The sequence below is a fragment of the Primulina tabacum genome, chromosome 5 (genome assembly GCF_025594145.1).
Source record: "Primulina tabacum isolate GXHZ01 chromosome 5, ASM2559414v2, whole genome shotgun sequence".
Classification (NCBI taxonomy): Eukaryota; Viridiplantae; Streptophyta; class Magnoliopsida; order Lamiales; family Gesneriaceae; genus Primulina; species Primulina tabacum.
Genome location: NC_134554.1, coordinates 1,386,727 through 1,666,650, shown reverse-complemented (window position 1 = coordinate 1,666,650; position 279,924 = coordinate 1,386,727). Strand labels below are relative to the sequence as shown.

At 33.9% G+C, this 279,924-nt stretch overlaps 38 protein-coding genes, 2 long non-coding RNA genes, 1 other non-coding gene and 3 pseudogenes across 65 annotated transcripts; 24 read left to right on the top strand and 20 right to left on the bottom strand.

The window, feature by feature from the left end:
- Positions 1–3,466: 3,466 nt before the first annotated feature.
- Positions 3,467–7,729, top strand: LOC142545322 (homeobox protein BEL1 homolog). The gene is made up of 5 exons (XM_075652437.1): positions 3,467–4,039; positions 4,457–5,346; positions 5,632–6,014; positions 6,552–6,612; positions 6,963–7,729. Exons 2-5 carry the CDS (start codon positions 4,558–4,560, stop codon positions 7,590–7,592), a joined length of 1,863 nt encoding a protein of 620 aa, XP_075508552.1. The 5' UTR covers positions 3,467–4,039; positions 4,457–4,557; the 3' UTR covers positions 7,593–7,729.
- A 3,582-nt stretch (positions 7,730–11,311) lies between these two features.
- LOC142545320 (golgin candidate 6-like) lies at positions 11,312–18,916 on the top strand. 3 transcript variants are annotated; one of them, XM_075652435.1, is made up of 20 exons: positions 11,312–11,379; positions 11,553–11,611; positions 11,842–11,894; positions 11,986–12,113; positions 12,211–12,263; positions 13,270–13,416; positions 13,483–13,556; positions 13,640–13,709; positions 13,787–13,840; positions 14,252–14,347; positions 14,585–14,635; positions 14,737–14,823; positions 14,941–15,054; positions 15,137–15,208; positions 15,570–15,755; positions 16,048–16,151; positions 16,233–16,281; positions 16,696–16,761; positions 16,969–17,736; positions 18,111–18,916. In XM_075652435.1, the coding sequence occupies exons 2-20, from the start codon at positions 11,588–11,590 to the stop codon at positions 18,663–18,665; spliced, it is 2,751 nt and encodes a 916-aa protein (XP_075508550.1). In that variant the 5' UTR covers positions 11,312–11,379; positions 11,553–11,587; the 3' UTR covers positions 18,666–18,916. The 3 variants fall into 3 exon arrangements, with proteins under 3 accessions (XP_075508550.1, XP_075508549.1, XP_075508551.1); XM_075652434.1 differs by having other exon boundaries at positions 11,314–11,379; positions 11,545–11,611; XM_075652436.1 differs by having other exon boundaries at positions 11,357–11,472; positions 11,545–11,611.
- Positions 18,917–22,668: 3,752 nt separating this feature from the next.
- On the top strand, positions 22,669–23,806 carry LOC142544542 (protein SPIRAL1-like 5). The gene is made up of 2 exons (XM_075651583.1): positions 22,669–23,102; positions 23,206–23,806. The coding sequence occupies exons 1-2, from the start codon at positions 22,860–22,862 to the stop codon at positions 23,293–23,295; spliced, it is 333 nt and encodes a 110-aa protein (XP_075507698.1). The 5' UTR covers positions 22,669–22,859; the 3' UTR covers positions 23,296–23,806.
- A 5,624-nt stretch (positions 23,807–29,430) lies between these two features.
- On the top strand, positions 29,431–32,468 carry LOC142545319 (putative polygalacturonase). Its single transcript, XM_075652433.1, has 6 exons — positions 29,431–29,533; positions 29,635–29,970; positions 30,917–31,037; positions 31,140–31,314; positions 31,412–31,482; positions 31,578–32,468. The coding sequence occupies exons 1-6, from the start codon at positions 29,501–29,503 to the stop codon at positions 32,312–32,314; spliced, it is 1,473 nt and encodes a 490-aa protein (XP_075508548.1). The 5' UTR covers positions 29,431–29,500; the 3' UTR covers positions 32,315–32,468.
- Positions 32,469–34,733: 2,265 nt separating this feature from the next.
- Positions 34,734–36,232, top strand: LOC142545318 (heavy metal-associated isoprenylated plant protein 39-like). Its single transcript, XM_075652432.1, has 3 exons — positions 34,734–34,981; positions 35,382–35,457; positions 35,737–36,232. Exons 1-3 carry the CDS (start codon positions 34,973–34,975, stop codon positions 36,060–36,062), a joined length of 411 nt encoding a protein of 136 aa, XP_075508547.1. The 5' UTR covers positions 34,734–34,972; the 3' UTR covers positions 36,063–36,232.
- Positions 36,233–37,327: 1,095 nt separating this feature from the next.
- Positions 37,328–39,943, bottom strand: LOC142545317 (1-aminocyclopropane-1-carboxylate synthase-like). The gene is made up of 4 exons (XM_075652431.1): positions 39,637–39,943; positions 39,392–39,523; positions 39,136–39,296; positions 37,328–38,630 (listed from the first exon to the last, which is right to left on the bottom strand). Exons 1-4 carry the CDS (start codon positions 39,805–39,807, stop codon positions 37,628–37,630), a joined length of 1,467 nt encoding a protein of 488 aa, XP_075508546.1. The 5' UTR covers positions 39,808–39,943; the 3' UTR covers positions 37,328–37,627.
- Positions 39,944–41,375: 1,432 nt separating this feature from the next.
- Positions 41,376–42,518, bottom strand: LOC142544541 (2-C-methyl-D-erythritol 2,4-cyclodiphosphate synthase, chloroplastic-like). Its single transcript, XM_075651582.1, has 2 exons — positions 42,358–42,518; positions 41,376–41,760 (listed from the first exon to the last, which is right to left on the bottom strand). Exons 1-2 carry the CDS (start codon positions 42,490–42,492, stop codon positions 41,524–41,526), a joined length of 372 nt encoding a protein of 123 aa, XP_075507697.1. The 5' UTR covers positions 42,493–42,518; the 3' UTR covers positions 41,376–41,523.
- Positions 42,519–43,316: 798 nt separating this feature from the next.
- LOC142545096 (gibberellin-regulated protein 5-like) lies at positions 43,317–43,853 on the top strand. The gene is made up of 3 exons (XM_075652070.1): positions 43,317–43,397; positions 43,474–43,564; positions 43,657–43,853. Exons 1-3 carry the CDS (start codon positions 43,317–43,319, stop codon positions 43,836–43,838), a joined length of 354 nt encoding a protein of 117 aa, XP_075508185.1. The 3' UTR covers positions 43,839–43,853.
- A 3,224-nt stretch (positions 43,854–47,077) lies between these two features.
- On the top strand, positions 47,078–51,286 carry LOC142545316 (G-patch domain-containing protein 1-like; annotated as a pseudogene).
- Positions 51,287–52,476: 1,190 nt separating this feature from the next.
- On the top strand, positions 52,477–57,395 carry LOC142545315 (putative WRKY transcription factor 43). Its single transcript, XM_075652430.1, has 2 exons — positions 52,477–53,278; positions 56,756–57,395. Exons 1-2 carry the CDS (start codon positions 52,902–52,904, stop codon positions 56,931–56,933), a joined length of 555 nt encoding a protein of 184 aa, XP_075508545.1. The 5' UTR covers positions 52,477–52,901; the 3' UTR covers positions 56,934–57,395.
- A 353-nt stretch (positions 57,396–57,748) lies between these two features.
- LOC142545314 (uncharacterized) lies at positions 57,749–67,098 on the bottom strand. Its single transcript, XM_075652428.1, has 16 exons — positions 66,829–67,098; positions 65,362–65,434; positions 65,021–65,086; positions 64,112–64,177; positions 63,933–64,015; positions 62,952–63,003; positions 62,792–62,863; positions 62,218–62,285; positions 62,067–62,115; positions 61,896–61,980; positions 61,705–61,803; positions 61,469–61,520; positions 60,889–60,940; positions 59,928–60,044; positions 59,006–59,848; positions 57,749–58,697 (listed from the first exon to the last, which is right to left on the bottom strand). The coding sequence occupies exons 1-16, from the start codon at positions 67,077–67,079 to the stop codon at positions 58,104–58,106; spliced, it is 2,622 nt and encodes an 873-aa protein (XP_075508543.1). The 5' UTR covers positions 67,080–67,098; the 3' UTR covers positions 57,749–58,103.
- A 4,266-nt stretch (positions 67,099–71,364) lies between these two features.
- On the bottom strand, positions 71,365–72,532 carry LOC142544539 (protein LURP-one-related 17-like). Its single transcript, XM_075651581.1, is given in 3 exon segments — positions 71,365–71,919; positions 72,199–72,315; positions 72,317–72,532. Coding segments are annotated over 3 exon segments (666 nt in total). The 5' UTR covers positions 72,485–72,532; the 3' UTR covers positions 71,365–71,538.
- Positions 72,533–80,020: 7,488 nt separating this feature from the next.
- Positions 80,021–90,533, bottom strand: LOC142545313 (uncharacterized). 3 transcript variants are annotated; one of them, XM_075652425.1, is made up of 17 exons: positions 89,881–90,533; positions 88,415–88,536; positions 88,234–88,322; positions 88,102–88,137; positions 87,852–87,945; positions 87,450–87,492; positions 87,268–87,365; positions 86,312–86,376; positions 85,701–86,197; positions 85,528–85,615; positions 85,330–85,431; positions 81,919–82,487; positions 81,559–81,697; positions 81,412–81,480; positions 81,208–81,327; positions 80,386–80,510; positions 80,021–80,306 (listed from the first exon to the last, which is right to left on the bottom strand). In XM_075652425.1, the coding sequence occupies exons 1-16, from the start codon at positions 90,099–90,101 to the stop codon at positions 80,397–80,399; spliced, it is 2,466 nt and encodes an 821-aa protein (XP_075508540.1). In that variant the 5' UTR covers positions 90,102–90,533; the 3' UTR covers positions 80,021–80,306; positions 80,386–80,396. The 3 variants fall into 3 exon arrangements, with proteins under 3 accessions (XP_075508540.1, XP_075508541.1, XP_075508542.1); XM_075652426.1 differs by having other exon boundaries at positions 80,021–80,294; XM_075652427.1 differs by lacking the exons at positions 88,415–88,536; positions 89,881–90,533 and having other exon boundaries at positions 80,021–80,510; positions 87,852–87,934.
- Positions 90,534–91,546: 1,013 nt separating this feature from the next.
- LOC142545312 (uncharacterized) lies at positions 91,547–95,286 on the bottom strand. Its single transcript, XM_075652424.1, has 4 exons — positions 94,897–95,286; positions 93,630–93,779; positions 93,355–93,426; positions 91,547–92,591 (listed from the first exon to the last, which is right to left on the bottom strand). Exons 1-4 carry the CDS (start codon positions 95,107–95,109, stop codon positions 91,920–91,922), a joined length of 1,107 nt encoding a protein of 368 aa, XP_075508539.1. The 5' UTR covers positions 95,110–95,286; the 3' UTR covers positions 91,547–91,919.
- Positions 95,287–96,107: 821 nt separating this feature from the next.
- On the bottom strand, positions 96,108–99,753 carry LOC142545311 (uncharacterized). Of its 2 annotated transcripts, XM_075652423.1 has the most exons (3): positions 99,542–99,753; positions 99,016–99,141; positions 96,108–98,657 (listed from the first exon to the last, which is right to left on the bottom strand). In XM_075652423.1, the coding sequence occupies exon 3, from the start codon at positions 98,380–98,382 to the stop codon at positions 96,400–96,402; it is 1,983 nt and encodes a 660-aa protein (XP_075508538.1). In that variant the 5' UTR covers positions 98,383–98,657; positions 99,016–99,141; positions 99,542–99,753; the 3' UTR covers positions 96,108–96,399. The 2 variants fall into 2 exon arrangements, with proteins under 2 accessions (XP_075508538.1, XP_075508537.1); XM_075652422.1 differs by lacking the exon at positions 99,016–99,141.
- Positions 99,754–102,179: 2,426 nt separating this feature from the next.
- On the bottom strand, positions 102,180–102,914 carry LOC142544538 (disease resistance response protein 206-like). The gene has a single exon (XM_075651580.1). It carries the CDS (start codon positions 102,853–102,855, stop codon positions 102,283–102,285), a length of 573 nt encoding a protein of 190 aa, XP_075507695.1. The 5' UTR covers positions 102,856–102,914; the 3' UTR covers positions 102,180–102,282.
- Positions 102,915–110,305: 7,391 nt separating this feature from the next.
- LOC142545310 (hydroxyproline O-galactosyltransferase HPGT1-like) lies at positions 110,306–113,842 on the top strand (annotated as a pseudogene).
- Positions 113,843–117,854: 4,012 nt separating this feature from the next.
- On the top strand, positions 117,855–120,896 carry LOC142545309 (putative inactive receptor kinase At4g23740). The gene is made up of 2 exons (XM_075652420.1): positions 117,855–119,577; positions 119,990–120,896. Exons 1-2 carry the CDS (start codon positions 118,332–118,334, stop codon positions 120,637–120,639), a joined length of 1,896 nt encoding a protein of 631 aa, XP_075508535.1. The 5' UTR covers positions 117,855–118,331; the 3' UTR covers positions 120,640–120,896.
- A 3,566-nt stretch (positions 120,897–124,462) lies between these two features.
- Positions 124,463–127,759, top strand: LOC142545308 (uncharacterized). Its single transcript, XM_075652419.1, has 7 exons — positions 124,463–125,234; positions 126,004–126,082; positions 126,207–126,331; positions 126,578–126,658; positions 126,742–126,816; positions 127,074–127,127; positions 127,345–127,759. The coding sequence occupies exons 1-7, from the start codon at positions 125,136–125,138 to the stop codon at positions 127,576–127,578; spliced, it is 747 nt and encodes a 248-aa protein (XP_075508534.1). The 5' UTR covers positions 124,463–125,135; the 3' UTR covers positions 127,579–127,759.
- A 2,266-nt stretch (positions 127,760–130,025) lies between these two features.
- On the top strand, positions 130,026–131,787 carry LOC142545307 (ethylene-responsive transcription factor CRF1-like). Its single transcript, XM_075652418.1, has one exon. It carries the CDS (start codon positions 130,529–130,531, stop codon positions 131,564–131,566), a length of 1,038 nt encoding a protein of 345 aa, XP_075508533.1. The 5' UTR covers positions 130,026–130,528; the 3' UTR covers positions 131,567–131,787.
- A 5,969-nt stretch (positions 131,788–137,756) lies between these two features.
- LOC142544537 (uncharacterized) lies at positions 137,757–139,642 on the bottom strand. The gene is made up of 2 exons (XR_012820058.1): positions 139,519–139,642; positions 137,757–138,002 (listed from the first exon to the last, which is right to left on the bottom strand). It is a non-coding gene; the product is annotated as an uncharacterized LOC142544537 (long non-coding RNA).
- A 525-nt stretch (positions 139,643–140,167) lies between these two features.
- On the bottom strand, positions 140,168–144,506 carry LOC142545306 (uncharacterized). Its single transcript, XM_075652417.1, is given in 8 exon segments — positions 140,168–140,525; positions 140,894–140,927; positions 140,930–141,088; positions 141,172–141,361; positions 141,616–141,834; positions 141,960–142,104; positions 143,011–143,076; positions 143,187–144,506. Coding segments are annotated over 8 exon segments (2,085 nt in total). The 5' UTR covers positions 144,344–144,506; the 3' UTR covers positions 140,168–140,410.
- Positions 144,507–147,951: 3,445 nt separating this feature from the next.
- On the top strand, positions 147,952–153,814 carry LOC142545095 (uncharacterized). Its single transcript, XM_075652069.1, is given in 6 exon segments — positions 147,952–147,998; positions 149,431–149,573; positions 149,759–149,895; positions 149,897–151,663; positions 151,665–152,708; positions 152,710–153,814. Coding segments are annotated over 6 exon segments (4,026 nt in total). The 3' UTR covers positions 153,598–153,814.
- A 2,704-nt stretch (positions 153,815–156,518) lies between these two features.
- LOC142545305 (uncharacterized) lies at positions 156,519–161,838 on the top strand. Its single transcript, XM_075652416.1, has 5 exons — positions 156,519–157,252; positions 157,665–159,963; positions 160,599–160,659; positions 160,808–161,028; positions 161,529–161,838. The coding sequence occupies exons 1-5, from the start codon at positions 157,117–157,119 to the stop codon at positions 161,581–161,583; spliced, it is 2,772 nt and encodes a 923-aa protein (XP_075508531.1). The 5' UTR covers positions 156,519–157,116; the 3' UTR covers positions 161,584–161,838.
- A 1,649-nt stretch (positions 161,839–163,487) lies between these two features.
- Positions 163,488–165,359, bottom strand: LOC142545304 (putative WRKY transcription factor 53). Its single transcript, XM_075652415.1, has 3 exons — positions 164,737–165,359; positions 164,519–164,647; positions 163,488–164,255 (listed from the first exon to the last, which is right to left on the bottom strand). The coding sequence occupies exons 1-3, from the start codon at positions 165,063–165,065 to the stop codon at positions 163,601–163,603; spliced, it is 1,113 nt and encodes a 370-aa protein (XP_075508530.1). The 5' UTR covers positions 165,066–165,359; the 3' UTR covers positions 163,488–163,600.
- A 2,175-nt stretch (positions 165,360–167,534) lies between these two features.
- On the bottom strand, positions 167,535–168,459 carry LOC142545303 (uncharacterized). The gene is made up of 2 exons (XR_012820249.1): positions 167,852–168,459; positions 167,535–167,753 (listed from the first exon to the last, which is right to left on the bottom strand). It is a non-coding gene; the product is annotated as an uncharacterized LOC142545303 (long non-coding RNA).
- Positions 168,460–168,631: 172 nt separating this feature from the next.
- On the bottom strand, positions 168,632–171,669 carry LOC142545302 (uncharacterized). The gene is made up of 6 exons (XM_075652413.1): positions 171,284–171,669; positions 170,855–170,916; positions 170,276–170,411; positions 170,136–170,208; positions 169,307–169,372; positions 168,632–169,035 (listed from the first exon to the last, which is right to left on the bottom strand). The coding sequence occupies exons 1-6, from the start codon at positions 171,637–171,639 to the stop codon at positions 168,829–168,831; spliced, it is 900 nt and encodes a 299-aa protein (XP_075508528.1). The 5' UTR covers positions 171,640–171,669; the 3' UTR covers positions 168,632–168,828.
- A 13,337-nt stretch (positions 171,670–185,006) lies between these two features.
- LOC142544536 (putative inactive receptor kinase At5g58300) lies at positions 185,007–186,698 on the bottom strand. Its single transcript, XM_075651579.1, has 2 exons — positions 185,984–186,698; positions 185,007–185,615 (listed from the first exon to the last, which is right to left on the bottom strand). The coding sequence occupies exons 1-2, from the start codon at positions 186,498–186,500 to the stop codon at positions 185,074–185,076; spliced, it is 1,059 nt and encodes a 352-aa protein (XP_075507694.1). The 5' UTR covers positions 186,501–186,698; the 3' UTR covers positions 185,007–185,073.
- Positions 186,699–188,694: 1,996 nt separating this feature from the next.
- Positions 188,695–193,214, bottom strand: LOC142545301 (putative polygalacturonase). Of its 8 annotated transcripts, XM_075652406.1 has the most exons (8): positions 193,196–193,213; positions 192,960–193,092; positions 192,792–192,838; positions 192,108–192,501; positions 190,195–190,315; positions 189,894–190,068; positions 189,599–189,669; positions 188,695–189,469 (listed from the first exon to the last, which is right to left on the bottom strand). In XM_075652406.1, exons 2-8 carry the CDS (start codon positions 192,975–192,977, stop codon positions 188,829–188,831), a joined length of 1,467 nt encoding a protein of 488 aa, XP_075508521.1. In that variant the 5' UTR covers positions 192,978–193,092; positions 193,196–193,213; the 3' UTR covers positions 188,695–188,828. The 8 variants fall into 8 exon arrangements, with proteins under 8 accessions (XP_075508521.1, XP_075508522.1, XP_075508520.1 ...); XM_075652407.1 differs by having other exon boundaries at positions 192,108–192,838; positions 192,981–193,092; positions 193,196–193,214; XM_075652405.1 differs by lacking the exon at positions 193,196–193,213 and having other exon boundaries at positions 192,960–193,187.
- Positions 193,215–196,999: 3,785 nt separating this feature from the next.
- On the bottom strand, positions 197,000–198,770 carry LOC142545094 (putative protein phosphatase 2C 8). Its single transcript, XM_075652068.1, has 3 exons — positions 198,054–198,770; positions 197,650–197,755; positions 197,000–197,277 (listed from the first exon to the last, which is right to left on the bottom strand). The coding sequence occupies exons 1-3, from the start codon at positions 198,768–198,770 to the stop codon at positions 197,000–197,002; spliced, it is 1,101 nt and encodes a 366-aa protein (XP_075508183.1).
- Positions 198,771–206,501: 7,731 nt separating this feature from the next.
- Positions 206,502–207,413, bottom strand: LOC142545300 (NAD(P)H-quinone oxidoreductase subunit S, chloroplastic). Its single transcript, XM_075652403.1, has one exon. It carries the CDS (start codon positions 207,329–207,331, stop codon positions 206,630–206,632), a length of 702 nt encoding a protein of 233 aa, XP_075508518.1. The 5' UTR covers positions 207,332–207,413; the 3' UTR covers positions 206,502–206,629.
- Positions 207,414–208,394: 981 nt separating this feature from the next.
- Positions 208,395–208,467, top strand: TRNAA-CGC (transfer RNA alanine (anticodon CGC)). Its single transcript has one exon. It is a non-coding gene; the product is annotated as a tRNA-Ala (tRNA).
- Positions 208,468–210,487: 2,020 nt separating this feature from the next.
- On the top strand, positions 210,488–214,852 carry LOC142545299 (UDP-glucose 4-epimerase GEPI48-like). The gene is made up of 9 exons (XM_075652402.1): positions 210,488–210,801; positions 211,292–211,341; positions 212,365–212,500; positions 212,610–212,711; positions 213,002–213,229; positions 213,524–213,602; positions 213,995–214,077; positions 214,259–214,350; positions 214,482–214,852. Exons 1-9 carry the CDS (start codon positions 210,619–210,621, stop codon positions 214,567–214,569), a joined length of 1,041 nt encoding a protein of 346 aa, XP_075508517.1. The 5' UTR covers positions 210,488–210,618; the 3' UTR covers positions 214,570–214,852.
- Positions 214,853–215,635: 783 nt separating this feature from the next.
- On the top strand, positions 215,636–218,088 carry LOC142545297 (GDSL esterase/lipase At4g10955-like). 4 transcript variants are annotated; one of them, XM_075652398.1, is made up of 3 exons: positions 215,636–215,767; positions 216,074–216,879; positions 217,039–218,088. In XM_075652398.1, the coding sequence occupies exons 2-3, from the start codon at positions 216,779–216,781 to the stop codon at positions 218,003–218,005; spliced, it is 1,068 nt and encodes a 355-aa protein (XP_075508513.1). In that variant the 5' UTR covers positions 215,636–215,767; positions 216,074–216,778; the 3' UTR covers positions 218,006–218,088. The 4 variants fall into 4 exon arrangements, with proteins under 4 accessions (XP_075508513.1, XP_075508516.1, XP_075508514.1 ...); XM_075652401.1 differs by having other exon boundaries at positions 215,637–215,767; positions 216,776–216,879; XM_075652399.1 differs by having other exon boundaries at positions 215,643–215,767; positions 216,699–216,879.
- Positions 218,089–219,729: 1,641 nt separating this feature from the next.
- On the top strand, positions 219,730–222,109 carry LOC142545296 (F-box protein SKIP8-like). Its single transcript, XM_075652397.1, has 3 exons — positions 219,730–220,389; positions 220,980–221,176; positions 221,789–222,109. Exons 1-3 carry the CDS (start codon positions 219,976–219,978, stop codon positions 222,045–222,047), a joined length of 870 nt encoding a protein of 289 aa, XP_075508512.1. The 5' UTR covers positions 219,730–219,975; the 3' UTR covers positions 222,048–222,109.
- A 910-nt stretch (positions 222,110–223,019) lies between these two features.
- Positions 223,020–224,153, bottom strand: LOC142545093 (putative protein phosphatase 2C 80). The gene is made up of 3 exons (XM_075652067.1): positions 224,026–224,153; positions 223,758–223,908; positions 223,020–223,478 (listed from the first exon to the last, which is right to left on the bottom strand). Exon 3 carries the CDS (start codon positions 223,467–223,469, stop codon positions 223,020–223,022), a length of 450 nt encoding a protein of 149 aa, XP_075508182.1. The 5' UTR covers positions 223,470–223,478; positions 223,758–223,908; positions 224,026–224,153.
- Positions 224,154–226,256: 2,103 nt separating this feature from the next.
- Positions 226,257–227,503, top strand: LOC142545295 (uncharacterized). The gene has a single exon (XM_075652396.1). It carries the CDS (start codon positions 226,316–226,318, stop codon positions 227,396–227,398), a length of 1,083 nt encoding a protein of 360 aa, XP_075508511.1. The 5' UTR covers positions 226,257–226,315; the 3' UTR covers positions 227,399–227,503.
- A 10,797-nt stretch (positions 227,504–238,300) lies between these two features.
- LOC142545294 (3-oxoacyl-[acyl-carrier-protein] synthase I, chloroplastic-like) lies at positions 238,301–241,745 on the top strand. Its single transcript, XM_075652394.1, has 8 exons — positions 238,301–238,910; positions 239,226–239,581; positions 239,721–240,152; positions 240,323–240,496; positions 240,574–240,687; positions 240,849–240,950; positions 241,041–241,107; positions 241,366–241,745. Exons 1-8 carry the CDS (start codon positions 238,739–238,741, stop codon positions 241,431–241,433), a joined length of 1,485 nt encoding a protein of 494 aa, XP_075508509.1. The 5' UTR covers positions 238,301–238,738; the 3' UTR covers positions 241,434–241,745.
- A 1,036-nt stretch (positions 241,746–242,781) lies between these two features.
- On the top strand, positions 242,782–245,242 carry LOC142545292 (26S proteasome non-ATPase regulatory subunit 8 homolog A-like; annotated as a pseudogene).
- Positions 245,243–245,382: 140 nt separating this feature from the next.
- On the bottom strand, positions 245,383–251,851 carry LOC142545291 (bZIP transcription factor 16-like). 4 transcript variants are annotated; one of them, XM_075652392.1, is made up of 13 exons: positions 251,509–251,851; positions 250,987–251,080; positions 250,833–250,886; positions 250,676–250,750; positions 249,549–249,626; positions 249,398–249,457; positions 249,140–249,306; positions 248,583–248,637; positions 247,690–247,726; positions 247,317–247,600; positions 247,124–247,201; positions 246,911–247,036; positions 245,383–246,630 (listed from the first exon to the last, which is right to left on the bottom strand). In XM_075652392.1, the coding sequence occupies exons 2-13, from the start codon at positions 251,056–251,058 to the stop codon at positions 246,553–246,555; spliced, it is 1,164 nt and encodes a 387-aa protein (XP_075508507.1). In that variant the 5' UTR covers positions 251,059–251,080; positions 251,509–251,851; the 3' UTR covers positions 245,383–246,552. The 4 variants fall into 4 exon arrangements, with proteins under 4 accessions (XP_075508507.1, XP_075508505.1, XP_075508508.1 ...); XM_075652390.1 differs by having other exon boundaries at positions 251,518–251,851; XM_075652393.1 differs by having other exon boundaries at positions 251,524–251,851.
- A 3,973-nt stretch (positions 251,852–255,824) lies between these two features.
- On the top strand, positions 255,825–260,313 carry LOC142545290 (protein IWS1 homolog 1-like). The gene is given in 11 exon segments (XM_075652388.1): positions 255,825–256,136; positions 256,138–256,314; positions 257,134–257,250; positions 258,042–258,262; positions 258,350–258,479; positions 258,559–258,621; positions 258,719–258,796; positions 259,108–259,196; positions 259,288–259,336; positions 259,441–259,602; positions 260,044–260,313. Coding segments are annotated over 11 exon segments (1,497 nt in total). The 3' UTR covers positions 260,143–260,313.
- A 452-nt stretch (positions 260,314–260,765) lies between these two features.
- Positions 260,766–264,131, bottom strand: LOC142545289 (vacuolar protein sorting-associated protein 25-like). Of its 3 annotated transcripts, none has more exons than XM_075652385.1 (6): positions 263,983–264,131; positions 262,591–262,730; positions 261,628–261,681; positions 261,453–261,541; positions 261,295–261,370; positions 260,766–261,161 (listed from the first exon to the last, which is right to left on the bottom strand). In XM_075652385.1, exons 1-6 carry the CDS (start codon positions 264,039–264,041, stop codon positions 261,040–261,042), a joined length of 540 nt encoding a protein of 179 aa, XP_075508500.1. In that variant the 5' UTR covers positions 264,042–264,131; the 3' UTR covers positions 260,766–261,039. The 3 variants fall into 3 exon arrangements, with proteins under 3 accessions (XP_075508500.1, XP_075508501.1, XP_075508502.1); XM_075652386.1 differs by lacking the exon at positions 263,983–264,131 and adding an exon at positions 263,712–263,941; XM_075652387.1 differs by lacking the exon at positions 263,983–264,131 and adding an exon at positions 263,670–263,689.
- Positions 264,132–266,164: 2,033 nt separating this feature from the next.
- On the top strand, positions 266,165–273,606 carry LOC142545287 (extra-large guanine nucleotide-binding protein 3-like). Of its 5 annotated transcripts, none has more exons than XM_075652381.1 (9): positions 266,165–266,328; positions 267,069–268,115; positions 268,205–268,342; positions 268,946–269,050; positions 269,137–269,316; positions 270,339–270,504; positions 271,949–272,196; positions 272,287–272,459; positions 272,744–273,606. In XM_075652381.1, exons 2-9 carry the CDS (start codon positions 267,147–267,149, stop codon positions 273,342–273,344), a joined length of 2,580 nt encoding a protein of 859 aa, XP_075508496.1. In that variant the 5' UTR covers positions 266,165–266,328; positions 267,069–267,146; the 3' UTR covers positions 273,345–273,606. The 5 variants fall into 5 exon arrangements, with proteins under 5 accessions (XP_075508496.1, XP_075508497.1, XP_075508498.1 ...); XM_075652382.1 differs by having other exon boundaries at positions 266,165–266,407; XM_075652383.1 differs by having other exon boundaries at positions 266,165–266,467.
- Positions 273,607–275,004: 1,398 nt separating this feature from the next.
- Positions 275,005–277,764, top strand: LOC142545092 (uncharacterized). Its single transcript, XM_075652066.1, has 3 exons — positions 275,005–275,595; positions 275,773–275,940; positions 276,040–277,764. Exons 1-3 carry the CDS (start codon positions 275,005–275,007, stop codon positions 277,762–277,764), a joined length of 2,484 nt encoding a protein of 827 aa, XP_075508181.1.
- The last annotated feature ends 2,160 nt before the right edge of the window (positions 277,765–279,924 follow it).

Sequence of the window (279,924 nt, the reverse complement as noted above, 5' to 3'; positions counted from 1 at the left end):
GTCTACTGAACTTTGAAGGTCGAGATTTGATTTCGACTATTAACATCAGTTGAGATCGCTGTTTTTCAAAAGAAAAAAAATTTATGAAGTATTTATTCACTCTTTCTACACTTCCACCGATTCCGAAATAATTTTCTTTGGATGTTGGCCAATTCTTAGATAAGTCGAACATAGGCTGCATTTGGATCAAATAATTTCTTTGACAATATGAATAATCACATTAAATTGAAAGAATATGCTGAATTTGAAATTATTTTGATAACATTTTGCCACATAAAAACAATATAGTTGAAATTCACGATTTCAAATAAATAATTGAAAATAACACTCAAGTTATTGTGAGATCTAGCTTGATCTGCTTTTTATGAGATGACATATTGAATTTTAAAAAATTCCATGCAGATACTATAATAAATTTAAAGGAGTAGAAAATTAGAAGTCAACTTAATATATACTATCTATAATTACATATTTATTAAAACAGTGGCTTCTATAAAAATTCAATTGATTTCATAGAACTTTAATGAACAATATAATTATAGTCTCACTACATATAAAGCAAGATGACCTTATTGCTGAAACATAATTAAAAAAAAAAAAAAAAACTCAGTCCTATTTTAAAGGGGGGAAATATTGGTAATTAATTTTCAATTTATTTCAAATAATTCATCACTTTTAAAATTTATTTTAATACACTATAAAATTTTTATTATTAATTTAGGATTGTAAAATATTATTTTACACAAACAACGCGTGTGCTATGTGCTAACATGCGAGTTTATAGGTAATTAGAGAAGGATAAGATTTTGAATTTAAACGAAGCATAATGACAAGAATGATTCATATATACTTCATACACATAAGGCAAAAGCTTGTATGAGACGGTCTTACGGATCGTATTTTGTAAGACGGATATCTTATTTGGGTCATCCATGAAAAAATATTACTTTTTATGCTAAGAGTATTACTTTTTATTGTGAATATCAGTAGGGTTGACCCGTCTCACAGATAAAGATTCGTGAGACCGTCTCACAAGAGAACTACTTCATACATAATTAGGTCGAACTAATTAATTTGTGGCTAAGACTCCTGTGAAACAGACTTTATGGTCTTTAAACTATTTATTCAAATGATAATATTTCAAAGTAATTAATGTATATTAGAATTGGAAATTTAGAATTTAAAAAGTCATAAATCTGGAAAATAAATATCCGTGGGACAGACTGTTGACGTGAGACCAAATCATTAAAATAAAAAATATCGTAATTTCTTTTATTCGTTCAAGCTAAATATTTTAATAAGAATTAAAATATTTTCACAAGCTCTATTATTTAAGTATATGAAAACATGCTTTGTGAAAGTTACTTGGATTAAATTAAATTACACTTTTTTCATACCAAATTAGATGTCATATCGTTAAAATTAATTACTAAAATCAAATTTTAACCTAATAACTTACATTTTTAACATATGATATTCAAATTCAAGCTTGATCGATGCTCGAAAAATCGATTTTTCTCGAACTTAAAGTTATTCCAGAAACAACTCTTTAACAAATTCAAACTCTTTTTAAAAAAAATTGAAGATGGGTACATACGTGTGTGTGTGTATATATATATATATATATATATATATGATATGATATTCAAATTCAAGCTTGATCGATGCTCGAAAAATCGATTTTTCTCGAACTTAAAGTTATTCCAGAAACAACTCTTTAACAAATTCAAACTCCTTTTTAAAAAAATTGAAGATGGGTACATACGTGGTTGGCAAGCTGTTTACGAACATGAGGTCGTAATTAATATATTGTCCGAATCTAGACTTCCAAATATATAGCATTCACATGCTCTATGTAACCTGAAATCGATCACATTTTATATTTCATAAGTAGAAATCATTGGAATTCATTATTCGATTCCCATTGGTCCAATTTAACTTTATTACACTTACCAAAAGCTGAGTTTAATTACCATTGGTCGCAGTTATTTGAGGGACATTTATATAATTATTATATTATGGTTTCGGAATTTAATTTTTGTTCATAGGCACGTAGAATTTGGTGGTTGGGGGGGGGGGGGGGGGGGGGTCGCTTTTCGTGATATTTCATTTGCATAAATAAATACACAAATTAAAGGACCACTCTGCGGTATATTTAAAAGGCAGTATAGGCATCTGTTTAACCAAACTGGCTACACATATGCAAGTTTCGATGAATTGCTCAAAAATGTATGTTGTTATTTGACTATTCACGGTTTTTTGTCTCGCCCACAAAAAATCCCATTTTAAATTAATTTATTATTACATAAATATATAATATAGTTCATAAATTAATTTAATGTATACAGTTTAGTTTTTTTGAAAGAAATTAAATTTTTTTTGTTAAAAAAGAATGTATAAACCTTTTCATTTGCTTGATAATAACGACCGGTGCCTGAGTGCTTATTGTCCACGTAGTATAAAGTTACCAAGCATAAAAAGACAAAGCTTTTTCGGGCTGACATCATCACACCTAATTCACACATTCATGTACACACACACACGCGTATATCAAATTTTCCACTCACACACAGACACCCATGTGTGTGTGTGTGTGTGTGTGTGTGTGGGGTAGGGCACGTAGGAGAGGAGAGAAATGGTAGGCGACGGAGAAAGCTTTGGTTTGCAGGACCACCTCCCCTTTGCAAGACAAAATTTTAAAAAAAGTTGTGTATGAATTCAACTTCTAAAAGAGGCCCACGCACGTGAATTGCGCGTGGTCGCACCACCACTATTCTCTCCATAGTCCCCCCTATGACATATTCTCTTTTATATATATACATATATCGAAATTTATTTATTTTTACAATGTAAAAATTATTTGTATGTAAATGCGATTAGGCAGACTGATGAGTTTTAATTTGGAATCCGTCTAATTAAAACTCATTTATCATTTCTAGTTAAATGTTGAGCCAACGCCAAACCCTAATTGTACGTTAATTATATTTATTGGGTTTTAATGTAGAACATGCACGGTTTGAAGGCGCACGCTTGCTTAATCTATGATTTTTTTAAAAAAAATATATTACTATTTTCATGCAAAAAGTTTTTAAATGTCTTTTTTTTTTAATCGAAGGGCGACTATAAATATATACGTGCTATTTTAAAATCGCTTAATTGATACATACAAGTGCTTTAGAGAGAAAAATACAGTCGAAGGATAACTATACACGGTCTGGGACCGATTTACGGGAAAACTCCCTATTGCATTAACAAGGATTATATTTATGTATAATTTAGTCAAATCAGAACATAAATAATCGTAGAAGTCGAGAAATTAATTAAAAGATATTAAAAGGAAAGAAAGAAATAAGATGGTCCCAATTTAAGAGGACGAGGAAGAGGAAAGAAAAGAAAAAAAGAGGAGAAAAGATTGGTGGAAGGCTTTAATAGAATGGTTTTAATTAGAATGAGTTGGGGTAGATTGGACCACTCATCCATCACGCCCCTCACAGGCCCTATTACAGGGAACATTTTGCACAACACAATATTGGCATCTAATTCCCATTATTATTATTTTTCTTATATCTTTCTCTTCTTCATCTTCTTATCTTTCTGGCACCTAAAAATTTTCTTTACTGTTGTATTGAATTTTGATCAGATTATTAGCTAGCCCCACCCCACCAGTCACAGCAATAACCCATATCTGAAAAAGCCTGCTGCGTCTATAGTTTAGCTTCAGTTCTGGGGATTCGTATCGCACCTTTCAAAGAAACTTGACCTATCGTGCATGATAACGCTTTTTACCTGATAATTTGACCTCTTCGAATATATAGTCTGGTTTTCGCTGAAAGCCTGATTCTTGTGTTATTTTTTTAAATCAGAGGTATTTAAATAAGAAAGGGTGGATTAGGGGGTTAGTTTATTAAATAAACTTGTGGGAACTCTATTTTGTATTTTATGTGTGTGTGTATATATATATATATATATATATATATATTGACCCACTATTTTCTTTAAGAGAGAGGGGAAAAGAAATCATACGGGAGGATGAATTAATGTAAGTATGAGTTTTCTTTTTCCATCTGTGATGTTCAGAGAGATGTGTGTGTTTTTTTTCTTATTCTGTTTGGTTTCAAGGCTTGGCCTTTCTAGCTGGGTTATTAAGCGTACATCTCTGATAAAAGAAGAACAAAAGCGAGGCCCATTTGTTTGCTTTGCTTTGCTTCTCACCCACCATTATCTATATCTTTTTCTCTCTTCTTTAAAGTTGTTTATTATTGTTACACCACACAAGATTCACCCCCCACCACCTCCATATATGGTTACCCTAAACATATGAACATAGTATGCTCTTCCATTTATAGAAATCTTACTGTTTCCAAACACAAAAGTATGTGTGTACTCAAGCTTTCTTGATCTTTCGGTTAGACTCTTGTTTTCTTATTAGTGGGTTGGATCTTGATTGGTTTTTCAGATGACTCAAGTGGAGTTTTTAAGGGCCTGAATCAAGAGTTTTGAAGAATAAAAGAAAGGGAAGATCACCAAGATCTTCATATACAGTAATATAGCTTTTGTATGGCTGGTTCGTCAACTGGATATTGCTATTCTGATTCATCTTCAAGTGGGAACCCAAATATGCAGACTCCTCAACATGTAATGAGCCAGTTGCAGACTTTTGAGTCCAATTCAGAGATCTACAATTTAACTGCAGGAATGGAGATGATAGGGTTTCCTTCGAAGAATCTGCCCCAAGAAAATAGCAGCTCGTTTTTGTGGAAAGGGTTCTTCAACAAGCCTGGAAACCACACCAGTTCATCTTCTTCGAAAGTGATAAACGAGCCCAGCTCAAGTGAATTTTACCAGCATGATTTAGCTGGGATTTCTGATATAACAATGAATATTCCACCAGATTCTTACCACCAGAACAGATTGATGGTAGATGATTCAAATTTGAGATGTGTTTTTCCTTGTGAAGGTAATGAAAGGCCAAGCCAAGGTCTTTCACTTTCTTTGAGTTCATCTAATCCTTCCACTATCGGGATTCAATCTTTTGAACTCAGACAACAAGATGATCTGAGATTTGGCCCGTCAAGTTCTAGGTCGGTTAACGTTCAGAACCAGTCAGATTCGATGCCAGGGTTGGTCCATTTTGGGCATTCGAAGTTCATGGGGCCGGCTCAGGAGCTTCTGAATGAGTTTTGTAATCTTGAGACAAAGCAAAATGATGAAAATTCAAAGAAAAAGTTGCAGAAAAATGGCGATTTTCATGATGATGAAAGTGTCATTAAAAGCCAATCACTTTACTCTCTTGACCTTTTGGAGTTGCAGAAAAGAAAAGCCAAGTTGCTTCATATGCTGGAAGAGGTATATCTGTGTATATCTTTCTTTAAAGATTTTTTTTTTCAATTTTTTTGCAATATTTGATAACTGATATTTAAATCTGAACTAACTACGTGAATGGAGACTCTCTTTCATTAATGCCCACATGGTGACAAATCCGGAGTTCCATTTAATTGTAGAACCATCCACTCTTGTTCAGCTTTCCGGCCTTTATCTCTGGTGTAAAGTAACCTTAAACTTCAAGAAAAGTTGCAACTTTGGCCTCTTTGCTATGATTTGTTTTTACACTTTTTCCTGTTTTATGTATAGGTGGATAAAAGGTATGAGCACTACTGTGATCAGATGAAGGCTGTGGTATCATCTTTCGAATCTGTAGCCGGAAATGGCGCTGCCACGGTGTACTCGGCCTTGGCCTCAAGGGCTATGTCGAGGCACTTTAGATGCTTAAGAGATGGAATTGTGAGCCAAATTAAGGCCACAAAAAAGGCAATGGGAGACAAAGATACTGCCGCTCCAGGAACTAGCAAAGGAGAAACACCAAGATTACGATTTATTGATCAATCTTTGAGGCAACATCGGCAATTCCAACAAATGAGCATGATGGAAAGTCATCCATGGAGACCGCAACGAGGCCTACCCGAAAGATCGGTTTCTGTTCTCCGTGCTTGGCTTTTCGAGCACTTCCTTCACCCGTAATTTACTCTTCTTTAACAAATTCAAATTTAAGATCGTGAATTGTAAAAGTTAGTACTACAGTTAATCCTGTTATATATGCGTAACTGTTCCATACAGATTCTCGAACAGAAAGAAAACATCCCACTTTCTGTTTTAGAATTCTCAGGTTCTTGTTTCTTGTTTCAAATCATTAGTTTGCAGACGCAAGCCGGTGCATGGTTAATTTGTTATTTTCTATTCACCACCATTAAGAATATTCCATCACTTCATTTTTGTATTAGTGTACATAGGTAGCTCCGATGTCCATGTATTTCTTCTTTGTTTTTATGGAATTTTCTTGGATCTTTCTGTTATAGTTTGTGGATTTGATTCTACCTCAACCTCCATAGGACCCCATCTCCCCCTCTCACTCTCATCCACTCATGTTTTTCATATCTTTCTTCTCAAAAGTAAACAAGTGCAAACTCACATGCCATGAAAGAAATATGTCATCAAATGTATCGAAATTAATTTCATGGATGCTAGCTAAGCTGATTTTTCTTGAAATTTTGCAGGTATCCAAGTGATGTAGATAAACATATTTTAGCCCGCCAAACAGGCCTTTCAAGAAGCCAGGCAAGTCCCTTTTTAACCTAAAGTTATTTTATTAAATCTATGAATTTATTTATACGTACAATCAACTAAACGTATCTTCATTAAATAAAGCACCAAGATTAAATTATCCAATGAAGATTATTTTATTTAATTATTTTTTTGTCATTACACTAGGACTCATTACAAACCTTATTTTTCAAATAATCACCAAGCGACATGAAAGATGTAGCCGCTATACTCTCCTCCATATACTAATCGATTTTCCAGAAGATGCCTTATTATATAAAACTTTCTAAATATTCAGATCTTTGATAAATGATAAATATTAATTCAGAAAATTTTCAAAAATTACTAATTTTGTCTTACTGCAGGTTTCAAATTGGTTCATCAATGCAAGAGTGAGGCTATGGAAACCCATGGTGGAGGAAATGTACTTAGAAGAGCTGAAAGAGCGAGATGGAGTGGGAGCTTTAGAGGTTACAAATCTTGATGAAAACGAAAGGCTGCAGAATCAAAATCTTTCCATAAACGAAAATGATCAAAAGCCAACACAGGATCAATTAGTACGAATCGATTCGGAATGTCTATCTTCCATAATCAACAATCCTGAGAAAAACAACGGCAAAAAGAACAGAACCCTCCGAAACGAACTGCAAAACCAGGCTTTCGGCAGAGTAGCGGGAGACTCATATGGTGCCATGGAACTTGACTTCTCATCATCATACACTCACCATGCAGCAGCCACCGGCTCTTATGTCGAGAACGCCTGTGTTCCCAGCTACGCAGCTGGCGGAGGCGGGGTGTCCTTGACATTGGGATTGCAGCAACATGGTGGGGTGAGTTTATCATTCTCCCCGACGTCCCAAAATTCGATCTTTTACCCTAGAGATCACATGGAAGATTGCCAAACTGTCCAGTACTCACTTTTGGATAGCGAGAGCCAGACGTTGCCGTACAGGAATTTGATGGGTGCACAGTTGCTGCATGATTTGGCTGGATAAGTTTTCTTTTTCCAGAAAATTTTAGAAAAGGGATAAAAAAAATCAAGAAAGTTTGTATTTTGTCGGTGAAGTTATTTTTGCCGAGTGTTTCAAGAACATGTGGTATACATAAAATATTGGGTTATATAGGTTAATGATATTTATGTGCAATTTGGTGTTCGCCATAAATGAATTAATCTGCTTGAGTTTCTTGCATTTTTTCATGGATTATACCGCTTTTTTCATTCATTTAATTGTGAATTTCGTTAAATCTACCATATTGAATCTAATAAAAACCTTTTTAGTCACAAAAATTGGGTTTAGTTCAACTTCCCTTGAGGACAATATTACTCTCACGATAAATCAAAAGATCATCATTGTGCTAAAAAAAAAAAATTATGTGGAGTCAAGCATGAACCCTCATATTTTAATCAATGATAGTGGTTGCTTTTGCAACGAAAGATAATACCTACACTGAAGCATTTCGTAATTAACCCAAAAATTATACGGGTCAATGTAAGAATATCTTTTTGTTCTTTTAATTGCTCTCTAATCTTGATGGAAACTTCTGTGGTTCTAATGTTCCAAATTTGTTGGGGCCATTATTAAGATTTTTTTTTGTTATTTTAGCTACGATTACATGAAAATTGCAAAGGATATCGACCCTCGATTTCGGGTTAGGACTTCTCATCTTACAAGTTACAAAAAATCATGATAATCTCATCATTGTGGTCCTCTACTTTCTTCCAAAGAATTTTATTGCTTTTCAAGAGTCAACAATGGGATAGTTTTTGCTACCATGAACTTTAATTTCTCCAAGAGATATGGTCTTTCTTAACTTATTTTACAAAATGTTGAATGAAAAGTTTATAAAAACAATCAGGAGGACCATTTTCTATTTTTTTTTTAAATTGTGAATTCAGCTCCTTTTGTTACTATTTTTTTAATGAAATTGTGTTTAATTTGATCATTAAGGAGATTGGTCCAAAAATATTGATAATAATAAATAACAAAAATGGGCTTAAAATATCAGATTAATTGTAAAAAAAAATTTTTTTTAATGTTTTCCACGCAACTCCTCTCCGGATGCCTACTTGAGGATAATTAAAGCTCAATAATGCGTTAATCATCAAATTTTCAGGGATCCCTACTAATTAGACCGTTAAGCGACTTCTCGTTGGCTAAAGATAATTGAAAACGATGCCAAATTTTGATATTTCAACCACCCTAATATATAGTCTATTTAGCTTAATTAATGGAATAACAAGTCATATATTATAATTTATATCAAATTTCATCCTATGTTTCGAACTGTATAAGATCGTGCTGAAAATCGATTTAGCTTTTAGCTAAGATCAGCTTTAGCTAAATCAGGTGGAACTGAAAAAATTAATTGAGTAAAGGTGTTTTTAGCTGTGTCAAACATTTATTCGTTATACATGAAAAACACGATATTTTGGGGAACACAAAAAATCTTACGAGATCGTCTCACGAGTCAATTTAGTGAGATAGAAATTCAACCTGGCTTGATCTATGAAAAAAATATTAATTTTTATGTTAAAAGTGTTATTAATTTTATATGGATTAGTTCAACCCTTGTCATTGATTTAAATATTTGAGACCGTCTTGTTCGATCAATTTTATTTATATGGGCTTATATGTGAATAATTATGTGTTGTGTGTTATCTATTAAGTTAAGCCCAAATTAAAGTGATCAACTAAGGTTTTGAATTATTGAGCTTTAGTGTATCTAATAGGTTGTGAGCCTTTAATGTGTAGAGATATAAGTGTAATTTCTGTTTTTATGATGAGCTAAAACAAAAATATCAGAAGATAATGATAAACATTATCTATATATATAAGTCATGGTCCCCAGATCTCGCGTTATCACGTTCCTATTCTATCTTTTATTAAGAAAATAGTTTTGAAAAGAAATTAAAGGATTCTATCAAGAAAAGAGCGCGTAGATTTGGAAGATCAAGACAGGTTTTAAAGAATTCAGAAATATGGCTTCAGGTACGCTTTCACTTAAGTTTTTCAGTCAAATTATTAATGATTTAGCATGATTAATTCTGTGTTTTATGGATTTTCCCCAACACGTCTGACATAAGACTTACTTTTTGTAAATACTTTCCCAGGTTTCTTTTTTAAAAAGAAAAAATTCCTGAACAAAAGACTTTTAGTTTCTTCTTTAAAAATCATGGACCATATCCTTTAATTTTTGATTGCTCGCTCGAGGGGATAGAAGATAACAATATAGGTTTAAAGGTCATGCTGAAGGGGACAAATGTATTAATGGGGTGTCCTATTGATGTGTTTACATTATTTATTCAATTGCCCAACACGTGATAAATAAGCACTGACGTTTTATTTATGATTTTCATAAACAAATTTTCCACTAAATACCCAAAAATCAAGGTTTCTCTTTTTTTTTTTCTTTTGGATTGTTTCCTTATAATTTATTACCTTTTCTTGCACTTTAAAATTTGTTTTTAATCCACTATATATATATATATATATATATTTTTTTTTACAATCTTAGTTATTTTTTGATATGACACAAATCTGGCTTGACGACGCTCCATTGAGGAAAAGATTAAAATTTTAAATACAGAATCGAAACTGAAATTTATGAATATCGACTATCAAAATTTAAAAAAAAAACAACAATAATAATAACCTAATGAAAATTTTCCCAAACTACTCGAGAGTCCCTAATCTACTCACGCCATAAGAGCTTGCATGTGCATATATCACACGCTATTTAATTCTGCAAAGCAATTCGTGGCTTGCTTGCCAGTTGCCTCAATTACACGAGTGGGGGAATACGGGTAGTTGAAAGGATAAAAATCATTGACTTGTTGGGCTGTACATGGGCCACATTAATATCTACTCGAGCCCACTTAGGGTACTGGCCCATGCATCCCACTCCAATTATTGATTTTTTTAATTTATCCGTCAACATAGAATATTAGAGGAGATTAATTAATTTCATTCGTCAAATGTTTCTGTTAAATATAACCAGCATATAGCTGCGTTTTGGATAATAATTTGTGTTATTTATCATCCTGGGTTGCTTCCCGAAATTTGCCGTGGAAACTTCGTTGATATCGATATTATGTAATTTTAAATTTCATACTTATAAACTAATTTTTTTTTTCTTATAATATATGGCATTTGCATCCCAAATGTTAAAGTCGAAAAAATTGTTGATGCAGTGACATAAACATTTTTTCGTTGTCAAATGTTGATGCCTGTGGGCTGATGCCAAAGGAAACGGGCTCGGTAAATTATCCGAATCTTGAATCGAGTATCGGGCTCATCATTGTCAATTTAAAATGAGTTTGGGCCAATCGATGACCCAAATAAGTCCAATAAGCTTAACAGAGGAAGTCCAAACAAAAAACTCTATCTGCGGATTATGTACAATTCGAATTTTTACTTTTAATCGAATTTTAGTTTTTAATGAAGTTTTTATCTTTAAATTAAAATATAGGAATAAGTCAGTAAAAGATATTATATTATTGAAAATTTTCTTCCAATCTCTTTTTTTCCCCTAAAAAATAGGGATTAAGCTCTCTTGGCATTTAGTATCTGAAAATCCAAAAAAAAATTTATGATATGATTTTCAAAACTACAATTACTTTATTTATAAGATAAGATAAAATAAAAATAAGAGTTAAGGTACTGATTTGATATTAATGACGAAATAAAGGTACCAAATATTAACATAAATATGACACAAATCCGAAATGTTGACCCATCCTTGGAGTTCAAATTAACCTGACCATCGTCGATCCCCTTCCAGGTAACGATGACAAATACTCTCTTTAGGGCATTGATTCAACCCTAAATCTGTGTGTTTCTTCGATCCTTGCTGGATTTGTTGATATGAGGATCGGTTACACTCAAATTTGAAGCTTGGAATTCTGTTGGCTTTTTGATGCATTATCCGATACTCTGTTGTTCATAGCATTGCAGTAATTCGAGTTGTCTGATTGTTTTGGTGCAAAAGGATGGATTTAGTATCCAAGTACCAGGTAATTTTCAGTTTTGCGAATTTATTTGGCTTAGGTTTTTTTTTTAATTGGATCTCAAGCTTTTAATTTTAGTTATTGCTTAGAAGCTCATATTTTGCGGAGTCCAGTTGGAATGCATGTCCATGGTTTCGTGACATTTTGAGTTCTTCTTTTTAGTATGTCTGCTTCCCCCCCTGTCCATGTGTATTATGTATTGAAAGTATCATTGATTTGAATTAATTTCGATTCAGGGTGTTGTTGGGCGGGTTTTTGGAAATGACAGTTCCAGTTCAAATGACGATAGGTAATATTTCATGCTTTGACTTTTAAGCGTTCTATAAGGTACTTAGGCTGATATTTATTGATAATCTTATTCATGCCCCATATATTGATAGTTATGTTGAGCGCTTGCTTGACCGCATTAGCAATGGTGTCCTGGCTGAGGACAGAAGGAATGCCATGTCTGAACTTCAATCAGTTGTGGCGGAGAGTCGTGCTGCACAGTTAGCTTTTGGAGCAATGGGTGGGTTCATCCATTTTCATCAGATGAGCTTGTGTTTTATACTTCTGATTTCATCTAGTGTGATGTGATTTATTCCTTCGGCTCAATTTTGTTGCAGGCTTTCCTGTAATGTTGAGTGTTTTAAAGGAGGAGCGCGATGATGTAGAAATGGTTGGAAGCTTCGGTCATCTTAATTTTCGTTTGTTTCCCAAATTTAATGTTATCATTTTAACTTCTGATATTGGTGTGACGAGTTTCCATTTGTAATCTTTGTCTAGGCATTTTGGCTGATGTAGTTGTTGTAGTAAGTAATTTATAGTGAAAGAATTTTCAATTTTTTTCACATGAACTGTGTTCTAAAAAGCGGTAGGCTTGCGGCCACCCACCGCCTACTAACTAGGTGCTTACCCGGCCACCCCATGCGCCTAGGTGGTTTTTTTACCTATATATTTAATTTTTTTTGTTTATTTCTGTAGTTATTTAGTTATTCTTATATATCGGATTCAAACTCAAAATCAATGGCGCTATCTAAGTGGTTTTTCTTTTTTACCTAAGTATATAATTTTTTTTGTTTATCTCCGTATTTCTCCAAAAGTTCATCAATATCGGATTCAATCTCAAAATCAATGACATATTCTTTTTTTTATACGATACGAATTGATTGAAAAATACGTCGAACAATTCTTTTAAAAATTGGGATGGTGAGCAACCGTCCAACGCCTAGGCGGCGGCTAGACAGTCCTAGGCGGCCTTTTAGAGCACTGCATCTACTAGTTCATGAGTTACAGTTCGTGTGTTTCAAATTAAAGAGAATTTTCTAATCCAGGTTTGATCAGCAATATGTTGCACTTGTTTAAATATTACACTTCCCCCAACCATGTTGCAATTTTATATTTTTGATACAGCAATAGTTTCTCTGGGTTCAAAGTGGTATCATGTTCTGTGGTAGCATTGTTATCATATAACCTTAAATGATTACAACTGTTTTTCATGCCTCGTGTCTCATGAGCCAGAGTTTCAGAAGTAGATACACGCCAATGTGTGTGCATGCAAAACATTAATTGCTACAAACTGCAGCTATTACTATAGAATTGATTGTGACTGACACAGTGTTGTTGCCTATCAATGATCTCTCATTATTTCCGTTGATACTTTATGTTTTCATTGATATGGTCAGGTTCGAGGGGCTCTAGAAACTCTTGTAAGTGCCTTAAGTCCTGTTGAACATGCAAGAGTATCGAAGAATGAGGTTGAGCCTGCTTTGTTGAACAGTGATCTGTTATCTAGAGAAGTAGAAAGCATTTCTCTTCTTCTGAGTCTATTGGTAAGGTTTACAAAAAAAGCATGTTCTTGTATCACATATTTATTCATTTTATCAGTACCTTTGCAGTCCGAGGAGGATTTCTACGTGCGATATTATACACTGCAATTATTGACAGCACTTCTAACCAATTCTCCGAACAGGTAAAACTGTGTTTATATTCTTTAAATACTATGTATACTCCTCTTAGGAAAATTAAATAGTAGGTCATTGGAGTTATTTGCAGTCTTCAGGAAGCTATTCTCACGATTCCACGTGGTGTAGCTCGGCTTATGGACATGCTCATGGATCGTGAGGTATCTATCTGAACTAGTTAGATATTTCTGATTAACATCTTTCATAATGTTCTCCAGTTGACAGATCTTATTTTTAGGTTATACGGAATGAAGCATTATTGCTTCTTACATATTTGACTCGGGAAGCTCAGGTGATTGTATCCCTTTGAAAAACCATTTGAAATCCTTTTCACGTACTTCCTTGTTTCTCCAATTTTATGAAGGATTTCTGGTGGGATGTTTATGACAGAACCAAAAAGCATTTATTTCCATTACTTTAAAGAGTTTGTTATGCTAATGTCCCAGTTGATTGTGTACATGTCCAGACAGTTGCCATGGCCCATGTGAAATAATAACTTGAATGCATTAAACACAAAGAGTGGTATGCCACGAGATCAAATAAATCATATGTTTACATTTTGGATAAGATACTAGGATAAATGAAAAAATAAATTTAGACTTTGTTTGTGCCTTAGTGGGATAAAGAAAATACATGGATGAAAGATCGACAGATAATTCTATTTTATTTTTTTCTGGCTATTTATCGAGTTTTTACTATTCAGGAAATTCAAAAAATTGTGGTCTTTGAAGGTGCATTTGAGAAGATTTTTAGCATCATTAAAGAGGAAGGAGGTTCTGAAGGTGGTGTTGTTGTGCAGGTGATGTACGATTGAGACTCTGATCATGTCATGGCTCTCTCATTTAACAAATTTAAGGATTTTTGGATGTTAAGCTTGTTGTATACTGTATTCCATACTTGTTTATTTAATTTTCTTCGAAGAATGTGGTTTCATTTGTCACCCTCCTATCTGACGTGATTGGTGTACATAATTCTATCTACCTTAGGTTATATTCTTTTCATGTTAAAATATTTTCTGCATTTTGATGACAAACAGGACTGTCTCGAATTGTTGAACAATCTCCTTCGAAATAATGCCTCAAATCAGGTTGAGCTCATTATTACTTGTTTATCGTTTTGTTTCTCAATAAATGCAAAAATTTAGATCAGTGTCTTAAATGTTTCAAAGTTGATTGGAATATGGCATAGGTGTTGCTTAGGGAGACAATGGGCTTTGACTCTTTGATCTCAATTTTGAAGCTCAGAGGAAGCACCTATAAGTTCACACAACAGAAGGTAAAACAAAAATGTGCTAGAAGTTCTTTTATTTGTGCAATATTAGGATTTAGTTTCTCTCTAACATGTGATCTTTTTCTAAATTTTTTCCATTTTTGAACAACTGGTTGTCAGTAGACGATAAATCTTGTTAGTGTGTTGGACACTATTAATTTATTCCTACTTGGAAATCAAGAAGCTGATCCTGGAAAAGACACTGACAGGATGGCCAATAAAACTGTTTTGGTTCAGGTTCATAATAATTTCAAAGTTTATATAAAAAATTTACATTCCTATTGTATTATTTTCTCACAAACAACTTTAATGACTGTAGAAGAAGGTGTTGGATCATCTTTTGATGTTGGGAGTTGAGAGTCAATGGGCCCCTGTTGCTGTTCGTTGTATGGTAAGATAACTGTTCCACAATAATGCATTTCTTTCTGATACTTTATTCATACACTTTTGAGCATTTCTGTTTCTGTCTCTCCCAAATACTTTAGAAAAATAAGTCATTTTCTATCATTGGCAAATAAGGAAAATATACCTTGATGTAAACTATTGTTCGGAAAAAAACTTTGCTTGTGTTTGGTTAACTTGAGGGTTGAGTAGACAAACATGCTCATTAATTGGTCAAATTACAGTACCATTTTCATTTTCAATGTGCAAATGTGGTGCTTTTCTTTCTTCGTAAAATCTTGTCAAGTTTATCATATTTTATTTTCTCTAAAGTTTCTGATGTTCTCAGTTGAATCTGTAACTTTTTTCAGGCACTCAGATGTATTGGTGACCTAGTTATCAATCACCCTAAGAATCGTGATGCCCTTGCAAGTAAAGTACTTGGAGAGGAGCCACAAGTTGAGCCTGCCCTAAATTCTATTCTCCGGATTATTTTGAGAACTTCTAGCATGCAAGAGTTCATGGCAGCTGACTCTGTTTTTAAGAGCTTTTGTGAGGTTTGTATGTCTAGCACTAGCCTTATTTGGAGAGGAATATTTTATGTTTGAGCAAGTGCAACAAGTGTATTCTAGATTGTTCCATGCTGCGAATTGGAATTTTGTTCCGTGAATAAACTGTGCATATGTCCAGTAGTATGTGCATGTGCATTTCTCATTTTTTTGTTTTTTCTTACAATGTATTCACATTCTGTGATACAACAATTTTGGAACGATTCATTTTGTTTTATTGTGTCTTCTGATGTTTCCGTTGCAATTCTTTCTGTTTTATGATCTGCCAACTCTGGAACAGAAAAATCCCGACGGTCAAACAATGTTGGCTTCCACTTTAATTCCTCAACCTCACTCAATGATCCATGCTCCTCTAGAGGAGGATGTCAATATGTCATTTGGGAGGTGATTTAGTTTCAGGTCTTTTGCTCATTCCCACCCCTGCAATCCGAATTTAAATACTTTTAAAATTTTGTTTCTATGCAGCATGCTGCTCCATGGTCTGACATTGAGCGAGGGTGATGGCGATCTTGAGGTAATGCCATATATTTAATAAATGATATATCTTTCAGTTTTTGAGTTTTTTGTCTCCAGAAATCCGCAATAATTTTGTCTATTTAGAAGGATTAGATGACCTCTTCCATCTTTATAATCATTTTGAATTAATGTTTTTGATCAAGAAATATCCGATTTAGTCTGGATATTTTGGGGTATTAAAATCGTTGATGAATCCGAAAAATGAGAAGGGGGAGCTCTGCTGTGGCACCTTGTATTTGTATTGTCATGTTCTGGTCTTACTCTTGAAATTTCTGAAAATTTTGATTTGGTTTTGGTTAGTTTATGTTTATACATGGGGCCCAATTATTTTTGGCTTGCTCTAGCTTTACCATCTCGATTATGTCGAACTATTTTCTGGTCAGAATTTTATTAGTTTGTTGTTCTTGTGCAGACTTGCTGTAGGGCAGCCAGTGTTCTTTCTCATATTTTGAAGGATAACGTCCATTGCAAGGAGAGGGTATGCAATTCATTTCCATGTCTAGATTCTTTTTAATGAGTTATTCTTCCTGGTAAGCAAACCACTGTTTCAAATGCAAGCTTAGCAGAATTGAGAATGCTATTTGAAAAATTCATTCACAATACTTGTTGAGCATTCCTCCTTACTCGTACCTGGAAGTCTAGAATATGTTATTTTACTTAAATGATGACGTGGAAGTTGCTGCAGGTCCTTCAAATTGACCTTGAGGCACCTACGCCTTCACTGGGAGGCCCAGAGCCTTTGATGCACCGTCTGGTGAAGTACCTGGCCCTTGCCTCTTCCATGAAGAGTAAAGATGGAAAAGCCAGCACATCCGGGTCTATATATGTCCAGCCAATTCTATTAAAACTTCTGGTTATTTGGCTGTCTGATTGTCAACGTGCTGTTCAGTGTTTCCTTGATTCTCGACCGCATCTCACGTACTTGCTTGAGTTAATTTCAAATCCAACCGCGACTATATGTGTAAAGGGATTGGCTGCTGCGCTCATTGGAGAGTGTGTAATATACAATAAAATCACGGAGAGTGGAAGGGATGCTTTCAGTATTGTTGATACCATAAGTCAGAAAAACGGGCTTACATCTTTCTTTCTGAAGTTTGATGAAATGCAGAAGAGCTTGCTTTTTACATCCGCAAAGCCAGCTCTGCCCCGCAAACCACTGACAAGATCTACTGCTGCCAGTATGTCTGATTTTGAAGATGTTGACGAGAGGGAGGCTACAGATCAGAAAAATGAGAACCATCCCATGCTTGGGATGGTGCTCGATTCTCAATTTGTTTTCTTTGTGAAGGAATTAGAGGCAAAGATTAGAGAACAAATTGTAGAAATCTATAGTCACCCGAAGAGCCAGGTGGCAGTGATACCAGCAGAACTGGAACAGAGCAGTGGAGAAAGTGATGGTGACTACATCCAACGCCTAAAAAGATTTATGGAGAAGCAGTGCCTCGAGATACAGGTACTTTTCGCCTTGATGTTTAGATTTTTTGTTATTGAAGGCAGTATAGGTGGGATCCAGCGTGGCGCAAGCAGTGACGACGAAGTAGAAATAAAAAAAATTCAAATTTGATAGAATAAAATTTTGTTACGATGCACGCTCCATTGTACACCAAATCTCTTCTACCTCTGATTACATATACGCTCCTAGTTCAGTGGATTCTCTGTTTTCAAAATTTTTTTTATGTATTCCTAGCTTGCACAATATATCGATTCAAGACGCTTATGACAACGGTCTGGTCAGTTAAATCTCGTCTCCCTGGTTGAGAAGGTATCAAAGCCCCTTATTTCCTGGTGACCTAACTTTCTTACTTGGTTATTTTCGCCTGTGTGAAGGATCTTTTGAGTCGGAATTCTATTCTGGCTGAGGACCTGGCAAAGACAGGTGGCAATGTTTCATCCCAGATTGAGCATAAAACAAGTGGTGGCGTAGAAAGACTTCAGATTGACACTCTCCGCCGGGAGCTTCAAGAGTCTTTTCAACGACTAGAAACCCTCAAAGCGGAGAAAGCCAGAATTGAAGCCGAGTCCTCGAAACACCGAAATTTAGCAAGTAAAATGGAATCTGATCTTAAAAGCTTGTCTGATGCGTACAATAGCCTGGAGCAGGCAAACTTTCAACTAGAACGCGAAGTAAAAGCGCTGAAGAGTGGTGGAGCAGTGCCTGTCCCAGATGTTGAGGCAATAAAGGCAGAAGCGAGGGACGAAGCTCAAAAGGAGAGCGAAGCTGAACTTAATGATTTGCTCGTCTGTCTTGGGCAAGAGCAGAGCAAAGTGGAAAAACTTAGCGCACGCCTCCTAGAGTTGGGGGAGAATGTAGATAAATTGTTGGAAGGAATTGGAGATGATATGGGACTCCAAGATGACGACGAGGAAGATGAAGAAGATTGATTTTTGCGGTTATTTTTCATGTTCATACGTTAACTCAAACTTTATCTCGATTCTTGGAACAGTTGGATCGATCATTGTGTATTTCTTGTTTATTGTACAGTGCTGGATAATATCTATGGTCTCGGATAAAATGAAGTTGATAATCTCTTGCCAAGGCCGAAGGTTCTGTAAAGCCAAAATTGCCATGTTTGACATAAACGTATTTTTTTTTTCGGAATCAGTTTTTATACATTTTCCGGTGGGCGGAACTCAATCAACCTTCTTCAAGTCTTCGAAATTATTGAAGAATTTGAACTCATTGAGACAATGTACGCAGACAACTGAAGCCATCCCAAAACTATATGAAAACGCTATTTATTATGTTTTATTCTATTTCCACAAATTATATTTTATAACTTAAAAATAACCAGCAATCAGTAAAAGAAAATGATAAATATTTGACATGATATGACAAGATATTATATATAATAAAAACATTTTTTTGAAAAAAAATAAGTCAAATATATATTAGATTATAAATTAACGAATCCAACCTTTAGTACAAATGGAGCCCTAAATTGTTTTTGTTTGGTACGTGACGAGTAAAACATGCCATCATATCAAGTTTAAAGAGTCAATTAAAACAGCATTTCACCATATAAAGTTTGATTGATAGCACAATGATTTTGGCCGTGAGGCGTTGGTGCTAACAGGAAATTATCGAACTAGCAGGGAGTAGGCCTTGTACTACTTCACATTTGATCTAAAGCTATAATAATTAATAACAGATATTCAATAGCAATGATATGGCATGTCATTTAGGTAGTCAGACCTTAGCCAGTGGTAAGATCGTTTCAAGTCTATGTTTTCTTCTTGTCTATTAGTTTTATTTCTTACTACTAATTGTTTTCATTCAATTTATTCTTGCATGATCTTACGTTGAGAGACAAACATCATAGTACTTATTGTATATTCAAATAATTTATCTATACATCTTGCATGTATAATATGTGTGTGCAGTTTTAGTAATTAAAAAAATTATATCATGACATCATGATAGTTTTAAGTGACACTTAGCTTTAATAACATATTATATATAGTAAAAAAAAGTAATCATATAATTAGATAGTAAGTATAAATGATATTTTTAAATTATTAATCATTGTATGCCCTATAATTATGGTTGCCAAGAACCTAATTATGTTCGATCATATCCCTCCTTTTAGTCATCAAACTTGGGAATCCATAAAAATCCAAGTTGGAAAGTGTTTTCCTGCGTCACACACACTACATGTCATCACTACTATTATTTCATCAAGAAAAATCTACCCCCACTTATCCAATATCTTGAACACGACATAAAAGTTTAAGTCACCAATATTTAATGATTGCCTTTTAAATCTTTAATTCCCTTCAAGAGGACACATAATTAAATCTATTTGAACAACTATCGAATTCAAAATTTTAAATACAAGTTTCGTTTTCTATTTCGATCACAACAATTTCTCTAAAGAATATAACCATCAAATTTATGACAATAAAAAAATATATATAATAGCCTTCTGGTGGCTACAAATTAAAATATTCAGGCATACCGAGAGCGTATTTCGATCATCGGTGCTAAAATATTATAGGCCTGAGACCAAGATTCTGGATTGTGTGACTATTACAACCCCCACGAGCATATAATTCAACTTTAGTACTAAAAAAATAAGTAATATTGCACGAACATTTTGATTAGTTTAAAAACGTTATTCGGCTCTCAACATAAAATATTGTGTGCCCAATTCTCAGTATATGTAACCGATGAGCGCAATTTATTCATATCAACAGGCTGTTCATGCATGTGTGAAAATGGATACTCTTAGCCCTACAAGCTCCCTTCCAACCGAGCTTTGATAGTTCATATTGCGTACTTCACTTTATTTTTCTTGAAGATTCTCAATAAACTATGATTGCAATTCAAAATTTCTTTAAGTAATGCATTAGTTTGCTCATTCAATCCCCACTATTTTACATCTTTTTTTTTTGCTCTTCAAGATACTTGGTTAGCAAAAGTTACGTATGTCACCAAGAAATTATTAATATTCAAACATTTTCCTCCGGTTTGGATTTCTGAATTCAATTCTTGTAACTTTATTATAGTCACATGGAAGAAATTGCAATTTTAGTCTTGTCAATTGAGCTTTTTGTGTCTTATTCATGTAAATTTGCTTATTTTAAAATGTTTATTCTAGAGATTTTTTGAAAATAGGTAAGAAGAAAAAATATGGAGTGTTTGAAGATAAAATAATAAAATCAATACAAACTAAAGTTTGAGTGTTTGGTATCAAAATTGCTTTCAAGCTTTTCTTTTTTTGGTAAAAGTACAATAATATCCTTAGCATCCATTTGTCGTTTTTAATTAAGTAGGACTGAGCACTTCGCTTTACCAAAAGTTATAGCTAGTGGTCACAGTGCAACTCAAAATTTTAATTGCATAACAGTTCAAGTATCATGTTTCGATTGATATATCCGACAGAGACAATTATTGCACCTAATAATCTCACTTTCAATAATTACACTCTTTGCAATCAATGAGAATCGAACACGTAACTTTGGATTCGATTCCAATTGTAGGACCGGACGCTTGTCGCTTTACTAAAAGATATAACTAGTGGTAATAGTGCAACTCAAATCTTTTAAACCGTATAGTAGTTCAAACACCACATTTTGATTGCTTTATCCAGCAATGACAATTATTGCACACAACAATTTATCTAAATTTTAGTACTTAGACCATCAACAACATATTTATATAATTATTATTACATTTTTAATATTTTATATCAAAATTAATTTATCTTTTTATAACATGAATGCTTAACAATTTATATAAAAGTTAATAATTTTTTTATAACAAATGAATTTTTTTTATAAATGCATAAAATATAAAAAATATGGAAATTTAAATTATAAAAAATGATTTTTAAAATATAAAATAAGCTTGTAATAAATATGTTTTTAAATTTTATAAATTTTATTTAAAACTTTTAAAATTTTTTAAAAAATCTCCAAAAATATTTATAAAAATTGAGAGTAATTGTGGAATATGATACATTTTTAAAGATTCAAATGTCAAATTGTAACTTTAAACCATTAACAAAGAAACATAAACGGAAAAAAATATATCAATCATGCTTCTAGCTTTTGATTAAAAATTTAAAAGTTAAAGCAGAAACTGGTTTTCACGGACATCCCAAAACACTTTTACAGAGAATTCAGAAAGTACTTCATAGAAGTTCTCTCAAACACTCTCTAAGTATCCACATTTGCTTTATGAAAAAAATTCACACAAGTTAATAGATGCTATTGATCATGTAACTTAATTATAAGCTTTATAATCCTTTTTCGCAACAGATATAAGAAAGGAGATAATGAATTTAATTATTTTAATTAGGGAATTTTTTTTGTCATGTATGTTTAACGTCTTTTTGCGATTTTAGTCATCTATATTTGTCTCAAATTTCAGTCTTATTCTTTTATCTTTATTTTTTTAGACAATTTTAATCATTTTTCCGATGTAGCGCTGATTCGACGCCATTGAAACTCAAATACGGTACTGATTTGTATAATACAACATAAGCACTTCCGATTAAAAATGACCAAAATTGAGAAAAATTGAAAAATACAAGACTAATATTGAAATTTGATAACATAGATGACCAAAATCGTAGAACGAAAAACACACAAAAAATAGATAACCTATGCTCCGATTTTGCCTTTCATATTCTAGAATCAAATGCACCCTTATATTATGGAAAAGAAAATATAATAAATGAAAATTTCAAACATAATATTTGATAGAAAAAATTATTCCAACATATATAATTAAATTTATAAAAACATTAAGTACATTTAAAAAGTATATTTTTTTATATTAAAATCTAATGTACATGTGTTTCAAATAAACTATTTTTTATAGATAGATATATATGAAATGCATCGGATGCTCTTAAAAACATACCAAATACTTTAATGTTCAAGTTAACTGTGCAAAACAATGAACGACGACCAATCTTGTACGGCCAACATTAATTCCAACGCACAGAATAAACTCTCCCATCTCATCTTCAATTATTATTTATAAATATAGGCTCGGTTCCCCAGTTCTCCTCCTCCCGCTTAATCATATATATTCCAAGAAGATTTATTTCATTAATACAGAAATCAATTATGAAAAGAGGTGGAAGCTATGGAGGTGGGCAGAGTTCTCTGGGCTATCTCTTTGGTACGGATGACAAAAAGAAAAATGATGTGGCGCCGCCATCTCCGGGGGCTGTTTTGCCACCTTATGGGATTGATGTAGAAGTCGAAAAGCCTCAAGAAAATCTTGCATCCCCATCTTCTCAGAACAAAGCTAATATATCCAACAACTATCCTAGGGTTCAGGGCCAAAATTCAGGAAACTTCATCACTGTAAGTACATAGATAGTTTTAAAGATCGAACACTATTTAATTATATTTACTTTTTTTAAAATCCCATTTCGTTTTTTTTTTTTTCATATTTGTGCAATTATAGGGTCGTCCATCAACAAAGGTCAAATCTGCTCCAGGTGGAGATTCATCTTTAGGGTATCTGTTTGGAGACAAGTCCGGAAATATGGTGTAAAGGATTCAACATCTGTTAATCCTTTGTTTTACCCAAGATCAAACAAGGGTGTATTGACATGTACGTGTTTCTTTGATGTCATGAATAATGCACACTCTGTCCCCAGGATTAATAAATATGTGAGACTTGATTTCTGACAGAAGGTAATTCTGTGAAATTTAGGTTAGGGTTTGTAGGGTTTGGCGTGTGTTGGTTGTTCAAAGTGTGAATTTTCCCTTTTTTCCTTTTCAAATGTGGTAAAATTAATGTTTTCAAATGTTATGATAGTATGTTCCACAATTGGCAGTCCAAATTACTTCATATATGTGTGTATATATATATATATATATATATATATATATAGGTTTGGAGGTAGCTTGCTTTGGAGGAATACAATAAATTAAAGTGCATGTAAAATCTGTCATTAAGCGAGAGTTGTGTTGGTTGTGTTTACATCATATGTAAAAGTTGTAATGATATATGCACAACTAGACTTGTTTTTCTTTAAATAATTTCTCGTTTTTGAATGTTTTTCTAATGCTTATAATCCTTCATATAAATTGGACTTTACAACTTGATTGAATATATGAATGCCATATAATATGCAGCACCAAGTACTGCACGAGATATGAAATAGCTTAACTTAATTTTTTGAATGAACTGCTAACAATGATTGCCACATGAAGCGCTAATGGTATCCGAACTGGATTCTAATTTTTTTTGCTTGAATTATACAAATGTTACCAAGGAACTGACGATCTGCTCATTCCTTGCTTGGTACTTTCTCCAGTAGGTATGAAGTATAGTCCGAATACGAGTTGAAGGTCGGTTTTATGATCACCGAGATAATATTGTTAATCCAACTCATATTTTGTTGAGGGACCGAGCGCTAGTCAAGAATAATTTGGAAAGGAAGTCGAATATACGAAATATATTCATTAACATACAGTGATGTATAGAAAGTTCTGTGATTTAGAGTGTCATGTTATACACACACGCATTCATATAGTTTAAGATCAATTGAGGTGGCAAAGTGATTCACATGGATATAAAAAGTGGAATCATCTTGGCTATGGAGTTTTGAGGAAATTAGAGCTCATAATGATCAGGAAAGATACGAGAATAAGTAGGTAAGAGGTTGAAAATAATATTTATATATTGTGCTCCAATCGAGCATTACATGTTTAAGAAATTAGAAGAATTTTATAGCACTTATATACCCAAACAAAAGAGAACGTATCCACTTGCATTATGGAAGCATTAGGATACTTCAGCTTCAACGGACATTTCCAGATATATTATTCAAAAGAACCGAACAGGTACTGGCTAGCTAGAGGAGTGAGGACCACCACCCTCTCTTTCAGGAGTTTAACTTTAAGTTTCGGTGGCTCGAGAGACCTACATTGGGATATATTCGAGCAAGACTGATGTAGATTAAGCTAAGGGGCGATCCAGCAGAGGCAAGTAGGGGTGATCTCACCTCTCAAGTAGAAAGGAGTCAGAAGTTAATGTATAATTTTTCTAACTATATATTGTTTTCTTCCTAAGTCCAGATTATTGTTTCTGATCATTTTATGAGCTCTATCATTCAATTATTTTCCACAAGAATGCAAAGAAAAGGAACATTTTTAATATTTTAGTTTACTAAATTAAGAAATTCATTTTTGAAGCCATGTTTTCTTATAGCTAGTGAATTTTGAAAGTTTGGAAACATTGTGTCTATAAAAAGTCACAACTAGCAAAGGGAAACAAGCAATTCCTTTGTTAAGAATAATTAAATCAATAGATTTATTTATTAATTTTTTTAAAAGATATATTTAAATTCTCGTTCTCTCAATGCACAAGTTTTTAGTACGTTTTAGCTAGTCATATTTGAGTTTTTTTTTCTATGTTATGTTTATTCTCATTAAAAACAGAAGCAATGTGGGAAAATGGTATTTGAAAAAAAAGAAAAAAAGAAAAAAAAGGAGTGTTTTAGAGAATAGAATTAGTTATTCTATCTTTTACATATTTAATTATTAATACATAACAATTCCTAATATGTAAATGTGACGTATTCACTCATTACCAAGTTGTTGTTGTTATTATTATTATTATTATTATTATTTAAGTTCCTACAATAATATATACTAGTAAAAGATGTATACATGTTGCATGTGTTATTTTATTTTTAGTTTGATCATATAATACTAAACAATTAACACGAAATTATTTTTAATTTAGAAGAATTGTTCGATTTAAAAGAGAAATTTTATTTAGATTTTGTAATATATAAAATATAGAGTGACTAATGATGAGAAAATTCCATAATATGACTAAACGAAGAGAAAATTCCATAATTTTTGTTAACATTAATTTTATTTTGAAAATATTCTACACATTTACACACACACATCATCATCATCATCATTTTACATACACATCATCATCATCATCATCATCATCATTTTGTGTAGAATATTTTCAAAATAAAATGTGTGTAAGATTTAGGGAAAAAGTGGCACAACATTACCTCCTACATGTTTGCTCTTTTGTATGCATTGTGGGATTACTATATATACGCACTACAACGGAAAGTGTGACACCAAACATAAATATTTATAGTGCACATATAAAATATAAAAAGTATTTTAAAATTTTGTGCAGGATACCAGGTCAAGTGCTCCCTAAAAGTACCAAGTAATTTAGGTTTTACTCATTTGTAATGGAATCTTTTTTATTTATCTTTTCATGGCGATGAAACACACAACATCTACTTTTGTGTATACATTGTGTAAATTTTCGAGCTGACATAGTAGTATGTACATCACACTAGTCATGTTAAATTGTATTGAACAAACTATGTGTGACATGCTTGCTCGAGAAAGTGATTATATGAAATTCAAACTCATGATCATTGTTGAAACGATTAACTACTCCAACAACTATGACTCATGTTTGTTCTTATTGAAATCTTAATTGTAAGAATAGTTGATGTATATCATACTTGCAAATGTTTACTTAGGCGTGTATATATACATTGATTACATTAATTTATATATGTGTGTGTACGTGTGTGATGTCATATAATCATTATTTTATTTTTTGATTAGAGTAGGTCTCTTGTGAGACGGTCTCACGAATCTTTATCTGTGAGACGTATCAACCCTACCAATATTCACAATAAAAAAAGTAATACTATTAGTACAAAAAGTAATAATTTTTCATGAATGATCCAAATAAGATATTTGTCTCACAAAAATACAACATGTGAAACCATCTCACATAAGTTTTTGCCTTAGTTTTTTTATATCAACCAAACACGTACATCATCCATTAAGTTAATAAATAAACAGTGTGTTTGTCGGGCCGCTAATTATTGTAAGTATCTTATCATGGAGCTGTTATGTGTCTATTTTTGAAAAACTTTATTTGATTTTGCTACAATTAAATTAATACGCACTTTAATATGACGTCCAAGGAATCTCTTTAATTATTCTTTTTTTCGTTTTGGGCAGTGGAACAAAATGTAATTATGTACTCACCTTTTTTAGTTTTAAAAAATTACTTTTTAAAACGATCGCTTGAGAATTTTTTTTTTTTTTTTTTTTTTACACTTCAGAGAATGAGATTCGAATGTTAAAAGTTATGTTATTTCATATTTTTTTTATAATTTTAAATAAAACAACATAATGTAGAAAAGAAATCAGTTAATTCGACCATTAAACTGAGAAAATTGAGAAGAGGCTTCATTTAGGTATGAGATATTGTAGCTTTAGTTACTGATTAAATTGTAATAATAATAAATTTCAATTGTTCTTCCCTATAGGCCCAAATAATGCAGTATCTGGCCCAATATAACAAATGTTCTGTGTCTGTATGGGCTAATTGGTTTAAACGAAGGCCCAATTAACAACACACTCACATTTGCCAGTGAACCAACATTCATTAACAATATGATTTCTTGTATAAAAAATTCAAGAACATTAACAAACAATAATTTTATATCACAAGAACTTATAAACCGGAGACCGATCGAAATATATAAATTCAGTACGTACAAGTACATGTTGGTTAGATTCGAGTTGAGCGATTTTTTATCGGATTAATTTTATATTGAAAACAAAAAAATTTATTGTTAACAAATGTTCCAATTAAAGAAAATTAAAAGTATAAGTTTTGATTTTTACTATATGGAAAAAAACATTACTCCTTATTTATTTTTGGTGTTTATATTGTTTTTACAATAAAGGATAATTTTATTATCATTCGTAGGCAATAATTATTATGGTGCATGGTCCCCCGTTGGTGACCATCCACTAGTGCACAAATCCACCCGTGAGTGCTCTGATTGGTGGGAGTCTGAATTTGTAATTTGTGGCGTGTGACAAATTAAAGAACGAGTCACGGGATATATTATATATTTATCTAATTGGGAACCAAAAAGCAAATTCTATTTACATGTTCCTCCAAGCCCTCATTGCATCACTTGACAACTATATAAAATACTTATATTTGGAAAAAAGACAATGTTTTATCGGAAAAAAAATTTAAATTTTGAGTTATGTGAAGTTTATATTTTGAATTAATTAATTTTATGACAGGAATGTTTGGTTATTTGGATTGGGGTTGGACCCATTTTTCTTGTTAAACACCTGCTTAGGACAATAAATGTTATCTTTACTTACTAGTGGCCAGAGTGATGCAAAAATAACAAGAGTCAAAAACTGTGTGAGACGGTCTCATCATATTTTATGAGACGAATCTCTTATTTGGGTCATTCACGAAAAAATATTACTTTTTTATGCTAAGAGTATTACTTTTTATTGTGAATATCGGTATGGTTGACCGGTCTCATAGATAAAGATTCGTGAGACCGTCTCACAATAGATCTACTCATAATAACAATAGAAACTTTTTCCCGGGCATGGTATAAAACCTAACACATTTCTGTGCCGAACCAAACTCCACAAAAAAATTATTAAAGGAAAAAAAATGGAACATTTGAAGGTCCTTGAAAACTTTTAAAGAATAAGAGGATAAAAAGATATTAAATTTGTGAATTCTGTTTTAATTATTTTTAATTATTTTTAAAATTTTAAAATTCCCTTTTATTTTATTTTTCCTTTCAAGTTCATCCTTCATAAGTTGGGTTTTCTCGTATCATTTTTCTTAAAGCTAATAAAAATTGACACTTCATTCAATTTTGGAGTCTAAGGCACATTTTCTTCATCTCTCTCTTAAAGTTTAAAAATGATGAATATTAGTTCAAATTGCACTTTAGATACTTTTCCTAGCTTCCATACTCTTTTTTTGCTTGTTAACGAGTTTTGAGTGAATTTTACTCCCAGACAGCGGTCGGCAACATGACCTCGATACTTAGTCTGATTTCATTAAGCATTCTGATAACGCAACCAATCGTAAGATCATCAAATATAATTATGTATAGTCACGCCTTTTTTTTATTATTTGTAAGAATCAAATCTTTTGCGTACCACGAGGCAGTAATTTCAACTAACCATCCACAAACGAGATAATTCGTTTGCATAAATTTTAATCTAATGATTAAAATAATAAATAATTTACGTTATGTTGTTAAGTTGAAACCAGTTACTGAGAAAGTAGAAAACGTGAATAGGGCTGAAACTGTTTCTTGCACTTCTCTTTACTTTACCCATCTCTTTTCGTTGCATCCACATGTTTTGCCCATCCAAGAATTCTCTTACATGGACATTTTACCCATCTCATGTTACAATATATATTATTAAAAACTAATTATGCCATATTTTAGTTTTTATTCACTTTTTACATTTCCTTTCTCATATTATTACGTTTTAGGTAACAAATTATATTTTTATTTATTATTACGTTCTAGGTGACAAATTATACTCTTTTTTTTTTTTTTTTTGTATTTGTATATTTAGATGAATAGTGATTTTAAGGATTAATTGTACCGATTTTTCTTTCTGTGAAAAGTTTTGATATCTATGAAGTTTGATATCTAATTTTTAAGAACACATGGTCTAAAATATTATTAATTTTCGATTGAGCGTTTTTTTTAAGATTTTTAGATCGTGCTTTTAATCACAATATTTGCTATTTATATATTTTAATATCACATTTCTGCAAATATATATATATATATATATATGTATGTATGTATATATATATATATGTATGTATGTATGTCTTTTGGAGGATGCCTATATAATCGCACGTCTTCTCGACAATATTGCCAACAGTTAACATGGAGTTTCCAAGAACTCTAACGAGCTTTAAGGTGAATTCTTCTTTTTTCTCATTAAAATTTCTCTGATGAATTCAACTGTGTCCGTATGAATTCCCATTTCAGCATTCCAATTTTGATGTACTCCTCATCAGGTAATTCAAGCAATCTTTGTTCTTGCTGCCACTATTCTGGTGAGATCAAACTTGGTGAACGGTCGAGATCTTCATCGGCGGTGGGATGACTTCAAGTATCGCACACTAAGTTGCAGGGCTCACAGTGTTTCGTTAACAGACTTCGGAGGTGTGGGAGATGGAACGACGTCGAATACGAAGGCTTTTGGGGCTGCCGTTGATTATCTCAGCCAGTTCGAATCGGACGGCGGCTCGATGCTGTTCGTTCCTCCGGGGAAATGGTTGACCGGAAGTTTCAATATCACCAGCCATTTCACCCTTTTTCTGCACAAAGACGCTGTTCTTCTTGCATCCCAGGTTTGATTTGCAGGGCTCACAGTGTTTCTTCTTCCTATCTTGTTTTCTCCGGCATATTCTCGGTTGCATTTTGCTTTATTTACAAAAAATAAATTAAGAAAAGAACTACAATATGTTCAATAATTTTCAAAATTCAAAGATAGATGTCAAAATGATCGTGTCACCACGTACCAAAAACATGAATTTATATATATATATATATGTATATATATATGTATATATAAAGATTAGTTTTAATCACATTGCTAATGGGTCATTTAAATGCATATTAATTTAATAAATATTCACCGTAAGAAGCATGATCGCAGTATCATCTTATCGCCTCGAAAAGCTGGTCAATGAAATGATTTGATTTACAAAGTCAAATATTAGGATCTATATGGTTTAAAAACTAACTAATGTGTGACGTTCGTTAGAACAGGAAAAACTAATTAATTCCTATGTCAAAGTTCTAATGTTTTTAACTGATACATCAAACACGAAAAGAAATTCATTCATAACAAGATTCTGAGTCAAACTGCTCCTATAGTTTCTGTCATCCAACGTCTTCCCTCACAAGCTTCCAGATGTATTGCGCAGCTCTCTAATCGGATGGCTAATCAAGTAGGACACGTACTAACTTTTTTTGGTTTGTCGCATATGGTTCGGAGTGACTTTAGTGAGTCTTCTCCTCTCTTTTTTGTGTTCTGTTGTAAAACAAGACTTGGGTTGCTAACTTAATATATTATGATTTCCTAAAAAAAAATCTGAGTCGAACTTAGCTTGGAACAGGCCACAAACGTGACAGTACGTTAAATTTGCTTTATATTGTTTAAACTAAATTTCAAGGCATGGGTAGCACAACCAAAGGAAGCAAAAGAGAATTCTACTGCACTGCACGATAAGGAATAGTGTTTTTAATAAGTGATCAATATCCTCAATTTTCATCCAATATGAATTAACGTAGGATGAAAGTGAATGGACTGTGATAGAAGCCCTCCCATCCTATGGTCACGGACGCGACACCCCAGGCGGAAGATACATCAGTCTCATCTTTGGTATCAACCTAACTGACGTAGTAATAACAGGCAAGAGTCTAAATCCAAGACAGTCTTCTAAAATAGACTGAATATATAGTTAAGACGGCCAAATTTTGAACTGTGACACGAGGTTTTCGATCCCATTCGCAGGCGATAATGGCACCATTGATGGGCAAGGTCAATCTTGGTGGGACAAATTCCACAAGGGAGAACTGCAATACACAAGGCCCTATCTTATTGAGATCATGTATTCGGATAATATCATGATATCGAACCTGACGTTGGTTAACTCGCCTTCGTGGAACGTTCATCCTGTATATAGCACGTACGAAAAATAAACGCTTTTTGACTTTCTTGAATATGATGCTCTTGCTAAACATGAATTGATGAAGAAAAATAAATTTCTTGTTCGAAAATTGCAGCAATATTATAATCCAAGGCATCACAATTCTCGCGCCTGTCAATTCTCCAAACACCGATGGTATCAATCCAGGTTTGTGATTAGAGCAAACTCAAAGTGCGTCCCTTGCAATGAAATACGCTAACAAAACGAGTTTTGATGTATATAGTTTGTGCTGAATACTTCAGATTCTTGCACAAATACTCGGATCGAGGACTGTTACATCGTGTCTGGGGACGACTGTGTTGCAGTAAAGAGCGGTTGGGATGAGTATGGGATAGCTTTTGGTATGCCAACAAAACAACTAGTCATTCGAAGACTCACCTGCATTTCTCCAACCAGTGCTGTGATTGCATTAGGCAGTGAAATGTCTGGTGGAATTCAGGATGTTCGGGCAGAAGACATTCTTGCCGTAAATTCCGAATCGGGAGTTAGGATCAAGACAGCAATCGGCAGAGGTGGATATGTTAAGGACATATACGTACGAGGAATGACGATGAAAACCATGAAATGGGCGTTCTGGATGACTGGGAACTATGGCTCCCACGCAGACAACAACTATGACCCGAATGCACTTCCTGTGATTCAGAACATCAATTACCGGGACATGGTGGCCGAAAATGTGACTATGGCTGCAAGGTTAGAGGGGATTCCAGGCGATCCATTCACAGGAATTTGTATATCTAATGTTACGATTCAGTTGGCGACAAATGCGAAAAAAGTTCAATGGAACTGCACGAATGTTGAAGGAGTTTCGAATGGTGTCGTTCCCCAGCCTTGTGATAAGCTACCAGATCAAGGGAAGGAGTATGTTTCATCCTGTGATTTTCCGATGGACGACTTGCCTATTGATAATCTTGAAGTTCGATCATGTTGTTACAGACGTAAGAAAAAGTTAGATGGTCATGTAATTAGACGTGTGTGATCGGAATAGTTACGATTTCAGGCTATTGAGACAAATTGCATTTATCTGGGGTCTAAGATGAAGATTGTACGTGTAAGTCACCCTCCGCTTGATTATTGGAGTAGCCTTGAGCCCATCAAATCTCTTTGGATAAAGTGAAAGAAATCTTGAAGAAGTGTTTGTTTTACAAATATCCTGCTTCATCATAACGACAATCTTTTAAATAAATATTTAAAATTTAACTGAACACCCCATTACATATATTCGGGTTTATTATGACAATCCAACAACCTGTAGTGGCAGCCCACTCCAATACAGAGCAACTCCAGCGTCCGATGACTCACTTCCGCTCTCACTCGGTCTACCGCTGCCATTATCTACTCTTCAACCTCCATCGCTACAGAATTCCAAATTCAATAACTAAATCCACTATTATCATAAATTCCCAGTATTCCAGTGGCTAAGATCCTTTTTCTCTTCTTCATTTTCTCATAGCTAGTCTTTTTTTAAAATATCATTTGCTTCTTTTCCTCTTTATGTTTTTAACACGTTCTGTGTCGAGTTGGGAGTGAGTTTGTATATAAGGCTACATGATGGATTTCTCCCGTGATACCCCATAGGAGCCCGGGTCATGGATGACCCGGGAAACTAAATGGATAGCCCAAATCAATTCAATATGCAGACTACTTTCTTCAGCAACCGGGCGTGGGGATGCCCGTGATATTTTCTCTTCAAGCAATCAGGAGCCCGGGCTTCCGTGCAATCCTCCAGGAACTTTTACCCGAGCTATCTCGAAAAATGCACCACCTCGAGTGCATCAGTATGAGCTACCTTATGCTTGGCAATCATTTTTGTCAGAACGACATGAGTTTGGCGTGTCAGAGAAGTCATCAGAAGTAGGGTATGGACAGCCGTCTTACCATACTTAACAGGTGCACACTGAAATCAAGGTAATCATGGGATTTCCTCCTCAGGTATACTTCTCATTTACGGATTCTGGAATATTGAACTTTCAAGCACTCACGAATATCACCACGTATACAATCATTTTACTCTTCCTCACCTGCTGACTTAAGCATCAGTGTGGCTCCGGCGCCCATTCACAAGTTCATCTTCTTGTCTGCAGGTCACAGTCGATGTCATATTACATAGATATACCTTTATCACATATATATTTCCTTGCTCATTTCCATAAACACAACACTTATATCATAATCTGATAGATTGTCCCGACTTTGCTCACCTGATTTACCCGGATTACATCATCCAATAACAAGAGTAGATGTGAAATGTTTACTAGTAAAATGGATCAAACAGCAGTGTAAGATGCATGAAAAACTATTTCATTTGCAGGAAACCTGGAAGGAATTTTTCTTGGAGTGGAAGTCCTGAGATATAATTTCTTTAGTATAGCCGACTTTTGTTGACCGTAGATATTAATTGGTTCAGAAGATTTAAACCGTGGATTGTGAAAGAAATATCTATAATCAATTTTTTTTTAGAGGTTTTAAACAATATCAATATGCCTTCCGATAAATTCAAAGAGAAGTGGTCGCCATCACCAACAAGAGAAGCATATCGTGCTAGATCCTTCTATGGATTCTTTATTATTGTCATTATTTATCAATAATTTGAGGATTTATATTACTATTTACTAGTGCTTCTCGAAAACACCCAAAGCCACAATAAACATTTATTTATTGCTTCAATATTTATTATAGGACAAATTAACTATTTAAATCATCAATCAATTGTAAAAAGCAGCCTCATATGAAGTCATCAACAGATGCAAAGAATCTTCCCCCACCAAACCGCCAATTGTTTTTCTAATGTTTAATGAAAAGAAAATACAATGATTATTAAATAACGAGCAGGTCGTTTGTGAGACGATATCGCGAATCTTTATCTGTTATATGGGTCAACTCTATCGATATTCATAAAATACGACCTGCGAGATCGTTTCGTACAAGTTTTTGTTTTAAATAATATAATACAATTGTTATGTGACAAAAGAGAATTATTAGTTATGAAATATGTGTTGCCGTGTTGGTGTGAGATTTCGGAGCATTGAATGAACATTTATGATAACTAATTTGGTTGATTTTTTGACCCTCCGGAGAGAATTAAACGATGTTGGTCGTCCATTATAATTATCGTATTCACAAAGCTATGATTTTAGGAAGAAATTGTCGCGTACGTGTATCCTGTTTCCTTTTTTTTTAAACCATTCAAGTCCAAGGATTATTTTGATCTGTCAATCTAATACAAAACTAAATTTACATTTATCATCTCCTACTTTAACTAAACTATATAAAAAAGACTAACAATCTTAAAAGAAGGAGAAAAACTTCTTCTTTCTGTGAATCATTTTTCCAGAAACCAAAAATTACATAACACATGTCCAATCATTGGCTTAAATTCTTCCCCACAACCGAATAATAATATAAACGCAAAAGTCTTCTAGTCAAACTCTTTGATTCTCGATGGTAGACTCGATCCATTTGATACTCAGTTAGACTCGGACTTTTCAGTACGCTAAATGCGTGTTTGCAATTCCGATCTCTTTAAATACGTACTAATCCCCCAAGAAATTTCTCAGTAATTTCTACAACAAACACACATAGTTTCTCTCAAATTTCTTCACAACGAGTTCTCCAGATATTTCTCAACCAGACTAAGATGGCTATGGTGATAATTTCCTACCCTTTTGTTTTTCACTTACTAATAATTTAATATCTATTTTGTATGGATGATATCTTGCATATTTTATTCTTGGAAATTACTTGGATATTCATCCATGATCGTCTTAATTTCATATAAAAGTCCCCGCCGGTTCTCTTATGTTGGTGTTTTTTGAATTCTCAGTTTCAAAATTTGTGAGGTATTCTTGAAAGTAGATTAAAATCCTAGTTCTTTAATTACCTTTTACGGCTTTGATTATTTTTTGAAATATATATCCTTTTCACTTTGATGGTCTCTCTAAATGAATCAGATATTTCATAATATCGAACTGATGTAGTTAAATTTTGGGAATTTGGCAGGTTTTTTCACAGTACTTGATTAACTTTTTTCGATTATTCTCCTGCAGAAAGTGGTGTTGACGTTAGAACTTCAGGATGGCAAAGATAAACAGAAGGCCATGAAGGCAGTTTCTAGTCTCCCTGGTATGTACATACATATATGAGTGTGTATCTATATTCTTCATCTCCCACTCAATTTAAATTCTACTGTATTTTCGAGGTCCAAAAGTATATTTTAAAAGTTTATACATTAATTCAAAGATCAGTAACACCAATATCTTTCTTGAACCATCGTATCTTGGTTTGTTTTGATAAATCCACTTGTCAATATCGAAGACAGTTATTTTTATCAAATACTTCTTGGAATCCAAATATTTCGGCCCGAAGGCAATTCCGTGAAGAATTATGATTATTATTTCGCAGGACTTGAATCTGTCTCCATAAACATGAAGGACAAGAAACTAACGGTGGTTGGAGACATTGATCCAGTTCAAGTGGTGGCCAAATTAAGAAAATCTTGGCACACTGAAATAGTGACAGTGGGGCCAGCTAAAGAACCAGAGAAGAAGAAAGACAGTAAAGACAGCGGGAAGAAAGATGATCCTAAAAATGAAGAAGAAAAGAAAATGGCCGAGTTAATGAAGCAATATATGAATTTTAATAATAATAATTATGGTTATCCTTATTATGCACCACAACATATATACTATAGCGCAGAAGAAAACCCAAACTCCTGTGTTATTTGTTAGTTTTCATTTGTGAATTTGCTTAAAAACGAAAATAATGGATATATAGAATGATGTGTAATAAAATTCTCAGTTTTCGAATGTCACATATTGTAGAGTGCGAATAAATTTGAGGAAATTGTAGAAATGGTTTTTGTTTGAAATGTGTGAAAAGGTTTTTGCGGTGTCGATTACATTTGGTGTTGTGACAATTTATCAGTCTTTTGTTTAGGGAATTTATCAGTCAGTCTTATCCAATCTGAACAGTGTAATATCCAACTTGCAATTACAATATTTAAACACAGATTTACTATTTAATAGATCTCATGAAAAATTTATTATTTATTATGTTAAAAATATTATTTAAGGTTTTGATCACTTTGTATCCAATTAATTAATTTACTAATCTGTAATTTCAATAAATTTAAGAATTGGGATCGAGTAAAACTAAATTGAGTATATCGAAAAAATAAGAAAATAATAATTCGGGTGACGCTAAAGGAAATTAATTTGGTTTCTTTCTTTCAAATACGAATAAAATAAATAAATAAAATTACACGTCATTATCCTAGTGACGTGTGACACGGTGCTGCCGTGTTTATTTTAATGATACATATATATTATAATAAGTACAAGTTGCACGATTTATTTATAAAATCAATTATTAAGATATTTTCAATTCAGCGGACGGTTTGGTCTCTGCTCTATTTTGTTTACACGGCTCGCGTGCTTGTACAGCAAATTTGTTTTTATTAAGTATTTTTGGTTAAAAAATATAAAAAGTTGGAAATAGGGGCAATCAAGAAAATAAGTTGAAAAGCAAATCGGGGGTCGGCTTAACACTCTCCTTTAATCTAATAGATTTAGTTGGTTTTTTATTCCATCCATTGTTTTATATTTCAAAAGTCAAGTCTATCTTAGCTCCACAAGGATCATTGGTCGAATAAATGATTTTTTTTTTTTAAAAAAAGATTTAAAAAAGTAAAATAATGTGATGTAATTATTACTGCCAAAATAGCTTCTTTTTTCTCTTGAAGAAATGCATGGCTTTTACGAAGCCGGAAACATCTCGTATTATTACACGATAAACAAAATCAATCAGGCCAATTTTAAAAAATACTTAATATGGCAAGAGTGAGCCTAATATTTCTCATTTTAATAACGTTTGGTTCTGAATGCTTTGTTGGTGAAAATGGTAAAGATTGATTATCCGCCAATTCCGTAAAAAAAAAATCGATCAATTTACTTTTTCCATCGGATACAAATCAAAACGTTAAATAAGAGGAAAATAGCTGCTGCAGGTGAAGATTTAGCTATAAGTTTCTGATGAAAACATTTATAAGCTTAGATTACAACAATAGTAATGCCTATCCAATGAAAGAGAAGGGGTGGGAAAGTACAAATACAACACACACACATATATTTATGCCCACGTGTATGTGAGCTGAATCCCATTTTAAGCCAATTCTGGCGTGTGCAAAATGGGTTTTAAAAGAATTGATTTTTTCTAGGAAAAAAATGCCTAAACTACCTTGTTTTATTGATGTCTATGTTACTGAACAATTAATGTGGCAGAAGATCTGTGCTGCTCAAGTCCTGGCTCGAACTAGAGGCGAAGACATAGGCGAGTGAGGAGACATCTTGTGAGGAGCCATCAAACGTTCATCCAATCTCCTAAAAGATAAGCTGATTTCAAGCTCACTTCCCCGACATTGTTTCCTAGTATTATTTGCCTCGGTTCCCTTGCTTTGTATCACAAATTTAAGTATTCTATTCATTGCAACCATCATGGTTTCATCATCCATGTTTGCAAAACAAACTCGAAACCATCCGGGCTCGGAGCAGTGGAATGATGCACCGGGCGAAACGTTGATCTTGACTTCATTGATTATCACTCTCCAGAGGTCCATTTCTGCCTCAAAAGTCTGTTCTTTAAGCAGCCTTCTTAAGTCCATCCAGCAAAAAAGCCCGGAATTTCCTTTCAAACTTCTGATTCCAACTTTAGCTAGTTTTCCGCATAACGAATCATGCCTCGTGGCTAATCTCTTTGAGCTTTCTTTGAGGAATCTTTCCACAAAGGCGTCATCTGACAGCATAGAAGCTATCAGGTGCTGTGTCTGAGTAGAAACGAGCCCAAAACTCGACATTTTTCTTGCACAATCTGTGACCGCATCGTTGTATGAGTATATGATACCGACCCTGAATCCAGGGAAACCGAGATCCTTAGACAAACTGTAGACAATATGGATAAGATCCAGATTGCAGCTTGCTATGTTTTCTTGGACTATCTCGGCTACGCTGATAAAACCAGGCTGGCTGAAGACTGTTGCGGAGTAAATTTCGTCACAAATTAAGTGTATTTTCTTCTCCTTGGTGAAGTTTAACGAGTCTGTTAAGGTTTCCCTGTCTAGTACTGTGCCTAAAGGGTTTGATGGATTGTTTAGAAGTAAACCCTTTATCTTGATGCTCGATTCTTGAGCTTTTTGGTACGCGGTTTCTAAGGCGATTCGGGTGATCTTGAAATTGTTGGAGCTGTCGCAGACGACGGGAAATAGTTGTATTCGTGTTCGCCATGTTAGATCTCGATCGTTTCTGCATGATGTTGATGAATTTGTTAAAGAGTAGAGTAACATGATATGGAAATCTATCATCTTTAGGTCTAAATGCAAAGAATCTTGAAGTTCAGTTCATTTTTCACGATTTTGAATATTTGCAAAAATCAGTTCACATCTGTTGGACGGAAAAGCAAAAAAAAAAATAAAATATCAATTTAGGAGAGGGGACCAAGTGTACCAACTTTAAAAATAAGAGTAATCACTAAAAATATATTAAATCGGGAGTCCCTTTCACTCAAGTGCATGTTAATTTACATCCTTATCCCATTGAAATTCGTGTCCTTGTCATTTATTGGAAAGTAAACTTGAGGGTCTGTATTATAAAAACATTGAGTAGCTATCATGCTTCCTCCACTAATTTGGTCCATAAATGTGCAAGTGGGAACATTCTTGATTTTTATTACAATTGATTACTAAAATTTATCCATCACTTTTTTTAGCAACGTAAATTTATCCTGGAAATAAACTAAATTCATACATACCCTGGATAGTAAGGTGTTGGCACCAAGAATGCATCACCAGGATCCGCCAAGCAGAAAGCCAATGTTTCTTGAGCTCCTGTTGCACCTCCACTCATCACAATACGGTCTGCATCGAATCGGACTCGATCTCCTCTCACTTTCTCCATGAATCTTGCCACAGCCTGCAAATCCATCCATTCAAATTTATATTATCCGTAGATTTAATGATAATATTGTCAAAAAATCAAATAAGAATGGGCTTGCTTGTATTACGTACATTTCTGAATTCTGGTAAGCCGTGATAATCTTGAAATATTGCAATATCCTTAAATTCATCTACACCTTCTGCAGTGCAAATTGAAGCCCTTGGGTTGTTCATAACCCATTCTTGGATCAAATCAAATGAAAGCTACAAGAAAAAGAACAAATAAATTATGATACAAATAGACTAAAATTTAATATTCTTGCAGATAATGCAGAAAGAAAGATATTTCCTTTTCTGAAAAAAAAAAAAAAAATTACCTGGTTTTCTGCTAATCCCATTTGAATAACCCCATTTTGGTTCTCGGTCGGATGATAAGGATTCATATCATAAGCCTTCCAGCCGTCGAAAAACGCCGAGTTTTCACCGTGCCCGTCATTGGTGGCAATCTTGGATAAGCATTGTTGTTGATTTTTCAACATACTCTCCATTATTTTCAGATCCAAAAACTTCAATTACGAAGTTGGGGAAAGTTGTACAAATGAATAACGAATAAAATAACTAAAGAATGAATGAATTTGTTAGTTGTTACTGAGTTGTTTGAGAAATATATGTTTTCTATGATGTGGAATGGGCTCATATTTATAGTATATATCGTGCCATAATTTGTTCTTCGAATGCGAAGCTTCCTATGAAGAACACATCACAATTTTAAATCTTAAATGAATAATTAGAACCCTAAACTGGAAACATTTTGGCGGCTTTGAATTTACTTTATAGTCATAAACCATGTTTTGATTATTGTTTAATATATAATTTGACTGCTAAGAAGTCAAAGTAAAATTTGAATTTTGAAAACTAATAATACGTACATTGAATTGCCTGAATTTTTTTTTAATATGCTGAGTAATCAAATAATTTAACAGTTATACAGCATATAATGCAGCAAAGTTGTAATTATTTTGTGACAAAATGAGTAAATAATTTAATGGATTTATAAGACTAAACTATTTTGGAAATAAATATTATTTAATTTATCGTTAAAATAATAAAAAGTGAAGTAGTGTTATTTAAGTAACAGGTTAACTGAAAATATAAATTTGTAAATTGATAAAAAAGAAATAATATATTAATGTTCCAAAATTTTGTGTAGTTCCAAAATTTTGTGTAGTTCCAAAATAACACGTAGCCAAGTAGAGTTGAAAAGTCACCTTCAAAACATAATTAAAAAATTAAATTCGTAATAAATTGTTTTGTTTTCGGACATAAAAATGAAGAATATGGTCAGTCAAACATTTGGTCCGACTTCGACCTCGAATTCTACTTCCGACTTCTTGGGTGAATTTTTTTTTTTTTTTTTAAAAAATTTTTGATTCTCGTACGGACACCATAAGTCGGGCTCCACGTGGATCTGCTTGTAATCTGTAACCATTTCGGAAGATTTTTTAATAATGAATAAGTTTTCACGATTTTTTCTGAATTTATAAATTAGAATGACCTTTTTTTCTTAACCAAGTGTTTGAGATTTTCATCATAAACTCCAAACTCGTAAAATATATAGGAAAAGAAAAGGCATGTGGAAAATGAATAAATCATATATTGACTTAATTATTTTGAAAGGAATTATTATTGAATATGAATATTTATTTTTGAGAGTGAATATTAGTATATCACACACGTCAAAAATAATTGAGATCCAAAAAAAAAAAAAAAAAAAAACCACACGTAAGGTGGCTCATATCGGCACCTAGACTAGACTAGACTATATTATTGACCTGACCATTCGGCCAACAAATGACATTTAATTCATTTTCTTTGTTCAACATGGCGCTCCTCGCCCTTTCTTTTCTTTTGGGATTAATTTATAATTATAATATAATTTATTAATTGCTTTATTTAATTTTTATTTTGAGATGAGTTCGTTTAATTGGAGAAGTAAAAAAACTCCTAAAATATTTTTATTAAACAACATAAGTTCTTTTAAAAAAAACTTGGGAAAAAAACATATGTGTATTTACTGTGAATGATCATACAAAAACACAATTTAAGAAAAAATTGATATTTTAAGCAATTGTGTAATTTCTGGGAGAAGAGCAAGGACGTATGAGAAAGCTCATCGAATGTACAAAATTCATACACTTCAGGGAGAGCATATTACCGATTAAAAAAAAATTTAAAAAAAGAAGAAGAAGAAGAAGATTAGTGTATTATTTCCTCATACGTAGAACCACTGTGTGGAAACCGATGCTTCTATTCTTCTCAAGACTATCAACTTTCTTGTGGGTGGTTTTTGCTTTGAGTTTGACAACAGAAGGATCCGAACGGAGTAGATGGCGCAAATTGGCTCGAACAGCCTCCTTGTGAGGACTAGCTTTTGGCCTTTGCAGAATCAAAGAGGCATCCAAGTTACCAAGTTCATAACCCGCCTCGTGCATTAGTCGAACCTAGCAAGAACCAAATTCACAGGGAAAATTAGATTTCAAAACCATCTTTCCTTAAATTAAAACACCAGTACACCTACTATGCAATGGAGAGGTTTTGCCAGTAAAAAGCTTGTCGAAAATGTAGTAGTGAATCACTAGGTAAAGTCATTTTCTTGATCCATGATGTGCAAAAATACTGAGAGACAATCGATTTTATGAAATGATCATGATAATTAATCTGAAAGACATTAACCACGAGTATGTGTATGTGGGATGTTGTTTATACAGGCGTCCACTCCAAGATAATGTTTTTTGCGAAAATTAAAACGGCAACTAGCTAATAGATAATACTCCTTTAAAAAAATGGACATTATTGTGATGTTGCATACGCTAAAACCAAAAAAGTTGTCAAAGATTAATCTTTGTTTCTAGTGTAAAATCTATACGAAAATCTGAAACATCGAATATACACAACCATCACCCATCACATTTTGGGAAATAAGAAAAATCAAACGCATTTTTGTTTTCAGAAAACAAAGACATTCACTAAATGACTAAAAACATAACCAAACGTTGCCACTTATTTCAATAATGACAAAGGAGAGACAGAGTACTCACGGCCTCCTCAACGAAAACAGAAGAAGATGCTGCCCCTTTCCAGTTAGGATCAGTGTCGGGAAAGATCTGTCCGATATCTGGAAGACCCAATGCCCCCAATATCGCATCAACAACACAATGCAGTACGAGAAGCATATCTACATCAATGATAACTTTTGCAACAGTAGTTACAGGAATTCAGTAGATGTGATTAGAATTGAGACTAAAATGTGATAAAAAAAACTTAATAAAATAGTACAGAAATATAGATATATATGTATATATATATAATTATTTTTTGTGGTTATTTAATTTTTTTTATAAAATTAAGAACGTCTATATTCAAAATATTTTTGATTATTTGGTTATACTTTGTAAATTGTAAGTGAAATAAAAAACAATGATGCAACTATTAATCATATTAAATATATCTGTAGCTTATTTAGATAATGTGTAAATTTTTTTATTTTGAAAATTGGATTGCATATGGTAGTTATGGAGTAAATGATAAGTTTTATATGAAAAATATTGTTTCTGAGATGAATACAATGTAAAATTCAATCGTTGAGAGTATGAGGTATGACACCAATACATGATCATATAAATAATTGGTGTAAAAAAATAAATCAATAATTAATTGTTCTTTTGTTTTCGAAAAGTATTTGACATAAAAGAACAAGCACAAGTCGAATTTATTATACTTTGCTTTAAACTATACATATAAATTGATTTGCCATGCATATTAACTAATATCGCAGAAAATCAAAAAAAAATAAAAAATACTTAAGTGTCCTTTCCATAGCAAAAAAACTAGGAATTTCATAAATCCAAATGCTTACCAAACATTTATTATATCAATGATTAACATAAATGACTAATCAACCTTTTTTCCTCTATATAATCATGCATTTGCTCCTCAAACTAAAATACACTAATTACACTATCACAAGTTGAAGCGGCCAAAAAAAGAAAAAAGGAAAATGGCTTCCGCCTCAACATCTCATTTCATGTTACTTCTCATCATTTGTGTTTCTACCTCATCAATAATTGGAACTGCACAGGCAAGTAAAACTTTATTCAACCCACTAAAATAAATCCAATAAAGATTTTTAAATTTATGATATTTGACAATGTTAGGCTGATGGAGGAGAATCAAAATCCACTCTTCCATTTTCCCTTAGTTCTCCGGCAGCAAATCAAAAAGTGACATGTCCAGTGCCTCAAAATCGTGAGTTCCTACAAAATTTCGGTTGACCTTCTTTTTTTATGTTTTTCATATTAAAAAAATTTTCAACTTATTTGAATGTAAAAAAATTTCAGGATGTGGAAGTGAATGCGAGCGTCGATGTTCGGCAACATCACATAAGAAGCCATGCTTGTTTTTCTGTAACAAATGTTGCAACACGTGCCTCTGCGTGCCGCCGGGAACTTACGGAAACAAAGAATGTTGTCCTTGTTACAACAATTGGAAAACAAAAGAGGGTAAACCAAAATGCCCTTGAAGCTTTCCAAGAGTGGTTTTTGTTCTCAGAATTTGATTTAAAACCATAATAAAAAAAAAAATGTACCAGGCTTGGGATACAGTTGTCAATAATAAATAAATCGACTCTGTCATTCTCTATTTGTCCTTGCTTTATTATTGATATCTTTGAAAAAAAATTCGAAATAACACAACTATTTTTATATTAATATCGATAAAATCACGAGTTATTTTATAATTTATTTATTGGATCGTGAACAACTGAGTGACAGATTTTTAATGAGATGTCATACTATAATTTGAAATTATTATATTTAAATAGGGTCATGCGATATTAATTTAAAACGTTTTTTAGCATGCTAAATAATTTAATGAGTATTAGCTCCTTCAAAATGGTAAGCTAATTAATATTTATAAAATGGTTTTTTGCATTCACATTAATATCCGTATTTAATGAATTTTGATACACATCTTCCGTGCATGTTATGATTTTACATTTGATAAAGAAGTAAGTGACAAAAACAACGAAGATGAATGTAAAAATCCCTTTGTAATTGTGGGAACATGTAATAATGTTATGGAATCAAACACGTAACGAGGGTTGACATATTTTTTAAATCAATCAATCGCACCATTTTATAGTTGAATTATAATCTTTTATCAAAAATTACAATTAAAAGAGCAAAATTTTCAATTAAAATAATTTTTTTACTGGAATTATTTAATAATATGAGTTTTCATTGTCTTATATTTTAAAATCAATAGATATAATTTTGTCGGATAATTTTTTTATTCTTACGTAAATAATAGAACAATATAAAAAAATGAATAAAAATCAACGATTATCATTAAAAAAAAATTCTAATAATTTATCTGTAATAAATTATTAGAATTTGAAAAGGATAAAAATTTAATATGTTTAACATGTCAGAAAATAAAGAAGATTGTGGGAGTTGGGAAGAGAATTTAATAAAAATTAAGTATTTGATCGAAAGATGCTTAACTAAAAAAAATTTAATATATTAATTTCAATTTAGAGTAGAGATTTAACTACGACGATGTTCCAAATGCACTTTAAAAAATGATCCAGTCAAAACATCCCCTTGTTAATTTTTGGTTGCTAAGTAATAAAAAGTCAAATTAAGAAAGAAGTTTTTTGTACAATTAAAATCTAAATTCTTGTCCAATCAAAAAATTCCAATAATTAAGTATCTTCAAATTTCTTGAAAAGATAGTCATTGATAAGATATGAAAATGCATACGTGCATCCGACAAAAAATAGGTAAAAAAATTATATTAGTAATAAGTGTTTTAGTATTAAAAATAAAAGTAGTATACATTTAAATTATTTTTCAAATGGATTTTCGCTATATTTTAGCAATTGAATTCGACGATGAGCATGTATATTTTAATCTGCTAGATTTACTTATTTGTGAACAGAGAGAATAATTTAATTTAAAGAATCAGTTTTTTTAGCCTTTAAAATTAATATTCTATTCAAATTTTTAATTTGTTGATAATTGGTCACAAATAAATTATACTTTCACGTTTAGAAAATAAATTTTATAATAGCAATGATTTTTTTTAATTCTACTTTTAAATTATTTTACTGATGGCTTGAGAATAAATATATATATACATATATTTATCTTACATAATTATATCTATTAGACTTAAAAGTTTGGACAATCAAAATTCATTTTATTAAATAACTGCTTCAACAATTTATTTTATTTAATAAGTTTTCCCCTTCATTTTGATATGTGGGAAAATATTTCAATAGAAAAATTTAAAAAAAAAAGCTACAAAATGACTGATTTAATTTGATTTGAGAGTGGAATGTGGCAAAAAATTAATTTAGAAGTGGAGTGTGACAAAATTGTTACTGAAGGGTGCAAGTTGCTAAACACCGAATTAGTTGTTGCATAAAGTCGATCATCGTAATTTACTTGGCAAAAACTTGCGTGAGACGGTCTCACGAGTCGTATTTTGTGAGACATATTTCTTATTTGGGTTATCCGTTAAAAAATATTAATTTTTATGCTAAGAGTATTACTTTTTATTGTGAATATCGGTAGGATTGACCCGTCTCACAGATAAAGATTCGTGAGACCGTCTCACAAAAGACCTATTTAATTTACTTACAAAAGCCTTCTTTCCTAAAAATAAAAATGGAGTATTTCATTAATCTAAATGCTTATGTTAATAATTAACTTAAATGACCAATCAACATCTTCCTCCATTGCTAAAACACATTATTCACAAGTTGAAGTGGAATAATTAATAAAAACACTTTTTTTAAAAAAAATTTACGCCGCGACTTCCCATTTCATGTTATTTTTCGTGTATGTTTCCGCCTTGTCGATAATTGGAATTTCACAGGTAGTTAACTAAAACTTTAATACATTCACAAGCATGTCAAGTCATCAGTAAATTAATATATTTATTTCTATGATTGACATTGTAAGGTTAAAATACTATTAATATTTAAGATAAGGTATTTGAAAATAAAAGATGATTTCATACAATTTTCTATAAGATGTCATTCACTGTCTCGATTTTTACAAAAACGCGCTTGTAGGTGTTGCTGTATAAATCTGCATTTTATGCGATTTTTTTTTTAAAATCGGATGTTTTATTTAAAAATAAAATTAAAAGCTCATCACTTTTAATCTAATTTATGTTATCAGAACATTTCAAATACATTAGTCTCATACTATCATGTTTGTTATATTTTTTAAAAAAAATATGTAATTCGTCTACTGCTGATGCTTTTTATTTCAAATCTATATTATTTTATTAAATTTGAGATACTTAAAATAAATAACTTTTATTGTCGTGATCTATTTTATTATTATTATTATTATATATTTATATTCTAAAATTCAAATGCAATTCACTGTAGTTCAGTGAATATAATCTTTATTGCATAAACATCAAATTACAGATTTAATTTATATTCATGTTTTTTTATTTATTTTTAAAATTCATATATCAAAATTCATAGTGTAATTTTTAATATTTTTATAATTATATTTTGAATTTTATTTAGATATAATCTAAATAAATTGTAAAAGCTATACAAATATACGACACGTGTATCGTGCACAAATACAAATTAATTCTAACCTTAACTGCCGCAATGATAAATTTTATGCCAATTAAAGAGATTTGAGATTATTTTTTTCTCTTCAAAAAAACTAAAAGAAAAGAATAAGTCCGTTATTATTTGTTTTTGAAGAAAAAATAAGTCCATTATCAGCCGTTGATAACCGGAAAAAGCCAAATCGTGACCGTAGGTGTAATTCCTCCATCAAATTGCAAATTTCTAGGGTTTCCAGTTAAATCCTTCTGCTTCCCGATGCTACCTGCCTACCTCCCCGTCTCTTTCCCTCACCGTCTCTCGATCCTTCAGTTGTTGCAGCAAAGATATTTAGGGAGGGAGGGAGAGAGTGGGGATTCGATTGTCTTTGGATTCTAAAATCATGGCGACTCCTGAAGTTCCTCTCCGCTACGTTGGGGTTGATCGAAGGTCCGCTGCCTTCCGCCTGATGAAACAAATGGTATGACCTATTTAGCCGGCATTACTCTTCATTTTTTATCGTGTGTGTTCATTATGATACAGATCGTTTTTGTTTGAAATCATCTGCCTTCATGCCTCGGTTCGGGGCTGAAATTTTTTACGTCCCTCAAGTCGGGATTTTTAGTTCTACCTAATGTGGATGTATGCTTTTTAGTTGCTGATCATTGTACAAATTGGTGACGCACGTATTAATAATATTTTGCATTTTACTCCAATCTTAAGCATGGTTCGCTGTCGCGGTCGCGGAGATCGGAACGGTAGCAAACGGATGCTACCGTTCCTGTTACAATGAAATTTCGCGGAACGGTGGCTGAACGGATATTTAAAAAAATATTATAAATATATAAAAATTAAAAATTTTGGAAAATATTTAGAAATATAAAAATTAAAATAAATATTATTTAAATAGATTATTTGATGTAAATAAAAAATTTAATTTGGCGACGATTTTATCCAAACAATGCATGTGCTCAAAATTGCATTATTTGTACTACAAAGCAAAGATACGACGTGCAATAGGACCTACAATTGCATTATTTGTACTAGAAATCAAAGATACGTGCATTATTAAATCCGTCGCTGATTCGAATTTGCGACGGTTTTATGAAAAACGTCGCTAAATTTAGCGACAGTTTTTATTCAACCGTCGCCGATTTTACTTTGGCGACGGTTGCCGATTTTACTTTGGTGACGGGTACATAAAACCGTCACTAGTAGCGACATTTCAAAACAAAACCGTCGCGAATTGCGTTCCGGTTCCATTCCACCGTTATATCCCTGCTTTCGGTATATGAAACGCCGATACAAGCCATCAACCTACACACCCCGGAACCTCGTCAAGGTTGCTGACGTTCCGGCCGTTCCGTTCCCGTTTTGGCGAACCATATTCTTGTGCATTTCAGGATTTATCGTTTTTGTCCTTTTCAGTTTGATGAAAGGATAATGGGCGAGCCATAGTTCATTAAGAAATTTTTAATCAGTTACATGATTGAACGTTATTGTGAAAATGAGCTTTTTCATGTAATTTTTCCTGTATAAATTGAGGTAGAAGCAAAAAAATCGACACTTTCTTCATTCGGGTCTTGTTTTTTTAATATTTTTTCTAAAAGCGAGTCCAACTCCCACACCAGTTCTATTTAGCAAAAACATTTGTTTTGAAAAATTGCCATTTTAGTTGAGTTTGCTTTTGTTATTTTTTGTGATAAAAACGTTTTTTTTCCCTGGATAATTCAATTGCAGTGGCAATGTTGATGTGTAGGTCTCAAAGATTATGACTGTTCTTATGTTTTGGTTTGACCCATCAACTGCATGTGCAGGGATGGGAAGAAGGAGAAGGACTGGGGAAAGAAAAGCAAGGGATCAAAGGTTATGTCAAAGTGAAGGACAAGCAAGATACTTTAGGTTGCCATCTTTGTTATAATGTTTTGATTTTATGTGCTAGGTATGTAAATTTATTGATTTGAATTGAGATTTTAATTCCACTGTCATTTTTTAATCACATAGGCATAGGCTCGGAACAACCAAATGCGTGGGCATTTGACACAACTCAATTTTATAATATCCTCAATAAACTGAAAGTCGTAATGTCTTGTCTTTTTAAATAAGGTTTTTTTGCATTATTACGATTACCTTATTTAACTGCCTATATGTCGTATAATTTCTCAGCAAGCGGTTGATGTCAACTTGGATGAAGGTACTAAGGAAGAACTAAAAATTGTAATGCATTTTAGCCCATGTTATGGTATATAGATCCTCACTTTCTACTTCACATGACAGCCGACGAAAAGGATGAAGTGAAATCTGCCTCAAAGTCCGTCCCATCTAACAACAATCAAGAGATGGTTGCTAAGGTTACTCGGCCACAAGGCAGGTCAGTTTATTTTGAAAACGGATGCTTTCCTTCTCATGCTTGTGTAATAATGGTCATACTGCTTTCAAGATGTGCCAGATATAAGAAAAGAGAGAAGGGGAAACTTGTTCAAGGATATTCTTCACAGGATCTTGAAGGAATTCTTGTAAGTTTTGTTTGAGATGCATTCTCTGTAATTTTGTTTTATGGGATTGTTGCCAAAGCAAGGATAAGCCTGTTTCATTTTTTTTTTTTTTTTTACTTTGTTACCTTTTTGGATATATCTCTCTTATTGCTAAGCCTTGTGTTTTGCCATCAAAATTTTTACCAAGTTTCTTTGTGGTAGTCATCAGAAGTTCCTTTGGAGGTAAGATGGGTCTCTCGATTCCTATTGCAATTGCAATGCATTGCTTTTTCTACTCATCACCTTTGGTATAGCTTGATGGCATCATTCGTCAGGTGAACAGAGCAAAGTCTCCCCAAATTAATTGCAATGTCTTGGATGAAGTGAAGTCAATTGAAAATCACTTGCCTGAGCCTGAAATTGACGGGAAGTTCTTAATCCATGCGGAATCCATCAAAGCTTGTATACTGAAGAAGATTCTCAAAATTAATTTTTTTTGGACTTCTTCTTGTGGAGCACTGCCGTTTTGTGCATGGATTCACCGCGTGGTTTTTGTTTCACCGATATCTACTTCATTGTTCTTTTCGAACATTTGTGTCTGATTCCGTTGCTTAATATTGATGGTTACTAGCTTAGAAGGATCATGATACTCTCAGCCACTGTTGTTTTTTTCCTCTTTTTATTCCTATGCAGCTCTCAATCATTTGCTTGTACAATTTACTAAATTATTGTTACTAATCATCACACAGGAAAAGTTCTAGATGTTCCCCCTGAATGGTGAGGAACCAATTTGGAATCGTTGCTGGAGGTTTGCTAGGTGCTGAATCATTAAGAAGAAACTCCCCCCCAACAGGTGGTAACAAAAATCCAGATGCGAGGACTACATCGAAGATGATCAAGAAAATCTATACAAACTTGTGAAGGTTTGGATTAGTGGTGTTCAATCCATATATTCTAATGAGTTCACTTCTTATATACTTCAATAATAATGACATCCTTTTTTTAAATATGAAGTTTTCTTCTTACAATTTTAACAGCCTAGCTGTGTGTTTTCAGGACAAAGCCACATCTGGAAAACAAGGACTGGGTATCAAGGAACCTGTGCAAAGAAAGTTGCCGGGTGCTACTTTCAGGGGAAAAAGACAAATTTTGATGATAGTGATGCCGAGGATTCATCTAATCTGGATTCTCCAATTAAAAGGAAACTTGATGAAAATTCGGAGGTTGAAATGGGTGTTGAATCGAAGAAAAAAATTGAAAAACTCTGTAGGCGTATTCTTCAGCAGGTCCTTGCTCCAGATATTTTAGAGTCAATTTTGAATTAGCTCAGTTTTCTTTTGCTCAGTCTTTATTTCCTACAGGTGCCCGAAGAGTCCTTAAAACTGAGACAGCTCAAGAAACTTATTGATGAACACTCGCCTTCTACATTCTCCAACATTTCCTCAGAAGAGGCGTTTTCTTCCTTAAAACATGAGGTATTACTCTGTTATATTGCTTAGAATTGTAGTTCTCCCTGATTACAATTCTGAAACTTGGTGCTATTGGTTTACATCTCTACTGCAGCTCAGTAACAGTGATAGATTCTCTATAAAGGGAAACAGTGTCTTTCATTCGAAAAGAAACTGAAAATTTTGTTCCGGGATTCGGTTTAACCTGCAACCATGTGTACATCACCACTATCGTTGATGGTAGAATGAGATAAATAAATGTTTGCTTCTTATGCAGAAATTGGCGCTGCTCGCAGAGGTATGTAATATCTGTAATTTGATATGGAATTCACATTGGAGAAGAGTCAAATAGATTTTCAAAATATAGGGTTAGTAAAATTTTGGCAGTGGATTCAAGTTTTTCTATATTATTATTCCATATGTTAATAGATTTTCTATTGTGATAATATGTCAGCACTTCCTCGAACCGTTTCTTTTTGAAAAAAATTAGGGCATTGTACCGTATTTTTATCTGCCATTATACTTTTTTAAAACCTCTAGACATCTAGACTTTTCATTCGTCGATGTATTTACAATTGTTTTTCGTCCAGTGTTTCGAAAAGTACTATCCAAGAACATACCATCAGTAATTGAATATGAAATTTTGACATTGATCCGATTCTTCACCCAGAAGGGATTTATAAAACAAGAATGTTTCAACTCCATAGAGCTTCGAATCTGCTCAGTTTATCGGGAACATCATTAATTAAAATCAATCATCCTTATCCTAATTACAAAGAAAATGATGTATTAATGTAGTAAAATCAATATCCCAATTACGAAGGAAAATACGTAAATTAGTGAAGGCCAATACTCTGTGTAAATTTGTTGTTGGATGGTAGATTGTGCTGCCAAATTGGACGAGTAAACAGAGACTTGACAAGAACAAAGGAACTAGATTGTGCTGCCAAATTCGTTTAATCTACACTATTTAAGTGGCAAAAGAATTAAATACGATGAAAACAAATATATGTATAAATTTCTAATAAAACAAATATTAATATGAATATATGTAAACATGTATATGTTTTCATACCGATTAAGAAAGTTCTTAGGAATGTAAATTTTACAAAAAAAAATTATTCGTATTTTACCCTTATTTAATGAAGTTTTAATAAGAGAAAAGAATTGTTGTAAAGCAAATTAAATAGGAGTAGATTGAGAAAAGAGAAGAAAATAATATTAAATATGAAAACCGAACTACATAATTTAGACGGATGAACAAAGAAATTCAACCTAAATTCAACCATGTTTAGTCCTACGAGTTTTCAAAATTGCAGTTTTAGTCCTCTAAATTTATGCTAATTATCGTTTTAGAATATATGCAAGTAGCTAAAGAATGATCTCAATTAATCAACGTCACCTTCCTTTAATTAAGATGCTTAAAAATGTCCCATTATTTTATCGAAAAGAGTTATACATGTTACATGTATAAACTGGGTTACACATTAAGTTACAAAATGCATCTGAAATTACAAAATTATCTCATTGAAAACATTTTTCCAAATAAAATGTAGAAATTTTTTATAGTTTCAAATATATTTTGTAACTCAATTTATATATATAACTTTTTCCTTTGGAAACAACCTCGAACAATATACCTTTGGTCTCCATTTCAAGAAAACTCTAGGGTAGATGTCCAACAAATTAAAATACTACTTCTTACCCATATTACTTTGACCAAATTATAATTTCACATTACTCGCAGAACCTCAAAGTTTTGGCACAATAACATTCATTATTCATTACATTCAGGGGGTTGAACAGATCAAATTATTTAGGTGATGGTGGTTGGCTTTCTCTAGGATTACAAGCTAAGCCAAATTCTAGCCTTGCTTTCTCTACTGTAATATAACATTTTATTTATAGATTCTTTTGGAAAATGTATTTTTGGAGTTAAATAAAAGGTAAGCCTGGTGTCTTCATTTTCTTTGTTTGTCCCACCAAACCTTATGTATCTTGTATAGAACTCCGAAAACTAAAATCCCTTCGCTCATGCAATCAATCCTTCAGGATTATTAGCACACCCTCATCTCGATTGCATGGAAGGTGAAAATAACTCATACTTTACACCATCTTTATTTCCAATTCAAGAATCAATGAATATCAATCCACCTTCCATATTAGACCAATCCATGCAAAATGACCCTCCATTTCTTTCCTCTCAAAATGATCACAATATTGATAATTTCGGTAACATTATTATGCTGGAGCAAAACCCAGTTTCTTCGGTTTCTAGGGTCAGGGAAGGGGAGGTTATTGTAAGAAGAAACACAGGGAAATGTGGCAGGAAAAGGAGGTACAAAAATATTCCAGCAAGGGTTGAATTTCATACGAGGAGTTCAGAGGACATTCTTGATGATGGATACAAGTGGAGAAAATATGGACAGAAATCTGTCAAGAATAGCATCCATCCAAGGTAAGTTTCATATTTCCGATCCATCTTTAATTAATACGAAAGTTTCGTTGATCTTTATAAACACACATTTAACATATGGAATGTAAGTGAAAATTTTGAGAAAGTTATCAAAATGAGCCATATAAACACACACAAATGTGAAGAGAATGCAAGCAAAACGCTATTTGGACGCCTAATCAGCAAAATATAGCTACCAAAATTCAAGAATTCTTCTATTCCATGCTAAGATACATAATATAAAATTTAATTGATAAATAAAATATTATAATAAGTTTTTGCAAACTTCAAACTTATGGTCACACAAAAATATATTTTAGCACCCCCATAGGCTGTCTGCAGATAATGCATGCTTCTCTATGCTTGCTTGCGATCGCTGTCCGCAGAAAATCCTGTTAGAGTAAGTAAAAGAATGGAAATTTCCTTTTAAAACAAAAAAAAATCTAAATTAATCACGCTAATGGACATGAAATTTTCCAAAAAACTTTAAATAAAAAAAACACACACACACACAAACACACACATTAAAAAAACATATATATAAGAAATTTAGTAAAATAGAATAATTTTAAAATGATTGTTTAAATCCCATTGAAGGTTGTTTGCCTCCATTTGAAGGTCGAATATGTTCCTTTAATTTGTGTGTGCATAGGTTGCGGTTTACACTCATAAATTGCCGCGTATAACATATACAAGTTTATTGGTACAACTATTACTTTTAAAATCTGAAACTAAATAATTAGTAATACAATTAATTTTAAATAAATAAATTAGATAACAATAGATTAAATTTAAATCAGGTATTGATAATAATGTGTAGAGAGATAAAGAGATAATTTAATGATAGATTACGAGTGATTTATAATATAAATGAACAAATTTAAGCAATTTACCATCATAAATTTTGTTATAATTTTATATAAAATAAATGAAAAGCAATACAACTAAAATATTCATCCATCAATTTTCTTTCACATCAAAGTTGATCTGGTCATGATTTAGTTATATATTTTCTAAGTTGTGGTTGGTTTATTTGATGGAAAAAAATATTTATTGAATATATTTAGTTTTAAAACCAAAAAAAATCTATTTTTTTAAAGAGAATATATTATTTAATATAATTCTTTATATAAAAAATTTGCGTTCAATAGTAATAACAATTTTATCACTACTGTACTTAAAGTACACGCACAACCTAAAATATTTTTTCCTAGACTAAATTATTTATAAAAATATACTAATTTATTTTCAAGAAGTTCAATTCCAGTAAATTAATTATGGACACAAATTGAACAAATTTTACTGGAAGAAAACAAAAATATTTACATTAAACGAGTTTTCTGAAGAGGATTTATTTTTTTTAGGATTTGAATAAAAATATCATTGTTTTTAAGAATAAACTTATATGAATATCGATAGATATTATAAACTTTCGACTACAATGGTGAAGACCATCTTAATAATAAAAAAAGAAGGAAATATCACAAAAAATTTAATAGAAGAAAGTATCCAAACAAACCCAAGCAACATAGGTTGACCGAAAAAATTCATTTCTTTTTAAAAAAAAAATCATTTTAATAATTTTTTATGGCAAAAAAATGTATATTATAAACCAATTTAATGGAATAATATGTTTCATTTAAATTTTTTCAATTTATTATTATTTATAGATAATGTAATTTTTTCCTAAAAAAACTTATGGGAATACTATAATGTACTTAAATTTATCAGTTTTTTAAATTTTGTATTTATTTTTTTACCTTAAATCTATAAAAGTAAAAAATATATAGAAAATATATTATTTTTCAGTGGTTGATTCACTTTCTTGAATTTATTTTTAACTCGTGATTTTTTTAATTTTAAGTTTATTAAATATTTGAAAATACTCTAAAACATTTACATGATGATGTTGCATAAAATAATGACGCAAGATTTTAACGGGTAATAATATCTATGTTGAGGATATGAGCGACGATAGAAAAATATAAAACTCATATATAAGGGATAAGAGACAACACCATCAGAAAGACATGTACATCTCCGGACTTATGGGCCTAAAAGCCCGATCCATTAGCACCCAAGTAGGTGCACTCTGCGCTGCCACGAGTATAATGAAATAAAATTGTGTAACAACTATAACTTTTAACTTAGTGGTAAGTGTTTGATCCTAACAGTTGATATCAGAACGAGATCACGATTTCAAGTCTCTTAGGGCCAGTTTGGTTAATGTGATAGGATAAATGATGGATTGATAAATTAATGATAAATTGAATGATAATTAAAATACCAAAATTTTTATTATTGTGTTTGGTGTAAATGACTACGAAAATGGGATAAATTATATGATGTTTGGTGTGTTTGATAAATAATTTTATAGATATTGAATATCTGCTGAAATACCTAATTTGCCCTTAATTAAATCTACATTTGTAAAAAAAAAAAAAAATTCTATCTTCAAGTTGGAATCCCGAAAGGTTAATAAAGTAATTTTTTTGTTTTGTCATATAAACCGTACAAATTGAGATTATTAATATTTGGGCTTGTAAGGGATGAATTGTCCCCAATCTACAGGGTTTTGTAACGGGCCCATTGTTATCTCTCTCTCCCAAAAACCATCCAAACATGTGATTAAACTATAATCTTAGTTCAATCCTTCGTACCAAACAGGCCCTTAAGAAACATATTTATATCCTTTTAGTAAGGGAATGTTGGATTAATCTTTCACGAGTGAAAATAGTATTAGGATGGATGAGCTACTGACGTTGCTCTGTTTGATTTGGTTGATTAGATGAATCGTAAAAAAGTAAGTCGGATTTTAACGGATAATATTGTCTCTGCTAAGGACAAGACCGACGGTAGGGAAAATGGATGACTGATATCTTAGAACTCGAGACAACACCAGCAGATAAACACTCACTTCTCCGAACTCATGGACCTAACAGCCCGACTCATTAACACCCAAATAAATACACTCTACATTGCCACAAAATATAAAAAAATAAGGTTAAAATTACATCTTGACTAACATTTATAACTTTTATTTAAAATGGTAAATAATATGAATTTAAAGCAATTTTAATGATATAAAGATATTTTAAATTTTTAATCAAATTGATTTGAAGACAACACTTTTTATTACATAAAAAAATTCATATGAAATCCATGGAGCGGGATTTTTGGTAATTGCCTTTTAGAAACAACATAGTTTCCCCAAATTCAACCAAAATTAATTAAACTCAAATTTCAATAACCATAAACAATACAATATTGCTTAAACGGTGACTTATAATCTCATAGGGGTGAGGCTTTAGCCTGGGAACCTTTTCGAAACTCGAGCCAACAGTACGAAACTTGCACACATTCACAAACGAGGGAGAGAGGCAACACATCAACTAATTTACTTTGCACATGCTGACTCGGTAATTGCTAATCCAAAAAAAATAACTTTGAATCTTTCTTGTTTTGCGGATGGTGACAAAGGAGTTATTACCGGTGCACACATCATACATGCAATGTGAAGAAGCAAATACAGAGGCTTTCAAAAGACACCAGCATTGTCGTCACGACCTACGAAGGAATTCACAATCATCCTTGCGAAAAACTAATGGAAACATTGACCCCAATTCTCAGGCAGCTCCAATTTCTATCAAGATTCTGAAAACTTGTCCGGGTTTTGGGATTTTGACCTTGCTGCCTGTTGTTTCCGCTGGTACTGCTCCACTGGATGACATACATGATGCCAAAGCTATATTGTATAGAACTGTAAAACAACAAAGCTACAACGTTTCTTACGCATATCTCCATTCTCCGCTACCAATTTGAGATAGATATGGACATGAAGTGTTAAACTAGAATTGTGCACAACGGTATCACCTTGATTGCTATGGCACCATTCATGTTACACAATGTGTGGACTATGCTTAGTGCATTGCTGTGGAACACAGATACGGAATTTTCTTGTTTTACGTACATGGATGAACGACACTTGTATATTAATTATTAAACCATCATTTACCATGAAATACGAGAAGGGCAGATCATTTTGATAAAATAAAAGTGAATTAAGGGATCTAGCTTGCAACCATAAAATCATATAAATTATCCCAAACATGTATAGGGAGATTAACATCAAGTAAAACGAAAGGAGTTTTGGTACGGAACACTAATATGCATATGTCATTTTGAAATCATTTCAATATCTTACAACCACCGATCATCATATATACTTTTTATTGGTAGTGTTGGTATTTATTTTAAATACGGACATAAATGTAACTGAAATAAATCTTATGTATACGTCAATGTCGTTAGATCGTGTAATTCTTGTATGAAGTTCACAGGTATATAACAAACAAAACGTCATATATAAATACTAATAATTTGAAAATAACGGAAATGAGGAAATCAATTTCTCCTTCCTTTGAACGTCTACGGAGCAGTGTTTTTAATGTTGAATTAACTGACGAGAGAGAAGAACAAAAAATATCATTGAAATCATATGGCTAATGGCAACTATTTTAAACATCTAATATATCCAACCCTATATATGTCCACCTACAGACAACTTTTTACAAATTAAATACAGAAACATCGTGGAATCCTACTTACAAAGCTGCAAAACAGCCAAAAATTACGAGGGGCATGGGAATTAGTGCAAAAACCAGTTCCAAGAAACATTCACATTCGACTCACAACTTATGCAGCCACCACTAGTTGAGTGAAGAATATAATGCATCCCGGTTGATCCATCTAGAACAAGCCCGAATTTCCACCATAGATAGCTGGTCTTGCCAAAGGATAGTATGGTTTTGGATGAACCTGACCACTTTCAGCCATGAAAGGTTGTAGTAGCAGGGGGAGGATTATTCAGGAGTGAGTTCACGTCAGAGATACGTTGAGCAGCTTGCTGGCTAGGTCCAATAATGTACTCATTCAATGCATCAGTGAAAGCTTGCCCAGAAAGAGCTCCACGCATCCGTCCAGCTGGACGCCTGTTCTGATTAGCTGGATTGGTAACATTATCCCCTACTAATGGAGTCGAACTTGTTCCAGAGTTCATTGAAACCGTGGGTGCTGCTAAAGTTCTTAATGGATCAAGACCCATCAGCGTTGCTCGGTTTGCGGCTGCAATCAAATTAGCTTGTTGACTATTCATCAAGACATTTGCGTGGTCAATCCTGTCTTGTAAACCTCCCATGTGGGCTGAAGGACGGGAGAACTGGATACCAGGTCGCAGCACAGGTGACTGATTTCGACCATGGGAATGACTCGGTGCTTGAGGCATCCTTGGGTTCACCATCTGACTTAATATTTGGCGTCCATCTGTGCCTCGGTATGCATTTGGGACCCGATTTGGGGCATGCTGAGTAACATCCTGATGAGTTAATCTAACAGAAACTGGTGAGCCTTGTTGCCAATAATTCTGGAAGAGAGGGAAATGGTGAGTGCAAGACCGTGTATAAGATTCATGTATATGTTACAGAGTGTATTACCAAGAAATAGAAACATGTCATGCTTGATCTTTTACTGAATATTGTCAAGTCATAGGAAGAACATAACTTCGCTAGATAGTAAAAACAAGACACAAACAGAGAACCAAGGAAGAAGTGAACGAGGTTGGGCGCTGGCCGTCCCCCCCACCCTCCCCTAATGTAGTCTGACAATTTCGAAAATTTGTATGTAATTTTCCTAAAAGGGGAAAAACCAGCTAGTAGAAGAGTAACGGTTCACCTGTATAACAGGGTACTGATTCAACGATGATGGAGGCAAATGAAGTAGATTCAATCTAGTTGTTGAGTTGGTATTTGTAGATGCAGTAGAGTAAGCTTGATAAGCTGCTGAGAGGCCATTCTGCGTAAATGTATTCACACTATCTGTAGAGGTTTGTTGAAGGACAGGAGCCGTGGTATGAGGGGCCTGAACTGCAATTGGGGTTCTGGATACTTGTCTCGATACTGATGGGAACCTTCCATACTCGTTAATGATTGTTGGGTTTCCAAATTGATACTGCTGAGGCAGCAAAGTATTTTGGAAAGAAGTGTGGCTTTGTGGGACGGAGGTGTTAGCAAGAGCATTACCAGCAAACGTGCATACTCTGTGTGGAGCAGTAATAGGAATCTCAGGTAAACCAGCATGTGCTGCAATATGATTCGAAGTGGAAGCATAAGCACCAAGATTCTGTGCATTCGACGTGAAATCTGGCAAACTTGGCACAAAGGTTGACATAAAAATTCTAAACCATGATTCATCCTCAGCACGAGCATTGCTTTGATTCTCATCGTTTGTGTTTGTCCTGTAAGGGTCAACTACCAATGTCTGCGTCGTTGAGGAAAGCTTCCGGTCTTCAGTTTCATTTGGGGTAACATCCATTGAATCATTCTGAGTAAGATCGACTATATCAACAGGAACATTTATTAAGTCATCAGATTCAGTTTGTGGAGACTCATTCTGTCCAGATTTAGAGGTCTTATCCTCTGACGTGTGAGTATTATCATCAGTTTCCATGACAACATTCCATGAACCATCTGAAGCGAATATTACATCGGTGACATTTGCTCCAACCTCTTTCAAGATCTGAACACAATCCAACCACGTCAAGATAAATGAAGGGGAGAATTTAGTATAAAGTGGCTCGTGCAAATGAGTCCCTTGCCTTGACCATTTTTTGGTCTATCCGAAGATCAGTGAAGCAGACATGCTGATTACAACACGGGCAGCGCCAGGAGGGTCTTCTTGAGTTGATATCCACATAGTTGTCAAAATCGAAACACTGGAATGAAAAGAAAAAAAAGTAAGACGTCAACAAACTATGAACGGATTATATAGAATGAAGACATGGTATGAGTGTTCTCTATAAGCGGGTAAATCTATGTTACACCGGGAGATTTACTTTCGATTTTTGTTTTGGATAAAATAATCGATCGATCATCTCACTTGAAAACAAAAATGTGAAGTCCATCGATATTTTTTATTTTACAACTACAATCATCTTATACAAACACAGCGGGAGTATAACTTCTAGTGTAGCATAGACTCTGCCTCTGGAAGCATAACAGGGAAAGCTGTTATGAATCTGATTTAGATTTCCTTGTATAATAGGCTGAAGTGATGGATTTAAACTTTACTCGTCTGCTAATAGCCACGTATAACATCTAAGAATTTAAAGTTACATTTGCACCTGATAACATTCTCTAGTTTTAACTGAGGAAATCGATTTTATAACTGGCGGAGCAGTAAATTATAGACAAATATACATTATTTATCTGGAATCTAACAAAATTCATGCAGTAGCGTAAAGCAAGACCACCATAAAACTCAAATAAATATCCACGTGTACGTGTGTGTGTGTGTGTGGGTTGGGGGGGTGGGGGTGGGGGGGAGGCGGGGTGTTGCATTTGTAACAGATTGGTTAATACTCAAGTAAATATCCAATACCACGACACAATGGGATTAGGATAAACAATTTTTTGCATTAAACATAAACATGAGCAAAAGAAACTAACTACAAACAATAAGGTATTCTGTACCACTTGATAATAATTAATACGTACAACTTCACAACTTTATTTTTCAGAAGCATCAACTTTTTCTAAACACGGGGTGCTTGGAAGTACCTGAATATGTTTGCATGAATGTCCTTTGACAGGAGTTCCGACATTCCTGCGGCTATATTAGTTTAAGGACATAGAATGAACAAATCAGTAGAACATGCAAAACTGAATTTTTAACAGGAGTTCCGACATGCCCGCGGCTATATTAATTTAAGGACATAGAATAAACAAATCAGCAGAACATGCAAAACTAAATTTGAAAAATGCGGGATCAAAAATCCATATACATAAAAAATAGAAAAACTAATGACGTCAAAAAAATGTAAGAAATACCAGAGCAAGAGATACAAAAGTATAGGAATTGAAGAGGTAATCAGATAATAGATTCCAGAAAACTTCTTCTGGATTTGCAAATTATACATCTCCAGTAATGGTTTTATAGCTACGTGGTCAAGAAACAGGTAGTCACACTGTCACCGAGATCAAATTTTATTTGCATTGGAAGAACAATCAACCAGCACAAAATATAAGAGACACAATGGCGTATGAAAATTTAATTGATAATGGTGTTCTCGAGTAATCAAAGCACAAATGGAGAAGAAAGAACAAAAAAATTAGTTTCAACACGTATATTAAATATTACCTAATGGGACAGCTTAGTGATATTCGTGATGCCCCCTCAATGATTTCAGAATCTACATTATAGAAAATAAGTTAAAATATCAATAAGATCATGTCCAGTTTTTGGTGGGTTCAGTCCAGATTATCAAGGAACAAAAGCTTTCCAAGAGCTTGTTATCCCAAAATAGTTGATCTTTCCAGTAAAACAATGAAAAAGAAATGTGAATCAGTTAGTAGTAAGTTTATTCTAAGTGGCACCTGAATCCACAATTGGAGGAGCATGCTCATAATCTAGAAGGGAATTTGTATCAAGCTGTGGCACCTCACTCATGCAAGCAACTGCTATAAGATAATTTCCTACACAACAATCAGCATTTAGTAAGAATAAATGGAACATCTAACAATAAAACCAGGTATTGTATTACAAGGAAACCCTAAGCTAACTATACCATTAAATTCACCCACAGCCTGGAGAACATTCAACCCATATGTTAGTAAATGAGTCAGAACAGTTGGATTTTGAGGCCCTGTATCCTATGAAAGACAAATCATGCGTACAACCAAAATAATTACTTTTTCAAAAGGTGAATTCTTTTCAAATATATTAATCCACATCAAACCATGTAAAGATTAGTTCTCCTTTCCACTCCATGCCCGTTCACGAGAAAACTGCAGAAGAAAATGCACAGCAAATTTCATAAATAATGCAATGTAGAGATACATTCAAAGTGCGTTCCAATGTAAAAAGAAAAAGAAAAAATAACTGCGTACTTCACTTTAGAGGGGCTAATGAGGCATGCAGATGTCTCAATACTATCCATTTGTCCAACAAGTAATCGCTGCAGGAAAAATGAATTATCATAATTCAACAAGTAATTAATCTAAAAGTCCCTCATCCACAGAGGGTGGAATAGTGCAATCTAAATCAAGATAATGAGAACCACTATATCCACAAAGAAGCATATAGACCTTATGCAAATATTTACTATTTGTCACAACAGAAGCTACAATCGGTAATTATCATCCAGACTCCAGACAATCGAAGAACATGACATTGGAAGACAACATGCAAGTAAGTCAGAAATCACTGTAGTAGTCCTAAACAATTAATGCAACATAATCAGTACTTAAGTGATCAACTCTTATAGATGTATAGCAAGTTAGTATGAATCTCATGAATTAGACCAGCAGATCCTGACCTAACTTGAGAAACACGACAAAGCACTGAAATATACTAAAAGAAGCAGTCACTGCAAGCTTGGCCACCCCTGTTGTGACTAGTTATCAAAGTCATAACCCATATTCTGCAAAACTATATGTTAAGATCATGATTGGACGTGCTTACTATTTTTTCTCCGGGAACTGTCTTCGAATTCTCTGAAATCTGAAAGTCCCTCACATAAGCATCAAATCCAGGCTACAATCCAACCGAAATGCACCAATACAATCAGCAATCATACTTATGAGAGATCAATCTTGATTAAAGGAGAGGAGAGAGTAACTACCTTGACTTCAATGTAGAAAAACAGATGACCAATTTTCATTCTTGGATAGAATCTGCACATATACACACACAACCAATACTGTTTTAGATGCAATCTGAATTTCGATAATAATCAATCAGAAACTATACAAAAGGTGGAAACATTAACACCATTGACATGCACCAAATGCTTTAGTTCACATGTAAATACACATAAATCTCTGTCACATGTCACCCCTTCTACGATCTGCGTAACTGGATTTACTTAATCCAGTAAACGACTGAACTCAAAAATCTGGTTAAGTAGAAAAGTCACAGAACCTTTATTCATAGTCTATCAGGTGTAATTTATAGCTCTGGTTGGAAGTTCAGTAATATGGCATAATTGAGTCTCTGTTGCAGAATCATCTATCTAGGATTCACTTTGCCTTTTGATGACTTGCGTTACTTATTTCTCCTTCTCATTGCTTGCAAACTCCAGGGTGTTGTCACCATTTTTTCTTTTTTCTTGTTTTGAGTGTGTTCAACACTAGGTATGTAGATACGATATTTTAAGTACGAAATAATTCTATGAAGTAATACCAACTAAGAAACAAAACAACTAATGACATTCATACTAAGAGTATGTTGGCATCAAGTATGTAAGGACACGAGTATAGCCTTCTATTACATCTTAGGGAAAGCCAAGTAGATAACTCGTACTATGGCAGTTGAGAAATTCATTATTTTGTGTCAGATTGACTGACCCCCTTTTTCCTTCACCTCAACCTTTCATTTCTACGAAGCAAAGAAGAAGTTCCACCCCATCCCCCCATTCCTCCAGACCAATAACCACCACCACTCACCGTGACTCATGAGCACAGTTGGAAGCTTACAGCTAGTAAATCCTTTGAAACTTCAAAACCAGTTTGAACTGGAAAGCTATCGTCTAAATGTGATTTTTCACAACTTCAGCAAATGATTAGTCACAACGAAACCAAAAGTAATTGTAATGAGTATTTACCTTGACATGATTGAGGTAATAACTGAATTAGAACTGCTAGGCTCGGTGTTAAAATTGGACATGGTACAAAAATCGCTTGCAATCTATATGTGCAGATAGAAAAATCAACAAAAATGAGGGCATTGTGAACCTGTCAACTAGAAAAAGTTTTCCACGGACTGTAAATATTGTTAACTAACCTCCATTGCCAGATTACTCAATTCTTCAGAATCTCTATCAGAAAACCACCCAGTTTGACAAGCATTCTACCAAATAATTCGTAGTTCAAGAGAACAGGACATGTAAGAGGATATTATTCTCCATGAAATCAAGTAAACTACTTCAAAAATATTTTCTATTGCTTGAACATTGAAACATCTCGTAAAAAAGTTAATATTTATAATAGCAAAGAGTCAAGGTCGAAAATATCACATAGGAAACTTGCATGCACATGTGAGAGTTTAGACCCTAGACATAAATACAACAAGCTTCATCAATTCCAGAAATGACTAAATTACAATTAAAATGAGAAGTATGAATATTCTTGTTTTTGTGTGGTGAGAGGAGACCAGTCCAAATTATTCTAAGTAAGGTCAAAAAACAATTTTCTTCATAGTTATATCTAGGTTGAGGAATTCAGTCATCCACTTCGGATTAGTCTCTTAAGTGCTCCTAAAGAAAATTTATATTTATACAAACAGAATTCATTCCATGACTTTATAATTGACAGCATCACCAGCTATCCTTGTTCTTCATGTGCATAGCACAATCACCATTTGAACATTATGCAAAATTCAAACCAGAATCATTAAAACTAATCTAGTAGTGGCACTTATATAACTATCCATCTAGAAAGACAGTCATTAACTCTTATGAAGACCGCTCATTATCAATGACATTGAATAAAACCTCAAGCTCATCCATTAAACTACATAATATGAGACATAATAGTTTGCACCTGCAGAGAGTCCCAAAAATGAAAGATAAATATCAAACAAGCTAAGCTTCTCACTAGTATGAAGCTCTTCACAAACCAAAAAAAAAAGAGAAGAACACACACTGAATCATGAAAATAGCAGGACAACCAAAATTGGAAGATACAAACTCACCTTAACAGAAATCATCAGGACCATGATCACTGTTTGCACGAGGGTATCATGTTTCCATAGGCACACCTACCAAACACATAATAAGTGAATTCAGTAAATTATTGTCTCCGGTCTCCACACATATTTAAGCAAAAATTTGTCCCACATTCACACACAAGGTATAGACCGCAAAAAATGTGAGAAAATCAAGCACGTACAAGCCAGATGCAACAAAACAAGGCCTTCTGCATACAGTCATAACCATGCATGTTCGCCAAAACCAAACAAAATGATAACACGAATCTATGAAAACTACAAAAAATCAGCTATATGGAAAAAAATGAAAAATATTAAACCATCACCTTCTTTAATAGTGAAGGCAGCTCCAGGGCTCTGTTTGGAACTTCATGGTTTAACAAGGCAACATCAATTTGTCTGTATTTTCCGAAAAGAAAAAAGAAAAGAGGACTGTTATCCCAATCACATACAAACCATAGCTGAGAAATCAAACAAGTAAATCATAGTCAGGGATTTTAATATATTCATATAGGAATGAGAACTAGCAACATGAACTAGAGATTTGTGATTGACGTTCCTTCCTCTTCAGATTTCCCTCATAGAAAAAACACTCGTATACTTTCACCAAGATGAACAAATTTATTAAACAATGTTACCAAACAAGTATGATTGTATATTGCTTCCTTGTACAAAATTGGAAGAGTTGCAAACCACCAGAGGAACTACATGCAAAAAATTACACGAAAGCTTCACTTACTTAACAAAAAGCATACCTAAATCCAAATCATAAATGAAACAAAATGTGGGGTTTTAAGATATCAATCATGCAAATGATCCAGATTCCGGACTTAAAATGACCCTATCAGTCGAGGCTAAGAAATTATTTATGAAAAAATATGTATTCTTAAGTCAAATTCCTACATATTGATTAATGTATTCTAACATTTTCCCGCGGTTTATACTTAAAAATTTTGATAATAAAATGAACCAATACATTCCCGAAACCAAAAGCCATTAAAATCATGCTTACCTTCGCTATACCTTTTTATTACGTATCACGCACAAGCTCATGGCAAGAAGCCATACAACAGCAAAGAAAGATTTACAAGGGAAAAGCAAAAGAATGGTGGACAACTAAGAGTTATCACATGCAACTATGTGTTGCCTTAACGAAGAACACGGACCAGAGTCGGGCAAAACTAAGAAAATTCAAGTCTCTTGGTCAACTTAAGAGTAAGAACCCGACAAAAAATCTAGCGAATACAATCTAGTGACACAGAGACTATTGAAACCACCAAACCAAATTCCAACTTATCACAACATATACAGAACATAGAAGCAGTTCACCAAACAATCCAAAAAGAATCAGAAAACAAAAATTAAAGCCAAAGGAAGTGTATTGACAACTTCCATACATACGCGCAGGGGCGGAGAGACAGTGCTAGCCCGGGTGGTCCAAAAATTTAAAGAATTTTAGAGTTTAAAATTATAGCCCGAATAGAATCGGATTCCTGGTTCCGCCGCTGCACAGCGTCTAACTGAATTTGTTACTTGTATTATCCAATAACGCCAAATTCCAAGACCAACTAAACATAAACTAAACTACACAGTTCAAACGTTAAAATAATAATAAAAACGTCAGTGTTCAGGGCATCTGTGATCACGATACACATTACAAGCACGTATGCCAAGTACGGAGGGATGTCAAGGTGTGGTAAAAAAAACTATCGCTGTGATTCACAGACTCGCAGCTTGACAACAGAAATATCCATATAGACTACAGTGGAAAAGAACAAAATCGAAAATATTGCCTGGACAGGGAAAGGCAGAGGCTAAACAACTCAGCGGAGCGTACGTGGCCGCGAACTTGAAGAGACAGGCCATCAATAATCTCCGAAATGCAGGCGGAGTTCATCCCTGGAGAAGGGACTGAGCCGTTTCTTGGCCCCATTCCACTAAATCCGCCATTCAATTCTGCGCCGGGAAGCCCCGCCAGCGTCGCCGCCATTATACTGTTTCCCGTCAGAGTTTCCGTCCTGGAACTTGAAAAGAGGGAAGTCATCAAATTAATCTACTTCATATTCCAGAGTCCAAACTGATGCTTGTCGGTCTCAATTCTGTTTTCTTTAAAATAAATAAATAAATATAAATTTACCATTTTAGATTCAAAAAAAAAGGGGGGCGCTAATTTTTGCACTGAAATAGCGCCCCCTTGAATCGCATCAAAAAATATATATTTTTTACTTATTTTTTAATAATAATAAATAATTAACGAATGTTTAATTTGATAAATAATAATCTAAATGAATTTACAAATATATAATGTATATTGAAGTTATTTTTAAAATATTTAATTAATTAAATAATAATGTAAATTATTAATATAATAATATAATTTCTAATTGAACATTCGAAAGCATAAACTTAACTGTGATTATATTATTAAATTCGTAAACATATGTCTAATTCTTTAAACATTAATCATTGTATCAACTCATGATTATATTAGGATCGACCGTTTATTTTTAAGTAGTAGGTATGTTGTTGGATTAATATTCATAAGATGGGTCATCGGTTCATAATTAGGGTGAAAAATAATATTTTGATATAAAATGTAATATCTTTTCATGGTTTGAATTAGATAGGAGATTTCTCTCACCAAATTGAGATTGTCTTCTATGAGTTTTTGTGATTTTAAGCTAAAATTAATAATCGTTATTAAGGTGTATGTGGCAACACAGAACCTCATACTAAGTAACGTGTGGTCATAAGGATGTAAATAAACCAAACCGTTTACGAGCTATTCGAAACTCGGTTCAATAAAAAGCTCGTTTGAGTTCGTTTGTTAATCATATCAAGCCAAACTCAAGCTCAATTTTGAGCTCCAAAATTTAATCAAACCAAGCTTAAGCCTAAAGATATTCGGCTCGTGAGCTCGCAAACATATTTGATAATAGGCTCTCGAGCTCGAGCTCGGCTCGTTTAGGTGGCTCGTAAGCTTGAGCTTGATTCATTTGTTGAGTTGATAAATAAAAATATTAGTATTAATATCAATGGAATGAATTGAACACAGGACAAACAAAAATATTAGTACTAATGTTATTATGAACTTTGCAGGATATTTGACTTGTTGTTGTTGGAGATGATTTTGTAATTCTTGATTTTAATGGATTTTTTGGCGTCCTCCCTACTTTCTCACCGGACTTAGTTAAAGTATAAAAGGGTGAAATTAGTTCATTGTTATTTATATGGTGATGTCAGTGTATGATAAATATTCTAGATGCATTATTTTGGAATGTTCAATAATATATTGATTTATGTTTTTTTAGTTCTTATTAGTGTCGTTTGGTTATTTATGAATGAATTTATATTTTTATGTCTGATTTAAAATTAGTTTATATATATATATTTAATTTTTAACAAGCACGAATCAAGCTCAAACTCGAGCTCAATTCTATGCTTTACGAGCTCGAAAATGAGTCAAGCTCAAGCCAGGCTTGTTAAACATGCAAAACGAGCTATTAATGAATCAAGCTCGAGTCTAGCTTGATTAACATGCTAAACAAGCTTTTAACGAGTCGAGCTTTTCCCAAGCTTGAAAATTTCAAGACAAACCAAGCTCGAGCCTGATAATAAAAGCTCGAATCGAGCTCGACCTCAAACAATCTTAAACGAGCCAAGCTCAAGCCTGATACTATTTGATTTGGTTTGGATCGTTTACATCCCTATGGACATGAAAAAGTTACACAAACTTAGGTATAATACGTCGGTTTGTTAGGCTCATGAGTATGACTAAACAACTGGTGGACCACTTATTTCTGTAAGCGTTTGTTCACAATTTTTTCGTAATTGTATCTATGCTCCAAATCATAAACCAGTTAATGTTCTATAGAAACTCAAATACGAAGTGTTTCGGTATCTTGGAGCACTAAAACAATATTAATTATTTGATTACAAAAAAATTTTCAATAATTTAATTTTGTTAAAAAATTTATTAATTTATTATTATAAAAAAATAAAGCATATGATATTGCAAGAATTGTTGATTTTGAAATATATGCTTATAATATGATTATTCGAGATTTGAAAGATCTATTTGAAGATAATTTTATAATGATTTGACATATTTTTGAAGATATCATCTCAAATATATGAAAATATTTTTAAAAATATGATATCAAATCAAAATATGGTGCAAGATTGCTTGGTTGAAATTTTAATTCATGAAATCTTAGATTATAAACCCTTAGAAGATCTATCTAATCAAGTAGAGAAGGATGTAGAGAAATATTTTTATTTGATTACATAAATTAATAATCAAGTATGAGGATTTTCGAATATAAGGATGAAGGTCGTTCTTAAATAATCCTGCTTATATCCAATCTGAATATGTGATTAAATTAATATATATATATATATATATATATATATATATATATACTATTATATTAATTATAATATATTTTGTTGAATGATTGATTGATGACAAAAACTTATGTGAGACGGTCTCACGGGTTGTATTTTGTGAGACGAATCTCTTATTTGGGTCATCCATGAAAAAATATTACTTTTTATACTAAGAGTATTACTTTTTATTGTGAATATCGTATGATTGACCTGTCTCACAGATAAAGATCAGTGAAATTATCTTACAAAAGACATACTCTTTATTTATATAAGTTAGATTGAATGATGAAAATTTATAGTTGATGTCATTTTTGTAAATAACAATGTTAGGATAAATTGTTTACGTTATTTTGTTATTTCTTCTATAATTTTTAATTTGTTAATTTTTATATTTAACTTTTTTCTTATCGTTTTCAACAATTTAGTAAATATTCATAACTTACTCAAAAATACTTCAAATTTGAGAAATTGCAATTATATGTGGTGATATAATATTTGAGTAGAGTATGAAAATCTAATCATCCGACCTATATGATAATGGAATTGAAAACCTGATAGGAAGGTGGATGAGAATGAATATAATAAATGTATATGGGGATGAAGGTTTACCTAAACACAACTCTACAAAAGTTTTGACAATCGCGTGTTTATTATTGTCTTGATTTGAAAGATGAATAATTCTCTAATTTATCTTTTTTTTTTTATATTATCCTAAATTTATCTTAGGAGATTGAGATAAGATTTTATGGTGTTTAACTTTGTAAGGATATATATCTTATCTCATGGTATATTTGAATAACATATGAATCTTACATTGTCACATCATACATTATGATGTGAAAGCACTAGTTGAGGTGCACGACATTTGGTTATGTGTCGCGACAACAAGGTTTTGACAACATCATTATATCATTATCATTTTGAGAGTTTATGTCACACCCAAGACCCATGTTAGTTGACATCGACATTGTTACAAGCGCACAATTGAAAACAACAAGCCTCATAGTACATTATAAACCAAAAATCAGTTTATTACTCACGGTCAATCGTAAAATTGTCTTTAAAGCGTGAATTCTTAAAACGATAAAAATATGTGGAAGCGTTTACGACGTAAATTAAATTAAAACTTAAAAAATAAAAACTAAATTAACCTTTTTGTTTCGCCCATCACCAGTCCCAAAACTGGTCGTGTTATTATTTATCTATCTGATTTTCAAACTTATCTGAGAGAGAGAATAAGGGGTGCGTGATATGATCGTCACTCAGTAAGTGGGAGCTGTTCGAGCATATACATAACAAATACATACGATTTTTTTTAAAAAAAAACAGTATATCATGCATATCATATCATCAGCATAAACATAGACAAATCTTGGACTAGACACATAGATTCTCCTCTACTTTACTAAGTTTTACTGATATTAATCCATAATTTTTACTTTTCCAAGTGGGGATGCCATATAAAAGTTACATATCACTGGTAAGAGCCATAAACTTATCGTATTTGAGATTCTCACTCATTTCCAATTGAATCCTCAAAGTGCTAAATAAAAGATAATCGTATCACAAGAATGAACAAGAAGAATGAGAAGAATGGTCGACCGAAACTTTCGAAAACGAAAAAATGCATATCTGAAATTATATTTTTAAAAGAAACTCACTTATCTTACATCTTGAAAAAACGTGAAGTACAATTGTTTATTGGTTTGGCAGATTTCATTTTTTGTCATGTTAATCAATTCACGGTCTAATTAGTATAATAAGTTGTAATTTGCTTTTTCCAAATTTTTAGTCATTTTCCACATGAATTGCTGATATGGAGTTGAGAATTGATAACAACGCACGAAAATCTCTGACGTGATACCGAATATCAATGATGCGTCTAATAGCACGTCACCACTTCGATGAAAAAAATATTTAATATAACTACAAAATAAAAATGTGCAAATAAATTATTGGACAAAAATATTATTCTCTCAATCCAAGACCAAGACTATCGCATCTGAATGGGGTGTTTTAGATTTCATATTTATTTAATGAAAAACCACAAGTTATGCTTGTGTGCTTCAATGTGTATGAATATGCCCATTGAAAAGAGAAAACCCCCAAGAAAATCAAGAAAACATTTGATCAAGTAGTGATACAACAGCCATAGCAACCCCCGAATCCAACCCGGGCCTAACGCTCAAGACAAAAACTTCTAAACCAAAAGACACGCCTCCCGCCACATCGTGTTTCCTCTTGATCTCCGCAACGACCCTTCTGGATTCTTCCAGAATCTTGCACATGCGATATTTGTACGTCCCCTCGATTGTGTATACACGTTTCTTGTCGTATATCCCATCATAAACGTATGCAAGAACTTTCGAATCTGTTTCCAAAATGTTCATGTTTTTCTTCACGTAGAAGATAGGTTTACTCGATGAGCTGTTGCGAGATTTGCCCACTTCGCCATCATAGACTAGCCAGCTATTGCAATCCACCAGCCTCAGATTCTGCAAATTAATCAAATCAAATCAAAATACATAGTCAGATTCGTTTGAAATTACTAGCTAGAATTGGAAAATTGAGTTGATATCTCTTGAATTCAAAATCATTTTTCTCTAAAATTAATTCCAGGGCTTCATATGATTGATTCTCTCAGGCTGATCACCCACAATATTCCGACATAAATTTTCTTAAGTAAATAAGATAAAATCGCAAACCAATGGCCATAATATATTTATATTGGGTTTCAAAATTTTGAACTAAATATCAAGAAAATTTATATTTACCCGGCGACGACAAATGGTGAAAATGGGGTTGCCGGTGCCATCCATGAGTACAATTTGGTCGGAACATCCTCTGTAATTATCGACCCTGTACACTAAATTACCGTCGGATCCAATCACAGGTGAATCCGTTGCAATTGAAAACAAGCGATTTCCTCCAAACCGTTAGAGAAATTGTGCAGTCTTCAGTATCATAATTACTCTCATGATTATGATCCTTCGTCCCTTCTTCTAATTGTTCTGGACATTGGTGGACTGTTCTCGATAAAGATTTCAAGAAGCGAAGCATTTTTCTGTGGTTCTCCTCTGATTTTTCTTCAATAGTTTGAAGGGTAAGTTTTCCTGTTTTACTCGCAAGTGTTTGGATATTTATTGGCCAAGACTCCAGTCCATGCACTGTATTCTGGGGCCACGAAGTCAAATTTTTTTTATAAAATAAATAGAAAAGGATTGGAAGAAACCAGAAAATTAAATTGTTTTAATAATATATTAGTAACATTTTGGCTCTGTTTTACTGACACGTAGGAAGGTCTTTTAAAATAAAGGCACGTCATCCTTTCAGATTTTGAAAGTGTTCATTTTTTACGACATTATGCATGCATGCTACGTATATTTCACCTTTTTACTTGCATACGAGTATTTTACTATGTTGTTGATCAATTAAGCACACACATTCAACCTATTAAAAATCAAAGTTTTTTCTTCCTCAATATTGTCATTGATCATCATCAACAAAAAAGTACTGTTTTTTTTAAAGGAAAACAAAATTTCACTAACACAACAGCAAATCTTGCTTTAATTACGTACAGTCATTCTAATAATCAACGGAATTGCTTCCTTGTATAAAATATCCCCTTCCATTAAAGCAAGCTCGTGGGCGACAAAAAAGATATTGTTTTGAAAATTTAAAACTCCACGCAAATAATTTTCTAAAAAGTAACTGAAGAAAATAGCTAGTCATGGTAAAATAATAGATAAAATTGCTTTTTCGAGTTCATATGTTCTTTTATTTTCTATTTTAGTCATATATGATATTAAATTTCAATCTTAGTCAAGTAATTTAAATTATTGACAATTTTAGTTATTTTTTTTATCGAAAGTGGTGTAGATGTAATCCTGCTCATGTCAACATCATGTCACATTATCGTCACAACAGTGTTGCATAAGTATTACGCCGAAAAATGACTAAAATTACAACAAAAATAAAGATAATTAACTAAAATTGAAATTTGATATCATAAAAGAGAATGAACAATGATAGATTTTGAGCGAAAAAATGCAATAATATCCACCTCACAATTAACTCATCATAAGTTTACCTAACAGCAGGTAAGAAAAAAGGGGGAACTAAGGTTATTAAGTTCCTAGCGAGTTGATACTAGAGAAGGGAAACACTATTGTTATCAACACACACACACACACATATATTAGCATATATCTTTTTTCAACATAAAAACTCCTATAAAATGATTTTTCATTCCGACTCGATTCATGAAAAAAATATTACTTTTTTTATGACAAAAATATTATTTTTCATTGTAAATATAGATCAGGTCAAACCGTCTCTCCGGATACTTAATACTTTCTCAAATATATTTAAGTACTGATATTAACTAATTAATCCAAAATCATATGTTATGTTGATAAAATATTGATTTATCAGAATATTACGTAAAAATATATTTATATATCCGTAGAATACATTGAACACCAATAGCTTTCTTTTGAAAATATTTGGTTCATCAATGATAGAGACAAAAACTTGTGTGAGAAAGTCTCACGAGTCGTATTTTGTGAGACAGATCTCTTATTTGGGTCATTCATGAAAAATTAGTACTTTTTATGCTAAGAGTATAACTTTATTGTGAATATCGGTAGGGTTGACTCGTCTCACAAGAGACATACTCCAATGTAGAACATGATTAGTGTAATTTTATTATCATATAGTAATATTTAAGACGCTGATGCATCAAAAGAATCTTTAACACAATATATAGGGATTTGGATCCTCTTCTGTGTCGAAAACACATCATTTGGTGATGTGCATTTTTTTACACGAGATGATCACGTGATCATCTTGTGGACATCACGTCATATGAAATATATTTTAAAAGTTGCCAGATTAAACGCGATAATCATCTCGTTAAAAAATACACATCACTTGGTGCTGTGTTTTCAACACAGTAGAAGATCCAAATCGAATATATAGCTAAGATCCACCTCCACCGTTTCGGTTTTCCCCTTATGAAAAAATGACATATTTAAACTTGAAAATCTGCTTATTTTTTTGTTGCAAAATTAATGTAGGTTTTATTTTATCGAAAAATTTCATAAGTTCACTAATATGTATTTATTAGGTCATTAGTAAAGTTAATATATCAATATGCTATTTAACAAGAAGTTGATGTACCAAATTTTTTTTTACTCTTGTATCATTTATAGTTAAAGTTTATAATTTTATCAATTTTAAATTAGAATTCCTATACATAAATATTAATTGTTAAATAAAAAAAAGAAAGAAAATTCAAATCTACAGGAATAACTTAGAGTTAGGAGAGAGAGAATAAAAAAACAAAAAACAAATCAACCAGTACATGATGAGCATAGATTCCCCTGTCGTTGAGTTTACAATTCAATCGCTTCTTGTTAAGCTTAAAAATTAACAAGTTTCGATTGTGCTATTGCGGATAATTTTACATCATACATAACGTGGACCAGTGAACGGATTTAAACTTGTTACATTAAGCATTTGTCATTAGATTAAAAAATATAGTTATTAATCAAGATACAATTTTATTTTTTTATTTTTATTTTTGTCAACACAAAATGCATCTGCTTGGGTTCTTGTAAGTCGGGCTATTAAGCTCATGAATCTGAAGAAGTGCATATCTATCTGTTGGTGTTGTCTTAAATTCATTAGATATCATTCTTACCTTATTTACTGTCGACCTTGTCCCCAACATAAACCGTATTAACCGTTAAGATCTAGCGTCACTATTTTCTGGCTCACCTAGTAAACCAGATCAAGCGACACAACATCAACAATTTGATGCACAAGAACTTACGAGGATGTCACTCATCTAGTACTACTCTCACTCATGCACGTATAACCCAATACTATCCCCCAAGAAGTATAGAAAAATGCCTCTTGGAAGATGACTCATGACCTCGCTCTGATATCAATTGTTAAGATCAAACGCTTATCATTAGACAAAAAACTATGACTGTTAGCCAATGTGCAACTTTATTTCTTTATACTCGTGGTAGTACTGAGTGCATTACTTGAGTGCTAATGGGTCGGGTTGTTAGACTTATCAGTCCAAGGAGCTACATATCTATATGTTGGTGCTGTCTCATAAATCTTAAAGTCTTACAAAACCCTACCACCGAACATGTCCCCAACTAAGACAATATTACCCGTTAAAAAACTGATGTCATTCTTTTATGATCTCCCCTAACCAACCAGATCAAGCGACAACGTCAACAGTTTGACGCACACTAACTTCTCAATTCACATTCGTTCCATTACTACTATCAATTATGCATGCTTAACCTAAAAAATTGAAAATAATTATATTTAGATGTACCAAAACCAGAATTTTGTGTTCATGTTAAGATTCCAGAAGTGATCTAAGTACAAAAACCCGGGTAGAGAGATGGCACTTGTTGATAAAACAGTTAATTGAGATGGAGGAAACCATTTAAGCATAAAGCCACAATGTTTGTTTTTCCAAAACACATTAATAAACGGTAGATAGTGAATAGTTATTGTACCAGTTATAAAATGTTGTCTCTAAATATATAAAATACGTAAGTAAATAATTTATTTCGAATATTACGCAATCCTTCTCTATTAATTTATTTTTTTCCACCTGAAGTGATCCACTAAAGTTTTATAAGTCTACCTTGTAACCGGCGTCAATATACGGAATCTATTACCGAGAAATTTATTTGACTGATCATTGAAGAGCATGAGTGATATTAAATGAGCGTAAAAAACTGGAGTAGTCGTAATTATAAATTACCCAACAAAAATTGCCGTTTTACGATCCAACTTTTACACGTTAATGGCTAACAATGGCAATTAGGAGACGATTATGTTATTACCCTACAAAGTGTGGTGTACTATACTACTGCAGACTTTTTAATTTTTAAGATGAAAATGTAATTCCAAAAATGGAAACCTAACACGGCTAAATTAATTATTTTGATTAACCAACCACGACTCGATCCTTCTGAGTTTCTACTATTTAACCATTAAGTTAAATTTTTTTTATGGTAATAGTTTGATGACACAATTGCTTTTATATATATATATATATATATATATATATATATATATATATATAACATAGGGCCAACGAATTTAGCATCCAACAGCTGACATGACATCGAAATGGGCACATATTTCCAACAAAATCTTTTCAGAGTTTGGCTGGTCAATCACAACTCTCCGAACAAAAACTTTATTCCAATTCTTGCATGGACACGCGTACCGTGGTAATATTATACTTAATTTGACTCACTTTCCTTTTTTGGGAACTATACACATGCAAAATTGAATACATGGAATTAATTCATCACTCTGTCGATCACCCAATTAAATTGGTATTTCTTAACATGCTTCTGTAATAATTTTCATGTTTTTCGCCAGATACTAAATTTCATGTTTATTTCATAAAATCCAATCAAGAAAATGAAAAGAAAAAATTAAACATGGAGCGTGGATGGATGTGTGCATAGAGATGGATAAGGATGTAATTGTGATGTGAACACGGAAGATATCTCAATCATGTGTAGAGACAGATACACGTCGATCTGATGAACCGACCCACGTGAATTAATGATGCGCCAACAGCTAAGAATTAGACCAAACGTTACAATTATTTACCAAAGGGTCAAAGTTTCAAACCAATGTTTCACGAATGTTACATTCAAAGTAGTCGTACAATGAAAACGTGTCACGAATTTCAAGTAGTTAATCATGATGGATCTGAACATGTAAAAATTCTCAATTAATTATTCTAGTTTAAGATGTCATCCTCTACCTATTTAAAAAAAATAAAAAATTTGTGTTAGACGATCACACGAGTTGTATTTTGTAAGACGGACGTCTTATTTAGGTCATCCATGAAAAAATATTACTTTTTGTGCTAAGAGTATTATTTTTTATTGTAAATATTGGTATGATTGACTCGTCTCACAGATAAAGATTCGTGACACCAAAACAATAATATTGTGCTACACAATTGCTTCCATATGAAGATTTTATGAAAGTAGTGCGACATTTCAAAGAAATAATAATAATTTAATGTCTGATAAATGAAAGTGATACATTGAACAAGTTCGAGGTCCCCCAAGGCCAACGATGATAATAATTCCTCGAGAAAAATAAAGACTTCAGGCTCTTCCATTTATGATGCTCAACGTCATTGTCCTGTTATTTTCATCTACATGTTCCTTGACCAGAAAGTTGTCGACAATCTTGAATTCAGACTGATCTCTGGAAGACAAAACTGTGTAACAAAAAGAGGAAAAATGATAATGAGCACAATAAAACAAACGTGAAAGGACCCCTAAACCAGGCTCTTAATGATTCTTTTAACTTTTTACCCTTTTCATTTTTTGCCCGTATGTATTGTTCCCACTTCTCAAGATAGATTACTCTTGTCATGAATCATATGTAATGATCAATTAATTACACACGTACAGACAGCTAATCTGAGATCAACTCACAGCAACTTCCCACCATTTTTTGCTACCAGGAAGCCGGCGCTATTTAAAGTAACTAATTTTGTATCTGTTGAGACAAAAATGCATAAAACATGGTACAAATTACACCACACTTTCTGAAGTTTTGCCTGATCCTGTGTTCTAAATATTTACCTTTTGGAAATGAATATGTTCTCCTCAGGATTCTGAAGCTCAGAAGGAAATACTTACCTCAGCTAAATCTAGCACAGGTCTGGACCCCTTGCTTGCAATGTGCAAATTATGAGCCAGAAGCTAGTTTAACCACGAGTTGTGCAATTTGTCTACAGAGTCTTCACTCTGAAAGTAACCTCTATGTAATATAAATCTTTTTAAATGCTAACAACGGATCTAAAGGGGCGTACCCATGGTCATTTCTTCACTTTCTACTGTCACTACAGGAGATGAGACTAGGATGTTTTAAGGTCAGATCTGGGCAACAACTAGGAGCGGAATTAATAGTTGAGGTTCTTGAATTTATCAAGGTGAATCACGTTACTTCAGCTGGATTAGACCAGCCAAAACCATATTCATTTAAATTTGAATTCACTCAACATGGTCATGATATAGAGCAGCGGCTTTTAGAAACTCAACGGCCAAACTTTATGTCTACCAGAAACGTGGGGGAATTAGACCAGAACAATAATACCTGTAGCTCAAGATTCAGAGAAAGGGGCAATGCCAAAGAAAGCAAATAGGAAACGAAATGCTACCAGTTTCCGCATTGGCTACGAGGTTCTTAAACAACATTTTGGGAAGAGACTTGAAGATGTGGCTGAAGAGCTATGTATTAACTAAATTTGGATTACTTGTCTTTTTAGACCCGGCTGCGTTCCTATATTCGCAGTTGGCAAATCGACATTAAAGTGTGCACGTAGAGACTGGCATCCATAGATGTGGATGGCCGTCTCGAGAAAAACAAGAAGAGCCCATTCCTATTTGAAGCAACAAACACTACACTCTGTTCAAGGCAAGGGTTCATTTCCCAGTTTGCCTGTGCGCCAAAACTTGGAAAACATTGATTATTTTACAATGCTCCGTCCGGAGACCAAAGCACTGATTATAAATGCAAAATTTGAGGACGATGGACAGTGGATTTTATTAACTTGTGATGAAGATTTGCAGCTGGGATTGATGACTTTGGCATCAGCAGGTAAAACTCCTATCCAAGTGCAGGTTCAATCGATCTGCGCTTGAACTCTTTGTGCTTCTTATTTCGGCGCCGTCGTATAGAGATGGAATAAAATTCTAGGACAAATTCATCGGATCAAGAGTTTTCGTTGGCCATCCTTTTTTTTTTAATAGAGTCAAGATGGGCAATTGATTATAAATAAAGATGGGGATGCGACTCAATTTCTTTGAAAAACTGACAAATGTAAGATTACTTAATTTCTGTTTCCTTGAGCTTTAAAACATACGCGACATATTATTGTCCACGCTTATTTATGTTCATAGCACAATTAATACCAAAGCTTGGGAAACCTGCAATGGTTATTTCACAATAGATTTCAATTTTCTTTATAAAGAACTAAATATTTCCAATAAATTCGCCTCGTACCACAACACCAACAGTACAAAAATTGAGAAAATTTATTACGATAATTCTATTTAGCTTTCTAATCAATTGATAATTACGCTAGTTACGGTTGACCTATGAGCTAAAACGCCAGAGAATTTGATTTCTCCTCGAGAATTTTACCAAGTTAACATTATTTTTTGGATGTTTCTCTAAACAATTTAATATCGTGCAAGTGATTGTCAATTCTTCGTTGCGCACAATTCTATAAAATACAGGATATATCAATGAAACGAGTACAATAATTTAGTTAAGCCTGAGTCAAGAAGGTTATAATCACGTTGTTAATTTGTAATAAGGAACAAACCCAATAATTTAGCCCATAACTAAAGTTTTACCTATTGAATTTCCAGTAGAGTAAGTTGCATTTTAGACTCCAATTTCAAATGTTGATTTTGGTCACTCAAAAATTGATGTAGGAATAATTCACAATACTGTGGATCAACCATTAGTTGAGTGCAATGAACAAACAGACAATAATCATCGTAAAAGAATATATATAGAAGCAAAATTGTAAATTCAGAAAAACCAGCCATTGATATTTCAAAGTTTCTGCTGTACTTGATATTTCATATTCTGCCGTCAGTATCTTCATATCATCTATATGTCGTCCATGCGGCACTTGAGTATATGAAACACACACAAACATTTGGTACACAGTTTGTAGCACTCATTTGCAAAAACATAATTTACAGGTGGAAGTGCAAATGGGCTACTTATTTCAGAAGTAATCCACATTGGGACTCGAACAACGTGCTTTCCAGGATTTACACTGTCATGGCACCTTCATAATCATACCCAAAAAGACTTCCAGAAAAACATAACACAATATCCATTCACGTGTAGCAGTGTGGAAATCGTACCTGGTCACGTATTACAGGAAGTAGGATAGTTGTTCCTTTTTCCTCGAACCACCTTCACCATAGCATTCGTTCCATTGCTTCAATTCATTCATTATAGAGCCCTCAGCTGCAAAACTAGCAGCAACCTGTGGCAATATGGATAGAGTTCGTCACACACGAAAAACAAATTGGACGCAGTGTCTCTTATCATCTTCATCAAGATGTCTGGAGATTGGAATAGATGCTTCCTATCAATGGTTTACGACGTTCCAAACCTCAAATTATTAGTGGCAAACACAAATATAAACTAAATAAATAAACTAGAATTCTAGTATGTACAGAACAATCTAAAGGGAGATCTATCTTCGCAAAATTCAACAACTTATGTGCACAATATAATTTTTTTTTGGAGCTTTCCACTTTTCATACACTATCCACAACAATGATAAGACTATCAATATAATCCTATCACAAATCTTGGGTGATTGACGACAGGAGAATGAATGGCTGTCAGTAGTAATGTTAGGACCAACAAATGAAATTAATGGAAATTAATTACAAAGATACAACTTATGTGGCAATTTCTATCAGATTGATGAGGAAAAAACTGAGGCGCCAAGTTCTGCCATGACGCACTTTCTTGAACTCCACAATAGGCAACGCGCAACCAAGTTTTTCAAATTCGCTTTACTGATGGGTCTCAAATTTGGCACCATCAACATTGGCAGGTGCACGTGCAGCAATGAAAGCCGTGTTTGGTATAACATGTTTGATGGGGCTTTTTTTCAAATTTTACACGACATGGTAAAAGTTCTTTTAAGGGAAAACTTAGAACTACCATACCTGATTTTTGGCTTCCTTAAAATCTTCCATGTTCAGTGGCCTGATATTGATTGCTCTTTCCTTCTTATCATATCTAGTAGAAACATCTTCACTTCCCCCCTCAGCTATACTCTTCTTTTTCTGTCAAGTAAAAAGCATTCGAAAAGTTGTGAAAAGACTGAAACCAATTCATAACGAATAGCTTTCAATAAGTAAACATCTTACCTGAGCTTTTAGCCTCTCCTGGTGTATTAACTCTCGTACTGGTCGATACGCAGCAGTAATGCACAAGTTCTATTTAATCAACATTTTGTCAGACATTGAAAAGATACAATTAATCTATACAGTAAAATCAAAAGCAGCTCAAGAAACCTTCAAATCACTTCCGGTGTAACCTTCTGTCATTCTTGCAAGTTCTTTTAAGTCTAATCCTTCATCCACTCTCTCTTTCGTCAATAATGTCTTTAAGATCTTTTCTCTGTTCTCCACAGAGGGTAAACCAACCATAATTCTGTAATAAGAGCAACAAAATTCTCAAATAAATGTGCAATAATATAAGAAAAACCTAATACCTGTGTATTGGCACTCATAAAGGTTGAGTATCTTAAATTACAAAAACGGATATTAAAAGATTTGAAACCAAAACAAAAAAACTGGAACCTTGACCCCGTATTTTCTTCTAACCCAGTAAATTTTTTAAACAATGATTAATTTTGAAATATAGGTATGTACCTTCTCTCAAAGCGTCTAATGATTGCTTCATCAAGATCAAATGGCCTGTTTGTTGCGGCAAGTACTAGTATTCTTTCACCAGGTTTTGACAATAATCCATCCCAGTGAGTCATGAACTCATTCTTTATCTTCCGCATGGCTTCATGCTCCCCGGCTCTATTTCGCTGTCCAAGCATACTGTCAACTTCATCAATGAATATTATTGTTGGTGCGACCTTGGCTGCAAGAGTAAATAAGGCTCGAACATTCTTCTCATCTTCACCGAACCACTTAGATGTGATAGTAGACATAGAAACATTAATGAAACTAGCTCCGGCTTCATTAGCTATTGCCTTGGCCATCATAGTCTTCCCTGTGCCAGGTGGTCCAAAAAGCAATATCCCTCGGCATGGCTTCAGAAGGCCTCCTTCAAAAAGGTCCGGTCGTCGAAGAGGAAGCATCACTAGTTCCTGGAGAGATTCTTTGATCTCGTCTAGAGCACCTATGTCCGCAAATGTCACCCCAATTTCATTTGCTGGTATGACTTCTGGCCTTATACGCTTCTCGAATTCATTGTCTGGAGGATCTTCCTGGTGGAATATAATAAAGAATGTGCTGCATGTGAGAGAGAGAGGGAGACTATGCAAAATTTGCATTTACATATGGTTGACATAATTCAAGCCAAATTCCCAGTATTCAAATCTATATTTATATACCTATAATAGTGTGGATACTTGAAAAAAATTTCAATTGTGAATTACCCTTCACATGTTTTCTTATTTTCGTTATCAAGAAACATATGTGGTAATTTCACTTAGTCTATTAATTAATAATTAATACTAATTAACCACATTTTATGGTTATTTAAAAAGTGTGGATCATTGATTTATTTTCCAATCCAATCCAATTGTGAAAAACCACAAATGTCCTTATTAATAAAAATCCAAAAACTCATCAAGGATATATATGTAAAATTCTAACAAATTGTTAATGAATTATCACTACAATTACATTGATTGTAGTAATTATATCATTTCAAGAATAAAATGTAACTCCTAATTAATTTTCTCAAATAATTCATCTTTATACTATCTTTAAATGTTTTATATTATTAGTTTTCTCTCTACATCATATCTTATTGTTTTAATGCAAATTTGTAATTATATTTTTAGTGCATTTTCTAATTAAGTAATAAATTATAGTGTCACAAGAAGAAATATGAAAAAATTAATTATATATGCAATAAGTAGAATAACATGATAAGTATATAATAATATGAAGTTTAATACTAACACATTTTTTGGTTTTTAACTAAGAATTGAAAATAAAGAGTATAATAAATTATTTAGGAGAATTTTTATCAATAAATATGAATGTTAATATATTAATAATACATAAAATATGAATATTTTAGAAGAATTCAGACAATTTAGCTATAATAAGAAATTTAAAGATTTTAATAACACTTTTTTTAAAAAATTATATATCAAACAAATTTATACATTTGGTAGCATTTGCTAAAAATGTTTAAGATTTACATAATAAGAGTTTAAAAGGTAAACTCGACCATGGTTTTCAGGAACACTGAAACTAAAATCAGAACTAATATTTCTTGACTTTAGTTCCAAAATCAGCTATCATAATATATAAATTTAAGGCATAACTGTTAAACAATTAATTTCACTGTCTCGCATATTGTATAACTATTTTATTTAATATTTAAAAATGGATGATAATAGCAATTTTTTTAAAAAAATATATGTCAGAAAAATTTACAAATTCAATACACAAAATTTGGCAGTATGCGATTTTTTGATTTATAATTTAAAATTTTTATATATGTTTTTTTTAATTACTTATGAAATTTTTAAAAAAAATTAAAAAATCTACAATCAAGCGGGTGACAGAAATATTGCATATAATTTGACTACGATACAACTCTAAAAATCAAAAACAAATTATTTCAATGTTCAATACTGCGACCTATTTTATATTATTTTTTTTTTTTTTGAGAAGAGACAAATAGTTTGAAATATTCAATGTACATACATATATAAGTACTAAACACATACAAATACATTATATATATATATATATATAACACAATGCTGATATAAAATAAATTATCTATGATATAAAACTAAAAACAAAAGGTAAAAAGTTCTGTAGGAAGTTAAATATTTTTAAATTAAACATTATGAGTTATAGTTTACTATTAATATTGATATTTCATTAGTTTTGATAATATTTTGATGAGACGAAAGTTATTTTTTACTATAAAAAATAATATATGATACAATCCTTATAATAAATATAAATTATAACGATTATTTATTAACATCTGTCCAAGTATTAGATCTTTTACATATGATATTTTAACATCTTTATTTATTTTGAAATCAAACTAACTAATTCAGCAAATACAACAAAATAGCAATTTTTTATGCAAGTTTATTTATTTGGTTATATTTCAAATTTTTATGTGAAAATCATACTAGTAGTTTAAAATTTATATTTAATAATTATTCTATGAGTTTATTAGATTTTATTTGATATTTGCCATATAATCTTATTTAAATGTGTATTTCATTACATATGTTAATTTATTTATTATTTTAAAATTATATTTAACAAGAATTTAATAATCATCGATGTAGTTTATAAAAGATAGATTCTGGATAAAATATTATTTATCTATGATATAAAATTCTAAAAACAAAAGTAAAAAAATTATGTAGGTGTTTAAATATTATTTAAATTAAATATTATGAGTTATATTTTACTATCAATATTATTATTTCATTAGTTTTGATATTGTTTTGATCAGTTAGTCGTGATATTTTAAATTGATAATTTTTTATCATTAGTGTGCTTAATTTATGTAAATTATGATTTATGTATTGATAAATTCCACAATTTGATTGATTTTTAGTTTATTACGTTTTATACGTGGTGTTTGGATATATTTTTACGAAAAATTGTTTCAGTTCATTTGTTCTATATATTATGCTAATTATAATTTATTATATATCATAAAATTAACAATTTGAAATTTAATTTGGCAAAAAGTTCAAAAAAAAATTATATAAGTACTTAATTAATTTATTCGTCTATTTAACAAGAGATTAAACTCAAATAAATAACAAAATGATTCAAATTATTTTTTTAGAAAATCTAATTTTTTAATTTTAACATATAATTGTTATTTACGTGCATCGCAAGTGCTTCACGCTAGTATAGATAAAATTAGGGCTGCCATCAGGCATATTAAGATGCTGCCTTTTACAAGTATCATTAAATGTTTAAAACGACCCTTGTTTTGCAGAATACAATATCAGCAAAAAAAAAAAGGAATAAATTAAACGATATTTGTAGCTTCAGAAGGAACCTCCTAAATCACATGAATACATGGAACTGAATGAAATGCCTTACTGGAGTTTTTGAAGTTGGTTGGTCTTCACTCTTGTTTTCATGTTCAGTAGTTTTGCTTGTTGTTTCTAGCCTTGATCTTACAGCTTCACCATCTGAAGTACCCTACGATTTTGGGCCCCTCGTGATCAACTAAAAATATTCCATCTGATCTGTGATATAAACACTGCTAACACTAGCTATGAATTCAAAATAACCAACCTTCGATGTTTCAGCTTGGGCTTCAAGCTTTATTGCATTATTTCCAGAAGATTTACCTTCCTGAAATATACTCAATCCATGGGACAAACTAATTGAAAGGCAAAAAAATAAGTCAGGGCATTTTCACTAGGTTATAAACTTTAAGGTACAGAATTAAGAGGAAAACAGTCCACCTTGCGGATGATATAACAAGTTTCCCGTTTCTGTATCCAAGTTCCTTGGTATTCATCAGATGGTAAGAAATAGCTGACACCACAATTTCTTCGATAAAATTACTAAGAACTAGTGTGTCAGCCAAACATATAGAACCCAGGTCATCGCAGTCTAGGTCATTTGCAGAGAGCACCTCAATAATGTGATTCCTGTTGTCCTGATACTGAATCATCTTCATATCCTCCTCCAGCTGAGAATTCCAGCTTACAAGACGATTTTCATCTTTTGGGGGTCTAATTTCAATGTTGTATGAGAAAACGGAGGATACCTTCTCATCTACTAATCTATAATCATTTTCGGGGGCAACAATATTTGAACCTAGGATGAGAATGGATCCAGACAATTTCTTCAACATTTTCTGGAACAAGATAAAAACTCTCTGCGATTTGCATAGAAGTTTCTCGACATCCCTAAGATAAAGGACAATCGGACTGACTTTTGATACTTTAATCAGAACCTGTCAGATCACCACTAAATTGTAACTACAGAACCTTCTCAAGTCCGATTGCTAGCAAGGTATTAAACTGACCATTGTAACTTCGGAAGTTTATCTGAAATAAGAAACTTTTACCTTGTAAAGTGTCTGTATGAAAAGCTTATCATCAAAACACCAGCTGCTTGTACGCTTGAGTGGAGCTGAAAAGAAAAAAGAAAAATGTAAGGCAAAAGAGAGCTTGAAATATCAAACATGAACCATACAAAGCAATTCTCAACCAAGCATTTTAGGACACACCCAAATACTCATTCCTTCAGACATTTTCACTAGAACTTACGTTAAGACACATGAATACCTCAGATTAGGGAATAGGGAGGTGCTGATGGCTAAATCAGCACCTGATATTAAAAACAGTGTTAGTAAAGAAAAACAAAAGAGACCCACATAAAGTGATTTTTGAAGGTGAAGGGTGTTTATTAATTGCTCCATAAATCAATGATATTTCCACAGGAGAATTTAGCAGCTGTAGACAATACTTACATCCCAAAGTTGCATATTTTAAGATGATCTATATTCTTCAAATATTAGATTTCTAAAAGAACTGATCTCACAAATCACAATCGATCTATTTCCACAATTGTAAGAGGAAAGATTCAAATGTCGGCCTGATTGAAATCGACTAACTTCAGTAGCACTAATACCCTGATGGATGCAATGCATGCTTGTAAAGTTTTTTTAAGGAAAAGCCAAAAAAATGGTAAAATGAGAAAAATACAAAAGATAAAGATACATAACAATTTTGAAAATTACATTTTTGTAAACATACAGCAATCAAAAGGCAATAGATGTACATTTTCGTAAAATAAATAACAATCAAAGGGCAAAAAAAGGGAGGTTGGCCATACCGACCATTAAAACTTTCACAACAGAACACCTTAGACACCTATTAAATATACACTCTTAAATTGTTATTTGTTACAGCATGTTGGGTTTTACGAATTAAGATTTCGGTCCAAAAGTTTTATCTTGGTGAAATTTGTTCCTAGACAAAGAAATCATGATCTGTTATCATCCTTCAAAATCATTAAGACCTGAAGTCGTAGGTGCACTGGTTGAACCAATGTTGTTCAAGTTTGCTGAGGCGGAGAAATTTCTTCGAAGCTTTGCAGCAGTCGAGCCTTCGTGTCCACTGCATAAACAGAAGCATGTTAACTAATGTAACTTACACAACTAGTAGAACTTAATAATTTGTACTAAAGCATATATCACGCACTTTGATCCAAGATCAAGTCCACTGCTTTGCCTGCGTAGTTTGCCTGAAAGGGAATAGAATTATTGATTGAAAATGGAAAACAGTAACTAAACGCACGAGGAAAAGTGGAATTGAGAGAAACATATACAATATTTGCAACAAATTATAACACTTTCCCTTTAAAAGATAAGTGTTTTAGTAGTTAATAAGATGCCGGGATGCCATCTCGATTGAGAATTTATTTATTTTGAAGAACTTAAAATGCTGGGGGAAATAAAGTTTTCCTTGATGCAGGGAATAGTGCCTCTACTTCGCATATATCATCAGCAAAAAGGTGATATAGAACATGCATCGTACTTGAAATATGTTGGATGCATTTGGGATATTTTAAACACATATATTTGGCATAATAATGCAACATACCTGTATCTTCCTCGGCCTGTTGAAGAATTGAAAACGACCCAAATAATTCAGATATTCTTTCCAATGTTGTTTCGGATATAGACCTTTTAAAAGACTACAACAGAGGTGTTAGCAGAAGGGAAAATGTAAATTTTTATGCTCAATTTGCGACTAAAGCCTGGAAGCCAGTTTTATTTCCATCCTGAAAGTGGAAAATAACTGTTGTACTGATATTGGACCAGCGGTGATGGAATATTTTCAACGAACTTACATCTTTTGCATTAGGATTCCCGTACTTGCCCTGAATCTGTAAAACCAACAAATAATTGATCAATGGACATAAAATCTAAGATGATGCCTACACGTCATCAGAAGTGAAAACTCAAATTGTTCCTCAACTTACCTTTAAAGAAAAATCAGTTACATCTAGCAACAGCAACTTGGCTTCAAAATACCGAGCTAATGCTTTAGCAAGCATTTGCTGATACAGTTCTTAACAACATGGAGGAGGCAGTCACATAAGTCCAACAACATGTACCAGAAAAGGGATGATGAAAATCTTTAAGAACAATTTAAGAGCTTACCAGCAGGTCCAGAAAGCAGTATTGTTTGACTTGCAGGAGATAGATTCCGTGTGTGCTTGGCGAAGTCACCTTTCTTCAAATGAACAAAAGCTGCACTAGTCAATAAGACCCTTGTTTGTTCACTGCGATCATAAAAAGGCAAAACTATCTTAGGACGCTCGAATTTCAATATTAAAATGAGATAAGATGCTTAAATCATAAAAAAAAAATTATCTATAAAAAGAGAAGAACTAAATTTAATGAATACCGAAAATTTCAGATCAAAGAGACGTAACAGACGTTAGACTTGGGACACTATATCTGCCATACAATAGCATATCATGTTTCCTTTAGACTTTTGTCTCATTAAATTAAGACAAAAGGAAGCATTCAATAAAGAACTACAGATACCAAAGGTGACAACCTTTCAAATTGCTGTGGCTACGAGCAGCAGAGAGTTTCTATAAATGCTAAGTTGGTCCAGCACAAGAAAACAGACTCTGGGTATGGTCTCACTCTCACTAGAATTGTGACTAATCACGACTCAAATTTTCGTCACTTTGTTCAATCTCACAAAATTTTTCGTCTTTTATCATTTTCTCTTAATCTCAAAGAAAACAAGGTAGAGAGTTCAAGTGAATCGAACGAACACATATTAAAAATAAGAAACCATTTCTTTCATGCTGGTTATCCAAATACCAAAGGTTGAGCCTTCACAAAAATAGCTTCCATTCTAATAAATGGTAAAACGGATTGGATTAAAAGATACATCTAACTGCATTTACGCAGAGCCAATCTGGAATCAAGGATGTTCTAGGTTCGAAACAGAAGGTAGAGTTTTGTTGGGTGGTGGAAATTTAACCATTGATTGACGAACAAGAGTACATCCCAAAGAAGTAAGGCAGCATGATTGTGATATGAGTAATAACCATGCAGGCCATGTCCTTACATAACATGCTTTATGTTGATATTTGCCACAACCCAGCATTATATAATTCGGCACAGTATAAACGAGGGCAGGCACCAAAGATCAGGAATTTGATTTGCTTTTTTGTGTTGAATTTGATTTGATTTTCTTCTGGACACAAGTAAACAAAGTTCACAGCTAAAATACATGGAAAATGCAGTAGAAATTAGCTCTTCGTTGCCAAAAACCCGTTTCTTGGAAAGCACTTGATGAGGAGAAACACTACAAAATCCAGCCATAGTGCCAGAATACGAAGCGATGGCCATAAACAGTTATGGACATAATTTCATAAGAATCTATTTTCAGAGTACACAGACCGTGGCTTCCATTTCGTGTCAATTGAAATAGAAAGGATAAAAAGTAGTTCACATGTTTGTATTTATGTCAGAATAACAAACAAACAAACAAACAAACAAAAAAAGCAAATCAAATTCGGTTACTTAATCAGTGTTCTCATTTTTCCGGCTGAAACATGATTGGGAAAATGTAAACATAAAGGACAGCGATCTACTAAATCAACCTTAGGTAGTACGGAAACTGATCGAAGGTGACATTGCTATCTCTTCCGTCAACGATGAGACTTAACATCTCCTGCTCCATTACATGCGGCGTAACACCGGCAGACGTCGAAGCCCCACCGGCCCATCTGCTGACGGTTTCAGATCCCGAAGCCAAACCAATACCCACTCCTACTCCTATACCCACTCCCAAAGCCGAGATTAACATATGTTTCGATTCCATTTCTCAGAAACTCTCACGCTCCACAAAATTTCAAACAAGACCAAAAAACCAGCGCCAGAAAAAAAAATTCACCGAGCAATTCTTTCCACGTCTTGCACTAAAAAAGGGTCGCGTAAATGTGAACTTATATTTCCTCGTAGGAATAACCAATTAACGATGGTGAACGTGAATTAAAACACGGCAAGCAGGCGACGCCGTTTTACAACTCATTCATTTGGCGGTGTAAGCGTGATTAGACGGCGGAGAGGGACAGTTGAATCAGAGCACCGGTGGTGGCGAAGGCGGTGGTTATACATTAATCAACGGTTTCTCCCCCCTTTATCAGGCTTTCTGAAACTAAAGGGCCGGGTGTTTGGGACCCACTACAGAGTGTGACGTGAAACCTTCGAACGGCTAGGATTTGCACCGAGTTGCCATAGTCGTAATACGATGACACGTTGATTTATTCTCCGCAGCCAGTCAGCTTATAGGTTTAATTGGCGTGAAAATTAAAGTTTGCCTGAGCACGTTTAACTCGATTGAAATAATAATTTGATTATTAATTTTTTTTTAATTAGGATATGAAATAGTATTTAATAAATAATAATAATAATTTTACATAAATTATAATTTTGAATCATTAAAAAAATGATATTTCATTTAATCGTTTGATTAATCTAAGATAAATAAATTCAATTAGATTAAAAATTAAAATTCAAGGAGACGGTTTTCAAATTTATAATGAATGGACAAATTGAGTTGGTAATGCTTGGACACCTATCTAAGTGACGGGTCGGCTCCCCAATGGTGGGTTGTTTTACTCTTATACACCGGCGACTCCTTAATAAAATTCTCGTACGCTTTGAAAGTTTTCTGGAAATCTGGGTATAGTCTTATATTATATATGGTGTTTTACTTTTTATTTATGGATAGTCTATGGGTTTTAAAAAATATATAAAGTACGACCGTTGCTTTGATGACGGGTGGCGTGGCAAAAGAATGGATAAATTATGCACCAGATGGCTGCCTCAGAAGGATGGACGTGGTACAAAATCAATGCATAAACTCCACTGTTTCATGGTCTTGTGCGCCGCGCTTGCACAGCCAATCAGTCTGGATATCTATTTTTGGTGCTGTGTCCGCGCACCATCTTGCGTTCCTTCGTCTTTTTCGGTTTTAATTAATGATAGTTTGTGAACCAACCAAAAATCCATGATTTCTGCTACGTGGGTTGCAGCAACTTGCATGCCGCGTCACCAATTTATTTATTTTCCCCTACACTTGCTTAGCAGTGAGAAAGAAGCAGGTTTTGATCAATTATCGACGTTTTATTATAATTTCAGTAAAATATGTTATAATCGAATACTAAATGTTTACATAATTGACTTCTATTTCGGAATTGGGTTATAAGAATTTAAACAGTCCTTGATTACTATCATATTTTTGAGCTACTATTTCAATGACAATTTACGGTACAAGTTCCTGCTTTTCTCCATTAATAATCTCGTTTCTTCAGCCACAGAGAAAAGCAATGAAACAATATAACAGATGCAGTCACTACGCTGATGAATAGAGATTAGAGTCTTTTCCAAATAATCTTCTGGCTCGACCCTTCACCGAGCCTTAATATAAATGGTCGATTATCTCGACTGAATCCATCCAACTTCGGGTATCTTGTTCATGATCGTTTGCAAACGAGCCCGTATAATTTGAAGAGAGCCGTAGCCCAATAATCGCCTCCATAACGGATTGATTATCTGTTCTCCATCTTTTCTCAAGGATCCCAGGCGAAAGACCATATAGAGTATAGATTAGCATATGAAACAAAAAACAGTTCTTTCATTTCATTAAATCCAGGAATACAAAGCCATTCCACAGACTGTGCAAGAGCATGGAGGGTAATAGATTTCTTGACCTCGTATAAGTTACACCCATCACAACCCCGAGAAATATCAGTGGCAACATTCTTTGTACGTTAAAATGTGCCAGAGCAAAGGCTGCTGAACTGACTAAAACGGAGCACCACACTGGCATGTATTTAGTCAAGGAAGGTAGAAGAAAGCCTCGGAATACGATTTCTTCCCAGAGAGGAGCACACACGACAAGTACTAGTGCATAAAGAGCCATTGCAATTGGATCACGTGCCATTATAGACTGCTCGACACTAGAGAGAGTGAGGGGTGTGGAAGGCAGAACTGGTGGTAATAGATCGAGGTTGAACTGAGAGAGACGGTTCACTAATGGGAACATGGAACACCCAAGCAAAACATCAAATATCCATTTTCCTTTAAGGGTAAATCTAAACCACTCCGATGAGAGGGGACGGAATCGAGACAAAGAGCGGTAAAGGATTAAAATTCCAGCTAGGCCTTCGGTTACGTCTGTTAGAAGGCTGAACAAAGCTTGCCCTCTGAAGGTCAGTGATTCTCTGCTGAAGCCCGTAATATGTGCAGCAAATGGAATCATCCACGAACCAATGAACCAGAATGACATAATCCAGAGGAGTGTAACCTGCATCACCAGAAAGTTTCACTACATTGTTCCATTCTAAACAGAACACTATCCTAAATACATATTAAATTATGAATCCCACTATTACTGATTTGGCGTCAATTTGCAATTATACTATTCAACGCTGAAGCAACCTTGGCTGCTGAGGAGACAAAAGTAATCATACAAGAATCCAATAGCATCTCTGTCGAACCATACTCTAGTAAGAGAGTTTGTGAAGAAGCAAGCTTCAATCAATCATTGTTCACTGCAATTTATTGTATCAAATAAAATTTTATAGAGCAAAATTCTAGGCAGAGGCTAACAAACTTTGTAAGAGAGTGCCCTAAAATAATTAGGTTCGTCAAAAGACAGTTATTCTTTGAATCAGTTGACAACCTTAATGAAAATCCAAGTACCAAAGTTAGCTGTCTCAATTCATACTTGTGCAATCGATGGAAAAGAATAAAGATCCAGATATTACAACAGATAAAGTTTCTAATCAAATGGAAAAATCACAAATTTATTGCGGAATACCAAATTAATTGTATCTTATACGCAGCCAACTAGTTCTTGCAAATAAAACTCAAGCAACAAACCACAGTGTATATCTGGAGCATCGTGTTCTCCCAGGAGAACTCAAATATTACAATACCCAAAGCTGATTTTTTTATACTAAAACTTGGATATATGATGTACCCTCTTGCAGCCAGGCAATGGCAAAGCAATAGACAACTGTCATTTTTCAAACATGACATTATCACAAGTGGGAAAAGGATCTTACTTGAAGGATGGTCTCTGCAGTCCATGGTACAGTCCACCGTCTCCCAATCACCTTTAACAGTGCATCTACAGCCTGCAAAAGAAAAACAATGGGTCACACCCTTACTGTGTTTTTCATTTTCCTTGATATGCTCAAACAGCCATTTGTTTACTCTAGAACAATGAGAAACGGCAAGTCATATTATGCAAGTTCTCATGGTCCATGGTAAATAAGCAGCAACAGGAACAAGATAGCAAACCTCAGGAACAGCCAAACAAAGGAAAGATATTACTTACCTCTCTAAGATTTGTTGCCCAATTTCTTTTTTCAATATTTGGTTTGCTAATTTCTGACTTCTCAGACTCGTGTGGGATTTTCTCGCCCGAATCAGGGTTTGGGGAGCCAGATAAAAATTCTTCATGCCGAAAGCATGAGATTTTCCACTTCTACATACAAAATAACCAATTCATCAAAACACTGTATGAAAAGGTCCGTGATATTCTTCATACTTGAGAATCGCAATGTAGCATACAACGATACTTACGCCAAACGAAAAATATAAAAATTATGATAACCAAGTGATGCACATTAAGAAAGATTGTAAGTTTAAAGTAATTATAAGCTCCAAGAAAGATGCTGACCCTTTTAGTCAACCTGGAAGAATGGTTTTTCTCTATCTCAAAACATATACTATATTAATGCAGATAGGCCTACGACAATTATATTTGATCAACCACTGGATTTTTAGAGCTAATATTAATCCAGATTTTCATAAATAAAACAATAATGAACTAAAACCAGCTCTAAGTGCATTCTTATTCATAATCACAAATCATAAACACATGCATACACTAGCATTTTGATGATCATGTGCGTGATTTCATCAGATGTCCACATTGGCTCCACAATGAAATGTGGAATGACTATTAAACTTAAGAGATTCTCCTATTTAGAAAGCTGTCTTTTGAAATTTGGATTCTTCTTTTGAGTTAAGGCTTAACATTGGTGCTCTTGTTGAGAGTAGATGGAGCAGAAATTTCGACCCAAGAAAGGGTTATCATTTGATCAGTACCGGTAATATGAAACTGTCTTCAAATAATGGGATAGATTAAGATGAGCGCACCAAAACAAATAGCAATAGCTCAGTGGAAAGCCATCCAGAATAAGCTCGGTGGATGCCACCCTAATCCAGGGGTGGAAAATGTTACATATCCCATATTCTTTACAATAAACTGTTGATAAATGCAGAGTGACTAGTAGCTTGTGCTCTCATGGATTAAATGCAATTCTTACGGCTAAGTCAATTAAATAGAAAATTCAGGAAACTAAACGAATTCAAGGCACTTAAAGCTATCCATTAATAATAATACTAATAATAATAAAATTCAGTAAATATAGAAGTACATAAATAAATACGTAGTTGGCTATAAAATCTCAGCTCATATCCATACTTAACTTTCCGATTTCACACATCTGAAATCAACCACGCGCACATAAATCCTCCGGCAAACAAAAATTTCTAAACACAATAAAGCAAAGGTTACATCTTCACAAATAATTCACCTTGGTTGGGAACCTGCGATTAGGTTCAGACACAGGAAAGCTCCACGAGTGAGGAAAAGCCGATTTGGCGGCGAATTTCAAAGCTCTACATCTATGGCTCGAAGTTGAAAGTACGGGGCTTTGCGGCAGATATTGGTAGCTCAGCATCAGATTGCACTCGGGCTGGCGATTAATATCCCTAAATTTCGGGGCTGATGAATTGATTGCAACCATCGATTCTGTGCATTTTACACATGAGGAAACCCTATTTTGATTCAATTCCGTTTTGGGTTCTGTGTCGGCGTTTTAATGGTGCCCACGACATTTTCTTTCGAGAGTTGAAGAAGAGAGAGAACCTGTCTTACTCTTTTGGATCAATGGTTAGGACTTGGAGGGAGATAGACGCAGAATTTTTCTTACGGATCATATATTTATTTATTTTTTAAAAAGAATATATTTATTTTTTTATAAATTTATATTTACAGATTGGAATAATTTTTCATCTCCAACAAGCTTTGTATTATCATTTTGTCATCCAAAAAAACTAATTTTAATTAAAAAATTATTTAAAAATTGAAAAATATAGGTAAATATATATATAAAAAACTTTTATTAGGATATGTCAGTTATAGTTTAGATAAAATTTTATTAAAACATGTTTTCACGATATTTTTTAAAAAATAAAAAGGAATGAATAACTTTGTAATTTGAGAAAATGGGATTATACTTTCAATAAAATTATATTGCATGTTAGTCAATAAATAGATATGAAGGACAATTTTGTAAATAAACGTACAAGACTTTCTGTTTACACCCAAATATAATTCAAATAAACTAATCCCAATTCTACTCAAGGACGTATAGATTAATACCCTCATATATATATATCTTCAAAATATCCGAAATAAGCTCACAAGAGATTGTCTGAATGTTAAAATAAGTGAACACTTGATTAATCATCAGAAGTACAAATTATTTCTTGAACAAACTTGTCGTACAAAATTCGTTCAGAATTCTTTATATAACTAATGCAATTTGCTAGCTATCGAGATAATCCGATAATTTAACTCATACAACACCAAAATATGAGATAATCCGATAATTTATACCGTACACACCAAAATATGACTGCTACGAATTTTCACCTCATTTAAAAAAAAATTCAACACATCAGATCGTCATTTTCGGAGTATTCATGCTTTATAGGTTACAAAAAGGGGCAAGATTCCAGATTCAAGCCTCAATAAAATGAAAAACTACATTAGAATGAGATAAAACTCACAAGGCACTAAATTTATATTTACAACTGAAATCAAGACCGAAATATTTACATAAATAGAACATAAGTGGCCACACTTGCAAAGATTCAATACCCTAGTTTTATATCGAGGTTCTAAAAGTATCAAACTAAGGAGAGGTGAACTATTCACTCAAACCACTTGCAAGCAATAGCAGTCAAGAACACAAGCCTAGATAATACCAGTGCTTCAAAGAAGAACTAGAATATTATACGTAAGAACCATCTTATATCCAATTCTGAGGAGTCGTGAAAGATTTTTTGGGCTCTGATGGACCAGCCATATCTCTGCTACTAGTGATGTTGTAACCAGCGCTGCCGGCTAGTACTGCCATAAGATTTCCTCCATGGACCCTTCCTTCTGGCACTCTTCTTGGTGATAGATTGCCTCCATCTGGCAGAGAAATTTGCTGGAGATGTAAATGACTCAAACTGCCCGGGGGAGTCACAATGCTGTTCTCCATCTTCGTGAGATCAAAGCTTATGTCTTCAATGGTAAATATGTGTTTCATCTTACCAGGTAAGGTGGTTCTTATAGTTGCACCGCCATGAACTCTTTTATCTTGAACCAAGGCACCATGAGACGTGCACAGACCAGATTTTCCACGAGCAAATGAGTTGCAAGGACCATCACTGTTGCCGAATTCGGAACCAGTGTGTCCCCAAGAGCACCTCTTCCCTCCACCATGGGCCTTGCAGAAATCAGTGCTGCCCTGAGCACTTTTTCCACAACCTTCAAATACGCATCTCTTGCCTCCACCATGACGTACACAGAAATCAGTACGCCCCCTGGCACTCTTTGTACACTCTGGAACAGCACACCTCTTGCCACCACCATGTGCTACACAAAAATAGGTCCCACCATGCACACTCTTTGGGCAGACCCCACCTCCTTCGAATGAGCATCGCTTCCCTCCCCCGTGGCCCTTGCAGAACGGGGTGCTTCCTTCTGCACCCTTGTTACAACAAGGAAAAGTGCAGCGCTTTCCCCCACCATGAGCTTTGCAAAACATGGTGCTTCCTTGAGCTCCTTTTCCACAGTTGGGATACTGGCATCGTCGACCACCTCCATGAGAGATGCAAAGACCAGAAAGGCCTTCGGCACTCTTACTACAATTCTCTCTCTGGCATCTCTTGCCACCACCATGCCGAATGCACAATCCAGATTTACCTCTGGCAGCCCGTGTGCAATCCTCATGATTGCAGCGCCGGCCACCACCATGGGCAATGCAAAAATCAGTTCGTCCTTCTGCACTCTTTGTACATCCTAAAAATTCACATCGTCGACCACCACCATGAGCCTTGCAGAATGCTGTTCGACCTTCAGCACCTTTGCTGCATCCAGGACGCAGACACCTACGACCGCCACCATGAGCAATACAAAGGCCAGAAGCCCCTCTTGCTCCCTTCAGGCACCCCTGAAACTGGCACTGTTTAGCATTATAATTACGTTGTAGTTGTGAGTGTGTTGTCCCGGAAGAACAGGTGACTGAGCTTAGTGGTGCAGTTAAACTTGAGGAGAGATCAGAAGAATTTTTTGTCGATTTGATTTTTCCCATATGCTGATTGAGAAAGTAAGTGTTTCCGAAGTTCTGTGGACAAAAAGAACTTCCTGGTGATCCTTCTTCATCTGTCCTCAAAGCTGCTCCATAAACAGTAGCCATCTTTGTTCCATTTTTTTGTGCAGGGGAGATTGGATGAAAGGGGGTTGTAATTTCAGACACAGAAAACCCACTGGAAAGGCTCAACTGCAGATCAACCTTAGGCCACACATCAATTGATTTATAATTAGAGTTGGCTGATTTTGAAAGGTCTGGTGATTTTTCCCCGCCAAGATAAAGAGTGAAGTCCAGTTCTAGATCCATAGAGGACTCTTCTTCTGTTTCTTTGGCCGATGACATTGAGGTGCATACGGTTGAAGTACTCCTTTTACTGTCCGAAGAGCTTGACGAATGGCCAAGGCGGAGATCCAGTGAAGACTCAAGTTTGTGATCAATGGGCCCATCTATTGAGCTCCATTTCCGTTTGACTCCCTTAGGAAGAAATGAAAATGAACTTGCAAATCCAGGTGCATCAAATCTCAAGGTTGTGTCAGCAGAATACATAAATTCAGTTCCAGCTCCTCCAATTTGGATTGAATTGTACAGGTTTGTGAAAGCATTTGCAGCAGGGTTAGCAGCAAAACCCAGATCATGAAATCGGGAATCCATGATCAAATAGCTACAGATGCAACAATCTTATCTAAACAGCAACTCAATTCTAAAGAAAGTGTCCCGGCTTCAGGGTTTTATAAATAAATTATCAACAAAAGTAGGGTTAAATGTCTCAGAATGAGTTCACTACTCCCCCACTCACAAATCCTGAAGTATCACGGCGGTCCATTGGTTGTATAAGGTAACGGGAAGCTATTGCAATTAGCAGCAGTAACTCATGATAATATTTTCTCTAGCTCAAGTCTTTCAAAACAATCCGGTAGACTGCCATCCTGTGACAGAATCACATTATCAATGAGACACTGCGGAAATATGATAGATGTGCAGTAACATTTAGTATAGATATGTTGATTAAATACCCTAAATTAGGTCTTAAAAATTTGCATGAGCCTTTCAAAGCAAATTTTCCCACGTCTCCAACGTTAGAAGGTGATGAATGCAGTCTTTCTCAAGTGAAATCAAGTTTCCACTTCCAAAATGTACATTGGCACACAAACGAAAATGAAACGTAACATGTTACCCTCAAGGCAGTAATTTCAAGATATTATCACGCAAAGGAAAAAATGCATTCAAAGTTTAGTTTTAACCTCACATTAATCGTTAGACAGAATACCTAAATCATAACCTAACTTGAACAAACTCCTGAATCGCCACATCATTCTGCTTTATGATATTTACATCCCTAACATTTAGGAACTAAGAAGCAAGGCAAGCAAGTCAGTTGACTCCGACATACATGATATGTAACTTTTATCCCTACAAACATGAACTACCAAACATCAGAAGCTTCCCGATAGGAATATAAATTCAGCTAACCAATAAAATTCAACCGATCTACCAATTAACAGACATATCTCTCCAATACTAAATTCAAAACCATAAAAACATTTGCTCCTTGTAAGCAATCAAAAGGAAAAAAATTGGCCACGTGTTAACAGTCATCGATCTTTGAATTAAACTCGAGGAGCAACAGAAATAATTCATAACATATCAATAATAGGAAATAATAACAATGATAACAATGATAACAGAAGCTAAGAAATCAAAATCCAAAACAAAATTAAGAACTCAATACAAAAAAAAAAAAAACTCAAAATACAAAATTTACAAAAACAGTAAGTTGTAAAAATTCAAAATCGATCCGGAAAAGTCTTACCCCTTGGATTGGATAAATTATTCGTCTTTGGATGATTCGGGAAGTTATAGCAAGACTTATTCCGATACTCCATAGATAAAGAAAGCTAAAACTAGGGTTTCGATCGGTCGCGCCGGCGTCATGCGAAGGGATAATTTTCTTTTAGGGATGAGAATCAACAGTACTTTTTTTTTATTTGAGAGAGAAAATTGAATGCGAATATGACCATAGCATCACATCTTTATTTTATTCATCAAAAAATATCTTAGCGCGGTGCGTGACACGCACTATCTATGTAATGTAAAACTTGGAAAAAATAAATAAAAAATAAAAGTAGGTTTTTTAAGAAAATAAAAAACAAAAGTTTAACAATTTTTAAAATTAAAATGGTAAGATAAGTAGTAAAAAGGTATTTTTGAAATTATAAAAAAAATATCTCCAAAAAAATAAAAATTAGTTAGTCTTGTAATTTCACTTTAATTAATAAATAATTTAAATTTAAATTTTTTTATTAAAAAAACTAGGATATGTTCTGCGGGACCCAATAAATGTTCTCAGCTTCCATTCCATATTCATACCGGATTGAACCTTCCCGTGTTTTTAGTACACAAACATCCATCCACACTCGACCACACCAACTTCTCTTACCCTGTAAAATTCCGAACATGGGCAGAAATAATTATTAAAATTTTAATTATTATTTTTAAGCTGTTTTTTGTTAAAATCATTCCATACACTTTTATTCGCAACAGTATATTTTATGTGAATTAACGGATTTATAATAGTATTTTAATTGTTGAAAATTAGCTGTTTAATGTAACATATGAATAATTTATGTTTGTAATAAATTGAACTAACTGAACATATTAAATTAATTTGATAAAAATATTATTTATATTTTTCAATTAAATTAAACAGAAGTAACTTAAATATGAGTTTAAGAAAAACATCAAACTAACTTTTTTAAGCCAAAAACTAATAATAATTTTTTCAGGCAAAAACTTGTGTGAGACGGTCTCACAAGTCGTATTTTGTGAGACAGATCTCTTATTTAAATCATTATGAACAAATATTAATTTTTATGCTAAGAGTATTATTTTTTATTGTGAATATCGGTAGGGTTGACCCGTTTCACAGATAAAGGTTCGTGGGACCGTATCACAAGAGAACTACTCATTTTTTTAATCTTGATTACAAGCTCTCACTGTATAGTTTAGCTTTTGATTCTTAGATTTCTAAAAATGATTTAAAAAGTATAGGTGTTGACTAAAAATAATGGTCAATTTATCAAATAATATAATATTCTTTTCAAAAGAAAGTTCTCCATCATAGACATAAACAGGCAAGTACTAAATCCCAAACCCAGTCCAACTCGCTTTGGGTTGTTGGTTAGCGGGTCTGCATGTTATTTTTTATAAAAAAAAAATTTGTAGAAAAAAATGCTGAGAAAATAAAAATAAACTTTAGTCAAATAGTTCAAATAATACTTAAAAACATTGTAATAAGAAATTAATAATGCATAAAGTTAAATATTTAAACAAAATTGAGAACTGAAATGGTTGATTCGTTATAGTCCATGATAAAAACAACATAATCTAATGGACATGATATCTAAAAGTAACGACAAAAATTTGCAAAAAAGGATTAAAATTCAAACACCACAATGAAAGCTACAAACACGAAATATTTGTTTCGAAATAATCCAAGAAACAAAAGATTTTACGGGGCTAAGCTAACAACTACGGATGGCTACGGTGAGTTCTTGGAGTCGGCCTGTCCATGCCGAAAAGAACTCTTGATTGGTGCCGATTGGGGCAAGCTTCAAACGGTAAGGAAAGCTGCTAAGAAGAAGGAATGTGAATGGGCATTGAGAAAAGTGAAAAATAAAACCCTAGCCCGCAACTCAAGCGGGCTCAACCCCTTTGACCCTCTTCAAATGACTTGATATTTCATCTACCCAGCTCACACAATTTCTATAACGAGACGGGCCAAGCCGGCGAACTCGGTCTAATTTGTCAACCCTACCCACCAGACATCAGCTCGAAGAATGAAAAAAATATCTAGATCGATATGGCTATTGTTTTTGCATAATATAAAATATAATATTTTTGTGCACATGTTTGGATAAGAATTTTTTGATAAATAATTATTAAAGTTTTTTATTTGTTATTATTTTTGTAATTTATGGTACATCATGACTGCAAGGTGGTTGTTTTAATTCTAAAAAAAATGGTTATTTTAGATCTTTGCTCTATCATAATATAGAATAATTTATAGATATAATTGAATATGTGATGAATTTTACATGATATGATGATATTAAATTTACTCCAAAAAATTTCAAAGCTAGTGCTTAAAATATAATACTGCCATTCATATAACATCAAATATTTTCAAATCTAAAAAATAACACCTTAAATTTAGAACCATCACTACTTAAATACATCAAAATGCTAGAAGATATAACATTAAATATGTTCAAACTCTAAATAAATTATACCTTAATTTTAGAACCGTCCAGAGTGATCGACAACTACTAATCAGGTCCATATAAATTAACATAAATTTTAAATTTTCGTAAGTTTAGTTTATATATAAAAAATTCTAAATATATAAATAATATTTAGATCATCCATAGTGATCTTCAAGACACATTCTCTAAGGATAAAAATTTTCATTTAATTTCGGAATTTCATAAAACAAAACAAGAAACCATGTTAAAGCATATATATATATATATATGTTTTTGCTTATCATCTTTTTTACCAACATTCAAAGAGATTAATATCAACACGAAGCCTAAAATACACTTCTCCTTCAAACGCATCGGTACTCAGTGTCGCTACACCTCTCGTCATGAAGAAATCACCGGTCCCACCAATGACCGAAATGTCCCTTGTCTTGTTCATCAACGGATCGGCACCGGCAAAATTTATGGTTCCCTTGTGATCAGTCGAGTTGAAAACGAAAGAAAACCCTAGCCATGCAGTGAATACATCCTTCTTATCGTATAAATAGAATCCCTGGGCCCGACCAACTGGAGGAGAGTGGAGATTATTATCTAATGTGATCGGATCGTCGAAAACAACCATGTTTCCGAAATGATTCTGGCCCGCTAAAATGGTGGTGTTCCCCCAAGCTGGTGCCCCTACAATGGCTGCTGTTGCATTATTGGAGTTTTGCCCATTGTATAGTATGTCGTGGAAGTAGAAAACCAGTTTCCTGCATGGTTGGTGGTGGTGCCGCTGGGTGGGCCGGTTTCTTGCAGCTGTGAAACTGAAGAGCAGGAAGAAAATGACCGTGAGACTCAGGTTTATGTGTACAAGTTCAGCCATGGATATGGTGTGGCTGTGGTGGGGGTTTTGGGTTGGAGAGAATATTAAGATATAATGAATATTGATTGGCTTAAAGCAGGATATATATGGTTACATTGTAGGTCAAATTTCTCTGTTCACTAGGGGTTTTTTGGGGTGTAATTAATTATTAAAATGTGTTACTAAACTCGTGATGCTTGACTTTGAAGGCAACTTTGGACGACTAAATTGCTTGAAAAGTTCAAAAACAATTATTAATATTTTGTACGGAATCTCAAATCTTGTAGTTTAAGAGTTATCGCCCCATCATTGCATTCCATATTTGTTGCATATAATTGATTAGGTACCCAAATCCATTACCTGTGCTTAACCTGGTGGTTGCTTAGGATTAGTTCAAAGTCGACATTTAAAAATCAAGGGGAATATAGCGAAATCCGTCGTCTAAGTTTGTTTGCGTTGGATTTGCGCGTTTTTTGCTGTCAGAATCGGGTGTACGAAAATATCAAACGTGAAAGTTATCATGGTTCTTATGTCATAAATTTAGCTATTTTGATCAATATTAAAAAGAAAAAGAAAAAAAGAAGAAGAGATGACACCATTAAATTTAAGGTTATATAACTCTATTGATACAAGTACAACCACCACCGCGCATTCAGAAAGCGATGTATTAGCTCATTGGGGCCGGGGTGTGAAACACTATGTTTTACCCGAAATATGCATTTGTAAATGTGCTGATAGTGCCTCGAGTCCACTTGCAACATCGTATGGTGTTCGATCGAGCAAAGCCAGATTTTTAAGTGAACTAAATGGATATGAAAGACGTTAATTTAAAGATTTATGGATTATAGTATGAAATTTAGTTATTTAAAAATTTGTAAAAAAATTGAATAAATATCCTTTTATTTAATCAAGGTTTCGTTACTATAAATTAATCAAGCTTCTTATTTCACAATGTCAATACTTTAATTTAGTGACCATACATAAATTAATTCTCAAACCTAATTTTAATTTCCTAGATGGATCCACTAGTTTTGTTGATGAAAGATTCTGATTTAGTTGTGCCTACTCATGTCAAATCTTCACCAACCATTTTTCGATGGACGAAGTTATCCACTTACTAAACTATTTCCTCCCCGAAAAAATATATAAGATTATTAAGAGAAAATTGCATATCGTTTATATATATATATTTTTTTTCAATTTTGGTCATATATATTCTAATTTTAATAATTTAAATCATTTTTTATATGATGTGTCACTATACACATCAAAGTCAAAGTAGCACTACTTTGAAAAAAAGAAATAAATTTCCAAAAATGAATATTGCAGATAAGACTGGAATCTAACATTAATATAAATTATCAAAATCGCATAAAGATAAATATATAATACCAAAATTGCAGTTTTTCCGATTATTAACTAGGAAGTCCTATTGGATTTATTGTGCGGTAAAGAAAATAAGCAACAGGATTTACTCATTCCCGACAAAATACATAAATAAAAATTTAATATAATATGAAAAAGGTCTAAGAAATTATTCCAGAACCCGCTCATTGAAACTTTATATATGGATAACAGTATTTTTTTTTCAAGATTATTCTTGATTATTTGGATAACAGTATTTTTTTCAAGATTATTCCAAAAAAACAGAAATTGAGTCCATGGTATCTTAATCCCGAAATTATTGTATCGAATTAAAACTTTATCAAATGATAAATTCCTATCTTTATATCGTTCTATAAATTAGGCATCCAATCCCATATCATCTGAAATTTGTTCTCCCTTTCCATTGAGCTACTACAACAAGAAAACATACACTACAAAGACCAAAAAATTTAAAATTATAAGTGACTTAGCTTAAGAGCAGGTAAGTAGAGGAAATATATGTGAAAAATATTGATTTTTTAGTGTTATATTCATCTATATGGACATTAGAGTCAATCAATCCACTTTCAACAAATGCAGGTCATTTGCTAATCAATCCCCCTTTCGATGTATATATAACACAAAAACTGAAAAATTATGTTGTAATTTGATGTGTTTTGATCAGGAAAATTACATTTTTAATGCTTTAATTTGCATATTTTTTATACTTAATTATATTATCAATCAATTCATCATGACTTTAGTCTACTAACATACACTTTTTTCCACTTTAGTTTTTCTACCAGAGTGATGACGTGACATCAGACATGTTAACAATTTTCAGTAGCTCGTCATCATTTTTGTGTCATGTCAGCATTCTGACGAAAATGATTAAAATCGAAGTAAATATAAATTAGTAGACTAAGATCGTAAACTGATCGATAACATAACCAATAATAAAAAATCTATAAGTTAAATGATCAAAAATACGATTTTCTTTGGTTATTTAGTAGTCAAATTTTTACTTTAAACTAAAAAGTTGGTCTTTTTTCTTGGAGCCTACTGATCGTTTGGTAATCGTTGATGTCGTTCAAAAACTGCTGATATCTATTATGATATCGGATACTGCTAGCATGATTAGTGAGAAATTGAGATAAAAAAAAATCCCCAACTTAAGATCAAATTTTAACTACTTCAAGATCAAAAGTTAAAACATGAAAAGTTGCATTACCATTTTTGGGAATGTACAGTGTTTGGTTTAAAATATTTACGTTTTAAAGAAATTAGTTGTCATTGACGACTCCATTCCCGGTGATCTGCTGTTGCAACAAATAATGACTGACAACTAAGAAGAGACCCCCGCCTGCATCTACCAGAAGAAACGAAACGTGAGACTATCAAGAAATCATTATCTGAGATGGATTTCACTTCACGGGATAAAAGAAATTATCATAAAGCCATCCATCTGCTCACGAAATAGATCGAACTAGCTGGACTCGTGTACTGGATCGATGCGGAGTCAGATCCAAAAATCGTGGAGGGTAAAAAATCATTAAAAATAGAAAATGTTATTAAATTATTTAGGATTTCACCCCCACCTCAGGGTTTTTCGGTGCAATATAAATCTACGTATCCTTCTTTTTATTTTTATTTTTATTTTATTATTTGGATTAAAAAAAACTGTGCAGATTTGAAAGAATAGCTAGATCTAAATTGTCGTGGATCCAGGTCAGAAGGCGCAGTGGAAACGATGAGGAGATATCGGTAATTGCACCGACCAGAAGACGTGCCTGGGAACTTGTTGCTACCAATGAGCTACAGGGCCCAAGATGCCCACTGTCGTTCACAATTTTGTACTCGAGTTCTTGATTTTCAAAAAACCCTAAACTCAGTGGATGAATTAATGGAATCCTCGTTATTTTCTGCACAAATAAATCAAGGGGTTTTTTTTTTTTTAATGACTAAGCATAATAAAAGGGCAAAAAAATTGTAATTAAACTTCTATTATGAGTATATATATGTGCAAGGTTGCAAGGATCCATCCATATTTTTTTATTTTTTTTGCTGAAATTTGTAAACATTAATTTTAAACTCGAGACCTCGTCCCAAATATGATATTTTTAAGTCACATGAGTTATACTGGATCCATAAATTTAGTGAAACTAAGGAGGCATTATATATTTTAAAAATTAATCTTATACTTGTTTTAATGTAACTGTAACTAAAATTATGTTTTTGTAATTAATATCGATAACTTCGCCTCCAACCCTACTTATGGCCATAAACCATACACTTAAACCCGAAGGTAGACCCAGTGAGATTACCGGTCAATAGGAAAAATTGAAATTTGAATCTATATGTTCTTTGCTTCACGTTTGCAGCGCGACGATCTATGTCTGCCTTCCTCGCCGGTTTGTTTCAACCTACCCGTGCAGGCTGCACGGGCAATGAACGGCTCGGATCACTCCACATGAGTGATCCGGGCCCACCTCCATGTAAAAAAAAAAAAAAAAATTGGCTCGAAAAAATCTGAGTCGTTGGATCGACCCCTGCAGGCAGTGCCCGCAGGGATAGGGTCGACCGAACCTTCTTCGCCCGAATTCTTCGATCTGGATCTGCGGAACCCTAGCTAATTATATTTAATTTTTATGGACGGGAGATTTGGAATGAATATATATCTTTCAAGCAATAGCCAAAAAATAAAAGCAGAGAAGTAAAAATATAGTAAAATGCAATGCAGTAAAGTAAAAATATAATAAAAACACATTTAGAAAGAAATGGAAATTAAAGGGAGCTCCCTTCAGTCCAAGAACAGGAAGCTTAAGATCCAGCTTGACTCCCGCTTCATTCACTCAGTTACCGAGTGAGTTAGTTACTCGGCATTCGAATGAATGAGTCGGCAGCAAATTGAACCCCACGGAATCCCACGTATGGACTAAAGAAAGCTCACTTTGGATCGAATTAATTATCTCTTCAGTAGAAGAAAACATATAATTGAACATTTAAGGACTGAACTTGTGGTATGGATCTAGATGGAATATCGAAGTGGCTAGCAACTGAGAAAACTAGTTAAAATGCAGGATGAAGAAGGGTTGTTTTGGGAAACTTTGTAAGAAGCTCACGAAATCTAAGGTGAAACACTGGCTTTTATAGCTAAAGAAGGTTGGGGAAGATATATTATTAATTGTAGTTTTGTTATCAGTGGCGATAAGAAATGTGAAAGGGAAGAGATTCATATTCTTCACTATTATTAGTATTTACTCCAATTTAAGTCCGTCAGTACCTTTTTCTTGAATTAAATTAAATAAATTGACATATATTGTTCGTTTAATACTGCCCTAAAATGTTTAGCCAACAGTGACGATGCCAAAGATCTCCTCCGACACACACACACACACACATACATATATATCTCTGGCACCGTCATCGCGGCGAGTAGGGTTTAAAATATAGACAGTCGAATGCAAAAAAATAAAATAAAATTGTAAAGATCTGCAAACCTTTTTAAAATAAGAAACTCATCTGTACTAATAGCATATATAATTGGTAAAGAAAAATAGTTAATTTGAAAAAATTGTACCAAAAATTACAAGTTTGATAATATATATCCGGTCCATGTGATTTTTCTAAGTTTGTACATTCATTGCTTTACTTTTTTGAAAATGCTCCTCTTAATTAATATCCAAGAAATATTATATTCATACAATGAGTTATGTTAATTTAATTAAAATTATATTTTACTCGATATTCTCATCTTGTAACGAGAAATCATAATTTTGAGAAATACTGAAATTAATAAAATGACTAATAGAAATTTGATTTTTTATATATGTATAGAGGTAATTCTTTGTTTTATTAAAATATCAAGAGCATGGGTGAAAAAAATATCGAATTTTCGGTATATCGAAATTACCGTACAGAAAAATGTCGAATTTACCGAATATTCAGTATACCGAAGATTTCGGTACGGTACGGTAATAATACCGAATTTTTCGATACGATAACAGTATGTAATTTGAAAATTTCGATATATACCGGAATATCGAAATATCGAAAAAATATATAAAATTTTAAAATATATAATAATTTAAAACAATAAATTTATTAAATTTTAAAAATGTAAATAGAAAACGGTACATACTGATACCGTATCGAAATCTAGATATACCATACAATTTCGGTATAATAGATATGCTATTTATATTTACCGAAATTTCGATATGCCGAAATTTTTCGAAATTTCTGTACCATATCGATATAAATTTGCTTACGCCGTATTGTATCAAAAACTACATACCGTATATCGTACACCTCTAATCAAGAGTAGGGCAAACAAGTGTGATCCAGACATCCTGTGCATTTCCCTTACATCATTAATGCACATCACGTGCGTAAGTTGAGTAAAAGTCGATAAAAATTATATTTTATTATTTTAAAAATTCATAATTAAAATCCAGTTGAGTACAAAGCATATTATTAATTAAAGCAATTACGAAAGTACAATTGTATCTCTAAATAAATTAGTTCAAACAATGATTTATGCTGTTAGTTTCCATAACTGGAAAGCACTTCTTCAGACATGAGACGACATCACATTTTGAGTGTCCATTTTATAAATAATATAATTCTGCAAACAAAACATTTAGGTCGATGTAATACATAATTTTATCTTATATATTATTACAACGTAACTCTTTTTATTCAAGAACACCTAAGTATTCTTTTGTGTACCGCACTGTACGTGTATATAATGAATCGTTTGAAGTTGAGTATAAGTTGTTCAAGAAAAATTAATATCAATAGATTATTATTAGGGAATTGTTGAGAATACCGCATTTTGAGAATTGAATGGCAAAGAATATAATCAATAATATTCTGAAAAATAAATTTTGATTGAACAAGTGTAGCCAGGGCTCCATTTAGCGAGCGATCATCATCTTAATTAAGTATAATCTTGAAAGATGAACCTCATCTCTCAAGTTCTAAAGTAGTAGCTGTCGCATCTTACACAAAATAAAAAAAGACAATTAAATTCTTTATGTCGGATTATAATAATTGTTTCTTTTGTCTTTTGAATCGACATGAAATTACGACACGATGTTTGTTTTATATTTATCGGGAATAATTCATTCGATCTCAAGAAAGATTAATAAGCTAAATTTGTGACTAAATCGATCGAAACTTTATTCGACGTTGGTCCTAAATTAAGAGCATGAAGGGACATCACTTAACATTTTTTACTATTCAAGAATCAATTATAAATTTAACGTTGATAAAGGTTTAATTAATAATCACCCAAATTTAGCAATATTTAATGAGGATCAAACTTGAACGTACATTTAGAAAGCATTATATGTCTTTCCATTATCCTTGATTTATATTCTTCCAACCTTTATTAGTTAACAATGATTAAATCCCCATAAATACCTTCAACGAAGAATTAATAATACAAGTTATTCGAAATAAAATCCGACTTTAACGCATATAATTTTTTTATGAAAGTTGACTTTCGACAGCAAATTAATAATAATGATTATTCGATGCAAAATGTGCTTTTTCCATTTTCTATAAAATTCTTATTCAGTGGCAAGACGAAAAAATCGCCACACACTATAGCTATAAATTAAAGAACAAGCTAGATATATCTCATTTAATTTATGTGTACTAAATTATTAGTTTGAAGTCGAAGTAACAAAACTCAAACCATCGTGACAATACTTTTTTTAATGAATTTTCCTCTCCTAAACTAAATTATTGTGTTTAGATTGATAGATTTCAGTTTAATAATTGATTGAGTCAATTAGATTAAATAAACATTATTTTCTATTGAACAGAGAAAAAATTAGTCCGTGAATAGTTTTAAATATGTAATTGATTTATATATGTTTGTAGAGTTTGTGGGCCACTCCGAGATAAAATCACAATTGTTTTGGGCTTTAACCCAAAGAACGCATTATGTTTTGGGTCGACCTGGCTTAACCAAAAATTGTTTCGGTCGGTGAATAAACACCCAACTCATTATCCAAGTTTGTTCCTCCACATCCCCCGCCACCTTCTTTTTCAGCGAACATGAGTGTACAGTGAACAGCGACTGGCAGATTTCCATGTAAAAGTGATATACATATGTATATGTTCCTCCACCGTAAATATTATTTTTCTTGAAAACATGAACAAATTGAAGGTACCTTACAAATTTAAATCAAATACTAATGGATTTGAAGACATAATTTGAGATGCAGAGAGTTCGAGGGACAATTTAATCCCTTGTAAGTAAAATCAGATTTAATTCATCGACACCTTCGCAAACCCAGTTACAGAATCTTCTCTTCTGTTTGTTGCGACGGTTCTTTAAAGCTCAATTCACGCAACAAAAGCTCCTAACTTGCCGAACAAAAGTGAAAACAGGGGACAAGAAATCGCCAACTTAGTGCTGCCGATCTTAGGGGGCGGCGCCGTTGAGGGTGGGATGAGTGGCCGGGGATCGAACCACCGGTTATCCTATTCGGTGTCATTCTTCGGGAGTCGAATTTCCTTCTTAATGCTCTACATGTTTGCGACTATGGCAGCATTATATGTGGCCGGACGGTCAGTACTTTATTCGAACCCTCTGATTTGCATTGTTTTTATGATGCTCCAATCTTTTGTGGTTTATGTGATGTCTTAGGTTGTGGCAGGATGCGGAGAGCAGGGTTTACTTGATTAACGAGCTTGATAGAAGAACTCGCCTGGTAAATTACGTGCTTTTGCTGTAATTTTAGAATGCCCAATTAATTTACTGGGTCTTCTTCCGTGCTCTAGCCCGCAATACCCTAGATCTTACAATCGAATTTAGTACAGAGACGCGAGCTTGAGTTTTTTATAGCCAAGTTTATATTTTCAGCAGTATAAACTGAGGGCGAGATTGCATTAATAATACCACTAACTGATGCTAACGCAGATAAATAAGAAGATAAACAGCATAATCAAATACTATACTTACGGAAAATGGAGACGCATTTTTGTATGCCAGTGTTTGATTTGTTATCATTTGATGCTGAGGTGTCAAAGGATGATTGAAAGAGAATTTCGCATTTAGAAGCAATATTTGTGTCAGGCTTATCCAAACTCTTTGATTCAGTGCGAAGCTATAGATGACTTCGTAATTCTTATGCATGAGGAAGGGCTTACGATTGGCGTATCGAGTGTGGTTATTTTCCCTTAATTTTGTTTAATTTTTTTTACATGTAACCTATCCTATTGCAAACGGTTTACAAGAGATCTGATGACTCAACTAGCTTTTTACTTTGATCCCGTTTTTGCTCCTATATGCTTTCGATACTGCATGAACCGTTTGTTGATTAGGTGACTTTTTCAGCGAAAAATTGATGATATCCTTTTGTATTTCTATGCCAGGGACAATCTTCTGCTTCTGTGGATGACACGTTAAAAATAATTTCTTGCAGGTAATTTCATTTTATATGTTTACTGTATGTTTTTATGGATACATTTGCATCAGTAAAATGGATTTGTTTGTCAGGGAAAAGCAGAAGATATTAGGATGCTCTTCATGCGGAGCTGGAGAAAGCTAGGCAGAAAGGATTTGTGCCTAAGCATCTCTCAGAAAACAGCGGAAATAACGCAAAGAAAAAGCTTTTGGCTGTGATAGGGGTTGTTACAACTTTTGGACACAAGAACAACAGAGATGCAATTCGTAAGGCCTGGATGCATACTGGTGAGTCATATCATATGGCCTAAAATATGGATCTTTTTCTGGTATAAATCACTGGATAAATGAGTCCATGTCACCTTGATGGCCATTAATCTGCTTCTTATCTCTCTCAAGAATTTTGCTTAGGGGGGCATGTTCAACTGGGGTGGGGTTGAAGGGGGCGTGGTCTCCCTGTCAAATGAAAAGAATGTAATTAATGTATATATGTTCTAGAAATTAAAGCACCCACCCCTGAATTACATTGAGTTGGCCACCATCCCCAGAATTTTGGGTTCCATCCCTTCTGACATGATTAAAACATTCATACGACACCTTTACCAAAATCCTGTTGTTATATGTATAAGTTTTTATTCTGCAAAGTTGCTTCATGAGATTTGATAATTCAAAATTTATTCAATTCAGGTGCTGCTCTGAAGATAATGGAGGAAGAAGAAGGCATTGTCATTAAGATTTGTGTTAGGAAGGAGGTCCATATGATGCTGATTAAAAATTGTGTAAGGGTTCCTCAGGCTGCTGAATTTGATTGGTTTTACTCATCAATGAAGTTCCAATCACGGAGATAATTCAGACAGGGAGATCGACAATGAAAATAGACAGACAGATGACTTCATTATTCATGTATGTTTGAGTTTCCCATATGTAATTTTAATTGGTTATGTTAATTGGATTGAAAGTTAATGGCTTTCAATTTCTTCCATATTTTTATTCTCTCTCAGCGGTGGCGTCCCTGGTCCTGCATTTGTGTTGCGTGAATGGCCGTTGATGAAGCTCCATCTGTCACATGCAAGTGAAGCATTTCTTTTTCATGTCTTTTAGGAAGTTTCCTCTCTCAATTTCCATGCCTCGCCTATTTGTTGGATTGATCTTGTTTTTCCTTTCACTATTCCCTTTTTTTTTTTTCCATTTCTATTTCTCGTACATTTATAGCTAATCTCAATATAACTGGTATGCATTTCTTTTCCCCTCTCTCTTTTAGATGACTCTAACTCATAATGTCTGCATGTGGCAGCTGTGCCCCTTTGTCCTGTCTGTGTGTAACTATATAGCGTTCAATTAGAAAATCTTTTTTAGAAAGAAAATATGATGTTTGATCGAGCTTTTGGAAACTGAAATTAAGAAGCCAAAGGTTGTAGCTTTTAGTATTTTAGCTTGAGCTTCTTTTTTAAAAATAAAATATACTTTCTTAACTGTATATACATCAATATAAAACCACTTAAGCTTTCGCTTATAATATCATATGAAAATGTCTTGTATAATTAAGTGCTTTTTTACACTAAACGCTCCGTATACGTGTATTGGATCACACAATTATTTAATAGAGATTTTATTTCGATGTTTGAAGGCATAGAAATTGTTTAAATATTTGATTCTTTCTTGTCAGGACAATCATGTGAAATCTCCTGATGAGAAAGCAAAGAAGACGAAGTCATTCCTCGCTCATGCCGTGGAGCACTGGGATGCTGAGTTTTATGCTAAGATCAATGATGATGTTTATATCGATATTGGTATTGTTCATTGACCTGTGAACTTCCCAGGTTTTTGCTTATCGCTTTATGTTTTTGGAAACATCCGGCAAATTAATAAACTCAACTTGTATTTTCCAGCGTATGATTTTGGCCTGACTGATAACGTTGTCAAGATGATCGAGAGATTGAAACTTTTCGTCGATGACTGCTTCGAGATTTCATTGTTCAACCGCAAAATATGGACCTTAAAACATCTAACTATTTTTTCCATATCTTACTCTTTAAAGGAGGAGAAGGTTGCTGTATTGATTTTGCAGAAGACAAGCGACTGCATATGTTTTTTAAAGTGAGAGTTGAACCTTAAAAGGTGTATAATATTTGAACTTTTAGTGTAGAGCTTCTTGTATAGTGTTAAACTCTAATTAAAAAAAAAAAAAAAACTCTCATTTTTTAGTGTTAAACTATAATCTTCTTAATATATCGATTGAATATTTATTTTCCCTACTAATGTCAGGTGAATTTTTGTCATGTGACATGTCTTTGGGTATGACCAAACATCTACCAAGAGCATATCAATAAATTTAATTATTATGGTAGAAATTATTTTCATGAAAAGTTGAAGGATCTCTACAATAATAATTTATGTTGTATTGCCCTTGTCCTTGTCCCTTGATCATTCAGTGAATTCCTACATAGATACTCTTGGTCAACGCCTTTGAAAGCTAGCAAGCTCAATTGATTTGTATGCCCACACTTTGTTGGTATATTCCTCCCTATTTTCTTGTCAAAATCATCAAGCAACCTAATCTTAAAGAAACCTTCGTATAAATTTATCAAGAACAAATAAGAAAAACCAAATTTGTCAATATGGGAGGTTTGATCCAAATGACACTTGCTAGACACCAACACATGGCTTGTGTTCGTTACATGGTTGAGCTCCTCTCGTTTCCAATCTAAAAATAAAGAATACCCGATAAAGTAAAATGATTCGACGGACATGAATATTGCCTTAAAAGAGCGTACAAAGAAGATGATACAAAGGACTTTGTTATGAAGCATAATAATAAAAGGCATAGTTCCAACCACCACTTCCTCTTAGGTATGTACGCTACCAAATGAATTGTTGCAAATAAAGAGGAGTCTTTGTTTTCTCTGAGATTTGCCCAATATTTGCCAAACTCAAATGCTTGCTTGGCTGGATCCCCAAACACGAATCATTTGGAGGCTCAGGCTTTTTTCGAAATCGAGTGATATTTATTTAAAAAATCAGGTATGAAATTCTTAGAAAAATGGGATCAAACTATGAAAGCAGCCATTTTTAAGAGCTCCATTAATTAGCTTTGCTTGATTGATGGCCTTGTAAGCCGAGAAGATACGAACGAAGCAATGTGACACCTTTTCAAACTTCAAGGTGGTGGCTTTCTTGCTGGTCGCAATTGGGAGCACCTTTTTCTTCTCATGCACACATCTCTTTCTTGTTTTCATACAATTGGGAAGATTGATTTCATTACATATAATAGATTATTTATTTAATTTGCTATATATTGTGCAATATAATAAAGAACAATCCAAACATGGAATTGGTAACGATTGCAAATTCCAATCGTTAAATTCTGCTGGCCTTGTCGGATCACTATCTCAAGATAATCTCATTAATTGCAAATTATAATATGATGATTTTTAAACATAATGATCTCCAGACTCTTGGTTGAAGTTAAAATCGATGACAACTTATGAGTCAAGAAATTGCATTTTTTTTTTAAAAAAAAAAGAAGAAGAAAGAAAACAAGTGGTTTAATGAGAGAAAATAAAACCCTTCTCAAGTCATTCATAAGGCTACAATAAATATTTAAATTACTAAAATCTTTATTTGATTTACCAATTATATCGTATTATTCACCTAATACACTTTTCATTTTTAAAATATTTAAAATCTTTATTTAATTTGATTTACCAATTATATCGTATTATTCAACTAATACACTAGTTTTCATTTTTTAAAAAAAAAAATCAAACATATTTCATTCTTAAGTTATAAAAAAACTCAGGCACGTCACCATATGAGGAGGATATATCTTATTTTTAAAACACAAATTTAAAATAAAATTAATTTAGTGTTTTTTGCTTTTGAATTTTTATTAATTAACGCTAGTTACTATTACTACGTTTTCAAAGGAACATTAATGGCGGATTTTTTTTAAAACTAATTTAATTTTAAAAATAAAAATTCAAAAATAATTTTAAAAAAAAATTTGCAAAACTACTGCAATCCGCGTTTGGTAAGCGCGGATGGTACTCACGCGCTCCTACGAAATATTTTAGCGACGAAATATATATCAAAACCGTCGCTAAAATTGAATCAGCGACGGTTTAAAAACCTTCGCTAAAATTGAATCAGCGACGGTTAAGAATCCGTCGTTAATTTTAGCGACGGTTGAAATGGAATCAGCGACGGTTTCTAAACCCAGCGACGGTTTCTAAACCAACCGGCGCTAAATCCTACAGGGTATCTTGAATATCTAACAATAACAATCGCATCTGCCTGACTGATGGGAGAGCCGCACGCTGCGGATAATTGTATTAACGGCGTGCCGCGGATAATAGTATTAACAGCGTGCACATGTACACCGCGGATAATCTTGAACTTTCAACGGCTTGCATCTTTGCAGCGTGCAATGTGCGCTGCGGAAAGATAATTTGTGCGCTGCGAAAAGCCATTTTTGTTGTAGTGAAGACAGAGAAAAAAACAGACAAAAAATTCATCAAGAAATAAGTTTTTCATGGCTTATCAACCAAAAGAGGCTGCGCATCTGATGATGTCAATATTGAAATGATCATGGAACCAAAATTGGTGCTTCCTGGGACTGTGGAGAAGTCGTAAGACTAGGATATCTCAATTGAATGTTGTTCATTTTCCTCAACATCATTCATTATGTGGTCGAATGTCATGTACAAGATGTTGTGAACCAACATTAAGCAAATTTGTACACCGTTTTGGCATTTTATATTTCACAAAATACTATACATTTTACTAGAATATTTTTAGTTTACTTTTTTCAAATAATATCACTTATATTGAATTTAAAAAATACATTAGAAAGATACGATATTGTGAAATTAAATGACCTCTAGACTTATTCAATCTCAAAGCCCAATGCAATTCCTCTAGACTTGTGAGACGGTCTCACGAATATTTATCTCTGAGACGGTCTCACGAATATTTATCTGTGAGACGGGTCAACCATACCGATATTCACAATAAAAAGTAATACTCTTAGCATAAAAAGTAATACTAAGAGTATTACTTTTTAATGGATGACCTAAATAAGAGATCCGTCTCACAAAATACGATCCGTGAGACCGTCTCATACAAATTTTTGTCCAAAAATAATGCAGGCAATTGGTTGACAAACTATTAATCATATTTATATTTCGTATATATACAAATAGAACTAAAAATTAAAATTTACAATAAAAGAGGTCCTTTGAAACTTGAGAAGTCCTCCATCCGGTTCACAAACCGACGATAATATTAAATCAGAAATTGAATCAGCGACGGTTTGATATATATTCCGTCGCTAAAATATTCCGTCGCGGACACTCCTACGTGGAGCAAAGTCTGCGCTTGGTAAGCGTGGACGTTGCTCCCGGATTGTAGTGGTTTTGCAATTTTTTTTTTAAATTATTTTTGAAAATTTTTTTAAAATTAAATTAATTTAAAAAAAAAACCGAACAATGGCATGATTGCAATCGGGACTTTTATGTCCACCATTATAATTCTCAGCCCTTGGGAATGTCGACGGGACATGCATTGGCAGTGCATGAATAAGTGAGAGGTACCGCATTTAAAGTCAAGGGTCAATTCCTTTCATTTCATTCCATTGTTCATTGTGCACTACACATTGTTAAATTATTTTTAGAAAAATAATAATAATTAAAGATTAGAACAATAATCTACAGTAATCTTGTAATCGAACAAAATTACAGCGAAGATCCAACTTTCATCAAATTCAAATTAAATTTTTTTTGGGTGTCTGACATAATTAGTTTTGTTTAGAATTATTTGGAAACAGACTGGATTTGAGCATTTTCAATCAATTATATATATATTTTCCTTTTTAACAGTGATTGAATTCCAACACTTTTTTTTTGGGAAATTTGCATTTGAAAGTTGTAGCTAGGTTTGATTCTTGTCAAATCTTGGAAGTAGACTAGTCATCGTGAGTTCAATTAATTATATAAAAAATTTCAATACTCTGAATATCTCATATAATATGCATCTATATTTTTTCAAAAAGAAAATTATCTAAGAAACTCAGATTTTTAAGTCCTAAAAAACCATGAAAAGGTCACAAGCTAATCGATTGAGATGTTCGATTTTTTTTATTTTTTATTTTTTGATTTCCTATTCTAGGGGGAGGGAGGTCTCGATCTTAGGACCAATTACAAAGAGAAAGGTGAGCTTACCAAAAGGCGAACAGCCCAAGCACAGATGTTCGAATTTATTAGTTATGATGAATGCTCCATCCTGTACAAGAATAGTACAGGCACTTAAGCCTCAAGCTCTTCTTTCTCTCTATTCACCATTTGTCAGACAAATAGTAGTTTTTTCCAGTTCAAGAGCTATTGCCACTCAAACCAATACCAAAAGCACAAAGAACAAAAAGAAAAGTGTTCTGCTTCTGACTCGTATGTTCTCCTTCAAAATCTCACCTTTTGACCCAAATCACTACATTTCAAACTCTCCCAGCTCCGATTCCTAAACCCATTTCCAGAACCTTGCTCATACTTTTTAAAGATACCGTTCTTTTTACTCCTGCACACACAGGCATAAATATTTGTCTCCCAGCTTTTGTTTCAGCTCCTTGTACCAATTTAAACTATGAAAAGATGGGTTCTTTAGTTTTAAGAACAGTTTAAACATTTCTTGGAGCCAAGGAAGAACCAAAAACAGTAAAATGGCGAAACATCCATTTTTTGTGGGAATCTTGTTCTTGTTTTTACTGGTGGAATTCAGTTTTTCTGGAGTACTTGTTCATAGTGACGAGCGAGCTTTGCTTGATTTTGTAAACAAGCTGCCGCATTTCCATTTCTTGAACTGGAATGAAGAGCTTCCAGTGTGCAAGAACTGGACCGGAATCACTTGCAGTGAAGATGGCACTCGAGTGATATCGGTAAGATTGCCTGGGGTTGGGTTTCAAGGCCCAATTCCAAGGAATACTTTGAGCCGCTTAACCGCGTTGCAGATCTTGAGTCTCAGATCCAATGGCATTAATGGTTCTTTCCCCACGGATTTCGGTAACCTCAAAAATTTGAGTTTCCTTTATCTTCAGTACAATAATTTCTCAGGTCCCTTGCCTCTGGCTTTCTCTGTTTGGAGTAACTTAACATTTGTTGACTTGTCAAATAATGGGTTTAATGAGAGTATTCCTAGTTCACTTTCGAGTTTGAGTCAGCTCACTGCTTTGAATCTTGCTAACAACTCACTTTCTGGTGAGATTCCTGAGCTCCCTTTGCCAAATTTGCAGTTGCTGAATTTGTCACAGAATAATCTTGTTGGTAGTGTGCCTGAATCACTTCATAGGTTCCCAAAATCCTCATTTTTTGGTAATAATGATTCTTTATTGGAGTATAACGTCACTAGTCCCCCTCTTGTTCTGCCTCCTCGTGATCTAAATCCAAATCCAAAATTTAAAAATGGTGGGAAATTGAGTGAAAGAGCTTTGCTTGGAATTGTAATAGCTGCTTCTGTTCTTGGGATTCTTGGTTTTGGTTTTGTGTTACTTGTTTGCTTACTTAGGAGAAAATCTGCGGATAGTTTCCCTGGGAAATTGGAAAAAGGGGATATGTCCCCTGAAAAGGCAATTTCTCGTAACCGAGAAACGAGCAATAAGATGGCTTTCTTTGAGGGATGCAATTATGCATTTGACTTGGAAGATTTGTTGAGGGCTTCTGCTGAAGTTTTGGGGAAAGGTACATTTGGGACTGCATATAAGGCGATACTAGAGGACGCAACAATGGTGGTGGTGAAGAGGTTGAAAGATATAAACGTCGGAAAGAGGGAATTCGAGCAACAGATGGAGGTTATCGGAAGCATCAAGCATGAGAATGTGACTGAGTTGAGGGCTTACTATTTCTCGAAAGATGAAAAACTTATGGTCTATGATTATTATTGTCAGGGAAGTGTGGCTTCAATGTTATATGGTATAACCTTTAATCCGATCTTGGTACTTGATTTTGTTTGTCCTGCATGGTTCATATGTTTTAATAGTAGGAATTTCCTTTTTTCTCAAGTGAGATCGTTATCGGTTTGGAAACTGTATAGTCAGAAATAGATGTACGTACACACTACACATGCACATATGTACTTATATATTGGAAGTTTATGTGATTTTGTTATTAGCTAGGATCAATTTACTGCCTTTTTTTTATCCAGATATATAATGGGTTTAGGCCTTCATATGTGAACAACGTAAATTCTATGTTGTGGTGCATGTTCGTTTCACCATGTCTCTTCAACTTCAAAATATAACACATATATACTGGAAAGTTAGCATATGCTTGTCGATCAATGAATATAATTGCGGCAACTTTTGATTTTCATCCATACATGCAGGAAAACAAGGGGAAGATCGTAGCCCTCTAGATTGGGAAACTCGACTAAAGATAGCCATTGGTGCATCGAGAGGCATTGCTCGTATCCATAGAGAAAATTGGGGCAAGCTAGTTCATGGAAACGTCAAATCATCGAACATATTTCTAAATCCTCGAAAATTCGGATGTGTGTCAGATCTTGGCCTATCAGCGATAACAGCGTCATTAGCTCCAACACTTGCTCGTGCGGCTGGCTATCGTGCGCCGGAGGTTACAGACACTCGTAAAGCAACACAACCCTCTGATGTGTATAGTTTTGGTGTGATGCTACTTGAGTTACTAACTGGGAAACCTCCTATCCACACGACTAACGGTGATGAGATGGTTCAGTTGGTTCGATGGGTGCACTCGGTTGTTCGAGAAGAATGGACTGCAGAGGTGTTCGATGTGGAATTGCTGAGGTATCCAAATATTGAAGAAGATTTAGTAGAGATGTTGCAGATAGCGATGGCCTGCGTGGTGAGAATGCCGGATCAGAGGCCCAAAATGGTGGAAATAGTCAAAATGATCGAAAATATACGACAAATGGATCCTATGAACCCTTCGTCTTCTGAGACCAAATCTGAAAATACGACGAGGTTGGCACCCCCGTCACCTCCACCCGGTTTTTGAGACGAACAACCTCCACCCCCACCTGTTCACCAGTTCGGTGGACGAAGATCGCGATTGTAGACTTATTTTGGCATGATCCAGGTCAAGAAAAGGTTGGAATGGGTTAAAGGTATGTGTTTTTTTATTAAATGAAACATACTCTTGTGATATTCTTGAATCTTAATCTTTTTTGTTTTGTTTTTTTGCTTTTCAATTGCACATGCATATGTATTGTCTATTTCTTCGTGATCTGATCAACTGTGTCGCTTTTACCACTAGTAAGTTTTTCTTTTTTTTTTCTTCTTCTTCTCGAAGGCACTACTAAGTATTTTATTATGTACGTTTCTGTCTCAAATTTTTTACTCGGGATACTTTTATTTTATGGAAACGAAAATAGACTCATGCAGATGTACATTCTGTTGGAAAATGCATTCTATATGTAAAGGTAAAAACTTGTGTGAGACGGTCTCACGGGTCGTATTTTGTGAGACGATCTCTTATTTGAGCCATCCATGAAAAAATATTACTTTTCATGTTAAGAGTATTACTTTTTGTTGTGAATATCGATAGGGTTGACTCGTCTCACAGATGAAGATTTGTCCGTCTCACAAGAGACATACTCATATGTAAATTGAGGGTTATACAAATATTATCTCTGAGATTACAAAATTATCTCAAATGTTTTTTCGGAAGAGTTTTTTGAAATAAAATTTATAAATAATTTTGTAATTTCAAAATTAACTACTAATCTTGAATGTACATGTAACATTGTTCTCTCGTCTGTTTCATCTTCCCCTTGATTAATTTGATTTTTGTTTAATGTTTTTTTTTAAGATTTTGTTTTAATCCGTTGACGTGAACTTAAAACCAAACATTTCTTAAGCTCTGTGCCCAGTGTGTTTTCGCCACTCATTTTAGCCTGTTTGTACAACTATTTATCGGGTGTGACTGTGGCTCACATAGATATGTAAACGAACCAAACCGTTTATAAGTTATTCGAACCTCGATTCAATAAAAGCTCGTTTGAGCTCGTTTAACGAGGCTCGTTAAGATAAACAAATCAAACTCAAGTTTTACAGTATTCGGTTCGTTAGCTCGTGAATATGTTCGTTGGTAAGTTCATTAGTAATCTTTTAAATGAAAAAATAATAGTTTTGATATTTGATTTATTGATTTTGCATATTATTTATGAAATATATAGAAAAATCTATTAAATTTATTTATTATAATAAATTTATAAATTTTAATAAGAATAATATATTTTTCTCTAATTATATAATTTACTTTTTAATTAATTTAATGAAAATTTAAATGTATAATTCATATTTATTAAATTTGTTTAGGCTTGATAAAGGCTTGAATAAGCTCGTGAGCCATGCATATATTCGTTAAATAAAGCTCGAGTTCGATTCGATTATAAACGAACCAAGCTCAAACATTCAAGATTTCGACTCGGCTCGACTCGACTCGATTACATCCTCAGGCTGAGGCCTGCAAGTGCCACTTATTTTCTTGAATCTCCAATCTTTATTTGCTCGTGCCACACCAACAAGGATCCAGAACCAATAGCCAATAAATGCCCGGAGACAATATGTTCAACAACGAAATTTTTTACAAATAAATAATGAGTTAAAAAAATGATTTAAAACTATATTCTTATAAGTTGGTATTAACAAAATAAATTTCACCAAAAAACTATATTTTGTTTAGCTACTAAAATATAATCATTTTTAAAATAAATAATTATTAATTTGATCTTAACCAAAAAAAATTCCTTGAATTATATTACTTGATTTTAAATAAAGTTGATAAATGATATTTTAGTAAGAAAAATCATTCATTTTGATATTTTCGCTTTTTATTATGAAAATTAGTAGAAGGAGTTCACAAAAAAAAATAAAAAATTAGGGTTTGTTTGTACAATTTTGTTGGGTTTATAGAAATGTCGTAGGCATCTAAGATGCACAATCGTAATTCACCATATTATATTACCAACAAAACATATACAATGAACTACATATACTCCAAAATGATCCAAATACGAAACGGCAAAATATTAAATAATACTTTATTATTATTATTATTATTATTATTATTATTATTAATTTTTTTATATTCCCCACCAATTAGGAAAAAAGAAAAAGAAAAAAGAATTTAATATATTTCTGAAGAATGGAAACAAAGGATTCAACCATCAGATTAGTCTGTCGTGTTATTGTGAAGAATGGAAACAAAGGATTCAACATCAGATTCAGTGACTTTAATCTAAATTATTCAGACATATATCAATTCCAAAGTCTTCTACTGTCTATTTTTATTTTAGTTTTATCCGAAAATAAGCAACATCAATGGATAATGAGAGTCTATAATTAATTTATTTATTTTAAAAGGCCGTTTATTAATTTTATGAGTTAAACTAATTGAGTACAAAATAATATTAAAAATAATAAAAATAAAAGAATTGGACTGAAGAATTAATGGGCTTGTCGCATCCTTCAACGAAACAATATTTAACAACATAAAAGATCAAAATAAATATTTAGGATAAACGATCATATTCGAAAAGCAATTAAAAATATTAGTACTAATTGAATTATAACTATTGCTACCATATCCATATTTTATTTGTGGATGAATTATTTTATTTTATATTATTTTAATTTTTAATATACAACAATTTTAAGCATGGGACGCATACTAATTTTGGTTACAAGTTAACCAATTTTAAATATTTTGCATGGTTTCCACGCTGCATGACTCACTATTCTGTTAATTTGTTTAGCGCAAATATATTATTCTTTGTTGATGAAATAATTGTAAATGGAAACGGTGGCGGCTTTTTTGTCTGATACGGAGTCCAATAAAAGATCGGCCCGGCCCAGACAACCGTTAAGCATAACTTGGAATTACTGCTCTACCCCGCTCGTGCTTATTTCTTTTGCATTACTTTCGTTCTCTGTCGTTTCATCCGACGGAGGGAGTAGGTCTGTTGTGAGACGATTTCACGAATTTTTATCCGTGAGACGAGTCAACCCTACCGATATTCACAGTAAAAAGTAATATTTTTAGCATAAAAAGTAATAATTTTTCATATATGACCTAAATAAGATATATGTCTCATAAAATACGACTCGTGAAGCCGTCTCACACAAGTTTTTGTCCGACTCGGGATGCTTAAAAACTCTCAAGTATTTTTAGCCGTTGTTATTTAAAAACTCATTTGATAGAATTTCTATGTATATTCTTTAAAAAAATTTACTGATTTACTTTGTTGTTATTTTTATCGTGATCACTGCCCTAGGCAAACTCATCGAAATGATAATTTTATTTCCGTGTCTTCAAGCTAACATCGTGAGATAAAGAAACATTAAAAAAATATGTATAAAATCGTTAAAATGATAATTTTAACTCTACTGAATACATAAATAGATTCAAAACTAATTAATAAGAGCAAGATGATTCAAAATTCAAATGCGTCCTTAGCAAAAAAAAAAAAAAAAAACTCGATAAATATATGCTCTAAACAAACAAATCTTTTAAATTAGTTTCAAGTCAAGTCGAGGCATAATCCGATAAAGCTAGTTAAGTAAATTCCAAACACAAACTCTCATGCAACAATGCGTTATGTTGTGGTCTTTTCTCTTTAATGTATGGTAGCTCAATTGCCAACCACTAGATATGATGAATTCAACCTACACCAAAGGGAAAAAATTGGGAGTCATAATGTTAAGTTCCTGACTTGTGGAATTTGTCTTTCCCTACAAGCTTGCTATTGTCGGAGGAGATAAAACTAAACGCACAGCTTGCTATTCCTCTTTTTTATTTTCCTTCTTTCTAACATTCTCTTCACTTGTTTATTATTTCTTGAGTTCAGAATCAATACCAAAATCGAACTACTCGGAATCCTGAGGAATTCATCTTTTCGGTCTTCTCTTTCCCGTTAACTTCTTTTTTTTTTTTCCAAGTGTGTTTAGTATTTGACGGTTGTTTCCGGATTAAGCTCTAGGTTAGTTACTGGAAGCTTCAAGATGCACCCTTTTAGAATTCTGAAATTAAATTTAGAAATTACTTTATCAATCTTCTCTATTCACTGTGACTCTTCTTTCATGTTTCATTTGTTTCTAACGAAGCAGCCATATAAGGTTATTTCATGATGATTAAACGTTTTTTATGTTCAACTTCTAAGTTTTTTCCAGCAGGAATTGCTGTTATTTTGCTGTTCGGAGAAATTATTTTCATCTGTGTTGAGTGGGTTTTCAGGAGAGCTGCTTATTCTATTAGACCTCTATAGTAGCCTCTTCAGAGTGTAATAGCAAATAAAATTTACTTATTTTGTGAAAAAAAATTCGGTCGCACGGTTCAAATGTAGATTTGGAACTCGTACATCCGTCAATGAATCAGATTCTTCCAAGAAAGCATAGAAGCTGGTTTAGAATAATGTGATGGTTTAGACCACCTCTATTCCACAGGTTTTGTAAGCAATACAGTTCAATCTAGATTTATATATATATATATATATGCCAAGCCCAACTACACCGCCATCCAGGGTTCATTCTTTCGTACGAAGTTGGTGGAAGCGCTATCCAATGGCTATTACGCACAAATCGGAATCTCCGGTACGCCAAATTCCTTTTCTGCATGAGGAATTTATTGTTTGATTTTCACAATGTGCTTTCTATTCGATAAAATTTTTGTAACGAATAGCTCGATTCAATGTTTTGATTTTTCAAGTGGTTTGCGTTTCCAATATCGCATATATTTTCAGTTTCTTTGATCAAATCTGATAAGATGCAATAAAGTTTGGTCGTGATAGTCGATGTGATATGGAATTGCTTATATGTGATTGAGTTGTTTTGCTGATAATTTTGTACTGTTATATGTTTGAAGCAAGAAGGTATAACAATACTTTATTCAGTAACTCACTGTAAAAGAGTTTCTGCAGTCAATTGCTTCTATTCTTAATAAGTTCGTGAGAATGTCAGTAGTTGTTTGTTAGAATAATGCATTATTACGAGACTGTAGAAATAAGCATTCTCAGAAGTAACTTCTTTTGTTGTGCGCTCAGAGCTCTCAAATTAACTCTTTTTAGGTTGTCAAACTGTATGTATGAATTTCGGTATCTAGACCTGCTGTTTCATAAAATGATTTCCTTCTCTCTTTAAATAGTCATGGTTATCTATGTATGCTAGCTTGAGCTATCTTACATGTCCTTAAGGAACATAAAAGTGATAATTAGAAGATGAGATTTGTGGCCAGAGCTGATATGTCCTTAAGTATTATTCTCTTGCATGTATGAAAAATTGTTGCTCTATTTCTTCCAGTGTAATGCAAAAAATGTTAGAAAATGCTTGTTTATCTTAACTTTGTTTGAATAAAAATATTTAGGTAGGAGGAAGTAAACATTCATGTGGTGAAGTTGTGGATACCGTTTCATGTGGATCCCTCAATCTGAGGGAACCTAATGGTAAATGTAGCTGCTTTTTCAACAATGATGTGCTCATGTTAGCTGTTGTGCAAAAGATTTTTGTTAGAAATATAGTTGCTGACTTGAAAACTTCTTCACTTACATTCCAAGTTAAATCTTCCAGGTGCTTCAACTGGACATCCTGAAATCAATAAAGGCATTTCTGGGGTTGTAAAAAGGTTCAAGCTGAGGAGAAGTCAAACCAATAACCATGCGTCAGACAGCCTTTCTGATATTGATGATGCTGAGGTATATGCTTCATTAATTCATACCCATCCATTTTGGTTACGTTCTACCACTTTAGTTAAATGTATGCATCCATTTTTACAATTGCTCATGTTCAAGTGCATTTTGTTTCTTTGATAAATTCTTCTTTTATATCTAAGCGCCTTTTTAAAGTTTCTTTCCAATAAATCATTAAATTCAAGTTCTATTGATGCCTATTTTTGGATCACTGTCAGCATTTGACTGGTCCTTACATTTAATGTTGTTTAGATTAGTAGATATCTCAACGCCAAGGAGGAGATGCTTTATAAAAGGATGTTATGGGAAGCTATCAATGGAAAATATGTAAATGTAATTTCTCATTCCTTCTTCTCTGCTTCTATTCTTTTTCGTTGCCAATTTAGACATCTGATAAATTTCTCCCAAAGAAACAGGAGAAGGCAGCTGAAAGAAAGAAAGGTGCCCCACTCAAGAAAGCTGCTATAACCATGGAAAAAGTGAAGTCAACAGTTAGTTTATGCTTAACGATGATATTTTTCATAGTTTGGAGCTCCATTCTATGATTGCTCTGTAATTCATGATAAATGCTCTATGAATAAAAAAAAATGGAGTCTAAAGAAGTTGCAATCTTATGATATATTCATGGAATTAGTGGTATTAAATATCATGATGCTTATATATTTTTACTTGGATTGCAGTGGATTGTGGATTGTGTTTTTTGCCAGTTTTTATTATGTTACGAGTATGACAGAATTCTTTTCTTCAGAGGCGAAGTTCAAGAATTAACTATGAAGCTTTGAAAATTCTAACTGAAGAATTGGTAAGCATGCTTTTTTATTTTCAAGATAGTCTTCAATCGCCAAGTAATTCTGGTAATGCATTACTTTATTTATTTAATTTGTATACCAGTAAAGCTCGTCGGCATGTCTATGAGTTTTAAACAAAGAATGGACATGCAACATGCTTGAGTAAACATATCGTTGGACGTTTAAAAAAAGGAACGATCATTTACTCATACACAACTGATAAAATTGTAGGAACACGGTTCCAAGGCATCTCAATCTCAGATCATCACTGGAGATTCTTGTGCTCTTAGAAGTGACCACACGCCAAGCCTCGAAATGAATGGATCTAATGAAAGTAATGGCAGTGGTTTCCAGCCAGAGATGAGTTACGACGAAGAGAATGAAACATCTGCCCCTCATAGTGGTGATTTCTATGGTCAATATGGAGATGAACATGACACTGGTGATTTTTATAATCGATATTGAGATGAAAATCACAGCGACGATTATTTTTTGTTCGATTAGGATGAAGTCTTTTGGATAAATTAGTTGGACTGGAGGTACCATTAGGCATTCGATTTAATTGTTGATATGCTATGGGTGAGTAGCTATCATGCACGAATTCTACTAGAATGGTGTACTCGTTATCATAATTTGTCAGATACGTCCTGCATAAATATGAATTCCACATTTGAATATATTAAATTGTTGATTTCAATTTTATATAAAATTATTGTTATACCATAAATTATTAATTTTTTCAAAAATTTAAATTGTTCTTGATATAATGTCATTATATATTTTTAAAATTAATAATGATATATAACTCAAAATTTTGTATTGATATATTTAGTATTTGCAAATAGTTAAGAAATATTATGAAATTTTCTTTTATAAAATTGTTGTGTTGGGATTGAATGTTTAGTTATTTGTGGTGTTGCTGTAATTATAAGCACAAAGTTCAATCCTTAGATCATTCATTACCTTCACAAATTTGAAGATGAAATCTAATAATTATATTTGTCAAGGTCCACACATTTAACTGTGGGGTTCTTGTAACATTTTTTTAGGTCTCTTTTCAATTTTTGAATCTAATTCTTGGAGCTAGAGTCATTTATAATTCCGATTAACATGAAAGTTTTGTTACTTTATCAGCTCCTCTGATTTTTTTGTTATGTGTTGATATTTACTCAAAGTAAAGATATTGAAACTTGATGAACTAGCATATCTTTTCTGTGATTGTGAGTTGAATTAAAGTTCTATGACAAGATCGAACTTAAGCATCAGGCTGGAATTCAAATGGTATTTTGATTATTAAAGTATATTGGGATACTCTTCAAAATTAAGATGAATAAATTAGGCTTTTTGAAAATTTATGAAGTTGTGGTGTCTATGGATTGTTGAGAAATAGTTGGACTTTGCTCTGGATTTCAGAGACGCTAGAAAGAGATATGTTTTCAACTTAAACAACCTTTTCTTTTGTGTTTTGTATCTTTTTTTTTCGAAAATCATCTTTGTACAACCATAGAAAATATTCATGTTATTTCTCACAGTTAGGGAACAGGTCCTAAAAAAACCTTATATATCATATGTAAAACTATCCAATTTCATCGTGAAATGAATTTAATATTCTTTGCTCCTTTGATTGTAGAACATGCTTTGTAAGGCTATTCTTGCATTTCTCTCTCTTTAAAAAAATATAGCAAAAAAAAATTTTAAAAGGAAAAATCACAGGAGAACGTAGGTGAAGAAGGTTGTTTACGCGATCGACGTGATAGTGGTGGTTTTTTTGGATCGACTCAATCGTTTGTAAGGCTTGGTGTTGTTGAATGTGTTGTGATTGGCTGGGGATTGAAGTTGTGCTTTCTACTTGATTTTTTGGAATTTTTAGAATGTTTTATTTGTTTGATTGATTGTTGTGGGTTTGTGGTGATGTTTTTTTTTATATTTTTTCTGTCACTGTTCTACGTTTGTGATAATGCTCTGGTTTTGAAATTATCACTAAGCTTTGATTATGTGTGACTGATAGGAAGGCAAAACTGTATTGTTCTTGGTGAAAGTTTTTGGCAAAAAAATTGTTTTTGTTGGGGAAATTTCCTTTTGTGTGTATGAAATCATATTGAGTGATCCGTATCTATCTCCCATATCAATAATACTAAAGATAGTTACTATGCTGATTGTTTTAGATTAGCTGCGAACCTGGGCAAACACCTCAAGAATTGAGGTGACGATACCTAGTTATACATGATAGCATTAAAATGGACTAGCTAAATCTTAGGATCAGTTAATAGGTTTAAGTCATTTTGACACGTCCAATTTACGGTACCTCGTCCTCGATAAATCACAAACAAGAAATATTATAATGAAAATTTAAATAAACAAATATACCAACATATTGTGTTTGTACTATGTTAATTTAAGATTCAATCTATGAATTTATAATAACTATCTTAATTCATTAACTTGTTTTGTTTTAAAATTTGATTTCTCTGCTTATAAAATGTGCGGTCTGGGTAGAATGGTAAATCGTACACCAATAAAATTTGGTTCCATTTTTTATTTAAAAATATTAATATTTTCAATTGGTTGTTATATATTATTTTGTATAAAAAAAACACAAAAGCTGAAAACTTGAAATAAACTTTTTAAAAATTTTAAAAGAAGGAATATCTCAAATCTTATTATTGGACAGCTAAGTTATAAAAAACAATTTCAATTGTTTGTCCAGACGATCAATTCTCAAATGTACCCCTTGAATTACATGGGTCCCATCACAGCAGGACGTGTCAAAATCCTAGGCGGCCATCTAATGCGGCGGCTGGCTTTAAAATTATCCCACCTCCAAGTGTTTTAATTATTTTGATTAAGCGTAACTGAAAAATGTCATTTTTTTTCCAGAAAGACAAAAAAATACCGTTCATTTAATTAATTTTCGAATGCACGATATCCTATAAAATAGTAGCTTCATCTCCAAATTTTCGGTCGAAAAAAAGATAGAAGGAACCACACACGCATCTGGTACTCCACTCTTTCTCTGGCTCAAGGCCTTCCTCTTTCTTTAAAAAACCACGCTCACCCAACTTCCTGCACTTTTTTGGATAAATTTCCAAGAAGAAAAGGCCCGAGGAATCCAAGTTTCCGTCTGGGTTTTACTAAAAAATATCCAAGAAAAAGTTACTACCAATTTGATTCCTTTTCCTTCAGAAAATCACTTTTTCTCTCCATTTTACGTCCGCCCGGAACTACTGTTTCTTATCTTTTGTATTCGTTTTATAGATTACTATCTCGTGCTGCGCTTTAGTGTTGCTCTTTTTCTTTATTCCCAAAGAAAGAATCTCTCAGCACTCTCTCCTTTTTCAACTGTTCACGCTCTCATTCCTTTTCCGGCTCATTTGAATGCTAGCCCGAGACTGGGAAATAGAAATCTTCAAACAGTATGATGCGTAAAGAGATAGAGAAGACCATGTTGTCTGGGACTGGTAGAATCAAGTACAGCGAGCATATAAACCAAACGACAGCTGTCAGGCCGCCGGAATATTCAATTCCCGGAGGAAGGAAGCCTGCAGCTTTCCCCGCAACTGTGAGATTTTTAGTTACCGACGCGGACGCTACGGACTCCTCTAGTGACGAAGAAGAGGGTTGCTCTGTTAAACGCCAGAGAATTAGAAAATTCATCGACGAGGTCAGAATCCAGCCTTCTTTTAGAGATAATAGAAGCAAGAACGGAAACGTCAAAGGTAACGAAGTTCTGAAGAGCAAAGGGTCGGAGGCTGCTGCTACCCTGAAGCAGAAGAAGAGAGGTGGACGGAAAAATGACAGACAGGCGGCGAAGTTGGGGAATGGTTGGAAGTTCCGCGGTGTGCGGCAGAGGCCGTGGGGAAAATGGGCGGCGGAGATTCGAGATCCCCTGCGACGAGTACGCCTATGGCTAGGCACCTACGACACTGCAGAGGAAGCTGCCATGGTGTACGACCACGCAGCAATCCAGCTGCGTGGACCTGACGCGCTCACCAACTTCTCCACTGCAACAGTGCTGGACAACAAAACAAGATCAGGGTACAACTCCTGCGAGGAATCGCACAACAATGCGCGGTCGCCGAAATCAGTCCTCCGCTTCGTATACGCCGCTGACTCTCAAGCCGAGGCTGAACCCGAAGCCGATATCGAAGCTGAATCGTCTTCAGCAAACGGCACCGTTTCCATTAAAGAGAATGACGAGGATTTGCCCATTTTTCCGCGTGAGGATGGTATGTTCAGCGGGTTCGAGAACCCGGTCCCGGTGCCCGATTTGTTCGATCAAACGGGCCTATCGGGTGACATTTTCGGAGCGGATTTCGACAGCTGCGGTGAGATGTTTATCGGGTCGAGTTATGATTTCAGACTGGAGTTCGGATTATGGCCCACTGGGGAAGCGGATGATTATTTTCAAGACTTTGGGGATATATTCGGGTCGGATCCTCTCGTTGCCCTCTGATGATATTTATAGTATCTAAATAAAAAATGGTAGTAGAAAGTCAGCAATTATATGGCCGATATTTCAGCAAAATTTATTAATTTATTAGTAGTAATTCAGATATATATTGGCAATTGATTTGATGGAGAAATTATTATAAAATTTACATGAATCAATTTAAAATGCGCCAAGTATGAATATGATCACGTGAATTGTAAAGTTTTGAATTAGGTGAAACAATGGAATGGAATGATTTCTTCCTACTACCACAGTGCTATATTAAATCTATCCAATCAGATTTGGTAGCGACCTAAATCCTGTCGCATTATTTGTCACTCATTATTAACTTCGAAGTTTCTATACACATCTAGGATCCGTTATATAACTTATATTATTTTTAAAATGAAATAAAATAGACATCTAATTATCTATAAAAGACCAAAACACAAATAATTTTGTTTAAAATATATTTTATTTTTTCTTATATTTTCAGGGGGCAAAAAAAAAAGAGAGCAAATTTTCGTCTGTACATATTACATCTGATTCAAATATGATGCACGAGGAAACGTAAGATCTAAATTCTGGAGGATTCAATTGCTAAGCGTTTATTCGGTACAATTTTAGTTATGCGGTTGACATTATTCATTCGGTTTGCTTAGGTTGGATTAATATTATTTATGACAAAATTATATCGGGATAATTTATTTTATATTCATTTGTTGTTTTACCACTGTTTATATTAGAATTTTATCCGTATTTGTTTCTTGTTGAGTTCTCGAAGTCTAAAGACAAAAAAAATTCACATTCAAGATGTCATGAATCGAACATTCTTCGCTTAAAAAATTTAACACAATACTATTATAAATCTACAAACACAAGCAAATTTAAATGTCAATTAATTGAACCAACACTGTCTTGTATTTACTTGATTTTATATATGTAAGTTTGAAATTAGATAATTCATGATAAGCAAAAAATATATCCCAAAATATTAGGAAATAGAATATGATATCCTAGCAAAGAAATGAACCATAGACGTCGTCTTTGACGACATTTTCCTTCGGAACATGCACAAACAAAGGATGGAGGCTCAGTAATTTCTGCGGGTGAGATAATACTAATTGAGACAATTGGTCGTGTGCTTCGTCGTCTCTTGGCTAAATTTAGTATTCACAAAATTCCACTTTGTCATGTAATTAGGAAACCAGTTTTCCATCCACCTGAACCAAGGAAATCATTTATTACCAAGAAAAAAAAAAAGGGAAGGAGAGTCTTATTTTAGAATGTGTGTTAGCTAATTAATATGATTCGCACGACTGTTATAGCTTTCCGGGGCTAAAGAAACAAAGGGTTGAGTTGAGTAGATTTCCGAGCTCGGCTTCGGTGCCGATCGGACTGAGATATGTCGGATCAACAATAATTTTTCATGTATGGAGATGAGTTGGGATATTTTACGGCTCTAATTATCTTTGTCCTCGATTTACCCTAATTTTGGACAAGTTGTGAAGCACCGTAGGAGGGACGTGTAGGAAAGCAACGTATCATAATGGGTAATTAGGTTGCAGGATCGGAATTTTTCGAAAGTTCGATAAACGAAAGTACGCAAAAAGTTAATAGAGTAATATCTCTGTAGCACTTTTAGAGGAATTTTATGGTGTATACATATTTTTCATTTTTGGATAGTTTTTAGTCAATTTATCGTCTCAGTCTCAGTGTACTTTTGTAATTTTGTTTTCAATTTAAGTCATTTTCCGGTACTTTGTGTTTTTGCTTTACGCCATTTTCATCAAAACGCTGAGACGAAAAATGTTGATGTGGCGTCAAATATAACTGATATGTCTGATTTCATGTCAAGAATGCGAATGAGAAATACTAAAATTGAAAAATAAACATGTAAGCAAGTAGACTAAAATCTTGAATAGACTAATAACAATTTCATAATAAAAAAATGTGCAAGTTATTAGATCAAAATTGTAGTAGAAGACTCTTGAAAATAAGATATTTGCAAGTAGTTGTTTATTTTTACTGGGATCAAATTTCAGACAGTTTGGAGTGGTGGTTGTGGTCCTAGGATGTGCTGCGAGAATTCAGAAATGACATAGATTTGGACGAACTAGGGTTTGTTGAAGCTTTCATAAAATCTAAGCTCATACCATATTTATTATGTTCTTACATGCCAAAATATCGGACAAAACGTCGAAGAAATGCATTCATTACGCTTGGCTTGATGTATTTCTGTAAACAAGGATGTGAATTGCCAAAAAAATCCAGCAGCCCCTTGTCTTCCTACTCTTTGAATGATGGGCTGTTCAGGCGTCACGATATTCTCAATTAAATCTTATTATCTTATCCAGATTAACTTAATTTATTCGACATTTTTCATTTTACCCGCGGTTTTAAATTTCTCAATTTTTGTTCATTTTCTGATGTAGTTATATCATGTCGGTATAGATCCTATGATCGATTGATTCCTTCGATTCCACTTTGCGAAATATTAATTCTCAGTCCAAACAAGTATATTCATTTTGTTAAGTTCAAACCCAGGAAAAAAAAATCTTTGATATATATACATACATCTCGAGATTTTATTGGTTAGCAAAGGGGATGAAGCAAATATTTATATAATATTATATAATAAGGTTTTGATATTTAAAATTCGACATCAACCAGTCACACTCAAACATGACAATCATTAAGCAAACGTGTCCCGTTTTAAATCCTTTTCTAAAGTCGTCAGTATCAAAATTATTGTGGTTTCGGAATTTTTTTTAAAAAAAAATTATTTTTTAAAACAGAATTATCGAGAAAAAAAAAGGTTTCTAAATATCTTGAGAACTCATCGCTTTTGGAAGGTCGACAATGTAGAGGGACAGTTATAAATTAATCGTAAATAAAAAAATTTGAGAATTCAAACCTAAAAAAATTATCGTATGTGATAGCGAAATTAAACTAATTAATTACTAACTTCTTAAAAAAGATTAATATTGCCTTTGGCAATCCATTAATTATGGGGGCAGAGGAGTTTGGATGGTTCGAGACTTCGAAATCTCGCCCTTTCTTTCTCTCTAAAGACAGATTTCAAAGGACAGCAAATGGTCCTCACTCACCTCTTTTTGCTAAAGCTACAATTTTATTTCAAATTAGAAATCCATTTTGGATAAGGAAAGGGCTTAATCCAGGATTGAGATAATTTTCGATCACAAAAACTCATGTCAGACGGTCTCACAAGCATTTTATATTATTGTGTATAAATTAAGGATTCGATTTCCAAAATTACAAACAAATATAGTTATGTATTTATATAATAAATTTTTTTTCTGAACAAAAATACACGTAATTATATCTCCCCAGTATATGTGCAAAGTACAAGGAAAAAAATATAATTTCACTATATCTATATGACATGCGTCTAATTATATATATACAGTCGACCAGCTCGTAGGAGGCGAAAAGAAAGAAGTCCAACATAATTAAGTCCATAATTAGAAATAACCCAAAGGTGACGATGTTTGACCTAATCTCTGTGATATTTTCTTGACCATTATACGATAGGACACGTCGCAGGCAGTGCGATTAGGAATTTAGGGTCCCAAAAGGTCAATGTCTCGAGCAGACACGATAGTGATGGAGCGAATGGTCATAATAGATCTATTGGGCCCAATATCCCACACCCCCCTCCCCGATTTTGCTTACTTGTCTAAATACACTGAATGCAACTTGTCCATAATAATCATCCTCCAATCACCAAAATCCTTTTTTTTAATATAAAAATGAAACAATTTAATAAAATTAATTTAAAATATTGTTTTTTGAATATACATCATATATGTATAAATCGAAAGTTTACATTTTAATCTAGAAGAAAAAAGACCAGACAAAAATTCTCATGAAATTGTGTTACCGATCGATCTTATGAGACAAATATCTGATTCGATCCGATCTATAAAAAAAAAATATGAATTTTTATTATAAATGAAACGACTACCAAAAAGACCACGAGTCTTTGTATATATGTAGTGACTGTTAATATATATGGTTATTGTGTACACATAATGACAGACATTAAATATTTTTCCTGCGGTGGCAGACAAATTTAATGTGCTCACGTCTCGGCTCTTTGCTAGTTGTGGGCTATACACAAACATGTTGGCGTTTTAACAGTCACGAGTGTATGGAAACAATATTAGTATAATATCATCACGAGTCTTACTGAATTTTGTCTCGTGCATTTTCAAAAATATACTTTTTTATAACATTGATTTATAGCATCTATCGATTCTTAACTAATTATTGACGTCATTTAACGTGAAAGATGAAATATTAGTTGATTATATATATTTGTTTTCTTTTAACGTATGAGAAAATTTTATAAAAGATTACGGAAGTAATTTATTATATTGACTTATCATTCATATGTTATACATCATTCATTGTTTCTTCGTATGAACCAAACGATGCCTTCATATTTAGTAACAAATAGAAAGTGAGAGATTGGCTTTAAATAATTCAAATAGCTGAAGATTTAACATACAATATTTTTATTTACGTGAAAAGCCTTTAGATACAAATGATACACAACATATTCGCAGTCCATTTGGGAGCACATCTGTGAGTATTTTGGGCTGCCATTTATGCTTTTTCTGTTCCTTCTGAAAGAGAAAAAATTTCAAGGCCCGTTTCAGTGGTATTTTTTAAAAATTAAATCTGATAAGATATAATCCTTTCAAATTGGATTTGCTTAATCTCGGGATCGATTCAAATTATGCTATCGGATTAAGATTCGAATCATACGAATAAAATAATAATATACTTTCGTGGTGTAAGAAAACATAAATATTTGTTTGGTTTGGGAAGAAAGACATACGAGGATTGAATCAACTTGATTAATAGATTTATCAGGTCGATTTTTCATATTAACACTCCTTCGAGCGAGCATATAATCATACAGGACTTGACCAATGTGGTTTATATGATTAGCGTGTTTTGCAATCTATTACGTTATCCTAGAGTTTATTCGGTACGCTCTAAAGAGTAACGGATGCGGGTTTCTATTTCATAAAAAGTATATTAAAAAAAAAAAGTGATACCAAGATACTATAACAAAAAAATTCGATATTTTATACCGTTTTGGAATTAAGCTTCTTGATTTTATCGCTATAAATACATATTATTTTCACCAAAAAATAAGGACGTACATTGGAAATTGGTCAATGGTGTGGATGGCTTATCACAAAGCAACCCCCCAAAGCTGCCGTAAGGAGAAGAGCGATGTGGTATTCAGGCATGGTTTGGGTTGAAATTAACATTTCATATTTTACAAGGGCCAGTGGGATAATTATTTCTCTAAGAGTAAAAAGCTTATGCAAATTTAATATGATGTAAAACATGGTCACAATGTGCTTAAGAAAGAAGATTTGCTTCTCTTTTAAACTTGTTCTCTTGCTATTACCTCGAAACGTATTTGCCTTCTGTTTTAATTAGAAATGAAAGAATTTTTTTAATAAATAAATTATTGCTATCGAGTCTTCATTTTTTTAAAAAAAAAAATTTGATATACGTTTAAATTGGACGCATTTAAGGCTAATTTTATAGAGATTAATTGGAATTAAAACCGTGACAGTGCATTTAAGAGAATAGAAGATGCTTCTTTCCGTAGTCTAATTTAGATCAAATTATCAATACTTGGAATAAAAAAATCATTCAACCCTTGTAAATATTCTGCTTGAGAAACATACTGGAACTTGAAATTATAGATCTCTTTGCTTGTTTCTTCTTCTTCGTTTTTTTTGCCTTCGCATTTGGTTCGAATTTTAAAATTAAGTACCAATTATTTAGAGCATGCAATCGTTCACGACTATTGTTGATTTTTATCCACAGGCTTCTTGCAAATTGGAGTGCAAATATTCTTCCATATGACCGAATAGAGATTGGATAGGCTCCCGAGGTGGTGTTTCAATTGGTGTAATATGTAAACATGTGATCAATAATCATTGATTCGACTCATCTTACCCAACATTTTCTCGTACGAGTGTGCCTAATATGAGTGTGTCTAATATGATTTATCAAGTGCGTTTTATCTGGCTAATGTAGTTTGTAAGTTATTGCGTTAATCCAAGGTTTGTAGCGGTGGTGGGTTCCATCATTACTAAAACATATTCGATAGGCTGTTCCAAGTTTCCGGCAGTTCGATCAAATAAACGATCCAAAGGCGTCAAAACCGCAAAAGATACATTAAATCATCAATAATGGTCCATTCATAAAGTTTCTGAAGTTCATGATTCATATTCATCACTAGGCTATCGATTTCAGATTCTGGAAACATAATTTTGAGAAACGAAAAACTCTGGAAAATTAGTTCAGACAACCAATGGAGCATCAAAAGCGTGGATCAGATATGTTAGAACCAGTGCCAGCAGCATGAGGAAACAAGCAATTCCCTGGTCAACCGTTGTCCCTGCTTGAATGTGCGGCAAAAATTAGTAGATCGTACATAACCAGGAGATCTTTTGCAAAAGTTGATGATCTTAAGTTCAACCACTGTGGTAATAAGCGACACTTGACAAACTTTTAGTCACTGTAATCGAAAGTGTTATGCTAATTTAGATGTGAGTTCATGTCCAAACCGAAGTTGCTGCATGTTATCGTTCGATGATACAAGATAAGCGAGGCAGAATAGCTATGTTAAATTAAAGAGAGGAAGTCAATGTTACAGGCGCAAAACAATAACAATTAGCCTAAGAGTACATGTATTCCATTGCAAGTAAAATAGAAAACTTAAGCTTAGAGATACAGGGTAGCAACAAAAAGAGTGACTTAAAGAACAAGCAATGGCTAAGCCGGAGTGTAACGAAGAGATGTCGCAACAAAAATGTGAAAAAATCAGGAGGGTGAAACTATTTTTCTGTATATGTAATACAAAAAATTAAATTGAGCCTATGGGAAGATGGCTGGCCGCCCAGCCCGTCTTTGGTCTAGTTTACAACTGCTCTATTTCTCATATACGAGATAAAAGCATAACCTACGTGTTCAATGTGTTGATAGGACAAGTGAACGTCATACATAAACAACTTCAGGTCGACATAATCTTCAGGATATATCAAGAAACTAGGTAAGGGAAGAAGATATCCCAAGTCCTTTCACTCGGAAGTTACATCAGAAGATGAACTTCCATATGTTCCTAAAACATTTGACGTTCTCAAAAATTCACCGAAAAACTTACCTAACAAAATCATATTTATAAGCATATCACGTAACAATGTTTTTGAAATTTTCCTTCCATTGTCCTCATAATAAACTAAAATGTTGAGCATTACATACGATTAATATCTATGGTTACAAATTTGTCTCAAGACCAAAGTTACGTATGTTTGTCCACCGAATCATATCATTGTGTTTGTACATACTACCTACAAATAATTCCCATATGTTCGTTCTATTTTCCAGGACATCGTCATTCCAAATTTCGCAGAAACTTTTAAATTATTTTCAGTATAACTTTCAAAAACAAAAGGCCCAAGACAAGATCAAATCCAATATAATAAATTACTCACATCAGGCTATAATTGCTGTTTTTCTCAATTCCCAAATTACATATAAATAATCAATGCGATAATCAATACATCAATTTGTACAATGTGGATGATTCCAGAGCATTAAGTTCAGATAAATGCGTCTTTGTGCAAGAATATTTCTCAAATTCTCCGTTTTCTTTGTTGAGAGCAAAAACCAAATAATGAGAATGCATTCAAGATCTTAATTTTCCCCCAACCCTTTCAGTTTAAAGATCAACCCAGCAGAAAACAAGCAACGAAATCACAAAAAACGTGCTTCATTTCTCTAATGACATCACATTAAACAAGAAAACCTAATAAAATGCAAAATTTAAAGAAAAGTCAGCCCATAGAATAACGTTCAAGAACATCATTTCCAATATTCTACTCATAAAAGAAGGAAAAAAAAAAAAAGAAACCCACCATCACTAGTTGGAGAAGGAGCGGGGGCAAAATGCTGGCCCTGGACAGCAGGCAAAAGGATTGCGAAAACATAAGGAAACATCGCAAACACGCCGAATGAAACCTTGCAATTCTCTACGCAGAGAGAGAGAGAGAGTAATGCGCAGGTAAATTGCGATATCCAGGATGCTTTATAAAGAAGATGCCAAGATTTGAGTGGTGGGGAAAGGACATTCATGTTGTTTACAGACTTTAATGATGGATATATTTTGTTGTTCCAAGTGTTTCTGTCCCCGTATGTTTCGCAATAAAAGATACGTTCTTATTTTCAAAATATATATACACGTCTTTTTTTTTGTTTTGTTCGTGATTTGTTAATTTTCAGGAACTACAACTCTTTAGGATTTGAATGGTCATCCCTATTAAAAAACAATTCATTATGTTATAAACTCTTTATAATTATTTTCCAAAAAAATTGATTTCATTGATTTCCATAAAATTATTATTTTATATTCAGCTTTTATTTTATTATTTCGTAATATGTACTATGTACCCTTCGGATATGCCTGATGCGTTAAACACATGTAAAAGTTATTTATGTTAAATATTTTTTTGTTAATTTTAAATTTAGCCTAAATTTATTGATTTCACGTAATTGTGTAACACGGGATTGAATTGTTAGTGGACAAACCTAAATTTAAAACAGTACAATCCATGTACACTCTATCTCTACAACAAATCCAAGAAAATGTGTTGCCATGCTTAAATTGCTATCATAAAAACTACAAGAACAATCGTCTTGAGACATTATAGCCTGTAAATGCCGACGCAGTGGTGCCAATATGAAGGCATTGACGTCCATAGACACATACATCCATTAGAATCGACAACGGAAGAGCCATGTGTTGCCTAATCAATCATCATCAGAAACAGTCTTTTGCTTCTTCCATTTGTATGCTGCTTCCAAAATCTTGAGATTTGTTGTTTGTGTTTCTTCAGGGAAAAGGTAGTCGATATATTCCTCATACCTGAAAGTGATGATAGCATTAGCGTCAGTTGCCAGCAAAATTGGTCGCTTGTTTATTTTTTTAGATAAGTATAAGAAGTTTTTTTTTCGATAGGAAACTAAGATAAGTATAAGAAGTTAAGATAACATATAACGTAAATAACAATTCTTAAACATATGATGAATCGGTTGAAACCAGCCAAGAGGGAGCAAAAAATTAGCCAAAATAAGGGCACAAATTTGAAGTAAACAGGCCAAGGACAGCGAAATCATATTATGGCGAGCGTACATATATGGAAGGTCCATGATTCAGATATCGATAATCACAGAGATGAAAGAAGGAACACGACAAAATGAAGAAATTGAAAAAAGAGAAGGCCAATTGCATACCCTGCCGGACCATCCTCGGTTTCTATATGCCTCTCTTTTTGAGTTTCTTTGGAAGCTTGACACGGACCAAATCAACATTGCCAAGCTCACCAAAACTGCTTTCCATGTTCGACCACTCCTCCAAAAGCATTGCTCTTTCCTCTTTCAATTCAGGAGCAGAAGTTCTAAAATAGCCAAGGGCTCTTTCAAAAACAGCTGATGAGCAGAGGAAAAATGTGAGGTTTAGTTTTACATACATCAATGAAACACACGAGTTGCAGAAAATGTAATATTCATACCTCGAGCATGCTGAAGGCATTTTCTCTTTTGTTCACTCTCATCTGAGTCCTGCAAGTCCTCCATAGCAGATGCCTCAAACTTAGCATAACTAATCCACACCTTCAAGTGTTTCGTGCGGTTCAAAAGCCTCTCATAAAGGGCTCTAGTTCTTTCATATTCAGCCTCTGATATTTCAAAGTCAATGTATGCCTATCCATGAATAAATAAAGAAACGGCGCCATAAGAAACTCGTACTTCAAATATATTTAAGTAAAGTTATAGATGAAGAGACATAAAAAATGAAGCCATATCTTGGACATACACAGGTAACACAGCAGTAGGGAGAATGTAGGAGCACGTTTATTCCAATAAATATTTAGTTGGACAAATTTGAAGTCATTCAGCAAAATGAATTGAAGAGAAAAAAACAAACAGTCGATAAAGCCACTTAATTATCCTAGTACCTTCCATAACACTTCTGGCATATCTAGCGCAGGTTGGTCAATTGCGAGCTCAAAAAGAGCTCTGGCTCGTTCAGTTTCAGCTAAGGACCTTTCCAACTCAGCAAACTTGCTCCATGCATAACAATTCTCAGGTGACCATTCCAAATACTTCTCATACAATTTTCGACATCTTTCAATGTTACCAAGTTGCAGCTCCATTTCAATGTACTTCTTAAATATCTGTTTTATTAAATAGAGAAATTTAGAGTACAAATAAAGAGAAAACCAGTAATAAAACAATCTCAGTGGCCCAAAACAAGAAAAAGAGGTTGTATGTCACAGTAAACAAATCAGTTCCACCATACCTTATCTTTGGGAGCCCTACCAATAGCTGACCCCAAGATTCGTCGCGCCCGATCAATATCTAACTGACGTATTTCAAACTGCGCGGCCATCAACCAAATCTTTGCAAATGAAAATTTGTCATGAGGAATCATCTTGAGACACAAGCTGTTTCATTTCAACAGCTATCAGGAAACATGTTTGATGGATAATCGTTCCACATGAGTACACAACATCAAGTATGAAAGGGAAATTTTCAAAAGGAAACATGGAATGGGTGCATATATCTTTCTGCTAATACCTCTCAATTAAATTTTGAGCTGCCAGAGTTGACTATCAACCTGACTTACAAAGTCTAAAATAATTATTGAACTTAAGAGTCTTTGACACTATTTTCAAGCTAACTTTCATCAGGCAAAGCAATTTCCTAGCCACATCCTCCCCCTTCCACACACAAGAAATAGAGAAAAGAATAGGAAATTATTGACGTTTGAGCCTAGTTTCGTAAATTTGAAAGCCTGGGGAACTTTCAATTCTTTTTCATAAAGCAGGATGAGTTCCACAATTCTCAGAATAAGCAACGCTGAATAGGAAATTCTTGACCATCGGTAATTTTGAGACTGAGGAACTTTCGATTCTTTTTCATAAAGTTTAACGAGCTTCACAATTCTCCGGAATAAGTGACTGCCCCGATGTACACAGTTAAATAAGCAAAATCCTGGGACTCAACTCAACTATGCCATCAGATGCCAATTGTGAATTGCATCCAGTGAATGGATGTGTCATCTAGATGCACCAACAGCAAACTAGTTATAGATTATTAGGCCATGCTATCATTTTTCATCTACTATGAGACTTTCCACATTCAATAAACCAAACACAAAATCCAAATACCCTGACAGATCGTTAGAAAAATTCTTCACAACACAAGGTAGAAACCCTCTATCATTCATGCAGACAAGGTAGAAACCCTCTATCATTCATGCAGAAATTACAGATAAGAGAAAAATATATGACGGCAGAACCAAGTAACTACATAAGAAACATCTTAACAGACCAATTTTGGTAACTTACTTGTATACGTCTCTGGTACGATCCACATTCTGGGCATCGAGCTCTTCATATAATACATAATTAATCCTACACAAAACAAATGCAACCAGTCAGCATAATTGATTTTAACATCCAACAATAACTCTTACGTGAAGCCTTTTCAATAATAACAAAAACAATTCCGCAGCAAGCCTTACCACAAGTAGATGTATCTTTGCCAATACCGCTTCTCTTGTGCAGGTGGAATGTTTGCAATGGCCCTCTCATATACGTCCTCAATCCCGTTTTTATCTCCGACACTCTCTTCCAACCTTATATAATCAAACCAAGCGTCATAATTAAGTGGGTTTTTCCTAACCTCATCCTCATACTGAAATCTCCTCTTCCCGACAATGGCATCCTCGATTCCTTCCCTATCACCATACTGCTTTTCAAAAGCAACAAATTTTTTGTAAAGCTCCTCCGCCCGCCCCTTGGGTATATGATCCAAGGCATACTTATATATACACCTTGCTCTCTCAGTTTCTTTACACTTCTCCTCGAACTCTGCAAAGGCCACGAACAACTCCTCCGCCTCCTCATCATCAGCCAACTTATCCACGGCCCTCTCATAACAATTCCTAGAGCGAGAAACATCTCCGTTTTTCATCTCGAACTTGGCAAATCTTATCCAAGAACTTACTTTGGGATGACATTTAACAAACCTTTCGAATATCGTTCTAGCCCTGTCGACCTCATTATATCTCAACTCAAACTTAATATACGAGAGCCATCCCTGTTGATCAGGCATCCAGTCCATCCACCGCTCAAAAATCTGCCTTGCACCAGCCACATTGCCTAGCATCTCCTCCATGTGAATATACTTGTACCACAACTGATCCACTCTAGGCAACAACAAAGTAGCACGATCCCAAACATTCCTCGCATGATTTACAAACTTATTCTTCATCTCAAAATCAGCATACTTCAACCACAACGTATGATCCCTGTAATCCACCTCCAGCGCCCGTTCCCAAACTGACCTAGATCGAGTAAAATCCTTCTGGGACTCTTCCCACTTGGCATATTTCACCCAAACGCTTTTATTCCACCGAACTCTTCGGATTAGGTCTTCGAATTCCTTGCGTTTGCGGAGGCGGTAATCGCCTAGCTCGGTGGTGTCTGTGATTTTCTGCTTGGGCGGCCGGATTTCTGCTTCCTGTCTCTCACGGGATTCACGGAGGATCTGCTCCGCCGTGATTTGAATGGGCGCAGGAGTCTTGTTCTTGACTCTGGTTGGTCGAGGCAACTTAACCTCCGTATCTCTGCGGGTTAGGAAACCCAAATTCGGGTCAGCGTCCTTCTTGCTGGCCATTGGCGGAGACGGTAGGGTTGATTAGGGTTTTTACGATGAAAAGGTTTTTGGCAGTGAAGTGAAGAGATTGGGTGGTGGCAAAGATGAAACCTAAATCGCTCACGGCCTGATTTGCTTACACGAGCGAAATGAAACGATATTTTAGTGTGGTTAGTTAATTATTTACAAATAAGTTAAATAAATTAAATACAAACAATAAAAATTTATCACCCCCCTGGGGATAACTGTCCCCGTTGTACCGTCGTAGATCTATTCAGCGTGCTAGTAAAAAAAATTGATTCACAACTCGCCAAGGCGATAGGATAGAAGTCTCTGGCGAGCCACTGCTTAACACCTTCATGCAGCTCGTGAGCACGACTCGAGCCTGTGATCTCTTTACCCGCTAACCTTCACCAAATCACGACCCCACCTTTTACCAAATCGTTCCATCGAATATACAAATATATAGGTTTATCAAACAACATCGACGGTAGTTGGAGTCGGCGGCTCTCCCAAGTCCCTCATCTGAGATCCCTGGGAAAGAGGATCAAGTTGGCCCTTGTGAACGACTTCATGCATTATCTCCCTTCAACCTTTGAGCGAAATACGACGAATATCCAAATCTCGTAGATTTGGAAAAACAATTTGATCGAACGTACAAACATCCAAGTTTTACATAGCAATATGGACTCGAAGACCGAATCCCAAGACTATTCGGATTGGTAGAGCATCACCAATCCGAATACCGACTCTCAAAGTACGTAATAAGTCAAAACTTAGTTGATATATATTAAAAAAAAGACAGAAAAAAGCAGCTTCCGACATGCTTTTTGACGAAAAAGAATGTAAATGACGATCTCACATTAAATTGTGATGAATTTTTAGATGATCATATAATTTAAAATCAAAAAAACTTATGAAAATACTATTAATTTTTAAAAAATAATTTTTAAATAATTACTCAAATAGTATAAACACGACGAACAATAAATAATATGAGATAAGTTAATAATGTTATTAAAAATAGTAAAACAACGATATTAGCAAAATTAACAACAATAATAAAAATAATTTTTTTTAAAAATAGGGTTGAATATATTTTGTTATTAGGCTGAATAATAATTAAACTGATTTCATCTGATAATTCAATTCGTTTTTTTTTAAAAAAAAATATTTTGAATTTTAACATTATTATATTAATTCATTTCTCATTACTTATTGTTATCCATATTATCAATAATATTATTACAGCTTATTCCTTATTAATAATCATAATGTAATTTATTTTTTATGCTTGAAAGTTAATAACAGCATTTTCTAAAATTAAATTTTCTATATTTTATTAATAATTTTAAAAGGATAACTTAGAAAATTAAGAAAAAACAGAAAAAAAAAGGAGGCGGGTTTTGTGCCATGCCCTTATTTAAGTTTTTTTGCACTCTTACATCTATACTATTCTATTAAGTGTGAGGGTCTTAGAATAACTACTTTCGAGGACACCAAAATATTTAATTCCATAATTACTCTTCTTACAATACTAAAAACATTTTCAAGTCACTTCATATTTTAAATATAAAAAAATCAAAACAAAAATTTCTTTTTAAATCGAACAAATTTTCTAAATCGAAAATAATTTCGTGTTAATTATTTAGTATTATTTGATCAAATTAAAAATAATAATAGCACATGCAATGCATGTACATCTTTTACTGGTTTCCATTAAAAACAAGCAAATGATTAGTTCGCAATCCAACTTAATTAAGTTTAACCAATGAATTACTAGGAAAAAACATTTAATTAATTTATATATTTTTACAATAGAAATACTATCTACGGTCACACGCAGCTTAACAACAAGAAATATATTTTATATGCAAGATTTTTTCTTGATATAAAAAATAAAGATAACGATAAACTATTTTATTTATCCAATATAAAAATAAATTTTAGTCCAATTAAATCTATAAAAATTAATACATTGTATTTATGCTAATAAAAACTCAACCATGATTGAAACAAAAGGAAGGGGTTGGATCTATAACGGCAATTGGATCCGAACGTGTGCTTACCTTTTTATGCAATCCTTGATTATTAATAATGTCACGTGTATTGTTAATTACTGATTTATTAAAACATTTTATTTTACGTTTAAATTTAAACTTCAATTTTTTTTTAATAGCAAAAACAATTTCGATGTCATACTATGTATATAATATAAAATTTAACTAGATTTGTGTGAGACGATATTGCATATTTTTAACATAAATCAATTATATACATATTTACAATAATAAAAAATATTTTCGAAATTTTATATCATAGATGTTTATAATATAAAATTTACCTAAAAAATCTTAAATAAATAATTGTAAAAACTTGTGTGAGACGGTATCACGGGTCGTATTTTGTGAGACTTAACTTTTTATGTTAAAAGTATTATTTTTTATCGTGAATATCGATAGCATTGATACGTGTCACAGAGAGACATCCTCGTAACCCAAGCAATAATTATGTCATAATTTTGCCAGCGTGCGCATCAATTTCTCAATTGGTGTTTCCATAGATAAATAGCCATAAAAGGTCACCAAATTACAAGAAAACTCCAAAGATTCCATTTTCATGCCCCGAAATTAAAATTAAAATTGCTGTGCAGTGTAAGGCAGACAAAACTACTTTTTCATTTAGGCCTTTTATTTTTATTTTGAATATTCTTCAATTTTGAAGAAAATTACAATCTCCTCGCAGTTTCAGCTCACACACACCACACTTTCCTTTCTCTCTCTCGAACAAGTTTGGCGTTTCCTCTGTCGCTGCTGTGTTGGAGGACTGGATTTGCTAGCTTTGATTTTCAGGTGATTGATTGGCTGATCGCTGAATCACTCTTCGTGTTCTGTGAGCTGATGTTTCGTATTGGTTTCGGAACTCAATTTCGCCGATTGATTTTTTTTTTATGATATTCAGTTATGGAGATTTGAATTGTGCGCTCTGACTGTGGCGAGATTCACGAGGTAACTGAATTTTATCTACTTTTGTTTTCGCCATTTATTAGCTTGTTTGCGATGGCTGGTGTTTAGAAATTATGTAGATATCAGTTTTGTACTCTGGTTTGATTTTTTGATATCATTCCGTTACGAGCTCTCAGCTCAGGATTAGAATTGTCCTCTGTGATTGTTTGAGAAACTCAGGTTCGATTGAAGTTTCAATTTTTCCTGTAGACTGTCGATTGAAAAACACAATAGTTTTCTTATTTTCCACGAGATTTTATTGTTTGCTACTAGATTTGTCATGGAGTTTTGTCTCTTTCATCCATTGAGTTGATCGTGTTCTTTAAAACTGTTGCTATTGTTATCCTAATTATTGCTAGGCAGTTAATTATGTGTTTTCCTTTATTTTAGTCTCCATCCTTTTGTTTTGATCTTGATGTTCTAATTAAGTTAATCGGGAATCAGTTATCAGTTAATCGATTTTTAAACAAAGATCTGTGTTTAAAATAAAAGAGTATAATTTGATTTGACAGATATTAGAAAAAGCAAATAAAGAATGAAGTTTTTCTTTATTTGTATAAAAAAATTCAATGTCGACAAGATGATAATTTCATTGATCAGATTACGAAAAGAAAAAAAATCGCAATGGACGTCACTTTCTTCGAATTAAACGAAGAAAAGGATAGCATTATGTGCTGTTTACATTTTTAAATACACGCATATTTAAAGAGCAACTTAATTAGCTGGTCCTTTTTTTGACTAGGGACAAACGCATTATTTCAAATTTTCAACTATTGATGCATCTGACATTTTTGGTGTTAAATTAGGCTATTTCCGGGATTTATGTAAAATCGAGACATTTTTTAAAAAATGGAAAAAAGTTTATTTGCTTAACATTTCTTTCTTCTTTATTTTTTCCCCAGTAGAAAGTATTTCATTTTGCGCCAATCGTCCATCCAGTTAGGGATATAAACAAACCAAACTGTTTGTGAGCTATTCGAAGCTCGATTCGATAAAAGCTCGTTTGAGCTCGTTTAATGAGGCTCGTTAAGATAAACAAACCAAACTCAAGCTTTACAGTATTCGGCTCGTTAGCTCGTGAACATGTTCGTTGGTAAGTTCATGAGTAATCTTTTAGATGAAAAAATAATAGTTTTGATATTTGATTTATTGATTTTGCATATTATTTATGAAATATATAGAAAAATCTATTAAATTTATTTATTATAATAAATTTATAAATTTTAACAAGAATAATATAATTTTCTTTAAACATGTAATTTACTTTTGAATTAATTTAATGAAAATTTAAAAGTATAATTCATATTTATTAAGTTTGTTTTGGCTCGATAAATGCTTGAATAAGCTCGTGAGCCATGCATATATTCGTTAAATAAAGCTCGAGCTCGGCTCGATTATAAACGAACCAAGCTCAAACATTCAAGAGCTCGGCTCGACTCGATTACATCCCTACCTCCAGCATTTGATTTAATTGTGTCAAATGGTGGGGGCCCATCTGTCGTTTCTTAAATTACATAGCATGTTGACTATGTCGTGACACATATTTTCCAGCCCCGCCCAAATCGAGTCGAGAATAAGGTTCACTGTCCGGCTTCTAATCCACCACCTGATGCGGAGTGAAGGTTACATAATTCATTTTAATAAAATTCCAGTCCTGTCTGACATTTGAGGCTTTGACTCTCTGGGTTTCGTTTATTTTTTCTTTGCCAGCACATACTGCCTATTGTCAATGGATAACTAAAATTAAACCCCATTGATTACCGCAATTTATATGAAGACTGAAAAGTTTCTTGGCCGTGGTCCGATTCTTTTTTTCTTCTGCAAAATCACGAATTCAAGCATGACTGGAGAGGGGCGACATATTTTTTCTTTGGTCTTTTGAGAGCCACATTCCATTACTACTCTAGCCCCTTGGGCAAAATCGCTACTATGTATAATTATGCCTTTCAAATTCTCCATACAATGCATCAGTGCATCAAATAATTGTTATATTTTTCCGATCTTAGATTTCCACTGATCGTGCTTTTGCACAGTAAGCGCGGACCAACCGAATATCGTCAGTCATTTTTCTTGAGCTCGAGGTTCCTTCTCTTCAAGATGAAGACCGCCTTGTGATTCAGAAGCTAGACCATTTGCTGAGAAACAAAAAGAAGAAATGCCTAGGCGTCGCTGGCGGGAGTCATTTAAATCATTCTTTGGGAGTCTTGATACCGAAAAGGATGAGGAGCTTAAAGAAAGCAAATTAGGTGAGAGTTTTTTTTTCTATAATTTTCTTACATAGATCAAACTACAAGGAAAGTTGAATGCATGATGCAATTAACCTTCTGTTTCAAGAATTACGGCTGTTTCCAACTTTATATTTACTCCATTCAAATACAAAGCTAAAGATTAGGTGCAGCTCAAATTAAAAGAAAATGCCTCATGGCTGCAGAAACTGACAGCAAAGTGCAGAAGATTTTTAAGCTTCTTCAAGGCGATGATAGTGCTCAGAGCGAACCACTTGCTTATTTAATTGAGGATTTCAACAATAATTACCAGTCTCTTTATGCTCGTTATGTTCATCTTACCTGATGAGTTGAGAAAGAAAGCACAGAGGAAACATGGGAAGGACAGTTCCTCATCCAACTCAAATTCCTCAGACTCGGATGATTCACCACGAAAAAAGAGCATACAAAATGTTGAAGTTGAGAAGAAATTTGAGGAAGATGTTTCCGGCATTGAGCAAGAACATGAAGTGGCACTTTCTGAGGTCGCTGACTTGAAAAGAAAGCTGGCAGTCACTATCGAGGAAAAGGAGGCATTATCTCTGGAATACCAGAGGGCTTTGAGTGAAACACAAGAAGCGCAGAAGATTGTAACATATTTAAATGCTGAGGCTGAAAAATGGAATAACGAGAAATCCAGTCTTTCGAATGAAAAGGCTGATCTCAACCAAGAACTCGAGAGTGCCCAGATACTAATAGCTGAACTGAACCATAAACTTGAAGAGATGAAGGGCACCAGAGAAAGCTTACTCGCCGAGAAAGACGCTGCTGTCAAAAATATTGACGAAGAGAAGAGAGAGGCGGAAAACCTGAGAATCTCTCATGGTCAGTTACAAACTGAGAAAAACGCTCTACATGTGGAACTAGATGGGGTGAAGGGAGAATTATCTGCCTTAAAAGAGAAGTTGGAATCAGCAGAAAATGAAGTCGCTGGGCTAAGTCAGGCGCATGACGCTGCCAAAGAGAAGAATACAGCTCTTTCCTCAAAGATTTTACAACTTGAGGATGAAGTAAAACAGGCTGAAATCAGAATTCAGGCTATTTCCACTGAATCAAGCCAAATGAGTGAAAAATGGAACGGTGAGAAATCTAGCCTGTTGAGCGAGAAGTCTGATCTCAATAGGGAACTGGAGAGTGTCCAAAAGCTACTAGCTGAACTGAACCAGAAATTCTATGAGGCTAATAGAGAAAAAGATAGCTTAATTGTGGAGAAAGATGCTGCCATCATCAACATTGAAGAACATAAAAGAGCAGCTAAGGAATTGAGGACCATTCACGGTCAGTTAGGACAAGAGAAAGACAGCCTATGTCTGGAACTGGAAGCGATGAAGGGGGAATTCTCTAATTTAAAGGAGGAACTGGAATCAGCACAAAATGAAATTGCTAGGCTAAGTCAGGCACACAAGGCTGCTGAAGAGAAGAACAAAATGCTTTCCTCAAAGATTTTTCAGCTTGAGGATGAGATCAGACAGGCGGAAAAAAAAATTCAAGATACTGTCTCTGAATCAAACCAGTTAATTGAAAAATTGGCCGTGAAAGAAAGAGATTTTTCAAATCACCTAGAGATTCATGAAACTTACAAAGAAGAAACATTAACTCGCCTGAGGAACTTGGAACAGGAACTTGATCTGTCGCACTCTGAGAGAAGAGAATTGGAGAAACAGAAAGGTGACGAACTTTCTGCATTTGTGAAAAAGCTTGAAAATCAAGAGAGAGAATCATTAGATCAAGTGAATGATCTAAACACGCAGATCAACAGTATTCAAGCCGAGATGGAATCTTTAAAGATTCATAAAGGCAAGCTTGAAGATCAGATAGTGCATGAAGGTAATGAAGCTACAGCTCGAGTAAAGGAATTGACAGATCAAGTCGATGCTAAGAAGATGGAATTGGAGTCTCTGCTGAATCAAAAAATGGAATCAGATATACAACTGGAGAAAAGAGTACAAGAAGTTTCTGAGTTTCTAACTCAGATTGAAAATCTGAAACAAGAGTTGGATAACAAAAACTTGGAGCTAAAGAGGAACATAGACGAAAAGGAGACTCTTGCTTTACAGGTCGAGCATCTGGATTCTCGAACTCAACACCGCACGCAACCTTAAAACTGAATTGGAGGAACAGCTAAAACTCAAAAGTCAGGAATTTTCAGAATCCCAGATCCAGATAAAGACCTTGAATGACGAATTGCAGAACAGGGCTGTGGAGCAACAGAAAATAACAGAAGATAGAGAGAATCTTGTGTTGGAGGTGAAGGAAAAAGGTGAGAACCTCAGTCAGTTGCAAGACGAAAAGTTAAATCTGGAAGCTAAAATTTTAGAGATGGAGAGGGCGTTAACTGAAAAGGAGACTGAACTCTCCACTTTGCAGAACAAATCTGAAGATGAAGAGAATGAAGCATCTGCTCGAATATTGGCCTTGACTGGAGAGGTAAACAGTCTTCAAGAGCAATTGACTTCTTTAACTGATCAGAAAATTGACAGAGATCTTATTCTTGAGAAAAAGAGTGGTGAAATATCAGAATTCATAATTCAGATAGAAAAGCTAAAAGAGGGACTATCAAGTAAATCGGCAGATGGAGAAAAAATAAAGGAAGAGAAGGAAAGTCTAGCAGTACACCTAAATGACTTACAACGGGAGCTAGAGGCTCTTCGTCACCAAAAAAGCAAACTTGAAGATCAAATAAGTAGCCAAACTGATGAAGTAAACCAGTTGAGGGAGGAGAAGGGAGTACTCGAGAGCAAAATTTCCAAATTGGAAAAGAATGTGGTTGAGAAAGAAGGTGAGGTAATTGCTGCTCAGAAAAAACTGGAGGAAACTCAGAATGAAGCTTCTACCCAGATTGGTGCCTTGACAGAACAAGTCAACTCCTTACAGCAGCAGCTGGAATCACTGCATTCCAAGAAAAGCCAATTGGAAATGCAAATGGACAGAGCTAAGCAAGAGCATAAAGAAAGTTTAGCTCATGCTGAAAATGATAATACCGAATTGGTGAACAAGATCCTTGAACATGAGAGAAATCTGCAAGAAAAGGAAGACTCGTTCATCAAGATGGGGGATGATCACCAACAATTGCTAGTGCAACTCCGAAGTCTCGAAGAAAATCTCAAATCATCGGTAGCAAAAGATTATAGAGATAAAAGAACAGTTCCATGAAGAAATTGATGCAAAAAATAATGAAATTACTCAACTGGAAGACACTATAGAAGATCTGAAGAGAGATCTGGAGATGAAAGTAGATGAAATCAGTACATTGGTGGAGAATGTGCGAAATATTGAAGTTAAGCAGCGGTTAACTAGCCAGAAACTCCGTATCACGGAACAGTTGTTAAGTGAGAACGAGCAGAGCCATTTGAGCAAAGAACAAAAGTTCCAGGAAGAACAAAAATTACTTGAAGAGAAAGTAGCTACACTGTCGGGGATAATTTCTGTTTATAAAGAAGCTCAAGCAAAAACTGTAGCAAGGATTTCAGAGAAGGTAAATGGCACATTAACCAGTATTGATACATTCAGTGTCAAGTTTGAGGAGGACTCTGGCCACTTAGAGACACGGATTTATGAAATCATTAGCGAGCTTAAAGTTACGAAAAACTGGATCAAAGAAACTAAAATCCAAAAAAATCAGCTAAGAGTGGAAATTGCAAGTTTAGTAAAGCAAATGCAGGATGAGGAAGAGCAACAGTTGGTGTTGAAAGGAAAGAATGCCGAATTAGAGAAAAAATTGCAAAAAGATGAGGAGGAAAAGAATAGTTTGATTCAAACCTTGGAACACCATGAAGAGAAAACTGTAGAACTTAAGAAAATAATATTAGAAAGGGATGAAAAGACGGGAGAGTTGCAAAGAAAAATGAACGAAAAAGACGAGGAAATCTCAAGCTTGATTGAGGAGAAAAGAGAGGCCATAAGACAGTTGTGTGTATGGATTGATCACCATCGGAATCGCTACGATGATCTCAAAGACATGATCACGAAAACAAAAGGTGGCTCAAGGAGGCAAATCACTACTTAGTACTTAGTGCACTTCAACTCTCTTCTGGTATGATTTCGACGTCTAATTCTGGATTTGATTAGTTGCTGTATTTATTTATTTCAGCAAGGGGCTAGTCCTTTTTCTAGACAATTGCTTAGAATAAGAATTTAAATCTTCACTTTTAAGTATAGGAAAATTTTCCAGTTTGATTCGTTGTGTAATCCATATCTATTCAAATTTTGAAGTGCTGCAGCTATTGCTCTGTGGTTTTATAGCAAAACTAGTGTGTGCATTTTTATTTTGGAATGGGAATCTCGGTGTGAAGTGTGTATTATGCCCAATTTTTAGATTTGCATTCAAATGCTTTGTTCAAGTGGAATGCTATTTACATTCTATTTTCTGTTAAATATACTTTTATCTTTATTTTTAGAGCATAAATACAATCCCAACCAACTTTGGCAAACAACAATTAGACCATAATTGTTGGTACGCTCTTTTACGGCTGACTTGAGAGTTGAGATAGAGAGCCGAAAAAATTATACGTAAAAAGTTAACCATTTTAACGTTTTTCCCATTCAATTTTCAGATTATTATTTAGAAAGATAACGTAGAAAGATAACGAGCAGTTGCAGTGGTCAACGTGCTGATGCCTGTCTATAATATGATCCCGACTCCTATTCCTTTTGGAAGAGTAGGGAAAAAATTTGTAAAAAAAATATGGTAAACTATTTTTCCAAGAAAATTACTTACTCGGGTATATTTTAAAATATTCCGAAAAGATCTACGGGTTGGGATATTCGGAAAATAACTTTGGCCAAACTTTATTTTTAAAAATGACCATGTCCAAGTACACAAGATCGTTTTTTTTAAATGTTTGGGTTGGGATATTTGAGAGAAATAACTTTGGTCAAACTTATTTTTAAAAATGACCATATCCAAGTACACATGATTTAAAAAAAAAAAATTGACTAAGATTATTTTGCTAACTACTCTGGTCTCCTTTCAAATTTTTATATATTATTTTTTCTTTATCAAAAACAAATAAATATTACCATTGGCTTTATATTTATCTATGCCAAACACATTTCTTCTCTTCACATCTCTAATATAATAATTATTTTATTTAGTTTTTAGCATTTTTTAAAAATATCCTATATTGTATTCCAATCAAAAAATACATCATTTTTTAATTAACTTTATCGATTAATTTATTAAATAATTTGATAAGCAATTAAATTTTATGTCCTCGTAACAAAACTAAACACATAATTTATCTTCTCAAAAAATTGTCGAAATACTTACCTAATACTATTTATCTTAGAAATTTCAAAATAAAATTAAATAATCCCAAAATCCTTTTTATTTTATTTTATTTGTAATTTATTATTATATATCAGCTGGTCGAAAAGGGCTGAACATTTTCTGCTATCTGATACCGCCAGAGAAACGACTACTCCATTGTTGATCAACGAATTAAATCTCACATAATAAAAAATCACCGTGTGTTTTCATTTATTAAGATAAACGCTCATGCAAGTAGGGATGTAATCGAATCGAGTCGAGCCGAACTCTTGAATGTTTGAGCTTGACTTGTTTATAATCGAGCCGAGCTCAAGCTTTATTTAACGAATATATTCATGGCTCACGAGCTTATTCAAACTTTTATCGGACCTAAACGAGCTCAATAAATATGAATTGTACATTTAAATATTCATTAAATTCATTAAAAATAAATTATACATTTAGAAAAATATATAATATGCTTATTAAAATTTGTCAATTTATTATAATAATTGAATTTAATATATTTTTCTATATATTTCATAATTAATGTGTTAAATCAATAAATTAAATATCAAAATTATTATTTTTTATCTAAGATATTACTTATGAATTTACTAACGAACATGTTCACAAGCTAACGAGCCGAATATCGTAGAGCTTGAACTTGGTTCGTTTATTTTAACGAGCCTCATTAAACGAGCTCAAACGAGCTTTTATCGAATCGAGTTTCGAATAGCTCACAAACGGTTTGGTTCATTTACGTCTCTACATGCATGTATGTGTTTCCACTGGATCATACTAATAGAGAAAAAAAACTAAATTAATTATATATAACTGAAATTGCTTTTAAAAAATAAATATACGATAAAATCACTCAATCAGGACAAACAATTTAAACATTTTTAATATTATTATTTCGTAGTTGAGTATCGTGTATTGTATTTTAATATCCACTTCCGAGAAGGATGGAAAATCTTCTCCGTCAGCATTTTTTCAATTATTTTTATTATATATAGTATCGTGTATTGTATTTTAATATCCACTTCCGAGAAGGATGGAAAATCTTCTCCGTCAGGATGGAAAATATATATATATATATATATATTTGATAGTTTATGATCGTTTCTATAAAAAAATTCTGTGAGACTGTTTTACGAGTCAATTTTGTTAAAATGATCTCCGACCTGACCCAACATTTCGCAAAACCCATAACTTTTCGCTCCAAAAAAATATACGTGTATATTACAATATTGAGTTTTTTTGGACAAAATTATATAATATTAAGTTTTAACTATATAACTTCATGGGTAAAATTGTCAATTATCATTCGATAAATCACTTCACTAATGTATTAATAGTCAAATAATATAATGGATAAATAATTTTTATTAAAAAATTATACAACCTGTTTAAACGAGACAATGTCAAGCGTGACAATATTGTCAATGAATACTTTTATAATATATAGTAAATAGTGAATAAAATAGTAAATTAAATTTAGAAATCAATTATCCATAAATTATTTTTTTCAAAAGTGAAATTCGATTTTTTCAAGTTAAAGAAACCTAACGGGGCTTTTTGGTGATTTGAATACCGAAAAATTAAAAAAAAAAAAAAAAAAGGAATCTTGACAGTGGGTTAACGCCCGAAGGGTTGTTGTGTCAAATACGACGTCGTAATAACAACTACGTCGCCGAAGAGAGAACTCTGTCACAGAAAAGTAAAGAATCGGGAATCGAGTCACCACCGTATTCCCTTCCCTCCAAATCCCAGCTTCTCCTTTTCTTGGGAACCCAAAAATCTCAGCTTTGAATTAAAGTAAAAAAAGCCAATAAAATAATTTTCTGTTTTTTACCCCACTCATTATAGGCAAGAATCAGAGTACTGTTTTGTTTGCTTGTTCTTGGACTCCATTTTGCTGTGTTGTGCTGTTACTCAATACCCTGTAATTTTAGAAGCAGAAGTCAAGCAATTTCCTACTCTTTTTGCACTGTTGTATACTGTCCTTACGTCTTGAATATGACAGTTCACTTGTTTGCATTAATTTCATTTGCAACGTTGTGAAAATCCCATTTCGTGTATTATTTTATTTTTGTGGTTAGCTGGAGGATTGTATTAATGCTATTTGGGTGAGGTGGGCTTCAAGATTTATGTTGACTTTTGAGATATTGACTATTATAATTTCGCTGTTTTGATTAATTCTTGATGACCTGTTTAATTTATTTATTTGGTCCATAAAATATTCAATCAATAATCAAAGATTTGATGAAGTAAATGGGGCTGGAAGATAGGAAGACTGCGGAAGCCGCAAAGGTACGTTTGGTTCGCTGCCCCAAGTGTGAAAATCTCCTTCCAGAACTCCCGGATTTCCCTCTGTATCAATGTGGTGGCTGTGGTGCTGTTCTCAAAGGTACAATTCGTAATCTTTCTGTTAGTTCTATATGCAAGTTTACTAGAAAGGCTACTCTATGTGGAGAACTCTTAGTTAGGTCCCTTGGCTAGTTTTGGTTTTCTTCATTAGTATCGGTTTTCAAGATTATCTATCTTATTGATGAAAAAATGGTCTTATTTGGATTTTTTTTCTCCGAAGACAATGCAAAGGTAGTAACCATGTTTATTTTTTAGGGTAAAGGTTGTGAATCTTGATCTGTGGTTATCTTGTTAGAATTGGAATGTTGACATATCAGCTGCAGGGGATTTATTTTTTCCATTGATCAGGATGAGGTCATGTTAGAACTTGTAAATTTTCTTCTTCAATTTTTGGGCGATGTGTTGTCCTCTCTGTGAATGTAATTTTTTGATCGTCTGATGTTGTTCTATAGCGAAAAACAAGGGGACTCTGGAAGAGAGATTGTACGAGAAGCCTAATGATGTAAAGGGGCCAAGAATCTCCGGGGACTGTAGGATTGTTCATAATTCTGAGGTTGAAATGGAAAATGAAAACGGAACCGAGCTTCGTACGGCAGAGAGGAGTCATAACGAAAAAGTGTCTTCCGATGGTATTTCCACTTTGCGAGTTGAAAATGGAGAAGCGAAAACTGATTCTGAAATAAGTAGTCGGGAAAGAGAAAGGATGGTAGTAATGGAAAGCAAGAATGATGATCTCGGGTCATATGGTTCGGGTCTGATTCGTGATATTAATCAGGGAAGAGGCTTTGATTTGAATGCCAATGGGCTAGAATATACAAATTATAATGGTGAACAAGCAGTTAAAGAAATGAGGCCTCCATTGGAATCATTAAGGTCAAAGCCATTACCTATGGAGGAACCGGATGTGGCAGCCTCTTTAGTTCCTGTCAAAGGTGTTGTGGCACAAGTGAGGTTTAACGATCATCTTTACCGTGGTGAGGGGCCATCGAGTCATGGAATGAACTCTTATTATGAATATGGTGAGAGGACTAGATATCAGGATCCAGATTTTGATGGGCAAGCTAGAGTTAAAAATTTGGAGAACGACCGAGACGAGCTCCTAAGGAAACTTGATGAGTTGAAGGATCAAATTAGCCGGTCTTGTGATGTGGCGGACAGACATAAGGAAAAAATGGTTCCTGATCGGAGGATGGTTTCTCCAACTGTATCCGATCATTATGGTAGAAATCGTGCTACTTATGTCCAAGAAGGCTTTACTGATTCACATGGCCTAGGCAAGAAACCACTTTCTCCCTATCATTTAGAATCTCCATATTTTGGTCATATGGCTGGATTCAATCCTTACACAGATAGATACGGTTCAAGTGGTCGGGAATCACGTCCTCAAAGAGGGTTCCCCCACGATCTTTTGGCACGTGGTGACACTCATCATCAAGAAATGCTTCGTGGGCGGACTCTCCAATCAGAGTCTCAATACATGCATCTGCCATATAACGAGCAGTTTCCTGGTTACTACGCAGATGCCAATCACGATCAAATCATATTAAACTCACACGAGAACTTTTTTCACCAGCCCGCATGCTCGTGTGTGCATTGCTATAATAAGAACTTGCATTTACCTCCTAAGGTTGATCACTTGGGTTTTCGTAACCAAAGTTTTCAAAATGAACCTTCTAATTTGAATTTTCATGGTTCTATATATCCTACTCCACAGGGACTGCCTGGTTATAATTTTGGAGGCTCGGGACTGCATCGATTGAATTCTCTTCAGTCTTTACATATGAATTCAAGTGACGTTGATTCTGAAAATATTCGCTCCAATTACCATCATGCCAGAAAGATGGCAGTAAGTCATAGAAGTGGACGGGTGTGCCGTTCAATTGCAGGTGGTGCACCTTTTATTACCTGCTGCAATTGCTTTGAGTTACTGAAATTGCCAAGAAAATGCATTTCTTCTGCAAAAATGCAACATAAAATGAAATGTGGGGCTTGTTCTTCGATAATATCATTTGAGGTTGGGAATAATGGAGGTATTGGATCAGTTTCTGTGCACGTTGACCAATTTCCAACTGAGATTGACGAGGGTTCTAGTGGCACAGTGGATGAAAATGTGATATATTGGCCTGGTGATACAAATAGTGCGGATTTGAACTGTGACTCGAATGATTGTGATGATTTGCAAGCCAAGTTTTTTCCGATAGATAAGAAATCTAAATCTGGTGAATCTGAGAAACAGCAGGATCCTCTTTCTTCAACTTCATGCCACCTCAAGAATGAGCAAAGCCCAGAAAATGTGACAGAAGTCAAGTCCTCTCTAAATCCTGAATTGCCCACTAAAGAACAGTCCAATCATTTTCCTGATACTAAAGTGTTCAGGCAATCTGACGATGGAAACAGAAGCAAGCGATCTGAGCATGAGAGAATTGCCTTTGGTGGGACTAATTTTCGGCAAAATTCTGCGACAGAAGCAACAGTGGCAACCGAGATGGATGTGTCCTTAAACGAATGTTCTAACAGCTGTGTTTCTCAGGACTCAGTGGAAACAAGTAAAGAAGATAACCGTAAGGTCAACAAAGGGGGCGAGTCTTTCTTTGCAGGTCTCATCAAAAAGAGTTTCAGAGACCTCACAAAATCTAACCAAAATGCACAAGATGGCGGAGCTCTAGTCTTTGTTAACGGGCATGTAATACTGGATCGTTTGGTTAAGAAGGCTGAAAAGTTAGCAGGACCAATCCAACCTGGAGAATACTGGTAAATACTCCTCGAATTAGCTTTCATTTATTTCAGTGCATTATTGTGTCCATCTAAGATTTGTTTACATATTGTTCAATAAATGTATCTTTGTTATAGCATGGCATTTGCTATAATTTCCTTTTAGGGCGGAATGAAATTTGGAAGATTAAAATAGAAAAAAATCAGGTGTATTTCCGCGGCTCAGACAGGGCTTTTGAGGAGACACTATTGATACTAGTAAGTGAACATGAGCTTAGAGAAGTCTGAGAAATAAAATAAATTTGAAGCATTTTCATGACCAACGTTCTATTTACTATTGCAAGATAATGAAGAAAATACCTTTTTTCCGTTTATAAATGCTGTTTTAGCTTGATTCATGCAACTGATACAAGGTGTCAAACAGTCATGTTCATGTAGAAGTGTTGAAGAACGTGTTTTGCTGAAACTGTATGGAACGATGACTTGACAACCGCGTTCGTATTTCCATTTGAATATATTCACCTTACCCGTCTTCTGACAAGAAGTGTCTGTCCTTTTGTTTTTCAAAATAATCTATTGTCTTTCTCGTAAAGTATCATGAGAAGCATGGCTGCAATTATTTTCATTTCGACACTAAACACGATGAATGATTTTGCACCCTTTTATTGAACCAGGTACGACATTCGTGCGGGCTTTTGGGGTGTGATGAGCCACCCTTGTCTTGGCATTATCATGGTGAGTTCATCCAGTGTCTGAAGCATAAGATCTTCAATTCTTGAACAAGCTTAAAGTATTTGAATTGTCATTATATTTCTAATAAAAATTGCAATTAACGATCTTATTAATTAAAAGTTATTGATGAAGTTAGATTGATGTTATGCAGCCAAATATTGAAGAATTCAACTATCCAATGCCAAAAAATTGTGCTGCTGGAAATACTGGAATTTTTGTCAACGGGCGGGAACTTAACCAGAAAGATTTAGATTTGCTTTCTAGCAGAGGTCTTCCCATCACACGACAACGGTCTTATAACATTGAGATATCAGGGAAGGTGATTGATGAGTGCAATGGAGAGGAACTAGATCTTGGCAAACTCGCCCCAACGTAAGAACTGCAACTTTTTTCTCGAAATCCCTATTATATATGTTTGGTCGGATCCATGCCAGCACAGGCATAGGCACCTCAAGTTTGTGAATCAGGGTTGAGCCATTCGAGATAGAGCTTCCAGTGTTTGGCCCTAGTCTTTTGCCTCTTATTCACATTCCTTTACTTCACATGCTTTCTTGGTTGGCATAATCGGATCAACAAAGAAGTTGTTGGAAAAACTCCTACGAGGGGATTGATTTGCCTTGGGTAGCTTAAACCTCCGTCTCACAAACCATCTGCCACCCAGATACTCTTTGTATGAGTATCTTTCAACCCTTTGATCAAGAATCGATTCACTCTTTCCCCAAATTATTGTCCAGAATTTCCTAATCGCGAATAATTCTACTGATTTCAGTCAACATATTCACTTGAAACTAACCATTATTTTGCCATTGCCTTTATCATCCTTCAGGTCAAAATTTACACGGATGCACTAACAATTCTTGATATTTCGACAGGGTCGAGAGGGCCCAGCATGGATTTGGTATGAAAGTTCCATTATATCTTGGTTGACTGCAGCATTTAGATGCAAAGTTTGTCAGAATGTTCTCAGTTCTTTACATGACGCAGCTGTTTTGTCATAGTTTGATTACCTAAAAAAGTGTCACCTATGTTATCTGTTATCAGTTGCATATGTGAAATATTATCCATTTTGCATCGCAGAAGTTTTTTCATTATTGCAATTCGATGTATGAAAGCAAATGCTGTATTTAATTTGATTTGATTTCTGCAAATAGAGTGTTGATTATTTGATATGGTATTCATTCATTGTATACAAGTGAACTCTTGAGTGGGTGAAATTGTCATCTTTAATTGGGATTGGGCAATCAAAATCCCATCAAGTAGCATTAATCTTTCCGCAAAAACTTGTGTGAGACGGTCTCACGGGTCGTATTTTGTGAGACGGATATCTTATTTGGGTCATCAATGAAAAAATATTATTTTTTATGCTAAGAGTATTACTTTTGTTGTAAATATCAGAAGAGTTGACCCGTCTCACAGATAAAAATTCGTGAGATTGTCACAAGAGATCTACTCTAATTTTTCGTATATCTATCTTTTTTTATTCATTAATTATTAAAAAAAATCGTAATTTATCATCTTATCTTAAATTTATTCCATCAATCAAATATATTATTATTTATTAAAAATTATTGACATCATACTCGATATTTTAATAATCATAGCATTATTTATCATATTCAATGTCATCAACCCGTTAACTTATCCTAAACTATGGAGTGCTAATAATTAGGTAATGGAATCCAAACCCAAACCCCCCGAACAATCGGGTACCCAACTATGTCGGGTAATCTAAAAATTACTATAAGAGGAATACACACACACACATACGCATACATGTTTACCCTGTTTCGTACATTCGCCGTCCTTAATCTTCTCTGCTTACGGAAGGAGGTAATATGAGTCCAGCGATGTCAAAAGATTGTGCCAGAAAAGTGATGGATATCGACGGAATCAAGGAACCGAAGAAGAAGAAGAGAAGGGTGAGGATCAAGCTGATCGAGAACAGAGAGGAGCTGCACACCACCTTCACAAAACGGCGTCAAGGCCTCTGAATTTTGAGACAACTTCGCCGCCCAGGCATTCGTCATCACTTTCTCTAGTTCCGGCAACGTCTATGCCCACGGAGATACTGAATTCGACTCCATTTTCAAGCGCTACCTCGCCGATCCTTCTTCTTCCGTGGCCGCGACTGACAATAGTGTGAATGGAGGAGGGATCATGGTGGCGACGCCGATTGACTCGGAGGAGAGAATTAACGAGGCTTTAGGGAAGGGGCGGTCGGCATGGGATGCGGTTACGGTGGATTTAGGATTGAGTGAGCTTGACGACATGGAGACGGCTGTAAATTATATGAAAAGCCAGCTGAAGATGGGGACAAGTCTGCAGAACTAGATTTACTATAGAATTCAAATGAGAAGATTTGAACATTCTTGTGAGACATATCAAAGTATGAATCTTCAATGCATAATTGAAAGTAATGTCTCATCTCCATCGTTACTGTTAGCTGGCGGTGTATATCTACATCTTAGGATGATTGAAATACGATCCAGCTCTTTATTATTCATGGATAAAGTTAAATCTGTTATTATCCATTACACTTTTCACGAAGACTTGTTCAAGGCTTATATTAGTTATCTAATCTTTGCAGCTTTATCTTAGAAATTTGTGGAATTGGCTTTGTTTATCTATTCATATGTTAGGGTTTATTGGTTCTTGATGAGGTAATCTTGGAGCATTTGATGCTCTGATCTTTGACTAAATCTATATTTAGAATGCTACCTAAGAGGATATTATAGTGCTTTTTTTTTTTTTTTTGAGTTTCTAGATATGAACACTTGTATTTGAACTAGTAACTTTAGAAGCTTGTTCTTCCTGGTGAATGACAAAAAGTCTAAAAAACTATGAACACTGAATATGTATTGCTACGATTATCTTCTTCATATTTTAACCCCTTCAAAGACCACACATCAGGGTAGTAGCAGGACCACTTTATTTCCTATAATTGTCAACATTCAAAGTTGGAATGTGTGAAAAATTCTGTGGTGTCGAATGGGAAGTTTGGGTCGACACCAACAGGAACAATCGAAAACTCCACACCTCCAATCGGGGAATTAGTTGTTGAAGCATGGGTTGACATTATCTCGGCAATATCAGCTTCTGTATGCTGCAAATTAGTACCTCCCCAGTTGCTCTTCATTGGGTTATAAGTTCCTGGAGTGAAGTAATTCGACTCTGAGGCAGCTGGAGATAAAAACAGTGGCGAGTATGTTCCTGAATACGTCCCCTGGTGGTTTCCATCAACAAGATCAGATAATGGAAAATAGTGATTTTCCCTGTCATAGGATGCAAATGTTGATGGAAAAGAGAAGTGGGCCGATGTTTCATCATTGTTTAAATCCTCAGTGTGGACTCTGAGGTTAGATTTCAAGCTGGAAAGTGTCTGATTCAGCTGTTGTGGTTGATGAAGACTGTGAGAAATACCATGTTTCATTTCTTGTTTTTCAGGTGATGCTGGTGGTGGGATTGCATTAGTGGAGTGGTTGCAAGTGTGTGTCCCTCTGTAAGTGATATCGAATACGGTCGGATCGTCATCAGATCTTTGCACTTGCTTCGTCGCCCAACAATCTTGAACCTGACGGTACGTACATCGATAGTAGCTCCTACAAAATGGATCCACTTGCATCAGTTTTGTTCGGATAAGAATAATATTATGCTGGAACAAGATAATCAAACCAGGCTCGAGAGCCAAATATCTCACGTGTAGGATTTTGACTGTAAAACTTGCATTTCGAAAAAAAAATGAGCATAAAATTTCAAAAAATTTGCATTCGAAGGAACGGTTGTCGACCTTGCCCTTCTGCTTGATCACCCATCCTCACGTGTAATGAATGCGTTCCAAGTAGGAAACAGGGAGTATACATACCTAGGATATTTAGCTCCCAAAATGTCCTTTTGCCCATACTTTCTCCAACTAAATCCATCATCGGTAGGGCCTTCAAGTCCACTGTCAGAGTAAACTCTCACTTGTTCGGTCCAAGTGTGCTGCTGCTTTCTGTTATTATTAAATGAAGTAACAGAGTGAACACACACGCAGACACAAATAATGTCAACGAGATATCCATCTTTTATTGAAAGTTTCACCTTTTCTTTGAGGGATTAACGTAATCATTATGATCCCCGAAATTCTTGTTCAAACCCTCACTTCTTGGACTTCCATCAACCGATACCCGAGACTCGAGCGCAACTGATGTTGCCGCTGTCATAAAAACTTGATCTTGCTGTTTTGATCCACTCCATTTCAGAATCAACAGAGCCTTTTCATAAGAAGACAAAATCCTCTGAATTAGCAAGTCCTGAGCTTGGTTCGGAGACGACGTGAACAGATAAAACCGAAGCTGCTTCGCTTTCTCCATTCCTTGAGTGAGCTCATTGATAAGTGTCTGATATTCCCAGTTTACAGGACTCTCCATTTCTTGTATTTTTCCTCCCTATTCTTGTATAGGAAATATGGCTCACTTCGCACGACACGACGGAACTGTAAAACGGTATAACTATTCAAGTTATAAAGCAGTATCAGTTTTCTCTCATAAATATAAGAAATAATAGGATCTGGATAGTTCAGAAGATTAGGTAAATGGACAAAACAGCATGGCTATTCCATTTTTTAAGGCCGTTTCTTTTTGCTGTGAAGGAGGGTGTTTTGGATGTTATATTTATAGGAAAGGAGAAGGGTGTATGTATATGTGTATAGGAGACGCTGTTGAAGTAGGAAGTGGACTCTTTCGAAATTAAAGAAACCTAAGAAAAGAAAAGAGCGAGGTGAAAGAGTTGAATTTTGACCGAGAAACTGAGTATTTTTTCTGCGTGGACCAATCTTTGGTCATAAATCTCATTCATAATGGTGATTGTTTGGAAAGTAGCCAAAAAGTCAAGTGATGACCAATTCAAACCTTCGAAAGATTTCTGTAGTGTAGAGTAACACAAACGTCTCGATTTCGAGAGCTTAGGAGTTGTTCATCGAACGTATGGCCTCGCATTGGTTAGATCAAAGACATGTTATAGATCCACGTGTTTTTATTTTGAATTCAGACAATTGATTCATCATTTTATATTAAAATATATTCGGAACATCGTTACAAGTATCGTATAAACTCAACCGTGTATCTTCAAGATCCTCTAAATTATCTCCTCAAAATTGTTGTCGCCTCATCTTAAGCTTCTGGCTCAGTTTTGAAGTTTAGATTAGAAAAAATCAGATTTCTTTAGCGTCGGGAAGCATATGATATTTGATAATTACATTAATGTATTCCGTCATAAGTTTTATGATTCAAAAACAGTTCAATTACAAAGAGATGTGTAAATTTTTAATGATTAGCGAAACTGAATCAAGAAGAAGGTTTTGGTCTAATCTATATTTTATTTATTAATTAATATGATATTTTTTATAATAGCACGCTAGTCACGGTTTATATATTAATTATTAGTTCAAAAGGTGCTATTCCCTTCTTGTAATAAATTTTGTGAATACAACCCTAGTTTGGAAGGTTCAAGTGCTGACCAATTCAAAACTTAAAGAAATAATGCGTGGGAAGAAAATGGAGTCAAATATTTTAATTTTGACGAAAGTGATAGATTTTATTACAAAATAATAATACCAAGGCATCAAGAAATTTTCAAATGCCGCGTTATTTGATAGCATTGAGTAAATGAGAGGGCCTCAATTGGTGCGTCGTTTGTGACACATTGTTCAAGGACAAGGGAAAAAAAACTACGCTGAAACTGTAAATTTTGTGAAATAAATATTTTATTTTGGTTATATGTGAAAAATATTATTTTTTTATATCAAAAATATTATTATTTTTTTAAATATGAGCATGATTTATTCATCTCACACATAAAAATTAGTTATACCAAATATATCTTTTCGAAAAAAGTTAAAGGGAGACCGTTAATGTTCACAATTTAAAAGAGATTTATTGATTATTCATGTTGCTTAATGCATAAACGCACATGAAAGTTACATTGAACAATTAAGAGTAGCATCAAATTAAGCAGCCATCTCATTCTATTTCTGGTAAGACCATCAATCCTGTAAATTGTAAATATGGGGACCAAATTCATGCAAAGTCAATAAAAGTTACTTAAAACATTTGGAATTAGTTCATTAATTTCTAATGAACAAGATACGTACGCACGAAACAAAGTTTAAGACGTGATTGAAAACAATTTTGTCTTTTGTGCATTTCTTTTATTTACATTTACTCTATTTCTTTTAGAAGAGCAAAGATCAACTTATTTTGCAGGAAGCTATTGTTCAAACACAAATCCAATTTTTTTTATCTTTGCTGTTTAAATTTTTTTACTATAGTTCTAATATCCAGGATACATGATATATAAAAAAATCAACTATTTTCTCTGAAAAATAAGTTACAAATGTGGAAAATTATTTTTACGTTACGTAGAGTGTGTGATGGTGGGCAGCTAAATAAGCTTATAATATTCGATTATAATGTATTTTCCACGTTTTGTTGAAATTGACATAAACATCAAAGCTCAAACGTACCGAAAACAACGTCAATAGACTAAGAAGGCCCAATTTACACTTCGATCATCTTGGAGGCCCAGGTTAAAGCCCAATTATATATAGTATAAGCCATAATGTTCTATTTTTTCATATAAAAAAAAATTAATGCGTTGGTTAATGGAGCAAGTAGCAATTTATGATAAAATTAAAGACACACAAAGTGCAATTTGCAATAATACGACTTTTTTTTATTAATCTAATTAATATATGAAATTTTAACGAAACAAAATTTCTAAAAGGGGTCAAAATGACCCGTTAATCATAATATATGATATTAAAAATTTATGACTACGTGATTATATATTTATATTTGCATAATCATCGCATATATAATATTTATAAAAATACAAAAAGATGCAACAAAATAATAACAAGACCGATCGATGGAATCATTATTACAAACACACAGATTTTATTTCTTTCTACCATATAGAGCACACTCCCAATATTTAAATATTTACGTGCTTTTGACATTTAGATTGTGTTATTGTTATGGGAAGGTGACTCTGCTTATCAAACTAGGCGTGCATGGAAATCACCTCTCTTGGTACTTGAAGATGCCCGTCCCTTAATTCTGCATACACAAAATAAAAAGCAACATTGATCGATCAGTTCAAATTTCCGATATATGAATAATAGTAACAGCAAAGATTGGGGTGCAAAGAGGTTCACCTTTCTGTGAGACTTCTTCTCATCATCACTGTCACTGCTGCTCGAATTGTCGCTATGTTTGTCTTCCCTATTCTTCTTATTCTTCATGTTCTTCATGTGTTCCCGCATCTTTGGCATGCAATTTCCACCACTCCCATCTGATTTTTTCGTCTTCATCTTCGTCTTCTCCATTTTTGCACCATGTTGTGGAGTCCCATTGGTTGGAAAATTTTGTGTGTGATTATTTGTGGCAGATTCTTGGTGTTGTTGATGAGTGAATATTTTACATGCGGATTGCGCCATTTCCTTCACTTTGTGAGTAAAAGAATGCTCATTGTTATTACTGGTTTTAGTTTGCTCTGATGGCCTGTGGTTCTTGATTGAGGCCATAGGATTAAAAATCTATGAAGGAAAAGCTCTGGTTTTTGGTTTGTGATGCGGTTTGAATTGCTTGGCTTACATATAGATAGTGATTCTCGGAATAGTTGGATTCTCTAACTTTGTGTTAAATCACACTTTGCATCTACTTTTACTTGATAAAAGAGAAGGCTATTTCAGATTCCCACGACAGGTGATCGCAAGTTGGCATCAATCTGAATGAAACCATACATGATTCGATGCTTATCATATTTCATGGGCCATTGTTACTCGAATTAATTCATACATAGAGCGGAGTGTATGCAAATATCTTTTTATTACATGAAAAGCTGCCAGTGCTAACCATCCGGCTCCAATAGGATCCATGAACAATGGCGAGGCCAAATTAAATTAATGCATCAAGCCCAAATTGACGAGAAGATCAAACAGAACCATATTCCCTTGTAACTTTAAAGTAAAGATAAAAGTTGACAACACTGTTTAGAAACTTAAAAATACCAAGTAGATTCCCTACAAATTACTTACATATTAAAATCACAAAAGAAGGTAGCAAAAGTTTGACCACATTAAGACCAAGTAACCTCCTCGTGACAGTTACATACCAAGAGATTAGCTCTCTCTTACAGTGCTAAAGAAACAAACGTTGCTGTTGCCTCAACAGCTTTGTTTTCTTTTTCTTCTTGACTGGATCCAACAGAAAGCAAATACTTCTTCCCGATTTTGAAAGAGTGATCACCCCCATCAATCACATGCAACTTGTTAACGCATTTCATTTTCTTCATTACAGCTTCCAACTTGTCTAGTGGACAGAGTCCATCTTTGCTACCCTTCAAGAAAAACAGCAGGTCATATGAAATATCCGAGTACTGTACAATTCTCGCTTTCCGTAGGCAAATAATACCGACCATAGACTTTAATACAACAGATCACTAATTAATATATTTTAAAAGTTGATTATAAGCCAATAAACTTCTAAGAATCTCTAACTAGTCGCATGCATCAAAGTCCTAATTAATTTCATAGCTGTCACATTCTTGAAATTCAGCCTATATTAAAAGCATGTCAATAGTAATCATAAACAGAATAGATGCTTTTTACCTGCACAAACATAACAGGGACTGTAAGTTGCAGAAGCGTTTCATCTCGTAATGTGCCATTGGTGCCCTAAAAATCGATATATCAAGTAAGACATTGCTCTTCAGGCACATGAAAATTGTAGAAGGCATCACACTGAAACTTTAGAGAACTAAATTCATCGAAACAAGTGCATATCAATTTTGCTTTATTCTAATTTGGGATAAAAAAAATCTGAATGGTACTTATTCAAAAAAACACAAAAGAAGATTATTTTCACAAACAAAGGATTCACAGATGTTAATACAGATCAACGGATCCGCAACTTGATTTCCGTAGAATTTAGGTAGTTTTATGGAACTTAAGACTCTGAGTACAAAACATCAGTACTCGAGTAATCAAGATGAAATCTTATACTATTGGTCCAATTAATTACCTACAGTCCTACACCATAGGGTTTTGCAGTTTAAGATGCTCACCATCTTTTAAGGATTAAATGAGATGCCTTCAGTTCATCCAGATCACTCATATTATACATTATATTATATTAAGACTAAGATATAAAGAGATGAAAAGGTTTGTTAATTAAAAAAAACATGGCATGACTAGAGTCTGTTGATCAGAAGGAGCATAGAAAGTGAAATAATCTGGTATCATGCTATATGAGAAGGATAATTACCAACATACTGTCAGGTTCTACGAAAATAAGCATGCAGGTCCATCAAGATCATGCATAGAAGCTACAGGAAATGTGCTACCGATTGATGCTTTCACAGGCATCACGGCTAGAAGCAGCTAGATCTTAAGTCTATGTAAAACGGTGCACTAACTGTACCACGAAAGAGTGCCAAACCTTTAGAGGGTATCCCAAACAAATTATAGCAGAAGCTGAAATGTCACTTTTGCCAGCAACCATGCAGCTGACCCTGGTCATTGAAAGAAGAAATACATTGTAGGCAGTTCACCTAGTGAAGATAATACACACCAATTTACCTTGATCCCATAGATTTCCCTGCCAAAACTAGTGGATGGCCAGGGTACTTAGTCATGGTCTCTCTTACTCCATCACAATGAAAATCAACCAACTTTTCGGCCTTCGGAGGAGATCTTCGCTTTCCTCCAGAAAAGTCTGCAAACAGCTCAATCTACAATCAGTTAGATCTTTGGTCTGGAGCACAAAATAGTTACTCAAAAAATTGTTCAGATGGCAATGATTCTTCAACCCTGAAATCTCTCCAACTTACATAGATATGTATTTGAAGCCCTAGTACAGAAACATGAGAGACTGCAGTGCACAATCAATAGTTTTGTAGTTCAACATGCCCTTATACATACTGGGAAATATGCATAATATAGAAGGTAGGTTGGTCGAGTACAGGCAATAAATGCCACCCAGGACCAGCTTAACAAAATTATCTGGTATTGCACACGAGATATGAAAAAATTGACCACCTGCCTATGATATCCAACATGTCCCAAAAGCTCGAGCTAGTGGGAGTAGAATAATGAATAGGTTTTCACTTTAATAGTATGATCCTACATTCGTGATATGTCTAACCTTGCTACACTTACAAGGGTAGTCGAATGTCACTACTTCAACAGCATTTAAGGCCTCGGCCAGCATATCTTTCCATCTGCAAACATAACAGTTCAAGACATAACCTTCTTGAAACTATAAAATAGGCAAGAGAAAGTAATCCCATTCCTCCCCTTTGAGTCGGCAAAATGTATGAGAGAACATTATTAATATTATTTTGAATCTCCGAAATCACAAGGGCTACCTCTCCCTCCTCCACTCACATACACGAAAACACAATTCCGGCACGGTTCCGCCCAGCAAAATCCATCACTTGAAAGAGAAGGCGACGCAGCATTTAGCGAAACATACAAAAAGCTGCGAAAGAGAAGGCGACACGGTAGACACCTCACACTCCACCATGAAGAGATCCATGAGAGAGACACACACACACATATGTAGAATGTATGGATCGGAGAACCTACCTACTCATCCAATCCGAGGAGGAAGGAGCACCAGCCCCATGAGCAAAGACAATAACAGGTGATTGATCTGCCTTCTTTGTAATCGCACAAATTTTCTGAGCTCCCTCCTCTATCTGTGGTTGCTCTTTAATTTCTTCTTTTTTAGGTTCGTTCCTGTTAATGCGCTTGCGTTTCGAAGCCATTTCCGTGGCGCACTGTTGGATTGATTTTTTCTGATTTTTGTGCAACTGACTCGAATTGTAATTGGAAACCCTAGTTCGTCTGTTCTCATCCGAAATCCGAATTAGATTTTCGCGCCAATCAAATTGAGGATTTTGCCAAAATGCACACGTGTTGCAATACATTGCCCATAACATTTTGATTACACGGGGGAAAGAAGGGACCTCAATCGACGGTCCGAGATAAATACATATATAAAGTTTTGTCATAATAATAATAATAATAAACACAACATACATATTTAAATGCCAAATGTCAATTTCAGTTAAATAGTATGATATTTTTAGTTTTTTTTTAATCAGTTGTAATTCAGAAATTATGTATAGTGATTAGTTTTTTTCTCGAAATCATAATATCATTGTTAATTTTTTATAATTATATTGTTAAGCATACACAGATATTACGAGTAATTTTTTTATGGCAAAAACTTGTGTGAGACGGTCTCACGGGTCGTATTTAGTGAGACAGATTTCTTATTTGGATTTTCCATGAAAAAATATTACTTTTTATACTAAGAATATTACTTTTTATTGTGAATATAAGTAGGGTTGACACATCTCACAATAAAGATTCGTGAGACCGTCTCACAAGAAACATATTCTTTTTTTAATCACGTAATTATAAAATTTAACAATAACATAAGTCATTTAGTTACATGATTTTGAGAAAAAAAAAACAACCAAACTGATCGTATAGACAATATATATATAATTGATTTAACAAAAGATATATAACTAAAAATATCACCATGAAATACATACATGATTAAAATTGATAGTTTTTTATTTAAAATTATACAATGATTTAGTTTTAAAAAATTGAAAATATATCATCTATTTGTCATATGTAATATAATATATAGACAGATATAAAAGCCACTACATTATAATTTCATATATTGCCAAAATAAAGCATCATAAATTTTTGGAATTATAAAAAGCATATATTTTTTTATTGAAGGCCCCAACATAACCTAATTTAACAAGGCCCACTACTTTTCTACCTAGTTTTTCGAACCTAATTCTATAATGTAACATCAACCCCTCCTTCCGTGCTTTCCATTTTTCGCCACTCCAAGTCGTCAACCATAATCAAAATTGGGGATAACTTAAGATGCCAAACTGCGAAACGGATATATATGATTTCTACGATCCCTTATGCCCTCTGCAACAAGTCCATTCGATTGGGTATAAAGAGATTCACAGAACAAAATGAAGAGATAAGTCAATAAAGAAGGAACCAAAAAATGTCAAATAAACGTGTCCAAGAAATGATAATTAATCAGATTGTCCACTCGGTGTTCTCAGGAGCCAAACCTCTGTTTCAAATTTATATATATATATATATATATATAGATAGAGACACACACACGCACTTACAAATATGAATAAAATAGATGTTACATGACCTCTTGTCGTGACGATAAAATATTGATTGATTATTCGTATTTATTTTGTCTAATGTTTGGTTCTTGTTCTATAAAATATGAGTGTCATGCATCATTATCTCATCAAATATATTAATTTATCATCCTTATATTATGCATAATTCATCATCTCATTCATGATCTAAGCGGTGCTCGCTATGTGCACAAATTTTATAAATATGAGTAATATTATAAAGTGGAGTGTTATTAACACTGGGTTTATGCTATATCACATTTGATAAAAGACGAACTGGCAACACGAAACTAATTATTTTTCTCTATTTCTAGAGCCTCATGATTTACATCAGATCTGGCAATTCGATCCATTGGATATATAGCATATCTAACAATTTGGCTTTAACCTTTTTAGCAAATCTTGGACCTTTTTTAAAATAGGATATGGGGTATGGTGTGTCCCGATAGTGCCAAAGATATGGAAACCCCACCGATTTGCGATACAATTTTCCTTAAAATATTTAATTTTAGTGCCCTCTTTTCAATTTCTCAGGTTATATATATATGTGGGCATGTAACAAGCCAAATCTCAACTCGAACGAAGAGTGATGTGTATGATTTCAAAGCATCAGTTGTCCCCTCTCCCTCAAGGGCTTCTGATCATAGCCATCTTGAAATTATAATCACAGTAGGATGTTTACTGTTATAATGAAGTAATGAATGGCTAAGGCCAGAAGCTCTACATGGAGAAGGAACAAATCTTGTTTTGGTCAAATTTCTGTTTGCATTATCAATCTGTTCTTTTTCAAGCCACTGATATCGAGGTTTTACGACAAACGTATGCCTCGGGATCGGCGCTAATTGCCCAAAAATGAATATTATTTATACTCATTTTCATTTTCATTTTCACAAAAACTATTTTGTTAGGCGTATCTCTTAATCGATACAAATTATATAAAAATTATTATTTTTTATGGTATAATATTTTTCATGGTAGGTCTAGATCGAGTTGACTGATCAAAATATATAAATATGTTGAATCATCTTACAAGATACGAACTCTTTTTATTTTATATTCGAAATTTTTTGTGAGCTTTTATGATATATGTTGGTATACTTGTTCATTTGTTAACAAAAGAGACTAAAACACCTATTAATCATCCAAGTAATTAGAGTCCATACAATTTTTTTTGACCTCAATATGGACAAATAGTCTGCACACACTTATATAATAATAATAATATAATTGTAAACAAAAAAATTAGGTGAGATTGTCTCATTGATCATTTTTATGAGACAAATATTCTATTAAGGTCATTCATAAAAAAATATTATTTTTAAAGTATGTCTCTTTTGAGACGGTCTCACGACTCTTTATCTGTGAGACGGGTCAACCCTACCGATATTAACAATAAAATATAATATTCTTAGCATAAATAATATTTTTTATGGATGATCCAAATAAGAGATATGTCTCACAAAATACGACCCGTGAGACCGTCTCACACAAATTTTTGTCTTATTTTTAATACCAAAAATTTGTTTTTATTATAAATATGAACAGAATTTACACGTCTCACGAATAAATATCCGCTTGACTGTCTCACAAAAAACTTACACGTTATATTATTTGTAATTTGAAAATAGATATTAATGAAATATAATCATCGTACGTTTTAAATTTTATAACTGTTGATATTTTTGTCATTCTATATATGTGTTTTGTAAAAGATTATGTTTTTAGAGAAGTTATTTTGTTGGGTGCAATAATTGTTTCTGTTTGGTAGAGCGATCGAATCGTGGTGCTTGAGCTGCTGTGCGGTTTAAAAGATTTGAGTTACACCATTACTACGAGCTATAGCTTTTGGTAAAGCGCCCTACAATTGGTATCAGAGCCAAGGTCACGGGTTCGATTCCTATTGATTGCAATGAGTGCAATTATTGGTAGACAGATTGTTGGATGCAATAATTGTCACTGTTTGGTAGAGCGGTCGAATCGTGGTGCTTGAGCTGTTGTGCGGTTTAAAGATTTGAGTTGCACTATTACTACGAGCTACAACTTTTGGTAAAACGGTAAACGCTCGATCCTATATATTTAATTCATAAAAGAGGATAATGCAGAAGCAGAATTTGGAGTTGAGAAACAATAACAAATGATTTTTTAAAATAAAAAAGTGAAGCACTTTGCTTTAGAGTCGGCGAACAACCCTTAGTTTAAACGTGAGTTATTGTAATATCTTTGACGATATACATAGGGTCTATGCTTGGATTTTAATAATTTTATGAGCTGTCATATTGTATATAGCACGTCCTTGAATGATAGCCATGTGTTTTTAATTCATATATATATATATATATATAGTGAGATGAGAACTTAGTTCATAATTATCATAAAATTTGATAATTTTGACATAATAAATATATTTTCACGAGTTGATTGGTATCAAAGATTTATCTCACAAAAATTTACATATGAGACAGTATTTATGTAATATATTAATTAGTTGCTCGCACGAGCACAAGAGTGAACAAGTCAAAAAGTACCATGTAATATATGCACATGCGAGCCATTTAAATAAAATTTAATGTTCGGTCACCAAACGTGTGTGTGTGTGTATATATATATATATATATATATATCTTTAGTGACACACTTGAATGAACTTGAGTCATAAATTTATAAATATAGAGCAACGAAAAAATCTGCACTTCAGTTGTCACTGACTCGATAGAGATCCGATCGAGGCATGTAGTTAAAAGTCTTTAAGTTCACTCCGTCTACCAAACAGAACTTATTATTTTATTTATATCTTTACTAAATAATGAAATTAATTAATAGAAATTAGAGTATTAATCCCTCCCCAATTAATATTTATTTTTAACCTAATTAATGAATCAAACGTGATTGAACTTTAGATCCAAATCATGAAAAAAAACAAACAAACAAAAAACCAAGGAATGCTAGCGATACCTTACTAGTTTATTCATTTGCCAGCTATTATCAAGTAAATCAATTAAATTTTGAATTATTCGTTTCAACTTGTTTGTCATAATTTAGATCCCTAAATATTCAAGCCGCGCTTTCAAATAACCAGCGACAGAAAGATAGTCCTTGTTCTCAAATTACATAATATCAAATATAATTTTGTTAACTAATATGAATTGCCCCAAAATAATACTTTTTAATTTTATTAAAAAAATTAATAATTTAAATTATATATTAGTTTTGTAATTTAAAAGTTTTACGTCACAAAATACATATTTCCTACAAAAATTATATATTCACAAACACATACAACTACATTTTTTAAGGATGAATTTAAAAGCTTAATCAATATTGAAAATTGAGTTAAGAAGTCTATAAAACTCAAAATGTTCCATGCGGTAGGAGAGCGGCTTGAAACAATCTAGGCCGTAAGGGAGGCGCCTAAGTGCCCCTCCGTACCTTGGAATTTTACAGGGCTGTGAGGGAGGCGCCCGTAAAATGGCGCATAGACGCTGAAAAGAGTTGCGAGTTTTCATGTATATTTGCCACCAAAAGATAAATTTTGGTCATATTTTTGATATTTGTGACTTGTTTATCAATCCATATGAATGAATTAACATACTTAATAAATAAAATAACATTACTTTCGAGATGATAAAAAATAAAGGAAGAACATTTGCATTTATATTGAAATTCTTCTTCTTCTTTCTTTCTTTTCAAAAAAGAGTTTGCTTCATGATTTTCTGAACTCTAGATTTGTAGTGCTAATATTACAAGTTGTAAGTCATTGTATCTTATTAGACAATTGTCATATCCCGTGAACAATATATAAGAGAAAAAGAAAGGAGCGGAGCCAGGATTCATAAATACCTGGGCATGGCTCCATCATGTGTTAGACAATAATATATTCAATTAAAATTGAACCGAATATTCTAAAATCGAATTAACCAAACTTTTTTCGACAAACAGAACCGACCGAATTTTACTACGAAATCCTAACAAACAAAATCGAAAAAATCGATTATTTCAGGTCAGTAACACAATTAACCAAAATTTTAGAATTTTTTTTAAAATAATCATGTTTTAAATAAAAAAAAAAGTGCAATATAAAAATTGGATTAAATAAATTTAAGTTTTATTTATTAAAAAATATTTTTAAGTGTAGTACTATTGTCTATTAAATTTTATTAAAAATTATAATATTTATATTTTTATAAACTTTATTAAAAAATTTAATAATATTAATTTTATTTATAAAAAATTAGTTTGTTAGGTTAATTGAAGTTTTATTAAAAATTGAAATCGAACCGAACAAACTTATATTTTAAAAAATTTAAACCAAACTTCCGAATAAACTGAATGTAGGACCAAACGTTTGCAGCTTTATCAAATGTTATATCTGGTGGTAAAGGTGCAACTCAAATATTTTAAGCAGAACAGCCCAAAGTCATGGTTCGATTGCTCTATCTAATAGGGACAATTATTGCACACCAGCACCGAACCGAATTTTGAAATTAATTCATTTTGGCCTGTTATTTTGGTTGAAACCGATATTTTATTTACTCAGTGACTGTAATTAAATGTTTGCCCGTTATTTGTTGATATATGCTCTTTTGGTTTAAAAATAACTTGATTGTTTTATTTTCTTCATTCCCTGAGTAACTTGACTAGAAAAATTCAATATTTCCAAAATTTTACAACAAAGAATTATTTTTCAAATTTCATACTTATTCAATTTTCGGTTATTATAAATAAAAAAAAAATCACAAAACAAACTCAATAATAATTGCACACTAATAATCATTATACATTTCAACCAATTGATTATTATTCCAAAAATATGCAACAATAGAATTTTAGGGTAAAAATTCAAACTCCAAAACTCATATACATCATAAGACAATATTATTGCAACTCGAATAATCACAACTATTCAATATAATTTTAGAGTCGTTGAATTTTTATTTCAAAGTTGCATAATTTCATAACATACGACAATAAATCAACCAATAAACAGTAATGCATTATTATTTGTGAGAGTTGTTTTATTTTTAATTTTTAAACATGAGACTAAAAAAATAAAAAATAAAACTTATAAATAATTTGTTCTATTTTCAATATGGAATGAGAAAATTTAAAATTTAGAAATATTAACTTTAAAAAAAATAGGTGGGGCTGGAGCCGACTCTAGCGCAAGGGTGGATTCGCCCATGGGAAATTCATTTTAATGACAAAGAGTTCTCTTTTGTCTCGACTTCAAATTCGCTAATTAACGTAGTTTCTTGAGTCATGTTATCTTCATGTTACTGATCCCATGAAAGTGTTGTGTAGAAATCTAACGGACAATTTTTCGACCAGGTCAAACAATACATATTTACACAATAAACAAAATGTGTGGTAGTGAAATGAGGACATTGACAAAACCTGTAAGAAATTAAGAAAAGAATTCAGGCTTGCTATGTGTGGATGGAATATATAAAGAGAAAATGTGGGGACTTAAAATTCAAAAACAATATAATTAAATTTTCTGTAGTTTAAATTTACATCATTGCATGTGATGTGGGCAACTGTACAAGCAAGAAGAGGACCCCCCACGAAGAAAAAAAAATATATGGCAGCCTTTTCCGTTTCGAATTTAGTCGAAAAATGGAAGCACAGTAGGAGTAATCGTGTCTTGTTCTCTTTGTAACCTTAACTATATAAAGTGTGATTCTGAAATACGATTGTACAAGAAATGTATCACATCTCCGTATTGATATGACCATATGTGCGTACCAAATTTGTTTGATGCAAAGCTTCAACAAGAGACTCATTGCTCCAGGAATCTCTCCTTTTCTTTTCTCTTAATTCTTTTTCACCAATTGTTTGTCCATAGCGGATGCCGTCCCGACTCGTTATTTTACTCACCAATGGTTTATAGGCGTGATTTATCGTATTTATCGTGCCGAAACTTAGTTTTCCGAAAAAAATTGCATAAATTTGCTTAAAAATCTCCCAACAAGAATGAGATGCGAGTTCGAGTCTACGTTAAAACAAAACATCTCATCTCCCGTTATAATAATTTATTTAAAAAAATTCTTGCTAATTTTCAAATTCAATTGATCACCCCCGATTACTAGATGATCAGCCACCGCTTGTGCGTGCATTGATAACTCCTTTCTTGATTAATTATTGGAGACTTTAAAATATGGCCAATTCTCTTCAATAAAATAATTTAAACTTTGTGTTTAATTTTACTGAAAACACAATTAGTTGGTACTTCAGAATACTCAAACCTGTTAATAATGAAACCATGCACACCAATTAATTAGTTGGTTTTTTTGTGAAATTAATTTTTTTCAGTCCTATTTATTTCTTTTTAGTTTCTAACCCTATTTATTATTATTATTATTATTATTATTATTATTATTATTATTATTATTATTATTATTATTTTCAACGGACTCTCTTTATGTCAATCAGTTTTTTCGTTCGGTTTTTACGCTCAATATCGACTTATAATGATTAACTTGTATAATTTTTATTACTTCATGAAATGATGATTTTTTTCCAGGCAATGGTTGCTAGAGTAATATCGATAGTTTTTGTGTCTTGTTATATGGAACTCTTTCCCCGAGCTGCATAACTAACCAGTGTATAAGAATATAGAATTATTCTTGCTACTGGAGGTTCGATGTCTTAATTGGAATATAAATAGTTATAATTAATTAGAATGGATATAATATTTGGATATGAAATGTTTTCGATTTAAACTGAATCTTCCAATTTAAATTGTCTACATATTGATGGAATCAGTTCTTGATTTGATTCAGTAAGATAAGATTCATATTCTGCGCAATGATGTGCCGAATTTTAGACTTCACGGTGTTGAAGAAATATTCAAAATTTCAGATTTTTAATATATTTTTATTATTTTTAATTTAAATTTTTTTACCTCAGATTAACTAGGAAAAAGATAAACTTTTTATGTAGATCTAAAATCAAGAAACTGCCTAATAGAAAAATTTTAAAAATCAAGAAACTGAACATCAAAAACAATATTAGTTATTAGTGATAAACATATTGCAAATTTTAATCGGTTCTTATCTAAATTGTTTGATTTTTTTAAGAGATAATATGTAATAAAAATATGCGTACAAAAAACATGGAGAAACAACTATTTAATAATTTAAAATTTATGAGTACCAACGATCAGATAAAATGAATATGTAGGTCATATGTGAAGAAATATAATTTAACTCAAGTTTTCGCAGACCATAATCTCAAGATCCAATAGACGACATTGAAAATTGGGAGGAAGTTGTATAATGTGATAATTACCCAACTTCAAAACTTCTTGACATTAGCATTTGAAAATGCCATTTTTGGTAATAATTAAAATATCACCAGCATCATTTAAGCCAGTTCTTGATTTTTCTCCACAATTCTCACCTCTTTGTCAGATCTAAGCATTTTTGCCTGCAAATCCAAACACAGAAGACAAAGTATAAATTTCATTAAACTATATATGAAAACACCCAAAATTTAGACTGAATACACTACATATGCAAATGCCAGAATTTATTCTTTTGTTATTTGCATTTTGTAAGTAGTTGGTTCCTGGTTTTAATATACGAACCTGATCATCAGTAATTTCGACGGCGAAGCCATCGACGATAACCAAAGAGAGGGTTTTATTATAGGTTCCGGGCTGGAAGTTCTTGGCCAAAAGCTGTTCATGTTTTCTACTCAAGTACAGATCAAGTTCATTTCCTCCTCTCTTTGTTCTGATAATTTTTACACAGTAAATAATATTGTATGATAAAAAGACACACACACACACACACACACACAGAGAGAGAGAGAGAGAAGCACGCAGTGCAGATGAGAAAGAATTTACTTGCTGGAGCGAAGCCTTTCATACTCTGGATCATAGTTCATGAAAACAAAATGCAGCTCGCTTTTTGTGTCATCCATTGTGAAAGAAATTTGTATTCTATTTGACTCCCTATAAGGAATGGTGGCAGGGGTAGTAGGTGCCTATTTATACATGTTAGTAGGCTGTCTTGTGTAGAAATACAGTATGAGGTATTTGGATTTGAGTAGGTCTCTTGTGATACGATCTCACGAATCTTTATCTGTGAGACGGGTCAAACCTACCGATATTCACAATAAAAAGTAATACTCTTAGCATAAAATATAACATTTTTTCATGGATGACACAAATAAGAGATCTGTCTCATAAAATACGACTCGTGAGATCATCTCACACAAGTTTTTGCCTTGGACTTTTGTTGCTAGCTCCCTTTTTAGTGTTATAAATTTTGGACCAAATATAATTATATTATTAAGTAAATCGCAAGTTAGAGGAAAATAAAAAAATATTTGAGGATAAAGAAAAAATTTATGTTACATCCCGTGATTAAAGGTGAGTCTATCTATACCATCAATTAAACTCGAGTCATGTATATATCCTCCTACTTCAACTAAATTAATGCAAATATTAGCAAAAAAATCGAAAAGAAAAACTAACTACTCGTTTAGTCAACTATTTATTGTATTATTTTTTTGGTAATTTTCGTCTTTTTTCGACGTGTCACAGGAAAATGCATTGATTACTCCCAATTAAAAAAAAACGACTAAATTAAATTGCCAAAATTGAAAGTTATAAAATCAAAATAGTGATTTTACCTAAAATTAACCCTGATTAATCAAGATTTCCAGTTAGTAATATTGTTGAATACCGGATCGCCTCATGTATCCTCCCATGATTCTGACTCCAACTTTCTCCCTTCTTTATATCAGATTTTGTACGATCACACATATACAATATTGTCAATCACACGCTTGTGCTTGTAAAGTCAACACTAAATAGAATGCTTAATTAGTAATTAGATTAATTAATTATGTGATTTGTAATTAAATTAATTAATTATGCGACTTAATATATATATATATATATATATATTATATAGGGGGGAGGGGGCGATTTTTTTAAAAACGGTTTAGGCACAATTAATCATTTATTTTTAAAATATTGTTCGTAATTAGATTTAAATTAACGAATGCTAAAAAACAAACACCTTTCAAAATGTCAATATTCTAAAATGCTATCATTCCAAGATCTTTCGGTCTTGAGTGTACAGCCATTGAATTACTCCATTATATGTAATAATTAGTTTGATGCATTTTCAGTTTGTAAGTTGAGCTGTGATTATTTTTTTAATCTAAAAGTAATTAAATTAATTTGTTTTAATAAAAAAGTTTATTATCTTCATCCCTTGATGTACTCATAAAACATTCAGTCGATATATAGCTACTGCAATTTTGCAGAGAAAATAATAAGAGTACGATTAGTTGAGTGGATAACCGAGGACATTTATTGATTAAAAATGTCGCTAATTAGATAAGCGACGGAATAAACCGTCGCTAGGTAGAATTTTTTTTGTAGTGATGGAAAAAAAGAAAGCATAGTAAAAATATACATTAATAAATACACAATCAAATATTCAACTTTCCCAAAATGAAATAAATAGTAGTTAAAATATTATATTAAATTAAAGAGATAATTAGATATAGTTTTGTGATAATTATAAAAAATTCAATTATATTTAAATATTACATTTACCCCTTAGGTTTGTAAAAATGAAGAAATAAATTGTAATAACTTGTGAAATTGTGAACACACTCATTAAGTTTGTATTTATCTTACGTTTTATCTGTTTAGGTTTGTATTTACCTTATATATTTTAAAGATATTAAATATAATAAAAACAATAACATGAGGGGTGTAAGTAATATTAAAAATTATCAAAATTATTTGTTATTTCCATAATATCAAGGGAGATGTATGTAATATTTAAATATAATTAAACTTTTTTTTAATATGACAAACCTGAAAAAAAATAGATGTAATTAACCATAAATTAAATAAATACGATATGGTCTTATAAATGAAGTACTTATTCAAATCGGAGTACTTGTTAGTTCGAATTTATGCATGCACGAGTACAAATAATTGTTACGATCAGTAATGAATTAAGCCCTAATCAAATTATTAGCTTTATAAACTATTCAAAGTATTTTTACTGCATATTTATCATAATAAATAACATACTTTAATTTTATGATTATAATTTGATGACTATGATCTCAATAATTTAAAAGTATTGCAAAATAAATCATATTTAATTTTATTTTCAACATTTTGTTAATTTTTGTAACAATATTAATTATTCTCTCCATCACATATATTTGAATTTATTTGCTATTTCGTACAAATTAATAAAATTATCAGAAACAAAATTTATATATAAAAAAATTCTCATTTTATTGCTATTATAACGTGTTATTTAATATGCTATAAAAATTTGCTGACGTGTTTAATGAATATAAATGTGTCAGGAAAAAAAATAAATAAAATCATAAGATATATAGATATTGAATTGTATATTTTTTAATAACAAAAAATATCTTTATAATAGCCAATGTGTTTCGCCCAGTCGTCGGCAACTTTGGAACTAGGGAACTTCGATTTCGTCGTACGCACCTGTTGCGATTTCACGTGTCAAACCAGCAAGCCATGTAAAAACTGAAAATGGGGGACAGATGAAGGTGCGTACTCATATCGAAACCTGTCACTTGCTAATTGGCTCATTGTACACAAATTGTCTGTCTCCGCACGGGAATTTTTTTTCTATTTTCTTTAGTAAATCCCGAACCAATGTCAGATTTTAAATCGTTAATAAAGTAAATTCCATTTGAGTGAATAATTTTGTGACAAGTTATTTCGAAAAATGTTGAAAAGACAATCGAAGTTTTGATTAATGGTCAAGTGTTTAAATCATTTTCTGCTTTCACGTCCATTCAGGTAGTTTTCATATAGTTATTGTTGGAAGATGACGTAATGATTATGGATTTAGATACGCGTTCGCTTAAGTTTTCAGTCAAATTTTTAATGATTTAGTATGATGAATTCTGTTGTTATATGAATTTTACCCAACAGTTTCGATATTCAAATAAACGAAGATGATTTCTTTTACAATTATGAAATAATAAAATTTAAGCATACTTTACAAAATTTTATATCTATTAAATTTAAATGTGTAAAAGAATAGTTTTAGAATTAAGAAAAAAAATTCATCAACGTTTCATGTTCAATCATCTGGTTTTTTTTTTTAACATAATCTCCATTAAATTTTAGAAAAATTGTATTTTTTAAACCTTCAAAATAACTTTATATTGATACAATGGCCATACATTCGGAGACCTTGTGTAATATTTGTTGTTGATCTTTCTCTCGGTTCTGAATAGTAAGTCGAGGCAAGGATTTTCCTTTGTTCGCAAGACGAAATTGCCCATATCAAAGTGTTATACGTTGCATACAATCATCTCTAAGATACAACGACTTTGAGTCAAGAGATTGTAGCACTATAAACTCTCGAAAGTAGGGAACAAAAAAATGTAGCAACTTTCAAGGACGAATGGAATGTGAGTTGTAGCAAAATGGCAAAAGATTCTGAATGATGTATGAGAGGACCACCGGATGCGTAGAAGATACATGACTTTTCGGACTGGATGCGTAGAAGAGTCACAACTCTCTGCGATTAGTGAAAGAACACATTGTTTGGTGTAAACACCAACCTGGAACAGATGCAACTTTTGAGAAGGGTCGGACACATTGTTTCAAGTGTTCAAAAACAGTGGGACACGCGCACCCGCGCGCACATTGTTCCAACAGTAGGCGAGCATCTGAGCACCCGTGCGCCTAGTTCTGTTTGGAAGACAGCTTGTGCGCGCTCGTTTCTGGCGCGCATCAGCGCGAGTGCTATTGTTAACAAAATTTATTTTCGAAATAAATTTAGTCCAAAAAAATTAATATTGGTCAAATATCGCACGGCACCACACCGGCCGGCCGCGCATGCGTGTGTGTTTCACCGAGACACAGCCTATAAGCGTCTTCCTCTTTTAAAAACTTCTGTTACCCCTTGGGCTCAAACCTTTAGCTCAAACTTGGAGCTCATAAAGGAGACTAATCTTGGCTATTTTTCCAATGTTGGACAATCCTCATTCTCTTTTTTATTCACTACTCTTCACTCTTCTTTTCTCTTAGTTTATCCAACAATATTTGAGATGGAACACATGTTCTTGGTGTTCAACAAATACAAAAATTTTACAAGGAGTGTTGCAAAAAATTCTACATGCTTTAGTGTATTTATGATAACTTCAAACTGTATAACATGTATCTTCTAGACATGAAAGGATATGTTGTATAGTAGGCCTTGCATCCGGCACACTATTTGTACATCCCAAAGCGATTTCGTAAAGCTTTATTGCTTGCTTTAGATCTCTTCCCTCTACGCAGAATTCAAAGCAGTTGTTCCTAAATTCTTCCTTCGATGAAACCTTGTTGGGCCATCCAAGGATATCCATCAGCACAACCCCAAAGTTATGTATATCGCTCTCCCGCGACATCATTTCTGTGTACAGCCGCTCTGGTTGTGGGGACAGAGACACTGTCTGCTCCGAGTCGTCGATGTTCATGACGTTCTCTGCCAGTTGGACGAAACCGTAGTTCGACAGATGGGCGGTGAAGTCGATGTCGATCATGACATTGGAGGACTTGATGTCGCCGTGGACGTTTACTTGCAAGTGTTTTTCTCTCGGATGGTTTTGTGAGTGGATGTATCCAATTGATTTTGCAATGCATTGGATTATCTTCAGGCGATGCTTCCATTGTAGGGCAGTTTGGCCTTGTTCCCTTGCTCCTAATCAAGAAAATGTTTTGGGATGCACGCATCGATGTCAAACTAATTTTCAGAATATTTTTCGTCGATAACATGCCATGTATTAAATGCATCATAGCTTCCAGCCTTAACATTAGATTTAAGAGTTAAGTCTAGTTGGAGATTTGATTTTAAGAAACCGTGGAAAGAAATATCACAAAATCTAATTAAAATGATTTATAAGAAGATTTGAATAAAAGTTTTTCAATTGATTCAAAACATAGAAGATATATGATGAGAGTTATTTTAGACGAAAGATATTGTCAAGATAAAAAAAATCTTGAATTAATTATGAGGCATCTAAAAAGTCGTGAATAAACTACATATGCATGTACATGCTAAAATCTTACCAGCAAGCAAATCAGCGAGACTCCCCATAGGATAATAGCCACAAACCACAAATTTGATCCTCTTTGCGTACAAATAAGCTGAAACGGGCACCAAATATTGACACTGATTCCCAATCTGTGCCACCCTTTCGATCCTCCTCCCGAACTCACTCTTTCTTATCACAACTCTCCTAAACCTTTTCACTGCACAAATAATCCCTCCTGAGAGAACTACTTTTTCAGTCATGGCTAATGGGCTTTCCCCCATAACCCCAACCGAAGCCCTCAAAACCTGCCTAAGTGTCATCTGCATCGACTCCGAACTATTACCGTTTTTAGTATTATTGCAACTAAACTTCTTGCTAACAGAGTTACAACTGTAGGCAATGTCGAATCCTTCGAACGAGGTTAATGGGACGTCATCCATGTAACCTAACCCCAACTCTTCGTACCCGTAAGCAGAAAACGTGGACCGGAGGCTACATTCTCCGGCTCGAGGGCTTCTTTTAAGTTTAGGGTTCAAAGCTCTGGATAACATCTTCTTTCTTAAATTGAAATCTTCTTTAGTTTTCTTTTTGGCTTAGTTTTGTCTGTTCTGGAATAGGGGTTTGCAAATCTTGAGGGTTTGGATGCCTATTTGATGATTTGATCGGACATATCGGATGATTCTTATTGGTTTGAGGTGTTCTTCTTGGTGTACAACGTATACAAAAAATGAGTTTTGTTTCTTATAGGAAGACTGGTTTTATATCAATCAAATGCATATGTAATAACGAGCTAGATCTAGGAAGTTCCGTGAATTTAACTGTCTTTTGTATGTCTTTAATAAATTAAAGATGATGATTAGTAGACGAGTTTGGGTAGAGATATTATTTATTTATAACATTTTTTAAAAGGTAGCTTTGCAAAAAAAAAATAATTTTTGAGTAGGTCTCTTGTGAGAAGGTCTCACGAATCTTTATCTGTGAGACGGGTCAACCCTACCAATATTCACAATAAAAATTAATACTCTTAGCATAAAAAGTAATATTTTTTCATGGATGATTCAATAAGAGATCCTGTCTCACAAAATACGACCCATTAGACCGTCTCTAGTAAGTTTTTGCCTAGCTTTCCTTTACACGAATCAATATTATTTTAACTCAAATAAATATATAATTCAGTGACAGATCCGATGCATAAATTATCATTACCACGTACAATTAATTATGTTGTCTTTGGATTGGATTCAAATCAATTATTTCATTTTTCAAATTTTTTAATTTGTTTGGATTAATAAGTGAATTTCAAATCACTCCATGTAAGTTATACAATTACAATAATTATATAAATTTCAAATATACTCATAATAAATATAAATTAAAGTTCATAATTCAAATCATTCATTACATTCAATAGCTGAATAACAACTCAACATTGATCATATAAGTGTGCATAATAACGTACAACGTATAAAAATGTTTTAGTGTATATATATATATATATATATCTTGATGTTGGAGTCAAAAGATATTATGTTATGAAGCGATATATACACTATATCTTGATATCAGAGCCAAAGAATAATAAGATATGAAACGAATAGATATATTATATGATTTTAAAAAATATTTATGTAGGAAAAAATATGTTTATTTTATCTATAATAATAAAAATCAAATATAGACAATCAGAACATTCTTATTTGGAAGCCCAACACGGGTACATGTATTCCAATTCCTTTTATTGGAAGTAATTGCATGTGGATCACTTTAAAAATCTTTGACAATATTTTATTAAAAAAATGCACAAGTAAATACTATTATTAAGATTTGTGGATCCGAAAACGCAAAATGAAATATCATCTCATCCTGTGCAGTGAAAGTAAAGTGCCAACTTGCTATACATATGTTTTAATTTAACATTGAAAAAATTAGTTGAACAATTTTAATTCAAAAATTTTGTGAGAGTCCAACTCCCAACTAAGTCATTACACCATTCCCAGGTGGAAAAATTATCTTTTTTTGTGGCATTGTAAGAGATCCATCAACAAAGCAAAACTTTTTTTTAGTGTGGAATGTTATCGTTTCCGCACAGCTCCATGAGCCATAATGGTCTCCGGTCAATAAAGGAGTAACAAGAATAGTTAAAGGGGGTTGTCCGAGTGATGAATGATGTAAAGATCGATTTGATAAGAACTGAAGAGTTTGGAGATGTTTTTTTGTCATCTATATATGATGAAGAAACGATGAAAAAGTTTACAATTGAATAAATAAATTATATGAGATATTAACCTGACACTGATACCATATGAGAATTATAAGATCAAAATACAATGAATTTTATTTCATCCTAAGCGTACACTTTATAAATGTATTACAAAGATTAAAAAAAAAAAAAAAGACAAATATAGGAACAAATAAATTGTTACAACAAATTAATATAACTCAATTGATAAGAAAAAAACTAAATATCAAATATGAAAATAAAAAACAAATCCAAAAATATTCATATTATACAACAAATTCAATTTCAAGTAATTAACTGCTATTAATTTGTTAACTAGGAGCTTAATTTGTTTCCTTGTTCTTTCTCACGACCAAATAACACCAATATACCATATTCAGAGTGGAAAAATAATTTAGTATGCATTGTTTTGTAGAATAGACATTTGAATAATGTGTTACAAAAAATCCTCGTAACCAGCCACAGAGGTCGAGGCTCAGTTCGACGTTTCCAATAGAATCTCCGGAGGTAACAAACATAATGTTAATAAGAAACTCAAATATTGATACATAGCCACTTCAAATCCCTTCCTTGATACATTGAAATAACCATAATTTACCATATAATTTTAATCAAAAGATTAAACAAATTTCACAAACTCTCAGAAAGAAGAAGAGCAAGCACCGAGCTGCTGACTGCTGGTCAGTTCAGAACATGGCCATGGGCTCACTTCAACCGCGGCTCCACTCACATCAGAGCACTGCCACGGAAGATTTCTCGAACCCGGGGATCCACGAAGATCGATATTCGAAAGACAGATCCCAGTAAATGGTGCATTTTTCAGCCCGTGAATCAAACCGGGTTGTAGAACCTTCTCTCCCCACACGTCCTTGATCGTGATGTCTTTCAAAGTTGGGAGAGCATTCGGATTATAGTTCTCGTCAGGGTGGTCTCCAACATCCCCCGAGATCTTGATCCCCTTTCGTGCATTCTCTATGTAAATATTAGAGAAAGTGATGTTTCGTATGATTCCTCCTCGGCCTACATTGGTTTTCAAATGGATCCCGACTCCCATATTGAACAGACTTATGTGCTCTGCTAATACGTCCTGGACTCCGCCGGAGGTTTCACTTCCAACAGCAATTCCGGCAAATGGTGACGAACCAGTTACTCGTCTAATTGTTATACCTTGACTAGGGCGATTATAAGCGATTCCATATTCATCCCACCCACTCTTCACCGCTACGAGGTCATCTCCTGTAGATATGTACGAGTCCTCGATGCATACATGAGAGCTCGAGTCTTTATCATGAAATAGGCAAAACAAAAGTAATATAGAACATTAGTCATATTTCATGCGGAATAAATAAACCATGAAAGAAATACTTCATAAAAAACGTGAGTTCCAATCAATTTCTTGACACATCTTACCTGGATCAATTCCATCGGTGTTGGGAGAGTCCGCAGGAGCCAGGATGGTAACATATTGAACGACAACATAGCTGAAAATAGTGAAAAGAAATGACTTAAAAGTTAAACCAGATGCTCTCTGTTTTACGGTTTCAAGATTCTAAATTTAAACCCAAATAAAACGAAAGGAATATCAAAATTAATTTGGCACGACAATACACAGCAGTAAATTAGCTTTCTAACAACAGTTTATTATGATCTCTAAGTACGACCAATAATTTTGGTACTTAAAACCCGGGAAATGCAATGCTATTACCTGCAATACACGGGGTGTATATTCCAAAAGGGCGAGTTCTTGAAAATAACATTGGAAATTGTTATACTTTTGGAGTTCACCAATTCGATGAGGTTAGGCCTAGTAAACTGAAGAGTTCTTTGCCTCCACATGTTCCACCAGACTTCACCTTGACCATCAATCGTCCCATTTTCACCTATAAAAGTAAATAAATGAACAACTGGTTGAACAAAAACTATAATTTTCCCTCTACAAAATATAAAACAGAAGGATGACTACATTATGTTTATTTAGTCCTTGAGATTATTTCACTCATACCGACCTGTGATTATCACATCATGTAGCCCATCTCCATGGATGAAGCTCATATACCTTCCTCCAGGCAGTTCTCTTCCTCTTCCATAAGAAGGCAAGGGATTTATCAACGGCCATTGATCAGTATCCTAAAGCATTGAGAATGAAAAAAAAAAAAAAAAAAAAAGAGTAAAGAAACACCCCATGCGTCTAAGAGTGAGAATAATAAAGGATGAGGTCAAGAAATGATGACATTGTTTTAGACATACGAACATACTTAAGTTCACAAGTCTCATTATCATAAACAAGCATTCTTATACTATTTTATAATAGACTCAAAAAATGACTAAGAATGAAACAGATGAAGGAATCTAACACAGGCAAGCAGTATCACCCTTGCACCTTCCGTGCATTCAATATATGCATGAGTAGTTTTGTACTCTTTTAGCAGAAGTTATGGTAATATAACATCATTGTTTAGCTCTTCCAAACGTATGAATAAAGGCATGATCTTTCATAACAAAGTGACAAACCATGTTGTCTTACCTAAGGGCAGAGGAAGAGAGAAAGTGAGCAGAAACAGTCAACATCTCTCCCTGTCGCATTTTACCACATATATGTATATTTTCCTGTGATACATCCAACATAATATGGTATTCTCTCTCTATATTCATTTTCTAGCTCCTCCAATAGTCTTATCATCTACAGTTTAACTATTTACTATTTGTTTCGAAAGATATTGTCTTGTCCTCTAGGATAGCTGGCAGGCCATGATGCATTGATGATGGTCTTTAACTGACAATAACATGCTCAAGCCAGCTCCTCGGCCGACACACCTCTTTGATGTGCTCCCTAACATCTTATTCTTCGCCATTCAATCGCAAAATCACGTAATAGCCTCTCATACCAGCTCAACATCACTCCATTAAAATCTCATCAATCAACATACATATGGGCCCAGTCAAGTTATCCATCGGAACTTTTAATCGCATCATCTTGTATGTTCATTTTCAAGAAAACTAACTCATCTAACAAACTGATCAAAAGTTTCAACATGTCTAATCTAACTTAGATAAGTGGAGGAACCAGAAACGTAATGAATAGGCAAAACTGAAAATTAAAAATTAAAAATATTTTAAAAAAACACGATGGGTAAAATCATTTGCTTCTTTTTTACAGAAAATATAAATCCACAAGGGAGGGTATACTCAAGGACAGAACCAGAAAAATGAAGTTAGGGGGTGAAAAAATATATTAAAAATTTTAGGGGAGGCAAGTGCAGATTTTAATAAGAGGAAAGTGAAATAAAATAATTAAATCTGGCACCCTACTCTATAAAAAAACGAGGGGGCGGTCGGTGGTTTTGTCTCTGGGTGTAATGTAAACGGTTCCAGCTGGTCTCCCCCTCCCTTCACCACTATCTCATAACTTACCAACATAACCACCCGCACAGCAATGAATTTCGCCTAGGGTGGGGAGAATGCAAAATGCTTATAGTTTAGGACATAGTTTCAACATGGCATGGGATCCAAGATCAAAATCCTAATGTAGATAACTATATATTTCTTAAAGCTGGCTGCCGTGCTATGTTACACATTTTTTTGCCTGATGCCGGACCAATTACTGTGTGTATGCCTTAAATATTAACTTCTGGCAAATAATTCTCAATCTTCTACTTAAGGGCATGTTAAGGCATAGTACTATTGTTTGAGCCTCCTCTCAGTAGCACAGACTTTCGGAGAAAATGGCTTCTCAACTTCAAAGACATTCAAATCTTAAGGGAAATTAATGACAGAGCGGCCTTTTTCCCACACAAGAAAACCCATAACAGTCCCAGAAACTCAATTAAACAAAATATCAGTACCACAAAATTTCAAAGATTAAAGCGAGTTACAGACAGGAAATATTCCAATGAGATGATGAAAGAGAACATTTGCATACCGTTGTAGCTTTAATAACAGCATTTCTAGCCAAGAACAGAGTCATGTGGCTAGTGAGATTAAAGGGTCCTGTTAAAAACTCTCCAGCAGGAACATAAAGTAAACTGCCACCCGGCCTCCTCAAATGCTGAATTCGGTATATTGCCTCCTGAAACGCTTTCGTGTTCAAAGTCACTCCATCGCCAACACCACCAAAATCCTCTATCGATATGACATCGCTTCGGTACCTGATTGGTACGATTCCCGAGCATGTAACCCACTCGGCATTGACCAATCTAGAGCAATTTGTAAACAGAAATATAACCACCCCAAAGGATAGCAGAATCGAAACAAAATGTGGCTGCTGGTGCATTTTGAACTGGTTCTTGATTATGTTTCCCGTATTCTTTGCAAATCTGGTGGGGGTTGAAACTTGTAAGCGAATTTGGTGAAGAAAGGACACAAGAGTTCAAAGAAAAAATATTTCTTAATCAAAGTCGAGTAGGATTAAGCTCAGACGAAGTAGCGAAAATGAATTATTTATGAAAGTCACCAAAGTTCAGATTTTTCTGATAAGCCAAACGGCAAGGATACAACAGAAAAATTGAATAATTTTCCGCTTCAACAAACGCAACACAGAAAAGTCTGAAAAACTGCATGCTCAATCAAAGATTCAAAAAAAAAAACAAAGATCTGGAAATGATACAAAGACAAAACTCCAAACAAAGATCTCCCAAAATGATTAGACCAAATCTGCAATAAAAAAATGAAAAATAGTCAGCACAACTCCAATCATAAAGAAATTGGGCTACAAAAAGTAGAAACTTGGTACCGAAATAAAAGAAACTTGGTAACCAAAAACCAGAATTCATACAAACACAAACAAACCCATTACTCTGTGTGCGTGTGGGTGTGTAAAGGTTACACGCGGAGCTCATCTTTGTCGTGAGGTAGCCGGGTTTCAAAGGGCTACACAAAGTGGTCACCGAGAGGTGAGAAGTAACGGCCTTTATTATTATTTAACAAATATTTTATCATACATCAGAAGAAAAAGCGGAGATGCCTCATAATTTTATAACAATAATCAAGAGACTACTGACATTCTAATACCTATCAACGGATAACTTTTTCTTTCGACTGATGTCCCCGAAGGGCTTTTATAAAAAAAAAATGGAAAAAAATACTGGAATTTGAAATTTAGTTTTATTTTTATATCATTGAATTTTTGTCTTGGTAATTTCAATCTTTTTTATCAACAATTCGTCGTCATGTCGATTTTGTATTAATCAACGTTGAAAAAAAATAAAATTATTGACAATATAAAGATCGGAATTGCAAACAGACTAATATACATAATTATATTTATACTTTTTTGCATTTAATGTAGAAATTATACTAATATACATAATTATAATTATACTTTTTGCATTTAATGTAGAAATTATACTAAAAAAAGAATACGTATTTTTGCATTTAATGTAGAGATTATACTAATTTTAACGTAAAAAATGGCGATAAAACAATGCAACATGGTGAGTATTACCTAGGAATTAAAAGAATAGTGTGAGAGTTTCTTGTTTTGGGGCTCATGAATCTGGAGCTTTGCTTAAATTGAAGCACATAATCATTCACGGTTTGGATTTTTTTTTTAAAAAAAAATCATATTCCATTTAGCATTAAAATTCAAATAAAATATTATCAGTATTAACAGCTCATTTTCGTAAAATTTGCAGAAATTGTATAACATATGAAAAAAGTAATTTGAGGTTCACAAATCACAACAGCATGTGGCGTGAGACTGAGCCCCGAACTAGCCTGAATTATGGAACAGGCGCACATGCTTGCCAGATCATTTCATTAACATCATCCATTAAATTGCGACTTGTCTACCACAATTATTGGCTCATATTTTACATACATATCAAGTCAAAACAATTTTAAAAAAAAATATCGGGAACACTTATTGAATTTCTATAATTTATTACATATTTCTTGTAAATTACTTTTAAAAATTTAATTTCTGTAATGCCATGAATAACCGAACTTTTTACAATTAAAAATGAGTACTTGTGCAAATTTTTATCATTACACGATATTGGGATGGAGAAAGGATTGAATAGAGAATAATCCACATATTTTGAAAGTTGGACTCATAATGGAAACTTTACTTATTCAGTTTGCAGCTTAAGTTTCACTTAATTAGAGTACAAAGACATATCTTTAAAAGGGTTTGTTTCAACATGCCCGTGCAGGATCACTTCACATGAGTGATCCGGGCCCACCTCCCTGTAAAAAAAAAAAAAAAATTGACTCGGAATTGATAATTATTGAACTAACCTTGTTGAATTTGCACAAGATCAATCCAACCAAACCAAAGTGTAAAAAAGATAGTAATAATCGAAATAAATCAACCGAAAAATATATGAAAATAAACTTTTTTAAACCTAAACTCAATTTATTGCTCTCTTATGGGTGGTGATAAACGATGATATAGTTGCAAATGCGTCGGACGGCTCACGGGCCAATAAATTGGGTTCATCAAAACTAAACCCAACTGTAAAGACCAAATGATTGGCTGGGTTCATGTTAACCCGGATCGGATCGAGGCCCAGTGGGCTCATTTTTATGGTTATTTTTATTTCAATATTCAGGAAACAAAATACTGTGTGAAATTTAAAGTGCTTAGAAAGCTAAAACTTAATTGATTTCTCGTCAAAGTATTTATAGCTAGATTGGGTATTTTATGAGACGGTCTCACGAATCTTTATTTGTGATACGGATCAACCCTATCGATATTTACAATAAAAATATTACTATTAGCATAAAAAGTAATATTTTTCATTGATGACGCAAATAAGATATTTGACTCACAAAATACGATCTGTGAGACCGTCTCACACAAGTTTTTGCCTTATGAACAATATATGTAAAATAAAATTTTATAAAAGGTAATAATTTGTGAGACGGGTCAACCCTACCGATATTCACAATAATAATAATACTTTAGCATAAAAAATAATATTTTTTCATGGATAACCCAAATAAGATATATGTCTCATAAAATACGATCTGTGAGACCGTCTCACACAAGTTTTTGTCTTAGGGGCAATATATGTAAAATAAAATTTTATAAAAGGTAATAATCATATAAAACTAAATATATAGCTGTGTTGATCATATGATTAATGTGAAACTTAGAATCTAACCCTCCTTTATTAAATTAAAATGACTTCAGTATCTATAATTCATATATTTTTATGTGTGTAAAGTAGGCTAATTACCTGATTTCTCGAGAAACGAACTTGGAAACCCATGTAGGCGGGAAATTCTAGTCGGTGAACACTAGAACCCGATTGGGTTCCGGAGGAATTTACTGCTCTTGTTGACAGTCATCTCACAGTCACGGTATATGTTTGTGTTAGATTTGAATTATGATTTGCTCTATGTTATATCGAGAGTATTGCAAGGACGTATATATATATCTTAACAGTTTTAAATTCAGATGATACAAAATAATCGGAGTAACAATTATTGTGTTTAATCCCCGACTCTTCGATTCTCACCGAAAGCGCCAAACAAAAGCACACGCCTCCATTTTCATATTCCCTTGTAAAGAACATGGAAGTCCTGTAATTTATGTGTCGCACACCCCAAAGGCCTGGGTTCTAGCTCAGATTAAAATTTTTAATTAATTAATAATATATATATATATATATATATATTCTTAACTCATGTTACAAATTTTAATTAGCCAAAAACTTGGTCCGGTTTATTTTCTGAAATATATTTGTGCGGATTTGGACCATCTTATTTTCTCAAATATATTTGTGGGATTTGTGGTGTTTGATTTATAAAAAATTGTTTTCCAAAGAAAATGAAAGCAAAGGAAGTTGCATCATCTTCTTCACGTCATTTTCTATTCAGGTTTCTTCTCATGATCACTTGCTCGAGAAGTTCGATTTTTATTTGGATTTAGGTGTTTCTTTAACCTAGATTTTGTTTTTTTAATACTGATTGATTTTACTGATGTGTGCAACTATGGTTTTCTTGTCAATAATTGTGAAGTAGACTTTTTTTTTTCCCGAAATGTTTATTTAATTTCTATGATTTTCTATGTTAATTATATTTTTATTTTTATTTAGATTATATATATATTATGAAATAATATTTAGTGGATTAATAATAGTTTTATTGATTTTTAGTTGATTGTTATTAAAACATTTGACTGCCCAGTTTTTAAAATTTGGCCAATAGTTTTTTTAAATTTATTTTTAAAAATTTGTACCAACGTTTTAATAAAAAAATACAAAAAAAAATGTGACAATGAAGTTCATCACCAATTTCATAACATATTTAGACATAATTCAACAAAAATATGTGAAATAGTATTTTATATATTTTTGAAACATTTAATTTATATGTTTTTTTATTGTATACAATTGTTATTTTTTTAAGTTATTTATTTCAAATTTATAATCGTCAAAAAAATGAAATAATTTTAAATAATTAAAATAAATAATAAACGTTTAAATAATATAAATAAAATTGAAAATATATTTAATTAATATAAAATAAGAATAAACATAGATAAGTAAATACTGAGACACAATAAATAACAAAGTGTTATTTTTAAAATGAATGTAAGATAATGAAAATATTAATATATAGTATGTATGTGACAGGTGGATGCCAAGTTTTAATTTTGTGATGTGGATGCTCCAGGAAAACCAATCCAAATCCAGATCAAAAGACTTGAACACAAACTTTCGACCATTCAACTCTAAAGCTACCAAAAAACAACAAAAATAAAATAAAATAAAATAAAACGAACAAGCGAAATCCACCGATTCACAAACAAAAGTTTATTTAAAAAAAAAAAGGAAAAATCACGAGCAAAAGTTGATACATGCAGATTCACTTCAACTGCACAACGATGACGCTGATGTTGTCTCTGCTTCCCCTGGAAATGGCTAGTTCGACCAATGCTGCCGCTGCCTCTGAAGCGCCGGTTCGATCGTGCCGCGGCTCTATTCTCCCACGTAGACAGTTCTTTACGACTTGACACGCGATCCTATTGCACAACACATCCCACAGGCCATCTGTGGCTATTATGAGGAAGTCGTCCGACTCTGTTCTTTTGGCGACCATGACCTCGGGCTCTGAGATTACATACTTTTTCAGAGAGTAATCGCCTGCATGTGATATATATGAGATCATAATTTAGATCAGCAACGAAAGGCAAAGATCATGTCTTCTCGAATAATATAGTGCACCAAATACAAGTGTTCAAGAATCAAGTGAAGTTAAAACAAGATTCAGTATGGTAGATGATGACATCTGCTAAAGAATATGGCTACACATTCTTGATGATAGGCCACAATAGAATCATGGGTCACGGGTCACACTCTTCTCCACCAGTCTAAAGGAATGTTGGCAACCTCGTGGATTTTTTCTTTAAGAAATTTGTGAAGGAAAGATCCACGTATTTTATTAGAGGTTGCAATCTCCCTGAGATAGAAGGGATTTGATCTCGATTTAATTAGACTCCATTTCGGTTGTCTTACCTAAGGATCTTGAAGTGGCAAGAACCCCTTGTACACGCCAGCCATTCCAGTTTAAGATGTTTCCTCCTGCAGCTTCTATTCTCTGCTTCTCATCCGGTCGGTCCGGCTAATATAATCCAAATATTAAAAATTATTATTATTATATAAAGCACGAAATATCCCTTCTGTATATAATATTTTGGCAGGTCATATATCTGAACAAAAATCTAAAAACGACGGCCCTGAAAAAATAAATAATTTGTCATAACCATTTCAACGAGAAATAATATTATATATTTCATGCTATCTCGTTATGAAATCATGAATTTTGTAAAAACAAGGACCGACAGAAAATTACTAAAAAATATTTATTTAGGATTAATAAATTAAATTATTTAGAAAACGGAGAACACTGTCAGTGTCACCTTGTGATCCCTCGACAAAGGCACGGCAGCTCCACCCCGACTGAGCACCGCCCTGGAATCTCCACAATTCGCCACTACGACCTCCTCCTTCCCCACCAGGACAACCAACGCCGTCGACCCCATCTCCGCCGCATTCTCCTCCCCTGAAAACTCTTCATCCATACTCCTAAAACACCCGGCCATCACCTTCTCCCAATCAAATTCCTCCTCCAACGGCGACTTTCTAGCTTTCTCTACATGCTTCTCCAAAAAAATATGCAGCCTCTCGCAGCAACTCTTGGCCACCTCTGCACCGCCATGCCCGTCGTAAACAGCAAAGAAATAGTACTCCCCTGCAAACCTGACAGGCGGCACCACCGCCACAGAATCCTCCATCACCCTCCGCCGCCCCATCACCGACACGTGCCCAAAATCCAAGCAATCACTCTTTCCCTCAGAAAACCCTTCTTCTCCACAACCAAAGCTGTCGTCTTTTCCACTGCCAATATCCACAAACTCAGCCGACGAAGCTGAAGAATGCAGCTCCGAACCCAGATCATTCTTAAAGCTGCCGGCCTCCGCCTTCAAACTCAAAGACTTGAGCCTCTGAATCCGCAGCCTATTCTTACGGGCTCCACGTGCCCTTCTGGCATGCAGAGAGGTTTCCTTGCCGGAACCTGATGCCATCTTTTCAGGATCATCTTCTCGCGGTAGTCTTGGCTCATGCATGAACGACATTGGAAGCGGCGCAGAAATGTGAGATCGTAGGGTATAAATATGGATGAATATATAGAGCTACGTGTCTGTGTATGGGAATTTGTAGAGAGGAAGAGAAACGAGGCGGGGAGAGCGACACGTAGTTTGTAGTTGCATCGGAGAGAGGAAGGATTTCGCTAGATAGCCGCTAATATACAGGAGTTGGCAATTTCAAAATACAACTTAAGTTTTTGTTTTCTTTTGTTTTTGTATTTTTTTCCTTTCTGATTTTCGGTTTTTTTGGGCAAAAACGTGTATGAAACGAGATCGTATTTTAATAAATGGATATCTTATTTGGGTCATCAATGAAAAAGTATTACTTTTTATACTAAGTGTATTACTTTTTATTGTTAATATCGGTATGGTTGACCCGTCTCACATATAAACATTCATGAGACCGTCTTACAATAAATCTATTATTTTTTTAAGTGTATTTCTGATTTCCCACATCTATCGCATCTTAGCTTTTCCTTTGGGAAAAGAAATATATTAACTCCCAAAAAAAGGAGTTTCAGTTAATATTTCGTTTCAGTTTCAAATAATTTTTCATAAAATATAGGTGACTGCCATTGTTAAGAAGGAAGATGGCAATTTTGAGATGTATATATAATTATATTAAATTTATTGAAATAGTTTAAAAGTCAAATTTGTCTATATTTACAATAATAAATAATATTTTTGATATAAAAAATAATATTTGTAGAACTCCGATCTCCTTGTATCTTTCTTTCTACATCATAAAACCCAAGAAATTTGGTGGGAGATGCCATTTATCTTAATAATATATAGATCGCCATGTCCAAAAATAATTATTTTCTTTCCCAATAAATAATTGACCAAAACCATGACGGGGGGTCCCACTTTTTCCTAGGATGCAGATCTTTACGGACATATCAATGATTCCCATTTCGAAGACAACTTTGTGTGTCAAAATTGAGATTTTTTTGGAGCATAAACCAAAAATTTGTCAGTTAACTATATGAAATACTTGCAAAAGGATAAGTATATTTCCATTTTTAGGTTACTTGATATTTTTTTTAAAAAAAATTAATCTTTACGGATTGATGCCAATCTAGATTTTCCATTTATATCATGTTATAGTATTTCCTAGCTAGTTGCGATATTGACCCGAAAATTGTGAGAATGAAGATTTGGTTTGGATAAGAGGATTTGAAATACGGAATGAACTTTGGAATTCGTCGTAATGTTATTTTAAATTTGATTTATCAAAAAGTACACAAGGAGCTGCTACGATTAACATGTTCGGAAATAGATATGTAATTATTATTTGTTTACTATGAATCTCATTTACGGTTTCACGAATCTTTATACGTGAGACGTGTCAATCCTACTGATATTCACAATAAAAATTAATATTTTTAGCATAAAAAGTAATATTTTTTCATTGATAGCCCGAATAAGAGATCTGTTTCACAAAATACGACCCGTGAGACCATCTCATATAAGTTTTTGCCATATCGGAAAGCTTTTATTTCTATTCCCCTTGTAGATATTATTGATTGAAATGGTTTAGATGTTTTGGCATCTTTATTTATTATGTTATTAAGAATCTCAACAATATATTTATAAAAACTTGGTGTTATATCTATTTTTTTCTACAATTTCAAAACTACAATTTAATATCTCGCTATTTTTTTATAACTATGATATGTGTGTATTTAAATATAATAAATTCAAATTATGTGTAATGTTTTTACAATTATAATATAACTTATATTTGAATAAAAATCTAACTATTTATTAAAAAATATTATATAAACACGTCACGCTGTATTCGATACATTAATATATACATATGAAGTATCTTTGTCATCCAGATATATGTGTCCAATTATTTTTGTCCAAACTATATTCATGTTCTCAGCCTGCTGAAACTTATGTCAGATAAAATATCTGAAGATACATCGATCATATCTATATTCTATATCAACGTCCAAATTTCTATTAAATTACTTCACATTTAAAAACATAATAATAATCCCATGAAATAAAATGTTGCGCTTCTATTACTATTTATTAAGAATCTCTTTAACAAAAACAAAATTAATGTTATTTTGTATTTTTTTTAAAAAAAATTATTATTTCAAATTACAGTTTAATCTTTTTTATTGTTTTCTTAGTTACATTTAAAATTACAGTTTAATCCTTTATCAATATTTACAATGATATGATTCTCACTTAAACGTAACAATTTCAAATTATAATATAGTCCTTCATTATTTCTATCATTACACTATAAGAAATATGACCTATCGCGACGCACCGAACGTTGAACGTCGTCTTATGGCACCATTTGGCGACACATAATGTGCTCAGCGTCGCTGAAATAGCGAATCATGCGCTGTCCCCTTTTTTTTGGGTTATTTGGCGACGAAACAAACCTAACGCGTCACGAAATGTAAGCATTTGACGACATAGAGCACACTGAACGTCGCTGATACGTGGCGGGAAATTTTTCCACCAACATTCTAGGTTCTTTGGCGACATGACTCAGTTAAAGCGTCGCAGAAAGATAATCCTAGAGCAGTCGCAAAATTGGTAAATCTTTTCACGACGCGTAGCAAGCGTTGCCGAATTTTTTTATGGAAAAGTTATTTCATTGGTACATTTGACGACGCATCGTATACTCAAACGTCGCTAAAGCGTGGAGAGTCTTTTCGCAACGCGACTCATTGGCCTTTGTGCGTCGCCGTATAGCATTAATTTTTCATTGTATTCAGCTCGATTCAGTTCATTACACATCTCACATCTCGTATTAACATCTAAATTTAATATATTTTCCCTTATTCCATTAAGTTTTAAGTGTGTCTCATGATAGGGGTGTTCAAACAATTTTGTTAAAATCGGAAAACAGAAATTCAAATCGAAAAAATAAGTAACGGAACTGAATCTAACCGACAACCGAGTTTTTTTTATTTTGGATACAAATGCTAAAAATGAAATTTATATTATTAGATTTCAGATTATGTGTCAAAACCAAACAGACAGAAAATATCCAAAATTTAATTAACTTAATACATTTTTTTATATAGATCATATATATTTTATAAAATATTTTTAGTGAATCAAGTATATGTTTGTTAATTTTTAGATGATTAATATTTATTTAATTCATTTCGATCTTATATTTAAATGTTTTATAAAAAATTAACTGAAAAAATAATATCTAAAATTTTATATTATTATTTAATTATTAATTTAAATAATTGCCCAAACTGAATAAATGAAATCGAAATAAGCAAACCATTTTTGTATAAAACAAATTTAACCGAAGTTTTAAGTTTCTAAAATCAAAAATCGAAATTAAATTGCGTCAAATAGAACCGAACCGAACCGAACCAACCAACCGATTAACATATATCAAATATTATATACGTGAAGTAAGCCAACCCGACTCATATCTTAAATGAAAAATAATATGTTTGACATAAAAAAATATTTTTTCATGTGTCGGATCGAAAAAATATTTATCTTACAAAATTGACTTGTTAGACAGTGTAATGAGAGTTTTTACATTAAGATTTTTGTGCCAGTTCTTTTTAAAAATTTAAACTTGTTAAATTTATAATGAAAAACTTTCCACGTATTATAAAAACTTTTATTTCATTATTATTTTGACTCATATTCAGTTTTTGTTTCGCAAAATTTATTATTTTATAACTTATTTTTTATATGTATTATATATATATATATATTTATTTATTTATATACAAAATTGTAATTTATGTTTGTATTATTTATTATAAGTATTTTCATTCTCCCACTATTTCTCCCCCAATTTTCCCCGCCTTATAGAATTCTCAAATCTCTACCGCCTCATAGAATCCTCAAATCAGCGTGATCGTTCTTCTCTTCTATCCCCAAATCTCTCCCGCCTCATAGAATCCTCAATCATCGTCATCGTTCTTTTCTTCTATCGGGAAGTGGCTTCAAGTGAAAGATTTTCAGAGAGCTGTTGTTAATCAGAAGAGGCAGGGCCGGATTTCATCGACATCGAATCTGTTGAGGTGAAGAAAGCTGTATAATTTTAGTTACCCAATCTTTGACTGTCAATTTTTAAACATTTCGATTGTGTATATAATTACGCACTTTGTATTTCAAATATTAAACCCTTTTACCGAAGAATATTGGGCCTTCTTTGTAAGGATGGGGAATGGATACGAAACGCCTCGTTTCGGAAGGATGATTATCGGTCCATATAGTGTAACTCTAAGCCAAGAAATGTGAGCATGCCAAAACAAGGGAAAATCTTTTCGTTGGTGATATTCTTTCGAGAATAGGTGATATTCTTTCGAGAATAAAATAGCTCTCAGTAATTAACATTTTCCCGTTGCCTTTTAAGCTTATAATTGAAAAAACAGAATAGTTATCACTCAAACATGGAGACGACAATCTTGTAGTAAAGTTCTTGAGAAAGCATTGAGAAAGCGAAAAAATGATAAATTGGAGGTTGAGTTTGAAGAGTATACAGGGGGTAGTGTTGGAGAAACTGGAAAATGGTTTAATAACTTGATAGCTCAAATAGTCCGAGATACAATATCTCCTCGTATTACAGCTTGGGAGGATGTCACTTTGGTTGAAAAACAACTCATCTTTGATCGTCTTGATGTAAGTTTGGAAATTTACATTATGTTATTTTAATGATATAATAATAAGAATTTATGTATTAATGACTTGGTTTTTTTTTTTTTTTTTTTAAGAACAAATTTACATATCCAAAGACGAGTGTGGTGAAGGCGGAGGTAGAGCGGCTCGCCATGAGAGCAATTCGAGAACGAAGATGCAAGATGAGGAGGCACTGGAAGCAACTCGACGGGTTGCAAAATAAAGATGCACCAAAGAGAAAGCCATATAAGGGAGTAAGCCAAGATGATGGGATTTTCTTTGTGATTATTTTGGAAAGAAGAAACAAATGGTTAGTAATAATTAGATTAGTTGATAAATATTTTATTATTACTTTCACTAATATTATTCTTTATTTTGTAGGAAAAATCCGAGAAGAATACAAATAATCGGTTTTGTAGACCACTTGAAGGCGCTCATGGATCGAAGACTTTGGTTCAACATTATCACGCTGCTGTAAGTTTTATTATAAAATAATATTTATTTTTACATTTTATATGATAATAACGGTTTTATTTTTTAAGGCCGATCCTGCGACGGGAGAGCTTCCGAGTGTGATCGACACATTTAAGCAATTGTTTCACAAAGGAAGGAAAATGGAAGAATGATTGGGCATCACAAAAATATGTAAGTATCTTTTACTATTTTTTTAGGAGACCCATGAATATTAATTGTTTTGTTTGTGCCATACCAATTTTTCCCTCTCGATGTATACGTGTCTTGGTTTTCTTATGTTCATTGGTGTATATGTTTTCTGGGTTTTGTTATTGGTGTTTTTGAGTGCCATTCCTTCGAATAGTTTGTTTATTTTATGCTTTTGAATTTTTTGGCATGGTCAAGCTTCTTTGCTTGGATTAGAGAAAATAATGGATTTAAATCCATTAAATGCTTTATTATTTAGTTTTAGAGCATATTTTCTTTTTGTCCGTTATATTTTTAGTAACAATGATTTTTTTAAATACTAATATTTTAATTTCTTTTAAGGCTGAAATGGTGGAAGTTCGATCGACTCAGCCAGAGGGTGAAGTGTCTGTCTCTACTATTGATAATGTGAATAAGCCCAAAGATGTCAATATCATGACGCAAGTTTTAGGCTCACGGTCTCGCTACGTCAAGGGTTTAGGTCCATTACCTAAACTATCTATAGTGGGTGGTCCTAGGGCCACAAACATCAGCTCAAAGCATAATGATGATGGTGAAAAAATTATGGCTCTGCAACAAATGATCGATGAACAAAAACAGACTATAGGTGAGCAGCAACAGACTATAGGTGAGCAACAACAAAAATTTGATGCATTATTGCAACACTTGCAACAGGTCATTCCTGATTTCTCTTTTCAGCCTCCATCGACAGGCTCTTCCACTTCATCTCCTCCATCACTTCCCTCGCCTCCAACGACTATGTAGTTTTTTTTATTTATTTTGCAACAACGACTATGTAGTTTTTTTAATTTTGCAACATTATCTAATTAGTATTTGAGTAAGTTTGTTTTTGGACATTATTAGATTAGTTTGTTTATCTTTTTTAAAAATATTTGATTGTTCAATAGTAAATTGCACATCTATTAAATTTTGTTATATATATAATTACTTTATTTGGTATTCATATTTAATAGACAAATATAATATTAATGACACATTTTGACAATGTTTTTATAGGATGAATAAAAAATAGAAAAATCGGTAACGTTAAAGGCGTCGCCAAATGTCTAATATCTTTGGTGATGAATTTTTTTTCGTCGCCAAATAATTACAATAATATAGGAAAATTGAATTAAAAAATACATTTTGCGACGCAAGGAAGGCGTCGCCACATGATAATACTTTTTGGCGACGTGTCGGATCAGTGTCGCGAAATGCGTATATCATTAGTGGCGTTTTACTTTCTGCGTCGCCAAAGGCCAGATTGACATTTGCCTACGAACATTTTGTGACGCAACTCAGCGACGAGTTTTGGCATCGCCAAATATTCGGCGACGTGTTTTCCTTACATTTTGCTACGTTAGTCAACGTCGCGAAATGTAAAATTTCTTGTAGTGTTATAGTATAAATTGAATTAATTATTAAAAAAAAAAGATATTGTACAAATACACAACACTTGGACAGTGCACTAGTTCGAGTGTGACATAATGGAAAACCAATATATTTTATTTACCGTATCAATAATAGTCAAAATTCAAATCGGAGATTATGTGACTGATGAACAATTTTTTTAAAAATGAAATAGCTGAAGAAATTACTAATTGAACTTTGAACATTTTCAATAAAGAAAAATGTATCATGATGTTTGAAAAATATTTTGTTTTGGTCATACTTCATGCTTAGAGAGATATATATTATCAAAAGAAAATTATAAAACATTAAATATGTAATATTAGAAGGGCACGACAATTCACTTATATGTGATTGGAGAGAGCGCTTCAGCTCAGTTCGACGTTCCTGCTGAATGTTTCAAAGCTGCTGTGTTCTTTGAAGAGACTGCGAGCTCTTTAGATGAGTGGCTGTTCGCCGATGCTTGTTGTGCACGATCGAGTGAAGCACGTTCGTATTTTTTAGGTGACTAGCATCGATAAAACTAATACGTTGGAATTAAATAATTAAAAGATGGATAAATAATACAGTCTATACTATAGACTTGTACAACAATTTAAATAGATTTAGTCTTACCAACTTTTCATCTTCTTTTGCATTTTGCCAGTTTCACGTAGACAGACAGACAGCCAGGGATCTGTCAAGCTTGGCACAACAATGTCGATGTTTTTTCAAAATATATCATATAATATAATTTAACACTTCCCTCTCATATTTTCTAGTCTGAACTCTGAGAAGTTTCTACTGTAATTCTATTTTCTTTCTTCTCTTTTAAAATTTATTCTTTTCATGCACAATATTCTTCCCAAAATAATGTTCCGTCATAAAAAAAACCTATAATAATATTACATCAAATTTCTCAATTTTTACCTCAAGTTGCCCTTAATTATTATATATTGTTATTATTTAATTCCATACACCAAAAATCTTACAGATAATTCGGTTGTATTAAATTAAAGTAAAATAACTGACCTCAAATATATAATTCATAATCTTATTAAATGCGAATATATCTAGACAAAATTGAAATAAACAGATGAATTGTCTGCATACAAATTCAAGAAATACTGGGAATATGTATCGATTACCAACAAGAGAAATCAAAATCACGAGCTCGTCTCCAACATTTCTTCAAGAATTACAGACCTGGGACTCACCATCGGAGGCCCCTTCTCACGTCGCTCGAGTTCCTCAAGCCTGAATGTGACGAGCCGATCCCAATTCCCACCTTCAAACAGCACCCCCGCCTTCCCATCCGTAATCCTCTGAACAATCCCACAGTACATATGGAAAGGATTGTTTGGATTCTTCACGATAACGATCATTCCGGGCAAAATCAGCGGCAATTCCGGGGGCTTGGGTTTCTTCACGAGACTTTTATCGAACACGAACGATTTATCCTTTTTGGGGGGTGGTGGGTTTTGTGCGATGAACATCTTGAGACCCCTTTCACCCCCTGGGAATCCGCCTGTCAAGCCCAACATCTCCTTCCCGAATCCATCTTCTGGTATGTTTGAGAGAAGCGATGCCTTATCTTCTTCCAATTTCGACGCAGTTGCGAGTTGGGATGATTCGGATACTGTTCTCTTGAGCTCTTTTCCGAGATTTTCTTCTCCGTTGCAAAGGCCTCTCCCCCCCATTATTTCGTACAGATTGAATTTGGCAGTGGGAATGTTTTTGAGTCGGGATTTCGTGTTTTTGTAAGTTGGTGATTTCTGGGTGGTGATGATGGAATTTGATCTGCCGAGGAAGTGGGACTTGGGCAGAATCGGGGGTTGAGGAGCTGGGAGCTGGAATGAAGCAGCCATGACCGATTTTGTTGTGTTGTTTCGGTGAAGAAGAAAAGATTTGAGTGAATTCTATGGGAGCTTCAACTTGTGTCCACACGTCAATTTGGGCTTATATCTGTTTGATTATTTACTCAAACCACTAATTTTTTAAAAAAGATGAATACATAATAATATTAAAGTAACAAAATAGTATTGTTCTATATATTTTTACTAATATTTCATGTTTCTATTTTTATAATATTAATCTTAATTTTTCGATTGCTTTTAGAGTGACATCATTCTTATTTTTTAGGTTTTTATCTAATGTAATAATGAACTGAATCGAATAGAATATGACAAAAAATTTAAAGATCGAATACAGTTAAATTAATTATAATCGAGTTCGAGCTCAATTTGAAACTCGACAATTTATTTATTTTTGATCGATTTGAATTAAACATTGAATTCATTTCGAAATATTCAAACATATTGGAGAACTAATTGTAATGAAGTGAGCCGTAAAGTGATCAAACATGAGGTCCAGCACATATCTATGGACCACTACTGGTCTTGTCTGTAGATTGGTCCAACATGAGGCACTATCCATACCTATGCACCATACTCATAAAATATCTCACTTTTAGAAGTTGTTTCTTTCGCCTCCCAACACTCGAACTCAACACTTATAGACTTAAATATTAGTATTATATATTGGTGTGATAAAAGCATATCCAAAATTATACATCTAATATATGAGTGACATTTCATTTGTGGATACATAATTAAGCATAGTAGGTGACCATATATATATATATAAATTTAATCAGGTTCCTCTATTTGAGTCCGATATCGAATTTTCCATCGGATTCAAATAACATTGCCGTCCCTCCATATTCTAGTTGTGCTCGACACTTGATCTATTTGATTTGGAGATTATTAATTTAATTTTTTGTTGTTAATTTATTGATGTGATTGTTATTTAATTTTACATGACTATTTTAAACTTTCTAAAAAAAAAATTAGTAATGAAAGGAACTGTGGTGGTATGTCTGTCAGGTGCGTATTAATTTATATAATATAGTAATCCTGGAGAATCAACAAGGGGGGTGTAGCTCATATGGTAGAGCGCTCGCTTCGCATGCGAGAGGCACGGGGTTCGATTCCCCGCACCTCCATTTTCGTCTTTATTTATATTTTAGAATGCGACTCGAAATCTCTCTGGTTCGAGATTTTTTTTTGTAATCAGTGTGAAAATGTCTTCTAATGTCTTTCTAAGCATATTTTATGCTTTTGTTTATTATTATACCGTCTAAAAAACATATTTCAAATTTCTGGAGAACTGAAAAATGAGTTAGGCTATTTAAAACAATGCTTTCTGGCCTATTAAGTACTTTAATTTACATGATAAAATCATGAGATCAATACGAATCAAGCCCTCGATCCTTCAAAATTATGAATTTTGAGTATGCATTTATCATCGGACCATTCACCGGATCGATTGATCATCATAGTCAGATTCTAACTCGGTTCGTTTTTAAAATATTGATTTTTTCGATTCTAACAATCTTTTAACATTATTAATGTGAAAACAATTAGCTAAAGGATTTGGGTTGAGCAGTCAAACAAGTTATGCTCATCGAATCAGTTTGTCCTCGATATAAAATTGGTGAATTGAGTTGACAATATATATTTGCCAAAGCACGAGCCGTCCTACCAAATTGGATACAAAATTAGATCGGCTCCCCAAACCTGGGCCCATTTTAACAGTGTTAGATTTAGACATGGCTTTACTTGATGGATTTTCATAGAACTAGTATAGATTTAATTAGACTTGGTTCAACTGGGTTGTAAAGTAAGTTCAACTCAATTGACAATCTTAATTTTCAATATTAGTACTACAGTGCACGCATCTAATATTTTTATAATTCATTTTGTTTATATTTAAAAACAGATCAAAATATAATTATAAGAAATAGTGAGGAAACACACTGCAATTTTGATATATGAATTAAATAATAAATAGAAAAAAGATTCAAATATGAATTTATCCACTGAACTACATGCGACTTGTATTAAAATTTCAACACTTTATTAATATACATAATTATTAAAACAGACTATGATACCAAAAAGTAGTTACTTGTAATGTTTCAAACTTAATAACATAACATAGATTACTCGTCGTTTTTTATTAATGTAAAATCATTAGGCGAAAAGTAGGGACGAACCTAGAAAATTGAGGCTGGGAAAAAAAAATTAAAAATTTTAGTGGGGACAAAAGAAAAATGAAAAAAATATAAATAATTTTAAACACCTAATCGATAAAATTAAAAAATTGTGGGAATAAAGTGGGTGGCTCCGTTTCCGGTGAAAAGGGCTACTACTAGTTAATAATATGTACCTTTTTTAAAGTTAAACTTTCCACTGAAAAATATTAAACCAAATCAAATGATGGAAGGATTGACTCGCATGCGTGAGATGATGCTGGGTTTTATATATATTGTTATTATATTTAATTAAGAGACTCGTCTCACGAAATACGATCCATGAGACCGTCTCACACAAGTTTTTGTCTTGTTTTTTAATACTAAAAACTTTATTTATCATAATATAATGATATAATTTCATTTTTTAATAATTTTTTTCATTATATAAAAATAATTTTTCTTGTATATCACGTATAAACAATATATGTATATCAAATAGTATTAATAAAATACAAATTAAAGTATCATATAATATTAATTTAAATAATCAAATCTAATTATTAAATAATATTAGTCAATCACCACAATAGAATACACAATCTATTGATTATAAATTTCAATTCCATTTTTAATTCTTCCAAATACCGTGTTAGGAGTTGAGTTCACGTCAATTCAAGAATGAAACCAAAATGTAAACCAAATTTCTTCATACAGCCAACCACCTGTAGTTGAATCCGGTTTCCGAACCATATTCCATGGTCAGGCGGTCCATACATTACCAATTGGCCAAATCAATCGCAGGGTACCCACGTGTTGTGTATATCTGTTATATATATTTTATTAAAATTGAGAAAACGACACTGATTTTTTATTCCAACTTTATCTTTACGTGATGTTAATATTATACATTTCAAATTTCACTTCAATCAATATAATAAAAAAATACTTTAATACATACATCGTGTGCGCAAAATAATTGGTATTATATTACCAGTGTTCACTATTTGTGTACACAGCATCTCTAGAGTTCACTTTCTGTTCCTGCTGCATTTTGCATCTGAAAAATCTGATCAATCCTCAATTTTTGTTCCGGGTTTTTCATTACTCTCGATCAAAACTATGTCGCGGAGTATACTTGTGACCGGGGGTGCGGGATACATCGGAAGCCACACTGTGCTGCAGTTGCTGTTGGGAGGATACAAGACGGTTGTGGTGGATAATTTGGACAATTCTTCCGAAATTGCCATCAAGAGAGTCCAAGAACTCGCTGGTGAACATGGATCCAATCTCACTTTTCACAAGGTCCCTTTTTTCTCAATTTCTCCTTAATTTTCTTTGGGTTTTTATGGGTTCTGTGATTTTTGGTGTTTGGGTTGTGGTTTGCGTAGAAAGAGTCGATCTTGATTGGTATTTATGTACTACAGTGCTGTCGATATCGTAAAGTTTGAATTTCTTGGAGTTTTAATTGTTTGTTAATCGGTGGATCTGTTTCATTTTGGGTAGTTTCTGGTCATTATGGCTTTGAAGGTGGAGGGATTCTTGTTGATGTGTAAACATTTTAGCTTCGTGATGATTTTAGTTTTGATAGTGACGCTAGATTGGGTGGACTAGTGCAATTAATGTGAGGAGTGAGATATTGGACTGATTTATTGCCTATGATGAGTTTGATCATTGATCCACACTTCTCTCTCTGAAATACTGTCTTATGATAGATGAACTGTGATGGTGTTTTTTCTTATTGGTTTTTTCTAATTTTAACTTCATCTCTATGGTATTTTGTATTTGATTGCAGATAGACCTGCGGGATAAGCCTGCACTTGAGAAGCTTTTTGCTTCTGAAAAGTGAGTATTTTGTTGGGTTTGTATTATTTTATTGTTTATCTTCAAATAAATATCTGATTGTAGTAGGGATTGATGACGAATTTGGATTCATGGACTCTAGTCTCACAGCCGAAACACTCTATTTGCTGTTACTCTTTCCATTGATGACATGTATCATTGTTCTCCAATTACCGAGAGGGCAAGATGTATAGCAGATGTAAGATTGTATAGAGGAGTTTGGTTTTCTTTGGTGTAGGCGGAAAAAATAACACATTCATTGTAAGTTGATTACATGTCAGGATAGTTAAAATTCAGAAAATCATGTATCGTAGTGAGATTAATATATAGCAACCGCTCAAGAAAGAAACAAAATAATCTTTGAATGATCATGAGCAGATGTCTTCCAATTGTGGGAAACTTAAAATATTGGATTGCATTGGTCACATCAGGAAATACCATGAAAACTCTATTTGGTTCATTGTTAATTGATTGACGGTCAACAGTAGCAGTCGTCAATAATTTCGGGTTATTAATCAGCTGAGACTAGGTACCCAAGTTGGATTGTCTTCTTATTCCTTGATATTGGCTGTCTTCAGGGACGGAGTCAGAAAATAGAGGTTGTGGGGTCAAAAAAAATTTAAAGTTTTTTTAGGGGAGCAAGAGCAAATATTAGTGGGAAAGTGAAAAATATATAATTAATTTTATACTCCTAATCAATGAAACTTAAAAATCGAGGGGCGTTCGCACTCACCCGCCCCCACCTTGGCTCGGTCAGTGGCTGTTTTGTTCTTTGATTTACATATTTAATTTCAATTTTTTCATTCAGGAAAACAATGATCTTTATATTTCTTTTACGGTCTATATTATGACCCTCATCTCAATTTTGATCTCCGGGATAGCTAATGAGGTTTAACTTGTCACGAGCTAATGTTATCAATAGAAATTTGATTCATTATCATTAAATCAGTAGAGGGATTTTTATATTGGTTCTTCCAAACTTAAGCATTGACCTCACTTTTGCTGCTGACATTGCATTCAATTAAGGTTTGAGGCTGTTATTCATTTTGCTGGATTAAAAGCAGTCGGCGAAAGTGTGCAGAAACCGTTGCTGTACTATGACAACAACCTTATTGGCACAATTGTTCTACTAGAAGTCATGGCGGCACATGGCTGTAAAAACGTACCTGTCTAAACTATATCGTGGCTTCATGTATATATATGTGTGCTTGTATGTATTATTTTCAGTTGATTTCTTGTCTTAACTGGATTTACTTGTACTTAATTTTCAGCTTGTATTTTCATCCTCAGCTACTGTTTATGGTTGGCCAAAAGTGGTACCATGCACAGAAGAATCCCCCATAAGTGCTGCAAATCCCTATGGACGTACAAAGGTAATTGTCAGCATATGTTTCGAAAATGAATCTCTCAAATGATATTAATATGCGGTCAGGATTGAACGCTAGAAATTTGGGAAGAGGGGCGAGATGGGTTGGCTCAATGAATAAAATTTCAAAAACTATTTGTTTGCCCCGGCCCCTGGTGGACTTGCTGTCTTGCTCCTTGATTACGCTGATCTAGGAAGAGAGCAAAACTGCTTCCTGTAGTTAGCCTATGCCTTGTTTATTTGAATTCCTCGAGAAGTGTCATTATCGAATTACTTGACAGTATTTTATTTATGCAGCTTTTCATTGAAGAGATATGTCGTGACATTTACCAGTCCGACTCTACATGGAAAATCATATTGCTGAGGTACTTCAACCCAGTTGGCGCACATCCTAGTGGCTATATTGGTGAAGATCCCCGCGGGATTCCAAACAATCTCATGCCCTTTGTGCAACAAGTGGCTGTTGGAAGGCGGCCAGCCCTGACAGTTTATGGGACTGATTACAAAACAACAGATGGAACTGGGGTAAGTATGCTGATATGCTTGGAATTTAGACAATTCTTCCAGTCTTTTATCTGTTGATTTGGTATTCATTATGAATGGATATGTAAGTACATGTGCTTTTTGTAGTTGGGTTTTCATCATATTTTTTACAAATTAGATTGTTTCTGAATGGTACAATTATTAATGCTGTGGTTTGCAGTAAACATTTTCATTCAAAATCAGGCTGAAAACTTGTGTCCTAAGTAAATAAAGTTCATTGGATATGTTGGTATATTTATTTCATTTATAATCATTCAACTGCTAGTGATTTCCCAGGTACGTGATTATATCCATGTTGTTGATTTAGCCGATGGTCATATCGCTGCTTTGAAGAAGCTCGCTGACCCTTCTGTAGGTACGACCCCTAATTTGGGTATTTGTTCAACAGTTATTTTCCTATCTAATTTGAGGTTATTCTTTTAAGATTCTATCGTGGATTTAGATATCTTAAGAAGCTTAATTATCTTGTACAGATATTTTTAGTAGCATGTCACATCGTAATTCTTAAAGATACTCAAATAAAACATTTATAATAGTGGTTGGTGAAAGTTAACTTTACACCTTTTTTCTGCGTGTATACGGATAACAAGAGGAATTCAAGTACTTAGAGATGCATGCTTCAATGGATTGACTGATTATGATTCCTCTCGAGCTAGAGTACTTTTCTTTTACCCCGTTTAGGACCTTTGATTTGATATTCTTTTCCTCAATTAGGTTATCTCATGGTAATGCGTTAACTGCCTGCAGGTTGTGAGGTATACAATCTGGGTACTGGGAAAGGTACATCTGTGTTGGAGATGGTGGCAGCGTTTGAAAAGGCATCTGGGAAGGTTTGTTCTCGAGAAAAATTTATCCCACTTGAGATTTTAGACGTTGTAAAAATGGCTCTTGATGCTTGTGTCCTTGTTTTTTTTTATATCATGTTTCTCGGTACACTACATGTTTTTTTATATCATGTTCCAGGGTACGCCCTCTTGCAGAAGTTAATATCATTTTTGTGTGCTTGTTCAGAAAATTCCACTGGTGATGGCTGATCGACGGCCTGGCGATGCTGAGATCGTGTATGCTGAAACAGGAAAAGCTGAGCGTGAATTAAACTGGAAGTAAGTGTTAAATTATTTTGAGGCATAAATAAATAACCTCATTCTGACTAGCACCACACAATCAACGACTTTCATCTATCAAATGCGAAGTACCTGAATTTGGCAAACTTGAAGGGTTCACATTGTTGCAGGGCGAAATATGGCATTGAGGAGTTCTGCAGAGACCAATGGAACTGGACCAGCAAGAATCCTTACGGTTACGAGGCTCAGGCTCCTTAATCTACTAGCTGAAACATGCGTCTTCCCGTTACCGTATCTTCTATTGACTGGTCATTTTCTGTCGTGCTGTTTTCATGACTTGAGGTGCTACATATACGTTATTGCCCTGGCCTTGAACCAAAAGAAAGAAAGAAAAAAAAGAATCTCGAAAGTCTCGTTGATTCAGGCTTAGTTAGCCAAATTTTAATGAGATAGTTTGGGAGAAAAGCTTTTCCGTTTATTGTGTCTACTCATAAGACTTGCTTTTATTGAAAATTAATAAATTCAGCGACAATTTGGCCGATCTCTCACATTTATCTTCTTTACATGGAATATCATCTATTATCCTAACAGATTCAACTACTTATGTTTTGATATTACTTAATACATACATACATGAGATATGTACTCTTTGATGATGCTATTTTAAAGGTAGAATTACATCAACATCGATGTTATTTGCTTTTCATGTTGAAGAAAATGAACGTAGTAGATTGCAAGTACATAAAAGAATGCGAGGTTTTGATAATATCCTTCAAAATTTTTTAAAACGTTGAAAAATATCTAGAGGACATCTCACTCGAATAATTTTTAAATACTTAATTCAAAATATTCACGAAGTACACTTTTGAATTTTGCTAAAATACAGAGTATGTCTCTTGTGAGACGGTCTCACGAATTTTTATGTGTGAGACGGATCAATCCTATCGATATTCACAATAAAAATAATACTCTTAGCATAAAAAATAATATTTTTTCACACAAATTTTTTTTAAAATATAAGTTAACCGTATTTAGATCGACTATAATTGAACTTTATTAGATACTTCATTTAAAATCACAAGTACCACCGCCAACTAAGTTGGAAGACTAATGAATAGACATAATTATTAATCAACACCTTTCCAATAATTCTTTAACATTTTATTTGTAATTTTTGTTAAAAATATATGTGATTTACAACTTTACGCACAAAAATATAGCACAATAAGGACAAAATTGTAATTTCAACGCTATCCCACTTAGCCAGGACAAAATTGTAATTTCAACGCTATCCCATTTAGCCAGGATCCGAATATCCGATCCCGCGGGCCCAAAGTACAACCTTAAATTGGATAGCGACACCTCAACTTCCGAATTCTCGGCTTTCTTTATTTTCAACTCTGGTGCTACGATCTCGCCTGCCCTTTTGCTGCGAACTCAAGAAGTTCTCTTGCAGGTAGCATTTTCTCTATTTTTTCGAATTAATTAATTAATTGTTTTTTCATTTTGTATGCATCCTGTATGCAATATTTTGTGGCATTGTGTCTGTTTTCGTCGAACCCAGATGGCATACGTTTTTTTTCTTAAAAGAATTGACATCTCGAATCTTATGATTTGGAATTTAAGGTTTAAAATTTTGTTTTATTGATGGACGTAATATATTATTATTTTAGATTTCAGTTTGTGGGTTCTTTCGCTTGTTTGCTTTTCGCTGTCGGTTCTTTAAAGTGACCGTAATTGGTTTCTGTCTGTTTTTTTGAAGGGATGATTCGGAGGCAATGGATAATGTGATTGGATTTGGCTTTGTTTTGTTTTGTTTTGTTTTGTTTTTTTCCATTTTTTTCCACATTTTGTCGTACAATCGATGATCTAGATGTTTATGCCCAAATTTGGGCCTCATTGGAGTTAGGAGAAGGTTTACAACATTGAATGTAGAACTACGATTAATTTTATTGAATCCAGGTCGTGTATATTAGGTGTATAAAACCGATAGTTTTGGGAGAAATTTTGGGTTTTTGAGTTTTGAATCGGTTGAAAAACGGAATTAAACCAAATATAGGGCATTTTTGTGCTTTTCGAAAAATCAACTCCCATTTTTAGTTCAAGAACACCTTTTATATTTACACCTTGCAAGTTGTTCCAAAAAAGATTTGGGCTTTCTATGCTGCTGTTTGGATTTTTCTTCATTTTCTATTAGTCAATCTTTGTTGTCTCAATTTTTTTTAAAAAATTGATGCCATAGGTTTTCCTAGGCATTCTAGAGAAGTTACGTTCTGGTTTCTCGCTCCTTCTTTTCTGAACTTTGATGTTTAGAAATTTTGTGGTTACTGATTCACATTATTGTTCTGAGTTTAAATATGATGCCTGCAATCATGGAGGGGTTGTAGGTTTTTGTTTCAGTCTACTACTTAGGATGATGCATACACAGATTTTAGGCGATATTAAACTAAGAATGTTATCATAGTTTATGGCGTCAGATGGACAAATTGTCGACCTCTCAGGATCTACGACATCAGAAAGGGAAAATTTCAACATTTCTGGACCTTTGCACCTGACTAAAGTTGACTGGTAAGACCTTAAACTATTCTTGATGTTTGCTTTCACAGCTTAGAGGTAAATCATCTTACGATTCTTGCCATTTCATTACGTAATAGTTCTTGTGAAGTTGGATTAAGATAGTTCGTTGCAGTTAAGAGCCATTTTTCATGTTCCATTGTTGTTTTGCAGGAGCAATCCATGTGACCGTAGGTCCGTTGCAGCTAGTTTGGTTCAGAGTGTGTACATCTTGGAACGAGACCGCCAGGAAAAACGAGAAGGGAGCCAAGCCCTTGCTCCTCCGTGGTGGAATGCCTTCCATTTTGAGTTATATCGTCCCCTTATAGACGACGCTGATTCTTGTGTATTCGGTGCCATCTATCAACTTACTTCCACCCAAAACAATCCTTCGTCACACGAGGCTCCACGATATGTAATTGCTTTTCGAGGCACCATAACCAAAGGAGACTCTTTCTCAAGAGACATTGAACTGGACGTCCTCATCATAAAAAACGGTCTCCATCTGACATCTCGGTTCCAAATAGCAATACAAGCAGTTCGACATGTTGTCGCTACATTTGGAAGTGAAAATGTCTGGTTAGCGGGTCATTCACTCGGTGCTGCCATGGCGATGCTGGCTGGAAAGAACATGGCCAAGACCGGCATTTCTCTTGATTCGTTCTTGTTCAATCCACCTTTCTTTTCAGCACCAATCGAGAGAATCAAGGATAAGAAAGTGAAACACGGTATTCGAATAGCAGGCAGCGTGATCACGGCAGGACTTGCTTTTGCGATGAAAAATAACCACCAAACAAACCGTTCTGGGGAGACGTTTCTTTCCCTTTCTTCATGGTTACCATGTCTATACATCAACCCATCTGATTATATCTGCAACGAGTACATCGGGTACTTTGAGCACCGAAAACGGATGGATGATATTGGGGCAGGAGGTATTGAGAGGTTGGCGACACAACACTCAATCGGAGGTCTCATGTTGAATGCAATGGGTATGCAGTCTGACGAGCCACTGCATCTTATTCCATCTGCGAATCTAACGGTGAACCACTCTCAGGCAAGAGACTTCAAAGATGCTCATGGTATTCATCAATGGTGGAGAAGTGGCCTGCACTTGGAATCCAAGATTTACAACTATAGGTGATGTTTGTTTTATTTGAAAATCTACCCAACTTCTTACTCTCTGAAAACGTTTGCCTGATGCGAACGAGGTGTGAATCTTCTGTTGATCTGCTGTAAATTTTCATTTCAAGTGGACTAATTTATATATTTTTTACTATATATAGATATATTGTGTTTATTAGATTTTTTTACGAGAAAAAATTTATTTATTTTCTTTGAAACATTTTAATTTTACTTCATAATCTAGAAAATTTTCATAATATCATTACAACCAAAGCACAAAACTGATCATTGGACAAAATTTAAGATAATTGTGCTACAAAAAAAAAATTAACATCCAAAAATATTTTTGGATGGTGTGAAATATGTTTATTATTATGTTATACATATATATTAATATATTTTGTTCATATCATTAATTTTTATCATTTAATCTCTGGTGAAGAATGGATAATTCCATTAATAAATACAGGATTTTCATCGTCTGTCTACTGGCCTGGCCTAAAACGTAAGTGCCAAATAAAATTTTCTACAATAAAATTTATTTTTCCTACATTTTAAAACAAGTTATTTTAGCAAAGACTAAATTTCCCAAAAGTCTCACAGACATTTATACAATTTTTAAAAAACTAACATAAACTCCAACTCCGTTTCTACCACACTGACAAGCCCCAGGTGAGCGCCTAACAGTGAAAGCCTAGAACAGATCCATCGGTAACTCTAATGGCCACCCGACACTCAGCTCTGACCCACACCCGATTCGTAAAGAAATGCAGAAAAAGAACCCGACCCGCCATCTCAAGTCTGGTTTCCACCTTCATGCTTGGCCCGAACCCATAACCAATGCGTCCATCTGGTACGACAGGCCCCACGCTACCTTGCTGTACAGGAGCCGACAGCGGGAAGGACTTGACGGAAAATGTGGCCGCCATGTACTGAGCCTTACCTCCGGAGAACTTCCCGGCGGGTACGAACAGAAAACCAACCTGACTTCCGGCATTAAAATTTAAACTCCTCAACCAAGAGCTTTTACTTTCAAAAAAATGATTAAATTTTGTGAAAAAGGTAAAGAAAAATTAAAGTGGACAGTATTTGAGAGCAAAAAATTAAAAGGAATAATGAGAAGCAAGTAAATATACTGTTTGATAAATAAGTTATTTTAATTTTAACTTTTTATCAAAAATATTTTTGTAAAAATAGAACAAACATCTCACATATTTGTTTATTTTTATTAAATTAAACAAAAACAACTTTGAATATGTGTTTAAGAAACACAAAAAAACTGTTTAAAAATTCAAGAACTATTTTTTTAGTTATTACAAACACTCAGTTAATGTGGTATATTGTGAAATTTTATATTATTCCAAATATATAATTTAATCACTGAATTCCATATTTTCTCATTCCATCTTATTTCTCCCCTACCATTTTAATTATAATTAATTTTTTTTTGTTGTAAAAACTACTTTTATTCATACACACTACACACATTGTTGCATTTATCACGACCCTCTAATTTAATTAACTCATAAAATATATCTTTTAGACAAGATTTTTCAAAGAAATTAAGAATATTTTTCATGAATCGAGTTGATTGGTACCAACCAATTCCAAAAATCTCTTTCTCTTTTTTTTAAAAAAACTACAAAAATATTAGGGGGTCGCGAATCTTCATTTAAAAGGAAAAAACAATAACCCCGTAAACGGCGTCGTTCGATTTTACGAATCGGCACTAAACGCCCACACATTTTGACTATATTCACATTTGACCAGAGGCTCTTCACTTCAGTTTCGCCTCCCTTTTCGTCCGCCTTCCCCCGCCTAACGATTTCCCCTCTTTCTGATTTTATCAATCACACGCCAAACCCTAAAACCCTTTTAGGGTCTGGAAGTAGTGAAGACCGTTTGTCTCTTGCTTGTAACTTTTGTTCGTTTCATGAATTGGTGAAATTGCAGCAACCCCTTTTGCAATTTTCATCTCTTTACCTATGAATGGAGTTTACTATTTATAGAATTTCATTCGCAAGCTATTACCCGTCGTCCTTCGTCGCCCTAGCGGTGACCCTTTCATGTTTCTTTTTTGCGCTTCTTTTGATTCTCCGGAAGGGGAAATTACAGTCGAGTAAGTCTGAATTGAATAATTGGAGTGATTGTGTACGTACTGACAAAGATAACAAAAGTGGTAGCTGTGCTGAAATGACGGCGCTTTTGAATGGTGGTGAGAATGGGGAGATTGCGGCGGAGAGGCAGACCGGGGTGTCCATGATGGAGCAGTTGGTGCCGGAGATCACGACGCATGCACTGAGTTACTTGGACTACCCAAGCCTCTGTAGGCTCTCCATGACTAATTCGCGCATGCGTGAAGCTGCCAATGATGATAACGCGTGGAAGGCCCTATTTCATAAGGTTTAATATTATTTCAATCTTGTAAAAAATAAAAATAAAAATGAAAGTTTATTCCACGGAGCAATGTTAGTTCCTTGAGGTGATATTTAGTTTTTGGTACTGTTGAAGTTGAAGTTACTCTTTGGGTCAGTTTGGCTTACCCAGCGGGTGGTCTTGAGTTTTCCCAGAAATTTTGCTACTTCACTTCCAGTGGTAGCATTGTAGCATGCCCAGTCTTTGCATATATCTATGGATTTGAAAATTTCTGAGTTTGTTTTCAAGTGACGTCAGTTCATATGATTGGTCACTAGGAGTGCAGCTGTAAACTTGAACAATTGTTTGTAAATCATACATGCAGAAGCAACATTTAGAAGATATTTTTTTTTCAACTTTAGGTTGGTCACAGATTCTTATTTAATCTGTTTAGAATGCATGAGAACCCATATGCTAAGATTCTCTTTGTTCATCCATATTCATAGCTCATAGCGGGGTTGAAATCAAGATTAGGTAGGAGGGCAATTTGATACTGTGAATTAGAAAGAAGCAAAAAAAAAAATTCCATATATGTTTTTAGAATTGCTGAATCTGGTGCTTGACCCTTCATGGACTAGGATTTCACTTTGGAGCAAGATAATGTGACACCACCCAATGGATGGAAAGCCTATTATGCAGCCACAAGAGCTATTGTAAACATCAATTTGGAGTTTTTTAGGATAGTGAGAGACAGAGCGCTGCCAGATATGGCTCTATTTTGGCTCAATGCAGATTATGTGAAGTGTTTTCATGCAAATGGCGAGTCGTTTAGCGGGTATGTGGCTTCCTATCCATTCACCAAAAAATTACAGCTTTTGCTAATTTAATTAATAATAACCTTTATCTTGTCGAAGGTATAAATGAAATGGATCTGATGCCGTGCACATCACCGTTGAAGGGGTCCACATGATCCAACGACTACTGTACACAGCACGATGCTCTGCACAGTAGATATCCATTCTAATAAAATACAACTGCTACTCATTATTGTCTTTTTTCCTTCTTGATTTGATTCATAATCAAGTCACATCTCTTCTTGCCCAAAGAATTTATATATTTATATCATCTTGCTTTGGACGTAAAATGTAAAGTATACGTCATTCACCTTTTTTGCCACCGCCCACCCCCACCCCCCTTGTATGGTCAGCCTTGACTCATTGGTTTTTACCTTCATCCTATTATATGCTTAACTCTGGATATGGAGTCCAGAAACATTGTGATGCTTGGTTGAGATAAACTAAGGGTGATCGTTTTTCTACATGTTTGAACAGTGTAGTTAAAATGTGGTGCCAGAAAGACAGTCTGATTGAAAATAATGGAGTCTGGAGGGCTTTTTTGTCAACCATGTTAGTGTCTCGTTAATATATTTATCAAACTCTTTTTGCAGTTACAATGCGGTCATGGGGAGCTGGCAGCTAGCCTTTAGCTGGGAGAATGTTGCTGATTTCCAGATTCGAGATGTCAGAACTCGGGTGCTGACAGATATGGCTTGGGTATCAATGAATGCTTACATTGACCTGGAAGCCGAGGCATTTAATGTAACTAATATTTATGAGTTCCACCATGGAAGGTGGTACATGGTGCACCATCATACCTCAGCATTGTTAATTCATGGAGTTGGTTTGCAGCTTCTTCCGCATGTATAAGTTGGCGGGGGCAGAATGCTTAGCGGCGGATCAAGCAGGGACAAAGAGAAGAATTGTCTCTCTCATACTAAAAAGAACTTCAAACTTCATATGTAAATTCCCCGAAAAAATACGAGTTTTTCCCCTTCTCCTGGATACACTAAATGGCGTGTCCCAGGTTAACAAGAAGCTCGACTCTTTGAAGCTTTTGTTTTCTTCACAATTTTTTTTTATGGAAAGAAAAACTTGTGGAATTGATCCACGATTTATACGGCATATGTATTCTATAAACCCCTCTACGTTAGCTTAAACAATAAAACTAAGTGAATTTAACTTAACTTTTTTAATAATCGATTCAGAATATCTATATGTTTTTATACATGGAAATAATAGATAATAATTAATTTGTAATAAATTCAATTTAAACAATCACATGGACGTAAAATATAATTTACATTAACCTTTCACTACATTGATTTCAATCGTGTATTGATTCTTACTCGATAGTTATGTCAGATAATTCAAACACACATTTGATACAATTTTTTTAAAAAAATTCAATATAATCCATGGTACTTAACAACATATGACACGAGCACCTGAAGTGACCTTTTTAGTGAAAACATGCCATTTTACTGTGCTCTTAATATACAATGTGTGTTCTTATAGGTGTAGGCGTGGATGTAATTGTTACAAGTCAACCTACATAATTATGAATACTCGAAATACAAATTGTTACAATTCAACCTAGCATAATTATGTTTAATAAATACAAATCAGCCGTTAGTCCAACTAATGTCACACACGATTTGGTCAAATTGAAGTTGTTCATGCATAACAGCATGGGTGCCGGTTGCTTCGACATGCTGAAATAGATGTTTGACTTGTAAGTCATTACACATTCAATTTCCAGACTACACCGAGTCTTGAACAAGTGTTGATTTAATTTAAATTACATTTTTAATCATTTTGATATTTTATCCGACAATTTTATCACATCAAAACATTGCAAGATTGGGGCCAAATGCACTTTGTCACATTGATAATAACAGAGAGCAGAGAATTGTATATACAAAGGGCCAAAATGCTAAAATTTTGTGCAATACTAAGTCTATCCAGATTCCAAATCACCCTTTTTAATACCCATCTGTAAAAGAAACCAAACAATTTACAAATAATGAAAGCCACGACAACGGTAAGATCATCTTTCTTGCCACCACAATATGCCATACCATTTCTCAAAGACGCTTCTGTGAAGGGAGTAAAAGCAGATTTATCAATGGAATTGTAATAAGGATGTTCGGCGATGCTTCTTGCAAATTGATCTGGATCTGCTCCTGCTCCTTCTAAGAAGTTAGCAACGTCCCTTATATCTTTCGTGAACAAGTTTTCGAATACGCAATCAGTGCCTAGTATAAGAATGTCCCCTGCTTGTGCTGGCATTTCAGAAACCTGTGAATTGATGACAATCACCGCACTAAATAATTGAGAAAATGAACATGTGAAAAAGATGGAAGTAGTTGAAACCAAGCCTGACTGGATCTATTTGCTATGGACCCTCAAACATTTAGATCTTCTTAACATTGAAAAAGTATTTTAAATGAAATTACGTGGACCCCATGCAGCTCGAGATTCGTCCATCCATTCCATTCTCAAAGGCCAGTTATTTGTGGATTCTTGGAAAGCAAGGTGGAACTTCAGATTTAGAACAACGTTAGAACAACACAATACCTGTGCCACACTGGGTGTAGATGCAGATTTACCAAGCTGATATGGACAATTGAAGCGACAAGTCTGGATTGGTGACTTGCAGAACTCTTCTCCATCTCTTAATAACAAGAATCCACTATCTCCCACATTAACAGCATGCAAGGACTGTACGCTGAATGAAATATTAAACAAATGCCATTACATTACCAAAAATAAGAAAACAAGAAAGGAGCCTCACGTTGCAAAGGACAAATACAGAACCTGAAATAGTGAACAAACAAAACCTCACCTTGTTTTTAGTGTTGATATGCAAGCTGTGGAGGATCCTGGAACCTTAGCCTTCAAGTATGCTTCATTCAAGATGTGTTTAAGATTAAACTTATGATTACTTTCCTCGGTAGGATAGTTTCCGAGCACTAAAAAAATTGGACATCAGTTTCGAGCATATTCTCCAGCATCAACACCTCTCTCACTCCAACTCCCTACACCATCTGCCACACCAATTGTTTGTTTCTCCTCAAATATGAAGCGAGCGTCGAGGATCGGACCTTCTCTCCTTTGGGATGTAAAAGGCTCCACAAACCGTCTTCAGACTTCTTTTTGTACTGAAGAAGTTTGATAATAGTCAGCTTCCGACATGCAATTTATGGATGTTTTCGAGGACATATAACTGATTAACCAACCTATGCTATAAGTTATCCTCAAACATCCACCAGAGCACATCATTTTTATCATTTCATGATAAATCGCCTAACATACTAGCGAAATCATACTTGCAGGCATATGATGAGTACAAAAGTATTATGAGACTCGCTTAGATGACTTCAGCCTAAAATTCCTCAAGACTACTTTAACAGAATATGCATTTAAACTACAAAAGAAAACTCAGATCAAATGATTTCGAACGATAACATACTGGCATGCATTTGGTGCTGGGGACTGTGCCTGTCCTCAACTAGAAAAGATCTCCAATTTTACTATTAAATTTTGGGTAAGAACATTATACGTGAATATTTAGGTCAACAAAATTGAGGTTACTTGGGCTTCAACTGAGGATTAGGAAAGGAACCTGGTCGTCTATTCCCAGGGGTTCACTCACTCACCTAGCATGCATAGACGACTACAAATCACCACCCACTAATTCTATGATCATCAATAAAAACAATAGAAATAATATTAACTATTCACGTAAATTCACGACTATCAAGATAGGGGGAGAACTCTTACTACAATTAACAAAAATGGGCTTTGATTTTTTCACGACTAACAGTCGTTTGATATTAATTTTAAATAAAATAAAATGTTTTAGAAATATTAAATTGAGGTGAATTACATTTTTTTAAAGAAGAAATTGTAATATACAATTTTACAAATTGTCATATTTTAACCAGTGAAATGTAGTATTATATTTATAGATTAAATTATTCTGTAAAAATTATAATTCTAGTTATTAAAATGTATAAGAATCACTTTCGCACATAAATTTGCATTAAAATAATTGAAATTTGAAATTAGATTTTATAGCATGGAAAAAAAAGATTTATAAATAAATTATCCAGAGTGGTTTATCACACGCTATGTCCATGCATGCCGCCCATCACATGCATAATCCATCCAGCTTGGCGTGTTCAGATTTCAGGGTTAGGCAGAGGCGGCCTTCAGAAAAATAACTTATTCAACAACAATCATTCATTAGAATACACATTTCTAGCTTTTTTCAATCAATTTTGTCGTCGTATCAAATATCGAAACAAAAATTTGTGTGATACGAACTCATGTGTCGTATTTTATGAGACGGATATCTTATTTGGGTCATCCATGAAAAAATATTACTTTTTATGCTAAGATTATTTCTTTTTATTGTGAATATCGGTAGGGTTGACACATCTCACATATAAAAATTCGTTAGACCGTCTCACAAGAGATCTACTCAAATATCTTTTAATAGATTTTTCCTCTAAAAATCATTTAATTCATCTTTACTCGTTGTGACTCTCAAATAAGATTTTGAAAATTTATACCAGAGAAGTGTTTAATAGACCACAACTCTATTCTCAATCTTCTCAAATTTAATTTAAAGTAGACTTAATTCAAATAAATACAAAAAGGAAAGAAGAAAGAAAGAAATTACATGCACGCAATGAAGAACTGAAGCTGAAATTTTTGAGAAACCTTTAAGTAATTTACTTTGTTAAAAAAAAATTTATTCAGAGAATTTATATTATCATACATACATTTAAAAATGTTATTTCAAAGAACTATAATTGAATATAAGGAAATTTAATCCTGAAAAATAAGAAAATAAGGATTTTTTTAAATATAAAAATTATATGGAGCAAATAAATAAAAAAAATTCAAAGAATGGACGTGCGATGATGTTATCCACAATCACAAAATTGGTTTTTTTTCCTCAAATGGGTCCATTACCTGAAATTAACACCACAAAATTATCGAAGCCCCGCAATTAATCGCAGCCACACAAATTCATAAATTCTTTCTTATTATTATTATTAAAACACACACACCATTTTCATGCACCATAATCTTCCATCTCCCCGATCTTTATCACTTTCCCTCCCATGGGGTGCACTTCATCCAAAAGCATCGACGTCGACGCCGGCGGTGTCTATCGTCTTCCGCCGTCCAGCTTCGCCATCTTCGACGTCAACGCCATCGAAGAGCCGTGGCTCAATTCATGCGAGCCGCAGGATCATCGGAAGCAGCCTTCACAGTTGCCAGCCCCCATTCTAGAGAAGCTCGACGCCATTGAAGATGCACCTCGCACGTGGGAAGAGGTCAGCAAGGCCCTGGAGGACCTCAAGCCCAAGCTCAACTCCGTCCCTATACTTCAGGCGAGTATGAAACCAGTCAATCCTACGCCACCAGCTCAAGATAGCCCCGCCGAAAAAGGAGAATCGCAACCTAAGAGCTTGACTTTCCATACGCTCGAAGAGCTGGAAGCTAATATCTCTTCGAAAGAATCATCAAAACCCGCTGAATCAAAGGGAGTTGCAGAATTGAAAAAATTCAACCCAACCATGTCCGACCCACTGATCGACTCGCGAAACGGCATCAATCATCTAGATGTCCCCAAGTCGCTGAAAGACAACATTTTCATAAAGAGAGACAAACTAGAGCGAGGAAAGGAAGGCAAAACCGGGGGTTTTGTCAAGCGGGACCCCTTAGCCGATTTCGAAGAGAGATGCCCTCCCGACGGAGAAGAATCTGTCGTCCTCTACACGACATCCTTAGGCGGCGTCCGGCGCACCTACGAGGACTGCAACATAGTCAGGACACTGATGGAGACACACAGGATCGTGTTCGACGAGCGCGACATATCATTACACGGCGGATTCCTGAACGAACTGAAGGAATTACTAGGCGAGGGAGTTAGTGTTCCGAGGGTGTTCGTGAAGGGGAGATACCTGGGCGGAGTGGAAGAAGTAGTGCATTTAAACGAAACGGGTCGCCTCCCAAGGATACTTAACTGGGCACGTGTGGAGAGGGGGGTGGGTAGGTTGGGCTGCGAGGGCTGCGGCGGCGCCAGGTTTGTGCCATGCTTGGAGTGTGGAGGAAGCTGCAAGATTGTTGTGGAGGGAAAGAAGGAGAGGTGTGGGGTTTGCAATGAGAATGGATTGGTCCATTGCCCCGCATGTATTTGATCATCACTGTTATCTTGCTTTCGATTTGGGATTGGGATTCTTTTTGTTTTGGGTATGTATTTTATAACTATACATGATAGATATTTTAAAACAATTTCTATTGAAGTATATTCTAAGGATAAATTAGGATTTAGTACATTTTATTAAAAGACTTGGGTTTTAGTACATGGAGAGAGAATATTTTTTCAAAAATGCCAAATTTATCCTTACTCTCCCGAAAATGGTATCAGAGCAGGTTAATTTATTTCAAACACATGATTTATTTTTACAAAAGAAACTAAAATGTTTGAGGAGGAGAATTTCGAAAAATTATGAATCCGAACTTAGGTTCGAGAAAAATAATTTACAAGATTTATTCCAATATTTTGGAATATATACAAGTTTATCTAACTATTGTTAGATATCAGAAACAGAAAGGGATCCTCAGGTAAATTTTCAGGTAAATTTATGATTCAGGTAAATAAGTTTCTGGAGATAGTACCAGATTCATCTAAGCTCTCTTTAGATCTTGGAGAAATCAAGAAAACCATACAAAATTATTGCAACATGCTATATTTTGTACCTCAACGAGTTGAAAAAATCCTTAAAAACCAGGAAGAAATTCTTGGAATATTAAAAGATATTCAAATAAGAATTCAGAAACTAGAACAACAACCAAGTTCTAGTAAAAGAACTTCAGGAAGATGGTTACCACCCTCATTTGGTATTGAACCCTTGTTACATCAACAAGGAAAGGCCAGAGTGGTGACGAAACCTTTGACTGAAGAAGAAAAGATGATCAATCTAATTAAATCTGTCTCAGAAAAGAAATTTATCTGATGACAACTTTGGAAAGGATTGGTCTGGAGGATCTACAAGAGCTTGCGGAATCTTTCACAAATCTCAAAGTGGTAGATCTAAAGATGAACACAGCAGGAGGTGAAATACCTTCTATAACTTGGTCATCTTCTCAGGAACCACCAAGGGAAAGTGTGGGATCTCAGAATGTGAACATGAGAGAATCTCAATCTGATTTCCATACTGGTGGAGGTTCACACCCAGCGGGAACAAGGTCAAGGAGAAATCAAATTCTCTTGCACCAAACACCCTATGGGAAGACTGTTTTAGATCCTATACATCCTTACGGGGTTATGCTTAACCTTGATGTATTAGATTTCAAAAACAGATAAGATTTCATAGATGATTGGACATCTGCTATGAGAATTGCAGTAGGAACACTTGATCTCAACAAAGAAGGATTCATTAAACTTCTAGAAATGAGTCTTATGGGATCAGTGAAAATTGCTTGAGACATGACTTCATTAGAAATGAAAGAGTCAGTCATAGCCGGAGAATCTCTAAGCGAGATAGCCGGAAAAATGGCTACCCTATTTAAAGCACAATTTATAGGGGTAGACTATTTCAACAGTCAAGATACAGAGAAGAGAAAGAAATATACCTAGGCTCTGTATAGTCTTGAATTACACGATATATGTTTAGTAGATGAATATATTATGTTATTCACTAAATATCGATGAAATTCAGGAGTCGAAGAAGATATAGCCATGCAGCTTTTCTTCGCAAAAATGCCAAGTCTCTGGAGAGAAATGCTCATAAGGGAATACTTACCTGGAAATCCAGATACGTTGGCAAGAAGAGCCTCTTTCCTTAAAGAAAAATTGGCAGAATGGCGCCATATGACAGCATTACAAAAGAATTACAAACGATTAAGGGGTATTAACAAAAGAACTCCTTTGTGTTGTAAGGAAAATGATCTTCCAACAATTATTGGAAGTAAACCATAGAAGCATAAGAGGAAAGATTTTAGAACTCATCCTTGTGCACGAAGTGGAAGAAGTTCTTGGAAACCAAGAACTATATGGTCTAGACAGAAAGCCAGATCTTATAAATCTGGACAAAGAAGTGGATCATCAAGGAGTAGGATATCATCCCAAGCATCGAGTACATCTCGAAGCACATGAAGAACATCTACGAAGAAAACTTTCAGAAGAGCCCATACTCGAGAAAATGAAAGTTTCAAGGATTGTAATTGCTGGACATGTGGAGCAAGATGTCATATCTCGACCAACTGTCCAGAAAATGAAAAAAGAGGTATTAAACGCTTCGATCCAACCCTGGATATTGAAAAAAGCAGTTTATTACCAAGATCTTATTCAGGTATACAGATTCGAGGACATTGCCTCGGATGAAAGTATATATGAAGAAGAAGAGGTCTTAAGTCAGGGAGAATCTGATGGAACAGAATCGGAATCTGACTGAGGACGAGGTGTTTCGTGTCGAAACACATGAAGATTTGTCTGGATTCTTCAGCCAGACAACAATATCCCATAATATGGTCCAAAGGATCATGAGAGAAAATCCTAGTCTACAGAGATATCAAGGTTTCTCTGCAGGACATGTAGAAAAGTTCTTAGGAAGTCTTGGCATAAGAAACAGAAAGCATCATCTAATCTATAAAGTTTCTAGAATGGAAATGACAATCCCGATGGAACTTACAGGAAATAGAATGGAGATGCAGTTAATTCCTTCTGAAAAAATAAAGGAGGAATTACAAAAACTCAAGATAGAAATAGCACGGACTATGTCCTGGATTCATATTTGACCAATCCAAATTATGATGAAAGCTACTTTCAAAGAAGGAATAGATTCGCCTATTGATATTGCTATATGCGATAAAAGAATGGGGAATTTACAAGATTCAGTATTGGGAACAATCTCATGAAATCTCTGTGCAGGAAAGATTGTAGGAGTAATCTATACAAGGATAGCCTACAACCTGGCAGATCGAGATTTCAGCCGAGCCTTGACATTACATCAGAATTTCAAGGAAAAGAGGTTGATGAAGAAAGGTAATAGACCATATTCTATTACTTACCAGATTTTATATGCTCTATCTAATACACATCATTCTGAATTGTTTATTAGAAATGAGTTCATTGAAATCCTTGAGATTTTTGGAAAAATTGCTCAGGCAATTTATCCAGAACGAGTTGAGTTCCTTTAATACAGGAAACATATATCAAAATACAAGACAAATCGATTCTACAAAGGAATCAAAGTCTTAGATTGGAATCAAGAAGACTATCTTTTCAGGGAGATAGAATAGCGAGTTACAGGTGGGGAAAATTTCCTGTCATAGAAAACCAACAGGAGCCGAAAAGTTTTTCTACAATGGGAAAACTTAGATGCCCAGAAGGGTGGAATGAAATAGAAATAGTATTTGATATTACTAAGCAAATGAATCAATTTCCTTGTAATTCAATATACTATTTGGAACAACATATGATAGGAACTTACCAAGGACTGATTAATATTGGAGAATTGGAAGTTCATATTCAAGGAATTCCAGGGCAAGAATCAGATCAACTGATTCTTGGACTAGAGTTTCTCGAGGAACACAAACCTTGAAAACATCTAGAATATGGAATGAAGTTTATGGCAGAAGATAAGATGTGGAAAATCCAATGACCACAAGTCCATTCTCCATATACATTCCAGTAGGAATGTTGTATGAACAATATAAGGCAGAATACTTTGCTGCTTATATTGATTCAGGTGCTGGAATCTGTACAGCAAAAAGAGGTGTTTTTCCAAATAATTTGGAAGAAGAGTTACCAAAGATTGCTGGAAGAGATTTTTCCAAAAGAATCTTAATCTTATGTAAAGGGATTAAGATGACAGAAATCATGATTGGCGGTGCTGGACAAACACCTTGGTATAAGGTTAAAACACCACCAATTTATTTTCATGATACATGAGCTGACATATTGTTAGGAAATAATTTCCTACAGATGTTCAAATCTTATACTCAAGAAAATGAGACTAGAAGATTAGTGTTCACAACACCTTGTGATCACAAAATCATAGTCCAGAAACTACGATCGGCATTTTACAGAAAATTGCCGATCCAGTTTCACAGCAAGCGTGGTGATTCAGGACAACTTCTGAACCAAAAAATGAAGGATTCTAGACGGTTTGGAGAAACAATGCTCCAGTTAAGAGCAGACAAAGTACTCCAACCAGAAGATATAGAATGCCTTAAGATAACTCTACAAACGAATGAAGTATAGTTCGAATCTAAGGTATCATTAGAAGATGTCAAGAAAAGGATCAAAGAAAATTACAATGAAGATCCCTTGGCATGGTGAGACAGAAATCAACTCAAAGCGTGCCTTAAGATTAAGAAAGGCAAAGAGTATGAATTTGTCCGTTGTAAGCGTATCCCAATGAATATCATTGATCAAAGAGATATACAGATTATAATCAAGGAACATTTGGGCCTTGGTTTAATTAAAGCCGGTATATCACCATATAGCAGTCCAGGTTTTCTCGTAAGAAATCATGGTGAGATAAAACAAGGTAAACCCAGACTAGTTATTAATTATCAAGAAATTAATAAGATTCTGGAGTTTGATGGGCATTTTATACCTAGTAGAGAACACTTGATTAGTTGCATACGCAACGCCAAGATATTCTCTAAGTTTGACTGTAAGTCCGGATCTTACCAAATTCGGATGCAGGAAGAAAGCAAGAAATTTACACCTTTCTCCACACCTCAAGGACATTATATTTGGGAAGTATTACCAATGGGATTGGCTAATTCACCTCAGATATTTCAAAGAAAAATGGATAATCTTTTTAAAGATTATTTTAAATTTATGTTTGTTTATATTGACGATGTTTTAATAGCATCTAGAAATATGAATGAACATGTTAAATACTTGGAGATTTTCTCTAAGGTTTGTAAAAAAAGAAGGACTGATTTTATCTGAAAAGAAAGCAGTCATTGCAACAAGAAAGATCGAATTCCTCGGAATTGAAATCGATGAGTCATGAATAATTCTGCAAGACCACATAGTCGAAAAGGTACAGAATTTTCCAGAAAGTCTCAAAGACAAGAAACAACTTCAAAGTTTTCTAGGAGTTGTTAATTTTGCTGGAATGTTTATTAAAAACCTAGCAAAACACAGGAAAGTGTTTAGTCCATTATTGAAAAAAGATGCAAGATATATATGGACAAAAGAGCACACAGAAGGACTTGTCTATTTGAAGGAGATTTGTAAGAATCTTCCCAAAATGGCGATTCCTCAAGATGAAGACGATCTGGTATTATATACTGATGTCAGTGATCATTGGTGGGCAACAGTTCTTACTAAGCTCACACCAGATGGAGAACAACCATGTAGATATTGCAGTGGGTTATTCTCAGATGCAGAGGCCATCAGATGGCATATCAACGAGAAAGAATTTTATGCAGTAAAAAAGGCTTTTGAAAAATGACCATTATTTTTACTTGCAAAGAAATTTACTTTGAAAGTTGATAACACACAAGTAAAGCTTTTTTAAGGAATAGAATTGAGTCTAAACCAGAGAAGGCTAGATTATTAAGGTGGCAGGCACTATGTCAGAATTATAATTTTGATATTGTGATAATAAAATCTCATAAAAATATTCTTGCAGATTTTTTAACAAGAAATGGTCAGCGATGATATCGATGTCATCATCAAGATGCAGAGGTATTTGAGGGAACACCTTGAAATGCTTCAAAACGAATTTAACAAGCTAGTCGTAAACGCAAAAGTTGCGGGAAGACTACAACAAGCCGATAAGAGAGTTGTCTTTGATCGAATTACAGGATGCTTACAGGCGTATACTCAGTTATGGTCTGTAACACAAAGGCCTATCCTCCAAGGCATTGAGAAGCCATTGGTTTCTCAAATGGAGAGTTTTCGAGTACATGACTCTATACCTGAAGCAGGGGATTCAAATACCCCTAGCACAAGTGTTAAGTCGGGATCATCTCCAGATGAGTTGGCTGAAACAAATATTGAGACTCCTGATCCTTATCTTGAGTCATCAAGTCAACCCTTCCCCTCGGGGATTGAAGAGGGAGAGATCAACCTTAGGCCTCGTACTGACAAAGGCAAATCTAAGGTTGGTACTAACGAAGTTACAATTTCTCCATTTCAGGTTTACCAACAAAACTGTGAGAAATTAAAAACAAGAGTTGGCATTAACCCAGCTACCAATAGGGTTGATGTTTCAGGGAAATATCCTAGGGTATGGATGAAACCTAATTCATATCCCAAGGAGGTCAAAGCCTGGTATGAATTCGGGGCCCTTGTCTCAGTTTATACCACATCACCCAGCTTTCCGGAAATCTCATGATTACCTAAATGGATCCAGGAAGTTGTTCATGAATCTTGGGCGAATAACGATTATTTGTCCAGAGGAGATGTTTTGGAGCTATACTTTTTCATTGCAGCACCAGAACCAGCAGGGAAAGGTTCACACGAAGCCTTTCATTTCATCAAGTTAAGGAGGCCAGATACAAATATTCAGAAATTTATCAAGGACCCTCCGACAGAAGAAACACTCCTGATTGCTTCAATTACTGAAGACGATATTTCAACCAGAAGAGCATGGGGTTTATGGATCTGTCTCACTGAGATGGACAAAGTTAAGTTCCCATCCAAGTTTTATCAAAATTCTTTGAATGGATCGTTCCTGTTAAATACAATGACAGGAAAAACTACAAGTTTTGCTGAAGAAATATTTGAAAAGAAAAGAAATCTTCTGTGGAACAGCAAGCTGCCGGCAAGTAAAGAAAATCGTCGGAAATTCTGCAATATGGCACATGTAGGAAGATGGTCAGAAAACATCTGTCGTGAATGCCAGAATCAGAAAGAACCAGAATTCGGTAAAGGTTTCAAACCGAGATCTGATCGGAAACATTTTACCGAAACAAGGACAAGCAGGGAAGGACCACCAGCACATTTTCCTCGAGGATACAAAAAGCCAAAGATTCCTCGACAAAGTTGAAAATGGGCATGTGATCATCCCACCAAGAAAAGAAGGACCACCATGTTAACAAACCATGTGAGTGGAATTCAAGGACCACCAATAAGCGGTGGAAAAAGAACAAGAACAACCAATAATAGGTGAAAAATGACAAAAGACATTGGATTCCTTATCTTTAAAGATAATGGAAATCTAATAAAAAGACAGGAAACTGGACCCAATTAAATCTATAAATAAGACCAAATGGGAACCAGTAAATCACACTAGACTTAAACCAAACTGGAAACAAAATGTATTTTTCATACCTCAGAGTTTCTAGAAAAAGGATTAAAGAAACAAGAAAAGAGCTGAAAAATTTTAAAGAATTTCAGAAAAGGCTCAAAGAAACAGGAAGAGAGATGCAAGCTGATCTGATCCAGGTGCATATAAACTATTTATGCCGACAGATAAAAATTCAAGAAATGACTGTTTCTAGATTAATGATCTAGAAAAAGACAAATCAAGAAGGATGGAGGGACCATCTTAAGAGGACCACTCAACCACTACATGGTCCATATGCAAGCTGTAAAGGCTTATCAAGATTTGGAATCTGTGTTTCAAAACCGAAGGAGCCTTCTATAAATAAGGCATGAAGGAAGAACATTTTCCTCATTTCTTTCAAGAAAAATTTGTAATATTTTCTCTTTATGTGTTTTCAAGTTTCGGCTTCTATCAGTAGCTAAACAAGTTCCTCCTCCTCTACAGGAGGTTTCAATGTATTAATAAATGTTTGTGTTTGAATAAAGAGATCTTTGCTCTTAGCCCCTCTCATGTATTATTTTAAAAATTTTATCTTATACTGTACACTCTAAGGTAGGAAACGAATTAGAGTTGTGCCAAGTACTGCTGAAGGAATCTGCGTCGGTAACCATCGATTGCGATCGCGTGGTTGGACTGTGAGGAGCAGTTCGTAAAATACGGTGGATATAACCCGGTGGTACTCTGGTCAAAAAGGTATAAGATTTAATTTATTTTACGGAAGCATGATGAGCCATTATTTAAAAGAAAAATCAATTATTTGAAATAAAGGTTTAAAGGATAGTTTTGGAATTTGGGTATCAAAACCAAATTTGATAAAAAAATGGGTACTGTATCACAAGTTGCCCAAATTTTGATATGAAATTCAAATCCACTTCGTTCAATCAGGCTTCAAAAAGCATATCCTTAGCCCAAAATTTTTAATCCAATGTAAAACCAATCATATTGTTCTTCTTGATTAATTTCAATAACCATTCAACGTAAATAAAAACTTGTGTGAGATATTCTCACGGATTGTATTTTATGATACATATATTTATTTGAGTCATTTATGAAAAAATATTATTTTTATTCTAAGAGTATTACTTTTTATTGTGAATAATGGTAGGGTTGACCCGTCTCACTTCACAAATAAAGATTCGTGAGACCGTCTTACAAATACTTATTCTTCAATATAATATTAATTTCGGGATATTTGAAAGAATAATCTTGGTCAAATTTATTTTTAAGAAATATCAGCTCCAAGTGTATTTCATTTTTTCAAATAAGAAAGTCGTTTTTCTAACTTTTTTTTTTAATAAATGTTATTTTACTTAACTACCACTTAATTTCACAGGTTTATCTGACCTTATCTCATGATCGATAGTATCATATACCTAATAACCTCATCATCTTTAGATTAATCTATTAAACCCGGCCACGTTCTGGTTTTACTCACGGCCTATTAATTTATTGTTTCTAGCGGCCTACTTTATCAATTAATGTCTTTAATATCACGTAATTAAACATTACTCTTTTTCTCAAAACGACTTTAATGTCTCAAACAAACACGGCTTTAATAGATAATATATTTATCTTAAATAGTTTTAATATGTTGCATACCCACATCGCACACCTATGTGAGCATCGCTAAGATGACATTCACGTATTTGCTGTAATGAAATATATCAAAATTGTACATCAATAAGTGAGTCTCGCATCATCGATGCTCACATAAGTATGCACAGTAAATGTGCAACGTATCAAAACAATTTATCTTAAATATCATTCATTTCAATAAAAGTAATCTGAAACTTTGGTGCGTTGAGGTTCAAAAATTATGCTAAATGAAAGAAAATTTGATATTATTGTAATAATAAGAACTATGATATGATTATATTATAATTGATTTTCTCGTGTCGATGTCTATCATATATAATATTCTATAAATGGACACTCTTAATTTTCAATTTTTTATTATTATTATTATAACATTGGGTCGGGTGGGAAAAGGTTTTTAAAAACAACAATCTATAATGTCATTTTATTCATCATGGTTTTTATAATGCCGGTTGAATAAACGATTTGGGCTCATCCCAAACATTCATTAGCACAAATAAAAATCTAGAAATTTGACTTATTTATATCGTCAAATTTCAATATCACTCGACCTTATTACGATAGACATATATATGTCCTGCTATGCTATGTAAAATGAGCGAGTTGAGTTAATAATTTTTCAACATAACAAAATGACAAACACTTAAAAAAAAATGAGTTTAGTTGAATTGATGATTTCTCGATACATAAAAAAAGGTCCATATCGACCCACACTACTGTCTATTTTGACAACTTATGAATTATATAGCTCGTATAGTTAGCTAAGCGCAGCACACCAAAGTGCCGTGTTAATGACAAACATGACATTAGCCTAAATACATCGCATAGAGCGGCCAACCAAGTTTAATTCCGTGGGCCCCCTTATCCTTTACTTTCGCCAACTTACTAAATTGCAATTTAAATCGCCCATAATATATAAATATTCATCTGTTTCGAATTGCAATTTTTTTAATGGCAAAAATTTGTTTGAGATTATCTCACGAATCATATTTTGTGAGACATATATCTTATTTGGGTCATCAATGAAAAAATATTACTTTTTATGCTAAGAATATTACTTTTTATTGTGAATATCGGTAGGATTGGCCAGTCTCAGATAAAGATTTGTGAGACCGTCTCATAAGATACTTACTATTTTCTAAATATAACTGGGTTAGAATTACTTTCCAAATCTCAAGTTACGTTTGGAATGAAGAATTAAATTTATATATAACTTATGTTTTCAATGACTCGGGTTTAAGATTATTTGAAATCTGGCATGATAGATCATTCAACAAATCCTCATCTAGGTACCACACCCCTGATTTTTTTTTTTTTTTTTAAATGTTCTTTCATCTAAAATATTAATATATTCCCTTCCTATCTTTAGTCATCAACCGAAATTTTTAACGAAATATTTTTTATTTAAATAATTAAATTACTATTCAATAACAATTCTTTCATTTTTTTAAAAATAATTTTACAAATAAAAATAATAAATAAAATAAAACAAAACGATAAAAACACAATATAAACCTTAAACAAATTTATTCAATTATCATATATTTATCACTCTTGTTTTCAAGTCTATTCTCTCGTTGATGTTATCTTTAAATTCTTGTTTTCTAGTTTTTTAAGGTACTACCATTTTAATTTTTTAACATGTCACTTCATTTATTTTTATGAAAACTAATAAAGTACTAATATATATTGAAAAACATTAACTTTGAAATTATAAAAAGTTGAACAAGATTTAAAATAGTTAAGAATAATAAATAAATGAATAAATTGTGATTTTATATATTTTATTTTGTACTCTAATGTTTATATTTTCAATTGGATTACAATTATTAAAATATTATTATTTTTACTCAAACTTAATATTGTAAAACATGTTATGAATAAAACATCGAGAACTTAGATATTATATCTTATAACTCTTTTGTGTAGGTAATATTTCAAAACTAAAGTTTTAGTTTTTTTATTGTACTAAATAAATTTATTATAATTATATTTTTGTTCAGAAACATAATAGCAGTTATTATCAATTTTTTCTATAAAATAATTATTTTAAAAAATTAAATTCTGGCTCAGAATATCTACACTTGTTTATCAAGTATATTTATTATATAATGTTTGGCATCTTAACATATAATTATTATGAACTCGAAGAACCCTAAAGAAATACATGCAATACACTTTTAACAGTATGTATTTGAAGCAAGGGATTAGTATTATGAAGTATGTTGTCTTCTTGAACCAAATATCTAAACCTCCAAATCATCATCCTGGATATTGACGGGACCATTTTCGGTTGTTGAATTTGATTGACTCGAGTATCGCACGCCGGAAACTGAAGAATGTGCAATAAATGTATACAGCCATGGGAAATGTTATAAAAACCTTATTCTACAACGCATTTCCTTGAGAAAGATTGCAGTAATCGTCGCATTTGTTCGTTGACGATTGTTTACCGCATGCCAACAGAAGTTGCGGATTCTCCAATACAAGATTCATTTTTCAAGAAAACCCAAGGAATTTTCGTGATTAGCTCTTTCAAACAGCAATTTTCTTGGATTGTTTGCCTTATTTATTAACTGTCAATTCATAACTTTGGTTTGAGGGGGTGGGGGTTCTGTTTTGGGTTTAGGCCGGGGAAAGAAAATGGCATCCGTCAATGCTTTTTCGTCTTCTTCTGGTTTAGCGTGCAAGAAGAGTCACGAATCATCGTGGAGAAATGGTGGTCCGTTTTTTTCGTATAATGGGCTTAGAGCTGCTGAAACTTTGCAATCGGGGTTAAATAAGTTAGAGACTAAGGGATTTATCTCCACTTCTGGTAATTTTGATTGTACTATCATTGTATTAATGCGGGTTGTTTTGCTCTTTTGTCCATCTTCATGGAGTCCTTCAAGCTTCCATTAGCCAAGTAATCTGTGATTGCTACTTATTTTTTTATGATATATGCTAATGCTTTCTTCATTCGTGTAATATTAGTGTCTCGATCTCGTATATTTCGGTTTCAATGTTGTATGTTCGGAAAAGAGTTATCTATTGAGCTTCAGTTCCTTTGAATTTCCTTTTGAATCTATTAGTCGTCGCAGTTTTGCATCATAGCTTGAATTGTGGATCGAATTTATCTCCCCTCTGGCAGCAAGATGCGGAAGAATTAAGGCCATGGCTTCACCAACAACTTCAGCTCCCAAAAGAGAAACGGATCCAAAGAAAAGGATTGTCATAACTGGAATGGGTCTTGTCTCGGTTTTTGGAAGTGATATCGATACATTCTACGATAAACTTCTTGAAGGAACAAGTGGCATCACTCCTATAGACAGGTTCGATATTTCAGAGTACTCTGTTAGATTCGCAGGCCAGATCCACGGTTTCTCTACAACAGGCTACGTTGATGGAAAAAATGATCGACGCCTTGATGATTGCTGGAGATATTGTTTGGTGGCTGGCAAGAAAGCCCTTGACGATGCTAACCTCGGGAAACAAGTTCTTGAAACTGTGAGTATTGTCAAAAGCTGTGTTCGCTGTACTTAACATATAGCTCTTCGAAATAGTAAAATTCAAATAAGCTATTTAATGGCCCGATTACCATGTTCTGGTAGTGAATTGTGTATCATTTCGCCTCCATGTGTCACAGATGGACAAGACGAGAATAGGAGTGCTCGTGGGATCAGGGATGGGTGGCATTTCTGCTTTTAGTTCTGGAATGGAATCCTTGTTACTGAAGGGATATAAGAAAATATCTCCTTTTTTTATCCCTTATTCGATCTCCAACATGGGGTCGGCATTACTGGCTATAGATACCGGCTTAATGGGGCCTAATTACTCTATTTCAACGGCTTGCGCTACAGCAAATTACTGCTTCTACGCAGCAGCAAATCACATTAGAAGAGGCGAGGCAGATATAATGGTCGCGGGAGGGGTTGAAGCACCGGTTATACCTGCTGGAGTTGGAGGTTTCATTGCTTGTAGAGCATTGTCTCAAAGAAATGATGAACCACAGAAGGCTTCAAGACCATGGGACAAAAACCGTGATGGTTTTGTTCTCGGTGAAGGTGCCGGTGTACTGGTAAGAACTCGGTTATTTTTTGCACCTTCCATGTGTAAATGAATAGAGTCGATTTTTCCATTACCTTGTCAAGCCGTTGCTTGTTTTTACAAAGTATTAGTCAGAAGTAACCACTTACTCTCAACGGAATCATTTATTCATTTCATGAATTATAAAATCGTCTTGTGCAGATCATGGAAAGCTTGGATCATGCAATGAAACGAGGAGCGAATATTATTGCTGAATACTTGGGAGGTGCTGTAACCTGTGATGCTCACCACATGACCGATCCTCGTTCAGACGGACTCGGGGTCTCGTCTTGCATAATCAAGAGTTTGAAAGATGCAGGGGTTGCCCCCGAAGAGGTCACTAAATAGCATTTTAATGAAGATCAGATTAATCAGATTCTTGAATATAAAGATTTGAAATTTGCAAATTTCAGGTGAACTATGTGAATGCTCATGCAACATCAACTGTAGCCGGAGATCTTTATGAAGTCAATGCCATCAAGAAAGTCTTTAAGGATACCTCCGAAATAAAGATGAATGCAACCAAGGTGAAAATATACCTTGCAATATATTTCTTAAAATTGAAGTAAATGACAGATTTCATGCTGCTGCCCTGAAACATAAATTTTTTCATCTTAACTATCCACGTGAAAAAAATAATCTTTATTTTCAGCCGACTGCATTTTATTTTTCGAATTTCTTAATTCAGTCGATGATTGGACATTGCCTGGGAGCTGCGGGGGGACTGGAAGCAATAGCCACCATTCAAGCAATCAACACTGGCTGGTTACATCCTACGATCAATCAATATGTAAGGCCAGAAAACACAACTACTTGATAAAATTATTTGCACCTTTTGTCCTGTTCATATTCTGTCCTAAACTCCACAGTCTCCATTTAGGATTTGGAACCTGAAGTCACAATAGACACTGTCCCAAATGTAAAGAAACAGCATGAAGTAAACGTCGGTACGTTATCTTGTCCTTAGCTCTATGCCACTGTGGCAGCATCGGAGGACTGTCAAGGGTGGATACCCCTGTCCCCGCTTTTTTTGAAATTTTATTGGGGTCAAGCATTCACTAGATTTTTCTAGTTCTTTTGTCGCACGAAACAACTTCTTCCACCACTTGCCCCTAACATTCACTTATTTTCCATGCACCTATTATCTTAACAAGAACATGCGATGCAGCTTTCTAATTAGAATCTAAAAATCCAAATCCCTGCAGCCATATCCAACTCATTCGGCTTCGGCGGGCACAATTCCGTGGTCGTATTTGGGCCATTCAAGTCTTAAAAGAATCTGACAGAAGTTGGTACATTTTCAAGTTTTCCTTCATCTATACATTCTAAGATATACGGAAGTATTATTTAGAACGAGAAGATAGCTACCATCGTGAAGATCCCAGGATCCCGCCACTTTTGTTAAGTTTCATCTGGGAGAGCACATGCATCGTGTATCAACGAATGGAACTGTAATCTTGTTTTTATTTTCTGAATCTTCTGCTAATGACAAAGTTTTCTTGCAAGAAGGCCCTCCAAAGGATCTATATATGTTTGTGAAAATTAGAAAATATTTCCTGTGATATCCTAAAATGACGTAGATGCATTGATTTTCAAGGGAGCTTCACTTCAATTACATCGAATCAACTAGCTAACTAATCCTAAAATAACCCATATACCAACGTCCTATCGTGTTGGTTTTTTTCGAATATGAATACATGATGGATACATATCAGTATGTTTTTTTAGGCTTGAAATATAAGTATTCATCCTTTAAATAATGGCGGCGGCTTAGTTGTCTTTTTGTTCTTGTAAATTTCCCCACGCCATTATTGAGTACTACTCGAATTATAATTTTTTAAACTATGAAAAACTTCATCAGTTAATAAATAGAATACATGTTTTACAAAACAAAAAAAAAAAAACTCTAAATTTTGTGAGAAAATCTTTTGTCCGACTTTATTTATAAAAAATATTATTTTTATATTAAAAGTATTGTTTTTCATTTTCAACAAATATTTACATAAAAAGATGTAAAATCACAATTAAATAAATGAATATTGAATTGTTCTATTTGAATAAATGATATATGAGATATGATCAAAAAATATCAGAACTGTTACATTCAAGATTATTGATGTTTCTGTTTCAATCAACTTAATTTTACGACTAATATTTCTCCTCGTTCGAACCAACTGAGTTGTAGTGAAATATGATGTAAAATTGAGTTTTATATTTGTTCACTTTGACGGCTTGTCATTTGCATCACCGAGGTGTCAGATATAATCGAAATATTACAGCTCGCTAGATTTTCAGCTTGGTTGATTTTGAGTTTCGGTTTCCAACATGAATGAGCTAGCAACTTCACACTTGATTAAATATATTATAAATACAATAAAAAAAATTTGTTGTCGTCAAAATCAAGATCTTTTGTGTTTTTCAACCCAGCAATTGCTTTTATTTATTTTATTTTATTTTTTTAAATTTAATTGCTTTTGTTTATTATTTGTTTATAAACATGTGCATTCAAGCTGACTATTATTATTATTAAATAAAAAATAAAACATATATATTTCCAAACCTCTTAAATACATTCCTTATTTTAGAACTAAATAAAAATAATAATTTGTTAATGATTATTAATGGATCCGAAGATCACAGAAGCTGTCACAAGTGTTTGAGCGATTCAAAGCCGCGTTCGTGCCGAAGGATTTCGATACTTGTACGAAACTCCTATCGCGGCTCAAGGTGAAGCTTCAAATCTCTGAATCCATCCTCCTTTTTTTTGTTAATTCAATTCTGTGTTGGTGAAACGTTGAAATTATTGCGACAAACTATGGTTTCTATTTTTATGGAACTCTTTCGAAAGGTATATAGGAACTTTTGGTGGAAATTATTACAAAAAAAATTATATCTCGATATTTTCTGGGTTGATTATTTAACTGTGCATTAATATAATCTTATGGTGTTAATGTGAATCTGGAAGTAAATTTGGAGTCTTATGAATGTTAGCTCGTGCAGTAGAAGATGATATCGGTTCGATGTGATGATAGGATATATGGTTGTATGAAATTTTCACTATGCGAAGGGAACAGCCTCCTTCGTCCCCTCTCATTGGCTTATTTTTTTCCTAGTTGCTTTCAGCTTATGATTTTCTCACCGTAGCTTGAGCTCTCTATCATATGCTCAGAAATTTCAAAGTTAGAATGTGAGGAAGATGACTTCGTTTTTAGTTTTAGCTTTGATTGATATGTTATAGTACAATGAGAAGCATTGTTTCTTTGGAATTAATTGAGTTCAACATTGATGGTGAACCTCATATATATTTTATTTCAGATTTCATTGAGAGGATTCAAGAGTCTACCTCCGTGGTTTTAAGCAACACCTAATGCGATTCATGAATTAACAATAGCAAGTAAGTATGTCTTGTTTTACCTGCAAGGTTCCTTCTGGATGCATGCCTTCAAGGTTGACCATTTTTAGGGGACATATATGAGCACACGGTTGTTCTAAGTGTAAAGATTGAGGATCAGGATGCTTTCGAGAGGGACTTTTTCCAACTGAAACCTTACTACACAGATGCCCAGTAACTTGTTTTACCCATCCTTGCAGAAAAAATCTACATGTTAAATTGCTAAGTCAATAATGGGTGAGGAATCAGTCTTAAACTTGTTGGGTGATATTTTTTTCTCTGGTATCGTTTCACCAGTCATGGGTAATTTAGCAAGCTCTTTATTGGCATGTTTGTTCTTTGATTAAAATTTTCTTGAATGTGACTTTGTAAACTGCAGATATTATATAAATTGAAGTGATCTGTGTTCTTACAGCTCTATCCTGTGTATGATGGGTTTATTATATTTAAACTTTACATTCTTTGAGGCACAGTTTCATTGCACTTTTTGACGATAAACAATGTTGTTTGGTTAGCCTGTGTCCAGGGAAACTGACCAGTTGTGTGCTTTTTAATTTCAATTTTTCTTATGAACTTTATTAGTAGAAGCAATTCAAAACTATTTTATATTTCTGGAACTTATTGTCACCTGTTTTTCAAATGACTGAACAGTGGTAGTCTTCCACCATCACCTCAGGAGTATCCTATTTTAGGCCTCAACCTTTTCAGACTCCTTGTACAAAACCGAATAGCAGAATTCCATATCGAGTTGGAGTTGCTTTCTCCTAGTGCTCTAAGAATCCTTGCATCAAACATGTAGTTGAATTGGAGCAATCTTTCATGGAAGGAGCATACAACCGTGGTTTGAATGCTAGGCAGACTGTAACTCACGAAACATGCATTCGTTTCCTTGATTTACTGGCAAAGACAGTCAGGTAAAATTACCAGATTATGCAAGAGCGTTGTTTTATCATAATTTAAGGTATGTCATTCGTACTGTATGTTTTGCCATCATATATCATGTCGATTGTACACAAGCATTTGTGTTACGGATCTATGGTCATAGACTGCAATTAGATATAACGGCTGTTTTATTTAACACACTTCCTGAATCCTGTTTTACATGATCAGTCCCTACATGTATTTCTCTTCTTGTAGCTTTAGGTCTACACCTACTTTTCTTCTGGTTGATGTAGGTTTTGGTTTCAAATCTTCTTTTTCAATTTCACAAAGTTACTCCTTGTTCTAAATGTGCTTTGGCCATCATGTTAAAATGAATCTCTTCTTGGTTACGGAAGTTGAAACTTGGTTTTTACTGGTAGGGCTGAGATGGATGGATGTAGTGAAAAGGCTTATGAGTGCCTCTCAGTAAATAATGCGCAGAAAATGGTGCTGTTTTCTTTTGATCAAGAATTATTTGAATGTGTGAAGGAGGTAAAGTTCTTGGTTGACTGTTTTTTCCCCATTAACATATCCTGTAGAGAAGTGATTTTCTCAACAAACCACTGCTCCAGCGTAGGTTGAATTGCTCGTATATCTCAGCCGCACTGTTAATCATTTCGATGTGAAAATTTTCCAGGAGCATCCAGAGTGGGAGACAAAGAATGGGTTTATGTACTTCCAAAGAACAAAGGAATCCACACCTTGCAAGGAAATTCTGTCGTTGCAGCTTATAAACCAGACTCTGGTCTCTGAGTTATGCTAGGGAATTGGATTGGTTCCATATTTCCAACATCTACTTCGGGAATATGTACATTTTCATTATCGAAATTGGGTTGAGCAAAATTATTATATTTTCTTGCAATTTTGTCATATGCTTTTTGCTGCCTAGTTGACTTGTACTTTTTTAAAAAAAAGTAGAAATATATTAACATATGGGAATAATTATATTTTCTTGCAATTTGTCATATGCTTTTTCCCGCCTCCTTGACTTATTACTTTTTTTTGAAAGTAGAAATATATTAACATATGGGAATATCAACTTTTACGACATCCCTGATTCTCATAGGAATTGAATCGACAAAATCCAAGTAGCTCCTAATTGAAGACATTTGGTTAGGAAATGTGCTGACGGGGGCAACGTTGAATCTTTGCACCATTTGCTTGTACACATTCTGAACGAATTTCAGCAACCACGTGTGTTTGTCTTGTTACCTTCTCTATTTGCTGCTGCCTCGTTGTCATTTTCCGAATTACACTAAAATTTCTTCTACAGCACGCCTGTCAGAGAGACATAACTCTTACAACTTTGAAAACATCCGTTCAATCTTGATTGGGTAGGATGGTTGAGTATACTGTTATGCATATTGGACTATGAATTCCATATAAAAAATTACTCCATTAGCAATCAAGCCACTTTTGGTTTTGATAACAAACATCAATAACAGGACGTAACCCCTTAAAAGCTCTTTCAAAACTTAAGAACAAAAACCCATAATCCAAAACCCTTTCTTCGTCGCTCATTATATTCATAGTTAACTAAAATTGTTAAATTCCATCACATAAAATTAGTTTATATGATGAAATGCAGGATACTAAAGTGTTTGATATGTTCAAACCATGGTAGCAAACACTACATTGGTCAAATACCCTTTGGTCAAAGTAAAAGATAACGCTATTACCCGCTTCAAATCTTCTGTTTGAGTTCGTGGTCTGCTCTTGTTAAATATATATTTATTATAAATGAATGATATATCTGCTCAAAATATTTTTTTTAAATGTGAAAAGGAATATTTATCACTCATCTATATATACGGAGCAACATAAATGTTGAATGGGATGGAAGTTATGGACTCTAGAGAATCACCAGCTCTACCTACAGTGGACCATAAAAGATTGGCCGAACCAAGTATCAGATCAGAAGCCATCTGATGCAGGTTCTGAGACTAAAATGACCAGCTCTGGTAAATTTATAACCACAGAGAATCTAAAATTGGAGATTTCGCTGGTTGTTATGGGTCAGGCCACAGGGATTCAATTTGCAATAAGACAACAACAAAATTTATTGCTGAGTGCCGACTCTTCATGAATCATGACCTGAATGTGTATCATCCTGTCTGCAACTCGGATCATCTTGATCTGGGAGTTCGCCAAGTCTCCCCTGTAAGACCAAATTTGATGATTCACCGGTATAACATTGCACACAACTGATCCTTGAAACTTAAGTAAATATGAGTGAAAAAATTTACAAGAATATAAATACATTCCAGTCGAACTATCACAAATATTCAGAAGTGTCCTGTGGAGGCAGACTTCTACAGTGAGAAGCCGAGTGCTGACAAGACAGCCAGGCCTTTGGAGCTTTCTTATACCCGTTGCTCGCACAGGTAGACAGAATATGGTATGAATTGTATGATAAATAACTGGTATACTAATAATACCTTCAGAGAGGCATTCTGAGCAAAAATTTGCTCGTAGTCACTCCTTATACGAGCCAATTCTGCCCTAAGAGAGGCATTTTCTTCGTTTAATGCTTCCGCTCGACTTGCCAATTCATCACACTCTGCCTAAAATTCATGAATGAAAGCAAGAGACATCATCAGATAAATCGGTGCCTGATGAATCAAGAACGGTATGGGGAAGTAACTATGAACCTGCTTGCGTAATCGGGATCGACGAGCAGATTCCCGGTTAGACTGCTTTCTTCTCTGTCTTTTGAGGTCCCTTTCATCCTGACTCACAAAAAGTATGCAGATGGATTTAAATCAAATGTAAAAGAACATGAAGACAAGTGAACTCCAATAATGAAGGAAGGGAAAGGAAAAGAACTCAAGAAGGAAGGAGAACCTGCATCCAGAGCTGTGACTGGGAGTTGTCCCGCAATCCAGTATTGAGCACTCCTCCTGCAACTGGAGTAGTAAGAGTGTTTCCCCCAATTGCAGGAATAGGAGATGATGATGCCGCGGCAGCCCAATAATCCATTCCGATATTTAAGTTAGTGGTTGGACCAGGAATACCACTCACATCCCCTGCCGCTGGCACTGGCACTGGCACGTTGGCCATAGGGTGAGGTGTAGCCAGTCCCCTATTCTGAGAACTGTGAGCAGCATTGCCGTTTTGAGACAGTTCAGCTGTAGCATGACATCATGATAAGGCTTGAAGTAATAAATCTGAAACTAGAAATAACCAGAAGTAGAAGTAAAAACTCCTAGAACAGCACCTGAATCTTGCCGGCCACCAATCTTCTCCCCGGAGTCCTGCAAAAGTAATGAAGTTCAGAAGAAGTTGGATAAGTGGGAGTGATCTCATTATTTGGGCATACTTGGTGCTTTACAAACTTTTTACGGCGGAAAGACTACTTTGCAAGGGAGAATGCATACAGTTAATAGAACCTTTCAGAGACCACTTCTTTGCCATGTGAAATTTATTAAATGAAACTCCATTCATAAGCTTTTGAATATATCGGTTTATTAGGCCAGGAGAGAGTGTTGCATGAAACCAAACATATCCCTACTATCTGCTTAATCTTACTAGATGGGATAAATCCTTCAGTAACGCAAAAACCATAGAACCTGACAGCTAGAAAATAATGAGGACCATTGGCAAGCTTTTCCTTACATTCAGAACTCACATAGAGCCACGACAATAAATTTAGTCATCTAATTTCCTTTCCCAAATCCAAATCAACAGATGATAATGAGTGATTTTCTCAGAGTTCTAAAAAAAACTAAAATGCGAATGAACAAATTCTAAGCATAATTTGTAGACTCCTGTTATTTCTTTCCTGCTTTCTGGCTTTCCTTTCATAACAGTAACAGGGTAAAACAAAGAAGATGTATTACTTCTTTCACTTATAGAATTCAACTACAATATTTCCAATCATTGTTCATTACCTGTGTTATTTAAAAATAAAAGATTACTCTTGTTTGATAAGATCCATATGTCTCGAATATCTGATCATCAAGAATCTCAACTACATTTACCTAAGAAAATGTGTGTCCATCTCTCAACTTCTTAAGTAATGTATATTTACATTTTACAGCACGAATTTCAGGCACGTGATTCTTAATCATATAACACAGATGTTGTAAAACATATGCATGTGCAACTTACATTTTGAGAATTAACATCACTTCCTTCACTTGAACCTTCACTTGCATTCTCGGAACTGCGAAATTTTATAAGCGCAACAGTTTGAAAATCAAATGAAATACAGTGTTCAACAGCATACATGTACAATGCATGAGTATTTGCAAATCAAATGAAATACAGTGTTCAACAGCAAACATGTACAATGCATGAGTATTTTCACACAACTCTGTGCTAATAAGCAAACAAAATGAGGTAGCATGTATAAGCAAACAAAGAGATTGAATAATTAGGAAAACATGAGAGATGATGCTTATTGGATGATCCTTGAAGCCAAGGAGGAGAGCCAAAAAAACTGTGTAGTACATCAACCATGAAAAAGTTCAGGAATTCGCAAGAGCTCCACAAAGAAAAAAACTGTTAAATTGGACATTTAAACATTATATTAAAGTCAGTCTCCATGATCTACCCAATACTGGGAACAACTACAAATTATTGATGAGTGTGCTTTCATACTCCACCAAATATGTAATGAAATTTACATGGTACCTTAACTAAATTCATTTATTCATTCACCATACCTTTTAGAATGCAAACCGTTTACAGTCGCACCAGCAGTTTTTCCAGGTTCATTGTTCTTCCCTGTGATCATATTTAAACTGCCTAAACTACCCCTGGATCTTTTGATTGGCAGTTTTCCCTTTTCAAGTGACTTGCCATCCACCTCCACATTCCCAGTCGAGTTGCCCTTTAATGAACATTTGAAAATCATTGTTTGATGGGTTCAAGACTTGCTATTTACAAGTGTGAACAAATGTAGGTAGGCCATAATAACTTACAGTGCCTTCAGCAAAACCATTTGGAGAAGGCATAGCAAAAGGACTGAATGGATATGATCCCTGAACAGGTTCAAATACATGGGCAGCATTCAGGCAATTATGGAGAGGAATAGAATCTTAGCAATGCAATTGAAGAAAATTATGAGACTACCGGAGCCATAGTTGGGTGCCCATACGGGTACATCGCAGCATATGGATGAGGTGGAGTTCCATAGGGTGGAATGAATTGCTGCATATTGCAGAAGAGATGAACGTCAAGCAAAATCTACTGAACTACACAAAGAATGGAACAAAAATACGGAAAACAAACGTACCTAGAAGATTTATTCAAGTTCAGATTCTAATAGCATCAGAGCTTTTCACTCATTTAGGCTCAGTAAAAAAATTTAAAAAGAAAAATACAGATTATTAGGAAGATTTAGTTGAGGAAGGGATGTCAGTTCAGTGACGAACATGTTTGTACACATCATGACCCGGATGAACTTGCCTAGGCTTGATATATTAGTGTTCTACAAGTACATCATCGAAATTATCTGATTAAACTTGAACGTTCTTTCAGCTCCAAACAAGGGTCTTCATTCTCTCCTTTGCAACCTTATCCTGGTTCATATATACTCTTTCAATCATTTTCTCAAAAAAAAAAAAAAATTCCCTCTAAATTCAGTGGATCTTCTTCGAAAAATCTCTCTCAGACAACTTATACCATCTCTAAATCATCATTTACTTGTGTTCAACCATCCGTCAATGCCAAAACCATTTCTCAGAAGTTGATAATTAGGAAGAGAAAATCCTTCGAGATCATGATATGGATATACCCTACCTATGACAATAAGGTTTCAATTTCTCCAAAATATCACAAGCTGTTCAGGCCACAAGTGCTCCAGTATATTACGAGAACCATAAAAGGTCCTTCGTAGGCCTAAACTAGTTGGAATTTTAAGCAATCATGGTAAAATTTCATGATGAGATGTCACCATAAACCGAGTCGTGCTTCCGACAACTTAAGATTTTCCTTTAACCAAGATCTTTTACAAAATGCTACGTAGAAATCCCACTAGAATAAAGTAGTGTCGAGGCATTTTAAACTTCACAGAAATCAAACTTAAGTTGTTGGAAAAATTAGATTTTGTTATCTTTTGTATTTGTTAAGTAAAAGTGACCTCATTTTCATCGCTAGAAAATGTTAAGCATTTCTTGCTAGCTTATTAATCCTGGCAATGCCCTAATACCTACTTAACTAGGTTATGCTCAAACCAAAAAAAGCAAGAAATCTAAGACCTGGACACCCCACATGTAAGGGTGCGGCTGTGGACTTGATGTCAAGAATCCGTGTGGAGGCATCGGGGAATATGCCTGCATAATCAAATCTTGCGCTATAACTACCATTATCAGTGTCAATGATGGAAAACATATGTATCTTGAAAAAAATTGTAACCTGGAAGCCAGACCAATCTGCAGCAAGCATGCCAGAGCCAGCCGAACTGTGATCCTAGAAACTCAAAAAAAGGAAAAAAGTCAATGTCTATTTTCGATAATCAAGAAAAAGTAGAAAATTGATTAAATCAAGAGCCCAAAACAAGACTACCAACCTGTAAATGAGTCTTTGGCTCCTTTGCTTCCTTCTCCTTCTGGGAGGAGTTGTCCACCTCACCATTCCCCATGTTTAAGCCTGGCCAATTCCTCCTATATCACCATATTCATCCATTTTTCACACAATTAAACCATTATTTATCCTTGCTCGAAAATTAAAACAAATTATTTGATAAAGATAAAGTTAAAACGCTGGAAGTGAAACTCTTTACATAACATGCTAGCGTGTATTCCAGAAAGGAATAATGCAGTCGCAAATCACGTATAACTCTAGCACTGGCAAATGCTTATCTCTACCGTCCTCATGATTAACACTAAATCCTCAAGTGAAATAAATATCATGCATTTAAATCCTCACTTTATAAACCCAAATCAGAAAATCAACACAACAAACTCACGCATGCAGAGACGTATGAAAATTGTTCACGACAAATAATATTATCCACAGTTAAAAAATAGGCAACTCAAACACTCATCAAATGAATCAACAAACTACGAAAACCGAAATAATTTTCATTAACAAAGATTACCGCTACAAATGAAACACAGCTCCACAAATCTGAATGATTGTGTTAGCTCAGGTACGCAAAAGCTCAAATTCCTGTCTTGCTTCAACTATAAACTGTAATTCAAACAACTTCGAATTTAAACAAAGAATAGATTTTTGCGAGATAATGGGGAGATTAAAATTGAATTGCGAGAAATTCCAAAAAAGAGGGGAAAGTGTTGGAAATTAGGGCTTCGTTCGTGAGATCGTCCACATGGTTGCGTCGGTTTCTGAAGATTTACAGAGGAGATGCCGACGCGGTCTCCACCGTGGATTTCGTTGATTGAATAATGTAATCGTGGACTGTATTAACGGCTGCGATTGGGTTACGTGTTATCTTGCCTGCTCATTTTACGGGTCGGGGCATCTTGTGGGACCCGTACAAAACGAAGCTATGCAACATAATTTGTAGTTTGGATTTTGTACACTAATTATTATTTATTAGTTACTAATATAAAAATATATTAACTCAAACAAGTTAATATAAAAGGAGTTATATTTACATCATATTTATGAATATATTTGACATATATTTTTATCATAAAGTAAAATATAGATAACACAAAATGAAGTGAAAATATCAGATTTTGTACACTAATTATTATTTATTAGTTACTAATATAAAAATATATTAACTCAAACAAGTTAATATAAAAGGAGTTATATTTACATCATATTTATGAATATATTTGACATATATTTTTATCATAAAGTAAAATATAGATAACACAACTCTCAATATAAAATCTATTAATCAAACTCATTTTTTCTCCGCGATTCGTTTTATCATGTGATTGGTATGATGTGATGATTTAAATTATCTCGTTGGCTAGCATGTTTCATCTATTTTTTGCCACATTACTTATACAAGTCTAATGTTAATGTGCATTTTTACTATTATACCACTTATAATTAAATATAAAATTGAATACCAGCCTTTTTCATGATTGTTTTAGTATGATGTCAAAATCCGTCATCGCTACTCTTTGATGTATACTGTGTAAAATTTTGTAATAACCTGCAAATAATGTTAGTCAAGTAAACTACACTGATCAAGCGTTAAGTGATACACTGGTCCAAATATATATTGATAAAAAGAATTAACTCGTGTATATTGATGAAAGCTCACCTATTACCTCACGCAATGCGCTAGTGCTGGAGGAGAGAGTGTGTGAAATTGTGGTCAAATGGGAAAATTCAATATTATACTAAAGAAAATTATCTAATCAAATATAAATGTACTCTTTTTAAAAAATCTAATAATTTTTTTTAAAAATCTAATATAATTAATTAGAATCGTGAACCCAATTAACGTATTCACTACTCATTATTTTAAATTATTTTTTCAGATAATATTATTAACAAGAATAATAATAAATTATGATATATAAATTTATTTTGATAATATTAATAATATTAATGATTTGAATGATACTAAATGAGAAGATACAAATTGATAACCAATACTAAAAAAAATTAAATGATAAGAAACAATAGTAAGAAGAATAATAAGTAATGGTAAGAAATAAATTTATCTAACTGACAACGACAACAATAGCAAGAAGAATAACTAGTAGTCATGGTAAGAAATGAATGAATAATAAAAATAATGAATAAAGTTCAAGAAAATGAATGAATAATAAAAATAATGAATAAAGTTGAAGAGTAGGTTTCTTATTAGATGGTCTCACGAATCTTTACATGTGAGACGGGTCAACCCTACCGATATTCAAATCAAAAAATAATACTCTTAGGCTGCGTTTGGTTTGGAGGATAAAATAAACTAATGATTAGTAAGTAAATGATAAAGAAAATGATTGTTGTAGGAATGTAATATATGGTGTTATGTTTGGTATGATTTTTAAGTGTAGGATAATTTTGAATTTTTTGATGAAAAGACAAAATTGCCCTTTCTTCTTTTTTTATCTTCTTCCACTCCGGCGGCGACGGCGGCGGTCCGGCGGCGGCGGTCGGTGGCGGCGGCGGTCTGACGGACGGCCGGCCGGCGGCAGCGGCGGTCGTGGCGGGAAGTGGTGGTGAGTTTAGATATAGGAGAATGGTAAAATTGGTAAATAGAAAGGATTAAGAGTTGGATAAATAATCATAGGGGTGATGAGGTATTATTTTAACCCACCTAATATAACATAATCATTCATATGAGGTATTGACTTGGTTAAATAATCACGCGTACCAAACGAAGGATAAGGTGGGTTAAAAAAAATAAATCCACCTTATCCATCAAACCAAACACTCCCTTAGAATAAAAAGTAATATTTTTTCATGGATGACCTAAATAAGAGACCCGTCTTACAAAATACTACCCGTGAGACCGTCTCACACAAATTTTGGCCAAAGTTCAATTAATCACAATCATAGCACATTCTTACTTATTTGTGGGTCGACTACATTTTATAAAAATGATATCATATTTTATATATCATTAAGCATGAGAATAAAAATTGCATAGTTAAAAAAAATTATTAGTACTTATATTTAATATTCTTTGACAACCATGGTAGTCATACTGATAAAATTTCTAATCTTTCATCTTTAAGTTCTATTTTAGTTAACCTACAATAATCATCTCAGCAGCCAAAACAAATACATATATCCCTCCACCATTTTTCTGAAGTGATCAGTTTTCAATAGCTCCCGAGGCATGCCCGCCTGTAAATTGTTTTCTTCAAATTTCATGGATTTTGAAGAACTTCTTGTACTAAGACTTGATTACTCTTACATTCCGTAAAGGTTAGAGATTGCTTCGAGGCTTTTGCGAGCCGCTGGTTGGATTTTGGAGCTTCTTCTTGCTGAGCTTATCTATGAGTTTGGGGATTGGTTTGATTCCTTGTTTGAAACTTTTGTGCAGTGTAATGAAAAATAAGAAAATATTGCGCAGCGTGGTTTGAAGGTTCGGCAACCAAATCTAACATAATATATGTTATGCATATATATACCTTAGTGTTTGTGTTAAAATCAAGTTAAATCACTTCATGCTAAAAAAAATCACTTAATCAACTCTTCAATTTATACCCTTATTTGTTGAAGTTTTGTCGATATATAATTTAATGATATTGAAATATAGACACAAGTACTCTTAATAACGATAAATAATAAGACACACAACTGATGTATAGTTAAAACACAAATTTAGTGATGAACATACCAGAAGACAAGTTTGTTGCTGGTTTGATGATACTTATGAATTATTTTTAGTAATTTAGAATATGATAAACATGGAGCTATGTGAATTATATATATAGAAACATAGTAAAAACTAATTATCTTTGTCACATTTTTTAGTAAATATCCTATTATTACATTTCATAAACTTGAATGATACTCATTCATTTGTTTTTTCGCAAATTCATCGATTTGTTTCCTTTCAGATTTCCATTCGAATCTGGACAACATGAGTTTCATGCTATATGAGTTCCATCAAATAATTTTCATCTGATTTTTACTTTTATCATGATTAGATGCTTTTGATTGTCATACTCACGTAGCAAAAAATAGTATATATATATATATATATATCTATATATATGCTATGATCGAACACATATTTATAGATGAATATATATATATATATGCTATGATCGACACATATTTATAGATGAATTAATAGAGTAAAGTTCATACATAAATTACAAGAAGTTCGATTCTTTAAGTCAATACTTAAGCTTGCACATAGTCGGTCAGATTTATCTGAATAGTATGATTTATAGAATATTATGACAGTCCAATAGTTTATTTATGTGAGTTTCATATTAAAAGAAAACAAATAAAGAAAAGAAAGATGGAAAAGAAAAAGTCTGTGCCATGATCTAATTCTGATTTCCCTCCATTTTACGTTGTATATATATATACGAGGAACCACCTTACATTTCCCCAGCCATAAGCACAACGCAGGTATTCATTTACCAAGGCGGTTGATTATATACATCACCGAACGCTTGTATATCGCATATATGCCTATAATACCCATTCACGCAGTTGCGCTGTAAAAGGAGAGAGTATTTTTCTCCATCGATCATGGCATATGGAAACGATCCGTAAGTCCCCTTCCCCGACCAAGAATATCTCAAAATTAGGGTTCTTGAACAATCTATCACCTGCCTTTTTATGTGTAATTTTTTTAAAATAAGGGTTTTTATTTGAATCGGGGGGTTTAACTAGAAGTCGATTGCCTTACCTTCATCTCGTATCGTATGTGTATGTGTCTGTGTGGAAGTTTACTGTTTTTACGGTGAATTATACTTTTTTTTTGTAATGGATCAGTTTTGTTTATGCATGTGTTTTGAGTTCAGTTACCGAGATGAAGATGGCGAGCCGTTGATGGATTTCGACGAGGATATCCAATCTGATCGTGATGAGCCCCAGCAATACGACAGGGCGTGGGGCTATGATGATAGACACCAGCGATTTCCAACTCCAGTGTACAGCGACTCGAAATCGAAGCCACGAAAGCGATTGATAAAAAAATCTTCACCGGAGAAATATTTGGGTCCAGGGGATTTTGGTTTGAATGACGATGAGGGGGGTTATGGTGGGGATGATGATATTCAGGAAGTGGCTGGAATGGTGAGAGATGATCATTTGGAACGGTGCAAAGAGGAAGAAGGAGAAAGGGGTGAAGAGGAAAATTGTTGAGAAAAAGAAGGTCAAGAAAGGGGATAAGAAGTTTACGGTGGCAAGGAGCGGAGGAGGGAGAATGAGAGATAGAGAGGCTGATCCTGAGATGAAGGAGATGTGGGCTACCATAGCTGGTGGCGATTCGGAGGTTTAGCTCATTTACATGATACTTGACTTCTGCATTTTATTCAATGTCATTTAAAAATGTGTGTTTTGTGGAGTGGAGTATTTTTCTCGTGCTTTATTGTTACATGTGTTAGGTGGTTTGTGTAATCTGGGTTTGGAATTATGTGGAATTCAGTGAATTTTTTGGTATGATTTGCATTGATGTGTGGATAGGTGAATGGAAATATGGTGAAACATTAGTAGTAACGAATATCGTTAAATTTTACCACGTGTAACTGAGCTCTTGTTTGCTTTGATAATTATTTTTAAAAATCAGTAATTTATTAATTGTCTGCAATTTAATTTTGAATTACTTGATTAAGTTTTGGCGTCGTATAACTGAATTATTTAACTGATGCATACGAATCAAGTATATTGAGAGCAACAATTATGACTTTCTGACCATTGTCGTGAACTCATTTCTGGAAGAAAATGGTCTGATTGCTTGCATTTAAATTGAGAATGTCCTGATTTCACAAAGGGGAGAGGAAAAGCCAGTTATAGTTATCACATTTTTCAAATGTTGTCAAATATGTCTGTCATGATATCGCAACGCTAATTGCTTCATACAAATTACTTTTAAGTGGTATTGGTATTGGAGTCATTTTTGCTTGCCCATGCTCTAGCCAGGCTTTGGAAATATCAAATTTTCTTTTGCTTCCATGTTTTTTTCCCCTTCAGTTTGTTCCTAGCTCCAATAACGCCAATATACACTTTTAAGTTTTCTGCTGAATTATATGTACATGCACCATGTATTAGTTTTGAGGGTTTTAATGATTTGTGTGGTTTCAAAATGGTATAGGATGATCAAGAAGGTGCTAGGACTCTGGATGACGATAACTTCATAGATGACAGTGGCGTGGATCCTGCTGACCGGTATGGAAGTGATAATGAACATTCACCTAGTCGTGCTCCCCAGGTTAGAATGGATCTTACTTGGGTTATGTGAGCATGGCAACCACATCAATGGTCGTGCCTTATGTGGAAACTAGACAGATGAAATAACCATGGTCCTCTATATTTTGTAACTAGCAGTCACAATAGTATTTACTTGGATAAGACTATTGAATCATCAACCTAGTTATATAATGTGTCAACGAGATTCGTGGGTGCTCAATCACTTGGTTGTTTTTGGTTATCCAATAAATTCACCAAGTTAGTAAAGAATTTAGGCTATTTGTTTATGATAGTGCCAAAATATTTTTTTGTAATGATTTGCCTTGAATTAAAGTTGCCATGACAAACTATACTGGCCTGTATAAACAAAAATAGAGAATATGTCCAAATTGATTTTGTTCTCTTGCATTCATGATCTCGAATGTACCCGATCTCTTTACACATTATCCACTGCAGGATCGTTATCCTTTTTCTGTTCTATGATTTGGTTTCTGTTGACAAATGTCATGGTAATTGAACTTGAGCACTTATGCAGAAATAAACTCTGATGCATGTTTCTCTCACATAGTTTCTTATAATTAATTTCACCTCTCGTTTTTTCTCTGTTTAAGAATTAAGTTAGATCGGATTGTTTATATTCCAATGAGTTTTCAATCAATGCAAAAGGTTTTATGCAGATTCAGCAGCCATAAAACTATATCAACACTGTAATGACATAGCTATTATTCGTCGTTTTTATTTTGTTCTTTCACCAGGTTTTATCATCCTTATTTTAGGGAGTTAACTGGTCTTTGAACTGTATCATTTTTGTAGGCAGAAGAGGGAGAAGAGGACGAGGAAATCAACGAGCTTTTCACAATGGGAAAGAAAAAGAAGAAAAATGAAAAGAGCCCGGCAGAAACTGCACTACTTGTAGAGAAGATCATGGCTGAGCTTGAAATTGTTGCAGAAGAAGATGCAGACCTTAACAGACAGGGAAAGCCTGCTGTAAATAAATTAAAGAAGCTTCCTCTTCTCATGGATGTCCTTGCTAAGTTAGTCATTTGTTCCTCTTGTTTTCTACATTTCCGTTTGTATATTTGGAATTGTTCTAATCTTCTTTCCCGAGGCTTTTTGTTTAGAAAACAACTTCAGCAAGAATTTCTCGATCACGGAGTTTTAAATCTTTTGAAGAATTGGCTTGAACCACTACCAGATGGAAGCTTGCCAAATACTAACATCCGTGCTGCAGTTTTAAAGATCCTGCATGATGTATGGACTGCGACATTTTCTAAGTGTTCTTGTTAAAATAAAAAATCGTTTGGACACTAATAGTGTCCTTGCTTTGCAGTTGCCAATTGATTTAGAGCAGCATGATAGAAGAGAACAACTAAAGCGGAGTGGCCTTGGAAAGGTGAGTTTGCATAACCTGAAGATTGTTTTTTGTTTTAATACTTTCTTTACTATTGCTATGGGTTAAGTTGAAAATTGGCCATATCATATTTTGACAGGTCATCATGTTTTTCTCCAAATCTGACGAGGAGACTACATCCAACAGAAAACTCGCTAAAGAATTGGTTGATAAATGGGTAAAATATAACCTTTCATCCCATTTAATTGAAGAATTTGATACTTCCATTCTGCTTTCTCCTGCTTGAGTATAGTAGTTATTGTATATTGTATCAACGTGGAAGTACTGGTTGTATTATGATAAAAAGGAGAATATGGAGCTTTTCTAATTCTATTTCTAGGTCTGGAAATGTGGAATTCTTGTTACCAATAAATTTCCCCTTTTTTGATAGTATAATTCTAGCAATTTGAAATGTTCGTGATAATTTTAAATCATTTTTTAATATTGTTTTCTTGAATCCATTCAACTTTCTGAATGTTATTCATGCAGAGCCGACCAATATTCAACAAAAGCACAAGGTTTGAGGATATGAAAAACTTTGAGCATGAACGGGTTTTCAGGAGCCCCTCTGTCAAGAAGTATGGATAATCTTTTCGGCGACAGAAAGTTTGTATGGCAAATGTCTCAATAGATGCATATTAAAAGAATGGCTATTTTAAATCTCTGCAGGGTGATGAGTAAAGCAGGAGCCATGGCATCCAAAGACGATGACCTTGATTTAGCCGAATTTTCACAGTAAGTCGCAGTCTGAACCTGATTGTTTCTTTTATCTGGTGGTTCCATTTTTTAGAGTACACACATAAGCTTCAGTGTTTCTCATAATTTGAAGGGGGGGAAAAATCTGGTCAGTCATCCTCTAGGCAACATGCCTCGAGGCCTGAAGCAATGTCAATGGATTTTGTGGTGCGTCCTCAATCCAAGGTGGATCCAGACGAAGTTCGAGCACGAGCTAAACAAATGGTTCAAGATCAGCGTCGGGTGAAGGTTAGCTACTCTCTTTCCTTTTGAGACAGTCTTGTACAGAAAATTCACGTTTAGCATCCTGGAGTTAGGAAGTATATACATTTGGATTACCATTGTCATAGTGTACTGTTTGTCCAAACAAAAAAATTGCCAAATCTTTGTTGGGTTTGGTTGCATTTCTGTAATGGTATGCTGTTAAGCTATTTCATCCTTCTTTCATTTTTAGCAGCGTGGTACCTTCTTTGGTGGCTGTATGTGGCTTTTCTATGAAAATATCAAAGTTTGATTTTGACTCAACATAAAATCTACGTATCTGCTCATCCGACCAAGTTTATAATATTTAATGGCCGTGGTCCTTACTCCTAACCTATGATACTATGGCTGTGCTCTTTCTCATCCTAACTTTTTCGTTTTTTGATCACAAGTAGTTAGTTACATGCTCCAATTTTTTAATGCTGGCAGATGAACAAGAAGCTACAACAACTGAAAGCACCAAAACGGAAGCAGCTACAGGCTACCAAACTCAGCGTGGAGGGTCGTGGCATGGTGAAATACCTGTAGTGCTCGACTGCTATGAATATGATTAGAACTTGGTGGTTTTCAGAATTAAAATATTGGACTACAGTACTAAGTCCTCGATTGACTTGAGTGATAATGGTAGCGTTCATCTTCGATGGATGATAACTACATACCTTAGCGGTATGATTTGGGATTTACTTGCATTCTGTTCTAGTATCGTTTCAAAATCTCTGCTTTGGGATGAATGGTTTTTTTTATTTATTTTAGGATGAGTACTTGATGTAATTAACAGGCGATCGGATGGATCCAGCAAGAGCGATAAGCGTTCGAATGGATACAACAGTCATGATCCTGCATAGGGTTTTAGCAGGTGTTTCTGATTATTTCATTTCTCAACCATAAAGCCCCTTTACATTGCACGACGGCATAACGATTGCACAAGTATTCGCCTCCGTATAAGGGTACTGTTCTAGAACAATGGAAGCTCAATGGTTAAACTTCGCTCGATAAATTTCTGCTTTCTCAGGAGGTGTGACATGCTAAGATAGATTGAATTCATGAATCTAATAGTGGATCTCAATTAAACTGTAAAAGATAGGGCTAGCTATATAACATATCATTTATATATATATATATATATATATATATTTAAAGACATTTATATATGTGTGTATTCAATGACACAGTAATAATTATGCACGTTTCTTTGCCTTGGCAGCAACTAAAACTCACATGACAAGACATCGCCAATTCCAGCTAACCCATGGATACACGACATCTCTAGGCAAGACAACCTTTGGAATAGCTTAAGTTTTGATGAACTTGGACCATGACATTGTCGCAATTATTCTGTAAATACAAATCTTGGGAACTCTCGGACACAAGTCTGTTGAAAAGAACTGGCCATCTGGAGCTTGTCTTCGAGGGAAGGCGGTAAATTTACAACGAAAATTTAACACCCTCATCGTCTGCTGACGTTCCTTTGAAGATGGCAAGCTTCCCCTTATGCTCTAGCTGCTTCAAGGCTCGCATTAGAATTGTGCGGTCCATTCCATGAAGCTCTGGTTTCCACAGACGGACAAGACTGAGAATTTGTCCGGTTGCAGAAATCACGTAGAAAACAGATAAAAGGGAAAAAAGGTATTCCTCGTACACAAATTGTGTATCCCAGATTCAAGAGCTAAGAATATGTACCTGTCCCTCGAGACTCGACCCCTGAACGTATTTCCTCAACCGTCATGACGCTGTCCTCAAATCCATTATCCTTCACCTGTAAAACACAAGAGACATCCTACATAGAGCAAAGATTCGAGGAAATCAGGACTTCAATGCAAATTTAGATTGATACTCACGAAGCGCAATATCAAGTCAGCCCAATCTTGGATCCGATGCCAAAGGATCAAACATTTTCTGTGACTTTTATCTAACCATTCTGCACGTCCTGTTGATTTTAATTAAAAATTATAAGTGATCAACCTTTTTATAAAGATTATATCAACTTAACAGTTCCGTACAACATGCACACACCTTCGGAAACTAAGGCGGATAGAAATGCCTCCCTAGCTTCATGACTTAAAGATCCTGTAGTATCAGAATCCGAACATTAAACGATCAACAATCAAAATCACAAACTTTTTGCAATAATAATTATAACTGAAATACAAAAATAACAGGTCACGTAATATCCATTAAGGAACCCAATTTACAAGGTTTTTCCTCATAAAGAGTAAAGACAATGATATAGCAATCCAATCAGGACATCTTCTATTTGGCGAGAAGTAGCAATTTGCAAAGTGTCAAATATCCCGATTTTTAATGTTAGACAGGACTTGCAATGAGGTATTAAGCTATTAATCACACCTTTTTAATTTTCATATTTTTCTTTCATAGGTCACTCCCGTGTTGTAGCACTATTATATACGCAATGCTATCCTATAAGCATCTGAATGCTCTTCTGTTCAAACAAACTCTCACCTACTCTCTCACCTACTCTACCACACAGATCACATTCACATTGCTCTACTTTGTAGGGTACAGTTGTGACTATCCAACAAGAGGAAACCCAAGCCAGTATTAGTTTTTGGGCGGATGCTGGCAGTTCAAATTTTGAGCAAGTCTGATATCCATCTCGCTCAAAAACAATCACAATCAATTTCCAAAACAATAATAGAAAGTAGAAAGCAAGAACCACAATTTACAGGCATGAGTCCAGTACAATGTTAGCTAGTAAAGGACCGTTCAGCAGGTCGAAAATGAGTCGATTATCTGTAGGTAGCGAAGTACATTAAATTAATTCCACAGAGACATGTAAAAGAATCAGAAGAGAGGAACAACTAAAATAAAAACAACATGGAGATATATATTCTTTGAAAGAGGAACAACTAAATAAAAACATGGAGATATATATTTCTTGAAAGAGGAACAACTAAAATAAAAACAACATGGAGATATATATTTATTTGGAAGAGGAACTTAAACAGGAAGACTTACTTTCAATACCAGGATTGCTGAACAACGGGAAATCTTCTTCCAGTCCAACGGTAAAGATTTTTTGAGTTCTGCAGAAATCAAGTATCAGCTCCTTCCAGACTTGTATCTGCTTCTCCCTAGTTTCTTTAACCGGCTGCAAACTACAAAACAAAGAAAAGTTATTGTGTCAAAAGGACAAAGGTTTCTCTTTGAAAGAGCCTGTGGAACAGAATAAATGAAGTAATATGCTTGCAGCTCCAGAACAACAACGATCCATAAATTTTGAAGAAAATCTAGCACCACTGCGACCAATTTCCATGGAAAGCATAAAATTTCACATAAGTTTTTCATCTATCATATCGAAATTTGAAGACAACACGGAAAAAATCAAAGATATAAGGTCAACGTTGAGATGCAATGCACACGAGGACTAGAAAAACCTCTAGTCACAGTGCCATGTAAGCCAACGTTCACTGGCGTTCTCCTTATGGAAATCAAATGGTGTTTAAATGCATGATCTCCCCACCATAACATGACTATTCTCTGTACTCGATCCTAATGTTACAGAAGGAGTAAACATCATACAAACCAACATCAACTGACACCAACAATCACAGCCCAACCTATTCATCAATCTAGGAAATTCACTGAGGTAGAAGGTAGAGATCTCCTTTCATATTATACGAAAATGACAAGGAAAAAAGTATGGCTTGATTCCAGTACTAATTCTTCTTGTAGCCTGAGTTGGCATGGTTTATCTATTCCAATGTAAGCGCTCGATCCCAACCTCTTGTTGCCAAAAAGAAAAATCACAAAAATTGATTCACTGAGAATTGAGATGTTTGAATTGCTTACACAAACATCATTAATTCAATGAAAGATGTAACAAAAGCCGATGAATCAAAACAAGCAGCATAAAAAATCCCCATAACTCGAGCACCTACAGGATGTACCGCGCGACCATGTCAAGAAAAAAAAGGTGACCTCTAGAGTCTAGAATAAATGAGCTCAATAAAACAACATAAATTGCTCATTGTTTCTAAAATATTTCCACCCAAATAACACAGCAAATTCCAATTTGAGGTGAAAAAGAAACCCACGCCATTTAAATGTTTCTTCACTATATCCCCCCGATTCATAACCTTTTCCTTTGTGTGTATCCTTCAGCAATTAGATACTGCATAATTTCTCACATCCACTCCTCAACAAATTTGATCCAACCACTAATCTTTCGTTTACAATCCTGAAATAAAGAAATAACTCGAGGCTCTTACAGCTTAATACCAAAAATCCATAAATAACGCTTACTTCATAGCAACAAAAAACCCAAAACAAATACCAATTTTAAGCAACAAAAATTGATATTAAAAAATTACTATCACAAAATGGTAAAAAATTGGAAGAGAGATTTACGTGAAATAAGGAGGGTAGTTAAAGAAGTGGGGAAGTATGAATTCACCCAACGTCTGCATATCTTCTTCTTTGCTTCGGATCAGATCTTCGAAGTCAGAAGATTACAGTTACTAGAACAAAATAACAGTTAAAAAATATTACTCCCTTCGTCCCCATCGTTATTAAAAAAATGTTTTAAAAAGATAAATTTTATATAAAAATAAATGTCTATTTTATCATTATTCAATGAAAAATTTAATAAAATAAACAATTATACAAATAATTATTGGTATTAATTTAATATAAATAAATTAGTAAAAGAGTATAAAAGATAAGGATAAATTTAAAAATTAAATTATATATTTGAGATGTATGAAAACAAAATATAACTTAAATAGGTTGGATAAAAAGAGTAATCTTGTGGATAAAATCAAGTTAGTTTAACTAGGGGGTGGCAGTAGCTAAATGCATGTCAAAAGTTATAATAATTTGATTTTATGATAAAATCAGTAATTTTCATAGAAATACAAATAATGAGATTATTAATTAAATCAAATTAGAAATAGTTATGTGTAAGATGGATATAGAAACCGTTTCAAGTTAGAACTTGTTTTTTTTTTTTTACGAGAAAACTTGTTTTCTTTAATAAAAAATCAGAGGTCATCAATTACAAGTTTGTCAGGTCAGAACGGAAAATCACCCGACACCCAAAGCATTGGTGTAGGAGAGGAAATAGAAAATTTTGTAAGAGCATGTATCACCGCATTTACCGACCGTTTGATATGGTATAAATGTGATACCATCGGGGCAACCTGTTTTGTTTACACACAAATTGCTCTTTTTCGTTCGAGGCGATAGAATCTCATGGTAATTTCAAACTTAATAAATCGGAGTGTTAAATAATATAGCCTGTCAAACGTTATATTCAATAGAAAATTGCTAGTGGAAACAAAATGTTATTATCACACTATTGTTTTTCATTGTTTGAAAGCACGTAGTTGTCCACTTTAGTCATGGTGTTTATTACAAGCTTTATTATTTGAAGTAGATGAACAATAATATGATTCTGTTAGTTCAGATGTTTATTTATATATAATCTTATAACCTAACACAATAGCTTGTAAATCTTGAGAAGGTGTTGGTAGGACTTGAGCGTTTGACCGAAAGGTAAAAGTTCGATTCCTCCTATCAACACCTTCTAGGGATTTGAAAATTGTGTTTGTCCATATATTTATACAGTATACACCGAAAAATAACGACTACAAGTTTTCACGTCATAATATATGTATTATATTATTGTCATTTTGTACTAATACTTTGCATTTGACATTTTGTTGTGTAAATTTGGTTTCATCACTTAAAAGCTAACCATTTCAAACAAATGAATTGCGTAAAAACAAAATTAATTTTTTTTATAATGTGTTATAGTGTTTCTCCAAAAAAACAAAACAACGTAGCTTTTTTTTCTTGATTTTCCATTTTTGCGTTGTTTGTTAGATATGTCCCCCAAATTAGTACATGAACTGGCCCTTTATCCACTCAACCCATTTGAAATTAAAACAGTCAGAAGATAACTAAACCCAAAAAGAGAAAAACTTTGACGATCAATAAATTTCCAAGCCAGTATCACAAATAAAATGAAATTTTTATTTTTTTTTTTTGGGGGGGGGGGGGGGGGGGGGTGGTGTGGGTGCATGGTACTAGTAGGTCTCACCTCAATAATGCAACTTCACCATCAAGGTTTCCTTGGTTTGGTATCATCCAATCTAAATCTCAGTTGACATTTATTATGTGGTCATCCACATGTTTTTTTTATTTATACCATAAATTTTGGGAAACATAAATAAAAATTTAAATGTGTACACGAGCTATCCTAATAATTCCCATAAAACTTGGTTCAATTGAAATGTTCAAAAACTGTTTTATATTTTAAAAATAACCATCTAACAAACTTATAAACTATTTTTGTTTTTTTCTTTATAAATTTACGAAGAAGAATATAAAAACCACGTTTTTTTAGAAGTTACGAACAGTTTCTTGATCATGCTATCGAATTGTTTAATTTAATAATAATAAATGTATAATTTTGTTTCTTTGAAAGGTTCAACAATGGACTTTTCAAATGAATATGGCAGTAACAGGTTTTCACTCCGTCATCATTATCATACCCGGACATTATTACACGGTCAAAAACGTGCACTCACGTGGACCCCAATATCTCTCCTCTTTGTATTCAGCAAATCATCTCTCCGGTTTCTATTCTTCAATTTTACTTATACAGCTCTTCTTGTCCCTCTGTAAAAAGAATGAAAATTTTAATCTATGTTTTATGCAATAATCTTTGTTCATGCTATCTTCTTGAAAAGGGTAAATTCTTTTATAGTTGTACTTTACCCCTTTTGATTTTTCAGAGCTTTAAAGCCCAAGAAAGCAGCTTTCATTACTAGTAATTTACCCTTTTCTTCTCAGTTGATCCGTTCACCTTCTTTGCCTGTCTTTTTAATACGTACATGTGTGCTTGAAAGGCTCTTCATTTTTCATTCCAATCGCTCTTTCGTGCGTAAAGTTTGTTCTTTTTTGTGAAGTTATATTTTTTCCCTCTTTTTTCATGAGAGTTCTGGATTCTCATTTTTGGATTTGTAATTTGATGAAAGTTGAAAATTTGGATGAATTGAGATGCAATTTAGCTGATTTACAAGTTGGAAGTTTGTCGAATGTATGACCCCGAATTTTCAACTTTCACAATCTTGAAGCTTTTGTTTTCAAGTTGACAACTTTGATCTGAAAATTCACGGATGCTTGATCTCTATGAGTTGTTGAAATAGCTTTTTAGTGGAAAAGTGGTTCGCTAGGGCCGTTTTTTTTTTTTTTGGTTTTTAGATTTTGATTTCGAATTTTCAATTTATGAATGCTTTGCAGAATGGACTATATTGCAGGTATTTTTTTATTGGTTCTGTAAAGGAAAAGATTCCTTCTGATTGTGCAAATTACTTAATAAGTTTGTATTTTCTGATTTGACAAAACTGTAACTCTCCATTTGTTTTGCTTCTCAGTTTAATAGATCTTGCATTTCACTTGTTTCTAAAGTGTATTTATTGAATTTTTAGGACATTGAAACTTATCGTATTGTGAATAACCGGGGCCGTTGCTTGATAGAAAAAGGGGGCAGATTGGTGTGAGGAATCATGGATAAAAATGGGTCTGAGGATTGGAGGGATATGGTGAGGAAAATGATTCCTGCAGGGGCGCCCATTCTCGATGAGGATAAGCTGGATTATTCAATAGCGTTAGAGTATGATGGCCCTCCAGTTTCGTATGAAATTCCCCGAGCCGAACCCCTTGATATGAATGCAGATGCAATTCCAATTGCTGAACCACTTTCCCAGTCTAGAAGATTAGTGACCCGCGATATGACCCCTGTTGTAGAACCAATCCTTTTGCCCATGTCACGTATCGTGAGCGTTGCAAATCATTCTAATCACAGTCCCAGGATGTCTGGAAGTTCGGAATCCGAGGTGTCTGTTTTGCAAAATGCTGATTTTTCTTCACCATCCCCTTCAGCTTCTCCCGGTTCAGTGCACAGTCGCCAAAGTAATGTTCCAAAAGACTCTTCCAATGACGGGAGGAGAGCCACAGTGGTCACCTTTAATACAGGTGACAGATCTGACAGGAGAGTCGTGGATACAGAGAAACAACTGTTTCCCGAATATGTTGGTGTCACCAAAGAAAAGAAGAGGAGAAAGAAAACGAGAATGTGTTATAGGTGTGGAAAAGGAAAGTGGGAGACCAAGGAATCATGTCTTGTTTGTGATGCAAAATATTGCAGCAATTGTGTGCTTCGAGCGATGGGTTCGATGCCAGAGGGGCGCAAATGTGTTACTTGCATCAGTGAGCCGATTGACGAGTCGAAGAGGTCTAAACTGGGCAAACATTCTAGGCTTTTGTCACGTTTACTTAGTCCATTGGAAGTCAAACAAATAATGAAAGGCGAAAAAGAGTGTTCGGCGAACCAACTTCGACCAGAGCAGTTGATTGTTAATGGGTCCCCTCTGAAACCAGAAGAGATGGCCGAACTTTTCGGATGCCCTTTGCCTCCTAGGAAGTTGAAGCCAGGCCGCTATTGGTATGATAAGGAATCAGGTCTTTGGGGAAAGGTGATACCTTTTTCATTGTTCATTATTACTGGAAATCTTGTCTTGGGAACTGAAAATGCTCATATGGTTTTTGGATTCCATTTTGACAGGACGGAGAAAAGCCAGAGATAATTATTAGTTCAAACTTGAATTTTACAGGAAAACTTAGTCCTCATGCAAGCAATGGGAATACTGAGGTATACATCAATGGTCGAGAAATAACAAAACTTGAGCTGAGAATACTAAAGGTTCGTCTTTTTAGAGCCAGATGTTAATGTGAGAATCTTTTTATACATTTGTAGAAAAATGACGTGATTTAGGAGAGTTCGTGTTTTGTTTTCATTGTTAGGTTAGTTACACGAATCACATAAATATCAATTACTTAAAGGTCACACCTCACAACTCGTAATAACTTTACATAAATCTTTATTATATCAATACCATGGAAACAATAGGAAAAAAAGAAGTTAATGATCTCATGCTGTGTTATAGCACTTTTGTAAAGCTTTGATCATAATCATACTTTTGTGGATACAATGTAAGAGTTTATGAGACACCATGATTATGAATAAATCCTTTTATTCACTTTGTAGCATTTAAATGCTATGATCGGCTTGCCGAATTAGGGCTAGAAGAGTAATAATATCAAAAAGGCAATTTTAAGGACTTAGGAATGGGAGAAAGTGATGTTTTTGGCTTTAAGCCATTTGCTTTTCGCATGATGTTTCAAATGATTCAATCCTGTGGGCCTTCAACTTTATGGTTCAACTTATGTTACCAATGCTTTTTGCTGAATCTTGGTTTCACTTTTGTGAAAGTAGTTTTTGTTTGTTGTTTTGTATTTGATACAGTTGGCAAATGTGCAATGTCCTCGTGATACGCATTTTTGGGTATATGATGATGGCCGTTACGAGGAGGAAGGACAAAATAATATTAGAGGAAATATATGGGAAAAGGTAAGTTTCAGGAATATTGATGAAATTACGTTCCAAATACTGTTGCATGTCCAGTGAATCGTTTCACCAACTCTCAATTCTTCCAGGCATCAACCAGATTTGTCTGCTCCTTGTTCTCTTTACCTGTACCACAAGGTCAGCCTCATGGACATAAGGATGAGCCTAGCAATGATACTACCGTACCAAATTATCTAGAGCAGAAAAAGATCCAGAAGCTTCTGCTGCTTGGACTCCAAGGCTCTGGGACCAGTACTATTTTCAAGCAGGTAACCATGATGAAGTGGTCAAAAGTGACATTGTTGCTAGGAACTTGCGTCACCTAATTTGGTTAAAATTTCACCTGAAATAATTTACTCTTGTAAGTTTTCACTGTTACATCATTGAAAGAATTTGCATGTTGTGGGTAACTTAGTGAAGAAATTTTTTATTCTTTACAGCATTTCATTGTTTTACAAGAATTAAAGTATTACGTCCTTGAAGTTTTCACGTGCACCTTTTTCAACTTTTCTCTTTGTTTCTTCAAGACTTAGCTGAGATGCTTTTGTTTGAGTTTATTTGGTGTTGACCTTTAAAGTTTTGATCAGGGATATTGAGATAATTTATTGGAGTAAGTGACTTGCTTCTCTCCTATCTTCTGACTACTTTTCCATTCTTTCCATCAAGAATCTTTCTCTTCCTCTTGCTCAATAAAAAAAATAATAAATAAAAATAAAACGAAATCAGGTATAAATTAGTTGTCTTGTAAAACCATGTTTTTAAATCAGGTATTTTCGTTGCATTTATAAGGAGTTTTACACCTGATTTTCAAAACACGAGGTTTTAATTTATTGATTTTGTATAGGGGTTTACATGTTTTTTTGGTTTTCATGATAGCGTTTTTGGTTTTCATGATAGCGCTAAATGCCATTTTCTCGGTTATCACCATACATTTAAAATTATGTAATAACAGAATGATTGGTATTTGTGTTGTTGGATGGGAGGACTTAAATATTTTGACTTGGCTATTTGTTTCCTCGGCATCAAGCGGTGATTTGGTTGAGGGCTTTTAAGATTCTCAGTTAATGTTTCGTGGGCCATTTTAATCGTGTTTGTTAAAAACTCATCATTTTCTATGTGATATCAGCTCAAGTCAAACAATCTTAAAAAATGCAATCCCTTTGATGGGTTCAGTTGACCACGGTTGGCTGAGTTTAGATACTAATGTTTTCTCAGATGTACAGTGATTGTCTTGTCATAGCTTTTTATGTTATATCTAATTGACTACTCATTTTTTTTTCTCACGAAACAGGCCAAATTTTTGTATGGAAGCAAGTTTACATATGAAGAACTGCAGGATATCAAGCTTATGATCCAGAGCAACATGTATAAGTATCTTAGCATTCTGCTTGATGGTCGAGAACGATTCGAGGAGGAAGCTGTATCAAAATCCAAAAGGCAAGGTTCTGATGAATCAGGTAATAAAAGAATAACTATGCTAAATTATCTTATTTTCCTGTTTCCTTGTCATTTTCTTTCATTTATCTTTCTTGTACTTGTTCACAATTTTTTTTTAGATTTATAGGAAACTCTTTAATCATAAGCTGTTGTTTACTGATTCAGTAGTTTCTAATGATATTTGCATAACATGTTCCGATCTTTCCAGGTTGGGCAAATCAGAACCTGGAAAAAGTTGAGCTATGTTCAGTTTTATTGGTGCTTTTTTTTTTTATAAGAAACGTTATTTTATTAATGATATGATAAGAACAAATTACATAGTGGACTAGTGGTCCACTACATCATGAAGTACATAGGACGAAGGTTGTTTTAATGATACACAAAAGCCCGATCTCGCAATATATCTAATATCGAGACATTCTTGAAGTCGTCATGAGTGCCGATCCACATAGCTACTGTGATCTTGATTTTTCCCAACAAAGTTCTCTAGTTTCTTCCTTGTCATAAAAAATTCTTCTATTTCTTTCCAGCAATACTATCCAGCATATGCAATGAACCACGACTTGCCAAAAAATTCTTCCCCTCTTGCCAGTTAGCTGTCCTAAATCCATAGAATCCAAAGCTGTAGCCCACAATCCGGTCGTGAATGGACAATGGATGAGCATATGATCCTGAGTTTCTGCTTCATTTCTACACAACACACACCAATTTGGGCAAATAGCAATTGAGGGCCACTTTTTTTGCATCATCTCCGAGGTCGGTAGCTTACCCTGAGTCGCTGTCCATGAAAATATCTGAATTTTTTTTGGAACCGGAACCTTCCAAATTTGATTGAATAGAGGAAAAACTGGAAAACGAGTATGAGGAAAAAAAGACTCGAAGAATGATTTGACCGAAAAAAAACCAGAAGAATCCCCTCTCCACACCCGGAAAGCATCTACCCCTTCAATCAATTTAGTGCTCTCTAACACACCTAATTACTCGGACAACTGATGATGTGATGTGTGTTTGGTATTTTGTTTTTTGAAAGAAATATTTGCCACTGTATTTGGTTAAATAATTTTATGATATTGTGCGGGGTCATGAAATTTGAAAATATATTATAACGGGTTGATATAATCTAATAATATAATTGTTGTCGGGAGTTATGGAAATTAAATTTAAAATAATAATTGTATGGGAGAAATTGTAATAGTGAATTTTTGGAAAATAAGGTTGAGTCTGCTTGTTTTAATGTCTGGCGACTGAAATGTTAGATATATTTCTTCTGTTCGTTGGTTGTCATAAAAGTTGTGAGATCGGTGTTTTTAAGGTTCGAGAATAAATTGACTTTATTTTTTGTTCTAGTATCACAACAACTTTAGTTACTTTTAAATTTTGGATGTACATTTGTCCTATGACAAATGAAAATTCTAGAATACCTCAAACTTTCTTACGGTAATTGAGTGAATATCCATCCTACAGGGGAAGACTCGGAATCCATTGAACCAAATCAATGCATATATTCCCTCAATCCGAGATTGAAACATTTCTCTGATTGGCTCCTGGATATCATAGCTACGGGAGATTTAGATGCATTCTTTCCTGCTGCAACGCGTGAGTATGCTCCACTTGTTGAAGAAGTGTGGCGATATTCTGCCATACAGGAAACGTACAGGAGAAAGAACGAACTTCACTTTTTACCTGACGTGGCTGAGTACTTCTTAAGCAGGGTATTATATTTTGTTTTGGGTCTAGTTGCACAATTTTTATTAAACCAGTTGCATTTTTCTTTTGACTCGAACTTTTGTTTTCCCCGACAGGCTGTTGAAATATCGAGCAATGAGTATGATCCTTCAGACCGTGATATACTGTATGCTGAAGGGGTGACTCAAGGGAATGGTTTGGCCTTTCTGGAGTTCACACTGGATGATCGTAGCCCAATGTCGGAAACCTACACTGAAAATCTTGATGCCGTGCCCCCGCCTCAGACAAAGTAAGTAATATTATTCTTAGATTATTAAGTAAAAAAATTGTTTATGAGGAGATATCGATATTATTAACATCGTGATATATGTTTAGTATGATTTATTTAGACTTAGTTATAGTAAAGATTGTGTAAATCATTTACAGGGATCGTGTGATAGCTAGTTTTAAATAAGTTCTAGGCATTTTGGTATTGTGCTGAATCACGTAAATGCTGTCTCCTGTTGCAACCGTCCGCTTTGAAAATCATCATCGACATGAGAAAAACGTTAACTTTAATATTCTGATAATCAGGTATCAACTTATTAGAGTAAACGCCAAGGGGATGAATGAAGGATGCAAGTGGGTCGAAATGTTCGAAGACGTTAGCGTGGTCGTTTTCTGTGTGGCCCTGAGTGATTACGATCAACTGTGTGTTTCTCCATACATTGTTGGTAGCAAAAACGGCGTCCTTCAAAACAAGATGATTCAAAGTCGGGACCTCTTTGAGACAACAGTCAGACATCCATGTTTCAAGGACACCCCATTTGTCCTGGTCTTGAACAAGTACGATCTTTTCGAGGAAAAAATCACCCGGGCTCCCATTGGCTCCTGTGAATGGTTCACCGATTTTAGTCCGGTTCGGCCCCACAACAACAACCAGTCGCTAGCGCACCAAGCTTACTTCTACATAGCAATGAAATTCAAGGATCTCTACGCGGCCCTCACTGGACGAAAGCTCTTTGTTTGGCAGTCAAGGGCGAGAGACCGACCTACAGTGGATGAAGCTTTCAAGTATATAAGAGAAGTCGTTAGATGGGATGATGAGAAAGAAGATAACTATTACGGGGGCGGAGAAGACTCGTTTTACAGTACCACAGAAGTGAGCGGCTCGCCATTTATCCCGCATGAGTAAAAGTGGGGTGTGTGAACTCTTGAAAAAATCATTTGGGATTTATGTATAGATAGTGAAGAAACTGAGATGAGATCAACAAGCTTCATTCATAAATATTTTATTTTTTGCACCCTTTAGATGACTTTCCCCAGGTTTCTTGATTGTAATATTATCTGTTGTGGTACACTTTTGGACATAGTTTGGTACACATGATAGGATAAACATGTGATATATAATATAATGATAAGTTAATGATAAATAAGATGTAATATATTATATTTAATGTTTGATATGGTTTTAATAAGAGTAATTAAATTTATATATTAGATTGTAATGATAAAATTAATCTTATCATAATGAATTTTATAATTTCAAAGTTATTGCTTGAGTTCATATTTTTTATTTGTTTATGCGTCGACAATGCTTGCATGATTTATTTATTTTTACCTAATTTAATATACTATATAATATGATAATTGAGCCAGTGATTTTGAGTCCAGTCAAATATCAATTTTTAAGGTTAATCGAGTGATACTAATAATTTTATTGAAATTTTATAAAAATTATTTATGTAATTATCATATTATATAATATATAAAAATAAATATATGTTCGTAGCTTTTAAGTGTAAAATACTAATTCTTTTTCCCATAAGGATAAAGGACTTTGAAATTGGATACAAGCGTAACTTAGCTTCTCCTTAGAACAAAAACAAAAATTAAAGTTGTGGGTAATTATTCTCCTTGTGTCCATTACTACCACTTGATGGAGTTGGATTTAATACACGTGACATAATTTAGTAACACGATTAATAACGATTCGGAGAAATAAAGCTGACTAATGGAAATACATATGAAATAAATCAAAATCCCAAAAAAATTTATTCACATTAGATTTCACTTCCTAGTAGTTTTTTTCGACGAAAATTGATCGTCTCTCAAAAAAATGAACCAAAATAATTAAATATAAAAAGATAATGTAGTAAGATTAAAAATTTAAAAATTAATGGACTAAAATTCAGAAATAGTAAAGATACTTAAAAAAATAAAATAAAAAATTAAACATGGAAGCCGCAAGATTTGAAACATACTTTTAGCTAAAAGACATTTATTATCAAATTTTAGCCCATCAAATATATATTATTTTTATATTTTAAATTACGAAATACTTGCAGGAGCCGTATATGGTTTGTTTTGTGTGCATGCAAAGATGATCACCTTGAACAATTAAAGGTCAGAGAAGAACAGCTGCTCCCAATTCTCTGGATATCCTCATAACTTTCTTCAATGGCAGCTATCATATATATTGTACGTGTGGGTGGATGATGATGTGTACGTACATATATACATACACGTACTGTGCGTGTTGCTGTGTGTATGTCACTCACACAAATACACACACAAGAACGTACAAATGAATGATCCACTCATTCAACTGCATGCAAGAGAAATAACCCGACTGCGGCACTGATATGCGACCAAAAAGATCATTTTATGCGCTTTTCTACTTAATATTTGATAAATTTAAAAAATTCATGAAGCTTTAACGAACTCATCGCATTATTTAATGTTACCACAAATTGTCGCCTCCGGAATTGACTCTTGGGTCACTTGGAAGATCAGAAATTGACTCGTGGGCTTAATCTCTTTCCTCTACAAAAACCCTCCTCACCTCTTTGAAAATGCATCAAGCTCTAACAGTTAACCTTGAAAAGGGAAATTCACGAATGGCGACGTCACAGATTTCATCTGGTTGTGCTGCAGCAATGTGGCGGCGCTGCCTGGCGTCGGCCTTCCGCACCGCCTTTGCATGTTCGATTGTGGGAGGTGTCACCCTTTACGGTCCGGAATCAGTTATCCAACAAGTGGCATTTCCCGCATTTTCATACGCGACGGTGGTTATTATAGTCACTGATGCCAAATTAGGCGACACCTTACGCAGCTGCTGGCTGGTGTTTTACGGCACCGTGTTAGGGGTTTGTCCGGCGGTCCTCAGCCTTTCTCTGATAGGTCCGACGAAGCTGAATACAGGAACCACGGCTGCCGTGGTGTCTATAAGTGCTTTCGTGGTGGCGCTGCCGGAGAGCACTCACTTGATATCGAAGCGTATAGCACTTGGGCAGATTGTTATTGTGTATGTTATTGCTTGTATTAAGGGTACGGAGACGGAGGTTATTATGCATCCTGTCCGTGTGGCGGCGAGCACCGCCATTGGGGTGGTGGCTTGCGTGTTGGCCTTGCTGTTTCCTGTCCCTGGTCTGGCCTTTTTCGAGGTAATTAAATGCAAGTAGTGGAGAATAAATCATGGTACACCGTACACCGACGTGTTATTGCATTGCACCTTGCATGAAGCATATCAGTGTGTCCATGCATATATAATTGTCATTTTCAATGATAAACTATATTCATGAGAATTGATATATATCGGTGAACAATTTTCTGGATCTCAGGTGAGAGAGAATTTCAAACTCTATTTGGGAAATGCTTCCGAAAGGTTGAAACTTCTTGTGAAGGCGTTCTCTTCCGAAGACGGCACATTTCAAAACGGATTGATCTCTCAAGCCAAGTTCTTGAATATCAATGCAAGCAAACTTCTCCGAAACATCGAGTTAAAGCAAGTAAGCCTAAAAATAGTTATATATTTCACGATACATCACGTCAGTGATGAGTGAGAAGTTCTGGAAATTAACAAGTTGCTTTGGAATTATTCTGAACAGGATAGCATGAAATGGGAGCCAACCATGTTATTTAAACCCTTCCAAAAAAATTCAGGCGAAAATCTGAGAAATCTTGAAACAGCCTTGAAGGGAATGGAAATGTCTTTAACAAATTGCACTGAATTTCCTGTCAAGATGTTAGGCTCTGAACTCAAGAATGATGTAGCTTTAATGGAGGAGGAATTCTTGAATCAAGTTAAGAACATAGCTGTCGAAAAAACCACTCTACCCCAGTCTGACATGGTCACGGATTCAAACCTCCTTGAAGCACTTCAAACCAGTGGTGTCCCATTCACAATCAAAGATTTACCCTCGTTGTTCTTTATATTCTGCTTAAAACTTATTCATTTCAAACCAGCGCAGCCCATTTCACCAGATGTTCCATCCAAACAAGGATTAACTGAATCAGAGAAAAAGAAAGGAAGTTTCTTCACAAAGATGAAGGGTAAGAATCTCATTATAATTAGAAAAAGGAGACTAATGCAAGCTTTGAGATGCTCGTTTTCTTTAGGGCTCGCGGTTCTGTTTGGCTTGATTTATAACAGAGACGAAGGATACTGGGCGGGGCTAATAGTGGCTATAAGCTATGCAGCTGCAAGAGAAGCAACATTTAGAGTTTCAAATGTTAAATATCAAGGGACTGTATTGGGGACTGTATATGGACTAATGGGATGTTTTCTTTTCGACTATGGAAAGATAAGGTTCATTTCTCTCATCCCATGGTTCATTTTCTGCAGTTTTCTGCGCACCAGCAAAATGTACGGACATGCAGGTGCAATTTCTGCTGTTATAGGGGCGGTTCTGATATTGGGAAGGGATAATTTCGGGTCCCCGAGTGAATTCGCCATAGCCAGAATCGTGGAAACTTTCATCGGTTTATCTTGTTCTATAATGGTGGATATGATTTTGCAGCCTACAAGAGCTGCTGTTCTTGCTAAAGTCCAGCTTTCGGAGAATCTCCAAATGTTGCAAGAATCTGTGGGATCGATAAGTCTTACGTCCACGAACAAATCTACTACTGAAGAAATGGAAAAGAGGCTGAAAATTCACGTAAATGAGCTCGGAAAGTTCATCGAAGAAGCTGAAGTGGAACCCAATTTTTGGTTCTTGCCTTTTCACAGTGATTGCTACAAAAAGTTAAAAGGGTCCTTGTCAAAAATGGCGGATTTCTTGCTTTTCGAGAGCTACGCGATTGAAGTTATAAAACAAGAGTCAAGAAAAATCGAAAACAAAATCTTGAAAGAGGTAGGCGCGAAGTTAGAAGCCGATTTCAAGGTTTTGAAACATGCAATTTGCTCTAGAATAAAGGTTCTTGAGGAGGTTACTTTGGTAAAATCTCTAACGAAACTAGAAAATGAATACGACAAGATGAAGAGCTGCCTCGATCTCGAGTTGGGAAAATCGTCGATGGCGTGTGCGATCCAATGGTCAAGATTCGATGATAATGAGATGAAGAAAAGTACAAATTCTTTTCTTCAACATTTGGATGAAATTAAGAATATGGGAGTGGATAAAGATGTGGAAAAAATCAAGCAGGAAGTCATGTTGAGTTTGAGTGCTTTGTCTTTCTGCGTGAATGGTGTTTTTAAAGAGACCAAAGAGATGGAGAAGGGAATTAAAGAACTTGTGCAATGGGAGAATCCCTCTAGCCAAGTAGATTTGCATGTCATTTTATGCAAGGTCCATGCATTAAAAAATAGTCCAACAATGGGAATATTAAGCTAATATTTTTTTGTTAGATGTTACACTAACAGCAATCCGCGAGTTACTTTATTTTTCAAAAATTATAATATTATTGTGTCGTCTAATTGAATCAAACAGTTTGATATATATATATAATTTATATTAGTTAATATATCGTTTGTCGGATAGCCCTCGTGAATCGAAATATTTGATCACTATTAAATTCTTTTCGAAATGCGTGTTGCACGATTGCGTTTAAAAAGCTGCTGTTATTTCTTCTAATTAAATATTTCATTATCAGATAATATTTTTCGAATTTGATAACAAAAATGCATGATGTGTTCCATTTACATATTTTAAGTATTCAGTAATAGTAATTCTTTCTGCTGTTCCATATCCAGATTAGCAAGCACCAGATCTGTAGCATTCATGTCAACAAAGTGCTGAATTTGATCATCCGGTTAAGTCTCGGTTCTTTTGCTGTTATATTTCCTCCACTATTTAAAGTTTACCAGAGAATTATTATTCATATTAATTTCTATAACAAGCAAGTCACTAAAATATGATGTCTTATTTTAATTATTATCTACTTTTTAGTACTTATTTTTCATTTTAAAAAAAATGACAAAAACTTGTATGAGATGATATCACTGGTCGTATTTTGTGATACGGATATCTTATTTGGGTAATCCATGAAAAATTATTACTTTTTATGCTAAAAATATTAATTTTTTGTTGTGAATATCGGTAGAGTTGACTCATCTCACAAATAAAGATTCGTGAGACCGTCTCACAAGAGACATATTCTTAAAAAATTTAATATCTTTTGGTTGGTACCGTCTCACAAGAGACATACTCTTAAAAAATTTAATGTCTTTTGGTTGGTAAAATAAAATAAATTTTTTTGATTGGGAATAAGATAAATTATGATCAATAGAACTCATTTTATTGTTAAAATAGTTTGTGGTATGAAATTTGTTATTATTCAATAATTCAATTTAAATGAAATGCCAAATAAATCGTATCATAATCTTAGAAATATTGAATCAAATTTTTTGGGACCGAGATTTGGCATCAACGAGGATCGTTCCATCTTGAACAAACAGAAATGGCAGAAAGTTCAGTAACGTTTCTCTTCAATCAACTTTCTTTGTTGCTCCAACATGAGCGAGAATTTCTTGGAGGGTTCGGGAACCATGCCGAGTACTTTCGAGATGAATAGGAGAGATGAGGGCATTCGTAATTCAAATAATGGGTTAGGAAAGTATGCGAAATCACTTACGACACTGAAGATCTTCTTGAAAAATACATTCTCAGAGTTGCCCTTCCACATCGTGATCGAATGGATTCAAGCAGTACATCAAACAGATGTGTCCTCAGTGAAAAATTTGAGAGCCCGACATCAAGTTGCTTCTGAATTCCAAAAAATCAAGTTGAGAGTAGAAAATGTTTCCAAGAATGGCCAGAAATACGAAGACATGTATGCTTTCATGGATGAAGGATCAAGCAATCAAATGTATGACACTCGAGGTGATGCGCTTTTCTTGGAAGAAACAGATGTCTTGGGCATTGAAAAGCCAAAGAAACAGCTTGCAGACTGGCTTATGCAAAGTGATGATGGGCTTAAGGTCATTTCTGTGTTAGGCATGGTAAAACAACCCTTGTTAAAAAGATCTATCATGATCCATCTGTGAATGCCAATTTCGATAGCCATTTGTGGGTTACTGTTTGAGGGAACTTCAATTTAGAACATCTTATGCGAAACATCATTAATCATCTTGCTGATGAAGTCAAGCTTTAACCACCTCAAAATCTGGAGGCAATCCAATTTACAGTTTTCTCAAGGATAGAACCTATTTGATTGTACTCGATGATATATGGAAATACATGCATGGGAATCCAACAGAGACGAGTTTCCAAGAAAGAGTGCTCGAGACACGCTTATACAACATAGGCGGCGATGCTGCTTGTTGTGAGACCAACGGCAATTTGTATCATTTAGATCCTTTGGCTAATGAAAAATCAGAATAATTGTTTTACAGAAAATCATTTTCAGGAAATTCTTGTTTGGGACAACCCAAACAAAAATAATCATTATTTTAATTTTCCAAAATCTGATATTGATTCATTGAAATTCAAAAAAATATTATCTTAATAGAAGAGACATTTTCAATTAGACATGTAGTTGAAACTAAACTCGAA

What these genes read in the sequence shown, in the direction of transcription:
- LOC142545301 (XM_075652406.1), bottom strand. An exon ending in CTGTTATTAAAGCTACAACG is followed by an intron (nt 190,316 to 192,107) that starts GTATGCAAATGT and finishes TCAATGCTTTAG; the next exon opens with GATACTGATCAATGGCCGTT. An exon ending in ATACACCCCGTGTATTGCAG is followed by an intron (nt 189,670 to 189,893) that starts GTAATAGCATTG and finishes CACTATTTTCAG; the next exon opens with CTATGTTGTCGTTCAATATG.
- LOC142545289 (XM_075652385.1), bottom strand. Translation starts at nt 264,041, where the DNA reads ATGCAGACGTTGGGTGAATTCATACTTCCCCACTTCTTTAACTACCCT. An exon ending in CAGCAATCCTGGTATTGAAA is followed by an intron (nt 261,682 to 262,590) that starts GTAAGTCTTCCT and finishes CTGATACTACAG; the next exon opens with GATCTTTAAGTCATGAAGCT. An exon ending in ATCCGCCTTAGTTTCCGAAG is followed by an intron (nt 261,542 to 261,627) that starts GTGTGTGCATGT and finishes TAAAATCAACAG; the next exon opens with GACGTGCAGAATGGTTAGAT.
- LOC142545299 (XM_075652402.1), top strand. Translation starts at nt 210,619, where the DNA reads ATGTCGCGGAGTATACTTGTGACCGGGGGTGCGGGATACATCGGAAGC. An exon ending in CCAATCTCACTTTTCACAAG is followed by an intron (nt 210,802 to 211,291) that starts GTCCCTTTTTTC and finishes ATTTGATTGCAG; the next exon opens with ATAGACCTGCGGGATAAGCC. An exon ending in GAGCGTGAATTAAACTGGAA is followed by an intron (nt 214,351 to 214,481) that starts GTAAGTGTTAAA and finishes ACATTGTTGCAG; the next exon opens with GGCGAAATATGGCATTGAGG.
- LOC142545096 (XM_075652070.1), top strand. Translation starts at nt 43,317, where the DNA reads ATGGCTTCCGCCTCAACATCTCATTTCATGTTACTTCTCATCATTTGT. An exon ending in CAATAATTGGAACTGCACAG is followed by an intron (nt 43,398 to 43,473) that starts GCAAGTAAAACT and finishes TGACAATGTTAG; the next exon opens with GCTGATGGAGGAGAATCAAA. An exon ending in ATGTCCAGTGCCTCAAAATC is followed by an intron (nt 43,565 to 43,656) that starts GTGAGTTCCTAC and finishes AAAAAATTTCAG; the next exon opens with GATGTGGAAGTGAATGCGAG.
- LOC142545322 (XM_075652437.1), top strand. Translation starts at nt 4,558, where the DNA reads ATGGCTGGTTCGTCAACTGGATATTGCTATTCTGATTCATCTTCAAGT. An exon ending in TGCTTCATATGCTGGAAGAG is followed by an intron (nt 5,347 to 5,631) that starts GTATATCTGTGT and finishes TTTTATGTATAG; the next exon opens with GTGGATAAAAGGTATGAGCA. An exon ending in TTCGAGCACTTCCTTCACCC is followed by an intron (nt 6,015 to 6,551) that starts GTAATTTACTCT and finishes GAAATTTTGCAG; the next exon opens with GTATCCAAGTGATGTAGATA.
- LOC142545094 (XM_075652068.1), bottom strand. Translation starts at nt 198,770, where the DNA reads ATGTCGTTCATGCATGAGCCAAGACTACCGCGAGAAGATGATCCTGAA. An exon ending in CTTTGTCGAGGGATCACAAG is followed by an intron (nt 197,756 to 198,053) that starts GTGACACTGACA and finishes GGATTATATTAG; the next exon opens with CCGGACCGACCGGATGAGAA. An exon ending in TGCCACTTCAAGATCCTTAG is followed by an intron (nt 197,278 to 197,649) that starts GTAAGACAACCG and finishes TATCACATGCAG; the next exon opens with GCGATTACTCTCTGAAAAAG.
- LOC142545318 (XM_075652432.1), top strand. An exon ending in GGCAGTTTCTAGTCTCCCTG is followed by an intron (nt 35,458 to 35,736) that starts GTATGTACATAC and finishes ATTATTTCGCAG; the next exon opens with GACTTGAATCTGTCTCCATA.
- LOC142545287 (XM_075652381.1), top strand. Translation starts at nt 267,147, where the DNA reads ATGGATAAAAATGGGTCTGAGGATTGGAGGGATATGGTGAGGAAAATG. An exon ending in GCAAGGTTCTGATGAATCAG is followed by an intron (nt 270,505 to 271,948) that starts GTAATAAAAGAA and finishes TCCATCCTACAG; the next exon opens with GGGAAGACTCGGAATCCATT. An exon ending in GTGCCCCCGCCTCAGACAAA is followed by an intron (nt 272,460 to 272,743) that starts GTAAGTAATATT and finishes TCTGATAATCAG; the next exon opens with GTATCAACTTATTAGAGTAA.
- LOC142545304 (XM_075652415.1), bottom strand. Translation starts at nt 165,065, where the DNA reads ATGGAGAGTCCTGTAAACTGGGAATATCAGACACTTATCAATGAGCTC. An exon ending in GTTAATCCCTCAAAGAAAAG is followed by an intron (nt 164,648 to 164,736) that starts GTGAAACTTTCA and finishes TAATAATAACAG; the next exon opens with AAAGCAGCAGCACACTTGGA. An exon ending in TTGGGAGCTAAATATCCTAG is followed by an intron (nt 164,256 to 164,518) that starts GTATGTATACTC and finishes TCCATTTTGTAG; the next exon opens with GAGCTACTATCGATGTACGT.
- LOC142545294 (XM_075652394.1), top strand. Translation starts at nt 238,739, where the DNA reads ATGGCATCCGTCAATGCTTTTTCGTCTTCTTCTGGTTTAGCGTGCAAG. An exon ending in CAGGGGTTGCCCCCGAAGAG is followed by an intron (nt 240,497 to 240,573) that starts GTCACTAAATAG and finishes TGCAAATTTCAG; the next exon opens with GTGAACTATGTGAATGCTCA. An exon ending in ATCCTACGATCAATCAATAT is followed by an intron (nt 240,951 to 241,040) that starts GTAAGGCCAGAA and finishes GTCTCCATTTAG; the next exon opens with GATTTGGAACCTGAAGTCAC.
- LOC142544538 (XM_075651580.1), bottom strand. Translation starts at nt 102,855, where the DNA reads ATGGCTGAACTTGTACACATAAACCTGAGTCTCACGGTCATTTTCTTC.
- LOC142545307 (XM_075652418.1), top strand. Translation starts at nt 130,529, where the DNA reads ATGATGCGTAAAGAGATAGAGAAGACCATGTTGTCTGGGACTGGTAGA.
- LOC142545296 (XM_075652397.1), top strand. Translation starts at nt 219,976, where the DNA reads ATGGAGTTTACTATTTATAGAATTTCATTCGCAAGCTATTACCCGTCG. An exon ending in GGAAGGCCCTATTTCATAAG is followed by an intron (nt 220,390 to 220,979) that starts GTTTAATATTAT and finishes TTCATGGACTAG; the next exon opens with GATTTCACTTTGGAGCAAGA. An exon ending in AATGGCGAGTCGTTTAGCGG is followed by an intron (nt 221,177 to 221,788) that starts GTATGTGGCTTC and finishes CTCTTTTTGCAG; the next exon opens with TTACAATGCGGTCATGGGGA.
- LOC142545300 (XM_075652403.1), bottom strand. Translation starts at nt 207,331, where the DNA reads ATGGCTGCTTCATTCCAGCTCCCAGCTCCTCAACCCCCGATTCTGCCC.
- LOC142545295 (XM_075652396.1), top strand. Translation starts at nt 226,316, where the DNA reads ATGGGGTGCACTTCATCCAAAAGCATCGACGTCGACGCCGGCGGTGTC.
- LOC142545312 (XM_075652424.1), bottom strand. Translation starts at nt 95,109, where the DNA reads ATGGTTGCAATCAATTCATCAGCCCCGAAATTTAGGGATATTAATCGC. An exon ending in ATCGCAGGTTCCCAACCAAG is followed by an intron (nt 93,780 to 94,896) that starts GTGAATTATTTG and finishes TTTTGTATGTAG; the next exon opens with AAGTGGAAAATCTCATGCTT. An exon ending in CTGCAGAGACCATCCTTCAA is followed by an intron (nt 92,592 to 93,354) that starts GTAAGATCCTTT and finishes CTGGTGATGCAG; the next exon opens with GTTACACTCCTCTGGATTAT.
- LOC142544542 (XM_075651583.1), top strand. Translation starts at nt 22,860, where the DNA reads ATGAAAAGAGGTGGAAGCTATGGAGGTGGGCAGAGTTCTCTGGGCTAT. An exon ending in ATTCAGGAAACTTCATCACT is followed by an intron (nt 23,103 to 23,205) that starts GTAAGTACATAG and finishes GTGCAATTATAG; the next exon opens with GGTCGTCCATCAACAAAGGT.
- LOC142545305 (XM_075652416.1), top strand. Translation starts at nt 157,117, where the DNA reads ATGGGGCTGGAAGATAGGAAGACTGCGGAAGCCGCAAAGGTACGTTTG. An exon ending in ATCCAACCTGGAGAATACTG is followed by an intron (nt 159,964 to 160,598) that starts GTAAATACTCCT and finishes TTATTGAACCAG; the next exon opens with GTACGACATTCGTGCGGGCT. An exon ending in CTTGGCAAACTCGCCCCAAC is followed by an intron (nt 161,029 to 161,528) that starts GTAAGAACTGCA and finishes ATATTTCGACAG; the next exon opens with GGTCGAGAGGGCCCAGCATG.
- LOC142544536 (XM_075651579.1), bottom strand. Translation starts at nt 186,500, where the DNA reads ATGTTATCCAGAGCTTTGAACCCTAAACTTAAAAGAAGCCCTCGAGCC. An exon ending in TCTCGCTGATTTGCTTGCTG is followed by an intron (nt 185,616 to 185,983) that starts GTAAGATTTTAG and finishes TTTCTTGATTAG; the next exon opens with GAGCAAGGGAACAAGGCCAA.
- LOC142545320 (XM_075652435.1), top strand. Translation starts at nt 11,588, where the DNA reads ATGGATTTAGTATCCAAGTACCAG. An exon ending in GTTAGCTTTTGGAGCAATGG is followed by an intron (nt 12,114 to 12,210) that starts GTGGGTTCATCC and finishes ATTTTGTTGCAG; the next exon opens with GCTTTCCTGTAATGTTGAGT. An exon ending in CTAACCAATTCTCCGAACAG is followed by an intron (nt 13,557 to 13,639) that starts GTAAAACTGTGT and finishes AGTTATTTGCAG; the next exon opens with TCTTCAGGAAGCTATTCTCA.
- LOC142545291 (XM_075652392.1), bottom strand. Translation starts at nt 251,058, where the DNA reads ATGGGGAATGGTGAGGTGGACAACTCCTCCCAGAAGGAGAAGGAAGCA. An exon ending in CTTACATGTGGGGTGTCCAG is followed by an intron (nt 249,627 to 250,675) that starts GTCTTAGATTTC and finishes TGCAATATGCAG; the next exon opens with CAATTCATTCCACCCTATGG. An exon ending in GATCCCGATTACGCAAGCAG is followed by an intron (nt 247,037 to 247,123) that starts GTTCATAGTTAC and finishes CATGAATTTTAG; the next exon opens with GCAGAGTGTGATGAATTGGC.
- LOC142545311 (XM_075652423.1), bottom strand. Translation starts at nt 98,382, where the DNA reads ATGGATTCCCGATTTCATGATCTGGGTTTTGCTGCTAACCCTGCTGCA.
- LOC142545297 (XM_075652398.1), top strand. Translation starts at nt 216,779, where the DNA reads ATGGCGTCAGATGGACAAATTGTCGACCTCTCAGGATCTACGACATCA. An exon ending in CACCTGACTAAAGTTGACTG is followed by an intron (nt 216,880 to 217,038) that starts GTAAGACCTTAA and finishes GTTGTTTTGCAG; the next exon opens with GAGCAATCCATGTGACCGTA.
- LOC142545319 (XM_075652433.1), top strand. Translation starts at nt 29,501, where the DNA reads ATGGAGTTTCCAAGAACTCTAACGAGCTTTAAG. An exon ending in CTGTTCTTCTTGCATCCCAG is followed by an intron (nt 29,971 to 30,916) that starts GTTTGATTTGCA and finishes GAATTAACGTAG; the next exon opens with GATGAAAGTGAATGGACTGT. An exon ending in CACCGATGGTATCAATCCAG is followed by an intron (nt 31,483 to 31,577) that starts GTTTGTGATTAG and finishes TGAATACTTCAG; the next exon opens with ATTCTTGCACAAATACTCGG.
- LOC142545317 (XM_075652431.1), bottom strand. Translation starts at nt 39,807, where the DNA reads ATGGAGAGTATGTTGAAAAATCAACAACAATGCTTATCCAAGATTGCC. An exon ending in TGGGATTAGCAGAAAACCAG is followed by an intron (nt 39,524 to 39,636) that starts GTAATTTTTTTT and finishes TTTTTCTTGTAG; the next exon opens with CTTTCATTTGATTTGATCCA. An exon ending in CCAACACCTTACTATCCAGG is followed by an intron (nt 38,631 to 39,135) that starts GTATGTATGAAT and finishes AACATCATGCAG; the next exon opens with AAACGATCGAGATCTAACAT.
- LOC142544541 (XM_075651582.1), bottom strand. Translation starts at nt 42,492, where the DNA reads ATGCTTCTCGTACTGCATTGTGTTGTTGATGCGATATTGGGGGCATTG. An exon ending in CTGTTTTCGTTGAGGAGGCC is followed by an intron (nt 41,761 to 42,357) that starts GTGAGTACTCTG and finishes GGTTCTTGCTAG; the next exon opens with GTTCGACTAATGCACGAGGC.
- LOC142545308 (XM_075652419.1), top strand. Translation starts at nt 125,136, where the DNA reads ATGCCAAGCCCAACTACACCGCCATCCAGGGTTCATTCTTTCGTACGA. An exon ending in TCAATGGAAAATATGTAAAT is followed by an intron (nt 126,659 to 126,741) that starts GTAATTTCTCAT and finishes CCAAAGAAACAG; the next exon opens with GAGAAGGCAGCTGAAAGAAA. An exon ending in AAATTCTAACTGAAGAATTG is followed by an intron (nt 127,128 to 127,344) that starts GTAAGCATGCTT and finishes ATAAAATTGTAG; the next exon opens with GAACACGGTTCCAAGGCATC.
- LOC142545302 (XM_075652413.1), bottom strand. Translation starts at nt 171,639, where the DNA reads ATGTTATGGGCAATGTATTGCAACACGTGTGCATTTTGGCAAAATCCT. An exon ending in TCCTCGGATTGGATGAGTAG is followed by an intron (nt 170,917 to 171,283) that starts GTAGGTTCTCCG and finishes TTATGTTTGCAG; the next exon opens with ATGGAAAGATATGCTGGCCG. An exon ending in GTTTGGGATACCCTCTAAAG is followed by an intron (nt 169,373 to 170,135) that starts GTTTGGCACTCT and finishes ATCGATTTTTAG; the next exon opens with GGCACCAATGGCACATTACG.
- LOC142545309 (XM_075652420.1), top strand. Translation starts at nt 118,332, where the DNA reads ATGGCGAAACATCCATTTTTTGTGGGAATCTTGTTCTTGTTTTTACTG. An exon ending in TGTGGCTTCAATGTTATATG is followed by an intron (nt 119,578 to 119,989) that starts GTATAACCTTTA and finishes CCATACATGCAG; the next exon opens with GAAAACAAGGGGAAGATCGT.
- LOC142545092 (XM_075652066.1), top strand. Translation starts at nt 275,005, where the DNA reads ATGCATCAAGCTCTAACAGTTAACCTTGAAAAGGGAAATTCACGAATG. An exon ending in CTGGTCTGGCCTTTTTCGAG is followed by an intron (nt 275,596 to 275,772) that starts GTAATTAAATGC and finishes TCTGGATCTCAG; the next exon opens with GTGAGAGAGAATTTCAAACT. An exon ending in GAAACATCGAGTTAAAGCAA is followed by an intron (nt 275,941 to 276,039) that starts GTAAGCCTAAAA and finishes TATTCTGAACAG; the next exon opens with GATAGCATGAAATGGGAGCC.
- LOC142545093 (XM_075652067.1), bottom strand. Translation starts at nt 223,469, where the DNA reads ATGCCAGCACAAGCAGGGGACATTCTTATACTAGGCACTGATTGCGTA.
- LOC142545313 (XM_075652425.1), bottom strand. Translation starts at nt 90,101, where the DNA reads ATGGAATCGAAACATATGTTAATCTCGGCTTTGGGAGTGGGTATAGGA. An exon ending in CAGTGCACCTACGACTTCAG is followed by an intron (nt 86,377 to 87,267) that starts GTCTTAATGATT and finishes TTTTCTTTTCAG; the next exon opens with CTCCACTCAAGCGTACAAGC. An exon ending in ACACCGGAAGTGATTTGAAG is followed by an intron (nt 81,481 to 81,558) that starts GTTTCTTGAGCT and finishes TTGATTAAATAG; the next exon opens with AACTTGTGCATTACTGCTGC.
- LOC142545315 (XM_075652430.1), top strand. Translation starts at nt 52,902, where the DNA reads ATGGAAGGTGAAAATAACTCATACTTTACACCATCTTTATTTCCAATT. An exon ending in AAGAATAGCATCCATCCAAG is followed by an intron (nt 53,279 to 56,755) that starts GTAAGTTTCATA and finishes ATGGTGACAAAG; the next exon opens with GAGTTATTACCGGTGCACAC.
- LOC142545314 (XM_075652428.1), bottom strand. Translation starts at nt 67,079, where the DNA reads ATGACTTCCCTCTTTTCAAGTTCCAGGACGGAAACTCTGACGGGAAAC. An exon ending in TGCCTTCACTATTAAAGAAG is followed by an intron (nt 65,087 to 65,361) that starts GTGATGGTTTAA and finishes TGTGTTTGGTAG; the next exon opens with GTGTGCCTATGGAAACATGA. An exon ending in TCCTGATGATTTCTGTTAAG is followed by an intron (nt 64,178 to 65,020) that starts GTGAGTTTGTAT and finishes ATTATTTGGTAG; the next exon opens with AATGCTTGTCAAACTGGGTG.